Source organism: Pseudophryne corroboree, chromosome 8, assembly GCF_028390025.1.
Source record: "Pseudophryne corroboree isolate aPseCor3 chromosome 8, aPseCor3.hap2, whole genome shotgun sequence".
In the NCBI taxonomy this organism is placed as follows: Eukaryota; Metazoa; Chordata; class Amphibia; order Anura; family Myobatrachidae; genus Pseudophryne; species Pseudophryne corroboree.
This window is the reverse complement of record NC_086451.1, coordinates 58,030,854-58,319,211: the sequence shown is the minus strand read 5'-3', so window position 1 is coordinate 58,319,211 and position 288,358 is coordinate 58,030,854. Positions and strand designations below refer to the sequence as shown.

At 46.9% G+C, this 288,358-nt stretch overlaps 4 protein-coding genes, 1 non-coding gene and 1 pseudogene across 11 annotated transcripts; 4 read left to right on the top strand and 2 right to left on the bottom strand.

Moving 5' to 3' along the window:
* Positions 1 to 28,922: 28,922 nt before the first annotated feature.
* SPOUT1 (SPOUT domain containing methyltransferase 1) lies at positions 28,923 to 51,366 on the bottom strand. 3 transcript variants are annotated; one of them, XM_063936447.1, is made up of 12 exons: positions 51,091 to 51,366; positions 48,742 to 48,784; positions 48,524 to 48,646; positions 47,361 to 47,520; positions 47,179 to 47,268; positions 46,505 to 46,554; positions 46,285 to 46,415; positions 46,077 to 46,146; positions 37,372 to 37,470; positions 37,187 to 37,289; positions 36,487 to 36,634; positions 28,923 to 29,197 (listed from the first exon to the last, which is right to left on the bottom strand). In XM_063936447.1, the coding sequence occupies exons 1-12, from the start codon at positions 51,127 to 51,129 to the stop codon at positions 29,123 to 29,125; spliced, it is 1,131 nt and encodes a 376-aa protein (XP_063792517.1). In that variant the 5' UTR covers positions 51,130 to 51,366; the 3' UTR covers positions 28,923 to 29,122. The 3 variants fall into 3 exon arrangements, with proteins under 3 accessions (XP_063792517.1, XP_063792518.1, XP_063792519.1); XM_063936448.1 differs by having other exon boundaries at positions 48,742 to 48,787; positions 51,100 to 51,365; XM_063936449.1 differs by lacking the exon at positions 51,091 to 51,366 and adding an exon at positions 50,883 to 50,915.
* A 14,732-nt stretch (positions 51,367 to 66,098) lies between these two features.
* On the top strand, positions 66,099 to 204,652 carry PKN3 (protein kinase N3). Of its 4 annotated transcripts, none has more exons than XR_010182962.1 (22): positions 66,099 to 66,181; positions 79,155 to 79,440; positions 80,470 to 80,624; positions 81,825 to 82,091; positions 82,170 to 82,380; positions 82,469 to 82,651; positions 91,749 to 91,858; positions 91,948 to 92,091; positions 92,590 to 92,665; positions 98,424 to 98,583; positions 98,875 to 99,013; positions 99,351 to 99,418; positions 121,596 to 121,662; positions 142,862 to 142,953; positions 143,183 to 143,359; positions 143,442 to 143,504; positions 173,995 to 174,071; positions 174,157 to 174,299; positions 198,891 to 198,998; positions 200,094 to 200,174; positions 200,318 to 201,081; positions 204,278 to 204,652. XR_010182962.1 is itself a non-coding variant. In XM_063936446.1 (21 exons), exons 1-21 carry the CDS (start codon positions 76,300 to 76,302, stop codon positions 200,528 to 200,530), a joined length of 2,850 nt encoding a protein of 949 aa, XP_063792516.1. In that variant the 5' UTR covers positions 76,188 to 76,299; the 3' UTR covers positions 200,531 to 204,652. The 4 variants fall into 4 exon arrangements, 1 of the variants encoding a protein (XP_063792516.1); XR_010182961.1 differs by lacking the exon at positions 66,099 to 66,181 and adding an exon at positions 76,187 to 76,329 and having other exon boundaries at positions 79,158 to 79,440; XR_010182960.1 differs by lacking the exon at positions 66,099 to 66,181 and adding an exon at positions 76,188 to 76,329.
* Positions 156,150 to 156,272, top strand: LOC134953814 (U5 spliceosomal RNA; annotated as a pseudogene).
* On the top strand, positions 157,958 to 158,072 carry LOC134953730 (U5 spliceosomal RNA). The gene has a single exon (XR_010185738.1). It is a non-coding gene; the product is annotated as a U5 spliceosomal RNA (small nuclear RNA).
* A 6,832-nt stretch (positions 204,653 to 211,484) lies between the features above and the next one.
* Positions 211,485 to 251,425, bottom strand: ZDHHC12 (zinc finger DHHC-type palmitoyltransferase 12). Of its 2 annotated transcripts, none has more exons than XM_063936445.1 (5): positions 251,214 to 251,425; positions 247,799 to 247,935; positions 247,630 to 247,716; positions 247,204 to 247,367; positions 211,485 to 214,800 (listed from the first exon to the last, which is right to left on the bottom strand). In XM_063936445.1, exons 1-5 carry the CDS (start codon positions 251,308 to 251,310, stop codon positions 214,485 to 214,487), a joined length of 801 nt encoding a protein of 266 aa, XP_063792515.1. In that variant the 5' UTR covers positions 251,311 to 251,425; the 3' UTR covers positions 211,485 to 214,484. The 2 variants fall into 2 exon arrangements, with proteins under 2 accessions (XP_063792515.1, XP_063792514.1); XM_063936444.1 differs by having other exon boundaries at positions 247,204 to 247,370; positions 251,214 to 251,424.
* Positions 251,426 to 251,455: 30 nt separating this feature from the next.
* Positions 251,456 to 266,818, top strand: ENDOG (endonuclease G). Its single transcript, XM_063936443.1, has 4 exons — positions 251,456 to 251,670; positions 262,340 to 262,919; positions 265,480 to 265,589; positions 265,706 to 266,818. The coding sequence occupies exons 2-4, from the start codon at positions 262,440 to 262,442 to the stop codon at positions 265,986 to 265,988; spliced, it is 873 nt and encodes a 290-aa protein (XP_063792513.1). The 5' UTR covers positions 251,456 to 251,670; positions 262,340 to 262,439; the 3' UTR covers positions 265,989 to 266,818.
* Positions 266,819 to 288,358: the final 21,540 nt, after the last annotated feature.

The following is a 288,358-nucleotide window of genomic DNA, read 5'->3' as shown; positions in this document are numbered from 1 at the left end:
AAATTTATTTACCATTCCCAGGCACACTGCAAGTTATCACAGAATGAAAGGCAGACAAGCATGCAGGTATAAAGCCTCCCGTTACCCATCATACCTGATAAAAAGGCTGCGTGCGGCTTTATCTCCTCCGCATCACCTACTCCAGCCCCCAGCCGGCGATCTGGTGTTTTCCACAGCAGCTGCACAGGAGAAGTCACTGCGCTCCTCTATCCTGTATATGCAGATCCAGCAATGTGACAGGTTATGGGGGTCATTACACAACTCCTGCTAAGTGGGCGATACAGTAAGTAGACGGGTCTTGTAAAATAAAATCTAGTTACATAAATCAAACAATCACTTATGTGAGAGAGCGCATAAAGATTTTAAACGATTTTTATTTCATATTAAAAAATATATAAAATTAAATTCTAGCATCAATATATGCATAGACCTGCTAAAAAGCTTTTGTAACAGTATAATTGATATTGCTACACACAAAGAAAAACCTATCATTAAATAGAAGCACAAGTCAGTCCCAAAATTTTGTACTTATCACCAGCTGCCACTTGTTTGCATATTTGGCTTCAGGATTCCTTATATTTCCACTTAGTGGCTGGAATAAAACTTAATGTCCCGCATCAATAGATTCCAGATTCTTTATCCACAAGGTGTAAGTATTAGTACCGCTTGAATTTCATAGATTAAGACCGTTTTTCAAATAAAAGTGCTACTGCAAAGTTCCCCCTTAATCCAAGATTTTATTCAGACTGTGGAACTTTAGATAAATATATATATGACCAGACTTAGTTTTCCCTAAGGGGAATAGACTCCTATCCAATGACACACAGATGGTAATGTGTCTAACACCTGAGGAATGATTGTCAATTTAGAGAACTATGTCTCACCTCACCGCAGCCCGAGTATGGTGTCGGTATCTTCCTTCCAAAGGCAGCCGTAGCTAGCAGTCGTTATTTCTTCACTGATACCGCTCTGCTCACGGGACGTAGCGTGTCCACCTGTGAGACCCCAAGCCGCGGCAGTGTACCTCAGGAGTCTTCTCTATTGTAGCCGTCAGGCTTCCCCCTGCCGGAGCTTATAGATCCACTGCGTGGTGTGATGATGTACTGCGGCGTCCAGCTACGGCAGCGTGCCGCTGGGTTTCCCCTGCTGGAGCCGTCCGACTTCTCCTCACCAGAGCCCAATCAGGCAGTTTGTAGGGTTTTGCAGTCAATAGTAGTATTGCTGGTCCTCCCGATCGAAAGCAAGGGAGTCTGTCTCACCGTCCTAGTGGGGGGTATTCAAAAGCACTTAGCAGAATGTCCTTAACGCGTTTCTCCGTTGTAGAATTTTAACGGTTTCATCAGAAGGTAACTACCTGTGCTTGACCCACCTCTATTTAAGAGGGATCTCCTCCAATCAAACTCTCTCATTCATTATGAGGGGCATGTGTGCAGCAGGTGTATATGCATATATGCATTTTGTGGTCAGCAGGAGAGACTCCATTTTAATAAATTGCAGGGAACATATCCCATAAAAACATACATTGAAATACCATAATACTAATCACATCCTCATCAGAGGGATAATACATACAAATATGAATAGAAATAAACATTCTTTACATTTCTTTGTGTGATTTCTAACAATGGCAGCACGTGAGTAAATTATTATCACCTCTATCAATCTATAGGTTAAACGGATCTAAATTACTATCTTGGCTAGCCATATTAGGCATAGCCTAATGGAGAGAGCCACGGACTATCAACATATTCTCCTGGGTTCTAATCCCCACTCTAGACTTCATTTGACTAAAAAGTCTCAATCAATAAAAAATGTGTTTAAGTGTCAGTTTAATTTATAGTATCCACTATTCTCTCCATTAATTATATTATATTACATTTTCAGATACACTTTCCTGTGCATTAAATACCACATATTTCTCATATAACCCTAGTCATTTTTCTTAGGTACATACAACATACTTTCGAATAAAGACTTTCATTAGATAGTATATCCCCACTGTATCGGGAGATATTGTTCTTATATATTTATTTTTATATATAACTTTTTTCCAGAGACATATCAAAATATATATTCTTACAAGCAATAACAAAAAAGAAGAAAAAGAGTTTGTTTTCAGAGACATATCGAGAGTTTGTTTTCAAAGACATATCCAAATGTATATTCTTATAAGAAGAAAGGGAAGAATGACAAAGAAGAAAATGAGTTTGCTTTAGGGGAAGAAGAAAGGGAAAATATTTTCACTAGTATAAGGACTCATACCATTTTTTCGCACTCTGTCTCTCCATCTCATATATTATTCATTTCTATATTATCATTGAGCCCAAGTGGAGACATAGAGCCCAAGGAGAAGATCCAAAAAGCCTCCCTCTTACAGAGACGATTGAATCTATCTCCACCTCTGGCGGTAATGGGGACATGCTCAATTCCCTGTATCACCAGACCATCCATACTACCTTTGTGTTTGGATTGAACATGTGTGGACAAAGTATGTGTCCTTATCCCCTTTACAATATTGCGCCTATGTTCCAGGAACCTTATATTTAATTTGCGAGTAGTACGCCCCACATATTGAATACCACATATGCACGTTATCAAATATATTACATATGTGGTATTACAATCGATATGACCTTTAATTTCAAAGTCAGTATCGTATGTGTTAGAATGAAAGTGTGTATTATGTCCTATATGTTCACAGGTCATACACCCTGATCGTCCACACCTAAAACAGCCTTCTTTTTGTGGGATAGAGCATAGCCAAGTCTCTCTTGTTTTCCCAATTGAAGCAGAACCCACATAGTGACTGGGTGTCAGGAAGCTCTGTAGATTCCTTGCTTTCTTAAAAACAATCTGAGGTTCTATTTCCAGTACTGGTGCTAACACTTTATCTGCCTTCAAGATGGACATGTTCTTTTTCAACAGATCTTTAATTTCCCCTGAACTAGAATTGTATTTCGTAATGAACCTAAGCTCAGTGTTCCCTTTAGAATCACATTTCTTTTTAGTTGTCAGGAGAGACTCCCTATCCATTATTTTAGCCTGGCTTTCTGCCTTCCCTAGAATATCTTCAGGGTATCCCTGTTCAAGTAATGCAGTAGTGAGGTCTTGTGCTTGCTGATTATAATCTAAAGTATCTGAACAGTTCCGTCTATGTCTCATATATTGGCTACGTGGTATATTCCTAAGCCAAGGTTGATAGTGGCAGCTAGAATAGTTAAGAAACTTATTACAATCAACCTCCTTCTTAAAAGTAGAGGTGATTATATCACCATTCCTAACCTCAAGGACAATATCCAGAAAGGAGATCTTTGTACCGTGTATAGTGCTCGTGAGTTTTAGTCCAAACTGATTTGTGTTTAAATACTCCACAAACAGTTTCACCGAACCAGAATCCCCATTCCAAATAAAAAACATATCATCTATGTACCTGCCACCAAGGCGCAATATTGTAAAGGGGATAAGGACACATACTTTGTCCACACATGTTCAATCCAATCACAAAGGTAGTATGGATGGTCTGGTGATACAGGGAATTGAGCATGTCCCCATTACCGCCAGAGGTGGAGATAGATTCAATCGTCTCTGTAAGAGGGAGGCTTTTTGGATCTTCTCCTTGGGCTCTCTGTCTCCACTTGGGCTCAATGATAATATAGAAATGAATAATATATGAGATGGAGAGACAGAGTGCGAAAAAATGGTATGAGTCCTTATACTAGTGAAAATATTTTCCCTTTCTTCTTCCCCTAAAGCAAACTCATTTTCTTCTTTGTCATTCTTCCCTTTCTTCTTATAAGAATATACATTTGGATATGTCTTTGAAAACAAACTCTCGATATGTCTCTGAAAACAAACTCTTTTTCTTCTTTTTTGTTATTGCTTGTAAGAATATATATTTTGATATGTCTCTGGAAAAAAGTTATATATAAAAATAAATATATAAGAACAATATCTCCCGATACAGTGGGGATATACTATCTAATGAAAGTCTTTATTCGAAAGTATGTTGTATGTACCTAAGAAAAATGACTAGGGTTATATGAGAAATATGTGGTATTTAATGCACAGGAAAGTGTATCTGAAAATGTAATATAATATAATTAATGGAGAGAATAGTGGATACTATAAATTAAACTGACACTTAGAAACACATTTTTTATTGATTGAGACTTTTTAGTCAAATGAAGTCTCGAGTGGGGATTAGAACCCAGGAGAATATGTTGATAGTCCGTGGCTCTCTCCATTAGGCTATGCCTAATATGGCTAGCCAAGATAGTAATTTAGATCCGTTTAACCTATAGATTGATAGAGGTGATAATAATTTACTCACGTGCTGCCATTGTTAGAAATCACACAAAGAAATGTAAAGAATGTTTATTTCTATTCATATTTGTATGTATTATCCCTCTGATGAGGATGTGATTAGTATTATGGTATTTCAATGTATGTTTTTATGGGATATGTTCCCTGAAATTTATTAAAATGGAGTCTATCCACCTGACCACAAAATGCATATATGCATATACACCTGCTGCACACATGCCCCTCATAATGAATGAGAGAGTTTGATTGGAGGAGATCCCTCTTAAATAGAGGTGGGTCAAGCACAGGTAGTTACCTTCTGATGAAACCGTTAAAATTCTACAACGGAGAAACGTGTTAAGGACATTCTGCTAAGTGCTTTTGAATACCCCCCACTAGGACGGTGAGACAGACTCCCTTGCTTTCGATCGGGAGGACCAGCAATACTACTATTGACTGCAAAACCCTACAAACTGCCTGATTGGGCTCTGGTGAGGAGAAGTCGGACGGCTCCAGCAGGGGAAACCCAGCGGCACGCTGCCGTAGCTGGACGCCGCAGTACATCATCACACCACGCAGTGGATCTATAAGCTCCGGCAGGGGGAAGCCTGACGGCTACAATAGAGAAGACTCCTGAGGTACACTGCCGCGGCTTGGGGTCTCACAGGTGGACACGCTACGTCCCGTGAGCAGAGCGGTATCAGTGAAGAAATAACGACTGCTAGCTACGGCTGCCTTTGGAAGGAAGATACCGACACCATACTCGGGCTGCGGTGAGGTGAGACATAGTTCTCTAAATTGACAATCATTCCTCAGGTGTTAGACACATTACCATCTGTGTGTCATTGGATAGGAGTCTATTCCCCTTAGGGAAAACTAAGTCTGGTCATATATATATTTATCTAAAGTTCCACAGTCTGAATAAAATCTTGGATTAAGGGGGAACTTTGCAGTAGCACTTTTATTTGAAAAACGGTCTTAATCTATGAAATTCAAGCGGTACTAATACTTACACCTTGTGGATAAAGAATCTGGAATCTATTGATGCGGGACATTAAGTTTTATTCCAGCCACTAAGTGGAAATATAAGGAATCCTGAAGCCAAATATGCAAACAAGTGGCAGCTGGTGATAAGTACAAAATTTTGGGACTGACTTGTGCTTCTATTTAATGATAGGTTTTTCTTTGTGTGTAGCAATATCAATTATACTGTTACAAAAGCTTTTTAGCAGGTCTATGCATATATTGATGCTAGAATTTAATTTTATATATTTTTTAATATGAAATAAAATAAGAATTTACTTACCGATAATTCTATTTCTCATAGTCCGTAGTGGATGCTGGGAACTCCGTAAGGACCATGGGGAATAGCGGCTCCGCAGGAGACTGGGCACAAATAGAAAGCTTTAGTACTACCTGGTGTGCACTGGCTCCTCCCCCTATGACCCTCCTCCAAGCCTCAGCTAGGATACTGTGCCCGGACGAGCGTACACAATAAGGAAGGATTTTGAATCCCGGGTAAGACTCATACCAGCCACACCAATCACACCGTATAACTTGTGATCTGAACCCAGTTTACAGTATGATAAACAGAGGAGCCTCTAGAAAAGATGGCTCACTACAACAATAACCCGATTTAGTTAACAATAACTATGTACAAGTATTGCAGACAATCCGCACTTGGGATGGGCGCCCAGCATCCACTACGGACTATGAGAAATAGAATTATCGGTAAGTAAATTCTTATTTTCTCTGACGTCCTAGTGGATGCTGGGAACTCCGTAAGGACCATGGGGATTATACCAAAGCTCCCAAACGGGCGGGAGAGTGCGGATGACTCTGCAGCACCGAATGAGAGAACTCCAGGTCCTCCTCAGCCAGGGTATCAAATTTGTAGAATTTAGCAAACGTGTTTGCCCCTGACCAAGTAGCTGCTCGGCAAAGTTGTAAAGCCGAGACCCCTCGGGCGGCCGCCCAAGATGAGCCCACTTTCCGTGTGGAATGGGCTTTTACAGATTTTGGCTGTGGCAAGCCTGCCACAGAATGTGCAAGCTGAATTGTACTACAAATCCAACGAGCAATAATCTGCTTAGAAGCAGGAGCACCCAGCTTGTTGGGTGCATACAGGATAAACAGCGAGTCAGATTTTCTGACTCCAGCCGTCCTGGAAACGTATATTTTCAGGGCCCTGACTACGTCCAGCAACTTGGAGTCCTCCAAGTCCCTAGTAGCCGCAGGTACCACAATAGGCTGATTCAGGTGAAACGCTGAAACCACCTTAGGGAGAAACTGAGGACGAGTCCTCAATTCTGCCCTATCTGAAAAATTAGGTAAGGGCTTTTATAGGATAAAGCCGCCAATTCTGACACGCGCCTGGCTGAAGCCAGGGCCAATAGCATTACCACTTTCCATGTGAGATATTTTAAGTCCACAGTGGTGAGTGGTTCAAACCAATGTGATTTTAGGAACCCCAAAACCACATTGAGATCCCAAGGTGCCACTGGAGGCACAAAAGGAGGCTGTATATGCAGCACCCCTTTGACAAACGTCTGAACTTCAGGAACTGAAGCCAGTTCTTTTTGGAAGAAGATCGACAGGGCCGAAATTTGAACCTTAATGGACCCTAATTTTAGGCCCATAGACAGTCCTGTTTGCAGGAAATGCAGGAAACGACCCAGTTGAAATTCCTCTGTAGGGGCCTTCTTGGCCTCGCACCACGCAACATATTTACGCCAAATACGGTGATAATGCTGCACGGTTACATCCTTCCTGGCTTTGATCAGGGTAGGGATGACTTCATCCGGAATGCCTTTTTCCTTCAGGATCCGGCGTTCAACCGCCATGCCGTCAAACGCAGCCGCGGTAAGTCTTGGAACAGACAGGGTCCCTGCTGGAGCAGGTCCCTTCGTAGAGGTAGAGGCTACGGGTCCTCCGTGAGCATCTCTTGACGTTCCGGGTACCAAGTCCTTCTTGGCCAATCCGGAGCCACGAGTATAGTCCTTACTCCTCTCCTTCTTATGATTCTCAGTACCTTGGGTATGAGAGGCAGAGGAGGGAACACATACACTGACTGGTACACCCACGGTGTTACCAGCGCATCCACAGCTATTGCCTGAGGGTCCCGTGACCTGGCGCAATACCCGTCTAGTTTTTTGTTGAGGCGTGACGCCATCATGTCCACCTTTGGTTTTTCCCAACGGTTCACAATCATGTGGAAGAATTCTGGGTGAAGTCCCCACTCTCCCGGGTGGAGGTCGTGCCTGCTGAGGAAGTCTGCTTCCCAGTTGTCCACTCCCGGAATGAACACTGCTGACAGTGCTATCACATGATTTTCCGCCCAGCGAAGAATCCTTGCAACTTCTGCCATTGCCCTCCTGCTTCTTGTGCCGCCCTGTCTGTTTACGTGGGTGACTGCCGTGATGTTGTCTGACTGAATCAGCACCGGCTGACCTTGAAGCAGAGGTGGTGCTAGGCTTAGAGCATTGTAGATGGCCCTTAGCTCCAGGATATTTATGTGAAGTGATGTCTCCAGGCTTGACCACAAGCCCTGGAAATTTCTTCCTTGTGTGACTGCTCCCCAGCCTCTCAGGCTGGCATCCGTGGTCACCAGGACCCAGTCCTGAATGCCGAATCTGCGGCCCTCTAGAAGATGAGCACTCTGCAACCACCACAGAAGAGACACTCTTGTCCTTGGGGACAGGGTTATCCGTTGATGCATCTGAAGATGCGATCCGGACCATTTGTCCAGCAGATCCCACTGGAACGTTCTTGCGTGGAATCTGCCGAATGGAATCGCTTCGTAGGAAGCTACCATCTTTCCCAAGACTCTTGTGCATTGATGCACTGAGACTTGCCCTGGTTTCAGGAGGTTTCTGACCAGTTCGGATAACTCCCTGGCTTTTTCCTCCGGAAGGAACACCTTTTTCTGGACTGTGTCCAGAATCATCCCTAGGAACAGAAGACGTGTTGTCGGAATCAGCTGCGATTTTGGGATATTTAGAATCCAGCCGTGCTGCCGTAGCACTACTTGAGATAGGGCTACTCCGACTACTAACTGTTCTCTGGATCTTGCTCTTATCAGGAGATCGTCCAAGTAAGGGATAATTAAAACGCCTTTTCTTCGAAGAAGAATCATCATTTCGGCCCTTACCTTGGTAAAGACCCGAGGTGCCGTGGATAATCCAAACGGCAGCATCTGAAACTGATAGTGACAGTTTTGTACCACAAACCTGAGGTACCCTTGATGAGAAGGGTAAATGGGGACATGGAGGTAGGCATCTTTGATGTCCAGAGACACCATATAGTCCCCCTCTTCCAGGTTCGCGATCACTGCCCTGAGTGACTCCATCTTGAATTTGAACCTCTGTATGTAAGTGTTCAAAGACTTCAGATTTAAAATTGGTCTCACCGAGCCGTCCGGCTTCGGTACCACAAACAGCGTGGAATAATACCCCTTCCCTTGTTGCAGGAGGGGTACCTTGATTATCACCTGCTGGGAATACAGCTTGTGAACTGCCTCCCTGTCGGAGGGAGACGTTGGTAAAGCAGACTTCAGGAACCGGCGAGGGGGAGACGTCTCGGACTCCAATTTGTACCCCTGAGATACTACTTGCAGGATCCAGGGGTCCACTTGCGAGTGAGCCCACTGCGCGCTGAAATTCTTGAGACGGGCCCCCACCGTGCCTGAGTCCGCTTGTAAGGCCCCAGCGTCATGCTGAGGACTTGGCAGAAGCGGGGGAGGGCTTTTGTTCCTGGGAAGTGGCTGTCTGTTGCAGTCTTTCCCCTTCCTCTGCCCCGGGGCAGAAAAGAGGAACCTTTTGCCCGCTTGCCCTTATGGGGACGAAAGGACTGAGCCGGATAAGACGGCGTCTTTTTATGTTGAGAGGCTACCTGGGGGAAAAAATAAGAATTTACTTACCGATAATTCTATTTCTCGGAGTCCGTAGTGGATGCTGGGGTTCCTGAAAGGACCATGGGGAATAGCGGCTCCGCAGGAGACAGGGCACAAAAAGTAAAGCTTTACGATCAGGTGGTGTGTACTGGCTCCTCCCCCTATGACCCTCCTCCAAGCCTCAGTTAGGTACTGTGCCCGGACGAGCGTACACAATAAGGAAGGATTTTGAATCCCGGGTAAGACTCATACCAGCCACACCAATCACACTGTACAACCTGTGATCTGAACCCAGTTAACAGTATGATAACAGCGGAGCCTCTGAAAAGATGGCTCACAACAATAATAACCCGATTTTTGTAACTATGTACAAGTATTGCAGACAATCCGCACTTGGGATGGGCGCCCAGCATCCACTACGGACTCCGAGAAATAGAATTATCGGTAAGTAAATTCTTATTTTCTCTATCGTCCTAGTGGATGCTGGGGTTCCTGAAAGGACCATGGGGATAATACCAAAGCTCCCAAACGGGCGGGAGAGTGCGGATGACTCTGCAGCACCGAATGAGAGAACTCCAGGTCCTCCTTAGCCAGGGTATCAAATTTGTAGGATTTTACAAACGTGTTTGCCCCTGACTAAATAACCGCTCGGCAAAGTTGTAAAGCCGAGACCCCTCGGGCAGCCGCCCAAGATGAGCCCACCTTCCTTGTGGAATGGGCATTTACATATTTTGGCTGTGGCAGGCCTGCCACAGAATGTGCAAGCTGAATTGTATTACACATCCAACTAGCAATAGTCTGCTTAGAAGCAAGAGCACCCAGTTTGTTGGGTGCATACAGGATAACAGCAAGTCAGTTTTCCTGACTCCAGCCGTCCTGGAACATATTTTCAGGGCCCTGACAACATCTAGCAACTTGGAGTCCTCCAAGTCCCTAGTAGGTGCAAGGCACCACAATAAGCTGGTTCAGGTGAAACACTGACACCACCTTAGGGAGAGAACTGGGGACGAGTCCGCAGCTCTGCCCTGTCCGAATGGACAAACAGATATGGGCTTTTTTGAGAAAAAACCACCAATTTGACACTCGCCAGGGCCAAGAGCATGGTCACTTTTCATGTGAGATGCTTCAAATCCACAGATTTGACTGGTTTTAAACCAATGTGATTTGAGGAATCCCAGAACTACGTTGAGATCCCACAGTGCCACTGGAGGCACAAAAGGGGGTTGTATATGCAATACTCCCTTGACAAACTTCTGGACTTCAGGAACTGAAGCCAATTCTTTCTGGAAGAAAATCGACAGGGCCGAAATTTGAACCTTAATGGACCCCAATTTGAGGCCCATAGACACTCCTGTTTGCAGGAAATGCAGGAAACGACCGAGTTGAAATTTCTTTGTGGGGCCTTCCTGGCCTCACACCACGCAACATATTTTCGCCACATGTGGTGATAATGTTGTGCGGTCACCTCCTTTCTGGCTTTGACCAGGGTAGGAATGACCTCTTCCGGAATGCCTTTTTCCCTTAGGATCCGGCGTTCCACCGCCATGCCGACAAACGCAGCTGCGGTAAGTCTTGGAACAGACATGGTACTTGCTGAAGCAAGTCCCTTCTTAGCGGCAGAGGCCATAAGACCTCTGTAAGCATCTCTTGAAGTTCCGGGTACCAAGTCCTTCTTGGCCAATCCGGAGCCATGAGTATAGTTCTTACTCCTCTACGTCTTATAATTCTCAGCACCTTAGGTATGAGAAGCAGAGGAGGGAACACATACACCGACTGGTACACCCACGGTGTTACCAGAACGTCCACAGCTATTGCCTGAGGGTCTCTTGACCTGGCGCAATACCTGTCCCGTTTTTTGTTCAGACGGGACGCCATCATGTCCACCTTTGGTATTTCCCAACGGTTTACAATCATGTGGAAAAAACTTCCCGATGAAGTTTCCACTCTCCCGGGTGGAGGTCGTGCCTGCTGAGGAAGTCTGCTTCATAGTTTCCATTCCCGGGATGAAACACTGCTGACAGTGCTATCACATGATTTTCCGCCCAGCGAAAAGTCCTTGCAGTTTTTGCCATTGCCCTCCTGCTTCTTGTGTCGCCCTGTCTGTTTACGTGGGCGACTGCCGTGATGTTTTTCCCACTGGATCAATACCGGCTGACCTTGAAGCAGAGGTCTTGCTAAGCTTAGAGCATTATAAATTTACCCTTAGCTCCAGTATATTTATGTGGAGAAAAGTCTCCAGACTTGATCACACTCCCTGGAAATTTTTTCCTTGTGTGACTGCTCCCCAGCCTCTCGGGCTGGGCTCCGTGGTCACCAGCATCCAATCCTGAATGCCGAATCTGCGGCCCTCTAGAAGATGAGCACTCTATAACCACCACAGGAGAGACACCCTTGTCCTTGGATATAGGGTTATCCGCTGATGCATCTGAAGATGCGATCCGGACCATTTGTCCAGCAGATCCCACTGAAAAGTTCTTGCGTGAAATCTGCCGAATGGAATTGCTTCGTAGGAAGCCACCATTTTTACCAGGACCCTTGTGCAATGATGCACTGTTTTTAGGAGGTTCCTGACTAGCTCGGATAACTCCCTGGCTTTCTCTTCCGGGAGAAACACCTTTTTCTGGACTGTGTCCAGAATCATCCCTAGGCACAGCAGACGTGTCGTCGGGATCAGCTGCGATTTTGGAATATTTAGAATCCACCCGTGCTGTTGTAGCAGTATCCGAGATAGTGCTACTCCGACCTCCAACTGTTCCCTGGACTATGCCCTTATCAGGAGATCGTCCAAGTAAGGGATAATTAAGACGCCTTTTCTTCGAAGAAGAATCATCATTTCGGCCATTACCTTGGTAAAGACCCGGGGTGCCGTGGACAATCCAAACGGCAGCGTCTGAAACTGATAGTGACAGTTCTGCACCACGAACCTGAGGTACCCTTAGTGAGAAGGGCAAATTTGGGACATAGAGGTAAGCATCCCTGATGTCCCGGGACACTATATAGTCCCCTTCTTCCTGGTTCGTTATCACTGCTCTGAGTGACTCCATCTTGATTTGAACCTTTGTAAGTGTTCAAAAAATTTTTTTAGAATAAGTCTCACCTAGCCTTCTGGCTTCAGTACCACAATATAGTGTGGAATAATACCCCTTTTCTTGTAGTAGGAGGGGTAATTTAATTATCACCTGCTGGGAATACAGCTTGTGAATTTTTTCCCATACTGCCTCCTTGTCGGAGGGAGACCTTGGTAAAGCAGACTTCAGGAGCCTGCGAAGGGGAAACGTCTCGACATTCCAATCTGTACCCCTGGGATACTACTTGTAGGATCCAGGGGTCCTGTACGGTCTCAGCGCCATGCTGAGAACTTGTCAGAAGCGGTGGAACGCTTCTGTTCCTGGGAATGGGCTGCCTGCTGCAGTCTTCTTCCCTTTCCTCTATCCCTGGGCAGATATGATCTTATAGGGACGAAAGGACTGAGGCTGAAAAGACGGTGTCTTTTTCTGCAGAGATGTGACTTAGGGTAAAAACGGTGGATTTTCCAGCAGTTGCCGTGGCCACCAGGTCCGATGGACCGACCCCAAATAACTCCTCTTCCTTTATACGGCAATACACCTTTGTGCCGTTTGGAATCTGCATCACCTGACCACTGTCGTGTCCATAACATCTTCTGGCAGATATGGACATCGCATTTACTCTTGATGCCAGAGTGCAAATATCCCTCTGTGCATCTCGCATATATAGAAATGCATCCTTTAAATGCTCTATAGTCAATAAAATACTGTCCCTGTCAAGGGTATCAATATTTTTAGTCAGGGAATCCGACCAAGCCACCCCAGCTCTGCACATCCAGGCTGAGGCGATCGCTGGTCGCAGTATAACACCAGTATGTGTGTATATACTTTTTATGATATTTTCCAGCCTCCTGTCAGCTGGTCCTTGAGGACGGCCCTATCTATAGACGGTACCGCCACTTGTTTTGATAAGCGTGTGAGCGCCTTATCCACCCTAAGGGGTGTTTCCCAACGCGCCCTAACTTCTGGTGGGAAAGGGTATACCGCCCATAATTTTCTATCGGGGGGAACCCACGCATCATCATCACACTTTATTTAATTTATCTGATTCAGGAAAAACTACGGTAGTTTTTTCACATCCCACATAATACCCTCTTTTGTGGTACTTGTAGTATCAGAAAATAAGATTTTACTTACCGATAAATCTATTTCTCGGAGTCCGTAGTGGATGCTGGGGTTCCTGAAAGGACCATGGGGAATAGCGGCTCCGCAGGAGACAGGGCACAAAAAGTAAAGCTTTTTCAGATCAGGTGGTGTGCACTGGCTCCTCCCCCTATGACCCTCCTCCAGACTCCAGTTAGGTACTGTGCCCGGACGAGCGTACACAATAAGGGAGGATTTTGAATCCCGGGTAAGACTCATACCAGCCACACCAATCACACCGTACAACCTGTGATCTAAACCCAGTTAACAGTATGATAACAGCGGAGCCTCTGAAAGATGGCTTCCTTCAACAATAACCCGAATTAGTTAACAATAACTATGTACAATATATGCAGATAATCCGCACTTGGGATGGGCGCCCAGCATCCACTACGGACTCCGAGAAATAGATTTATCGGTAAGTAAAATCTTATTTTCTCTATCGTCCTAGTGGATGCTGGGGTTCCTGAAAGGACCATGGGGATTATACCAAAGCTCCCAAACGGGCGGGAGAGTGCGGATGACTCTGCAGCACCGAATGAGAGAACTCCAGGTCCTCCTTAGCCAGAGTATCAAATTTGTAAAATTTTACAAACGTGTTCTCCCCTGACCACGTAGCTGCTCGGCAAAGTTGTAATGCCGAGACCCCTCGGGCAGCCGCCCAAGATGAGCCCACCTTCCTTGTGGAGTGGGCCTTTACAGATTTAGGCTGTGGCAGGCCTGCCACAGAATGTGCAAGTTGGATTGTGCTACAGATCCAACGAGCAATCGTCTGCTTAGACGCAGGAGCACCCATCTTGTTGGGTGCATACAATATAAACAACGAGTCAGATTTTCTGACTCCAGCTGTCCTTGCAATATATATTTTTAATGCTCTGACAACGTCCAGTAACTTGGAGTCCTCCAAGTCACTTGTAGCCGCAGGCACTACAATAGGCTGGTTCAGATGAAATGCTGACACCACCTTAGGGAGAAAATGCGGACGAGTCCGCAGTTCTGCCCTGTCCGAATGGAAAATCAGATATGGGCTTTTGTAAGATAAAGCTGCCAATTCTGATACTCTCCTGGCAGAAGCCAGGGCTAGAAGCATGGTCACTTTCCAAGTGAGATATTTCAAATCCACCTTATTTAGTGGTTCAAACCAATGAGATTTTAGAAAGTCCAAAACCACATTGAGATCCCACGGTGCCACTGGAGGCACCACAGGAGGCTGTATATGCAGCACTCCCTTAACAAAGGTCTGGACTTCAGGGACTGAAGCCAATTCTTTTTGAAAGAAAATCGACAGGGCCGAAATTTGAACCTTAATAGATCCCAATTTGAGACCCATAGACAATCCTGATTGCAGGAAATGTAGGAATCGACCCAGTTGAAATTCCTCCGTCGGAGCACTCCGATCTTCGCACCACGCAACATATTTTCGCCAAATTCGGTGATAATGTTGCACGGTTACTTCCTTCCTTGCTTTAATCAAAGTAGGAATGACTTCTTCCGGCATGCCTTTTTCCTTTAGGATCCGGCGTTCAACCGCCATGCCGTCAAACGCAGCCGCGGTAAGTCTTGAAACAGACAGGGACCCTGCTGAAGCAAGTCCCTCCTTAGAGGTAGAGGCCACGGATCTTCCGTGATCATCTCTTGAAGTTCCGGGTACCAAGTCCTTCTTGGCCAATCCGGAACCACTAGTATCGTTCTTACGCCTCTTTGCCGTATAATTCTCAATACTTTTGGTATGAGAGGCAGAGGAGGAAACACATACACCGACTGGTACACCCAAGGCGTTACCAGCGCGTCCACAGCTATTGCCTGCGGATCTCTTGACCTGGCGCAATACCTGTCCAGTTTTTTGTTGAGGCGAGACGCCATCATGTCCACCATTGGTCTTTCCCAACGGGTTACCAGCATGTGGAAGACTTCTGGATGAAGTCCCCACTCTCCCGGGTGAAGATCGTGTCTGCTGAGGAAGTCTGCTTCCCAGTTGTCCACTCCCGGGATGAACACTGCTGACAGTGCTATCACATGATTCTCTGCCCAGCGAAGAATCCTTGCAGCTTCTGCCATTGCACTCCTGCTTCTTGTGCCGCCCTGTCTGTTCACATGGGCGACTGCCGTGATGTTGTCCGACTGGATCAACACCGGTTTTCCCTGAAGCAGAGGTTCTGCCTGGCTTAGAGCATTGTATATTGCTCTTAGTTCCAGAATGTTTATGTGAAGAGACGTTTCCAGGCTCGTCCATACTCCCTGGAAGTTTCTTCCTTGTGTGACTGCTCCCCAGCCTCTCAGGCTGGCGTCCGTGGTCACCAGGATCCAATCCTGTATGCCGAATCTGCGGCCCTCCAATAGATGAGGACTCTGCAACCACCACAGAAGAGACACCCTTGTCCTTGGAGACAGGGTTATCCGTAGGTGCATCTGAAGATGCGACCCTGACCATTTGTCCAACAGATCCCTTTGGAAAATTCTTGCGTGGAATCTGCCGAATGGAATTGCTTCGTAAGAAGCCACCATTTTTCCCAGGACTCTTGTGCATTGATGTACAGACACCTTTCCTGGTTTTAGGAGGTTCCTGACAAGCTCGGATAACTCCTTGGCTTTTTCCTCCGGGAGAAAAACCTTTTTCTGAACCGTGTCCAGAATCATCCCTAGGAACAGCAGACGAGTTGTCGGCATTAACTGGGATTTTGGAATATTCAGAATCCACCCGTGCTGTTTTAGCACTTCTTGAGACAGTGCTAATCCCATCTCTAGCTGTTCTCTGGACCTCGCCCTTATTAGGAGATCGTCCAAGTATGGGATAATTAATATGCCTTTTCTTCGAAGAAGAATCATCATCTCGGCCATTACCTTTGTAAAGATCCGAGGTGCCGTGGACAATCCGAACGGCAGCGTCTGAAACTGATAGTGACAGTTTTGTACAACGAACCTGAGGTACCCCTGGTGTGAGGGGTAAATTGGAACGTGGAGATACGCATCCTTGATGTCCAAGGATACCATAAAGTCCCCCTCTTCCAGGTTCGCTATCACTGCTCTGAGTGACTCCATCTTGAACTTGAACTTCTTTATGTACAGGTTCAAGGACTTCAGATTTAGAATAGGCCTTACCGAGCCATCCGGCTTCGGTACCACAAAAGAGTGGAATAATACCCCTTCCCTTGTTGTAGAAGAGGTACCTTGACTATCACCTGCTGAGAGTACAGCTTGTGAATGGCTTCCAAAACCGTCTCCCTTTCGGAAGGGGACGTTGGTAAAGCAGACTTCAGGAAACGGCGAGGTGGATCTGTCTCTAATTCCAACCTGTACCCTTGAGATATTATCTGCAGGATCCAGGGATCTACCTGCGAGTGAGCCCACTGCGCGCTGTAATTTTTGAGACGACCGCCCACCGTCCCCGAGTCCGCTTGAGAAGCCCCAGCGTCATGCTGAGGCTTTTGTAGAAGCCGGGGAGGGCTTCTGTTCCTGGGAAGGAGCTGCGTGTTGCTGTCTCTTCCCTCGACCTCTGCCTCGTGGCAGATATGAATAGCCCTTTGCTCTCTTATTTTTAAAGGAACGAAAGGGCTGCGGTTGAAAAGTCGGTGCCTTTTTCTGTTGGGGAGTGACTTGAGGTAGAAAGGTGGATTTCCCGGCTGTAGCCGTGGCCACCAAATCTGATAGACCGACTCCAAATAACTCCTCCCCTTTATACGGCAAAACTTCCATATGCCGTTTTGAATCCGCATCGCCTGTCCACTGTCGCGTCCATAAAGCTCTTCTGGCCGAAATGGACATAGCACTTACCCGTGATGCCAGTGTGCAGATATCCCTCTGTGCATCACGCATATAAAGAAATGCATCCTTTATTTGTTCTAACGACAGTAAAATATTGTCCCTGTCCAGGGTATCAATATTTTCAATCAGGGACTCTGACCAAACTACCCCAGCACTGCCCATCCAGGCAGTCGCTACAGCTGGTCGTAGTATAACACCTGCATGTGTGTATATACTTTTTTGGATATTTTCCATCCTCCTATCTGATGGATCTTTAAGTGCGGCCGTCTCAGGAGAGGGTAACGCCACTTGTTTAGATAAGCGTGTTAGCGCCTTGTCCACCCTAGGAGGTGTTTCCCAGCGCTCCCTAACCTCTGGCGGGAAAGGGTATAATGCCAATAATTTCTTTGAAATTATCAGCTTTTTATCAGGGGCAACCCACGCTTCATTACACACGTCATTTAATTCTTCTGATTCAGGAAAAACTATAGGTAGTTTTTTCATACCCCACATAATACCCTGTTTAGTGGTACCTGTAGTATCAGCTAAATGTAACGCCTCCTTCATTGCCAAAATCATATAACGTGTGGCCCTACTGGAAAATACGGTTGAATCGTCACCGTCACCACTGGAGTCAGTGCCTGCGTCTGGGTCTGTGTCGACCGACTGAGGCAAAGGGCGTTTCACAGCCCCTGACGGTGTTTGAGTCGCCTGGACAGGCACTAATTGATTGTCCGGCCGCCTCATGTCGTCAAACGACTGCTTTAGCGTGTTGACACTATCCCGTAGTTCCATAAATAAAGGCATCCATTCTGGTGTCGACTCCCTAGGGGGTGACATCCTCATATTTGGCAATTGCTCCGCCTCCACACCAATATCGTCCTCATACATGTCGACACACACGTACCGACACACAGCAGACACACAGGGAATGCTCCTAACGAAGACAGGACCCACTAGCCCTTTGGGGAGACAGAGGGAGAGTTTGCCAGCACACACCAAAAGCGCTATATATATATATCAGGGATAGCCTTATAATAAGTGCTCCCTTATAGCTGCTTTGTTATATCAAAATATCGCCATAAATTTGCCCCCCCCTCTCTGTTTTACCCTGTTTCTGTAGTGCAGTGCAGGGGAGAGACTTGGGAGCCGTCCTGACCAGCGGAGCTGTGAGAGGAAATGGCGCCGTGTGCTGAGGAGATAGGCCCCGCCCCTTTTCTGGCGGGCTCGTCTCCCGCTATTTAGAAAAATCAGGCAGGGGTTAAATATCTCCATATAGCCTCTAGGGGCTATATGTGAGGTATTTTTAGCCTTTATAGGTATTCATTTGCCTCCCAGGGCGCCCCCCTCCCAGCGCCCTGCACCCTCAGTGACTGCCGTGTGAAGTGTGCTGAGAGGAAAATGGCGCACAGCTGCAGTGCTGTGCGCTACCTTTAGAAGACTGCAGGAGTCTTCAGCCGCCGATTCTGGACCTCTTCTGACTTCAGCATCTGCAAGGGGGCCGGCGGCGCGGCTCCGGTGACCATCCAGGCTGTACCTGTGATCGTCCCTCTGGAGCTTGATGTCCAGTAGCCAAGAAGCCAATCCATCCTGCACGCAGGTGAGTTGACTCCTTCTCCCCTCAGTCCCTCGCTGCAGTGATCCTGTTGCCAGCAGGAATCACTGTAAAATAAAAAACCTAGCTAAACTTTTTCTAAGCAGCTCTTTAGGAGAGCCACCTAGATTGCACCCTTCTCGGCCGGGCACAAAAATCTAACTTGAGTCTGGAGGAGGGTCATAGGGGGAGGAGCCAGTGCACACCACCTGATCTGAAAAAGCTTTACTTTTTGTGCCCTGTCTCCTGCGGAGCCGCTATTCCCCATGGTCCTTTCAGGAACCCCAGCATCCACTAGGACGATAGAGAAATATGTAACACCTCCTTCATTGCCTTTAACGTGTGGCCCTAATAAGGAATACGTTTGTTTATTCACCGTCGACACTGGATTCAGTGTCCCTGTCTGTGTCTGTGTCGACCGACTAAAGTAAACGGGCGTTTTAAAACCCCTGACGGTGTTTTTGAGACGTCTGGACCGGTACTAATTGTTTGTCGGCCGTCTCATGTCGTCAACCGACCTTGCAGCGTGTTGACATTATCACGTAATTCCCTAAATAAGCCATCCATTCCGGTGTCGACTCCCTAGAGAGTGACATCACCATTACAGGCAATTGCTCCGCCTCCTCACCAACATCGTCCTCATACATGTCGACACACAGCACACACACAGGGAATGCTCTGATAGAGGACAGGACCCACTAGCCCTTTGGAGAGACAGAGGGAGAGTTTGCCAGCACACACCAAAAACGCTATAATTATATAGGGACAACCTTATATAAGTGTTTTCCCTTATAGCATCTTTTTTATATATTTCTAACGCCAAATTAGTGCCCCCCCTCTCTGTTTTAACCCTGTTTCTGTAGTGCAGTGCAGGGGAGAGCCTGGGAGCCTTCCCTCCAGCCTTTCTGTGAGGGAAAATGGCGCTGTGTGCTGAGGAGATAGGCCCCGCCCCTTTTTCGGCGGCCTCGTCTCCCGCTCTTAACGGATTCTGGCAGGGGTTAAATATCTCCATATAGCCTCCGGAGGCTATATGTGAGGTATTTTTAGCCAAAATAGGTTTTCATTTGCCTCCCAGGGCGCCCCCCTCCCAGCGCCCTGCACCCTCAGTGACTGCCGTGTGAAGTGTGCTGAGAGGAAAATGGCGCACAGCTGCAGTGCTGTGCGCTACCTTTAGAAGACTGAGGAGTCTTCTGCCGCCGATTCTGGACCTCTTCTTACTTCAGCATCTGCAAGGGGGCCGGCGGCAAGGCTCCGGTGACCATCCAGGCTGTACCTGTGATCGTCCCTCTGGAGCTGATGTCCAGTAGCCAAGAAGCCAATCCATCCTGCACGCAGGTGAGTTCACTTCTTCTCCCCTAAGTCCCTCGTTGCAGTGATCCTGTTGCCAGCAGGACTCACTGTAAAATAAAAAACCTAAGCTAAACTTTTCTAAGCAGCTCTTTAGGAGAGCCACCTAGATTGCACCCTTCTCGGCCGGGCACAAAAATCTAACTGAGGCTTGGAGGAGGGTCATAGGGGGAGGAGCCAGTACACACCACCTGATCGTAAAGCTTTACTTTTTGTGCCCTGTCTCCTGCGGAGCCGCTATTCCCCATGGTCCTTTCAGGAACCCCAGCATCCACTAGGACGATAGAGAAATGTGGATTTCCCAGCAGTTGCCGTGGCCACCAGGTCCGATAGACCGACCCCAAATAACTCCTCCCCTTTATAAGGCAATATTTCCATATGCCGTTTAGAGTCCGCATCACCTGACCACTGTCGCGTCCATAATACTCTTCTGGCAGAAATGGACAGCGCACTCACTCTTGAAGCCAGAGTGGAAATATCCCTCTGTGCATCTCGCATATATAGAAATGCATCTTTTAAATGCTCTATAGTCAACAATATACTGTCCCTATCCAGGGTATCAATATTTTCAGTCAGGGAATCCGACCAAGCCACCCCAGCGCTGCACATCCAGGCTGAGGCGATTGCTGGTCGCAGTATAACACCAGTATGTGTGTATATACTTTTAAGGATATTCTCCAGTTTTCTGTCACCTGGTTCCTTGAGGGCGGCCGTATCAGGAGACGGTAACGCCACTTGTTTTGATAAGCGTGTGAGCGCTTTATCCACTCTAGGGGGTGTTTCCCAACGCGCCCTAACCTCTGGCGGGAAAGGGTATAATGCCAATAACTTTTTAGAAATTATCAGTTTTTTTATCGGGGGAAACCCACGCTTCATCACACACCTCATTTAATTCGTCTGATTCAGGAAAAACTACAGGTAGTTTTTTCACACCCCACATAATACCCTTTTTAGTGGTACTTGCAGTATCAGAAATGTTTAACACCTCTCTCATTGCCGTGATCATGTAACGTGTGGCCCTACTGGAAGTCACGTTTGTCTCCTCACCGTCGACACTGGAGTCAGTATCCGTGTCGACGTCAGTATCCACCACCTGAGGTAACGGCCTTTTTAGAGACCCTGATGGTTTTTGAGACGCCTGGACAGGGACTAGCTGATTAGTCGGCTGTCTCATGTCATCAACCGTCTTTTGTAAGGAGCTGACACTGTCACGTAAATCCTTCCATAAAGCCATCCACTCAGGTGTCGACTCCTTAGGGGGTGACATCTCTATTATAGGCAATTGCCCCGCCTCCACATCATTTTCCTCCTCATACATGTCGACACAAACGTACCGACACACAGCACACGGAATGCTCTGATAGAGGACAGGACCCCACTAGCCCTTTGGGGAGACAGAGGGAGAGTATGCCAGCACACACCAGAGCGCCATATATAGATATAGGTAGGGAGGCCAATCCCGGGATCGGCGGGATCCCGGGATTTGGGCCCAAAAATGCCGGGATTTGAATCCCGGGATTGGAGCCTCCAATCCCGGGATTCACGGGATTACAGTGCGCATGCGCAGTTTTGCCGGACAGCGCTGAGCACTATAGCTCAGCGCTGCCCGGCTGTCAGCTAAGGTAGTGATAGTACTTACTACTTGCGGGCACCAGCTAAGGACACACGTACTGACCGCGCTGGCGGCATTTCAAACGTAGCGCCGGCCGCCAGCCAATCAGAGCTGGCAGACACCGGCAGCCAATCAGGGAAGCGGCAGCAGCCGCGGCCCCTGATTGGCTGCCGGACTGCCAGTTCTGACTGGCTGGCGGCCGGCGCTACGTTTGAAATGCTGCCAGCGCGGTCAGTAGTAGTACGTGTGTCCTTAGCTGGTGCCCGCAAGTAGTAAGTACTATCACTACCTACACCCACACTCTCTGCTCCTGACATCCTCCCACTGCTCCATACTCGCACTCTCCCGCTGCTCCATACTCCCACTGCTCCACTCTCCCGCTGCTCCATACTCCCACTCTCCCGCTGCTCCCTACACCCACCCTCCCTTCCAGTTCCTTATATGCTCTCTACACCCACCCTCCTTTGCTCCCTACATCCACCCTGCCTTGCTGCCCTCCACATATACTTTCCCTGCTCCTTACACTGCTCCCTACACTGATCCCTACTGCAATCCAGGGATCCCGGGAATCCCGGGATTGAGCATTTTTCAATCCCGAATCCCGGGATTGAAAAAATGCCACGGGATTGGCCTCCCTAGATATAGGGACAACCTTATATAAGTGTTTCTCCCTTATAGCTGCTGTATTGTTAATAACCCGCCAATTAGTGCCCCCCTCTCTTTTTTACCCTGTTTCTGTAGTGCAGGACTGCAGGGGAGAGTCAGGGAGACGTCCTTCCAGCGGAACTGTGAGGGAAAATGGCGCCTGTGTGCTGAGGAGATAGGCTCCGCCCCCTTCTCGGCGGCCTTTCTCCCGCTTTTTGTGAAAATCTGGCAGGGGTTAAAATTCATCCATATAGCCCAGGAGCTATATGTGATGTATTTTTAGCCAGCCAAGGTGTTTCTATTGCTGCTCAGGGCGCCCCCCCCCTAGCGCCCTGCACCCTCAGTGACCAGAGTGTGAAGTGTGCTGAGAAGCAATGGCGCACAGCTGCAGTGCTGTGCGCTACCTTGTGGAAGACAGGATGTCTTCTGCCGCCGATTTGCCGGACTCTTCTTGCTTCTGGCTCTGTAAGGGGGCCGGCGGCGCGGCTCTGGGACCGAGCTCCAAGGCTGGGCCTGTGAGCGGTCCCTCTGGAGCTAATGGTGTCCAGTAGCCAAGAAGCCCAATCCACTCTGCACGCAGGTGAGTTCGCTTCTTCTCCCCTTAGTCCCTCGATGCAGTGAGCCTGTTGCCAGCAGGTCTCACTGAAAATAAAAAACCTAAACTAAAACTTTCACTAAGAAGCTCAGGAGAGCCCCTAGTGTGCACCCTTCTCGTTCGGGCACAAAAATCTAACTGAGGCTTGGAGGAGGGTCATAGGGGGAGGAGCCAGTGCACACCAGGTAGTACTAAAGCTTTCTATTTGTGCCCAGTCTCCTGCGGAGCCGCTATTCCCCATGGTCCTTACGGAGTTCCCAGCATCCACTAGGACGTCAGAGAAAAATCGTTTAAAATCTTTATGCGCTCTCTCACATAAGTGATTGTTTGGTGTAGAATTTGGTAGTACTTCAGAATACTAAATGGGAGCTGCACCTAGATTTTGAGCAGTGTGATCAGCTAAGTAAATTGGATGCTGTATAGAAATTAATTCATATTCTGTTTTCAATACATCTGCGCCTGAATTTATATCTACGCACGGACGCAGGGGGAACCACAATTAAGTTGGGCCCTGTACGCCCGTGCGTCTGTATATCTGTATTGTTGTGTAGTTACATAAATATCTGACAGTAGTGCAGAAAGTTAGGTCAGAACACGCAGAGTAACAACATGAAAACAGAATGAAGTCTATCCTGAAAATAAAGCATGACGGTTATACAAGTGGTGCAGTGTACACAAGGTATAACCCAGGGGGATTCAACAAACGCCCTCCAGCTGCTGTGGTACTACATATCCCAGAATGCCCTGCCACTGTTTTTCTATTAGGACATACTACAACAGTGGCAGGGAATGATGGGATATGTAGTTGCACATCAGCTGCAGAAGCACACGTTGCTGTTACAGCTAGAAGTTGTTTTATCAGGATACATATGATATCCCGGCAGATGACATTCCGACTCTCACAATCCTGACAGCGTCATCCCGTCTGATGGAATCCCAGTAGCGAGTCTCCTCACAGGCTCGCCACAGGTTCTATTCCCACTCGGTTGGTGGCATGGACCCACCAACCAAGTGGGAATACTGGGTCTCCTGAACGTCGGAAACCCAACAGCCGACCGTTATTTTAACTGCATCACGTCTTTTCTAGTGCTAGGGGCTGTAGTACATTTGTATATATGGCAGTATTACTATTTACACCCACTGACAGTCATTTGTTTCCAGATGGTCATATACCTTATTATATCGATAGCTTCAGTGGATAACGCACTTCTTCATGTACAATACTGTCAAAAGGTATACGTTCAATTTGCCGGCTTTCGGGATCCCGATGTCGGAATCCCAACAGCTGGCAATGCCGGCACCTAGAATAGTGGCACAACAGGACTATTTCCACTCGTGGGTGTCCAAGACACCCATGGGAATAGAACCTGTGGCGACCAAACCAAGGTATGTGCAGAAAGATGCATTTGTGTCTCAGTGCTGAAATATGGTTTAGAGACACTCCAGCTAATTAACCTACAAAGATACCAAATTGAGCAAATTCTGAAAAATGCTTTTTGCACTAGCGTAGGCAAATGTTCTAATACAGAAATCTGGAAGGACAGATGAATCCCCCAGCTGCCGCTCCTAATCCTAATGCCAAAATCATCATCTCCAATCCCGGACACTGCCGCATTACTGCCTTGTAAGTGTTTTGTGCCTGAGTCACATGGTCACCGCTCACATTCTGGTTATACTGCAGGAGAAATGGGGAGGGGCTTCCGCACTGGATCTTCAATGTATACTACACTACGTAGACAAATGTGATTGGGCATGGACAGCAAATAGAGCAATGAGATGTTAGTGACGTCAGTACCTTGTAGGGCCACCACGTGCAGTTATCACTGCAGACACCATTCTTGGCAAACTGTCCACCAGTTCCTGGACAGCAGCAAGCGGTATGTTTTGCCATTCTGCCTTAAGGGCCTAATTCATTAATGTGATCCCTAGCGCAGTTTCCCGATGGTGCGCAGGCCCTGTTCTGCGATCTCAACACAGCGATGTGAATGCCTCTGCCTGATTGACATGCAGAGGATCGGAGGGAGGCATTCCGGCATTGGGGAAAAAGGTAGGGGGGTGTCATCCCTGTTTTCCAGGGAGTGGAGAGGCCAAGGACTGCGTCCCAGACACAGTTTCCCTGGCCTCGCAAGCCGGACTGCGATGGCAAGTCTGAGTAAGCTCAGGCTCCCTCAGCTTGCCATCGTACATGAATATCAGGATCGATGGTCGCGATGTTTATCCCATATACAAGTCTTACTGCATTAGGCACTAAGGGCCTTATTTAGGATTGTCAGCAAACCAAAAAAGCAACTAAATGGGCAAAACCATGTGCACTGCAGGTGGGGCAGATGTAACATGTGCAGAGAGAGTTAGATTTGGATGTGTTTAAACTGAAATCTAAATTGCAGTGTAAAAATAAAGCAGCCAGTATTTACCCTGCACAGAAACATAACCCACCCATATCTAACTCGCACTGCAGGTGGGGCAGATGTAACATGTGCAGAGAGAGTTAGATATGGGTGGGTTATGTTGTTTCTGTGCAGGGTAAATACTGGCTGCTTTATTTTTACACTGCAATTTCGATTTCAGTTTAAACAAATCTAACTCTCTCTGCACATGTTACATCTGCCCCACCTGCAGTGCAACATGGTTTTGCCCATTAGGGTGCATTTTCGGTTTGCTAACATACCTGAATAACCCCCATAGTCCGAGAACCGCTCATGCACCAAGGGGATGCTGGGAAAGGTATAATATTGATAAAACTAAACAGGGCCCTGGCATTCACAACTGGGTGTTGCCATGCCCCTTTTTGGGCCCTTTAGTGTCGGGGCCAAAGAAGTCTTTTGTCACAGTTGCAGGGTGCAAATCTTCCATATTTGAAGAAAGTACTAACCTTCTGTGGTTCAGGAAAGAACCACACCTTTCTGCAATGAAGAAGAGTTAAGCCAGTTCACCTATATCCGCTATTACAGACCAGATTTGAAGGATTTCTATGCTTGAACACAGGTGCCTCAATTAGTACTTCAGTCAATATGATTTAACCATCTGTACTCATGTACAGATATCCTTAAAACCTGGACTGTAATAATAGGATTTTAATTACCTACTGGTAAATCCTTTTCTCGTAGTCCGTAGAGGATGCTGGGGTCCACATTAGTACCATGGGGTTTAGATGGGTCCACTAGGAGCCATTGGCACTTTAAGAGTTTGAGAGTGTGGGCTGGCTCCTCCCTCTATGCCCCTCCTAGCAGACTCGGTCTAGAAACTGTGCCCAGGGAGACGGACAACTTTGAGAGAAGGATTTTACACAGATAGTGGCGAGATTCATACCAGCTCACACACATAATGCAAACCAAGCTAACTAGCTTGGAAACTCAGCAACCGCTGAAACATTACTTACCAAGTAACAATGCAGTATTTAACTAAAAACAAAGTTGTACTGAACCAGAAAACCACTGCAGGAAAACGAAACGCTAGGCGGGCGCCCAGCATCCTCTGCGGACTACAAGAAAAGGATTTACCGGTAGGTAATTAAAATCCTATTTTCTCTTACGTCCTAGAGCAGGCCTGGCCAACCTGTGGCTCTCCAGCTGTTGTAAAACTACAAGCCTGATTTGAAGAACCGGTGAGGAGGGAGATCTTGAAATTCCATCCGGTACCCCTGAGACACAATATCCACCCAGGGACCCAGGCCAGACGTGACTAAAATGCCTGAGTTTCGGCCCCACCTCCAGGCCATGCGGTCCACCGTCATGCAGAGGACATTGGCGTACCTGAAGCAGGCTTCTGTTCCTGGGAACCTGCAGCAGCAGGTTTCTTGGATTTTGGTCAACCTCCTTTAAAGAAAGTGTTGGACGGTTTGGCCTTTCTTGTTTTAGCAACCCGAAAGGACTGTGACGCAGCTGAAGAAAAGGGTTTCTTTGTAGCAGGTGCAGCTGAGGGAAGAAAAGGTGACTTACCCACTGTAGCCGTGGAGATCCACGCATCCCCAAAGAGAGCCTGACCTGTGTAGGGTAGGGTCTCCACACCACTCCTGGATTCCACGTCGGCAGACCACTGGCGCAGCCAAAGTCCCCTACGAGCTGAGACAGACATGGAAGATATACCTGCAGCCATGGAACCCAGGCCTTTCATGGATTCCACCATAAATCCTGCAGAATCCTGAATGTTACGTATAAACAATTCAACATCACTTTTATTTGAGCATAGTATCAATTTTGCAATCAGCCGGCTCCTTTAAGACGGTAGATCTTGGAACAGGTAAAACCACCTTTTTCGAGAGTCTGGATACAGACGCGTCCACTATGGGTGGGTTTTCCCATTGCTTCCTATCCTCCTCAGGGAAGGGGAAAGCAACCAGAACCCTTCTAGGGATCTGGATTTTTTTCTCCGGGTTTTCCCATGCTCTCTCAAAAATAGCATTTAATTCTTTGGACGCAGGGAAGGTTAGCGAGGCTTTCTTATGGTCAGTGAAGTAAGCTTCCTCAAACTGCTCTGTTGTTGTATTAGCAATATTCAACACATCTCTAATAGCCTCTATCAACTGCACCCCTTTAGCAAGAGATGCGGCCCCCCTGAGCACATCCCCATCACAGTCTGCAGTGTCAGAATCGGTATCCGTGTCATCTTGCATAATCTGGGCAAGAACATGTTTGTGGGAATATACAGTAGGGGGCCCTGGGGTAACAGAACCGGACCAAACTGCCATAGAGTTCTGTAAAACCTGAATTGCAGATTCATTCTGTACAACCCTAGTAGAAATCTAAGAAATCATAGATTTGATAGAGGATAACCATTCAGGCTCCCTTGCTGGTATCTGCGCTAAAACAGAGCAATCCTGATTACATGGAATGAGATCATCCTGAGAGGACATATCCTCTGCAGCATATGACACAGAGTCCCTGGACATAGCTAAATGGAGACACCACACACACACACACACACACACACACACACACACACAGAGGGGAGGACAGACAGTTTCACCCCCAAGAATGGCAAGAGACACAGAGATTGGAGCCAACCCACACACAGCGCTTTCAAGGTATAGGGAGACCCCAACCAGCGCTGACTGTGTACCTTAATAGGTTACACAGTCTGTACACAGCCCCCCCTTCTACAACCCCCTGGTACTATAAGAGATAGCTAGTGTTGATGTGGAGGGACTGCTCTCACCGACAGCGTTTCTGCATGCAGGAAAATGGCGCTGAACGCTGCTGAATCCGCTCTGAGAAGCTCCACCCCCGTAATGGCGCCGTCTTCCCGCTCTTCTGGAGATTATACTGGCCTGAAGAATCACGCTGGCAGCGATGCTGGGACCAGGACAGGCTTGGAGGTCAGTGTAGGGTATAGGCGCTGGCCTAAAGCCGCCGTTCAGCCCCCTCCCGCCCAGCGACCACCTCTGTCTCCGAGGCTATCGCTAGGCAGTGACGACTGCCATGCGCGGTTCCGACTCGAACGCTGCGCTGCAACAAAATGCAGCGAGTAATCGGGTCGGAATGAGAGAGCGCTGCTGGTCTACCCCGAAACTGTCAAGTGTACAAACAACCCAACGATCTTTACAGCTGGAGGAAATTGGCAGTTTAGATTTTTCCCTGAACAGACTACTAGCCGCTGTCACAGAAGCTGTAAAATATGGACAGTTAGGGATAGACATTGGGAGGAATTCAATTGCTATCACCACCCGATCTCCCGTGTAAAGTGATGGGAGATCACAGGGGTGATATTCAATTGATCCCAATTATCGAGACCATTAGTGTCAGATTTAGCCATGTAATGCAGGAATCCTGACCAAACAAAATGCAGTTGGAGCACCCAAATAGGTCACTTTTCACACATTGCAGCTCACACCCCATCGGGCCTGCGAGCTGAACTGCCAGCACCAGCAGCCGATCGCACCCAAATGGAGCTACAATTGAATAGCTCCGTTGGACACCATCTGTTGGCTGCCGGCGCAAATTACATTTGAATTCCGCCCTTTGAGTTTAAAAATCAATATGACAAATCCAGAAGAGTGTATCAAAATTATTTAGTTGAGGACTTGGTTGTATCATCAGTCCACAGGCATAGTAAGATATCGAACCAATATACCGGTACGCTGCAGTTTTTCTAGAAAACAAATTAAAATCTCAAGATGATTTTGGTCACAAATCCAGTGTCCATTCGATAGCTTGCTGGCAGATTAAAAAGTTCCCAAACAGAGCGATGTTCAACTTTCTTTGGCCTTGAAGACTGCTGCTTCTATTCTCGGCTTCAGTGTCGCCAGTGAGATCAGTATGGCTTCCTAGAGAGAGAGAGGGGGGGGAAATAAGAATTTACTTACCGATAATTCTATTTCTCGTAGTCCGTAGTGGATGCTGGGGACTCCGTCAGGACCATGGGGATTAGCGGCTCCGCAGGAGACAGGGCACAAAAGTAAAAGCTTTAGGATCAGGTGGTGTGTACTGGCTCCTCCCCCTATGACCCTCCTCCAAGCCTCAGTTAGGATACTGTGCCCGGACGAGCGTACACAATAAGGAAGGATTTTGAATCCCGGGTAAGACTCATACCAGCCACACCAATCACACTGTACAACCTGTGATCTGAACCCAGTTAACAGCATGATAACAGCGGAGCCTCTGAAAAGATGGCTCACAACAATAATAACCCGATTTTTGTAACAATAACTATGTACAAGTATTGCAGACAATCCGCACTTGGGATGGGCGCCCAGCATCCACTACGGACTACGAGAAATAGAATTATCGGTAAGTAAATTCTTATTTTCTCTGACGTCCTAAGTGGATGCTGGGGACTCCGTCAGGACCATGGGGATTATACCAAAGCTCCCAAACGGGCGGGAGAGTGCGGATGACTCTGCAGCACCGAATGAGAGAACTCCAGGTCCTCCTCAGTCAGGGTGTGCCCCTGACCAAGTATCAGCTCGGCAAAGTTGTAAAGCCGAGACCCCTCGGGCAGCCGCCCAAGATGAGCCCACCATACTTGTGGAATGGCCATTTACATATTTTGGCTGTGGCAGGCCTGCCACAGAATGGGCAAGCTGAATTGTACTACACATCCAACTAGCAATCGTCTGCTTAGAAGCAAGAGAACCCAGTTTGTTGGGTACATACAGGATAACAGCAAGTCAGTCTTCCTGACTCCAGCCGTCCTGGAAACTATATTTTCAGGGCCCTGACAACATCTAGCAACTTGGAGTCCTCCAAGTCCCTAGTAGCCGCAGGTACCACAATAAGCTGGTTCGGGTGAAACACTGACACCACCTTAGGGAGAAACTGGGGATGAGTCCGCAGCTCTGCCCTGTCCGAATGGACAATCAGATATGGGCTTTTTGAGACAAACGCCGCCAATTCTGACACTCGCCTGGCCGAGGCCAGGGCCAACAGCATGGTCACTTTCCCTGTGAGATATTTCAAATCCACAGATTTGAGCGGTTTAAACCAATGTGATTTTAGGAATCCCAGAACTACGTTGAGATCCCACAGTGCCACTGGAGGCACAAAAAGGGGGTTGTATATGCAGTACTCCCTTGACAAACTTCTGGACTTCAGGAACTGAAGCCAATTCTTTCTGGAAGAAAATCGACCGGGCCGAAATTTGAACCTTAATGGACCCCAATTTGAGGCCCATAGACACTCCTGTTTGCAGGAAATGCAGGAAACGACCGAGTTGAAATTTCTTCATGGGGCCTTCCTGGCCTCACACCACGCAACATATTTTCGCCACATGTGGTGATAATGTTGTGCGGTCACCTCCTTCCTGGCTTTGACCAGGTTAGGAATGACCTCTTCCGGAATGCCTTTTTCCCTTAGGATCCGGCGTTCAACCGCCATGCCGTCAAACACAGCCGCGGTAAGTCTTGGAACAGACATGGTACTTGCTGAAGCAAGTCCCTTCTTAGCGGCAGAGGCCATGAGTCCTCTGTGAGCATCTCTTGAAGTTCCGGGTACCAAGTCCTTCTTGGCCAATCCGGAGCCACGAGTATAGTTCTTACTCCTCTACGTCTTATAATTCTCAATACCTTGGGTATGAGAAGCAGAGGAGGGAAGACATACACCGACTGGTACACCCACGGTGTTACCAGAACGTCCACAGCTATTGCCTGAGGGTCTTTTGACCTGGCGCAATACTTGTCCAGTTTTTTGTTCAGGCGGGACGCCATCATGTCCACCTTTGGTCTTTTCCAACGGTTCACAATCATGTGGAAGACTTCCCGATGAAGTCCCCACTCTCCCGGGTGGAGGTTGTGCCTGCTGAGGAAGTCTGCTTCCCAGTTGTCCACTCCCGGAATGAACACTGCTGACAGTGCTATCACATGATTTTCCGCCCAGCGAAAAATCCTTGCAGTTTCTGCCATTGCCCTCCTGCTTCTTGTGCCGCCCTGTCTGTTTACGTGGGCGACTGCCGTGATGTTGTCCCACTGGATCAATACCGGCTGACCTTGAAGCAGAGGTCTTGCTAAGTTTAGAGCATTGTAAATTGCCCTTAGCTCCAGTATATTTATGTGGAGAAAAATCTCCAGACTTGATCACTCCCTGGAAATTTTTTCCCTGTGTGACTGCTCCCCAGCCTCTCAGGCTGGCCTCCGTGGTCACCAGCATCCAATCCTGAATGCCGAATCTGCGGCCCTCTAGAAGATGAGCACTCTGTAACCACCACAGGAGAGACACCCCTGTCCCTGGAGACAGGGTTAGCCGCTGATGCATCTGAAAATGCGATCCGGACCATTTGTCCAGCAGATCCCACTGAAAAGTTCTTGCGTGGAATCTGCCGAATGGAATCGCTTCGTAATAAGCCACCATTTTTCCCAGGACTCTTGTGCAATGATGCACTGACACTTTTCCTGGTTTTAGGAGGTTCCTGACTAGCTCGGATAACTCCCTGGCTTTCTCCTCCGGGAGAAACACCTTTTTCTGGACTGTGTCCAGAACCATCCCTAGGAACAGCAGACGTGTCGTCGGAAACGGCTGCGATTTTGGATATTTAGAATCCACCCGTGCTGTCGTAGAACTACTTGAGATAGTGCTACTCCGACTTCCAACTGTTCTCTGGACCTTGCCCTTATCAGGAGATCGTCCAAGTAAGGGATAATTAAGACGCCTTTTCTTTGAAGAAGAATCATCATTTCGGCCATTAACTTTGGTAAAGACCCGGGGTGCCGTGGACAATCCAAACGGCAGCGTCTGAAACTGATAGTGACAGTTCCGTACCACGAACCTGAGGTACCCTTGGTGAGAAGGGCAATTTGGGACATGGAGGTAAGCATCCTTGATGTCCAGGGACACCATATAGTCCCCTTCTTCCTGGTTCGCTATCACTGCTCTGAGTGACTCCATCTTGATTTGAACCTTTGTATGTAAGTGTTCAAAGATTTCCCATTTAGAATAGGTCTCACCGAGCCGTCTGGCTTCAGTACCACAACATAGTGTGGAATAATACCCCTTTCCTTGTTGTAGGAGGGGTACTTTGATTATCACCTGCTGGGAATACAGCTTGTGAATTGTTTCCAATACTGCCTCCCTGTCGGAGGAAGACGTTGGTAAAGCAGACATCAGGAGCCTGCGAGGGGGAGACGTCTCGAATTTCCAGTCTGTACCCCTGGGATACTACTTGTAGGATCCAGGGGTCCACTTGCGAGTGAGCCCACTACGCGCTGAAACTCTTGAGACGACCCCCCACCGCACTTGAGTCCGCTTGTACGGCCCCAGCGTCATGCTGAGGACTTGGCAGAAGCTGTGGAGGGCTTCTGTTCCTGGGAATGGGCTGCCTGCTGCAGTCTTCTTCCCTTTCCTCTATCCCTGGGCAGATATGACTGGCCTTTTGCCCGCTTGCCCTTATGGGGACGAAAGGACTGAGGCTGAAAAGACGGTGTCTTTTTCTGCTGAGATGTGATTTGGGGTAAAAAAAAAAAGTGGATTTTCCAGCTGTTGCCGAGGCCACCAGGTCCGATGGACCGACCCCAAATAACTCCTCCCCTTTATACGGCAATACTTCCATGTGCCGTTTGGAATCTGCATCACCTGACCACTGTCGTGTCCATAAACATCTTCTGGCAGATATGGACATCGCACTTACTCTTGATGCCAGAGTGCAAATATCCCTCTGTGCATCTCGCATATATAGAAATGCATCTTTAAATGCTCTATAGTCAATAAAATACTGTCCCTGTCAAGGGTATCAATATTTTCAGTCAGGGAATCCGACCAAGCCACCCCAGCGCTGCACATCCAGGCTGAGGCGATCGCTGGTCGCAGTATAACACCAGTATGTGTGTATATACCTTTTTAGGATATTTTCCAGCCTCTCAGCTGGCTCCTTGAGGGCGGCCCTATCTGGAGACGGTACCGCCACTTGTTTTGATAAGCGTGTGAGCGCCTTATCCACCCTAAAGGGTGTTTCCAAACGCGCCCTAACTTCTGGCGGGAAAGGGTATACCGCCAATAATTTTCTATCGGGGGAAACCCACGCATCATCACACACTTCATTTAATTTATCTGATTCAGGAAAAACTACAGGTAGTTTTTTCACACCCCACATAATACCCTTCTTGTGGTACTTGTAGTATCAGAAATATGTAACACCTCCTTCATTGCCCTTAACATGTAACGTGTGGCCCTAAAGGAAAATACGTTTGTTTCTTCACCGTCGACACTGGAGTCAGTGTCCGTGTCTGTGTCGACCGACTGATGTAAATGAGCGTTTTACAGCCCCTGACGGTGTTTGAGACGCCTGGACAGGTACTAATTTGTTTGCCGGCCGTCTCATGTCGTCAACCGACCTTGCAGCGTGTTGACATTATCACGTAATTCCTTAAATAAGCCATCCATTCCGGTGTCGACTCCCTAGAGAGTGACATCACCATTTCAGGCAATTGCTCCGCCTCCTCACCAACATCGTCCTCATACATGTCGACACACACGTACCGACACACAGCACACACACAGGGAATGCTCTGATAGAGGACAGGACCCATATATATATATATATATATATATATATATATATATATATATATATATATATATATATATATATATATATATATATATATATATATATATATATATATATATATATATATATATATATATATATATATATATATATATATATATATATATATATATATATATATATATATATATATATATATATATATATATATATATATATATATATATATATATATATATACACACACACATATCGCCAAATAAGTGCGCCCCCTCTCTGTTTTAACCCTGTTTCTGTAGTGCAGTGCAGGGGAGAGCCTGGGAGCCTTCCCACCAGCATTTCTGTGAGGGAAAATGGCGCTGTGTGCTGAGGAGAATAGGCCCCGCCCCCTTTTCGGCGGGCTTCTTCTCCCGTTTTTCTGAGACCTGGCAGGGGTTAAATACATCCATATAGCCCCCAGGGGCTATATGTGATGTATTTTTAGCCAGAATAAGGTACTATCATTGCTGCCCAGGGCGCCCCCCCCCAGCGCCCTGCACCCTCAGTGACCGCTGCTATGAAGTGTGCTGACAACAATGGCGCACAGCTGCAGTGCTGTGCGCTACCTTATGAAGACTGAAGAGTCTTCTGCCGCCGTTTCTGGACCTTCACTTTTCGGCATCTGCAAGGGGGGTCGGCGGCGCAGCTCCGGGACGAACCCCAGGGTGAGACCTGTGTTCCGACTCCCTCTGGAGCTAATGGTGTCCAGTAGCCTAAGAAGCCAATCCATCCTGCACGCAGGTGAGTTCACTTCTCTCCCCTAAGTCCCTCGTAGCAGTGAGCCTGTTGCCAGCAGGACTCACTGAAAATAAAAAACCTAACAAACTTTTACTCTAAGCAGCTCTTTAGGAGAGCCACCTAGATTGCACCCTTCTCGGCCGGGCACAAAAATCTAACTGAGGCTTGGAGGAGGGTCATAGGGGGAGGAGCCAGTGCACACCACCTGATCCTAAAGCTTTTACTTTTGTGCCCTGTCTCCTGCGGAGCCGCTAATCCCCATGGTCCTGACGGAGTCCCCAGCATCCACTTAGGACGTCAGAGAAATAAAAGCTAGTCTTCTGCCTTGTAAGAGAGGGATGTATGCCACCAGATGGGTGTGACCCTTTATACATACACATAGAAGAAGCAGTTACTTGTGTGGGCTCAGCCAGTATTCATGAGAACGGAGATCATCAGTATACAAAGATCCAGAGATATTACAACATATAGTTATAGCCAGCCATAATACTATGGGTGTTCTACTACTTTCTGTATATTGTACGGCTAGCTCCTGACCGCAGCATTACAATATAAGCAGTTAGCCAGTGATGGGATATCATAGGGTTGCAAAATTCCTAATACACATAGGTGGTCATTCCGAGTTGATCGCTAGCTGCATTCGTTCGCTGTGCAGCGATGAGGCAAAAAAACGGCACTTCTACGCATGCGCGACATACTATTACAACGAACGATGTAGTTTCACACAGGGTCTAGCAAAGCTTTTCAGTCGCACTGCTGGCCGCAGAGTGATTGACAGGAAGAGGGTGTTTCTGGGTGTCAACTGACCGTTTTCAGGGAGTGTTCGAAAAAACGCAGGCGTGCCAGGAAAAACGCAGGCGTGGCTGGGCGAACGCAGGGTGTGTTTGTGACGTCAAAACAGGAACTGAATAGTCTGAAGTAATTGCAAACGCTGAGTAGGTATTGAGCTACTCTGAAACTGCACAAAAATACCCCCAAACTTTGTAGCCGCTCTGCGATCCTTTCGTTCGCACTTCTGCTAAGCTAAAATACACTCCCTGTGGGAGGCGGCATAGCGTTTACACGGCTGCTAAAAACTGTTAGCGAGCGAACAACTCGGAATGACCACCATAGATTCAACTGGGAGTACTATATCCACACTATGGCCACAGAGCAGCGCTGTACAATGCTTTAATATCTCCAGCAACTAGTAAATATGTCATTGATCACACAGGTGCACATGGCGGAGACAGATTTGGTATGATGTCCCGGCTGTCGGGATCCCGGCGGGCAGAGACCGACGCTGGGATCCCGACAGCTGGAATACCGGCAGCGATCACAGTCTGTCCCCTTGCGGGCTCGCCATGCTTTGGATCCGGTGGCAACCAATTCCCCCTCGGGTGGTGGCGTGGACCACCACCCAAGTGGGGGTTCTGCCAGCTGTTATTTTACCGGGTGTTGAGATTCTGGTATCGGTCTCCTGACAGCCGGTATCCAGACAGCTGGAATCCAGACAGCCGGCAAATTGAATGTCTCTCAGCGGAGACAACACAGCTACCCAATCAGGAGCTGCCTTCTGTGCAGGTTGTGTGAATGTTGTGTGCTGGAACTTCTATGCCACAATCACTAGAGAGTGGACATGAAGAGGGGAAAATAGATTATGATCTGGAGGGCCACACTATGCCATCTAGGCCCTAGTATAGTTAGCAGGCTGCTCCAACAGTCAATCTCTAACGTTAGTACTGACTACTTTTGCCTACCACTAGAACAGACATTCTACAGACTATGGTCCGTGCATGTACTTGAGTAACTACATCACATGTATTATTACAATGACTTCCAGAATCCCTGTCTTTAACTAACCTCCGTTCTAATGGTGCGACTGCCTTGTCCGGGACATGTGTTCAGATAATGGTTAAATAGGATGCCGGGCTCTTGAATGTCCAGGTTCTGGTCACTGTCCACACTGGCTTCCAATCCTTTGAGACCTCCAAATACAACCAGGGCATGCCTGGCGACATAAAACAAGAATGTAAAATCCTAGTGTCACCAGTAGAGGGCAGCATCCATAGCATCAGAACCTTGTTTCAGTTTGGGAGAGAATCTAAGGGACACTGACGACCCAAGGTTGGACCATTAGCAGAGTGTTAGCCATTAAGGTTTTGTCCGATCATGAGCGTAACTAGCAAGTTTTCACTTTAGAGACTCCTCCTGCCTTCTATACAGGCACCTATGGATAGGAAAGCTCCATGTAAGACCACATGGTTTGGCAGATGGCCACAACGCCAGTCCATGCATTTAATGATTCTCCTGAGAGGAGTGTGTGACCTATAACCACATCAAAGCTCTAGTTTTTTTTTAGAACAGCAGGCCAATTTGTCAGTCTACCAATGAGACAATGCACATGTGCAGAGACAATAGGGTCTAGAAGCAGAACAAACCTCATAGAATAACAGAACATTCTACAACATACAAAATAGAAATACTTATACCCTACTTTCTAACCAGTATACATGTCCCTATATGTATTATTGTTCAAGGAACAGGATATCCCCGCAGTCACCTGAATTCTGGGAGGGTCACAGCCTCCAAGTCACGTCCCCTTTCCGATGTTCCAATAGAGAGGTCGTATCCGTCCTTAAAGGGACACTCCGTGAAAACAGCACCTACGACAAAAGATCATCAAACGATGTCACACGCCTGCCTGGTCTACAGATGATGGGATCGTGAGTGAACTCTACTACTCACTAAGGCAGGATGCCAGCCTCACTCTGTACCCCCAGTAGATGCCGCCCTCCGTCCGTGGATGCTGTGGGGACACCGCAGTTCCTTTCCGCACTTTCTGCTCTAGAAGACAAAAAAAAAAAAAATAAGAATTTACTTACCGATAATTCTATTTCTCATAGTCCGTAGTGGATGCTGGGGACTCCGAAAGGACCATGGGGAATAGCGGCTCCGCAGGAGACTGGGCACAAAAGTAAAAGCTTTAGGACTACCTGGTGTGCACTGGCTCCTCCCCCTATGACCCTCCTCCAAGCCTCAGTTAGGATACTGTGCCCGGACGAGCGTACACAATAAGGAAGGATTTTGAATCCCGGGTAAGACTCATACCAGCCACACCAATCACACCATATAACTTGTGATCTGAACCCAGTTAACAGCATGATAACAGAGGAGCCTCTGAAAGATGGCTCACAACAATAACCCGATTTTTGTAACAATAACTATGTACAAGTATTGCAGACAATCCGCACTTGGGATGGGCGCCCAGCATCCACTACGGACTATGAGAAATAGAATTATCGGTAAGTAAATTCTTATTTTCTCTAACGTCCTAAGTGGATGCTGGGGACTCCGAAAGGACCATGGGGATTATACCAAAGCTCCCAAACGGGCGGGAGAGTGCGGATGACTCTGCAGCACCGAATGAGAGAACTCCAGGTTCTCCTCAGCCAGGGTATCAAATTTGTAGAATTTAGCAAACGTGTTTGCCCCTGACCAAGTAGCTGCTCGGCAAAGTTGTAAAGCCGAGACCCCTCGGGCAGCCGCCCAAGATGAGCCCACCTTCCTTGTGGAATGGGCTTTTACAGATTTTGGCTGTGGCAGGCCTGCCACAGAATGTGCAAGCTGAATTGTACTACAAATCCAACGAGCAATAGTCTGCTTAGAAGCAGGAGCACCCAGCTTGTTGGGTGCATACAGGATAAACAGCGAGTCAGATTTTCTGACTCCAGCCGTCCTGGAAACATATATTTTCAGGGCCCTGACTACGTCCAGTAACTTGGAATCCTCCAAGTCCATAGTAGCCGCAGGTACCACAATAGGCTGGTTTAAGTGAAACGCTGAAACCACCTTAGGGAGAAATTGAGGACGAGTCCTCAATTCTGCCCTGTCCGTATGAAAAATTAGGTAAGGGCTTTTATAGGATAAAGCCGCCAATTCTGAGACACGCCTGGCTGAAGCCAGGGCTAACAGCATTACCACTTTCCATGTGAGATATTTTAAGTCCACAGTGGTGAGTGGTTCAAACCAATGTGATTTTAGGAACCCCAAAACTACATTGAGATCCCAAGGTGCCACTGGAGGCACAAAAGGAGGCTGTATATGCAGTACCCCCTTGACAAACGTCTGAACTTCAGGAACTGAAGCTAGTTCTTTCTGGAAGAATATCGACAGGGCCGAAATTTGAACCTTAATGGACCCTATTTTTAGGCCCATAGACAGTCCTGTTTGCAGGAAATGCAGGAAACGACCCAGTTGAAATTCCTCTGTAGAGGCCTTCCTGGCCTCACACCACGCAACATATTTACGCCAAATACGGTGATAATGTTGCACAGTTACATCCTTCCTGGCTTTGATCAGGGTAGGGATGACTTCATCCGGAATGCCTTTTTCCTTCAGGATCCGGCGTTCAACCGCAGCCGCGGTAAGTCTTGGAACAGACAGGGTCCCTGCTGGAGCAGGTCCTTTCTTAGAGGTAGAGGCCACGGGTCCTCCGTGAGCATCTCTTGAAGTTCCGGGTACCAAGTCCTTCTTGGCCAATCCGGAGCTACGAGTATAGCTTACTCCTCTCCTTCTTATGATTCTCAGTACCTTGGTATGAGAGGCAGAGGGGGGAACACATACACTTACTGGTACACCCACGGTGTTACCAGAGCGTCCACAGCTATTGCCTGAGGGTCCCTTGACCTGACGCAATATCTGTCCAGTTTTTTGTTGAGGCGGGACGCCATCATGTCCACCTTTGGTTTTTCCCAACGGTTCACAATCATGTGGAAGACTTCTGGGTGAAGTCCCCACTCCCCCGTGTGGAGGTCGTGTCTGCTGAGGAAGTCTGCTTCCAAGTTGTCCACTCCCGGAATGAACACTGCTGACAGTGCTATCACATGATTTTCCGCCCAGCGAAGAATCCTTGCAACTTCCGTCATTGCCCTCCTGCTTCTTGTGCCGCCCTGTCTGTTTACGTGGGCGACTGCCGTGATGTTGTCCGACTGGATCAACACCAGCTGACCCTGAAGCAGAGGCCTTGCCTGACTTAGGGCATTGTAAATGGCCCTTAGTTCCAGGATATTTATGTGAAGTGACGTTTCCATGCTTGACCACAAGCCCTGGAAATTTCTTCCCTGTGTGACTGCTCCCCAGCCTCTCAGGCTGGAATCCGTGGTCACCAGGACCCAGTCCTGAATGCCGAATCTGCGGCCCTCTAGAAGATGAGCACTCTGTAACCACCACAGGAGAGACACCCTTGTCCTTGGAGACAGGGTTATCCGCTGATGCATTTGAAGATGCGATCCGGACCATTTGTCCAGCAGATCCCACTGAAAAGTTCTTGCGTGGAATCTGCCGAATGGAATCGCTTCGTAAGAAGCCACCATTTTTCCCAGGACCCTTGTGCATTGATGCACTGACACTTGGCCTGGTTTTAGGAGGTTCCTGACTAGGTCGGATAACTCCCTGGCTTTCTCCTCCGGGAGAAACACCTTTTTCTGGACTGTGTCCAGAATCATCCCTAGGAACAGCAGACGTGTCGTCGGAATCAGCTGCGATTTTGGAATATTTAGAATCCACCCGTGCTGTCGTAGTACTACTTGAGATAGTGCTACTCCGACCTCTAACTGTTCTCTGGACCTTGCCCTTATCAGGAGATCGTCCAAGTAAGGGATAATTAAGACGCCTTTTCTTCGAAGAAGAATCATCATTTCGGCCATTACCTTGGTAAAGACCCGGGGTGCCGTGGACAATCTAAACGGCAGCGTCTGAAACTGATAGTGACAGTTCTGTACCACAAACCTGAGGTACCCTTGGTGAGAAGGGCAAATTGGGACATGGAGGTAAGCATCCTTGATGTCCAGAGACACCATATAGTCCCCTTCTTCCAGGTTCGCTATCACTGCTCTGAGTGACTCCATCTTGAATTTGAACCTTTGTATGTAAGTGTTCAAGGATTTCAGATTTAAAATAGGTCTCACCGAGCCGTCCGGCTTCGGTACCACAAACAGCGTGGAATAATACCCCTTTCCCTGTTGTAGGAGGGGTACCTTGAGTATCACCTGCTGGGAATACAGCTTGTGAATGGCTTCCAATACCGCCTCCCTGTCGGAGGGAGACGTTGGTAAAGCAGACTTCAGGAACCGGCGAGGGGGAGACGTCTCGAATTCCAATTTGTACCCCTGAGATACTACCTGCAGCATCTAGGGGTCCACTTGCGAGTGAGCCCACTGCGCGCTGAAATTCTTGAGACGGGCCCCCACTGTGCCTGAGTCCGCTTGTAAGGCCCCAGCGTCATGCTGAGGACTTGGCAGAAGCGGGGGAGGGCTTCTGTTCCTGGGAAGAGGCTGCCTGCTGCAGTCTTTTTCCCCTTCCTCTGCCCCGGGGCAGATATGAGTGGCCTTTTGCCCGCTTGCCCTTATGGGGACGAAAGGACTGAGCCTGAAAAGACGGTGTCTTTTTCTGCTGAGAGGTGACTTGGGGTAAAAAGGTGGATTTCCCAGCCGTTGCCGTGGCCACCAGGTCCGATAGACCGACCCCAAATAACTCCTCCCCTTTATACGGCAATACTTCCATATGCCGTTTGGAATCCGCATCACCTGACCACTGTCGCGTCCATAACCCTCTTCTGGCAGAAATGGACAGCGCACTTACTCTTGATGCCAGAGTGCAAATATCCCTCTGTGCATCTCGCATATATAGAAATGCATCCTTTAAATGCTCTATAGTCAATAATATATTGTCCCTGTCCAGGGTATCAATATTTTCAGTCAGGGAATCCGACCAAGCCACCCCAGCACTGCACATCCAGGCTGAGGCGATTGCTGGTCGCAGTATAATACCAGTATGTGTGTATATACTTTTTAGGATATTTTCCAGCTTCCTATCAGCTGGTTCCTTGAGGGCGGCCGTATCAGGAGACGGTAACGCCACTTGTTTTGATAAGCGTGTGAGCGCCTTATCTACCCTAGGGGGTGTTTCCCAACGCGCCCTAACCTCTGGCGGGAAAGGGTATAATGCCAATAATTTTTTAGAAATTAGCAGTTTTTTTATCGGGGGAAACCCACGCTTCATCACACACCTCATTTAATTCATCTGATTCAGGAAAAACTACAGGTAGTTTTTTCACACCCCACATAATACCCTTTTTTGTGGTACTTGTAGTATCAGAAATGTTCAAAACCTCCTTCATTGCCGTGATCATGTAACGTGTGGCCCTACTGGAAAATACGTTTGTTTCCTCACCGTCGACACTGGAGTCAGTGTCCGTGTCTGGGTCGACCATCTGAGGTAACGGGCGCTTTAGAGCCCCTGACGGTGTTTGAGACGCCTGTACAGGTAATAACTGATTTGCCGGCTGTCTCATGCCGTCAACAGTCTTTTGTAAAGTGCTGACACTATCACGTAATTCCTTCCATAAGACCATCCAGTCAGGTTTCGACTCCCTAGGGGGTGACATCACTATTACAGGCAATTGCTCCGCCTCCATACCATTTTCCTCCTCATACATGTCGACACAACGTACCGACACACAGCACACACACAGGGAATGCTCTGATAGAGGACAGGACCCCACTAGCCCTTTGGGGAGACAGAGGGAGAGTTTGCCAGGACACACCAGAGCGCTAGCTATAATATATATATATATATATATATATATATATATATATATATATATATATATATATATATATATAGGGATAACCTTATATAAGTGTTTTTCCCTTATATAGCTGCTGTATAGATTTATCTGCCAATTTAGTGCCCCCCCTCTCTTGTTTTACCCTGTTTCTGTAGTGCAGGACTGCAGGGGAGAGTCAGGAAGCTTCCCTCCAACGGAGCTGTGAGGGAAAATGGCGCCAGTGTGCTGAGGAGATAGGCTCCGCCCCCTTCTCGGCGGCCTTTCTCCCGCTTTTTTAAGGAAAAATTGGCAGGGGTTAAATGCATCCATATAGCCCAGGAGCTATATGTGATGTATTTTTTGCCATCTAAGGTGTTTTTATTGCGTCTCAGGGCGCCCCCCCCCCAGCGCCCTGCACCCTCAGTGACCGGAGTGTGAAGTGTGCTGAGAGCAATGGCGCACAGCTGCGGTGCTGTGCGCTACCTTATTGAAGACAGGACGTCTTCTGCCGCCGATTTTCCGGACCTCTTCAGTCTTCTGGCTCTGTAAGGGGGCCGGCGGCGCGGCTCTGGGACCCATCCATGGCTGGGCCTGTGATCGTCCCTCTGGAGCTAATGTCCAGTAGCCTAAGAAGCCCAATCCACTCTGCACGCAGGTGAGTTCGCTTCTTCTCCCCTTAGTCCTTCGGTGCAGTGAACCTGTTGCCAGCAGGATTCACTGAAAATAAAAAACCTACTTAAACTTTTTCACTAAGCAGCTCAGGAGAGCCACCTAGTGTGCACCCTTCTCGTTCGGGCACAAAAATCTAACTGAGGCTTGGAGGAGGGTCATAGGGGGAGGAGCCAGTGCACACCAGGTAGTCCTAAAGCTTTTACTTTTGTGCCCAGTCTCCTGCGGAGCCGCTATTCCCCATGGTCCTTTCGGAGTCCCCAGCATCCACTTAGGACGTTAGAGAAAAAACAATTAACATGAAATCCTCTGCTGAAAATTGGGGTAGATTGATACCATTTCCCATTGGCCCCACATTTCAGGAGAACTGTTCCAGCTAACAGAGAAACCTTTCTGCAAAGACCTACCTCAAGCCCTCATGTTATATAGGATTGCAGTGCTTCAATGTATCGTGAGGGCTCTGCTGCCTTTAATGGTCATAGCAATATTACCATAAAGAAATACAGATGCTGGCGACGCGTAAATATTTGGTAATCTTGTGTTGGAACGTCCCAAATATGGGTTTGCAGCCCAAAAGGGACTAAATGTTATGTTCCCTCATACAGAACTGCCCTTTTTTCTTACTTGTGTGGTATAGTCCCCAGTTCTCCACTGTACCAGACCCGCGCAGATTTTCCTTTGTGTTTCCTGCAACAGGACTATGTGGTTTCTTTTCTTCTCTATAACCCTAGAATCGGACAGAATCCGGTCTTTAGGTCGACACTCGTTATGTTGACCACTATTGGTTGACATGCATTAGGTCAACACAAGTATTTCACATTTTTTCTTTTAACTTTTTCATACTTTATGATCCACGTGGACTACGATTGGGAATAGTAACCTGGCAATTGAAGACACGGTGCACTAATTGGGGTTCCCGGACCGTGTCGACCTAGTCAGTGTTGACCAATAGTGGTCGACCTAATGACTGTAGACCCAACAATCCACACCCGAATTGGACACCCCTTAGAAAATACGCTATTGAAAACATTAGCAAATACATGGTTTTGTATCTACCTCACAATGACAGTCTGATAGTTCCACAATACCACCCTGGGCTGGGACTCAGAGGACCACTTCCCTTTGCCCTATTAGCTAAAATGGACATGAGGAGAATTTGAGAGCCTGAAGGCAGCTGTGGATTTTAGAAAAGTCCCCAAGGCCACTGAAAGGGGCTGTGTAAGGATGGGCTTCAGATGAGAAGCTAATAAAATGAAATCAAGTTCCCAAAAACCAGGTGCTGAAATGGGGATTTAAGGTTAGTCACCGCCACCCTTTCAGCTCCAAAATCATGGTAAGTCATTCTGTAGTAGAATATCCAGATGAGGATGGCAGAAAGCCAGTAGTTGGGGTAAAGTGAAAGACACCAGAAGATGTAGATGTTCCAGATGGGGGTGCAACATCCAGCCCGCTGAAGAAAGGGCTGGGTATGGATGACCGGCATTTGGGATCCTGCCGGTTTCTATACCGATGCCGGGATCCCGGGGTTTAGAATGCCAGCGAGGGTGGGGTGGGGGGGGGGCGAGCGAAACGAAGCCCCTTGCGGGCTCGGTGGTGAGCCCAGGTTTTGTTCCCACTCTATGTGCGTCGTGCACACCAACGAGCGAGTCTAGTCCCTGTAAGTCGGCATGCCGACTGTACAGATTGTGAGGGGTCGGGATGCAGGAGGAGCACTTTGTAACTGATCATTTTTTTTTTTCATTTTGTCGATTAAATACATTTTTTCTGGGCTCTTGTAAAACCTGGAGGCCAGGACTAAAATCTTAGTTGCCATGGTGACTAGTGTTTGTTGAGCCCATCCTTAACGTCAGACATGTAACTTATAGAATAAGGATGAAACAAAAGGAACCCTGCTAATAACTCACAATGAGGCTGATGTACAGAACAGTAGAGTACAAGTCAGTCGCACTGAACGCACGGAACTGAATGTGTATATTTATTTGCACACATCTATGCGGCGGGACCACCACTACCTGAACGCTTGTGGAATTAGACATCCTCATTATCAGCACACACTTTCCCAGGCCCAATACATGGTACAAGAGATCCGCGCACACACAACTCAGCGTTGGGAATCACCAATAGATGTGTGCACACAGGGTGTAGTATGTTATGCCGGCGGTCGGGCTCCCGGCGGCCAGCATACCGACAGCTGGGCGAGCGCAATTCTCCCTCCAAGGGGGTCATGGACCCCCAAGAGGGAGAAAAGCCGTCGGTATGCCGACGGTCGGGATTCCGGCCGCCGGCAAACTGAAGACCACCCATGCGCTTCACTTCAGTGCCATATATCACACGATCCATCCACAAAACAGACCTGCCTGCAACTCTGCATCAGCCCCTACTTGCAAACAACATAGTAGCATTCATACATAAAGCTTAGGCTGGCAGCATAAATGCAGAGCTAAGCAGTGCAGGCACCACACTATAAAGGAGTATCCGTAACAAAGCAATAGCTGTTACTGGAGGCAGTTAGTTTCCTGAGGGTCAGGATCCTGGCATCCATGGGAATCCCGGGCAGTCGAAACCCCAACCAGGACCCCGAATCCACACTCGACAGGGCAAATAAATTAGTGTGGTGAGCTCGGCGAGGAGACACACTGCGCTCGCCGTCGGGATCCCATACGGATTCCGCAGCTACAATGCAAAGTGGAGCAGGTGTCCTGCAGCCGCAAAGCACAGATAGCCTGGGGGGGGGCACAGTCTGCAGGTAGGTTCCCTGTCCTGTTAGTGTGCCACCTGCGCTAGCCAGACTCCAGAAAGCATCAGCTGATTGATGTGGAGAAACCAGTGCAAGCGTGCAGCAAGGCAAACCAGTAACTCCAAATGCCAACATCCATATAAGTGGGGAGAGGGGACTGATTGAGAAGGGGCCACCCAGAGCTGGCAGCCTCTTGGATGGTCTTACTACTACCCAGTAACTAAAGCACTGTATGTAAAGAAATGTATTCCAAACACAAAATGGATAAGAAATAAAGCTTCAGCTATTGATGCGGGCATCTGCACAGAACATTTTATAGATCCTATGCAAATTTGTATGGACAAAGCCACCTACAGGTCTATACACGCTTAGTGAAAGCACCATCTCCTAAGTGAGGAGGAAGAGATGTTAATGCAGTAAAGCCCAATCATCATTCACCTGGTTTCTCTTCATGCAATCGAACAGTAACTCTGACGCCGGCTTGCAGCTGCTTGTCTATCTGCACCTCCTGTCAGGAAAAGAGAAGCAATGAGGTCACGTACCATCAGCCAACTAGCTGCAGCGCATCCACACTGAGCGGGAAATCACAGGTCGCACTGTCATACAAGCTAGCCTGATAACCAGGCCTGCAGCGGTCCTTTAGTACCTTACGCATGCCACAGTTGACGAATGAGCCTTTGCCTGGTTTCGTTGGTCGATCTAACACAACTCCTTCCCGGTACTCAGACTCTTCATCTATTCTCACATGGTGAGGACTGTCTAGGGGGTTCAGGAGTCCTGCAAAGGTTTACCACACATGCCTATTATAACAATGCTATAATTACCACCCAAGTATAACTTATGCCCACAATACAGTGTGTAAGTACCTGCAAACTGCAAATCAGGATGTTTTGGGAAGAACGATTTTCTTAGATACCTATGGAAGAGAAAACAAGAACTTCTAAGCAGGACAATGTCTAAGTAATTACTCCATCTACACAGATGGCTTCATTATTATTACTATTATGTAATAATGGAATACACACATGTGGTAGTATTAAAGAGGTTGTCCACCGCTATTTTGGGACACCCCTCTCCAAGTACCTTACTGTGGATCTTCCGGCCCCCATCCCTGCTGAAGCAATGCCAGGAGAGCCAAGAGAGGAGAGAGCTGGCAGTGGCCACCGGAAGGAAGCTTCAAACCTCCACTCACTATGTAAATTGTAAAGGACAATCCTGATTGGACAGGAGCTGTGGCCAATCCAATGAGAAGCCACATTTACAAAACACCTCTAAGTCTCCTGCACTCACCCTGCTGACAACTCTCTCCTCTACTAGCTGTCAGACATGGCGCCATCAAGTGGTAGTGTCTGGACTCATCCAGCATTTATATGATGAAGCAACGGCATAATGCCCAAATATGAGGCGAGCCATCCATTTTTATTGTGAACATGTAGCAGTTATGCTCACGTGAATGCAGACTATACTGTCCAAAAACAGTCACCCCCATAATAATGATAAACATCACTATGACGGGTGCTGCTGACACAACTGTACTTACTGAGGACACTCCAGGTACTGCAGTATGCGGACCAGCTGCACACAGGCCTGTCCTTTCTTTCCAACACCCTCGAAAGTCCCCGCCACACTTCTGAAATGGAGAACATGCAGCACAAAGGCAGACCAGTCATATACATATACTATCTATACACACACATACACATGTAGCTATATGGCACATACTGTGATCCTTCTCCCGTCTCATCAAAGATCACAATCTCATCCACACAGAAGATGGCGCACGCTCGGGCAATCTGTCCAGCTAGGTACGTACGCAGCTCTGGTGACTGGGCGTTATCCATTATAGAGCCGGGCAATGCCACACTCAGTGTGTACTGACGCCCTGAGGAGAGAACACAGACAGAGCAGCGGGGACTGTCAGACAGAGACTGCGCTGCAGCAGATACATTATAAAGGCCCATTAAGCCTAAAATACTAATCTATTACAATATGGGTATGAATAGTGCAACAAATTAAGAACATGCGTTTCTAAAATGTGTTTACTTTCATTAGAAAATCTAAAAAAAAAAAAAACCAAGAAAAAAAAAAACAATCGAGCATAGAATGAACATGTGCACCCACACACCCATCTAGGGCAATTAACCAAGTAACTGAATTTATGATTCGATGACCCAGGAATCCAACCCAGGTACCTACCAGGGTCGGACCCAGGTAAGGCTGCAGTATAAATGGGTGACCCACATCATCCGACCATTGGCCCCTTAAAAATCCTATGGAGAGCCGACTCATTGGCGCTTGGAGATGATGTCATAAGTAGGGTGGCCAATCCCAGGATTTTGGCCTGAAATTGTCCAGGATTGGATCCCGGGATTTCGGGAATAGGCTCCATTTATTTAATTTTTTTATTCCAGGCAGCGTTGAGCATCTTCAGCAGTATCAGATGCTGTCCGGCTCCCCCTGCCCCCAGCTGTACGCACTGTTCAGCATGACGTGATGTCAGAGGTCATGGTGTGCATACTGACGCTAGCCAAGCAGGCAGCCCGGATCGCCCACAGCAAGGGGACCCGCCCGCTTACCCTCACAGGGAAGTTATTGTGTGGCCTGTGCTGGTCGGGGCACACACCATCAACTCAATCCCGGGATTGTACGTTTTCCAATCCAGATTCCCGGGATTGGCGTCCCTAGGTTTAAGGTGCCTATTTCTAATGCACATGAAGAACAAAAATCTGGCTAGAGCCCCTGGACAGTGTGTGATCCACAGTACGCAAAAAAAAAGTCCCCTGACAAACTACTTCTGCTCTTATTCAATAATTATACACCCGTTGTGTAAAGGCATTTTTCTAGCATTTAGTGACATACTGGTGGATAGATAATTGTGGTCATACCATTCCCTGTCTGTTTCATGTCCTGTTCCAGCTGTTCCTTTTCTTGCTGCTGCTGCTGCTGCTGAGCCTTCTCTAGTTTTCGGACCATTTTCTCTTCTCTCCATTTCTTACGCAGCTCTTTTCCTAGAAATCACATAAAACGTGCGATAGTCAGATCCAAGCCAAGGACAGCTGTAAGTACAGCGCGCGGAGGGTAACATGTTCATCACAAGCCTTACGTTGTTCCTTTTGCTTTCTCCAGTCTATTTTTCGATCCGTTTCCTGGAAAATAAGTAACAGAAAAAATTTACGTGCAGGTCAAATAAACAGAACAGCATTAACCGATATATGGCCTGATTCAAAGATGTACCAAAATGCATCCGCAGCTGCAAAGTTGTACACAGCGGCTGTGCAAATATACACTAATGTTGAATCCGCTGGTAGCTGTACTGAGATGCCCATAACTGGCATCTCTGACAAAGATGCAACCATCCGGCTAATAGCGACCTTAAGGGCGGTATCCAATTAGGTGCGAGGAAACATCAGGAGCATCAAACCGTTTTTTGCAATTATTCACCAATTTCTTTTCTTTATTTTTTTTACGATGTATCCAATCTCCCGAAAAAAATAATATTTTTTTGTGCAAAAACACACAGGTTCATTAAAACCTGTGTGTTTTCGCTGCAGCAGCCCCGGAAAACTGCGCTTATCAGGGATTTTGTTTCCCCTGCCTGAGGCAGGTGAAACATAATTCTCCATATGACGTGGTGACACCTCCAGTTACTGACCCACGCCAGCCGCAGCAGCCAGGGACTGCAGGGAGGGTGTCCGGAAGCCAGCATTCAGCCCCGTAACCCACAACTGCCTGGGATGGGCGGGGGTCATGTGACATGATAGACAGACAGTGTCTAGTTAGACACTCAATAGATAGACACCATATATTAGACGGTCAAAAGGTCGACAGGGTCAAAAGGTCGACATTAAAAAAAAAGAAAGACAAATTTATTTTTAATGTAACATGTTTTTGGACTATTTCATACTTTCTCTATCCATGTCGGCATAGAGTTGGTTATAAACCTTGTGGCGAGCGCAGCGAGACACCGTGCCCAAAGCGTGGCGAGCTAAGCGAGCACCGCGAGGGTATGCCTTTCTACAATTGGGGGTCCCAGATGACAAAACTATCCACACAAACATGCAAAAAACATGGTGTCTACCTTTTTCATGTCGGCCATTTTCATGTCGACCTTTTGACCCTGTCGACCTTTTGACCCTGTCGACATAATGTCTGTCTAACATATTGTGTCTATCTATTGACTGTCTAACTAGACACTATCTTTCATACCGAAACCGGTCACAACAGCGTGCTACAGGATCACAGTTGCAGGCTGAAACGCCCCCAAAACGGTTGCAATACGCCTGAGTAGGAGCCTCCACTCCATTATTTCTCACAAACGCTCCCCAATTATCAATCACTCAATAAGACCACTGCGGCATATGCCCAAGGTGACAGATACATGCGCAGTAGCAAAAATAAAAATCGCTTCACTGCACACAGTCTTCTTTGCGTACATCTCTGAATCAGACCCATAACTTCATAAAATGATGTGCCCTCCTCTGCAGCGGGCATGGGCTTTCAGCCTGCATCAGAGATGTCACGCTGCTGACACTATGTTTACAAAGTGCAGTCTATTCCTACACCACTTAAATAAGTTATACCCCAAAACCTAACCTGGGACCAGTGACTCAGGAATCTAACCTGAGTAGTGAGCAGGGATGGACCTGGGTTAAGGGGCAGTGTGATCGGTTGACCCAGTTAATCCGAGCTGGGTCTCGTTAACACCCTATGGAGAGCCGCTCACTGGCTCCTGGAGATGATGTCATCTCCAAGTGCCTGCAGAGGAGAAGCCCCAGCAATAACCCGAGTCCAGCCTGCTGTAAAACCCGTGTTCAGTGACCAGAGCTGTACCTGGGATGTTGGTGAAAGGGGTATTATTGATCATCTGATAAACATTGGTATATCCCGCCTGAAGAAGTGAGCCATGCTCCTGTGAAACGCGTAACAAGTTCATGTAAGCTCTCTGTATGATGTACCTGATGGTCTTCTGTGTATTACAGGTGAAACTGAATCATTAGCATGTGGAGACTATTAAATAAACTACTGGCTTTAAAGAACTGCTACTGGTCCCTCATTTGGTGGAACCTTAGCTTTGTTTTTAATGGACAAACAGAAGCGTGATAGCTGTTGAGGAACTAGAAGTTCCAGCATACAATGCCAGTAAACAGCAACTGGTGGCTCCAGAGCTAGAGTGGAACTACATATCCCAGCATGACATGCGATTTGGTCCCAATATGTCTCAACAGCAATCAGCTCTTTTCTTACATTTATTCTTTGCTTCATAGTGTCCCAGGGGCAGTGGAGCTGCAGTTCGTGCTGGAACTACTGCTCCCATGCCTTCTGGATGATGGGACTCGTAGCTATAACAGTACATGCCCTATAGTATGTACTCCATGTGCAGCTCTGGATATGATAGACGCCCCCACTCAGCACACACTGCCCACGGCCGCTGTCTATGGACGTTCTCTCTCACCTGCTGCTGCTGCTGAAGCTTTGCTCTCTTCTCCGCCATGCTGTGTGTGGTCTCTCACCGCACTGCTGCCTGTACTTCCGGCGTGTCACTGCCCTCACACTGTGTGTGTCATGTGACCGTAGTCAATGGGAGGGAGGAGCTTTGGAATAAGTGCTGCTGCTACTTCGTACATGCCCTTTCAAATAATGCCTTACTTCCGGTCTGTACTGTTTGGCACACAGACCATTTTATGTTATGTTACTGCATTTTCTATGTCCTATGCCTGAAATAACATACATAAATAATATGTTATAAGTACATATGGGGGAAATTCAATTAGGTGAGAGTCTGCAAAAGGCAGACTCGCATCATTAAATTCTCACATTTCGCTACATGCGTGCGCCCGAGACACGCACAATTCAGTTATACGGCTTTCCTGGGTCGCACCTGGGATATGTATGCGGTTACATCCCGGGTGCAAACCGGCTGAGACCGCTTTAAGACTGACGGCTCCGACTCTGCTTATTGCCGGGGCCAGTGTCGGATTGGAGCATGAAGGGCCCGCCGGGGGTATGCAGTGGTAGGGGCCCATGATTAGAGCATACTTGCCTACCTGACCCTCTCCATGAGGGAGAAAATGCTCTGTTCCTGGACTTTCCTGGTAATGTATGATTGCCATCACCTGTGGTGAAACACCTTTCTTATCAATTAACTAGCTCACCACAGGTGATGGCAATCATACATTATCATGGAGAGGGTCAGGTAGGCAAGTATGGATTAGAGGTGTGGCCAGCCTCCAAAGGGGGTGTGGCCAGACACCACAGAGGTTTGGCTAACCATTATAGAGTACCCATACCTCCCAACTGTCCCGATTTTCGCGGGACAGTCCCGTTTTTTGGGGTCTGTCCCGCTGTCCCACCCGCGGGCCGTAGTGTCCCGCGGTAGGGGGGGCAGTTGGGAGGCTCAGTTTCTCGCTGCCCTGCTTCACAGAGCAGCGGTGAATAGACGTTGTGCGCATGCGCACAGCGTCTATTCATTGTAGACAGAGGGAGAGGGGGCATGCCAGCGGCTCACGGAGCGCTGGGCATGCCCCCTCAGTGACGAAATCGGGGGCGTGGCTCGCGATCGCGGGTCTTCCCGCGAAGCCACGCCCCATTTTCACAGGCCACGCCCCTTTTCAGAGCGCGCGCGGCTTCGCCGCGCGTGTGTCCCTCTTTCAAGGCAGCCAAAGTTGGGAGGTAGGGAGTACCTGGTCTGGACTCCTTGATAATTTATATAGTAATTAATGCTAGTGCATGCATGGTAATGTGCCAGATTAATGACAGCAATGTACTGTAGAGAATACATCATAATTCTGTACAGTACAAGGTAACATATGTATAATATATAATTCAAGTGCACAGTCTGGAACCTGATCCCTAGAGGAGGAGGGCCCCCCAGGCAATGGGGCCTACCGGTGGTTTGCCCTGTACCCCTGTGGGCCAGTCCGAGTCGATGACATCACTGCATCACGTGCAGAGGTGGCGCTTGGAGATAAAATCGTCTCTAAGCACCGGCTCTTTCTATAGTGTGAACGGGTGCCGGGTGTCATCAACCCAGTTTACCCGTTCATACTGCACCGCCACCCCGAGTTGAAATACCTGGTCGCTTGACCCAGGCCCATTTCAGACTGCACAGCAACCAGTGTTATCAACTGGCCCCTTTCAGAGTGCACAGCAACCAGGGTTATTGCTGGCCGTCTGAAAGGGGTATTAGAAATGCCATTTTGCAGTACATACAGAGATGGTTTGAACATTTTGTCCAAAATCGAACTAGGAAAAGTGTATGATAAAATGGGGAGACCTTCCCGGACCTCAAAAAAGTGACAACTTCATTTGCCAGACCATATAGGAGGCTGTTAGTGGGCACAAGGGTGGCACAGGACGTTCTTCAGAGGTGTCAAAAAAAGTAAGAAAAAATGATGAAACACAAACTGTTTAATTACAAACGAATTAAACAAAAAATACAAAAAAAGGTGATGCAGATATCGTCATAATTCAACCAGGCTATAGGGGGACATTTACTAAGCAGTGACAAGAGCGGAGAAGTGAGCCAGTGGAGAAGTTTCCCATGGCAACCAATCAGCACTGAAGTAAGACCTATAATTTGCATACTATAAAATGATACAGAGCTGCTGATTGGTTGGTGGGGCAACTTCTCCACTGGCTCACTTCTCCGCTCTTATCACTGCTTAGTAAATGTCCCCCATAGTGATACTATTCCTGTTATGGAAATGTGTACAGTGATGCTTGGGAAGCGGTTAAAATACCGCTAGTCGGGATCTCGATGGTCACAATGCCGATGCCAGAATCCTGACTAGTGGGGAAATCCCGCCACCGGAATACCGGCACCACATTCTATTTCCCCTCTGTGGGTGTCCACAACACCCATAGAGGGAGAATATAACCTGTGGCGAGCGCAGCGAGCAACTGTACCTGCAGCGTGGTGAGCGCAGCGATCCCGCAAGCGACTTTCTAGCTGCCCTGCTGCCGGCATACTGGTGGCCAGGATGCCGCTGTCGATATACTGACGGACGGTATCCCGGGTGCCGGTAATTCCTACTGAAACCTGATGCATAACCAGTGTCAGTTTTAGGTGCAGCCTAGCAGGGCAGCTGCCCGGGGCGCTATGGCCTTAGGGCGCGGCCACAGCCCGCACAGCGCTGGCACAGGATCTATTAACCGCTGCTCTGCTTATGCAGAGCAGAGTGAAAGGAGCCTCCCAACTGCCAACCGCGGGACACTGCGGCCCGTGGGTGGGACAGTGGCTGTTTTGACTGTCCGAAATCACTTCAGGGCTAATAGGAAACTAACCCATAGTGCCGGACCAGAGAGCTGGTGAGTGACGGGATGGGGACACAGGTAGCGGGGCTGATGACACACACACACAGGGCTCTACCTGGCGTAACATGTATAAAAGGGGCACTACCTGACGTAATGTGTATAAGGGGCTCTGCTCTACTGTGGTGTAATGTGTGTTAGGGGCTCTAACATGGCATAATGTGTATAAGGGGGACTACTGTGTGGTGTAATGTGACTGATGGACACTACTGTACGGTGTAATTTGAATTGCCACTATTTTGTGGCCACTCCCCTTCTCTGTGAGGCCGTGCCCCTATCTTTTTGACGCCCTTCGTGCACACTGTCCCTGTTTTGAATGGGGGCGCCAAAGGAAACATTCACCCTGGGAGCCACAAGGTCTAGAACCAGACATTTGCAAATCCTATGTAGTCTGTAACTTACTATAAAAAGTAAATGGGATGTTCTGCAGATATCGTGTATGGAACATGTTGATTTGACATTACTCAATTTGTCCAGGAGGTGGAATGGAAGAAATTGTTCTAGTAAATCAATGCAGGGAACAAAAGTGATGGAAGTGTTAACTTTTTGCACTGAGGAGGAGACAAAAACTTTTCTGGGATCCTCCTTCCCCTGCCCAGTCAGTGCTGGGATTCCATACATTCCTGGATTGCACAGCACAGTCCGGCTGCTGGCACCACTTTCCTCCTACACACCTGGAACCTGCTGCATGCACAGAGGTGAGTGATATTGTCTCCACTTCCTTATTGCATAACACCAGTACTTGCAGCAAGTCTGAGGCATTCACTATATTACACTGTCTGGGAAATATGTCTTTCCAAAACTATAGTGCAGCAAGTAAACGGAGTCCACAGTTATCTGTACTCAAACAGGACTATTAAGGAGCATGGTGGTCCCTGTTCCTCTTCTGATTTGTTGCAAGTAAATACTGTTTTCTATGCTAGCAGAAGCGTATGGAAGTGATGTCATCGATCTCTAATTGACAGCAAAATATTGTCCCTTTTCAGAACAACGCAACATTTTAATTAAAAAGTGACAAGATGTTTTAGACCAAAGATAGAAATTTTCTTATTAGTAATTAAAAGGTTACGGACTTGCTAATTATCGCAAGTGAGACACCCAGCGGAGCCATCGTAAAGTCCTCAGCAACTGTGTACACATACGCAGCACTGACGCAACAAGAAGGAACATCGGCTCCCCAGAGGAGTCTATGGTCACGGAGACTGTCCGCGGCAGTAGCAATGCTGGCACTATGTTTCTCTGTGCACATGAGTGCAGCTGATGGCAGATACACCCGAGAAAAGGCCGTGACACGTCTGCATTTTGCCGCCACTCTCCGTACCTCCCCCAAATTGTCCCTTCCTATCAATCACTCTGCGTAAAACAAATCTCACTGCGAGCGGCATCGCAAAGGTACCTTGGCCCGTGCGCAGTGCGATTGCGACACATGTACAGTCTGCCGATAGTCGCTCAGTTGCGTGAATATCGGCCACTGCGTACAAACATGAAAAAGGCCCTGATAAAGATGGAAGCCATCTTTGTTCATAGACTCCATGTTTTAATATGTCCCATTGACATTTGATAAGCTGTTTAAAATTGTTTTTCAGTTCAGAGCTGATATTGGAACAAGTGGAAGGTTTTGCACTTTGTATTACCTTTTAACTGAAAAACACAGTTCTATTTTTTTGGTACTTTCCTGATTGAAATGTAACTGTCAGCAGCTAGACATGTGGGTATATTCAATTGAAGTCGAAAGCTGCCGTCTGTCGAAAAGACGTCAGTTTTCGACTTTTTAAGGTCGAATCAAGATTCGACCTATTCAATATAACCCCCAAAAAAAAGAAAAGCACGTGGATCGGCGGAATAGCTGCCGATCCACGTGCTTGTGTCGAAAATTTTCGACCATCTCAGTCGACATAAAAAAATGTCGGACTGAGATGTGGGACCCAGAGAAGGAGAGGGGGGGGGGAGCCGCAGGGAGACGGGGGACAGACGCGGGCATATAGGGGAGATCAGCGCTACAGCACAGCGCTGCAGCAGGATGTCACACAGCCGTGCCACTCATGGCAGCTTCCACCCAGCACCAGCAAGTGAGGTCACGCTTGCTGGAGCCGGGTGGACACTGCCGTAAGGTCGGGCGGCTGTGAGACAACCTCCTGCAGCGCTACTGTAACACTGCTCTCCATCTGCCCGCGGCTGTCCCCCTGGTCTCCCCGCGGCTCCTCCCCCCTCTCTGCTCCTCTGGGTCCCTCATCTCAATTTGACTTGAAAAAGTCGAATTGAGATGAGATTTCAATAGGGGTTGTCGGATCCATTCCGACAATTGCATGTCGGAATGGATCCGACGCTAATTGAATATACCCCGTAGGCTTCACAAAGGTATCTGTCCCGTTTGTGGTAAGGCAGGTGTGAAACAATATCAGACAAATGTATGTCTTGTTTCTAGCAAAATTCCCCATAGTTAACCCAATAAGTTCATATGTTAATTATAGAAGTTTGTAGATATATGACGTATAAGATAAGGTTTTGTTAGCCAATAAGATAGAGCTATGTGTCAGGAAACTACGTCATTTTATGCAGATTTGAGCTTCTTTATATTGTACTGTTTTTTTTTGTTTGTTTTTTATTAAATGCTTCTGCTCTGCTATTTCCTACTTCACACTCTTTGTAAACTGGTCACTGGCTGCAGCCATGAATGAACCTGGGGGGGGTCATTCTGAGTTGATCGCACGCTAGCTATTTTTTGCAGTGCTGCGATCAGGTAAAAAATCAGAAAAACTGTGCATGCGTATGGACTGCAATGTGCAGGCGCGTCGTACGGGTACGAAGAGGATCGGTGCTGGGCGATGGATTTAACAAAATCCATTCGCACAGCCGATCGCAAGGTGATTGACAGAAAGAGGGCGTTTATGGGTGTCAACTGACCGTTTTCTGGGAGTGTTTTGAAAAAGGCAGGCGTGTCCAAGCGTTTGCAGGGCGGGTGTCTGACGTCAATTCCGGGACCAAAAAGAAATATAGATTTAAAACCAAGGGACCAAAAAGACTGAAGTGATCGCAACGGCTGAGTAAGTCCAGGGCTACTCAGAAACTGCAAAAAACTTTTTTGTACCACTCGGCTGCACAAGCGTTCGCACACTTGCAAAGCAAAAATACACTCCTCCATAGGTGGTGAATCTCTGATCGCTGCGCTGCAAAAAATAGCTAGCGAGTGATCAACTCGGAATGACCCCCTTGATGCTGACCGATTGAGTGTGCACCTGAGCTGGGATTAGCAAGGGTTTCCCTTTCCAGGGGTTGCCTTTATCAGCCCAGAGTCACTATGCAACAGGATGGTTAATGTTTTTCATTCTAACCCCTGTTTCCCATAATCCCCTTTTTCTCCTTCCAAAGTTCTCTTGTATGCCACTTTGAAGTGTGATGACTTCCTCACAGGGAGTTACCTTGGGGCATTGGCTAGAGGCGACGGAGTCGACACTACCGTTAGGTAAACCTTGGTTTTACCTAGGGTTGCATAGTTTAGGGGGCACCTAAAACACTGAACTAGTGACATATGGGTCTATTCAGACCTGAATGCGGCCGCGCGTTCCTACGCAGCGGCTGTATTCGGGCTGTCTGCGCACGCGCATTTGTCACAGTGCGCATGCGCAACCCTTCACAATGCGTCCGCATCCTTGAAGGATGCGGCCGCATTATGATTGACAGTTCAGGCCATTTAAGGGGCGGGCTGGGGAGGCAACCAAGCATTGCCAGGGCGGGCCGCACAAAACGGTGGCCAGCAAGGAACGTTTTCGGGGTGGCTGCATGACGTCACATGCAGCGGCTCTGAAAAAAAAATGGCCACCGACCGCCTAACAGCGCAGCCAGTGCTGGGCGACCCTCAGCATGTGCAGAGATGAACGCAGGTCCGGCTGCGTACGCAGCGATATGCGTTCATCTCTGAATAACTCCCATAATGTGCAAAGTAGTTACTGTCCCCACTACACGCTGAGCCGGCCACTGACATGGGGAGACAGCCGGCTGCTTCTCCTCAATATTGTCTGTTCCATCGAGATTCTTATGAAGGTGCGCTGCATGGTTTCCTAAGAGAATAGCTAAGAGAATGGTTGGCGGCAAAATATAACTAGACATAAGTGTCATCCTATATGTATATATATATATGTGTGTGGTTTCTCTCTTTCTCCTTATTGAAGGTTCCAGATATGGCCACAAGTAAGAGTTTAAATAAGATGCTGGTGGATAAGGAGACTGTCAGTCTAATAGAGGACTTGGACCAGCGGCTGAGGAGTCAGATTGACAGATTGGAGATCCTGAAACTGTCAGTGGCAGAAGTACGAAAGGTGCATAGAAATGTAATATATTCCCATCCCCCTGTGATGTCACTGCAGTGGCTGAGGCTGCTGTGATTGTCATTCCCAAATACCCAGAACCGAGCTGCCCTTTCTTCCAGTGCTCCTTCTATGATTGGAGCCTCACACTGGGGTGTGGTACAGAATGTCAGAATGTTGACATCAGTCTGAATGTCGCCACGAACGGCATTTACAATGTCGTCATTATGACATTGTCAGCATTGTGAATGTCAGCTTTCTGTCTGTGTCAACATTCAGACCATGTCGGCACTCTGTCTACCTGAGGAATGTATACCCAGGTGGGATGTGTCTGGGGGTGGCAGTTGGAGGGAACTGATACAGTGCCGATATTATGAATGTGGGGGACTACTCACACTTTATATAAGGCAATAAAAAGGGCTTAGGCCACGTCAGTGTATTGGTCACACAGTAGTCTGCTCGGCTTTCCTTCGATTCGCCATCTTATATGGCTTTTCTAGCCTGGCCGCAATAGACAGAAGGTTTGTATGACTGTTCTCTTTTCTCTGTTGGTGATATCCAGGCCCTCAGCAGCAGCAACAACAGTCCCGGCTCCGGCTGCATGGAACAGACTAATGTGGACCTGAAGAGATCATTAGCAGAACATACAGCGTTTCTGTGTGACCTTAATGAGCGTGTGGAATCACTACAGATGAGCACCACTCTCCTTGTGCAGGTATTTGCAAGAAAACAGTCAGATGGGATGCAGTTAATTTATCAGCTGCCGGAATCTCGACAGCCGGGGAAATTCCAGTGGTCGGAATACTGACCGAAGTCCCATATTCCCACTTGGGTGGTGGTCCATGCCACCACCCAGGGAATATAATAGTGTGGTAAGCAAAGGTCGCCACATGGCCCAAAGTGTGGCGAGTGCAGTGAGCTCACTGCACTCGCTGTTCGGATTCCGGCTGTCGGGATTCTGGCGTCACTCTCCTGACTGCTGGGATCTTGACCGCCGGTATTTAATACCAGATCCTGTCAGATAGCATAAACCACCACCCATGCAATGTTTATTGAATGTACGAGAGTGGTGCAATAAGTAAGGTAACAAAACGTCTCATGTGTGTAATGTTCTCTATTTCGTTATAATTTCCCGCCAGTCCAGAGCAGGCAGACTGCTGCTTCTCCTCACGACCATTAGACTGCACCTCATATCAGTCATACTGTCCCAACATCAGCTGTAAGATGGTGGGGCTGGCGGAAACATGGTCAGACATTGAGGTGCGTAGTGTGATCAGATTTCTGCGTCTAAAGGGCACATCAGCAGCTGACATTCATCGCCAGCTTGTCAAGGTGTATGGTGATAACGTCATGTCACGGACACAGGTTTGGGTTTGGTGCCCTGCCTGTGGTGGAGGTGCTTGGCCGGCCGGATCACTGCTCATCTTGAACGTCTGTCCTGCCGTTATCAAAGGCAGTCCACCAACCCGAAACCTGTATCCGGTTCATGACGTTATCACCGTACAGTGCGACAATTTCAGCCTCTGATGTGCCCTTTAGATGCATCAATCTGATCACACTACGCATCTCAATGTTTCCGCCAGCTCCACCATCTTACAGCTGTCAATCAAGAAGTGAGTGGGAGAGGATATCTATGTACAGAGGTGTCCAGCTACAGTTCTACTGCGTATAGCAGATTCTGTAACGGGACTGCGACGCGTATGCAGCGCGGCATGCCGCATGTGTACGCATCGCAAGCAGCTCCCATTAGAATAAATGGGGCGCGCAGCTCCCGCTCACTACAGTTTATAGCGTAGGGTACGCATAGCAGACGCTATGCTGTGCGACAACCTGTGCTGCAATGCAACAGCATAGCAGCCGCAGTCTAAAAGGACACATTGTAACTTTGTCATGTCTTGAAAAATCTTTTAGAAAACCTCTCCTTTTGTAGCGAGGCCTCCAACCAATCCATTCAAAAAAAATTAAAAAGTTTTTATAAAAAGAAAAAAAGCGGAGCGGCCGTGGTCTGTATCCACACCTGCCGGATACATTCTTTCGCTATAGTTGATATGGCGATCAACAGTTTTCGAACCCACAGTGCTACTCGAGTGCCGTTGGGTAGGATGTAGCGGCAATCACTTACAAGTTCGCAAAACCAGGTCGTTTTTTCCTTGCATATGATTGCTGCTTTAAAAATACGGCCATTCTCGGACTAAACCCCAGACCTCCAGCTTCTCGCACCCTATTACATTTACCCCCATATATCTAGTGACAACTTGGGAACAGATGTTTACGAATACATAGGTGTCTATGGTGACACTGTATTGGATATTGTATTGGTAGGGAGTAAGGCGTGCGTGGCCATTACCTCACGTGGCAGTACATTAGCCTCACATGGCAGTATAAAGCAAATAGGCTTCCATATAACCTCCAGCACCACACAATAATATAGCAAGTATACCCATTCAGATTCATATACCTCTATATAGTATGGGTGTGATACCCCATCCCAGTGGTCGGGATGCCAGCGGTCACATGACCAACACCGGCATCCTGACCTTTAGAATGCCAAAAGTGGACGGGGCAATTCTTCTATCCCTCTCCTGCGCCCTACCCTAACCCTAACCTGCCTGGGGTGGCGGCTAGGGCTTAGACTCGGGAGTGAGGGGGTTTATGGCTAACCCCCCTCTAGTGCCTAATCCTAGCCCCTCCCAGGGCCCTAACTGTCACCCCAATACTTACCTTCGGGATTGTCGGTGGTCGGTGTTCCAGCGCTGGGATTCCGAGGGCTGATCGCATTCCTGTAGTATATGCATTATAATGGAGACTATGGGGTAAATTTACTAAGATGGGAATTCTATTTAAGATGGGATGTTGCCCATAGCAACCAATCAGATTCTACTTCTCATTTATCTAGCACCTTCTAGAAGATAATACCTGGAATCTGATTGGTTGCTATGGGCAACATCCCATCTTAAATAGAACTTCCATCTTAGTAAATTTACCCCTTTGTAGGGCATATATAAATGTAAAATTCCCTGCTCTGCCGGTTGGTGAGCAGAATTGTGAATGTGCAGCATGATATTCTCGAGGCAATTCAAAGAACCATGAATGGTCATTCACTGTGATACGCGCTGGCCAGACAAGTGGTCCACAAGCCCATGTAAAGAAGCATTGCAGGACGCACTTCTTACGGTTCGTAAATGACCCTCGATTGCTATGTACTACGACACATTAATACATAATGCAGTGTGTTAAGAAACAAGCCCAATAAGTTACGATAGTCCCACAATAGTTGTACCCTGAAGAGCTGTTCATACAGTTGGGTTCCTTTATTAATATTACATTTAGTAATTTGAGCAAAACCGCAGCAACCAATCAGAAACCTGCTGTATTTGGCCAATCAGAAATCTGCTGTATTTGGCCAATCAGAAACCTGCTGTATTTGTCTAACTTGCACTATAACGTTAATAGCTTATTGTCTGCAGCGCTTCAGTGCAAGTGCTGAACCAGAAGTTAATCCTACATGAGTTAGTGTATACAGTATGTTTTGCTTTCTTCTTACAGGCATGCAATAAGCCGAAGGTGTGGGGGAGCCGACGGACATCGAGGCGATACAGAACACGTCCTCACTTCTATGATGACACCCAGTCTGAGCTGGGATTTAATGCAGCCTGGCAGTGCAGGAACAGTGATGCTGCGTCCGAGATGTCTTGTGCTTGGTGACAGCCTCAGTTTTATGCTCTCTGGGGGGCAGATGTATTAAGCCTGAAGACGGCATATGGAAGTGATAAACCAATGATAAGTGTACGGTGATAAATGCACCAGCCAATCAGCTCCTAATTGTTAATTTACATATTGGAGCTGATTGGCTGGTGCGTTTATCACTTTGCACTTATTACTGGTTTATCACTTCCTTATGCCGTCTCCAGGTTAGTACATCTTCCAGTGGGTTCAATATCTATACCTAAATTGCAGCAAAGAAAGACACATGAAACTCAAAGCCTAGGCATGCAGCTTGGTACCTGTAATGTGCATTTGTCAGTAATACACTTTATTATGTCATTCATTTAATAAAAGCAATGTGTGCATGTTGATTTTGATCATATATCTGCAGAAGTCTATTGCAGATAACAATTCCTATAATATTACTTGTCTATATAGCCAGATTCCGTATGGATTGTATCGGGAACTGGTCAGAATCCCAGCAGTCGAAATACCTGAAGCTGGAATCCCGACACCATTTGCCGAAACTGGCAACCCGATTAGGGTCATAAGGCCGAACGAGAGTGTGCCGGCCCGTATGAGAGGTAAGGCTGCGGGGGAGGGGGCTAGGTTTAGGCACCCCCGGGGAGGGTTTAGGGTTAGGCTGCAGAGGGGAGGGCTATCCAAATACTCACATGCGGTAACTCTCCATAGGGTTTATCGCAAATTTCTCTTCACCTACAGTACTCTGAGCAGATGAAAAGTTGGGGAAAATCCCTATTTTTTGGTAAAAAAGTCAGGACTTTGGGGCCGATTCAGATGCTACGACAGCGGTCACAGGCGGAAGGCTGCTGAAGTGTGCGCACGCGACGGCATCTCACTAGTGCGAACGCCTCTGCCTGATTGACAGGCAGAGACGCTTGCGGGGCGGGAGGGGGTGCCGTGGTGGCATTAAAGGTGCGTTGACTCTGCGTTGGGGGTTGGTCCGAACAACGCAGGGGTGTCCGGACCGCTTGCGAGGCGGAGCTGCAGCGGCTGCGTGACATGTCTCCGGGGAGAGGGGGGAGGGAAGGGCTGGATTCAGCATGAGGGGCGGACTTGCCCTGTGCTGGGCGTCCCCCCGCATGTCTAAGAATTCAATCATAGATGTGCATTTTTTCACACATCTACGATCAGGTCTGAATTACCCCCTTTGTTCAGAAGCAAGTGGACACCCTCCTTAATGATTTATTAGTCACTTGGAAGCTTTTCATTATTTTTAATTTGCCAATAACAAGATGAAAGTTTTGGGGTGAAAAAGTGCAAAGTGATGGAAATTGGGGTACAAGGTATGGGACAGGTATATGAGGGTGCTCTATGAGTGGGACTAGAGTTTTTTAGGCTTGCATGTGGGAGTAAATTACCACTTTTGCAAGGTTTTTAAAAGTACCTTTAATTGAGCCAATTATACACTTCTACCCATTTTCATGTACCCCAAATGTAATGAGAACACTTATTTTACACAAAAAAGCTTGCTTTTTATCATTTATAAGTGTTTCAAAAATATATACATATTGCAGCCATTTATCACATTTCAAGTTCCCAAAATATTTTAATTATGCCCTCTAATATACTTCTATACTGTTATCCTAGGTCACTTTGGCATTTTTTGGGGTACTGGCTGATTTCCTCATTTTTACCTGCACTATTTGCTGGTTAACACATCGCAGGTCACATATTTTGTACTAGGACAGGCCGATAAACGGGAGCACGCATACCTGCGATAAGCAGTTTTTTATCCGATAGGTGCGATAACTTTACCTGCGATTGTGGATCGCGTTATCAATGCTAATTAGATACTCCCCATAGTGGGCCTAATTTAGTAAGGATAACAAATTCTGCTAATTAGCAGAATTTGCTATCCTTTGGATCACATGCTGGGGGCCGCCCATCGCACGGCAAGGCCACCCAGCATGCTGCCAGCTGCCTCCCCCCCCCCTTCAACAAAGCACACTTAGAAAATGGCAGGCTTCCGCCCAGAAACCACGGCTTCCTGTCAGTCAAACAGCGGCTATATTGCGATTACAATCTGTACGCACTAGGGTTAGGCACTAGAGGGGGACCGGTTGGTGAAAAACACTAAATACTAAGGGGTGTATTTACTGAAGTGTGGAATTTTAGAAGTGGAGATGTTGCCCATAGCAACCAATTAGATATGATACTTATTTATCTAGCACCTTCCAGAAGATAATAGCTAGAGTCTGATTGGTTGCTATGAGCAACATCCCCACTTCTAAAAATCTGCACGTTAGTAAATATACCCCTAATAGTCTACAACTGAAATAGAATTTGTTTTTGTTTTTTTTTTGTTTTTTTTTCTAATTGTTCAAGATAAAGCTGTGTGTGGATTTTCCAGACACAATAAAAATATTTATGAAAATTAGGGATGAGCACTTAAACTGGAAAAGTACCTGTGATACCACAAATAAGTTACCATTTAGGAGGTCTTACCACAAGGTTTCAACAGAGCTTCAAAACACTAAAGGGTAGATTTACTAAGAATCGCTTTGTCAAAGCCACTAATGATCAACGACTTCGATAAATTCTAAACAGCAACAGAAATTAATGCTAGACCAGTTTTAGCAATTATTTTTGTTGCCATGTTAAAACTATTGGTTAACACTATCGGAGTCAGACTGGCCCACAGGGGAAACCCCTGGTGGGCCCCACTGCCGGTGGGCCCTCCACCTCCTCTAGGGATCAGGTTCCAGACTCTATCCTAGTGCAGGGTTGCCTACTTTAAATAGCTTCTCTACGGGAGAAGCATGGAGAGGAGACGCAGTAGGAGACTTCAGGGGGCGGGGCCATACTCTGACATAATTAAGCCCCGCCCCACATCGGGATACGCATCGATTCGTGGGTCCGCGGGAAGGGGGCGGGTCTAAAATGACGCAATTTGCATAATTTTAACCCCACCCCATGGACTTGCGAATACAGCAGTGTATCTCTTCATCCTGCCCACATCACTAGGGTGCGAGCAGGTTGCGGGAAACCTGCCTACGCTTCCGGAGGTGCGGGGGGACTACCCCCAAAAATGGGAGCCTCCCGCAGCTTCCGGGAGAGTAGGCAAGTATGCATTATACATGTTACATTATACTTCACAAGAATATGGTTTATGATATGTTTACCAATGAGCACAGAACACGTACTCTGTAATGATTAGCCAAACCTCTGTGGTGGCTGGCCACGCCCCTGTTGGAGCCTGGACACACCCTTAAGCATGGGCCGCTAAAGCAGCATTCCCCCGGTGGGCCCTTCATCATACTTGCCGACATTCTGGCTGCTCTCTGCGGGAGAGAGCAGCCAGGTTGGCTCAGCAAGGGGGCAGGGGAGGACTGTGACGTGGGGAGGAGGTGGACCGAAGGCGGGACGGGGGTGGAGCAGGGGCGGGACAGGGGCGGATTTTTAGTGGCACATCCTTTAAGCCACGCCCCCACTCTGTAATGCCGCGATCCCCGGCATTACACTGCAGGGGGCGTGGCTATGATGACGCGATTCAGCAAGAATCGCGTCATCAACTGCCCGGACCGCCCACTTTACACACTAAGTGGGCGGACGGGCAGGGGGACCCCTGATTCCGGGAGACTTGCCTGCTCTTCCGGGGGGCCGGGAGGGTCACCCGATTTTCGGGAGCCTCCCGGCCATTCCGGGAGAGTAGGCAAGTATGGCCCTTCATGTCCCAGTCTGACACTGAACCAGGCACGGATACAGAGGGGGGCGGTGGGGGCGATCGCCCCCCCTAGCACACTTCTGCCTACAGACAATCTGTCTGTGAAGTCCTGCTCCTTAACCCCTTCCTATCTCAGCTGGCCGTCAGCTATAGTCAGTCAGCTATAGTCAGTGGTGTGAGTCGCAGCAGCTCACAGCGGGTGCCCCTTCCTCCTCACTCACCCTTTTGGCCTGCACGGCAGTTAATCAATCAACATAGTTTGTTGATTGAGACTGCTTTCATCTCCCCAGCGTCTCCTTGCTGATAACAGATCCAGGAAGTGTGGCTGTGTGTTGGGGGCGTGGCTTCACTTATAAGACAGGCTAGTGGGCTAATACAAACAGTATACTATAGTGTGTTTACTTTTTTCCACACTGAGAGCATGCTGCATTCCTGCACCCAGAGACCAGCCAGAGGGACTTTCCTGCCAATCTGTGCCATTGACCAGCCTGTGGAAAAGGGACCATCTTACCAGCCTGTTGCAGAGGAACCAGCCAGTAAGAGATCTTCTTGCCATATTCCCTAGGCAGGGTATTACAGGTTGAGTCTCACATATGTGCGATACAGTAGAACAGAGGATGTCTGTAGTAGATGCACTTATAGGTTTTAAAATATTCCTTGTATTTCATAATATTAAACATTACATATCATGTCCTGTCAGTGAAATACTAAAATAATAGAGAGATGCGTGTAAAAGTACAGAAAATGTGCATAAAAATGCTATACAAGAAATATGGTGTATGCTAATCTGTCCTCTATTTGGTTACTTTCTCATAACACCATACTCCTTCTACAAGGTATCAACTCGGAATTGTCCTCACCGTGTAATTCCCCTACAAGGTGCCCTCACTATAGCCTCACAAATTAGTATTAACGTCTTCAAGTTCCTGTATAGCATTGGTCCTATAATGTGCATCAGTTTATATATCAGTGGGAGAGATCCCTTGATTATAAATGGCACCCTAATAGCTGGTAGGGATATATTGCAAGATAAGCAGGTAAAGGATTTGTTAGTGGGTGTTTGGTATAATAATCACTTCTACAACACATCAAATCAAAGTCTCCCAATATAACATCTATCCAAATCCCTAGAAATATTTCAATTGCTTGATATGGTGCGTCCTCGGGAGCCTCACTCTCTTATAACTGATGTCATTACAGACAAGGGGCCTAATTCAGACCTGATCGGCTGCTGTGCATTTTCTCACAGCAGCCGTTCAGGTTTGAACTGCACATATACGCTGGTGCATGGCAGACAGCCGACGGCCATCTCAGCCCTGCCAGGCAGAGGCGGACGCTGGGCAGGAGGGTGCGGGCCGGTGGCGTTTTGCTGCCTTTTTAGGGGTGCGGTCCAGGCAACGCAGGTGTGCCCGGACCGTGCGGGGGGCAGGCTGCTGCGTGACGTCACACGCAGCCGCTGTGACCCGGTCAGTGACCAGTAGCTCCCTGCCTGTGCCCAGGAGCTGCGCTGGTAGGGAGCTACTCATCAAGTACAAAAGCATTGCCGCTGTGCGATGGTTTTGAACTTGTACGGTGGGGAGTCAGACATGCGGGGCGGACTAGCCTTGTGCTGGGTCCCCCCCCCCCCCCCCCCCGCATGTCTGAGTAACTGATCGTAGCTGCACGGCTACGATCAAGTTTGAATTATGCCAAATGTCTTGTCACTACTGTTGCCACAAATGCCGTATTTTGATGGCCCTCTATTATACCATCTATATGTTCATCATAATTTATGACACGTCATGTACAGTTGTGATACCTACAGTATACAAAGTTGTAATTCCCTAATATTGGGGTATAACAAAAAAATATTAAATTAAAGCAGAATGCCTGGATTAATTATGATTGACTTATTCTATATCAGCACCTCATATTAACATGAGAAACATTAACAATCTGATAATAGATTTATAAAATAGACAATCCTAGCAGTGCGCACAAGCAGAAAAAAAGCAGCTCGGTGAGCTCAATATTTTACTTAAAGGTATCCTCACATCTTCACCAAATATGTGCCAAAAAAGGTTGAATAGAAGTTATCCAGCGCTACTGCATACAGTATGTAGGTCATTCATAAATATACCACTTCAGATACAGCAGATGTCATATCTCACAGTATACTTCTTATTAGGCTCATTCAGATATACCCAAAATGTAAGAGATAAGCAATTATAGTGAAACACTGTTTAATAATTGTAAGATTTAATATGAGAAAAACGAAAACATATAAACTCCACACAGATCACATGTATTTCCAAGTGGCCAAATTTTGACAATTCCAGCTAGACATGAACTGTTATTTAAGCAGTTCAGAATGCACTTGAAACAGTGCAAGTCCTGGGTTCTCCCACTGGTGCAGGCTCAGGTTTGGCTGAAATTTACAATTATTAAACAGTACTTCACTATATTTGCTTATCCCTTTCATTGGAGATAGCTGAATGAGCCTAATAAGAAGTATGACATCTGCTGTATCTGAAGTGGTATATTTATGAACAACCTACATATGCAGTAGCACTGGCTAAATTCTATACAACAATGTGATAATACCTATAATTCCTTAAATTAATTGTATCAATCAGATAACTATGGTATACTTGCAACATTTTTCTGGAAAAAAAAGGGTGGTGGGGGGATTTCCCAAACCTATGTGGCACATAGATGCAAAAGGGATTTTAATCTACAGGTGAACTCCTGCGAGTATTACGTACTCTCACTTAATCCTGGTTAGTCTCAAACTCCATTATTGGACAATTACAAATGTGGAATTCATCTATTAGGGTTGGCAAGTGTTGAGTACTGTGTGGGATTATCAAATAATTGGTCTAACCCCCCAAGACTCTGTGCCTAAAATCCCCTTGGTACTATTCAGCAGTTCCCCTTATTATAATAATATAACAGGGTATTATAATGTGTCTTCCCTTCCTGGTTCAGTAACACATAAAATGCCAGTTGTTACCATTTGTATCCATAAAAGTTGCTAGTATCCCAAAGAAAGGAATTATAGGTATTATCACATTGTTACTGTTTCTCATTTTAATATAATGCGCTTATATAGATTCAGTCAATCATCAAGGTTTATGATAATACTGTATTTCATAACGACGTTGACATATAAACCTTGATGATTGACTGTCTCTATATCAGTACCTCATATTAAGATGAGAAATAGCTGCAAATAATTACTCCAGACATTTTGTTTATATTTAATTTTCTTTTGCTATACCCCAATATTAGGGGATTATAACTTTTTATACTGTAGGTATCACAATTGTACATGACGTGTCATACATTATGATGAACATAAGGAGGGATTTGGATAGATGTCATATTGGGCAACTTTGCTTTGATGTGTTGTAGAAGTGATTATTATACCTAACATCCACTAACAAATCCTTTACCTGCAATTATACCTATTTGTGTGATGGATGAATTTGGACGGGAGAGGGGAGGAGTCAAGATGGGAGGGGTCAAGATGAGAGGGGTGGAGTCAAGACGAGAGAGGGGAGGAGTCGGGACTGGAGAGGGGAGGGGTCAAGATTAAACCGTAAACCGCCCCCCCTAAAAGAAAAGTCTAGATCCGACCCTGCACTGAACACTATCAATGAACAGCTGCTGTGACAAACCACAGCATAATAAATCTACCACTAAGTACTAGTTTTTTAATTTACTAAGATGGGAGTTCTATTTAAGAAGGGATGTTGCCTATAGCAACCAATCAGATTCTACTTCTCATTTATCTAGCACATTCTAAAAGATAATAGCTGGAATCTGATTGGTTGCTATGGGCAACATGCCATCTTAAATAGAACTCCCATCGCGGTAAATTTACCCCCAGGTCTGAATTAGGCCCGACGCATGTCCTTTGCAAAAGTATTACTTATATTACATTATTACACAGCCCACAGCCCACTGCACTGACTAGTATGCAAATATGAGTAATTTCAGGTGGTTATTATAAGCTTAGATATACAGCACAACACAGATCTCGCTCTCCACTATTGCTTGCTATCATCCTGTCACAGATCTATTCACTGGCATGGGGAGGAAGGCTTCCTGTCCAATGTCAGTATACAGGAAGGAGGGAAACTTCCAACCTTGCATAAGATCTAGGGCTCTCCAAGTGTGAAACTACACGTCCCAGCATGCTCTGTCTGCTGATACATGTCAGGGTGTGCTGGGATTTGTTGTTTCACAACACCTGGAGATCCATGGGTTGCCGATCTGCGCTTTCTTGCAGTGTTTTCAAGCAGATTAAGATTGTTAGTTATTACTATATTACTTTCTCTAACGTCCTAGTGGATGCTGGGGACTCCGTAAGGACCATGGGGACGGGCTCCGCAGGAGACATGGGCACTTTAAGAAAGAATTTAGATTCTGGTGTGCTCTGGCTCCTCCCTCTATGTACCTCCTCCAGACCTCAGTTTGAATCTGTGCCCGGACGAGCTGGGTGCTGTTCAGTGAGCTCTCCTGAGCTTGCTGTAAGAAAGTATTTTGTTAGGTTTTTTATTTTCAGGGAGCTCTGCTGGCAACAGACTCCCTGCATCGTGGGACAGAGGGGAGAGAAGCAGCCCTACTCTCTGAAGATAGGTCCTGCTTCTTAGGCTACTGGACACCATTAGCTCCAGAGGGATCGTACACAGGATCTCACCCTCGTCGTCCGATCCCAGAGCCGCACCGCCGTCCCCCTCACAGAGCCGGAAGACAGAAGCCGGGTGAGTATGAGAAGCAAAGAAGACTTCGAAATCGGCGGCAGAAGACTCCGTTCTTCACATGAGGTAACGCACAGCACTGCAGCTGTGCGCCATTGCTCCATACACACCTCACATACTCCGGTCACTGTAAGAGTGCAGGGCGCAGGGGGGGGGGGGGGGGGACGCCCTGGGCAGCATATGGACCTCTGTTGGCAAAAGTAAACATATATACAGTTGGGCACTGTACATATGTTTGAGCCCACGCCAAAAAGATATGTATTTTAGCAGGACAGAAGCCCGCCGTCGAGGGGGCGGGGCTTCTCCCTCAGCACTCACCAGCACCATTTTTTCTCCACAGCTCCGCTGAGAAGAAGCTCCCCAGGCTCTCCCCTGCAGATCACGGTAGAAAAAGGGTAAAAAGAGAGGGGGGGGGGGCACATAATTAGGCGCTAAAAACACAAATACAGCAGCTACTGGGTTAACATTAAGTTACTGTGTTATTCCTGGGTTATATAGCGCTGGGGTGTGTGCTGGCATACTCTCTCTCTGTCTCACCAAAGGGCCTTGTGGGGGAACTGTCTTCAAAAAGGGCATTCCCTGTGTGTGTGGTGTGTCGGTACGCTTGTGTCGACATGTCTGATGAGGAAGGCTATGTGGAAGCAGAGCGGGAGCAAATGAATGTGGTGTCTCCGCCGACGGCGCCGACACCTGATTGGATGGATATGTGGAAGGTTTTAAATGATAATGTTAAATCCTTGCATAAAAGGTTAGACAAAGCTGAAACCTCAGGACAGTCAGGGTCCCAACCCATGCCTGATCCTATGTCGCAGAGGCCGACAGGGTCTCGGAAGCGCCCACTATCCCAAATTATTGACACGGATACCGACATGGATTCTGACTCCAGTGTCGATTACGATGATGCAAAGTTACAGCCAAAATTGGCTAAATCCATCCGTTATATGATTATAGCTATTAAGGATGTGTTGCACATCACAGAGAAAACCCCAGTCCCTGAGTGTTCATATGTATGGGGAAAAGAAGCCGCAGGTAACTTTTCCCCCCTCACACGAGCTCAATGAGTTATGTGAAAAGGCTTGGGAATCTCCAGATAAAAAACTGCAGATTTCCAAAAAGATTCTTATGGCGTATCCTTTCCCGCCAGCGGACAGGTTACGCTGGGAATCCTCCCCTAGGGTGGACAAAGCTTTTACACGCTTATCCAAGAAGGTAGCCCTGCCGTTACAGGATACGGCTACCCTCAAAGATGCTGCGGATCGCAAACAGGAGGTTACCCTGAAGTCCATTTATACACATTCAGGTACCTTACTGAGGCCGGCAATCGCATCGGCTTTGGTGTGTAGTGCTGTAGCAGCATGGACGGATACCTTATCTGAGGATACCTTAGACAAGGATACTATATTAATGACCCTGGGGCATATTAAAGACGCTGTCCTTTATATGAGAGATGCTCAGAGAGACATTAGCCTACTAGGTTCTAGAATAAATGCTATGTCGATTTCTGCCAGAAGGGTCCTGTGGACTCGGCAATGGACAGGTGATGCCGACTCAAAAACTCACATGGAGGTTTTACCTTACAAGGGTGAGGAATTGTTTGGGGAGGGTCTCTCGGACCTGGTCTCCACAGCTACGGCTGGGAAGTCAATTTTTTTGCCATATGTTTCCTCACAACCTAAGAAAGCACCGTATTACCAAATGCAGTCCTTTCGATCACAGAAAAACAAGAAAGTCCGAGGTGCGTCCTTTCTTGCCAGAGTCAGGGGCAGAGGAAAGAAGCTGCACAACACAGCTAGTTCCCAGGAACAGAAGTCCTCCCCGGCTTCCACTAAATCCACCGCATGACGCTGGGGCTCCACAGGCGGAGCTAGGCCCGGTGGGGGCGCGTCTCCGAAATTTCAGCCACAAGTTGGTTCACTCACAGTTGGATCCCTGGGCAATAGATGTTGTGTCTCAGGGATACATGCTGGAATTCGACGAGATGCCCCCTCACCGATACCTCAAGTCGGCCCTGCCAGCTTCCCCCTTAGAGAGGGAAATAGTGTTAACTGCAATTCACAAATTGTATCTTCAACAGGTGGTGGTCAAGGTTCCCCTCCTTCAACAAGGAAAGGGTTATTATTCGACCATGTTTGTGGTACCGAAACCGGACGGTTCGGTCAGACCCATATTGAATTTAAAATCCCTGAACGTGTACCTAAAAAGGTTCCGGTTCAAGATGGAATCGCTGAGAGCGGTCATTGCAAGCCTGGAAGGGGGGATTTTATGGTGTCTCTGGACATAAAGGATGCATACCTTCATGTCCCCATTTATCCACCTCATCAGGCGTACCTCAGATTTGTGGTACAGGATTGTCATTACCAATTTCAGACGTTGCCGTTTGGTCTCTCCACGGCTCCGAGAATATTTACCAAGGTAATGGCGGAAATGATGGTACTCCTGCGGAAGAATGGGGTCACAATTATCCCATACTTGGACGATCTCCTCATAAAAGCGAGGTCAAGAGAGCAGTTGCTGATCAGCGTAGCACGTTCTCTGGAAGTGTTACGGCAACACGGCTGGATTCTGAATATTCCAAAGTCGCAGTTGGTTCCTACGACTCGTCTGCCCTTCCTGGGCATGATTCTGGACACAGGCCAGAAAAGGGTTTATCTCCCGATAGAGAAGGTTCAGGAACTCATGACACTGGTCAGGGACCTATTAAAACCAAAACAGGTGTCAGTGCATCACTGCACTCGAGTCCTGGGAAAGATGATGGCATCGTACGAGGCCATTCCCTTCGGCCATGCAAGGACCTTTCAATGGGACTTACTGGACAAATGGTCCGGATCACATCTTCAGATGCATCGGTTAATCACCCTATCCCCCAGGGCCAGGGTGTCTCTCCTGTGGTGGCTGCAGAGTGCTCACCTTCTCGAGGGCCGCAGATTCGGCATTCAGGACTGGGTCCTGGTGACCACGGATTCAAGCCTCCGAGGGTGGGGAGCAGTCACACAGGGAAGAAATTTCCAAGGTCTGTGGTCAAGTCAGGAGACTTGCCTTCACATCAACATCCTGGAACTATGAGCCATTTACAACGCCCTACGTCAAGCAGAGGCCCTGCTTCGCGGTCAACCAGTTCTGATTCAGTCAGACAACAGCACCTCTGTGGCTCATGTAAACCGACAAGGCGGCACAAGGAGCAGGGTGGCGATGGCGGAAGCCACCAGAATTCTTCGCTGGGCGGAGAATCATGTAAGCGCACTGTCAGCAGTGTTCATCCCGGGGGTAGACAACTGGGAAGCAGACTTCCTCAGCAGGCACGACCTCCACCCGGGGGAGTGGGGACTTCATCAAGAAGTCTTCGCACAGCTTGCAAGTCGGTAGGAACTGCCACAGGTGGACATGATGGCATCCCGCCTCAACAAGAAACTACAGAGGTATTGCGCCAGGTCAAGAGACCATCAGGTGATAGCTGTAGACGCCCTGGTGACACCGTGGGTGTTCCAATCGGTCTATGTATTTCCTCCTCTTCTTCTCATACCCAAGGTGTTGAGAATCATAAGAAAAAGAGGAGTGAGAACAATACTCATTGTTCCGGATTGGCCAAGAAGGACTTGGTATCCAGATCTGCAAGAAATGCTCACAGAGGACCCGTGGCCTCTTCCTCTAAGACAGGACTTGTTGCAACAAGGGCCCTGTCTGTTCCAAGACTTACCGCGTCTGCATTTGACGGCATGGCGGTTGAACGCCGGATCCTAGCGGAAAAAGGCATTCCAGATGAGGTCATTCCTACGCTGATAAAGGCTAGGAAGGACGTGACAGCTCAACATTATCACCGTATATGGCGAAAATACTTTGCTTGGTGTGAGGCCAGGAATGCCCCTACGGATCAATTCCAGCTGGGCCGTTTCCTTCACTTCCTACAGTCAGGAGTGACTTTGGGCCTGAAATTGGGTTCCATTAAGGTCCAGATTTCGGCCCTATCCATTTTCTTTCAAAAAGAGCTGGCTTCTCTACCTGAAGTTCAGACGTTTGTGAAGGGAGTGCTGCGTATTCAGCCTCCTTTTGTGCCCCCGGTGGCACCTTGGGATCTTAACGTGGTGTTGAGTTTCCTGAAATCCCACTGGTTTGAACCACTCAAAATGGTGGAATTGAAATATCTCACGTGGAAGGTGGTCATGCTACTAGCATTGGCTTCGGCTAGGCGGGTGTCAGAATTGGCGGCTTTGTCACATAAAAGCCCCTATCTGGTTTTCCATGCGGATAGAGCAGAATTGCGGACCCGTCCACAATTTCTGCCAAAAGTGGTTTCATCCTTTCATATAAACCAACCTATTGTGGTGCCTGTGGCTACTACTGACTTGGAGGATTCCGAGTTACTTGATGTGGTCAGGGCTTTGAAGGTTTATGTGGCCAGAACGGCTAGGGTCAGGAAAACAGAATCTTTGTTTATACTGTATGCTTCCAACAAGCTTGGTGCTCCTGCTTCAAAGCAAACTATTGCTCGCTGGATCTGTAATACGATTCAGCAGGCTCATTCTGCGGCTGGATTGCCGCTGCCAAAATCAGTTAAGGCCCATTCCACTAGGAAGGTGGGCTCTTCTTGGGCGGCTGCCCGAGGGGTCTCGGCATTACAGCTGTGCCGAGCGGCTACTTGGTCAGGTTCAAACACTTTTGCAAAGTTCTACAAGTTTGATACCCTTGCTGAGGAGGACCTTGTGTTTGCACATTCGGTGCTGCAGAGTCATCCGCACTCTCCCGCCCGTTTGGGAGCTTTGGTATAATCCCCATGGTCCTTACGGAGTCCCCAGCATCCACTAGGACGTTAGAGAAAATAAGATTTTACTTACCGGTAAATCTATTTCTCATAGTCCGTAGTGGATGCTGGGCGCCCGTCCCAAGTGCGGACTTCTTCTGCAATACTTGTATATAGTTATTGCTGCAATAAGGGCTATGTTATTGTTGCATCAGGGTTGAACTGATGCTCTGTTGTTGTTCATACTGTTGACTGGGTAAGTTTATCACAAGTTATACGGTGTGATTGGTGTGGCTGGTATGAGTCTTGCCCTGGATTTCCAAAATCCCTTCCTTGTACTGTCAGCTCTTCCGGGCACAGTTTCTCTAACTGAGGTCTGGAGGAGGGACATAGAGGGAGGAGCCAGAGCACACCAGAATCTAAATTATTTCTTAAAGTGCCCATGTCTCCTGCGGAGCCCGTCTATTCCCCATGGTCCTTACGGAGTCCCCAGCATCCACTACGGACTACGAGAAATAGATTTACCGGTAAGTAAAATCTTATTTTTACATTTATATAATAATAATTTAATTATATTAGTTATTTAATTATTAATTAATTAATTAATTAATTATATTAATTTAATAATAATTTATAATGTATATTATATTGTATTACTATATGTTTCTAGGCTTCTAATGAAACATTACTATCTTTAGTATGTTCTTTACTGCAACAATGATTGAAAAACATTTCCATAATTATAAAATAACACAAATTATCTGATTGTACCCTTTTATGTAGCCAGGAATATGTGAAATTATTTATTAGAATATGTATAGCTGTACACAAAGGATTAAGGTAATATAAACAATAAACATACTGTCCCTGCATTGAGGAAACATTTTTAGAAGCTGCGTTATTAAACATTTCCAATAGGTGCCTGCCCTGTATTCTTATTTGTCTGTCCACTAGATGTCGCTAATTAGCCAAGTAATTTTCCTGTCTAGCTAATCACCGTTGAGAGGTGGCAATGCTTTTTGCTATCGCTAGGTGGCGTTAGTTTCCCGTTAGGTTAGGGCGCCTTGCAGTACACGGTATCCGCCGCTGGGCGGAGCCGGCTCCCCCGGGAAGATTGAAGTTATTGCTAAGAGGCTGGGGGCGGAGGAGGAGGTCCGGCGGTGACCGGAGGGAAATGGCCGGGGAGCCGCTGCTGCCGGCGCAGGTGAGCAATGACAGGACATCGGGGTCCTGAGATCACAGGGGCATGGGAGAGGGGGTTCCCTTGGGGGTGTGCATACAGGTGGGTGGAGTGTGACTGTATGTAGTGTATTTGTGTGTGTATATATATATATATATATATATATATATATATATATATATATATATATTTGTTCATTCAAGTGTGATACACACCTGTCAGCTAATGGTGTACATAGTCTTTAGCACATGTGACAATGTGTTACTACTAGCAAACTTATATTGGTAAACAGTAGATAAGTTAGGATTGTAAACTCCCTGGGTCCACAAACCGTCCTTTATAGGAGTGTGCACCACTTGTAACCCTACAGGTTATACATTGCACTGTAAAGGCAACAAATTGCACCCACTGTAAACCTGTACAATCTGCTTTAAAGCAGCTGAAAAATGATTTAGGCTTTGGTTTTATCTGTATCTGTCTTGTCTATAGTAATGTCTGGTGCCAGCTCTCGCACGCTGCTGTACTCCTTGTGGTTTTATAAATATTGCGTTCATCTATATAAAAAAAACAAAAAAAAAAATTACTTTTTTTTTTAAGTATAGTAAAACTATTCTGAAATGCGCAGTTCTGTGGTAGGAGGGCTTTTTTTGGGTAGTCTAACACAGCTGGTGTATGCAGTGGCGGTTTTAGGTGTGGGGCGGGCTAGCAGTTTGGGTTTCCATGCCGTTGCGGCCTGAGGGCGCAGCTGCAGTCACCCTGTCAGCCCCATCAGCACCTGTCCGGTGCCCGCATCACAATGACACCCCCCTTACCTACTACTGGCTGTCCACAGCTGACGCCTCCACCCAGCGCAGTGCGTAAAAGGGGCTCTGCCTGGCACAGTGTGCATAAAAGGGGCTCTGCCTGGCACAGTGTGCATAAAAGGGTCTCTGCCTGGCATGTATAGGGGTTCTGCTGTGTGGTGTAATGTGAATTGGTACTATTCTATGGCCACGCCCCTTCCCTGTGAAGCCATGCCCCTGTATTTTATGGCGTGCGCCCTGTCCCTGATTTAAATGGTGAAGGGGGGCACCAAAGGAAACGTTTGCCCTGGACACCACAAGGTCTAGAACCGGCCCTGAGTGTATGTTATCAGTAACCTGTAATAGTCCCTTCACTCCCACTAGAAAAGTAATGCACACAAATCCCGTATGTATATATAATGTACCATTCCCAGGTGCTGTTATTGCATCTCCTACAGATCCAGTCAGTGGCTCTTCCCGGAGCATGCGGTTATTACTATGAGCTGGCTGTGGCGTACCCTCGTTAATACAGGGAGCTTTAAATGTCTCTTGGCAGGTGGCTTAACCTGTTTTGTTTCCCTGCTTCCCAACAGGTTCCTGAAAGCCTCTGATGTCAAATGATTTCCATATAACAGGTTTACAAGTGCACCTCTCTTGTAATATAATAACCAGTGGATGCGCTCAGACAGGTGCAGATGAATGCCTGTCATTTATTGGAAAACATGTCATGCTTTAAACTCAGGAGCTGTTTATAAGACTATCACCAGTAGAATAGTTTTAGGTGGATCCGTCCCTAATCAAAGGGTTTGGTCTGGAGCAATATTCATGAGCTTACATACTCATTAGGAGCTAGTAATATCTCTGAGGCCCTAGAGCATTATTAGGCTGAATCACAGTGTGACTGGTCCAGCTGCAGCTCTTCTCTGTAGCTGGGTGTATTCTATGATTTGTATAAAGTAGGAGGCCTGAATGTTCTATCTACACAAGCGATGAACAAACTGATACAGCCCAAGGGCCGCACATGCGTTGCCCTTATCACCGTAATGCATTAAAGCAATAGTTCTGCAGAAGGGTACATAGGGTGTAGTGGTGGATGAGGCATCCGGGCACCAAACGCTGACACTTTAGCTTTCCCAAGATGCATAGCTTCACTCCTCTATAACCCCACCTCCAGGTTCTAGTAGCTCAGTTTTAGGTTGGTGCCTGCAGCGATAGCAGATGCACTAATAATCAGTAAATGGAGAAACCACTCTGAGATTTGGTACGCCAGTTTAGGTCAGCATTGCATTTGTATATTGGCCAGTTGTCGTATGGGGCGATGGATTGTTGTTTTGATTGGCTGGCTGGAAAATGCTGTTTGATTGCACTGGAGTGCGTAAAAATACAGGTTGAACACGATGGGCATTTTGCCTCTTTTCAACCTCAATTACTATGTCTATAGAGCTCAATTAATCCGTCATCCTGTAATTTCCCTCCTCGTTTTGGCTTATATTTAGAGTGCTGTGCACACATTCTGGGAAGATGCTATAATGCTTTATTTCATGCGCCACACCAGCCCCCCTTCTAGAGAGCCCTGCGGGAGGGTAGAGAGATGGGCCCTCTATAAAGCAGTGTACTGGAAGAGAGGAGAGGAAGGTAGAGTTACTTCTGTTTATTACTGCACACTGCAGATAAAGGTAGCGACACTATGCATGACACACTGGCTCTTTGTACCAGATGTAGTTGGATGGTGTCCCAGGCTTTTTGAGTCACCCCTGTTCAGTAACAGGAAGCAATTCCAGGAAATGACGACTCGTCTGTTAAAGTTCCCAAACTCCCCTTTTAAATGTTTTTCCTTGCAGGCAGCTATAGGGTCTTGTTCACTGCTGCCCCTCCCATCATGACCGAGTCAGGTGGAATCTAAAGTTACATGTTATTTTCCTGAAAATCAGTACAGTATACGTTTACATTTCCCCAGGGCGGTACAGGTGCAGTACATGTGGCTGTGAGTCACGTTTCCTAAGTTACCTGTAAAAGTACATTAACTCCTCGCAGTCAGCAATTCACCGCAATGTCTGTTTTCTCCAGCAGGGCGGCCACAGAATGGAGTTGAGAAATGGGGGACCTCAGCTGCTGGATCCAGGGTTCCAGCAGCAACTGGAAGACTCTAGGGAGCAGCTGAAAAGAGAGATTCAGAGAGAGCTAAAGATAAAGGAAGGAGCTGAAAACCTGCGCAAGGTGTCCACGGACAAGAAGCACCAAAGTCACGTGGAGAGTCAGCTGAAGACTTCCAATCGTCGCTTACAGGAGCTGCATCGCCAGCTGCAGGAGCTGAACGGAAGGATTGTCATTATGGAAAAGGACGCCAAGCAAGGCATGGGGGCAAAGATTTGGGAGAAGAGGGATGGGTGCAGTGTACAATGGAGTATATGAATATCCATTTTCTTATTTTTATTTTTTATGTGAAAGTGGCCTTTTGTAAAAAAAAAAAAAAAAAGTACAAGAACACTCACGTTGGGCCCGAATCAGCTTCAGTTGCAAAATCGCAAATCGGGGGGGGGGGGGGGGGGAGGTTGGGGGTGTGTATCTGACTAATAACATGGCGCCAGAGCGACCTACATTCTCATTATTCTGAGTATCCCTGGGTCAACCGCAATTGTACTCTACTTCTGCGTATGCATGGCAGTTTTGAGACTGCATCGGTGGGTGTCTTTTATATATCTGGGCGTCTCTTCACATGCGATTTTTCTTAGCAGAAGCAGGATTGAGAAAATCACCCTTTCTGTCTCGATAACGAACCAAGCTGAATTAGGCCCTTTGTCAGCACTGAAATTAGTTAAAATATTTTTTTAGCCACCCGCGTTCCTTAAAGGCAATGTGATGTCATACAAAGATACATTTTGTGGATTCTAGAACATGTGGCCTGATTCAGATTTGTACGCAATGCGATTTGGCGGCAAAAATGCGATCGTGCATGCAGAAAACATGACATTATGCAAGACCACAGACACACTCAGGGAATCGATGTTTCCCGCATCTGCGTCAATGCGGCAATTGTGTACGCAGTTGCTGAGATGGTGCGATGGGTCCGGAGGGAGCGTCTCTGCTCATTTCTGGGCAGCTGCTACACTTGCTTTGTTTCGCATGTCTGTAGGCTAATAAATCGCTGCTGCGTGGGCATTTGTGTACAAATCTGAATCGGGCTCATGAGATGCAGATTTGAATATCCCAAATTCAGTCATGCTTGGGAAATCTCCTACCCAGTAAATGAAGCAGCTGTTGGCAATAGGAGTACCTACATTTAAATATCCATATAGGAACATGACCGGTATTAAAGTTGCTGCTTCCAATTTGATGTAGAAACTTTTAATCAATTGGGGTTTCTTTTCCTCTCGTTCTGTAGATGGCACCGTCTCCCCAGACCCATGTATATTTGATCAGAGCCAGGACCCGAGGCAGCGCAGGGTAGAAGCCCTCAAAAGACAGTTACATATTGAGAACAAGGTTCGAATAGGAGCAGAGAACATCATACAGATGTTTTCCAGTGGTGCCTCTAAGGTAAGTGGTGACTTCTGTAGGGGCAAGTTCCCAATATAGACGATAGTCCGAAAATGGCTTTGTGGGGACATTCAAAGCCTCAATCTGTCCTTATTTAGAATATGGCCTGAATTAACTCTGTTTAGACCAGGTGTGGCTAAAAACATGCTTGGTTGAGGGCCATAATTGGTTACTGTGTGTGGACTGATTGCCCAGTGTAGAGATCTGTGATGTTTGGCTGCCCAGATTATTTTGCTTGCCTTCAGTGCAGTGATCCTCTTCTTGTCCCTTATACAGTGGGACGTTTCCAAGCAGGATAAGCAGGTGTCAAGGCCCCTCCTCTTCCTAGTCAAATAAGAAGACACGTGCTCCTGCCATACAGATCTGTCCATGGTATAGAGATAGTGAGCAGTGTACACTGTCATATGATGGCCCTTTCTGGGCACTGATTTCTTGTGAGTAGGTCCCCCTCCCACCAGATGTTCTGCTAGTGATCGTCCTCCCTGGGATACGCTTTCACCTGCCCTATATTAGCTGCAAAAGATTTGCTTTGAAACAGGTAATTTTTGCCCTACATCAAGGTCTGCGTAGCCCGCATTTGCATGAACACCACCTCGCTGACCTTTTGACCTCGTAAGAGTGCCTCATTACAGCTTTGTTCCCTTTGTTTGGTCGAAAGTGTAGAGGCAACTGAATTGCTTATGGCTCTTCATTGTCTGTATGTGCGAGTGCACAGTTCCAGAGCATGTTCTGAGTAAAAGCGTACTTTCAGTTCTTCATCAGATTTGTGTTGGGGGTAATACTCTAAGGGGCAGATTTATTAAGCTCGGTGAAGTGATAAAGTGGAAGGTGATAAAGGACCAGCCAATCAGATCCTAACTCCCATGTCACAGGCTGTGTTTAAAAAAATGACAGGAGATGACAGGCTGGTACTTTATCACCTTCCAATTTATCACTTCACCGAACTTAATAAATCTGCCCCTAAGTTGTTAATATCCACTTTAAAGTACCCCTGTTGCCACTTATCAGCCGTTGTTCATATGCAGCCTATCAATTATTAGGAGCCAGCGGCATCACTCAAGCAGCCATTTTGTGAGCTGAAAGAGGACTTGAGAGAATTTGGCCTATCCCCTCTCCTCACACCAAGTTGCTCCTTTTTAGTTCTAAGTTTGTTCAGATGGCCTTCCGTTGGAGATATTCATAGTTTGTCGTGTATTTCAGGACCGGAAGCTTCTGGCTACTGCTCAGCAGATGCTTCATGACAGCCGGATAAAGACAGAACTGCTCCGCATGCAGATTGTGAAGCTTACTCAGTCTCCAGGCTCCACAGCCGATGATCAGGACTCGGACACCCTTTCCCCACTGGAGTTACGCGTGGAGGAGCTGAGACGTCACTTGCGCGTGGAGGCTGCAGTTGCAGAGGGTGCTAAAAATGTGGTCAAATTACTGGGTGGCCACAAAGTCCAGGACCGCAGAGCTTTGGCCGAGGTGAGCCCAGTCAGCCACTGTAGAGCTTGTACAGTGTATAATGACCTGAGTATTGAGATGTTTTGCCTCTTTCCCCAGGCTCAGTCAAGGCTACATGAGTCCAGCCAGAAAATTGATCTCCTCCGTCTCTCCCTGGAGCGCTGCCTGTCTGAGCTCCCCTCTGGACATCCAAAACAGTTGCTTATCAAACAGGATTTACAGAATTGTCCATCCACGGGCGGGGTGTGGGGTAAAGACCAAAACCTAGGTCAACCCCTCACCTCCCTCATAAAACCAACTGCATTGACAGGTATCCTTGGTGCGGCTAAGGGCAATTACATGAAAGATGATAAAATGGGGAAGTTAATTCTTGTACATTTGCTTCTGTTTTCCATCAGGCACTCTGGAGATCCATCTTCTGGGATGTCAGAGTCTGCTGGAATCTGTCCCAGGACGTTCTCGGGCAACGTCAACTCATGGGAGTCCTAATGACACCAAGAACTTCATGCGTTATCGGACTGGAGGAAGTAATTATGGGCGTGGAGGTTCTGGGCGCTACTTGCGGTCGGATGAGTTGTGTGGTAAGTACATTCAGCATTTAGAAAAGGATAGATTTGATGGACTTCTGTTTCTGTTTGTTACCTTTTTAATATCGTGTGGAACACTGGAAACGCATTGGTGCAAGAGGAGTGGGGGCACTTTAACTCTGAACACTTGTCCATGACCCCCTCTATACCGCAATCCTGCCAGGAGCACTCTGTTTTGTTAAAGTGGACCGGCAGTGCTGTGTTTTTCTCTGGGGCTGCCTTTTGTTATTTATTTAATTTCTTTGTGCTACTGGATATGTACTCTGGACCACCATGGCTGCAGGATGGAGCTTACTATATAGAAGCCTCATGCGTTCTGGTGGCTATTCAGAGGACCGCTTCACCACCGAGCACTGGAGAGGATAGCTGGAAGGTAGGTGAATACCTCTCCCACATCCTGAGAAATGCCTTTATCTTATGTAGTCATGGTGTGTGCTTCATTGCAAAGGGTCTGCCTATTTAGGTTACCGAACACTAAGGTGACAGGGGCTGAAGTAGGTGGTGCATTCTGGGAAAAATATGGCCCCACTAGGATTTAAGTTGGCAAAAGGCATCTCTTCTAAGGGACAGCTGTTGGCTATCATTACCTAGCTGTTGATCAAAGCCACTTCACCATCTTTGCTCCAGATTCTTATATGCTGGACACAGTGCAGAGGCAGGAATCCCGTGATTGGATTGTGAATTACAAGTAGTCAAAATTAAATCCAACACAGTATATGGTTTTCCTGTTGGACACCCAGCTACAGCTGTTATATGTGTCAAGGATATTTAATTGCAGGATTTGGTGAAGTTGTTGCTGACTCACAGATGGTCGAGTTTTATTGGAGAGTCGTGGGAAAGGTGGTCTCGACCATCATGGCAGTCCAGTTTGTAGTTTCACCTGTTGCTTTTCATGTACACAGTCCCACCTGTGGACATCAGTATCTTGTTTGGTAACTGAGGGCACGGAACCAGAGTTGAGGGCGGCCCTGCAACATTTGGAATTGGATGCTGGTGTGTCTGAACCAGAAGGTGCAAAACTTCTGTTCCAGAACCAGTAGGTTTCTGGTAGAGCTGTACGTCCCTCAGTATTGATGCCCCAGAGGGTGCTAAAGAAGGTAAATGGGGAAGGCTTTCCAGTCATCCTGGCTGCTTTGGATTTACCTCACAGATCATGTCACACGGACCTTCTGAATATGGTAGAGGGTCCATTTCGGCATCTACCACCAAGGCAAGACCTGCTACGACAAGTTTCCTTATGTACCTGAGCATACAACAGCTGGCTTTAAGTGTGTCATGATCATTAGAAGAAAGGCCTGTCTATGTAGGGGATTTAGATTATGCTTGAGGCCACAGGTTCTCAAACTCGGTCCTCAGGACCCCACACAGTGCATGTTTTGCAGGTAACTCAGCAGGTGCACAGGTGTATTAATTACTCACAGACACATTTTAAAAGGTCTGCAGGTTGAGTTAATTATTTCACTTGTGATTCTGTGAGGAGACCTGCAAAACATGCACTGTGTGGGGTCCTGAGGAACGAGTTTGAGAACCACTGCTTGAGGCTATCAAATTGGCGTCAGCCGAAACCTACCATAGAGTGTGGACATCTTTTGGTGTGAGCGGCAAGGGTCTCCTAGTTTTTTTAGAGAATTGATGTCCACAAAACAGATGAGCTCTTGGTGCTGTATGAACAGCAGAGAAGGAGTTAGCCAGCTTCCAATCAGTCCCTTGTAACATCGATCACTTCCGCTATTAGTTGAGTTTACACTGAGACTGGGCAACCAGTTCCTGAAAACCTCAAGTCACAGTCTACCAGGTTGGTGAGTGCCTACCGGGTGACAAAGCATGGAGCATTGGCGGGGCAGTTGTGTAGAGCTGCCACATGGTTGTCAGATCATACAATGGGTCCTATAGGTCTCATGTCTGCAGCCAGGTATGTGCCTGTGAGGGTCTCCGTCCTAAAAGGTAGCTTTGGGATGTTACTATATGTTTCCAGTGTCCCGCAATTGGAAGACTAGTAAAAGGATTTTTGTGCTTATGGTTCTTTTTTTATTGTTCTTTAAATCCATTGGGGGGATACTGGTTGTGCCTGCCCTTTAGTTTTTGTAACGTGTGATGATTCTGGAAGGCGTTTGCTCTATCCTCTTCCCAGTGTGTTCCTCTCTATCGTGGCTTCTATTCCTCATCCCAGCAGGCATGAGGTATAGAGGGGGTAGGAGCACAGACCATTGTTCGGATGTAAAGTTCCAGTGCTCCTCCTGCAACCACTACACCCCAATGTCTTTCCAGCGTCTCCCAAAGTCCTTAAAAGGCTCTTACATATCTATGCAGTATCTACATATCTTAAAGGGGTTATATATTCAGCAGTATGTCTGCTCCATCCACTGTGTAACTGTGTGACTCACTACTGTCCCCAATATCTTGTCCATGCCCCTGTGACATGCAGCCCTGTCCTCATTAACACTTCACTCATCTCCTGATATACTCTGTGCTGCTGGAGACCTTGATTATTCAACTCTATAACTCACAGTCTGTGGCTTGCTGCTGCCTCCATTCCCCTCATCACATCATGACACTGCCCCAGTCATATGCTGCCCTGTTCTTATTAACTTATAACTCCTCTCCTCCTGGTTTAATATGTGCTGGTTAGCAACTTGCTCCTACTATGTAACTCTGACTTCCTACTGCCTCCATTCCCTTACTTTCATGATGGTGCTCCTGTCACAAGCAGCCCTGACTGCACTAACACTTTATCATCTCCTGATATACTCTGTGCTGCTGGGGGATTAACAGGACGCCATGGTGCCACCCCCACCAATCATGATAATTTCTCTTTCATCCACTAGGGGACACTGGAGTCCTATACAGTAGGGATGTGAAGACTTGAACCGGAGGTGTGGCACAATCTAAAATTAGCATTGTCTGCACAGCCGGCTCCTCCCCTTTCACATCCCTCCTCCCTCAGTTTGAAAAATTGTGCTGGAGGTAACAGCACATGGAGCACTTGAGCTCCTGACTAAAAATCTAAAAGGGGCTGCGTAACCCTAATAAAAGGGGGACAAGGCTGCCTAATATCAGAGAGACAGATCCCTATTGAAGGGACCTGCATCTCTCCACATGAGATCCTCCAGAGTCCTCAAAATAGTGAGTACTGGTAACATAGAAGGATAGCAATAGGGCCTTTTAGGTATAATTCTTTAAAAAAAAAAATTTTCTTTTCTTTCTCCCCCTCTCCTCTCTAGGAAGCTCCTTTATAAACGCTCTCACTCACTCACTCACTCACTCTCTCTCTCTAAAGGGTTCTCAGCGGCCGGCGCGCGGGAGCCAAGTGCGGCGCGGGACTCAGCGTGTCTTACCTGTGTGCAGGGAGAGACGGCTGAGCGGCGCGCTGCACAACAGAGACGAAGCGGTGCACAGGCACTGCTTCGGGAAACAGTCCCGGCGCGCACTGGCCAGCGGATTCGGTGCGCGTCAGCCGGGGGAAGCGGCGCGCGCCGGCCAGCGGGAGGGAGTGGGATCCTCAGATAGACGTACGCCGCGCGGCTAAGCAAGCGCGCGGCGTTAAGAGTAGAAAGTACAATGCAGGAGAAAGAGATTGTTTTAAAGCACTGGGCAGAGCTGTATGTTTTAGGTTTAGTGGGGGCCATGTTTAGTTACAGGATGGCGGTAAAATGGCGCCATGTCTGTGTAAAGAAGGGACCTCCTTCTACCCTCCCCCCCCCTTTCCCCTCAGTAAAGAAGGGATTTGGTTTTTATTACAAACTGCTCCCCCTGCTGCACTGTTTGGATAGTGCATGTATTATTAAGATTAGACATTCTGCTAAAACAGCTCCCTCTGCTGCACTGTTTGGATAGTGCATATATTAATAACAGTAAGGATATTCTGCTAAACAGTTCCCTCTGCTGGTGAAAATAAATATCTATGAGGATCTCCTGAAAAGTAATCATGCTTTACAATTTATATTTTCAAGGGACTTCTATTTCAAAGATCCTGAAGCAAACACACGGAAGCAGGCGGATACCAACTCTAGCATCGTAGCTGCTATACGGTTGGGGTGTGGGAGTTGAGAGTCGGCTGGTGTTTTTATTTTATTTTATTTAATTATTTATTTATTTTCTCTAAAAATAATAGACCTGCCCCTTCTCCATAAGAGAGGGCTGATAAAAAGAAAATTTCCAGCCGGATCCAATACCTTCGCTTCCGTCATCTCCCAGTCTTTCTCTTCCTAGTTTAAAGGGTGAAAGCGCTGCGTAGTAACCCGGTAGAGGGTTTTAGAAACAACATGTCTAAGGCAACCAAGACCTCAAAGACCTGTTATGTCTGTACGAAATGTAGCAAGAAGAGCACGCGGGTTGGCAGCTCCGGGGTGTGCGACTCCTGCTTAGACAAGGACGCACCACCTGGGAGCAGTGCTCTGGCTAAGGCATGGGAAGACAACCTTGCTAATAGAATCTCCAAGGAGATGGCAGAATCGCGCAAGCAGCAATCGGAATGGGCTGCGGGATTCTCAAAGACGATGGAGGAATTTCTCATCAAGTTAACGCCGCCCGCACAAGCAGAAACGAGTGTGCGCAAGGCAGTTAAAAGAACGCTTCCTATTATACCGGAATCAGAGGAGGAAGAGGTTTTTCTTCTTGATACGGAGGAAGGTGAGTTAATTGAACCCAACCTAGATGCCGATTTTCCAGAGGAGGACACGGCAATATCTGGTCTGGACTCCTTGATTGACGCGGTAAAGGAGATCCTAAACTTTCAGGTAGAAGAAATACGGGAGCCGGAAGAATTCGATTTGTTCGAATCCCAAAAGCCGCGTTCAGCAGTGTTTCCCATACCTAAATCCCTCCAGTCTCAGATGGAGGAGGCTTGGAAACAACCGGACAAACGATTTCAATTTCCGAAACGGTTTCAGATAACTTATCCCCTACCTAGGGGTGTAATGGACAAGTGGGAAAATCCGCCGGTAGTGGATGCTTCCCTAGGAAGGTTGTCAAAGAAGACGATCTTACCAATTCCTAAAGTAACTACTTTAAAGGATGCGTCAGACCGTAAGGTTGACACAGCGTTAAAGTCAATTTTCGTAGCAGCTGGTGCAGCGCAGAGACCTGCGATCGTCTGTGCTTGGGTTAACAAGGCCATGGGTGCATGGTCTGGACGTATTGTACAAGCTATTGAGGAGGAAAATAGCTTAGAAGAGATTACCCAACTGGCGGAACACATTCGAGAACGGCTTCATACTTGTGTCAGGCTTCTAAGGATATTAGCAGAATCGCATCACGCATATCTGCATCGGCCATATCGGCTAGAAGGATTTTATGGCTCAGAGAATGGCAAGGAGACTCTGACACCAAAAAGGCAGTAGAATCCATTCCCTTTGGGGGTGAAATGCTGTTCGGACCAGAGTTGGACAAGTGGATTTCGCAGGCTACAGCGGGGAAGTCCACTTTTCTGCCTACTCCTTATACGAGATCCGCTCCACAGACTAGGAGAGGTTATTCGGGACCAGCATTTACTTCATTTAGATCTCAGTCCTTTCGAGCCGGAGGAAGGGGTTTCGGTACACAAGCACGTGGGGGCAGAGGTAGAGGCCGCTCACAAACAGCAACCAGAAAGCAGGATAAACCTGCTGACAAGACCGTGGCATGACGGCCTCCCAGCTCACCTGGGGTCCCCCTTGGTGGGCGGCCGACTGGAAGGTTTTCAAGACATCTGGGCCAAAACCTCACCAGAACTTTGGGTGAACAACTTGATCTCTCAAGGATACAGACTGGAATTTCAGCAGAGACCTCACAGTCAGTTTTTTACAACAGGATTGCCTCAGTGTCCTCAGAAAGCAAGGGCACTACGGGCAGCAATTCTCAAATTGCTACATGCAGAGGTCATTATTCCGGTTCCCACTTCTCAGAGAGGAAAGGGGTTCTATTCCAATCTTTTTGTCGTGCCAAAGCCAGACGGGACGGTCAGACCAATACTCAATTTAAAAGTTTTCAACCAGTTTTTAAGAGTCTACAAATTCAAGATGGAATCAATCCAATCAGTCATTGCAGGCTTAGAACAGGGCGAGTTCATGGTATCCATGGACATAAAGGATGCATATCTGCATATTCCAATCTGGACTCCTCACCAGGCGTACTTAAGGTTCGCACTGGTGGCGGATCACTACCAATTCCGGGCATTGCCGTTCGGCCTAGCATCAGCCCCAAGAATTTTCACAAAGATCATGGCGATCATGGTTGCAGGACTGAGACTGTTGGGGGTCACGATTATACCTTATCTGGACGATTTATTGATCAAGGCTCCATCTCAGAATCGACTGCTCAAGGATGTTCAGACATCCCATCAATTCCTAATTCAGCATGGATGGATTGTCAATTTCCAAAAATCCAACCTCATACCGACTCAACGGATACAATTCCTCGGTCTCATCTTGGACACGGTCCTATTACGGGTGTTCCTACCAGAGAACAAGGTCCAGGACCTACAGAGATTAGTGGCTCAGGTAATGAGGACGCAAACCGTTTCTCTGCACCTCTGTGTGCAACTTCTCGGGAAGATGGTGGCGTCGTTCGAAGCTCTCCAGTACGGCAGACTTCATTCACGACCATTCCAGATGAACCGCATTGCTCAGGGAGCAGGCTCGCACTGGCTTCTCCATCGGAGAATCCGACTTCACCCACAAGTACGGGTCTCCCTGATATGGTGGTCGCTACACAAGAACCTTGCAGCCGGCAAGAAATGCGGCATTTGGGATTGGAGGATCCTGACGACGGATGCCAGTCTCAGAGGTTGGGGAGCCGTCCTAGAGGACCATCAGTTTCAAGGACGGTGGACGCTACAGGAGAGCAAACTACCCATAAATATCCTCGAACTAAGAGCAGTTTACAATGCACTTCTTTTAGCAGAAGACCTAGTCGTGAATCAACACATCGGGGTTCAATCAGACAATGTCACGACGACGGCTTATATAAACCGTCAAGGAGGAACAAAGAGCAGGATGGCGTTAAAGGAAGCCACAAAGATCTTGTTGTGGGCGGAAAGAAGAGACATCATTCTCTCGGCAGTGTTCATTCCAGGTGTGGAGAACTGGGAAGCAGATTACCTCAGTCGCCAGGACATGCATCCGGGAGAGTGGTGCCTTCACCCACGGATTTTCAACATGATTGTGAGAAGATGGGGTCTACCTCAGGTGGACCTAATGGCGTCTGGACAAAACCATCAGCTGCCCAGATATGTGTCAAGGACGCGAGATCCAGAGGCAGAAGGAGTGGACGCATTAACACTTCCTTGGGGTTACAGGAGGGTTTACATATTTCCACCATTCCCACTCATACCCAGGTTTCTGAAAAGGGTAAAACGGGAACGAGTGTGGGCCATTCTAATCGCACCAGATTGGCCCCGCAGGAGTTGGTACTCCGATCTGCGGGGGTTACTTGCGGAAGATCCTTGGAGGTTACCTCAGAGAGAGGACCTGCTATCTCAGGGACCGTTCCTACACCCCGACCTGAACAGGCTGTGTTTGACAGCGTGGCTATTGAAACCCGGATCTTAAGAAACAGAGGGATTCCACGAACGGCCATCCCTACAATGATTGCCGCTAGAAAACCGGTCACAGCCAGGCACTACTACAGGATTTGGAGACTGTACATGGCTTGGTGTCAGGAGCAGGGATGGAATTCAACGAACTTCCATTTATTTCGACTTCTACTTTTCCTTCAGGCCGGTCTAGAGGGAGGACTCAGACTGGGCTCTCTGAAGGTTCAGATTTCGGCTCTCTCCATTCTTTTTCAACAGCGGCTAGCATCCTTGCCAGAGATTCAAACCTTTTTACAGGGGGTTCTGAGGATTCAACCCCCTTTTCGTCCTCCCACGGCACTATGGGACTTGAATTTGGTGTTAGAATATTTGAAGTCACCAATTTTTGAGCCGTTGACAAGAACGGACCTGAAATATCTCTCTTGGAAGGTCACGTTATTGCTTGCCTTGGCTTCGGCTAGGCGGGTTTCTGAGTTGGGAGCCTTATCCTGTAAGAGTCCTTTCTTGGTTTTTCATGAGGATAGGGCGGAACTCCGTACAAGAGCAGACTTCCTTCCGAAGGTGGTTTCGGGGTTTCACGTAAACCAGCCAATAGTGGTCCCATCCTTCCAGGGTCTCACAGCTGAGGTCGTGTCATTGGATGTTGTCCGAGCTTTACGGGTATACGTACAGGTTACGTCGTCTTTCAGAAAGTCGGACCATTTGTTTGTTCTTTATGATGGGCCAAAGAAAGGTTGGCCGGCATCTAAGCAGACTCTGTCTAGATGGATTAGACTTGCCATTCGGCAAGCTTATATTTCCTGTGGCAAACAGGTTCCAGTTCAGACGGGTGCTCATACTAGCCGATCAGTGGGTGCCTCGTGGGCGGCTGCCAGAGGTGCTTCCACTACTCAACTTTGCAGAGCGGCGACGTGGTCTTCAGCCCACACGTTCGCAAGATTTTACAAGTTTGATACTTTTGCGTCCGGAGAATCTAAGTTCGGACGTTTAGTTTTGCAGGCCACCGACAGCACTCCCTCCCTGGGGGAAAACTTTGGGACGTCCCCTACTGTATAGGACTCCAGTGTCCCCTAGTGGATGAAAGAGAAAAGAGGATTTTGGTACTTACCCATAAATCCATTTCTCTGAATCCTCTAGGGGACACTGGACGCCCGCCTCGGTGCTGTCAACCTGCTGTGTTCACAGTTCTTGTTTTAAACAGTTCGTGCAAACAGCGTTAGTTATTCGGTTAAGAGTTCTTGGCCGCTGTTTGATATGTTGTACGGTTCGGTTCCTCGCCATGGGCTATAGTGTCATGTCCTATTCTCTCAGTCACATTTTTCAAACTGAGGGAGGAGGGATGTGAAGGGGGAGGAGCCGGTTGTGCAGACCATGCTAATTTTAGATTGTGCCACACCTCCGGTTCAAGGCTTCACACCCCTACTGTATAGGACTCCAGTGTCCCCTAGAGGATTCAGAGAAATGGATTTATCGGTAAGTACCAAAATCCTCTCTTTAAGTTTAACTCTTCTCTCTTTTCACATGCCACCACTAGATCTCGCTGAAGGCCACTTCATAGTTACTTGTTCCTTATTCCCATAGGAGAGGTGATGTGCGTCTTGAAGGTTGATAACAAGCCAATCACACATACTAACTGGGGTCCGGTTCATAACCAGTGCTGGGATCAGAGATTCACTATTGATTTGGAGCGGGTGAGTGTGTACTTGCCGATCTATATCTCTCATAGACACAATCCCTGTATGTATTTAAAGTTTACACCAACTGTTGTCACGTTCTGCAGTCTCGTGAGATGGAGCTATCTGTGCATTGGCGCGACTGGCGGGAGCTGTGTGCCATTCGCTTCTTGCGATTGGAGGACTTTCTCGATAATGAGAGGCACGGGGTGTGTCTGCAGCTGGAGCCCCAAGGGATGCTGTTTGCTGAGGTAAAATGAAGGTGTTAGTTCTAGAACAGTCCATGACCGTGTATCCATTGCCTACATCAGAGGTTCTCAAACGCAGTCCTCAAGGCACCCCAAAGGTCCAGATTTTAGGTGTATCCATGCCTTGAGGACCACGTTTGAGAACCTCTGGCCTACACAGTTCTGGCAGCCATTTTATGTGCTAAATCAGGCCTGGCCAGCCTGTGGCTCTCCAGCTGATGTGAAACTACACATCCCAGCATGCTCTGCCACAGTTTTAACATTTCCTAATGGCAAAACTGTAGCAGGGCATGCTAGGACTCGTAGTTTCACAATAGCTGGAGAGCCACAGGTTGGCCAGGCCTGTGCTACATGCTTATTGGACGAGGCAACCTGTCTGTGTAATGGAAAGTAGTGTTATCCCCGATACATGACACACAAAGTTCCTTGTCCATATCAGATGATTGTACTAGAGAGCTGCCTCCACTGTCTGCAAGCGAAATCTTGTCGCATTTATTCCAGATCATGTTCTGTAACCCTGTGATCGAGAGGAGGGGCAAAGTACAGAGACAGCAACGCATATTTCCCAAACAGAAAGGTAAATCTGCTATAGGCGACTGTTTTCTAGCTGACTAGATCACATGACCTAACGCCGCCGTGAAATACCTCCTCCCATTTCTCTAACGTCCTAAGTGGATGCTGGGACTCCGTAAGGACCATGGGGAATAGCGGCTCCGCAGGAGACTGGGCACAAAAGTAAAAGCTTGAACTAGCTGGTGTGCACTGGCTCCTCCCCCTATGACCCTCCTCCAAGCCTCAGTTAGATTTTTGTGCCCGAACGAGAAGGGTGCATGCTAGGTGGCTCTCCTGAGCTGCTTAGAGTAAAAGTTTATTTTAGGTTTTTTATTTTCAGTGAGTCCTGCTGGCAACAGGCTCACTGCATCGTGGGACTAAGGGGAGAAGAAACGAACTCACCTGCGTGCAGAGTGGATTGGGTTTCTTAGGCTACTGGACATTAGCTCCAGAGGGACGATCACAGGTTCAGCCTGGATGGGTCCCGGAGCCGCGCCGCCGGCCCCCTTACAGAGCCAGAAGAACGAAGAGGTCCGGTGAAATCGGCGGCAGAAGACGTTCCTGTCTTCAACTAAGGTAGCGCACAGCACTGCAGCTGTGCGCCATTGCTCTCAGCACACTTCACACTCCGGTCACTGAGGGTGCAGGGCGCTGGGGGGGAGCGCCCTGAGACGCAATAAAAACAGAAATACCTTAGGATGCAAAAGAAATACATCACATATAGCTCCTGGGCTATATGGATGTATTTAACCCCTGCCAGTTTTCCAGAAAAAAGCGGTAGATAAGGCCGTCGTGAAGGGGCGGAGCCTATCTCCTCAGCACACAAGCGCCATTTTCCCTCACAGTTCCGCTGGAAGGACGGCTCCCTGACTCTCCCCTGCAGTCCCTACAGAATCAGGGTAAAAACGAGAGAGGGGGGGCACTATTGGCAGCTAAATTATAAACAGCAGCTATAAAAGGGAGTAACACTTATATAAGGTTATCCCTATAGATATATATAGCGCTCTGGTGTGTGCTGGCAAACTCTCCCTCTGTCTCCCCAAAGGGCTAGTGGGGTCCTGTCCTCTATCAGAGCATTCCCTGTGTGTGTGCTGGGTGTCGGTACGATTGTGTCGACATGTATGAGGAGGAAAATGATGTGGAAGCAGAGCAATTGCCTGTATTAGTGATGTCACCCCCTAGGGAGTCGACACCTGACTGGATGGTTGTATTTAAAGAACTACGTGACAATGTCAGCACTTTTCAAAAAACTGTTGACGACATGAGACAGCCGACAAATCAATTAGTGCCTGTCCAGGCGTCTCAGACACCGTCAGGGGCGATAAAACGCCCGTTACCTCAGTGGGTCGACACAGACCCAGACACGGATACTGAGTCCAGTGTCGACGGTGAGGAGACAAACGTAATGTCCAGTAGGGCCACACGTTACATGATCACGGCAATGAAGGAGGCATTGAACATTTCTGACACTACAAGTACCACAAAGAAGGGTATTATGTGGGGAGTGAAAAAACTACCAGTAGCTTTTTCTGAGTCAGATGAATTAAATGAGGTGTGTGATAAAGCGTGGGTTTCCCCCGATAAAAAAGTGCTAATTTCTAATAAATTATTGGCACTATACCCTTTCCCGCCAGAGGTTAGGGCGCGTTGGGAAACACCCCCTAGAGTAGATAAAGCGCTCACACGTTTATCTAAACAAGTAGCGTTACCGTCTCCTGATACGGCCGCCCTCAAAGAACCAGCGGATAGAAGGCTGGAAAATATCCTGAAGGGTATATACACACATACTGGTGTTATACTGCGACCAGCAATCGCATCAGCCTGGATGTGCAGTGCTGGAGTTGCGTGGTCGGATTCCCTGACTGAAAATATTGATACCCTGGATAGGGACAGTATATTACTAACTATAGAGCATTTGAAGGATGCATTACTATATATGCGTGATGCACAGAGGGATATTTGCACCCTGGCATCAAGAGTGAGTGCTATGTCCATTTCTGCCAGAAGAACGTTATGGACGCGACAGTGGTCAGGGGATGCGGATTCCAAACGACATATGGAAGTATTGCCGTTTAAAGGGGAGGAGTTATTTGGGGCCGGTCTATCGGACCTGGTGGCCACGGCAACGGCCGGAAAGTCCACCTTTTTACCCCAGGTCACCTCTCAGCAGAAAAAGACACCGTCTTTTCAAACTCAGTCCTTTCGTTCCCATAAGTACAGGCGGGCAAAAGGCCACTCATTTCTGCCCCGGGGCAGAGGAAGAGGAAAAAGACTGCACCAGGCAGCCTCTTCCCAGGAGCAGAAGCCCTCCTCTGCTTCTGCCAAGTCTTCAGCATGACGCTGGGGCTTTACAAGCGGACTCGGACACGGTGAGGGCCCGTCTCAAAAATTTCAACGCGCAGTGGGCTCACTCGCAAGTGGACCCCTGGATTCTGCAGGTAGTATCACAGGGGTACAAACTGGAATTCAAGACTTCTCCCCCTCGCCGGTTCCTGAAGTCTGCTCTACCAAAGTCTCCCTCCGACAGGGAGGCAGTTTTGGAAGCCATTCACAAGCTGTATTCCTAGCAGGTGATAATCAAGGTACCTCTCCTACAACAGGGAAAGGGGTATTATTCCACGCTGTTTGTGGTACCGAAGCCGGACGGCTCGGTGAGACCAATTTTAAATCTAAAATCCTTGAACACTTACATAAAGAGGTTCAAATTCAAGATGGAGTCACTCAGAGCAGTGATAGCAAACCTGGAAGAAGGGGACTATATGGTGTCTCTGGACATCAAAGATGCTTATCTCCACGTCCCAATCTACCCTTCTCACCAAGGGTACCTCAGGTTTGTAGTACAAAACTGTCATTATCAGTTTCAGACGCTGCCGTTTGGATTGTCCACGGCACCTCAGGTCTTTACCAAGGTAATGGCCGAAATGATGATTCTTCTTCGAAGAAAAGGCGTTTTAATTATCCCTTACTTGGACGATCTCCTGATAAGGGCAAGGTCCAGGGAACAGTTAGAAGTCGGAGTAGCACTATCTCAGTTAGTGTTACGTCAGCACGGGTGGATTCTAAATATTCCAAAATCGCAGCTGATTCCAACGACACGTCTCCTGGTCCTAGGAATGATTCTGGACACAGTCCAGAAAAAGGTGTTTCTCCCAGCGGAGAAGGCCAGGGAGTTATCCGAGCTAGTCAGGAATCTCCTAAAACCAGGCCAGGTGTCAGTGCATCAGTGCACGAGGGTCCTGGGAAAAATGGTGGCTTCTTACGAAGCGATTCCATTCGGAAGATTCCATGCAAGAACGTTTCAGTGGGATCTTCTGGACAAATGGTCCGGATCGCATCTTCAGATGCATCAGCGGATAACCCTGTCGCCAAGGACAAGGGTGTCTCTTCTGTGGTGGCTGCAGAGTGCTCATCTACTAGAGGGCCGCAGATTCGGCATTCAGGATTGGATCCTGGTGACCACAGATGCCAGCCTGAGAGGCTGGGGAGCAGTCACACAGGGACAAAATTTCCAGGGCTTGTGGTCAAGCATGGAAACATCTCTTCATATAAACATTCTGGAACTAAGGGCCATTTACAATGCCCTAAGTCAAGCAAAACCCCTGCTTCAGGGTCAGGCGGTATTGATCCAATCGGACAACATCACGTCAGTCGCCCACGTAAACAGACAGGGCGGCACGAGAAGCAGGAGGGCGATGGCAGAAGCTGCAAGGATTCTTCGCTGGGCGGAGAATCATGTGATAGCACTGTCAGCAGTGTGCATTCCGGGAGTGGACAACTGGGAAGCGGACTTCCTCAGCAGACACGACCTTCACCCGGGGGAGTGGGGACTTCATCCAGAAGTCTTCCAAGAGATGGTAAACCGTTGGGAAAAACCAAAGGTGGACATGATGGCGTCCCGTCTCAACAAAAAACTAGACAGATATTGCGCCAGGTCAAGGGACCCTCAGGCAATAGCGGTGGACGCTCTGGTAACACCATGGGTGTACCAGTCAGTGTATGTGTTCCCTCCTCTGCCTCTCATACCAAAAGTACTGAGAATCATAAAAAGGAGAGGAGTAAGAACTATACTCGTGGTTCCGGATTGGCCAAGAAGGACTTGGTACCCGGAACTTCAAGAGATGCTCACGGAGGACCCGTGGCCTCTACCTCTAAGAAAGGACCTGCTCCAGCAGGGACCTTGTCTGTTCCAAGACTTACCGCGGCTGCGTTTGACGGCATGGCGGTTGAACGCCGGATCCTGAAGGAAAAAGGCATTCCAGAAGAAGTCATCCCTACCCTGATAAAGGCCAGGAAGGATGTAACCGCGAAACATTATCACCGCATTTGGCGAAAATATGTTGCGTGGTGTGAGGCCAAAGAGGCCCCTACAGAGGAATTTCAACTGGGTCGCTTCCTACATTTCCTGCAAACAGGACTGTCTATGGGCCTAAAATTAGGGTCCATTAAGGTTCAAATTTCGGCCCTGTCGATTTTCTTCCAAACAGAACTGGCTTCAGTGCCTGAAGTCCAGACGTTTGTCAAAGGGGTACTGCATATACAGCCTCCTTTTGTGCCCCCGGTGGCACCTTGGGATCTCAATGTGGTTTTGGGGTTCCTAAAATCACATTGGTTTGAACCACTCACCACTGTGGAATTAAAATATCTCACATGGAAGGTGGTAATGCTGTTAGCCCTGGCTTCAGCCAGGCGTGTCTCAGAATTGGCGGCTTTATCTTATAAAAGCCCTTACCTGATTTTTCACACGGATAGGGCAGAATTGAGGACTCGTCCTCAATTTCTCCCAAAGGTGGTTTCAGCGTTTCACGTGAACCAGCCTATTGTGGTGATTGCGGCTACTAGGGACTTGGAGGACTCCAAGTTACTGGACGTAGTCAGGGCCCTGAAAATATATATTTCCAGGACGGCTGGAGTCAGGAAATCTGACTCGCTGTTTATCCTGTATGCACCCAACAAGCGGGGTGCTCCTGCTTCTAAGCAGACGATTGCTCGTTGGATTTGTAGTACAATTCAGCTTGCACATTCTGTGGCAGGCCTGCCACAGCCAAAATCTGTAAAAGCCCATTCCACAAGGAAGGTGGGCTCATCTTGGGCGGCTGCCCGAGGGGTCTCGGCTTTACAACTTTGCCGAGCAGCTACTTGGTCAGGGGAAAACACGTTTGCTAAATTCTACAAATTTGATACCCTGGCTGAGGAGGACCTGGAGTTCTCTCATTCGGTGCTGCAGAGTCATCCGCACTCTCCCGCCCGTTTGGGAGCTTTGGTATAATCCCCATGGTCCTTACGGAGTCCCAGCATCCACTTAGGACGTTAGAGAAAATAAGAATTTACTTACCGATAATTCTATTTCTCATAGTCCGTAGTGGATGCTGGGCGCCCATCCCAAGTGCGGATTGTCTGCAATACTTGTATATAGTTATTGTTACAAAATTCGGGTTATTATTGTTGTGAGCCATCTTTTCAGAGGCTCCTTCGTTTATCATACTGTTAACTGGGTTCAGATCACAGGTTGTACGGTGTGATTGGTGTGGCTGGTATGAGTCTTACCCGGGATTCAATATCCTTCCTTATTATGTACGCTCGTCCGGGCACAGTATCCTAACTGAGGCTTGGAGGAGGGTCATAGGGGGAGGAGCCAGTGCACACCAGCTAGTTCAAGCTTTTACTTTTGTGCCCAGTCTCCTGCGGAGCCGCTATTCCCCATGGTCCTTACGGAGTCCCAGCATCCACTACGGACTATGAGAAATAGAATTATCGGTAAGTAAATTCTTATTTTTTCTTTCCAGGAAAGGATTTCCTTCGGGCCACCCAAATGAACATCAATTTTGCAACATGGGGGCGACTGATGATGAGCATTCTACCGCCATGCGGCACCTTGACAACACTGAGCCCGCCCCTTCCAGTTTCTATGTCTGCAGGCTCCCAAGGATTTTCTGAAAATTACAGGTGGCTTCTTATTAATCATCTGCATATATATTCTTCTGTGCTCTAGTTATGTGATGTTGGAGGTTCAAGTGTGTGACTTGCCCTTACCTAATCCTCCTCCATGCTACATTGAGCTTCTCTACCATTGCAACTGATGGAAGGGTGTAAACTGGGGATGTCTCATAAGAGTCCTTATTTTGGTGTAGGACTGTACAGTGGCTGCAGGAGAAGGGGATGTGTTATATAGTGTATGAAGTTGTCTCTGTTCCATCTGCTTTTAGTATTTGAAAATAGCTTACTTGTGTATTACAGTAATTTCCCTGCAAAAAAATTGATATTCAGTGAGGACCCTTCGATGAAGCCCCCGCCCAAACCTCCCCGGATCTATTTACCATTGGGATCTGAAAAGATAGCAGAGCCTGCTGACTCTCCAGGCAAGGTGGCTGGTAAGGTGAGTATAGCTGCAGCAGTTGCCGTCCTAAGGTTAAAATGTTCACACAAATTGTACATTCCGATCATTTCACGCAACCAAACCACGAGATTTGGCTCCGAATGAAGGGGTGAGGGTAGAAGTGGCCAGTCATAAAGTGAACTCTAAACAAAATCACCCACAATCTTCCATTGAAGGGGCACAATGCGTGAGTTTCTTGAGAGACGGTCTCTATGGGTGGAATTCAATTGTTTGAAAAGTCGGTTGGGTGTCTGCCTATTAGATAGGAAAAAACAGACTTTCAACTGACTTTTCAAACAATTGAACACCTCCCTATATATTCTTCCTTCTGTTGCAGTCTATGAAGCGCAATCATTCGGAGGAGAGTGGGATGCAGAACACTACTGAGCCCCAGAAACTTCATAGGTGAGAACAGTTTCCTCACTTTCATTATATTTGGAGTAACTGCTGTAAACCTGGAAATCAAATGCCTCTTATTTACAACTAGGTGCTTCATCGCGCCCTACGGGCGCTCTTCACACCGTTGCAAGGGGCTACGCCCCCTTAACCCTTGCATGCAGTTTTTGGGGTCTGTCCCACCCGCGGGCCGCAGTGTCCCGCGGTGGGTGGGGGGGGGGCAGTTGGGAGGCTCCTGTACTTGCTGTTCTGCTTAGCGTCTATTTAGTGAAGACAGAGGGAGAAGGGGCATCAGGGGGTACGGATTAAGGGGGGGGGGCCCGGCAGCAGATCTGGATTAAGGGGGGGGGGGGGGCCCAGGGGGTACGTACCGCGGGCCCCACAGTTTTAGGGGGCCCCCCGGCTGGAGTAGCTCTGTCCCAGCTCTGAAGCTCCCCCCGTCCTGCCAGTAACAGCAGCAGCATTGTGCTACAGTCAGCACACGCTGCTGCGTGTTGGCAGGTCTGTGGTGTTGCAGGGAGGCAGCAGCCTCCCTGCTTTCTTCTGCCTGTGCGGGTGTGTAGGGGGGAGCGACCACCCCCTCTGGATTTACCCCTAGCTGAGGGGCCAAAATCCCATAAAAATATAAAATAAAAAAATCCCGGAATTTGCATAAGGGGCATGGCCACGCATCCGCGATTAGGCCACGCCCCCAAACCCACAGCAGGCACAGCAATGAGATAGGGTCCCCCTGTCTCAAGTGCCCTGGGCCCCCCGGACTCATAATCCGCCCCTGGGGGCATGCCAGCAGCTCACAGAGCGCTGGGTATGCCCCCTCACTGACAAAAATGGGGCGTGGCTCGCGAGCGCGGGTCATCCGCGAAGCCACGCCCACTTTTCGCTGTGCATGTGTCCCTCCTTCCGTCTGAAGAAAGCTGGGAGGTATGCACCCCTGTCTGCCTGAAGAAAGCTGGAAGGATTGCACCCCTGCCTGTGCCATGCCCATACCATCTGCTTCTGCTCCTAGTCTCCTATAGATTTGCCCAGATCTGTGACTCATTTGACTAACTCCGCCCAGTGTTGTGACTCCGCCCAGTGTTAGCAAATGAGGCACAGTCACAGATCTGGGCTATTATATAGGAGATTCAGAGTGAAACTATAGATTAGTATTGTACAACATTAATATATTGATTTGATTTAAAAACAGCATTGTCATTGGAAATGCTCAAAACTAAACTGCAGCGATGTGGAAGTAACCAGTTGCGCCTTTTAAAATATTGTGTCGGAAGGGGGAACCGCACCCCTCTACTGTAGTGACCAGAATCTCTGGTAGTGTTAGCTGTCAGAGAGAAAGAGGGTTCCAGAAACCACGTAAAAGGTAGAGGTGAAGAAACGTCTCTTTGGCGCAGGTTGAACCAAATATACTGTAAAAATGAGTACACTGATCTGCAGTAAGTACACCCAGCGTCTTTACACCATACAGCGCAAGATGCATGGCGCGACACACACACCCGACATGGGTAGCGTACCTGTTCCCTAAATAATGCATCCTGGTCACATCGTAGCCACGTACAAAACCGCTCAGTGTACCCGGAATGCTGGCTGTGACTTTTGTTGCTAAGGAATTGGAACAACCTACGAACAAAGTTGCAGATTCTGCATAATGAAACGCGGTGAGAGGAATAGCTGCAGCTGCTGGTTTCTGATCATTTTTTGCGATTTAGTTGCACAGGTGTACCAGGACTGCAAGCCCCAGTAGTCAGTGTACGCTAGCAATGTAGATTTATTGCTTCTTGTCATTAGGCGTGGCGTGGCACATAACGCACACAGATTTTGAGAAAAAAGATGCTTGTTGCGCCAAGAGTGGCTGTTTGGCGCGACTATAGCAAAGATGTATGAGAACGCATATAGGGGGTAATTCCAAGTTGATCGCAGCAGGATTTTTGATAGCAATTGGGCAAAACCATGTGCACTGCAGGGGAGGCAGATATAACATGTGCAGAGAAAGTTAGATTTGGGTGTGGTGTGTTCAATCTGCAATCTAATTTGCAGTGTAAAAATAAAGCAGCCAGTACCCTGCACAGAAATAAAATAACCCACCCAAATCTAACTCTATCTGCACATGTTATATCTGCCTCCCCTGCAGTGCACATGGTTTTGCCCAATTGCTATCAAAAATCCTGCTGCGATCAACTTGGAATTACCCCCATATTTATTGAAAGTTCATAGGAAATGTATAGTCGATCAGGATAACGCCATAATGATGCTATCTCCTTCTCAAAGCCGATGGGTTTAATTACAAAGCGTCAGAATGCCCGATATTTAAAAGGGCAATGCTTCTGCTGGCCGTGTCTGGCTTTAAAAATCATTGCCCTTTTAAATATCGGCCATAAATATGCTCCGAAGCTTCGTACGTAAACCCCTGAATCAAAGTACAGATAGCGCTGCTATATAACACGCAAATCTGTATGTCTCTGAAAAAGTCCTCAAAGAAAAGACAGCATCAGTCACATTCATAAGGAAATCTTCAAGTTTCTGTTGGTCAATAGCTGTATCACTGGAACTGACCTTTACTATAAACAATACGTTCCCATAAAGGTTTCTTTCATAACTTCATGCACTCAGGTAATGTGGCATCAGAAAAACACACTGTGGCTCATTAAAACAAGGCTTACCTTTATACTAAGCCCTATGTGCCTCAAAAGGTATCTTTAAATCCTCTCCTCTGTGGGGACCTTCTGCACCCCCATAAATCCACTCCTTTTACTTCAATAGGATTCCCAGGAATTAGACTCCATAAAGGCCCGTACACACTGGCCGATATATCGGCCGTTCTATTGAACGGCCGATATATCGCAGGTCCGTCGGCCAGTGTGTACGGGCGATTTGTGTGTGAACACCATCGTTCACACACTCCGACCACCTGTACACAAGCTGCGGCAGCAGGCAGGGATTGACAGCTGACGTCATTTCCTATGGATCGGGCAGTGTGTATGCTCAACACATTGCCCGGCCCGGCTATAGATAGATAGATATACAGGTTGAGTATCCCATATCCAAATATTCCGAAATAAGGAATATTCCGAAATACGGACTTTTTTGAGTGAGAGTGAAATAGTGAAACCTTTGTTTTTTGATGGCACAATGTACACAAACTTTGTTTAATACACAAAGTTATTACAAATATTGTATTAAATGACCTTCAGGCTGTGTGCATAAGCTGCATATGAAACATAAATAAATTGTGTGAATGTAGACACACTTTGTTTAATGCACAAAGTTATAAAAAATATTGGATAAAATTGACTTCAGGCTGTGTGTATAAGGTGTATATGAAACATAAATGCATTCTGTGCTTAGACTTAGGTCCCATCGCCATGATATCTCATTATGGTATGCAATTATTCCAAAATACGGAAAAATCCGATATCCAAAATACCTCTGGTCCCAAGCATTTTGGATAAGGGATACTCAACCTGTATCTGCAGATCAATTGATCTGCAGATATATCTATCCGTGTGTACCCAAGTCTCATTATAAAATATATTTATTTTCACAAACAGTGTGAAACATATAAAACATTTTTTTTTAAAAACACAAAAAACAAAACGGGAGGAGGTACCAAAATTTGGACAGGCAAGGCCACTTCCACACACACCCCTTAGCTGGAAAAGGGTAATATTGCCAACCACTACGATTCTAGATGTAGCAAATCCGTAGAGTGGATATCCAAGTCAGCAATAAGGTCAAGCCTGGAGTCCTCCTGTATCCGCACCAACGCGTTTTGGCTAAAAAGTCTTCCTCGGGGTGGATTTTTATCCGAAACGCGTTGTATTCACACGGTTTGTGAAAATAAATATATTTCTCTAACGTCCTAGTGGATGCTGGGACTCCGTCAGGACCATGGGGAATAGCGGGCTCCGCAGGAGACAGGGCACATCTAAAAAAGCTTTTAGGTCACATGGTGCGTACTGGCTCCTCCCCCTATGACCCTCCTCCAAGCCTCAGTTAGGTTTTTGTGCCCGTCCGAGAGGGTGCAATCTAGGTGGCTCTCCTAAAGAGCTGTTTAGAAAAGTTTTTTTTTAGGTTTCAATCTCAGTGATTCCTGCTGGCAACAGGATCACTGCATCGAGGGACTTAGGGGAGAGATTTCCAACTCACCTGCGTGCAGGATGGATTGGAGTCTTAGGCTACTGGACACTTGGCTCCAGAGGGAGTCGGAACACAGGTCAGCCTGGGGTTCGTCCCGGAGCCGCGCCGCCGATCCCCCTTACAGACGCTGAAGAGACGGCAGAACGGAGGTCCGGAGAGCAGGCGGCAGAAGACTCCTCAGTCTTCTTGAAGGTAGCGCACGGCAGCTGTGCGCCATTGTTGTCACACGGCTCACTGACTCAGTCACGGAGGGTGCAGGGCGCTGCTGGGGGCGCCCTGGGCAGCAATATAATTACCTTTAGTGGCAAAATAAATACATCACATATAGCCATTAAGGCTATATGTATGTATTTTAACCCAGGCCAGTTTCTTAAAAACCGGGGAAAAGCCCGCCAAAAAAGGGGCGGAGCTTATTCTCCTCAGCACTCAGCGCCATTTTCCTGCTCAGCTCCGCTGGTGAGGAAGGCTCCCAGGTCTCTCCCCTGCACTGCACTACAGAAACAGGGTAACAAAGAGAAGGGGGGCATAAATTGGCGATATTTATATATTAAGAGCGCATATATAGTAAACAACACCTTCTAGGGTTGTTTATATACATTTATAGCGCTTTTGGTGTGTGCTGGCAAACTCTCCCTCTGTCTCCCCAAAGGGCTAGGGGGTCCTGTCTTCGATTAGAGCATTCCCTGTGTGGCTGCTGTGTGTCGGTACGTGTGTGTCGACATGTATGAGGACGATGTTGGTGTGGAGGCAGAGCAATTGCCGATGATGGTAATGTCACCCCCTAGGGAGTCGACACCGGAATGGATGGCTTTAGTTATGGAATTACGTGATAATGTCAGCACATTACAAAAGTCAGTTGACGAAATAAGATGCCCGGCAAACCAGTTAGTACCGGTTCAGGCGTCTCAGACACCGTCAGGGGCTGTAAAACGTCCTTTACCTCAGTCAGTCGACACGGGTACCGACACAGATGAATCTAGTGTCGACGGTGAAGAAACAAACGTATTTTCCAATAGGGCCACACGTTATATGATCACGGCAATGAAGGAGGCTTTGCAGATCTCTGATACTGCTGGTACCTCAAAAAGGGGTATTATGTGGGGGGTGAAAAAACTACCTGTATTTTTTCCAGAATCAGAGGAATTGAATGACGTGTGTGATGAAGCGTGGGTTAACCCCGATAGAAAACTGCTAATTTCCAAGAAGTTATTGGCATTATACCCTTTCCCACCAGAGGTTAGGGCGCGCTGGGAAACACCCCCTAGGGTGGATAAGGCGCTCACACGTTTATCAAAGCAAGTGGCGTTGCCGTCTCCTGATACGGCCGCCCTCAAGGATCCAGCAGATAGGAGGCTGGAAACTACACTGAAGAGTATATACACACATACTGGTGTTATACTGCGACCGGCAATAGCCTCAGCCTGGATGTGCAGTGCTGGGGTAGTGTGGTTGGATTCTCTGACTGAAAATATTGATACCCTGGATAGGGACAGTATTTTATTGACTCTAGAGCAATTAAAGGATGCTTTCCTTTATATGCGAGATGCTCAGAGGGATGTTTGTACTCTAGCATCAAGAGTAAGCGCGATGTCCATATCTGCCAGAAGAAGTTTATGGACGCGACAGTGGTCAGGTGATGCGGATTCCAAGAGGCATATGGAAGTATTGCCATATAAAGGAGAGGAATTGTTTGGGGTCGGTCTTTCGGACCTGGTGGCCACGGCAACTGCCGGCAAATCCACTTTTTTACCTCAGACCCCCTCCCAACAGAAAAAGACACCGTCTTTTCAGCCGCAGTCCTTTCGCTCCTATAAAAAGCGACCAAAAGGACAGTCTTATCTGCCGCGAGGCAGAGGAAAGGGTAAGAAAGGGCAGCAAGCAGCCCCTGCCCAGGAACAGAAGCCCGCCCCGGCTTCTACAAAGCCATCAGCATGACGCTGGGGCTTTACAAGCGGACTCAGGAACGGTGGGGGGTCGACTCAAGATTTTCAGCAATCAATGGGTTCACTCACAAGTGGACCCGTGGGTCCTGCAGATAGTATCTCAGGGTTACATGCTGGAGTTCGAAAGGTCTCCCCCTCGCCGGTTCCTAAAGTCTGCTTTACCAACGTCTCCCTCAGAAAGGACGTCGGTTTTGGAAGCCATTCACAAGCTGTATTCTCAGCAGGTGATAGTCAAGGTACCCCTCCTACAACAGGGAAAGGGGTATTATTCCACACTATTTGTGGTACCGAAACCGGACGGTTCGGTAAGGCCTATTCTAAATCTGAAATCCTTGAACCTGTACATAAAGAAATTCAAGTTCAAGATGGAGTCACTCAGAGCAGTGATAGCGAATCTGGAAGAAGGAGACTTCATGGTGTCCTTGGACATAAAAGATGCTTATCTACATGTCCCGATTTACCCCTCACACCAAGGGTATCTCAGGTTCGTGATACAAGACTGTCATTATCAGTTTCAAACGCTGCCGTTTGGGTTGTCCACGGCCCCTCGGGTCTTTACCAAGGTAATGACCGAAATGATGGTTCTTCTACGAAGAAAAGGCGTATTAATTATCCCTTACTTGGACGATCTCCTGATAAGGGCAAAGTCCAGAGAACAGCTGGAAGTCGGTGTAGCGCTAACACAAGTAGTGCTTCAGCAACACGGGTGGATTCTAAATCTTCCAAAATCTCAATTGACCCCGACAACACATCTGCTGTTCCTGGGCATGATTCTGGACACGGTTCAGAAAAAGGTATTTCTCCCGGAAGAGAAAGCAAGGGAGTTATCCGAACTTGTCAAGAACCTCCTAAAACCAGGAACTGTGTCAGTACATCAATGCACAAGAGTCCTGGGAAAGATGGTGGCTTCGTACGAAGCGATTCCATTCGGCAGATTCCATGCACGAACATTTCAGTGGGATCTGCTGGACAAATGGTCCGGATCGCATCTGCACATGCATCAGCGGATAACACTGTCACCGAGAACAAGGTTGTCTCTCCTGTGGTGGTTGCAGACTGCCCATCTGTTAGTGGGCCGCAGATTCGGCATACAGGACTGGGTCCTGGTGACTACGGATGCCAGCCTACGAGGTTGGGGAGCAGTCACAAAGGGAAGAAACTTCCAGGGCGTGTGGTCAAACCTGGAGACGTCTCTTCACATAAATATACTGGAGCTAAGAGCGATCTACAATGCTCTAAGCCTGGCAAAATCGCTGCTTCAGGGTCAGCCGGTGTTGATCCAGTCCGACAACATCACGGCAGTCGCCCACGTAAACCGACAAGGCGGCACGAGAAGCAGGAGTGCAATGGCAGAAGCTGCAAGGATTCTGCGCTGGGCGGAGAATCATGTCGTAGCACTGTCAGCAGTGTTCATCCCGGGAGTGGACAACTGGGAAGCAGATTTCCTCAGCAGACACGACCTTCACCCGGGAGAGTGGGGACTTCATCCAGAAGTTTTCCACATGATTGTGAACCGTTGGGAAAAACCAAAGGTGGACATGATGGCGTCTCGCCTCAACAAAAAATTGGACAGGTATTGCGCCAGGTCAAGAGACCCTCAGGCAATAGCTGTGGACGCTCTGGTAACACCGTGGGTGTACCAGTCAGTGTATGTGTTCCCTCCTCTGCCTCTCATACCAAAGGTACTGAGAATTATACGGAAAAGAGGAGTAAGAACAATACTGGTAGCTCCGGACTGGCCAAGAAGAACTTGGTATCCGGAACTTCAAGAGATGCTCACGGCCGTGGCCTCTACCTCTAAGAAGGGATCTGCTTCAGCAGGGACCTTGTATGTTCCAAGACTTACCGCGGCTGCGTTTGACGGCATGGCGGTTGAACGCCGGATTCTAAAAGAGAAGGGCATTCCTGAGGAAGTTATTCCTACTTTAATTAAAGCCAGGAAAGAAGTGACCGCACAACATTATCACCGCATTTGGAGAAAATATGTTGCGTGGTGTGAGGCCAAGAAGGCTCCAACGGAAGAATTTCAATTGGGTCGATTCTTACATTTCCTGCAAGCAGGATTGTCTATGGGCCTCAAATTGGGGTCCATTAAAGTTCAAATTTCGGCCTTATCAATTTTCTTCCAGAAGGAATTGGCGTCAGTGCCTGAAGTACAAACTTTTGTCAAAGGTGTACTACATATACAACCCCCAATAGTGCCTCCAGTGGCACCGTGGGATTTGAACGTGGTTCTAAATTTTCTCAAATCTCATTGGTTTGAGCCTTTAAAATCGGTAGATTTAAAATACCTTACATGGAAGGTAACCATGCTGTTGGCCCTGGCTTCAGCCAGGAGAGTTTCGGAGTTGGCAGCTTTGTCATACAAAAGCCCATATCTGATATTCCATTCGGACAGGGCAGAATTGAGGACACGTCCTCAATTTCTCCCTAAGGTGGTTTCGGCATTTCACTTGAACCAGCCTATTGTGGTGCCTGCGGCTACTAGCGACTTGGAGGACTCCAAGTTACTGGACGTTGTCAGAGCATTAAAAATATATATTTCAAGGACAGCTGGAGTCAGAAAATCTGACTCGTTGTTTACATTGTATGCACCCAACAAGTTGGGTGCTCCTGCGTCTAAACAGACGATTGCACGTTGGATATGTAGTACAATCCAACTTGCACATTCTGTGGCAGGCCTGCCACAGCCTAAATCTGTAAAGGCCCATTCCACAAGGAAAGTGGGCTCATCCTGGGCGGCTGCCCGAGGAGTCTCGGCATTACAACTTTGCCGAGCAGCTACGTGGTCAGGGGAGAACACGTTTGTAAAATTTTACAAATTTGATACTCTGGCTAAAGAGGACCTGGAGTTCTCTCATTCGGTGCTGCAGAGTCATCCGCACTCTCCCGCCCGTTTGGGAGCTTTGGTATAATCCCCATGGTCCTGACGGAGTCCCAGCATCCACTAGGACGTTAGAGAAAATAAGAATTTACTTACCGATAATTCTATTTCTCATAGTCCGTAGTGGATGCTGGGCGCCCATCCCAAGTGCGGATTGTCTGCAATGCTTGTACATAGTTATTGTTACAAAAATCGGGTTATTACTGTTGTTGTGAGCCATCTGTTCAGAGGCTACTTCGTTTGTGTTATCATACTGTTAACTGGGTTCAGATCACAAGTTGTACGGTGTGATTGGTGTGGCTGGTATGAGTCTTACCCGGGATTCAAGATCCTTCCTTATTGTGTACGCTCGTCCGGGCACAGTACCTAACTGAGGCTTGGAGGAGGGTCATAGGGGGAGGAGCCAGTACGCACCATGTGACCTAAAAGCTTTTTTAGATGTGCCCTGTCTCCTGCGGAGCCCGCTATTCCCCATGGTCCTGACGGAGTCCCAGCATCCACTACGGACTATGAGAAATAGAATTATCGGTAAGTAAATTCTTATTTTTTTAATGAGCCTTATGGAGTCTAATTACTGGGAATCCTATTGAAGTAAAAGGAGTGGATTTACGAGGGTGCAGAAGGTCCCCACAGAGGAGAGGATTTAAATATACCTTTTGAGGCACATAGGGCTTAGTATAAAGATAAGCCTTGTTTTAATGAGCCACAGTGTGTTTGTCTGATGCCACATTACCTGAGTGTATGAAATGAAAGAAACCTTTATGTGAACGTATTGTTTATAGTAAAGGTCAGTTCCAGTGATACAGCTATTGACCAACAGAGACTTGAAGATTTCCTTATGAATATGTCTGTTGCTATGTCTTTTCTTTGAGGACTTTTTCAGAGACATACAGATTCAAGTGTTTTATATAGCAGCACTTGGAGACCGTCCTTCTGTGTACTTTGTTTCTAGAAAGGAGTGGTGTTCTTGTGGACGAGTGTCAAGCTGCGGCTAGGGCGCAAGTTACTATTTCATCCTTTCTGTTCTATAAACCCCTGAATGTTTTGTACCTCACTGTACTAAATAAAGATCAACATCAACTACATTTTCTAGGACCTTTTCAATAAATATGTGTATTACATATATCGGTAGACTCATTTATATATCTGTTTCAGGCTGTGCCAAAGAGAATGCTCTTCACCTATACCTTTTTAAAACCACCATTTTTATTGGCTTTTTACTTTTATTTGTGAAAGTTATGAAATGACCCTTCTGGAAGTAGCAATGTTCTGTTAGTATTTTAGGCACTTCTGCCGAGGGTTACTTCTGATCCTATACAATTTGCCCTATTTTTCATTGCTATCATGTTACTGCTTTTCTATTCTATTGCCGTACATGCAGAGATATAGCCATCGGCCAAATGCTTTCTGTAGGACGTAATTGCAGCTGACCTCTGCAGTCTGAAAAAGGTACTGCACGTAAAAAAAAAATACTTTCTAAGCAAAACAAAATTCCTAATAGTCCAGTTACTGTTAATTGACCATAATATATGTAACAATACAATCTTTTTAATTGGGAATTAACCGAGATCATGGATGTTTGCACTTGTCCTGGTGTGAGCTGCCACACTGCCTCACTAAAGCCAAAAGAATGATCAGTCAATGGGCATGTCCTTACGGATGGGGCGTGTGCTCTAGGCACATAATGGGTGTGGCCTAATTTTCTCTAACGTCCTAGAGGATGCTGGGACTCCGTAAGGACCATGGGGATAGACGGGCTCCGCAGTAGACATGGGCACTTTAAGAAAGACTTTAGACTCTGGGTGTGCACTGGCTCCTCCCTCTATGCCCCTCCTCCAGACCTCAGTTTTTAGACTGTGCCCAGAAGAGATGGGTGCACTGCAGGGATCTCTCCTGAGTTTCCTGCTAAGAAAGCATATTTGTTAGGTTTTTTCTTATTTTCAGGGAGCACTGCTGGCAACAGACTCCCTGCATCGAGGGACTGAGGAGAGAGAAGCAGACCTACTTAAATGATAGGCTCTGCTTCTCGGCTACTGGACACCATTAGCTCCAGAGGGAGTGGAACACAGGTTCGTCCTGGGCGTTCATCCCAGAGCCGCGCCGCCGTTCTCCTCACAGAGCCGGAAGAAAAGAAGAAAGAAGACTCTGAGGCAGCAGAAGCCTTTCGGGTGCTTCACTGAGGTAACGCACAGCACTGCAGCTGTGCGCCATTGCTCCCATACACCTCGCACACTCCGGTCACTGTAAGGGTGCAGGGCGCAGGGGGGGCGCCCTGGGCAGCAATGAATACCTCTCCTATGGCAAAATGACCTATATACATGTACAAGTGGGCACTGTACATGTCTATAAAAGAGCCCCCGCCATGTTTTACAAAGTTTGAGCGGGACAGAAGCCCGCCGCCGAGGTGGCGGGGCTTCTCCCTCAGCACTCACCAGCGCCATTTTCTCTCCACAGCACTGCTGAGAGGAAGCTCCCCGGACTCTCCCCTGCTTGACACACGGTGAAAGAGGGTTTTAAAGTAGAGGGGGGGGGCACATAATTGGCGATTATACATTACAGCAGCGCTACTGGGTAAACATTCTGTGTTTTTCTCCGGGGTCATATAGCACTGGGGTGTGTGCTGGCATACTCTCTCTCTGTCTCTCCAAAGGGGAACCTGTCTTCAGAAAAGAGTTTCCCTGTGTGTGTGTGGGGTGTGTCGGTACGCGTGTGTCGACATGTTTGACGATGAAGGCTCGCCTAAGGAGGAGGGGGAGTGCATGATTGTCAGGTCGCCGTCGGCAACGCAGACACCGGACTGGATGGATATGTGGAATGTCTTGAATGCTAATGTAAATTTATTGCATAAGAGATTAGACAAGACTGAGGCTAGGGATCAGTGCGGTAGTCAGACCATGCCTGTCCCAGTGGCACTGGGACCTTCTGGGTCTCAGAAACGCACATTATCCCAGATCACTGACACAGATACTGACATAGTCGCCCCCCCAGTGTCGACTATGAGGATGCAAAATTACAGCCAAAAGTGGCTAAAGGTATTCGTTACATGATCATTGCTATTAAAGAGGTTTTGCATATTACTGAGGAACCCCCTGTCCCTGACACGAGGGTACACATGTATAAAGAGAAAAAGCCTGAGATCACCTTTCTGTCCTCATTTGAGCTAAGCGAATTGTGTGAAAAGGCTTGGGAATCTCCAGACAGGAGACTACAAGTTCCCAAAAGGATTCTTATGGCGTATCCCTTCCCACAAAAGGACAGGATACGATGGGAATCTTCGCCTAAAGTAGACAAGGCGTTGACACGCTTATCCAAGAAGGTGGCACTGCCTTCCCAGGATACTGCTACCCTCAAGGATCCTGCGGATCGTAAGCAGGAAGTTACCATGAAGTACATTTACACACATTCTGGTACTATTGTTAGGCCGGCTATGGCATCGGCCTGGGTTTGTAGTGCTGTCGCAGCATGGACAGATTCCTTGTCTATGGAGATTGAGACCCTAGATAAGGATACCATTCTAATGACCCTAGAGCATATCAATGATGCTGCGTTATATATGAGGGATGCTCAAAGAGACATTTGTTTACTAAGCTCCAGAATAAATGCTATGTCTATTTCTGCTAGGCGACTCTTGTGGACCCGACAGTGGACGGGGGATGCCGACTCAAAGCGGCATATGGAGTCGTTGCCTTACAAGGGGGAGGAGTTGTTAGGAGAAGGCCTCTCGGACCTTGTCTCTACTGCTACGGCTGGTAAATCGAATTTTTTACCTTATGTTCCCCCACAACATACTAAGAAGGCACCTCATTACCAAATGCAGTCCTTTCGTTCAAATAAAAGCAAAAAGGTACGGGGATCGTCCTTTCTTGCCAGAGGTAAAGGCAAGGGAAAAAAGCTGCACACAGCTAGTTCCCAGGAGCAGAAGTCCCCCCCTATGTCTGCAAAATCCACCGCATGACGCTGGGGCTTCCCTGGGGGGGTCAGCTCAAGTGGGGGCACGTCTTCGATTTTTCAGCCACGTCTGGGTTCACTCACAGGTGGATCCCTGGGCAATAGAGATTGTTTCTCAGGGATACAGGCTGGAATTCGAAGAGATGCCTCCTCGCCGGTTCTTCAAATCGGCTCTGCCAGCTTCTCCGTCAGAAAGGGAGTTAGTGTTAACTGCAATTCAAAAATTGTACCTGCAATAGGTGATAGTCAAGGTTCCTCTTCTCCAGCAAGGAAAGGGGTATTACTCAACCCTGTTTGTGGTTCAGAAACCGGACGGTTCGGTCAGACCCATTTTGAATCTGAAATCCCTGAACCTGTACTTGAAAAAGTTCAAGATGGAATAGCTCAGAGCGGTCATCGCCAGCCTGGAGGGGGGGGATTGGATGGTTTCCCTGGACATAAAGGATGCTTACCTTCATGTTCCGATTTTTCTTCCTCACCAGGGGTTCCTGAGATTTGCGGTACAGGACTGTCATTACCAATTTCAGACGTTGCCGTTTGGGCTTTCCACGGCCCCGAGAATTTTCACCAAGGTAATGGCGGAAATGATGGTGCTCCTGCGCGACACAATTATCCCATACTTGGACGATCTCCTCATAAAGGCGAGATCTCGAGAGAAAGTTACTGGACAGCGTGTCATTGTCTGTGAGGACGTTGCAACAGCACGGCTGGATTCTCAATATTCCGAAATCCCAGCTGGTTCCTACAACGCGTCTGACCTTTTTGGGCCTGATTCTGGACACAGAACAGAAAAAGGTTTTTCTTCCGATGGAAAAGGCTCAGGAGCTCATAGCTCTGGTCAGGAACCTATTAAAGCTAAAAATGTTTCAGTGCTTCACTGCACACGTGTCCTGGGGAAGATGGTGGCATCGTACGAGGCCATCCCCTTCGGCAGGTTCCATGCGAGGACTTTTTAATGGGACCTAATGGACAAATGGTCCGGGTCTCATTTACAAATGCATCAAAGGATCACCCTGTCTCCCAGAGCCAGGATATCTCTCCAGTGGTGGCTGCACAGTGCTCACCTCCTGGAAGGCTGCAGGTTCGGCATTCAGGACTGGATCCTGGTGACCACGGACGCAAGCCTCCGAGGTTGGAGAGCAGTCACACTGGGAAGAAATTTCCAAGGTCTCTGGTCAACTCTAGAGACTTGTCTCCACATCAGCGTCCTGGAGTTGAGGGCCATATACAACAGCCTACGTCAAGCGGAGGCATTACTTCGGGACAAACCGGTTCTGATTCAGTCGGACAATGTCACAGCAGTGGTTCATGTAAACCGCCAAGGCGGCACAAGGAGCAGAGTGGCCATGGCAGAAGCAACCAGGATTCTTCGCTGGGCGGAGAATCATGTAAGCGCACTGTCGGCAGTGTTCATCCCGGGGGTGGACAACTGAGAAGCGGACTTCCTCCGCAGACACGACCTGCATCCGGGAGAGTGGGGACTTCATCACGAAGTCTTCGCACAGATCGCGGGTCGGTGGGGACTGCCTCAGATAGACATGATGGCGTCCCGTCTCAACAAAAAGCTAAAGCGATATTGCGCCTGGTCAAGAGACCCTCAGGCGGTAGCTGTAGACGCTCTGTTGACACCATGGGTGTTCAGATCGGTCTATGTGTTCCCTCCTTTGCCTCTCATACCCAAGGTGTTGAGAATAATAAGGCAAAGAAGAGTGAGAACAATCCTCATTGTTCCAGATTGGCTACGAAGGACTTGGTATCCGGATCTGCAAGAGTTGCTCACAGAAGAACCGTGGCCTCTTCCTCTAAGGCAGGACCTGCTGCAACAGGGGCTCTGTCTGTTCCCAGACTTATCCTAGCGGAAAAAGGGATTCCGGAGGAGGTCATTCCTACCCTGATTAAGGCTAGGAAGGACGTGACATCGAAACATTATCACCGCATATGGCGAAAATGTTTCTTGGTGTGAGGCCAGGACTGCTCCTACGGAGGAGTTCCATTTGGGCCGTTTACTTCACTTCCTTCAAACAGGAGTGAATTTGGGACTAAAATTAGGATCCATAAAGGTTCAAATTTCGGCCTTGTCCATTTTGTTTCAAAAATAATTGGCTTCTCTTCCTGAAGTACAGACATTTGTGAAGGGAGTGCTGCATATTCAGCCTCCTTTTATACCTCCGGTGGCGCCTTGGGATCTTAACGTGGTATTAAGTTTCCTCAAGTCACCTTGGTTTGAACCACTCAAAACAGTGGAGTTGAAATATCTCACTTGGAAGGTGGTCATGTTGTTGGCCTTAGCTTCTGCAAGGCGTGTTTCGGAATTAGCGGCTTTGTCATATAAAAGTCCCTATCTGTTTTTTCACGTGGATAGGGCAGAATTGAGAACTCGTACTCAATTCCTGCCTAAAGTGGTCTCATCTTTTCATATGAACCAACCTATTGTCGTGCCTGTGGCTACGCGAGAATTGGAGGATTCCGAGTCACTTGATGTGGTCAGGGCTTTGAAGATTTATGTGGCCAGAACAGCTAGGGTCAGGAAGACAGAGGCGCTGTTTATCCTGTATGCAGCCAATAAGGTTGGCGCACCTGCTTCAAAGCAGACTATTGCTCGCTGGATCTGTAACACGATTCAGCAAGCACATTCTTCGGCAGGATTGCCATTGCCAAAATCGGTTCAGGCCCATTCCACTAGGAAGGTGGGCTCTTCTTGGGCGGCTGCCCGAGGGGTCTCGGCATTACAGTTGTGCCGAGCAGCTACTTGGTCAGGATCAAACACCTTTGCAAGGTTCTATAAGTTTGATACCCTAGCTGAGGAGGACCTCCTGTTTGCTCAGTCGGTGCTGCAGAGTCATCCGCACTCTCCCGCCCGTTTGGGAGCTTTGGTATAATCCCCATGGTCCTTACGGAGTCCCAGCATCCTCTAGGACGTTAGAGAAAATAAGATTTTACACTTACCGGTAAATCTATTTCTCGTAGTCCGTAGAGGATGCTGGGCGCCCGTCCCAAGTGCGGACTTCTTCTGCAAGACTTGTTTATAGTTACTGCTTACATAAGGGTTATATTATAGTTCATCGGTTTGGACCGAGACTATAGGTCCATACACACTTAACGATATAATGAGCGACGTCGTTCATTTTCCCCCTCCTTGAGCGACGTCGCTCATTATATCGTTAAGTGTGTATGCCGCCAGCGACGACCGATGCGCGGCCCCGCGGGTCGGCAACGATCGTCGCTGTCGGTAGGGCATGCATATGAAGGATGTGGACTGTCGTCCACGACCTTCATGCAGGGCTGGCGGGGGCGTGACGTCACTGAGCGATATGAGCGGTCATATCGCTCAGTGCGTACAGGCGGCCGCCGACCGGCCGGCCCGGGAGGGGGAGACGTTAGACGATGTCGCTCACAGAGCGACATAGTCTAATGTGTATGGGCCTTATGTTGTTTGTTCATACTGTTAACTGGGTAGTTTATCACAAGTTATACGGTGTGGCTGGTATGAATCTTGCCCTTGGATTAACAAAAATCCTTTCCTCGTACTGTCCTTCTCCTCTGGGCACAGTTTCTCTAACTGAGGTCTGGAGGAGGGGCATAGAGGGAGGAGCCAGTGCACACCCAGAGTCTAAAGTCTTTCTTAAAGTGCCCATGTCTCCTGCGGAGCCCGTCTATCCCCATGGTCCTTACGGAGTCCCAGCATCCTCTACGGACTGCGAGAAATAGATTTACCGGTAAGTGTAAAATCTTATTTCTCTGACGTTCTAGTGGATGCTGGGGACTCCGTAAGGACCATGGGGAATAGACGGCTCCGCAGGAGACTGGGCACATCCAAAGAAAGCTTTAGGACTATCTGGTGTGCACTGGCTCCTCCCCCTATGACCCTCCTCCAAGCCTCAGTTAGATTTCTGTGCCCGGCTGAGCTGGATGCACACTAGGGGCTTTCCTGAGCTCCTAGGAAGAAAGTATATGTTAGGTTTTTTATTTTCAGTGAGACCTGCTGGCAACAGGCTCACTGCACCGAGGGACTAAGGGGAGAAGAAGCGAACCCACCTAAGTGGTGGTAGCTTGGGCTTCTTAGGCTACTGGACACCATTAGCTCCAGAGGGATCGAACACAGGACCCGACCTCGTCGTCCGTTCCCGGAGCCGCGCCGCCGTCCCCCTTACAGAGCCAGAAGCAAGAAGGTGGTCCGGAAAATCGGCGGCTGAAGACTTCTGTCTTCTCCAAGGTAGCGCACAGCACTGCAGCTGTGCGCCATTGCTCCTCATGCACACCACACACTGCGGTCACTGATGGGTGCAGGGCGCTGGGGGGGGGCGCCCTGAGCAGCAATATTAACACCTTGGCTGGCGAACTGACACCATATATAGCCCCAGGGGCTATATAGGTGTTTATTAACCCCTGCCAGAACTTTTACAATAGCGGGAGAAACCCCACCGAAAAAGGGGCGGAGCCATCTCCCTCAGCACACTGGCGCCATTTTCCCTCACAGCTCTGCTGGAAGGATCGCTCCCTGGCTCTCCCCTGCAGTCCTGCACTACAGAAAAGGGTTAAAAAGAGAGGGGGGGCACAAATTAGGCACAGTATATATATATAATTATGCAGCTATAAGGGAAAACACTCTCTATAGGAGATATCCCTGTGATATATAGCGCCCTGGTGTGTGCTGGCATACTCTCCCTCTGTCTCCCCAAAGGGCTTTGTGGGGTCCTGTCCTCTGTCAGAGCATTTCCTGTGTGTGTGTGCTGTGTGTCGGTACTGCTGTGTCGACATGTATGATGAAGATAATGATGTGGAGGCGGAGCAAATGCCTGTGAATGGGATGTCACCCCCTGCGGGGTCGACACCGGTGTGGATGGACTTATGGAAGGAATTACGTGACAGTGTCAACTCCTTACATAAAAGGTTTGACGACCTAGGACAGCCGGCTGCTCAGCTTGTGCCTGTCCAAGCGTCTCACATGTCATCAGGGGCTCTAAAACGCCCGCTACCTCAGATGGCAGATACCGACTCCAGTGTCGACGACGATGAGACTAGTGTACCTTCCAATAGGGCCACCCGTTACATGATTGAGGCAATGAAAAATGTATTACACATTTCTGATAATACCCCAGATACCACAAAAAAGGGTATTATGTTTGGTGACAGAAAACTACCAGTAGTTTTCCTGCATCTGAGGAATTGATATGAGGTGTGTGAGGAAGCGTGGACTTCCCCCGATAAGAAATTGATAATTTCTAAGCAGCGTACCCTTTTCCGCCAGAGGATAGGTCACGTAGGGAAATAACCCCTAGGGTAGATAAAGCGGTTACACGCTTATTAAAAAAGGTGGCACTACCGTCACGGATACGGCCGCCCTGAAGGACCTGCTGATAGAAAGCAGAAAACTACCCTTAAAGCTATATACACACACACGGGCATTATATTGAGACCTGCTATTGCCTCGGCATGGATGTGCAGTGTGGCAGCTGCGTGGTCAGATTCCCTGTCGGATAATATTCATACTATAGATAGGGACAATATTTTGCTGAAAATAGAGCATATAAAAGACGCTGTCTTATACATGCGTGATGCACAGAGGGATATTTGCCGACTGGCATCACTAATAAGCGCTATGTAAAACCATTGCCGCCAGACGGGGGTTATAGACTCTGCAATGGTCGGGCGATGCCGATTCAAAACGGCACATGGAAGTTTGCCCTAGAAGGGGGTGGAACTGTTTGGGGATGGTCTTTCAGACCTCGTTTCCACAGCTACGGCTGGGAAATCAAAACTTTTGCCACAAGCTACCCCACAGCAAAAGTAAGCACTGTATTATCAGGTACAGTCCCTTCGGCCCCAGAAAAGTAGAGGGCTAGAGGCTCATCTTTTCTGCCAAGAGGAAAAGGTAGAGGGAAAAAGCTGCAGCACACAGCTAGTTCCCGGGAGCAGAAGTCCTCCCCTGCGTCCGGTAAGTCCACAGCATGACGCTGGGGCTGCTCAGGCGGACCCGGGTACGGTGGGGGCCCGTCTCAGAAATTTCAGCGCACAGTGGGCTCTCTCACAGGTGGATCCCTGGGTTCTTCAAACAGTATCTCCGAGGTACAGGCTGGAATTCGAGACGTCTCCCCCCCGCCGTTTCCTAAAATCTGCCTTACCGGCAACTCCCTCTGGCAGGGAGGCAGTGTTGGTGGCTATCCAAAAAACTGTATTCACAGCAAGTGATTATCAAGGTACCCCTCCTTCTACAGGAAAAGGGTTACTTTTCCACAATGTTTGTGGTACCGAAACCGGACGGTTCGGTGAGACCCATCTTAAATTTAAAATCCTTGAACACATATAACAAAAGATTCAAGTTCAAGATGGAATCGCTCAGGGCGATTATTGCGATCCTGGACGAGGGGGATTACAGGGTCTCTCTGGACATCAAGGATACTTACCTGCATGTCCCCATTTACCCTCCTCACCAGGAGTACCTCAAGATTGTGGTACCGGACTGTCACTATCAGTTCCAGACGCTGCCGTTTGGATTATCCACGGCACCGAGGGTCTTTACCATGGGTAATGACCGAAATGAAGATACTCCTTCGCAAGAAGGGAGTTTTAATTATCCCGTATTTGGACGATCTCCTGATAAAGGCGAGGTCCAAGGAACAGTTGGTAAGGGGGTAGCACTTTCTCGGGAAGTGCTGCAACAGCAGGACTGGATTCTCAATTCCAAAGTCACAGCTGGTCCCGACGACACGTCTTCTGTTCCTGGGAATGATTCTGGAAACAGACCAGAAAAAAGTGTTTCTTCCAATGGAAAAAGCCGAGGAGTTGTCATCTCTAGTCAGAAACCTCCTAAGACCGGGACATGTGTCGGTACATCAATGCACACGAGTCCTGGGAAAAATGGTAGCTTCGTACGAAGCAATTCCATTCGGAAAGTTCCACGCAAGGATTTTCCAGTGGGACCTGTTGGACAAATGGTCCGGGTCCCATCTCCAGATACAGCAGCGGATAACCCGGTCGGCAAGAACCAGGGTGTCGCTGCGGTGGTGGCTGCAGAGGATTCATCTACTAGAGGGCCGCAGATTCGGAATACAGGACTGGGTCCTGGGGACCACGGATGCCAGCCTTCGGGGCTGGGGTGCAGTCACACAGGGAATAAAATCCCAAGGACTATGGTCCAAACAGGAGTTTTCACTTAACTTAAATTTTCTGGAGATAAGAGCCATTTACAAGGCCCTAAGCAAAACAAGGCCCCTGCTTCACCAGCCGTACTGATCCAATCAGACAACATCACGGCGCTCGCCCATGTAAACAGGCAGGGCGGCACAAGAAGCAGGAGGGCAATGGCAGAAGCCACAAGGATTCCCCGTTGGGCGGAAAATCATGTGGTAGCACTAGCAGCAGTGTTCATTCCGGGAGTGGACAACTGGGAAGCAGACTTCCGCAGCAGACTCCACCCGGGAGAATAGGGACTTCATCCAGAAGTCTTCCAAATGCTGGTAAACCGTTGGGAAAGACCACAGGTGGACATGAGGGCGTCCCGCCTCAATAAAAAAGATATTGCGCCAGGTCAAGGGAACCTCAGGCGATCGCTGTGGACGCTCTAGTGACACCGCGGGTGTACCAGTCGGTTTATGTGTTCCCTCCTCTCCCCCTCATACCCAAGGTACTAAGGTTAATAAGGAAAAGAGGAGTAAGAACTATACTCATTGTTCCGGATTGGCCAAGAAGGGCTTGGTACCTGGAACTTCAGGAGTTGATCTCAGAGGACCCATGGCCTCTGCCACTCAGACAGGATCTGCTGCAGCAGGGGCCCTGTCTGTTCAAAGACTTACTGCGGCTGCATTGACGGCATGGTGGTTGAACACCGGATCCTGAGTGAAAAAGGCATTCCGGAGGAAGTCATTCTTATCCTGATCAAAGCCAGGAAGGATGTCAGCCTGAAGTTCAGACGTTGTAAGGGAGTGCTGCATATTCAGCTCCTTTCTTGTGCCCCAGTGGCACCTTGGGATCTCAATGTGGTTTTGAAGTTCCTGGAATCACATTGGTTTGAGCCACTTAAAACCGTAGATTTGAAATATCTCACATGAAAAGTGGTCATGTGTTGGCTCTGGCTTCGGCCAGGCATGTGTCAGAATTGGCGGCTTTGTCATAAAAAAAAAAAAAAGCCCTTACCTGACTTTCCATATGGATAGGGCAGAGTTGAGGACTCGTCCTCACTTTCTCCCGAAAGTGGTATCAGGTTTTCACTTGTACCAACCTATTGTGGTGCCTGCGGCTACTAGGGACCTGGAGGATTCCAAGTTACTGGACGAAGTCAGGGCCCTGAAAAATTATATTTCCAGGACGGCTGGAGTCAGGAAAACTGACTCGCTGTTTATCCTAGATGCACCCAACATGCTGGGTGCTCCTGCTTCTAAGCAGACTATAGCGCGCTGGATTTGTAGCACTATTCAGCTTGCGCATTCTGCGGTGGGACTACCGCAGCCTAAATCTGTAAAAGCCCATTCCACATGGAAGGGGGCTCATCTTGGGCGGCTGCCCGAGGGGTCTCGGCTTTACAACTTGGCCGAGCTGCTACTTGGTCAGGGGCAAACACGTTGCAAAATTCTACAAATTTGATACCCTGGCTGAGAAGGACCTTGAGTTCTCTCATTCGGTGCTGCAGAGTCATCCGCACTCTCCCGCCCGTTTGGGAGCTTTGGTATAATCCCCATGGTCCTTACGGAGTCCCCAGCATCCACTAGGACGTCAGAGAAAATAAGATTTTACTCACCGGTAAATCTATTTCTCGTAGTCCGTAGTGGATGCTGGGCGCCCATCCCTAGTGCGGATTGTCTGCAATACTTGTAAATAGTTATTGTTACACAAATCGGGTTGTTATTGCGAACCATCTATTCAGAGGTTCCATTGTTATCATACTGTTAACCGGGGTTCCTATCACGAGTTATATGGTGTGATTGGTGTGGCTGGTATGAGTCTTACCCGGGATTCAAAATCCTTCCTTATTGTGTCAGCTCTTCCGGGCACAGTGTCCTAACTGAGGCTTGGAGGAGGGTCATAGGGGGAGGAGCCAGTGCACACCAGATAGTCCTAAAGCTTTCTTTGGATGTGCCCAGTCTCCTGCGGAGCCGTCTATTCCCCATGGTCCTTACGGAGTCCCCAGCATCCACTACGGACTACGAGAAATAGATTTACCGGTGAGTAAAATCTTATTTTTTTTAAATCTGGAACGTTGGCAGCTATCGGTATGGTGTGGTGAAGCTGTGCGAACGATGATCGTGTTCATGTGAATGATTTTGCTGCTGTTGGTTTCTTGCAGAAAAAAGCTGCTTCTCCTGGAGGATTTTGCCTGCGTGTCAGTGCTGGGCAGGGGGCATTTCGGCAAGGTAAGTGAGGATAATGTCTTCAGGATTCATGGGAGATGGGCAGCAAAGTATAATTCCTCCTATATGCTGTATATTGTATGCTATCTGATAAAGAACCATGACTGCATGGTTTCATGGAGCACTGGTGGGTTATGTCTAACAAATATTTTTATGCGGCGGTGACTTTTTTGGTAGTGTAATAAATTAGGATTTTGTGAAAGTGGTCCATACTATTCCTAGGGTAGGTGTTACAAGATGAATGTGTTTTTTTTAAGGTACAGTATGAAGGGGAACAAAGGTCTTTAAAACTGGAGTTGGCTTTTAAGATTGTACTTAGTTATTGTAGTTATTTTTTCCTAACGCAATATCAATATATAGTTGGTTTTTTTTTTAAATTATGGACGTGTGTGTGTGTGTGTGTGTGTGTGTGTGTGTATGTGTGTGTATATATATATATATATATATATATATATATATATATATATATATATTTCTCTAACGTCCTAAGTGGATGCTGGGGACTCCGTAAGGACCATGGGGAATAGCGGCTCCGCAGGAGACTGGGCACATCTAAAGAAAGCTTTAGGACTATCTGGTGTGCACTGGCTCCTCCCCCTATGACCCTCCTCCAAGCCTCAGTTAGATCTCTGTGCCCGAACGAGAAGGGTGCACACTAGGGGCTCTCCTGAGCTTCTTAGTGAAAGTTTTAGTTTTAGGTTTTTTATTTTCAGTGAGACCTGCTGGCAACAGGCTCACTGCATCGAGGGACTAAGGGGAGAAGAAGCGAACTCACCTGCGTGCAGAGTGGATTGGGCTTCTTAGGCTACTGGACATTAGCTCCAGAGGGACGATCACAGGCCCAGCTGGGATGGGTCCCAGAGCCGCGCCGCCGGCCCCCTTACAGAGCCAGAAGGCAGAAGAGGTCCGGAAAATCGGCGGCAGAAGACGTCCTGTCTTCAACAAGGTAGCGCACAGCACTGCAGCTGTGCGCCATTGCTCTCAGCACACTTCACTCTCCGGTCACTGAGGGTGCAGGGCGCTGGGGGGGGGCGCCCTGAGACGCAATAATAAACACCTTGGATGGCAAAAAATGCACCACATATAGCTCTTGAGCTATATGGATGCATTTAACCCCTGCCAAAATACATAAAAAAACGGGAGATAGGCTCCGCCCCCTTATCGGCGGCCTTATCTCCTCAGCACACTGGCGCCATTTTCCCTCACAGCTCCGTTGGAGGGATGCTCCCTGGCTCTCCCCTGCAGTCACTACACTACAGAAAGGGTTAAAAAAGAGAGGGGGGCACAAATTAGGCGCAGTATTAACTATACAGCAGCTATAAGGGAAAAAACACTTATATAAGGTTATCCCTGTATATATATAGCGCTCTGGTGTGTGCTGGCAAACTCTCCCTCTGTCTCCCCAAAGGGCTAGTGGGCTCCTGTCCTCTATCAGAGCATTCCCTGTGTGTGTGCTGTATGTCGGTACTTTTGTGTCGACATGTATGAGGAGAAAAATGATGTGGAGACGGAGCAGATTGCCTGTAATAGTGATGTCACCCCCTAGGGGGTCGACACCTGAGTGGATGAACTGTTGGAAGAAATTACGTGACAGTGTCAGCTCTGTATAAAAGACAGTGGTTGACATGAGACAGCCGGCTACTCAGCTTGTGCCTGTCCAGACGTCTCATAGGCCGTCAGGGGCTCTAAAGCGCCCGTTACCTCAGATGGCAGTTATAGACGCCGACACGGATACTGACTCCAGTGTCGACGGTGAAGAGACAAATGTGACTTCCAGTAGGGCCACACGTTACATGATTGAGGCAATGAAAAATGTTTTACACATTTCTGATAATACGAGTACCACCAAAAAGGGGTATTATGTTCGGTGAGGAAAAACTACCTGTAGTTTTCCTAAATCTGAGAAATTAAATGAGGTGTGTGATGATGCGTGGGTTTCCCCCGATAACAACTGATAATTTCTAAAATGTTATTGGCATTATATCCTTTCCCGCCAGAGGTTAGGGTGCGTTGGGAAACACCCCCTAGGGTGGATAAAGCGCTCACACGCTTGTAAGGGCTCTATCCTCTCCTGAGATGGCCGCTCTTAAGGATCCTGCTGATAGAAAGCAGGAGGGTATCCTAAAATGTATTTACACACATACTGGTGTTATACTGCGACCAGCAATCGCCTCAGCCTGGATGTGCAGTGCTGGGTTGGCGTGGTCGGATTCCCTGACTGAAAATATTGATACCCTAGATAGGGACAGTATATTTTTGCCTATAGAGCATTTGAAAGATGCATTTCTATATATGCGTGATGCACAGCGGAATATTTGCCGACTGGCATCAAGTCTAAGTGCGTTGTCCATTTCTACCAGTAGAGGGTTATGGACACGTCAGTGGTCAGCTGATGCGTATTCCAAACGGCATTTGGAAGTATTGCCTTATTAAGGGGAGGAGTTATTTGGGGTCGGTCTTTCAGACCTGGTGGCCACGGCAACAGCTGGGAAATCCACGTTTGTACCCCAGGTCGCCTCTCAACATGAGAAGACGCCGTATTATCAGGCGCAGTCTTTTCGTGGATAAGCGGGCAAAAGGTTCCTCATTTCTGCCCCGTGACAGAGGGAGAGGAAAAAGGCTGCAGAAATCAGCCAGTTCCCAGGAACAGAAACCCTCTCCCGCCTCTGCCCAGCCCTCAGTATACGCTGGGGCTTTACAAGCAGAATCAGGCACGGTGGGGGGGCCGTCTCAATGAATTTCAGCGCGCAGTGGGCTCACTCGCAAGTAGACCCCTGGATCCTTCAGGTGATATCTCAGGGGTACAAATTAGAATTCTAGACGTCTCCCCCTCGCCGTTTCCTAAAGTCAGCTTTACCGATGTCTCCTTCTGACAGGGAGACAGTTTTGGAAGCCATTCACAAGCTGTATTCCCAGCAGGTGATAATCAAGATACCCCTCCTGCAACAGGGAACGGGGTATTATTCCACACTGTTGTGGTACCGAAGCCGGACGGCTCGGTGAGACCGATTCTAAATCTAAAATCCTTGAACACTTACATACAGAGGTTCAAATTCAAGATTGAGTCACTCAGAGCAGTGATTGTGAACCTGGAAGAAGGGGACTACATGATGTCTCGGGACATTAAGGATGCTTACCTTCATGTCAAAATTTACCCTTCTCACCAAGGGTACCTCAGGTTTATGGTACAGAACTGTCACTATCAGTTCAGACGCTGCCGTATGGATAGTCCACGGCACCCCGGGTCTTTACCAAGGTAATGGCCGAAATGATGATATTCCTTCAAAGGAAGGGAATTTTAGTTATCCCTTACTTGGACAATTCCCTGATAAGGGTAAGATCCAGGGAACAGTTGGAGGTCGGTGTAGCACTATCTCAGGTAGTGTTGATGCAGCACGGTTGGATTCTCAATATTCCAAAATCGCAGCTGGTTCCGACGACTTGTCTTCTGTTCCTAGGGATGATCCTGGACACAGTCCAGAAAAAGGTGTTTCTCCCGGAGGAGAAAGCCAGGGAGTTATCCGAGCTAGTCAGGAACCTCCTAAAACCGAGCCAAGTCTCAGTGCATCAATGCACAAGGGTTCTGGGAAAAATGGTGGCTTCCTACGAAGCAATCCCATTCGGCAGATTCCACGCAAGAACTTTCCAGTGGGACCTGCTGGACAAATGGTCCGGGTTGCATCTTCAGATGCATCAGCGGATAACCCTGTCACCAATGATAAAGCTAAATATTTATCTTATATAAAACCCTTTATGAGGTCTAAGAACACTGTACGCTATTTACGTATGGAGTACTGTAAGGGTACGCTCGTTGCGTAACAATCACTTAGCCGTGGTCGAGACGCTCAAGCGTCACGTTCGCTCACGGCCAAGAGATCACAGGCAGGCACGCTATTGGCTGCTGACTAACGTAATGGTTCACTATAGCGTAACGGACGCTGTATCGGGAGCGGGCTGCTCGAGCGATACAGACGCTCACGAGAATACGCTGTTGGTATCGGGCACACTTATAGGTGAGCGACTACCGTAATGCTACGCTATCAGCGTAGCGGACGCTCGAGACCACGAGGAGATCACCAGCGGCGCTGACGCTCACAATGTTAAACCTTTATATCTAAACCATAAACAATGTAATATGCTGTAAAACCTTAGTGTAGAGATAGGGTGTAGATGCAACACAGTGTAACCTTATTAACTTAAAAGCTGTTTGAGCGTCACCGACGCTCTGAGAATACTTAACACTATAAGAAATACACAGATACCGTGCTTAGGGTCCAACGCCTAATATATATATATTATGAATGTTATACTTGCAAAATAATTTAATACAATACAAGTCATACACTACAATAAAACATAGACTAACTAACCAGGTAACTACACATGAAATACAATACAATACTACTACGTTTAAGAGAATACGAGAGAAAGAGAAGAGAGAGAGAGAGAGAGAGATATGGCCCATAATAACAAGAAAGACAATATGATTGCGGAGAAAACTTACGCACAAAGGAAACGATCGCATGCGCCTCTGGACATCCAGCTCCCGATTTTCAGCAATGATAACCGTTGAGGAGTGAGAGCTGGATGTGATCGGCTTGTCTATTTATGCCCCACACACAATACAATTCAATGGTCCCTACAATCTCATTGTTCATTGGACACAGGAATTCCTCCTCGCATTATAACAAAAGGTCATAGGTTGATTCATACAGGTGGGCTGTGACGATTTCCAACAGCTCAGGTGGGAGGGAAACTGGGTTTCCCGCCGCATGGATAATTAAGTGCAAATAATAGTAAATGGACATAAACTTCTTATGTCCATAACTATTCGCACGAGCAATTAATCCGCTTCAAACCAACACCGGAATATTGCTAATTAAATACTCTTCCGATGGATACTGAACACCACTGTATTACTCCTGTCTGACCCTTCGTATCAAACAAAGGGGGATTTCTCTGTTCATGAGCATTCTACATTAACCAAACTTTCAGAATCTATCAAAGGGACCATGATCTACAAAATACATTATATAGTGAAAATATGTAACGATTGAGTCGCACGCTACGAACACATGAACTCTACCGTAAATGCACATACCGCGCGCCCGCGGGTGCCCGCAACAGCGAGTATGCGCACTCACGGGAGAGCGCACGCATGCGCAGCGCAGACCTGTATGAGGTGCAAATATGGCAGTGTGCATCGTGATATTTTTCTGACTTTGACAGTCCACCCTTTGGCAGTCAACAATAACTGCCACTTCCTAAAACATTTCAAAAAGAGAAAAATATATGTCAGGGGTTAATACATTTACATGGTTGGGTAGGGGAGGAGAGGAGAAGGTAGGAAAAAGGGTATGACCTAGTGAGATAGCAGAAGCATGTGTGTATGAATCCATGTTTGGGGGTCATGTATCATCGTGCCGTACGTGTTTTAAATCAAGCTTCGAGGTATTGCGAAGTATACATTTGAATTCCTTCTTATCCCGTGGTACGGGTCTGTGGATGGGCTGTCAAACTTTACCGAGCTCTTTTCGGATTTTGGTTGCAACAAAATGGGGAGCACATTTTAGTTGATGATACATGAATGTGGGAATATGTGATTGCTGATATTTGTGCCTGTATTCCCTATACTATGTGTGTAATTACCTGAAGGTTGTAGAGATGAAGAAAAGACATAATTACGGTAAATGCAGTGGTATTCTATGTCAGGTAAATGAACATTTGTCGGTTGAAGTCTTGTTCGGTGTCTGTTGAATGCAGTCTTCTTTGTGCTTTTGCCCATAAGGTGCGAGCAAAAGCTTTGTCAATGTCCATAGATTTACAAAAGTGTTGGGCTAGCGTAATTTTAAAATTTCTAGGGAAACTGGGGATCTATGGCAAAGTTCATCAAAAATCTGTGTATCAGGTTGTCAAAATTTCTTCTTTAATCCATCTGTTGTCTGTATATCGGCTCATCAAATTCCTCGTCCAAGTGGGTCTTTTTACCTTGGAGAAAACGGAAAAACAGGTGAAAGAAACGGACCGTAGAAATCGCATTTTCATCACATCATTGTTTCTACCGTCGGGTCATAAATCAAATCCATTGGAATTACAGTTTCCTCACTCCTTAAACTCATCACCCTGGTACTTCGTTTGCACTTCGTTAAAGCCTGACCGCATCTAAATATCAAGCCAATCATTATGATAACACCTAAGATACATAGGAGAAACTTCCCAACATCCATTATGACTCCTTGAGCCCATTCTCCTAAACCGGAGAACCAATTTCGCGGGTTCAACCATGACACCCAACCAGTCAGCTCATTACTCACAGCAGCAAGGGTGAGATTGTGTCTCCTGCGAAATTCCCACTTCAGTTGGAGAATATCGTCCATCTTTTGGTCTATGACCTCGACCGGGTCCTCGGTACTATTTGTAATATATGTGCAACATTTCACGCCGTACTGCGTTGCCAGTGTGACACAATATCCACCTGTTACTGCTGTGAGATAATTGAGAACCATTCTATGCTGAACTAGTTCTGTTTTATAAGCCTGAAGCTCTCTTCCAGTGTACCTAAACGTGTCATCATACATTTCTGTGATATTGTCTAACAAATTTGCGAGCGCAGATATGTATTTATAATTCAACACTCCTCTGGCGGTGCGAGTGAAATCTAACGCGATTAGAACCTGAATCCCGGTGGATTCATGGATCATGTCAGAGGCCGGATGCTCTGTTCTTTCTATCAGGTGCCGTTTAACTACGTGCTCGTAATGGGTGTGAGTATAAGGAGCTTGGGCAACACGGTGTATATCTTTCATTTTGGCATGTGATACAGTCATTACTTCAGGCAGTACTTTTCCAATATAACACAATCCTTCAGAGTTTGGGGCAAGCCACTTATACGCCTTCCTCCCGCATATGAAATATGCATCATCGGGGAGAACATATGGGACGGAGTAGGACATAACCATATTACACATCTTCCATGTGAAATCTCCTAACCCTAATTCTCCCATCTGTCTAGTACACGTATCAGCTTGTACGATATGTGCACAGTATCCTGGTGATACCTCTCCAACTCTCGTAATCCTATTTCCTAGGGTATACCTATATCGGAAAGATTTTCCTCTACTGGCTATGTGGCGTATAAGCTCTGTATCTGTCGGCATTCTATCTGCTCTATATGAAAAGGTCATGGTTTGGTTACTCCATGACACCTCCCAATTTCCCGGCTTTCGGGGATTGAAAATGTTAAAACATATGAGGGATCTATCCACATGATATTGGTGGAGCTTCAAACTAGGAGGACTGGAGATATTAAACCTCCTGTCCACCGGCCTCCCACCACTTAGCTCAAGTACCTCCCCTATCGTTAAAGGAAATGGTACTAGTCCTGATTTGCTATGACCTTGAGGTACTTGAGAGCATACCCAACAATCTGTTTGATTTAACACACTACCCACTAAAGAGTGATAGTCACTCAAGGGATGCCGGTCCATGTGGATATTAAAACTGGATTGGCATTTCTTAATGCACCCATCCTCGACTACGTTGTCACAGAGCCTACAGATACAGTTTTCTTCAGCTAACAATCCTTCACAATTCCTTCTATGGTCAATGCTATCGGATCGTTTTCTGATACTCGCCTTTGCTTGTTGATTATGTTGTTCTTGGGAAACTACGCCTCCATCTCTGTCATCGGAACCTTTCTGGATCCTTTCTCGACCTCCATGGTACTCTCGCCGGAACAGACTGCTCTGGTCAACATCATGGTCAACAGGAAAATCCGGATCACAGTCTCTTGGGGCAAGTCCATCTTATAGGAGGAGAAAAGAAGAAATTTGTAATGGGGGTACAGGAAAACAGTTTGAGGGGGAGAGAAACTTGTTACGATAATTAAGTTCTCTAGTCTTGTTGTTCTTCTTGTCTTGCTGTCATCTCAAAGGTGCTGTCTCTCAGTCTTCCAAACGAACATTCCGGTGATGCAATATTCCTTCCAAACCAGCGATCTTTCTGTAAGGAGCAAAAAATCTTGCATTACCATTTGCCTAACTGAGGTGTGACATACCATCTTTAAAACATAAAAACATGGGTGAGAAGAGGGAGAGGAAAAAATAACAACAAGAGAGAGAACCGTTCACATATGTGTGTATGTATATATATATATATATATATAACATAACACATCAATAAACAACAGAGAAAAAAAACATTTTTCAAACAAACATTTTCTAAAACATTGTCAGATCATCAGGCTGTCATATCTACATGTCCAATGGTTTCCTTGCGCAGTCCCTCCCCCCAGCACTTCCATATTCCACTGTCTGTATCTGGCCAGAATACATTGATGCGGATAGGTCATGCTGGGGTTTGGTAGACTTCTGCAAAGACCAAGTATATATGCAATGTTTGAATCCTACCAATAATCGTCCGAGATGGGGGGAGAGAAAAAAACATTTCACAGATGCATTTACAACGTTTCACCCGGTCATTCCTGTGTCTTCAGGGAATGACCTCCCAATTTATTAACTATAACCTCAGGCTTACCATCAGTCCTAATGATCACCTTTCCTGATTGCACATTATGGGTGTGGCTCAAAATTCTTCCTATATGATCCCTGATTATAATTTGGTGTGTTATAATTTTGCTCATTTCTTGGTCTAGGGGGTCTAACTTTATGTGGGTTATTACAGTTGCTGGCATAATGCCCTTCTCTTCTACAATGATAACAAATCCTTGGCTTTCTCCATGTGCTAGGGGCCTGGGATTCCGGTCGACTTGATGCCTCCTCTAGTGCTTGGATGCTCAGTACCATCAACCGCTCTCCCTGTGCTTCCCTGGTTCTTTGGATATTTTGGTCATGCTCGATAGCGGACTCTCTTAATGCAGCCACCGAGATACCTCTCCAGTGAGGTATGGAGGTTTGTACCCTGATTTTTAGTGTGTCTTTTAAGCTGTCCATTAATACAGACACAGCTACCTCTCTGTGGTGTACGTTAGTTTCAATGTCATCTATACCAGTGTACCTAGCCATATCCTGCAGAGCCCGGTGAAAATACTCTGATGCGGATTCACCTTCTTTTTGTTTTATTGTAAAGATTTGATTCCACTTTACTACTGCAGGAAAATATTCTTTCAACTGTAGATTGATTCTTTTTACATTATCTTGGTTATACTTGTCTGTTAGTGGTACTTCCTCATCTAGCTTACAATCAGAAATAAATTTCAATGAATCAACATCGGGGGGTAAACATGCCCTCAAAACTGTTCGCCAATCTTTGTTATTTGGCTCTGCAGTGTTTCCTAGCACTCTTATGTATTTTTGACAAGCAACTAAGTCTTTCCTGGGATCAGGAAATTCAGACAGAATTGTTCTTAATTCTGTTCGGGAAAAGGGGCAGTACATGGCGATGTTCCTGACAGGAGTGACTCCTGAAGAGTCAGTTTTCCCATTTGGTACTGCAATTACCCTGACAGGATTAAGTCCAGTAACGTCATTCTGAATTGATTCCACGATATGAGGTACATTTGTTTGTGCGTGATGTATAATACCATACGTACCTGTGGACACGACCTCACCTGACCCTCCGTTAGGGGGTTTGATTACAGTCTTTACCGATTTGGTCGCGTCCACCTGGATGTCTTGTGTGATGGCTGCTGGAAAAGGCTCTGACATTGTGCTGGGCTCACTTTCTTGTCGGTGTTCCTGAGGAAAGTTTAACAAGGGGTGCGACTTGCATGGGTTAATAGTTGTACATTTAACACTTTCATTTTTATAAACCTTATTACGTTTGTTACATTCATTCTTAATATAGTTACTAAGTGCACTTTTATCGCACCCCATTGTGCCTTTCTCCGCAACCATAATCCTCTCCATTGCCATGTCTCTCCTCTCAGGATGAAAGTTAGGTATGTAAGTTAAATTTCTTTGCATTTCACTTTCCTGTAGCCATAACTGCAAACAATCATCATGTTTAACCCGTTGTTTCCAGGATTTTATGAGACAGATCCTCCGCCTTAAATTATGCAATACCTCTAAGTCAAAACCTACCTATCCCAGGAAATGGTGCTTTATCCCCCGCAGTCATTCGTGTCCATTCATCACAAAAGGTCTCAGTGTGGGGACCATACCTCCTCCACATTACTAACCGAGCAGACCCTCGGGGTCTGCAAGCCTCTGCAGTCTGAACCCTGACTGCTGAACGTCCCTGTGTTGTGCACTTGGCTTCCATTGTGGACCTCTTTTAACACAGAAAAAAACTTCCTAAAATGCACCAAACACAGTCTACGGTGAAAATCCTTAAAGCTCTTCCACTGAACTTCTTCTGCTCCGATTATCTCCGGTCCGCCTTCTAGCAGACACGTGTAACCGTTGCAGGCCCTATCTCTAGAGATTTTCCTGAGAGACCAGTGAAAATTCCCTTCCTTTTTCTTTACACAAATCACGCTTGCATGTGCTTCCCACAACACGTATGAGGGCAATTTACCTCGTATCACGTTGCGTTATTGGTCACACCTACAACCGTGCGGTCCAATCGTACCACTTATAAACACTTGTTGCCCATAAATGGTAGGATCATTGGAGTCTCCCTACTGTGCTCCAAAACAGCCAAAGCGTAATACAACGAAAACTTTATCACACTCTGTTGCACGTTTTCACTCAGACCGTGCTCATCACGTCTTTACACAAAGATCACCCAGATCACTCAGTTCACAAAGCGGGATTCAATACACTCATACCGTTTTCAACCCACTATCATTCTTATAGTTTTCTGATCAGAAAAATAATTTCCCGTAGTCTGATAGCTGTCCCCAGAGGCATTACAGTAAAGTAAGGTATTTAAACTAAGTTTTGGAAAAACTGAAATCAATTTGTGCTATTATCACGTGGCTATGCTATACCGCCCCCACTAAAACAATGCTATTGTGCGATTTGAGTTTCGGTGGGCGTACCCAGACGCTCCGTTGCGTAATATACGCTGCGTGCGTCGGCCTTTGTGTTGCGTTCACGAGTCTCAGCCTTTTGTTAGAGACACGTGTACGCTGGCCATACAAAAATATAATTAGCACGTTTATCAATGTAGATGATCTTTAACTGTAATCATCTACCAAGCACCACACTGGTCTTTCCTTGTATCTCAGGCGAAGCTGTGCGTGTGTTTTACAAATTACCCCTTAATGTATCGTTTTTACTCTTTAACTACCAATAGCAACAAATCTTTCTCAGCACGTTATCAATTGTGAAATGGCAAACAGGAGAGTGACATGAAAATAAGATTTTACTTACCGATAAATCTATTTCTCGTAGTCCGTAGTGGATGCTGGGACTCCGTAAGGACCATGGGGAATAGCGGCTCCGCAGGAGACAGGGCACAAAATAAAAGCTTGAGATATCAGGTGGTGTGCACTGGCTCCTCCCCCTATGACCCTCCTCCAAGCCAGTTAGGATACTGTGCCCGGACAAGCGTACATAATAAGGAAGGATATTGAATCCCGGGTAAGACTCATACCAGCCACACCAATCACACCGTACAACTCGTGATCTGAACCCAGTTAACAGTATGATAAATTTAAAGGAGCCTCTGAAAGGATGGCTCAACAATAATAACCCGAATTTTTTGTAACAATAACTATATACAAGTATTGCAGACAATCCGCACTAGGGATGGGCGCCCAGCATCCACTACGGACTACGAGAAATAGATTTATCGGTAAGTAAAATCTTATTTTCTCTAACGTCCTAAGTGGATGCTGGGACTCCGTAAGGACCATGGGGATTATACCAAAGCTCCCAAACGGGCGGGAGAGTGCGGATGACTCTGCAGCACCGAATGAGAGAACTCCAGGTCCTCCTCAGCCAGGGTATCAAATTTGTAGAATTTAGCAAACGTGTTTGCCCCTGACCAAGTAGCTGCTCGGCAAAGTTGTAAAGCCGAGACCCCTCGGGCAGCCGCCCAAGATGAGCCCACTTTCCTTGTGGAATGGGCTTTTACTGATTTTGGCTGTGGCAATCCTGCCACGGAATGTGCAAGCTGAATTGTACTACAAATCCAACGAGCAATCGTCTGCTTTGAAGCAGGAGCACCCAGCTTGTTGGGTGCATACAGGATAAACAGCGAGTCAGTTTTCCTGACTCCAGCCGTCCTGGAAACATATATTTTCAAGGCCCTGACAACGTCCAGCAACTTAGAGTCCTCTAAGTCCCTAGTAGCCGCAGGTACCACAATAGGTTGGTTCATGTGAAATGCAGAAACCACCTTAGGTAGAAATTGAGGACGAGTCCTCAATTCCGCCCTGTCAGAATGAAAATTTAGGTAAGGGCTTTTACATGATAAAGCCGCCAATTCTGACACACGCCTAGCTGAAGCCAAGGCCAACAGCATCGACACCTTCCACGTGAGATATTTTAAATCTACCGTAGACAATGGTTCAAACCAGTGTGATTTTAGAAATCTCAACACAACATTGAGATCCCAAGGTGCCACTGGAGGCACAAAAGGAGGCTGTATGTGCAGCACCCCTTTCACAAATGTCTGAACTTCAGGTACTGAAGCCAGTTCTTTCTGGAAGAATATCGACAGGGCCGAAATTTGAACCTTAATGGACCCTAATTTTAGGCCCATAGACAGTCCTGTTTGCAGGAAATGCAAGAAACGACCCAGTTGAAATTCCTGTGTAGGGGCCTTCTTGGCCTCACACCACGCAACATATTTACGCCAAATGCGGTGATAATGTTTTGCGGTTACTTCCTTTCTGGCTTTTACCAGAGTAGGGATGACTTCTTCTGGAATGCCCTTGTCCTTCAGGATCCGGCGTTCAACCGCCATGCCGTCAAACGCAGCCGCGGTAAGTCTTGGAACAGACCAGGCCCCTGCAGTAGCAGGTCCTGTCTTAGAGGTAGAGGCCACGGTTCGTCCATGAGCATCTCTTGAAGTTCCGGGTACCAAGACCTTCTTGGCCAATCCGGAACCACGAGTATAGTTCTTACTCCTCTCCTTCTTATGATTCTCAATACTTTCGGTATGAGGGGCAGAGGAGGGAATACATACTGACTGGTACACCCACGGCGTTACCAGAGCGTCCACTGCTATTGCCTGAGGGTCCCTTGACCTGGCGCAATATCTGTCCAGTTTTTTGTTTAGACGTGACGCCATCATGTCCACCTTTGGTCTTTCCCAACGGTTTACAATTTGGTGGAAGACTTCTGGGTGAAGTCCCCACTCTCCCGGGTGAAGGTCGTGTCCGCTGAGGAAGTCTGCTTCCCAGTTGTCCACTCCCGGAATGAACACTGCTGACAGTGCTATCACATGATTTTCCGCCCAGCGAAGAATCCTTGCAGTTTCTGCCATTGCCCTCCTGCTTCTCGTGCCGCCCTGTCTGTTTATGTGGGCGACTGACGTGATGTTGTCCGACTGGATCAACACCGCCTGACCCTGAAGCAGAGGTTTTGCTTGAATTAAGGCATTGTAAATGGCCCTTAGTTCTAGAATGTTTATATGAAGAGATGTTTCCATGCTTGACCACAAGCCCTGGAAATTCCTTCCCTGTGTGACTGCTCCCCAGCCTCTCAGGCTGGCATCCGTGGTTACCAGGATCCAATCCTGAATGCCAAATCTGCGGCCCTCTAGTAGATGAGCCCTCTGAAGCCACCACAGGAGAGACACCCTTGTCCTTGGCGACAGGGTTATCCGTTGATGCATCTGAAGATGCGATCCGGACCATTTTCCCAGTAGATCCCACTGAAAAGTTCTTGCATGGAATCTTCCGAATGGAATCGCTTCGTAAGAAGCCACCATTTTTCCCAGGACCCTTGTGCACTGATGCACTGAGACCTGTCCTGGTTTTAGGAGGTTCCTGACTAGCTCGGATAACTCCCTGGCCTTCTCCTCCGGGAGAAACACCTTCTTCTGGACTGTGTCCAGAATCATTCCTAAGAACAGTAGACGTGTCGTTGGAATCAGCTGCGATTTTGGAATATTTAGAATCCATCCGTGCTGACTTAGCACTACCTGAGATAGTGCCACTCCGACTTCTAACTGTTCCTTGGTTCTTGCCCTTATCAGGAGATCGTCCAAGTAAGGGATAATTAAGATGCCTTTTCTTCGTAGAAGAATCATCATTTCGGCCATTACCTTGGTAAAGACCCGAGGCGCCGTGGACAATCCAAACTGCAGCGTCTGAAACTGATAATGACAGTTTTGTACTACAAACCTGAGGTACCCTTGGTGAGAAGGATATATTGGGACGTGGAGATAAGCATCCTTGATGTCCAGCGACACCATATAGTCCCCCTCTTCCAGGTTCGCTATCACCGCTCTGAGTGACTCCATCTTGAATTTGAACCTTTTTATGTAAGTGTTCAAAGATTTTAGATTTAATATTGGTCTCACCGAGCCGTCCGGCTTCGGTACCACAAATAGTGTGGAATAATACCCCTTCCCCTGTTGTAAGAGGGGTACCTTGATTATCACCTGCTGGGAGTACAGCTTGTGAATGGCTTCCAGAACTGCCTCCCTGTCGGAGGGAGACTTTGGTAAAGCAGACTTCAGGAACCGATGAGGAGGAAACGCCTCGAATTCCAGTTTGTACCCCTGTGATACTACCTGTAGAATCCAGGGATCCACTTGCGAGTGAGCCCACTGCGCGTTGAAATACTTGAGACGGGCCCCCACCGTGTCTGAGTCTGCTTGTAAAGCCCCAGCGTCATGCTGAAGACTTGGCAGAAGCAGGGGAGGGCTTCTGCTCCTGGGAAGCGGCTGCATGGTGCTGCCTTTTTCCTCTTCCTCTGCCCTTGGGCAGAAAAGAGTGACCTTTTGCTCGCTTGTACTTATGGGAACGAAAGGACTGAGTTTGAAAAGACTGTGTCTTTTTCTGTTGATGTGAAGTAACCTGGGGTAAAAAGGTGGATTTTCCAGCCGTTGCCGTGGCCACCAGGTCTGTTAGACCAGCCCCAAATAACTCCTCCCCCTTATACGGCAATACTTCCATGTGCCGTTTGGAATCTGCGTCCCCTGACCACTGTCTGGTCCATAATGCTCTTCTGGCAGAGATGGACATTGCGCTTACTCTTGATGCCAGGGTACAAATATCCCTCTGCGCATCACGCATATATAGCAATGCATCCTTTAAATGTTCTATAGTTAACAGAATATTGTCCCTATCCAGGGTATCAATATTCTCAGTCAGGGAATCCGCCCATGCGACTCCAGCACTGCACATCCAGGCTGATGCGATTGCTGGTCGCAGTATAACACCAGTATGTGTGTATATACTTTTCAGGATATTTTCCAGCCTCCTATCAGCTGGTTCTTTGAGGGTGGCCGTATCAGGGGACGGTAACGCTACTTGTTTAGATAAACGTGTGAGCGCCTTATCTACCCTAGGGGGTGTTTCCCACCGTGCCCTAACCTCTGGCGGGAAAGGGTATAGTGCTAATAACTTATTAGAAATTAGCTGTTTTTTATCGGGGGAAACCCACGCTTTATCACACACCTCATTTATTTCCTCAGACTCAGGAAAAACTATTGGCAGTTTTTTCACACCCCACATAATACCCGCCTTTGAGGTATTTGTAGTGTCAGAAAGGTTCAATGCCTCTTTCATTGCCGTGATCATGTAACGTGTGGCCCTACTGGACATTACGTTTGTCTCGTCACCGTCGACACTAGATTCAGTATCTGTATCTGGATCCGTGTCGACCCACTGAGGTAGCGGCCGTTTTAGGGCCCCTGAGGGTGTCTGAGACGCCTGAACAGGCACTAATTGATTTGCCGGCTTTCTCATGTCGTCAACAGTTTTTTGTAAATTGCTGACATTATCACTTAATTGCTTAAACACAATCATCCAGTCAGGTGTCGACTCCCTAGGGGGTGACATCACTAACACAGGCAACTGCTCCGCCTCCACCTCATTTTCCTCCTCATACATGTCGACACACGCGTACCGACACACAGCACACACACCGGGAATGCTCTGATAGAGGACAGGACCCCACTTAGCCCTTTGGAGAGACAGAGGGAGAGTCTGCCAGCACACACCCAGCGCTATATATATACAGGGATAACCTTATATAAGTGTTAATCCCTTATAGCTGCTGTTAATCTAGTTATTTGCTGCCAAAATGCCCCCCCTTCTCTTTTTTACCCTGAATCAGATGCAGTACTGCAGGGGAGAATCAGGGAGCCGTCCTTCCAGCGGAGCTGTGAGGGAATAATGGCGCCAGTGTGCTGAGGAGATAGGCCCCGCCCCTTCACGACGTCCTTAACTCCCGCTTTTTTGTGTAAAATGGCAGGGGAAAAAATACATCCATATAGCCCTGGAGCTATATGTGATGTATTCCTTTTGCCAGCTAAGGTATATGTGTGTTATATTGCGTCTCAGGGCGCTCCCCCCCAGCGCCCTGCACCCTCAGTGACCGGAGTGTGAAGTGTGCTGAGAGCAATGGCGCACAGCTGCGGTGCTGTGCGCTACCTTAGTCTTGAAGACAGGATGTCTTCTGCCGCCGCTTTCACCGGACCTTCGTCTCTTCTGGCTCTGTAAGGGGGACGGCGGCGCGGCTCCGGTGACCCATCCAGGCTGAACCTGTGATCGTCCCTCTGGAGCTAACGTCCAGTAGCCTAAGAAGCCCAATCCACTCTGCACTCAGGTGAGTTCGCTTCTTCTCCCCTTAGTCCCACGATGCAGTGAGCCTGTTGCCAGCAGGACTCACTGAAAATAAAAAAACCTAACTAAACTTTTATTCTAAGCAGCTCTGGAGAGCTACCTAGTTTGCACCCTTCTCGGCCGGGCACAAAAATCTAACTGGCTTGGAGGAGGGTCATAGGGGGAGGAGCCAGTGCACACCACCTGATATCTCAAGCTTTTATTTTGTGCCCTGTCTCCTGCGGAGCCGCTATTCCCCATGGTCCTTACGGAGTCCCAGCATCCACTTAGGACGTTAGAGAAAATACATGGAAAAGAAATGCAGCTATATGCGTGTGTACGCAAAACAGAAATAAAACAGTTTTAAAAGATACTAGCGTGTTGTTCTTACCTCCGGTTCCCGGATTCCTTCAGCACCCTTTACTAAGCGAAGCAGACGCTTATCCCGTCAGCACTGCGAAGAATATGATCTCCCGCCCTTTGCTGATGGATAATGTCTGCTGAAATTACCTAGCAGAGATATGTGAAGGACAGGACGAGCCGCCAATTGATAAAGCTAAATATTTATCTTATATAAAACCCTTTATGAGGTCTAAGAACACTGTACGCTATTTACGTATGGAGTACCGTAAGGGTACGCTCGTTGCGTAACAATCGCTTAGCCGTGGTCGAGACGCTCAAGCGTCACGTTCGCTCACGGCCAAGAGATCACAGGCAGGCACGCTATTGGCTGCTGACTAACGTAATGGTTCACTATAGCGTAACGGACGCTGTATCGGGAGCGGGCTGCTCGAGCGATACAGACGCTCACGAGAATACGCTGTTGGTATCGGGCACACTTATAGGTGAGCGACTACCGTAATGCTACGCTATCAGCGTAGCGGACGCTCGAGACCACGAGGAGATCACCAGCGGCGCTGACGCTCACAATGTTAAACCTTTATATCTAAACCATAAACAATGTAATATGCTGTAAAACCTTAGTGTAGAGATAGGGTGTAGATGCAACACAGTGTAACCTTATTAACTTAAAAGCTGTTTGAGCGTCACCGACGCTCTGAGAATACTTAACACTATAAGAAATACACAGATACCGTGCTTAGGGTCCAACGCCTAATATATATATATTATGAATGTTATACTTGCAAAAGAATTTAATACAATACAAGTCATACACTACAATATAACATAGACTAACTAACCAGGTAACTACACATGAAATACAATACAATACTACTACGTTTAAGAGAATACGAGAGAAAGAGAAGAGAGAGAGAGAGAGAGAGAGAGATATGGCCCATAATAACAAGAAAGACAATATGATTGCGGAGAAAACTTACGCACAAAGGAAACGATCGCATGCGCCTCTGGACATCCAGCTCCCGATTTTCAGCAATGATAACCGTTGAAGAGTGAGAGCTGGATGTGATCGGCTTGTCTATTTATGCCCCACACACAATACAATTCAATGGTCCCTACAATCTCATTGTTCATTGGACACAGGAATTCCTCCTCGCATTATAACAAAAGGTCATAGGTTGATTCATACAGGTGGGCTGTGACGATTTCCAACAGCTCAGGTGGGAGGGAAACTGGGTTTCCCGCCGCATGGATAATTAAGTGCAAATAATAGTAAATGGACATAAACTTCTTATGTCCATAACTATTCGCACGAGCGATTAATCCGCTTCAAACCAACACCGGAATATTGCTAATTAAATACTCTTCCGATGGATACTAAACACCACTGTATTACTCCTGTCTGACCCTTCGTATCAAACAAAGGGGGATTTCTCTGTTCATGAGCATTCTACATTAACCAAACTTTCAGAATCTATCAAAGGGACCATGATCTACAAAATACATTATATAGTGAAAATATGTAACGATTGAGTCGCACGCTATGAACACATGAACTCTACCGTAAATGCACATACCGCGCGCCCGCAACAGCGAGTATGCGCACTCACGGGAGAGCGCACGCATGCGCAGCGCAGACCTGTATGAGGTGCAAATATGGCAGTGTGCATCGTGATATTTTTCTGACTTTGACACCAAGGACAAGGGGTCCCTCCTGTGGTGGTTGCAGAGTGCTCATCTTCTAGAGGGCCGCAGATTCGGCATTCAGGACTGGGTCCTGGTAACCACGGATGCCAGCCTGCGAGGCTGGGGAGCAGTCACACAGGGAAGGAATATCCAGGACTTATGGTCAAGCCTGGAGACATCACTTCACATAAATATCCTGAAGCTAAGGGACATTTACAATGCTCTAAGCTTAGCAAGACCTCTGCTTCAAGGTCAGCCGGTGTTGATCCAGTCGGACAACATCACGGCAGTCACCCACGTAAACAGACAGGATGGCACAAGAAGCAGGAGGGCAATGGCAGAAGCTGCAAGGATTCTTCGCTGGGCGGAAAATCATGTGATAGCACTGTCAGCAGTATTCATTCCGGGAGTGGACAACTGGGAAGCAGACTTCCTCAGCACGACCTCCACCCGGGAGAGTGGGGACTTCACCCAGAAGTCTTCCACATGATTATAAACCGTTGGGAAAAACTCGACAGGTATTGCGCCAGGTCCAGGGACCCTCAGGCAATAGCTGTAGACGCTCTGGTAACACCGTGGGTGTACCAGTCAGGGTATGTGTTCCCTCCTCTGCCTCTCATACCCAAGGTACTGAGATTGATAAGATGGAGAGGAGTAAGCACTATATTCGTGGCTCCGGATTGGCCAAGAAGGACTTGGTAACCGGAATTTCAAGAGATGCTCACGGAGGATCCGTGGCCTCTACCTCTAAGAAGGGACCTGCTCCAGCAAGGACCCTGTCTGTTCCAAGACTTACCGCGGCTGCGTTTGACGGCATGGCGGTTGAACGCCGGATCCTGAAGGAAAAAAGGCATTCCGGATGAAGTCATCCCTATCCTGATCAAAGCCAGGAAGGATGTAACCGCAAAAACATTATCACCGCAATTGGCAAAAATATGTTGCGTGGTGCGAGGCCAGTAAGGCCCGACGGTGGAAATTCAACTGGGTCGATTCCTACATTTCCTGCAAACAGGAGTGTCTATGGGCCTGAAATTGGGGTCCATTAAGGTTCAAATTTCGGCCCTGTCAATTTTCTTCCAAAAAGAACTAGTTTCAGTCCCTGAAGTTCAGACGTTTGTAAAAGGGGTACTGCATATACAGCCTCCTTTTGTGCCTCCAGTGGCACTTTGGGATCTCAATGTAGTTTTGGGTTCCAAAAGTCACATTGGTTTGAAACACTTAAAATCTGTGGAGTTAAAATATCTCACATGGAAAGTGGTCATGCTGTTGGCCCTGGCCTGGGCCAGGCGCGTGTCAGAATTGGCGGCTTTATCCTGATTCGGACAGGGCGGAATTGAGGACTCGTCCTCAGTTTCTCCCTAAGGTGGTTTCAGCGTTTCACCTGAACCAACCTATTTGTGGTGCCTGCGGCTACTAGGGACTTGGAGGACTCCAAGTTGCTAGACGTTGTCAGGGCCCTGAAAATATATGTTTCCAGGAGGGCTGGAGTCAGGAAATCTGACTTGCTGTTTATCCTGTATGCACCCAACAAGCTGGGTGCTCCTGCTTCTAAGCAGACTATTGCTCGTTGGATTTGTAGTACAATTCAGCTTGCACATTCTGTGGCAGGCCTGCCACAGCCAAAAATCTGTAAATGCCCACTCCACAAGGAAGGTGGGCTCATCTTGGGCGGCTGCCCGAGGGGTCTCGGCTTTACAACTTTGCCGAGCAGCTACTTGGTCAGGAGCAAATACGTTTGTAAAATTCTACAAAATTGATATCCTGGCTGAGGAGGACCTGGAGTTCTCTCATTTGGTGCTGCAGAGTCATCCGCACTCTCCCGCCCGTTTGGGAGCTTTGGTATAATCCCCATGGTCCTTACGGAGTCCCCAGCATCCACTTAGGACGTTAGAGAAAATAAGAATTTACTTACCGATAAATCTATTTCTCATAGTCCGTAGTGGATGCTGGGCGCCCATCCCAAGTGCGGATTGTCTGCAATACTTGTACATAGTTATTGTTACAAAAATCGGGTTATTATTGTTGTGAGCCATCTTTCAGAGGCTCCTCTGTTATCATGCTGTTAACTGGGTTCAGATCACAGGTTGTACGGTGTGATTGGTGTGGCTGGTATGAGTCTTACCCGGGATTCAAAATCCTTCCTTATTGTGTACGCTCGTCCGGGCACAGTATCCTAACTGAGGCTTGGAGGAGGGTCATAGGGGGAGGAGCCAGTGCACACCAGATAGTCCTAAAGCTTTCTTTAGATGTGCCCAGTCTCCTGCGGAGCCGCTATTCCCCATGGTCCTTACGGAGTCCCCAGCATCCACTACGGACTATGAGAAAGAGAATTATCGGTAGGTAAATTCTTATATATATATATATATATATATACATACATACATACATACATACATACATACATACATACATACATACATACATACATACATACATACATACATACATACACACACACACACACACACACACGTGTGTGTAGGTATATAAATATTTGCTGATGATGGGAAATTGCTTTGCCTGTAGGTGCTTCTGGCAGAATATAAGGAGACAGGAAAGCTATACGCAATCAAAGCCCTGAAGAAGCGAGATATCGTTGGTAGAGACGAACTTGAAAGGTTGGGAAAACTCGAGTCCCCTTTGTTATGTGCATAACCTCACATTGTACAGTAGGCTGATGTGAACGTCATGTCATCCCGGCAGATTGTATCACGTATTGGTAAAGTGATGGAGAATCTGTTATGTAAATGTTGTATTTGTCTGTTGTCTCAGCGTAGCGTTTGTCACACATTACTTCTAGCCATAATGTCCCCCCATTGCGTTCCCTGTACCTTCCTGTCGTTGCAGCCTGCAGTGTGAGAAGCATATCTTTGAGGTGGTGAACTCTTCTGGACACCCGTTTTTGGTGAACTTGTTTGGCTGTTTCCAGACCCCTGAACACGCGTGCTTTGTCATGGAATACATGCCAGGCGGGGACCTGATGATGCACATACACACCAATGTGTTCTCTCAGCCAGCAACAAGGTGTGACTGGGGTGAAGTGTCTGTAGGACATTGTGGTCTCCGGCCATATGTTGGAACTAACTGGGAACCTTTCTCTTGTCAGATTCTACTCGGCCTGTGTGATTCTCGGCCTCCAGTTCCTGCACGAGAAAAAAATAATTTACAGGTATGGAGATCTGAAACGCAGATGGATTTCTGCTTCCGGTTACTATGGAGGGACTTGTTTCCTCCTTTATCAGTGTGCAATGTTATTGTTTTGCTAGGAGCCTGGTCCATTTCTCAAAATGGCTGCCTTCATGACCATTATCCTTGAGGCTTTGAGAACTAATAGTCATCCGGCCCCAAGTGTCCAACACACTTATTGTTAGACAGTGGATGTCTGGCCCACCCTTGGCACTTATTATTATTATTATTATTATCCTTTATTTATATGGCGCCACAAGGGATCTGCAGCGCCCATTACAGTATAATCGGGCCTTGATTTTTCAGTATATGCTCTTTAACACAAATTCTAATAGGAGGCCTTTGTTTCAGGGATTTCTGTAGCAAGTTCCAGAGCGACTGTAGCAAAAAAAAAAACCTTCTAGAAGTATATCCAATAATGTACTTTTATATGTTTCTTATCTATATCGGTCGTGTTCATTGATAAGTCTCACTAGGAGTCTCTGGCTCCTCCTAATTGAGTAGAAGAGATTTGCTTTAAAGCAATTTGTAGTTATGGTGTCCCCGGTACACTTGCCTACATTATATCTGTACTCCATTATACGTGGTGGGTTATTCAGACCTAGCCGCATTAGCGGCCCGCATCGCAGTTTGCCGATGGTGGCAAGCTGCACATGTACAGCGGCTGCGCAGCCATACACATTGCGGTCGCATCCCTGATGGATGTGACCGCAGTGTAATTGACAGTGGCGGTTGCTGTGGGGGTCGGCGCTGGGAAAGCGGGGGCGGGTCGGCAGCATTTTCAGGGCGGCTGCATGACGTCACACGCAGCTGCTCTGTTAAAAGAATGGCCGCTGACAGCACCGCCAGGCTGCGCTGCCATGGGTCAACTTTAGTTCTGATGCGTCCGCAATTAGATTGTGGTCGCATCGGGAGGTGGCCTTGCTGTGATCCCGAGGAGGGGATCTATGGCATACTCTGGCTCAGATGGCCATTGATGTAAATAGATACATTTTTAAGGAAGGTATATAAAGGCATTGGGGGTCATTCCGACCCGTTCGCGCGCAGCGGCTGCCGCAGTGCGCGACGTTGCCCGGCGACAGGGGTCGCCGGGTTACATCACGGCTTAAGAAGAAAGCGGTCGCAGAACGGACCGCAAAGAACAGGAAGAGGGCGGTGCAGGGCGGATCCTGACCGTTTTGGAGCCGTTTTCGGGGAGTGGTGAGTATAACGCAGGTGTGTCCAGGCAAACGGAGGGCGGAGGTGTGACGTCAAAGCTGGCCCCATCATCGCTGGATCCATCGCACAGGGTAAGTAGGTATAGGGCTGGTCTTGTTTTGTGTGAATTTTTTTTAGCTTGGCAGGGCTGCACAAGCGATCGCAGCCCTGCTAAGCTAAAATACCCTCCCCCATAGGCGTGTACTAGTTGATCGCAGCAGCAGCAAAAAGTTGCTGGCTGCAATCAACTCGGAATGACCACCCTTGTCCGCTAATGAAGTGTTGAGAGTAGCATCCGTGAACTTGTCCTTGGCATAGCTGACTACACCGGACACTTGGTTAGTCCATAGGGACAGCCCAAGTCTGCTTTAAGGCTACGCACACATTTAATATGTATAAAGCGGACACCTCTAAACTTGTGACTTTGGCCGATGGAGGAATTTCTCGCATATAGGGGGTAATTCCAAGTTGATCACAGCAGGAATTTTGTTAGCAGTTGAGCAAAACCATGGGGGTCATTCCGAGTTGTTCGCTCGTTGCCGATTTTCGCTATATTGCGATTAGTCGCTTACTGCGCATGCGCTTAGTTATTTTACACAAAAGTTAGGTATTTTACTCACGGCATAACAAGGATTTTTCATCGTTCTGGTGATCATACTGTGATTGACAGGAAGTGGGTGTTTCTGGGCGGAAACTTGCCGTTTTCTGGGCGTGTGCGAAAAAACGCTGGCGTTTCTGGGAAACTCCGTCTGAAGAAATGGGGGAGTGTCTGGGCGAACGCTGGGTGTGTTTGTGACGTCAAACCAGGAACGAAACTGACTGAACTGATCGCAGTGGCTGAGTAAGTCTGGAGCTACTCAGAAACTGCTAAGAAAATTTCGATTTGCAATTCTGCTTATCGTTCGTTCGCAATTCTGCTAAGCTAAGATACACTCCCAGAGGGCGGCTGCTTAGCGTGTGCAATGCTGCTAAAAGCGAACTCTGAATGAGGGCCCATGTGCACTGCAGGGGAGGCAGATATAACATGTGCAGAGAGAGTTAGATTTGGGTGTGGTGTGTTCAATCTGCAATCTAAATTGCAGTGTAAAAATAAAGCAGCCAGTATTTACCCTGCACAGAAACAAAATAACCCATCCAAATCTTACTCTCTCTGCACATGTTATATCTGCCTCCCCTGCAGTGCACATGGTTTTGCCCAACTGCTAACAAAATTCCTGCTGCGATCAACTTGGAATTACCCCCATAGCAAGAGTATTGTATTATTAATTAAGAGTATTGTAGTATTACTTGTACAAACGGAGGGCAAATGTTGCCTGTGGGAAAGTTTTACAAGTGGCTATATAGAGGAACGAACCTCCTTAGTCTGGTGGACGTGTTACTGTAGGCGTACAAAGAGCGTTTCCTGTGCTGGTCAGTCCTACGGATATACTTGCAGAGACCCTAGCTGTATAATGCCAGTAATGTGCTAGATAACAAGATGCTGTTTGCTGTCTGATAAGAGACTCTGCTGAGCATAGATACAACTTGTGGGCATTATGAGTTGTACAGTGACTCCATAATAGGTGGTGGTGTATGGAATATGGGTCATCTTTGGGGAGATGTAGGGGGAAGATCCATCACAGATTCTAAAGAGGACACATTGACGTGATGCCTACAGCAACCAATTAGATTCTAGCTATTCTTTCTCTGTCATCCATCTGGGGGACGCTGCGCCATTACTTGTGCGTTAGAGGTGTGTGGTAGTGGAGTTTGGCACAGAATCTATCAAACAAACTGCCTCCTCCCCCCTCTAACCCCTCCCATCTCCTTCCTGCCCAGCCAGCAACTCGGTTTTAGTTTTGTGCCTGTGGAGTACAGACAGTGTTTCTTTCTCCGTAGATTTAGTGGATTTTTTTTCTTTTCTCAAAAGTACCTAGTCCCTGTTTGCAGGTGACAGGTACTACTGGAGTGGGTTTAGTTAGTAAGATGTTCCCACTCTGATCTGCCGCTGGAGGCCACCACACCTTGGTCACTGGGGCCCCCATTCTTCTCTTCATGATGCAGGATGCGGCAGAGATAAGGTACAAGCCAGCCACAATCTGTCACTGACAGTATTGGGCTGTCCCCTCTATTGTTATTTTTCTTGTATTTCTGTGAGTTCATAAGTGTGATTGTACTTGTTTATTTTACCCCCCCGCGCGCCCGCTTGCGCGCATCGAAACTCACAATCCGAAGGCTCTTCCCCCCCGGCAACGAGGGTGAGCGGTCGAGTTGTGGGGACATAATACTGAGCGTGGTCCGGGAAAGTGATGTGCACTACCTGGGACCAGCACACGTTGGTAGTGTCTGCCCGCGAAAGCCGCTGTGTGTAGCGGCGCGCGGGAGACCCGAACTTCCGGTTTCTGTAAACTCCCAGGGAGCAGCCGCGGCGGTTACGTAATGCTTTCAGGGACGGATTCCCGCCCTGCTCTGCCCGCGCGCGCTGTCCTGCAGCTTCCTGAGGGCTCCGGGACGCCATCTTCTCCGGCTGCAGACTGGGGGACGCTGTGCTACTCACGCAGACACGGAGGATACAGTGTTATTCTGGGGGAAGTTTTTATTAGAAGCAACGCTTTTCACGGTCTTTTTTCACAACTAACTGCAAGTATATTTGTGGATGGTTTTCTCTAGCCCTAGTGGGGGGATAGCAGTCAGCCTTCTTAGTGTCACTAGAATCGTGGGATAACTGCTAGGTCACTTTTATAGGGGATTTGTAGTTCATTTTTTAGTGCTCTTAAATAAAAAAAAAAAAACTATATATATATATATATATATATATATATATATATATATATATAGAGAGAGAGAGAGATATATATATATATATATATATATATATATAGAGAGATATATATAGAGATATATATATATATATAGAGATATATATATATATATAGAGATATATATAGAGATATATATATATATATAGAGATATATATATATATATAGAGATATATATATATATATATATATATATATATATATATATATATATATATATATATATATATATATATATATATATATATATATATATATATATATATAAATAAAATAAGATATGGCTAGTAAACCGGACAAAGCTACAAAGGGCAAAACGGCCTCGGTGGTTTATTTTTCCTGTTCACAGTGTGGCTCAAAGCTGGCTAAGGGTAGCGCTGACGCGGGTACCCTCTGTACTTCGTGCTCTGATGCATCAGTGGTGGATCAGCAGGGAGGTTCCACAGATCAGTCTATGCCCCCATGGGCCAAGAACATGGTGGATGCCATTTCGGATTTGCGTCAGTCTAGATCGGAGGCTGAATACGCTCAAACTCAGATGGAGCCTCTGTGGGCCCAGAATATGGGCAAGTGTCTTACTGATTTAACTCATTCTTTAAACAAGTTTGTAAACTCTGCCAGCAGTTCCACTGCTACTAAACGCCCACAACCGTTACCCGCTATAACATTTCCGGGGGAGGAGTTGGATTCTCTGACATCTCCATTGGAGGAGGGGGAGGTAGATCGTGAATGGGACGAAGTTTCGGCTTGGGAGGAGGAGGAGCTATCTACTAGCTCAGGTGTTAGATTGCTGATAGAAGCCATTCGTCAAACTCTTAATATTCAGGATACGGCAGTGGCGGAGACTTCCTCTGCCTTTTTCAAAAGACAAGTTACTGCCTTCCCTTCTTACTCTCACTTTGCGGATATTTTAAAAGAACCCTGGCTTAAACTGGATTCTCGTTTCCAGGCTCCTAAAAAAATTAAAATTTCTATATCATTTTACGGAGGAAGACACAAAATTTTGGGAAACAGCCCCAAAGGTAGACACTCCTATTTCACATTTGGCAAAAGCTACGGTTATTCCTTCTGTACAGTCCGTGACTTTAAAAGACCCTACCGATAGGAAGATAGAAGCATTACTAAAATCTATGTTTTCTTTATCAGGTGTCTCTCTACGTCCAATTCTTGCTGGAGCCTGGGTCCTTAAGGCCGTGGATGAATGGCTTGCACAGGTCGTATCTGGAATGCAATCGGATGATCCGTCGGAAGCCATCCAATTAGCAGAACAGATCTCTGAGGCTCTTATGTGGGTGAGGCCTTGTTAGATTTTGTTGCGCTACAGTCCCGTGTCTCTGCCTTGACAGTGTCAGTAAGACGGTCTCTTTGGCTTAGGGTTTGGAATGCTGATTCGGACTCGAAGCAGACCTTGACGGCAGTACCCTTTGAAGGGGAGTTTCTTTTTGGGTCGGAGTTAAAGAAGATTTTTTCAGATACTACAAGAGGAAAGAGCCCCTTTCTTCCATCTGCGCCTCAAAAACCGAAACCTACGAGGTTTCGGTCCTATCGTACGCAGGGCAGAGGTAGTTTCCATTCCTTTCGTGCTTTCTCCAGATTTCCACGAAGAGGGTCATTCAGAGGTAGAGGATCTCAGGCTACTCGCAGACCAGCCAGTAAGCCTGCCGACAAGCCTGCTGCATGACGTTTCAGGACTTCAGGAGGGATCGATGAAGGTTGGGGCTCGGTTACTTCAGTTCAAGGAGGTGTGGCTCCTGTCGAAACCAGATCGGTGGGTAATGGAGGACATATCCAGAGGATATATGTTGGATCTCGAAGAACCAGTTACATACCGTCTGTTCGTCACCCCTCTCTCAGACGATCCCTCCAGACGTCAAGCTCTTCTTCAGGCAACAGCAACCCTCTTACAAAATGGAGTAATCCTTCCGGTTCCCACTCAACAGAGGGGTCGGGGTTTTTACTCGGGTCTTTTTCTCGTGGACAAACCGGACGGTTCGTTTCGACCCATTCTGAATTTCAAAGCCCTCAACCCATATCTCTCAACCCAAAAATTCAAAATGGAATCCATTCGCTCAATTATTACCGCCATGGAGCCAGGGGAATATTTGGCTTCAATAGACATAAAAGACGCCTACCTACATGTCCCTATTTGGATAGGTCATCAATCTCTTCTGAGATTTGCAGTCGGACCTTGGCATTTTCAGTTTCAGGCTCTTCCCTTTGGTCTATCCACCGCTCCTCGGGTGTTTACAAAAGTCATGGGTCATGTAGTAGCGGTTCTCCGTTGTCAGGGGGTCAACATCACTCCATACTTGGATGATCTGTTAGTCAAGGCCCCGTCAGAGGCGATTCTCTATCAGAACCTATGTCTAACGATAGAGACTCTGCAGTCATTCGGATGGATAATAAACTTTCCAAAGTCGTCTTTACTTCCTTCCCAGAAAATGATTTTTCTGGGACTTTAGAAGGTGTTTCTTCCTTCGGACAAGATTCAGGATCTGCAGTCCAGAATTCGGACCCTGTTGCACTTACCGGTAGTGTCGATCCTCAGATGCATGCAGGTGTTAGGCAAGATGGTGTCATCCTTCGAGGCAGTCCCATACGCCAGATTTCATGCCCGACCTCTTCAGGCTCAGATTCTCAGCTGTTGGACTTGGATGGAACCATGTCTCGAATTGCAGTTGATCCGCTTGTCGGTAAAGACTCGTCAGTCACTTCACTGGTGGCTTCACAGCCACAATTTGAAAAAAGGAACGCCGTTCACGATTTGGTCTTGGATGATGGTCACCACGGACGCAAGCATCAGCGGTTGGGGAGCAGTGTTCCAGACTCATCACTTCTATGGGCGCTGGAACAGTCAGGAGTCGAAATTACAGATCAACATTCTGGAGTTGAGGGCAATCAGGTATGCACTCCTTCAGATTCAAACCATGGTACAGGGTCATCCAGTTCGGGTTCAGTCCGACAATGCCACAGCGGTGGCTTACATAAACAAACAGGGAGGAACTCGAAGCTGGTCCGCCATGAGAGAAGTCGCTCAGATTCTCATGCGCGCGTAACGTTGGGTTCCGGTAATATCCGCAATTCACATTCCAGGAGTCGAGAACTGGGAAGCGGATTTTTTTGAGACGTCACACGATTCATCCGGGAGAATGGGAACTTCACCAGGAAGTGTTTCTATCTCTAGTGGCCCGCTGGGGAATGCCCGACGTAGACCTAATGGCGTCTCGTCTCAACAAGAAACGTCCTCACTACGGCTCGCGGACTCAGGATCCTCAAGCATTTCTAATCGATGCTCTAACAGCCCTGTGGCAGTTTCAACTGGGATACGTGTTTCCGCCAATTCCACTGATTCCACGTCTACTTCAACGCATTCGGCGAGAAGGTCTCACAATAATTTTGGTTGTTCCAGATTGGCCATGCCGACAGTGGGACACTCTTCTGCGCGGCATGGTCGTCGGGGACCCCTTTCGTCTCCCCCTGCGACCAGATCTTCTTCTTCAAGGACCTTGTCGCCACCCAGATTTAAGTCGGCTGGCTTTGACGGCTTGGTTCTTGAATCTAACATTTTAAGAGCAAAAGGTCTTTCTCGTTCTGTTGTACAGACGATGATTCAGTCTAGGAAACCGGTGACTTCTGGCATTTACCATAGGGTATGGCGTATTTACATTGCTTGGTGCGAAAAGCGGGGCTTGACTCCGCATTTGTTTAAACTTCCTCGCCTACTATCTTTCCTTCAGGAAGGTCTCAATAAGGGTCTGAGGCTTTCTTCACTGAAGGGTCAGGTTTCGGCCTTGTCGGTTCTTTTTCAAAAGAATCTAGCGATCATTCCAGAGGTTCAGACATTCCTTCAGGGAGTACTTCGGATTCAACCACCTTTTGTTCCTCCCTGGGATTTAAACTTAGTCCTTACGGCCCTTCAAAAATCTCCATTTGAGCCTTTGGAATCTGTAGAACTACGTTATCTAACACTAAAAGTTGTTTTTCTTTTGGCTATTGCCTCAGCTAGACGAGTGTCTGAGTTGGCGCCTCTTTCTTGCAGGCCACCCTTGTTGGTTTTTCATGATAAGCGGGTGGTTCTGAGGACTAAGCCTTCTTTCCTTACGAAGGTTGTTTCGGCCTTCCATTTAAATCAGGACATTGTCCTTCCAGCATTTGCTCCGTCGTCTTCTTCCGGGGAGAACTCCCATTTGGCTCTCTTGGATGTTGTCAGGGCCTTACGTATTTATTTGTCTCGCACAGAATCTTTCCGTCGTACGGATACCTTGTTGGTTTTGATTGATGCTCCCAAACGAGGCTGGCCGGCTTCCAAGAACACCGTGGCCCGTTGGGTAACTTCGGCAATCAGACAGGCGTACGTGTCTTCGAATGTTTCGGTTCCTGACTCAATTAGAGCTCATTCGACTAGAGCTGTTGGAGCCTCTTGGGCTGTTCGCGGTGGTGCATCTATTGAGCAGCTGTGCAGGGCGGCGACCTAGTCGTCAGTCCATACTTTCATAAAGTTTTACCGTTTTCATACTTTTGGTTTAGAGACTGCCTCTGTTGGGCGTCAAATTTTACAGACGGCTATGCCGTCTACATCTCCCTCCTCTCATTAGCTTGCTTTGGGAAATCCCACAAGTAACGGCGCAGCGTCCCCCAGATGGATGACAGAGAAATAGGGATTTTTGTTTATTTACCGTAAAATCTCTTTCTCCGAGTCCATCTGGGGGACGCTGCGATCCCTCCTGTAGGTTTGTCTGGTTTATTTGGTTGTTTTTTTGTTCTGATCTATCTCCTTTGGCTTGGCTAAACGTTAACTGAGTTGCTGGCTGGACAGGAAGGAGATGGGAGGGGTTAGAGGGGGGAGGAGGCAGTTTGTTTGATGGATTCTGTGCCAAACTCCACTACCACACACCTCTAACCCACAAGTAACGGCGCAGCGTCCCCCAGATGGACTCAGAGAAAAAGATTTTACGGTAAGTAAACAAAAATCCCTATTTTATCTAGCACATTCTGTAAAATGATAGGGTGCTATAGCTAACACACCAATGTGTCCTGTTTATAAGGACCACTGGACTCCCAAAAGGGCATTGATCAAGGAGCACAGGGCCTAATTCAGATCTGGTTGCAGCAGCAAATTTGTTAGCTAATGGGCAAAACCATGTGTACTGCGGGAGGGGGGCAGATATAACAGAGAGAGTTAGATTTGGGTGGGGAGTGTTCAAACTGGAATCTAAATTGCAGTGTAAAGGGGGGTACACACGGAGAGATCCGTGCTTAAAATCTAAGCAATCTTGCTAGATTGCTTAGATTTTAAGCACGGATCTGCCGTGTGTATGCCCTCCAGCGATAGCGATGCGCGGCCCCGCACATCGCTATCGCCGATGCTAGATTGAGCCTGCATGCAGGCTCAATCTAGCGAGTCGCTCACTTCACCGTTATGTGAAGTGAGCGGCCCCCCGTCGGCTTTCCCCCTCGCTCAGCACATTGCGCTGTGCTGAGCGGGGTGAGAGATGTGTGCTGAGCGGTCTGTGTTAAGATCGCTCAGCACACATCTCTCCCGTGAGTACCCCCCTTAAGAATAAAGCAGCCAGTATTTACCCTGCACAGAAACAATATAACTCATCCAAATCTAACTGGTTTGCCCATTAGCTAACAAATTTGCTGCTGCGATCAGATCTGAATTACCCCCGCAGTTAGGGATCCTTACATTGTGGAGTAGGTATCCTGATACCTCTATGCATGACTGATAAAGTGCCTCTGCCATAGTCCGATAATGCATACATGGGGTGAATCCGCCACACGGTAAGACATCTATTCTGCCATTTAGCTGTATGGAAGTGCTCTTATTAAAGGTCTCCTGATGGATGAGTAACTCATCGCTTACCACAATTTCTAAAACAAAAATCAGCACTCGCCATAATAAACAGTGGGGTTTGGTTTATAGATTGATAAATACATTTAAGCCTGCAGCCCCCGTCTAGGGACCCCATCTTTCTGCAAGTCCTACGCTATCACTCAACAATTGCCATGTGTAGAATTCTATCACATTAGAATTAAACTTAGGATCTGCTATCTGGCTGAGTGCAATCACGATTACATGTAGTCTACTACACATGCTGGCTATATACAATAATACAGTAAGATACAATAATACAATCTCATTATCTCACCTACAGTAAATAGTATTTCTCTAACGTCATAGTGGATGCTGGGGACTCCGTAAGGACCATGGGGAATAGACGGGCTCCGCAGGTGACATGGGCACTTTAAGAAAGAATTTAGGTTCTGGTGTGCACTGGCTCCTCCCTCTATGCCCCTCCTCCAGACCTCAGTTTGAGACTGTGCCCGGACGAGCTGGGTGCTTTTCAGTGAGCTCTCCTGAGCTTGCTGTGAGAAAGTATTTTGTTAGGTTTTTTATTTTCAGGGAGCTCTGCTGGCAACAGACTCCCTGCATCGTGGGACAGAGGGGAGAGAAGCAGCCCTACTCTCTGAAGCTAGGTCCTGCTTCTTAGGCTACTGGTCACCATTAGCTCCAGAGGGATCGTACACAGGATCTCACCCTCGTCGTCCGATCCCAGAGCCGCGCCGCCGTCCCCCTCGCAGAGCCGGAAGACAGAAGCCGGGTGAGTATGAGAAGCAAGAAGACTTCGAAATCGGCGGCAGAAGACTCCGGTCTTCACTGAGGTAACGCACAGCACTGCAGCTGTGCGCCATTGCTCCCACACACCTCACATACTCCGGTCACTGTAAGGGTGCAGTGCGCAGGGGGGGGTGCCCTGGTCAGCATTTGGACCTCTTTTTGGCAAAAGTGAACATATATACAGTTGGGCACTGTATATAGTTGTATGAGCCCCCGCCAAGAAAATGCATATTTAAGCGGGACAGAAGCCTGCCGTCGAGGGGGCGGGGCTTCTTCCTCAGCACTCACCAGCGCCATTTCTTTATCATCCACTAGGGGTCACTGGAGTACTCTTGGGATATGGACGGGCGTAGCCGAACAAAGGCACTGAATATTTAAATTTAGGACTCTCCCCCCTCCATATCCCCGAGTACCTCAGTGTACGACGTCAGTGTTTTTTCGGTGCTCACAGCACGAACATCGGCTTGTGGGAAGAGCCCACATTTGAGATTTTATTTTTCATTTTACTTTTTATTTTTACACTTCCCTTCCCCAGTTTCTTGAAAAACATGGGTCCGGGATGGTGCCGCTGCAAGGCAGCGTATGGCGTGTCGGTCCTCACAAAGAGCACCCTCACAGCCACAGGCGCTGCAAGGCAGCGCATGGCGTGTCGGTCCTCACAAAGAGCACCCTCACAGCCACAGGCAGCCACTGTCTCCTGCAAGCTGGACGGAGCTTACAGAAGAAGCCCCGTCACAGCCAGGAATAAGCAAAGAGCTGGACGGAGCTTACAGGAAGAAGCCCCGTCACAGCCAAGATGATGATCTGACACAGAGAGCTGGACGGAGCTTACAGAGAGAAGCCCCGTCACAGCCAGGATGAGAAGCTGGACGGAGCTTACAGAGAGAAGCCCCGTCACAGCCAGGATGAAAGCCCCGTCACAAGCTGGACGGAGCTTGCAGGAAGTGCGGCACAAGGTATGGTGGGGTGTCAGGGCGGTCAGCTCACGCTGCCGCCCTGCTGTGTGGGAAAGTGTAATTTTACTGTTGCCCGCCGCTGAAGCCGCCGCTGAAAGTGTCCCGCTGAACTACGCTAGAAACAGCGCAGACCGGCCGCACGTCACTCAGAGACGCCGGCCGCTCTCCCAGCGCTGATTACCCGGCACCGCTGTACGAGAGGCGCCGCCGAGACTACGTATCCGGTTTCTAACAGAGCGGCCGCACGTCACTCACAGACGCCGGCCGCTCTTCCAGTGAGGACACCGCACGCCGCTGATGCCCGGCCACCGCTGTATGAAGCGCCGCCGCTCTTCCGGACGGCTCCCCGGCGCTAGACAGCGCTCCCCTGCTCTCCCTGCACCCGCTCCCGTCCGCGGCAGGTAACATGGGGGAGACTACCTCACAAGCAGCGCAGCTGCAGGGGGGGTGAGGGGGAGTAAGGCCCATAGCAGCAGCACCATATAGCAAGGCTGCATGGGTTAAGAAATAGGCTGTTCAGTTTTTTAAAAAGTAAAGGATAGGCTATCAGTGTCATAACCTATTGCATTTTTAACATGTTGCCTGGTATTTTCTGTTAAGGCTGCAATATAATACAAAATTCACTGCAGGCAGTGTTCATATTAATGGAAGGATAACTAAATGTATTTTACTGTATCCTAGACTGTATCATAGGCTATTAAGCCTATATTAACTGTATAATAGGCTATTAAGCCTATATTAACACTGCAGCAGGTAACCTGTACTGTAATTTTCTGTGAAAGCATGGCATGACGGCCATTTTAATCATTGCTGTTTTTCCAGCTTATAATTCCAGAACTTTCCGGCCATACACCTCTACTCCACAAGGAGGCGCAGGGGTGTTAGTGGGAATTTTTTGCTTCAGGTTTCACATAAGTTAGCCATGTAATCTGTATTTCTACATAATTCTAGAACATTCCTGCCCTATATCTCTAAGCCACCAGAGGCGCAGGGGAGTTAGTAGGAATTTGGTTCGGGTTTCATATGCCCATGTGAACTGTTTGTCACATAAAGAATACTCTGGTTTCTCTTCACATCGAATAAATCTTTCGGTTTTTTACTAAAGTTTCAGTAGAGAGAAACAACCGTGAGTTTAATATAAATATGCTGTTCAGCAATAACATATATATATATATGACACATAATAAGGTCAATAAGTCGGCCAAGTGTCTGTCTGTTGCCTATTGGGGTGTCTGTCTACATAGCGAGTAAGGCTCTAGCGCAGACTAAAAATAAATTTAAAAATCCTACGTTGGCAATTCAAATTAAAAGAGCGGTAACATCGGAGTCTCGGAAGGGACTCCGCCAGCTCTAACAAAAGACAGTCTTTCCAAACGGCCACATTCCCTTTGGGTACCAGAGTGTTTATTTCACTGGTCTTATAATTTAATGCACGATTTTATGTCAAATCTCACACCGATAGCTACGAGTGAGAAGGGTACATTAGTCCAGCACTCAGATAGTGCGGGGTTTTTGACAACATATATAATCGGTTCCAAAATGACGCAATCCGCCATTGGTAAAGGCGTTTTCTGTCAAACTTTATAAAAACCCAGGATACATTTGGGTTACTATAATCTATGTATGAAACAATGACGATCACTGTTAAAACAAGCTGCACAGTATATCTGTAAAGCTTCTGCTAACGCCGGTTACTTTCATCGTCGCTACTTAAGCGCGACAAGGCCAGAGCTCGTTTGCTCCTAAATTTGATATTCAGATATCAAGACGCAAATACTTGTAACGGCGTTTTATCCCTTTATAAGCGGTGGTATAAAACAGTCACGCCTTGTAATGACAGGACGCTACAGTCAGCAAGCCAGTGGTTTCTTGACCTCTTTTCCAATTGTGGAAGCGCGTCTTTACATGTTACATTTGCGAGATTTCCAGACTTCAACTCATGCATGTCTCAGCTAATTACAGATTAAAGGACAAAACTGCCTCTGTGGAACGGTTTGGCAGGTTGCCATTTAGTCTTTGCTGGTTTATAAACCAGGCAGTAGTACTCCAACAGAGTCAGAGTTACTCATTCCCCTCTGTTTGAGCAAAACCAAACAGCTCCGTCGCAATATCAATCAGCAAGTCACTTACTACAGTTGGAAAATGGATTTTCTGCGGTTAGTATTTGCTTATTGGAGCCACAAAATTGCATAATTGCATTTGATCTTCACAATGCGTATTTACCCATTCCGGTTTGTTCATCACAGGTTCTAGCGTTTGCAAATCGCCACAACCATTAACCATTTCAGGTCTACCGTTGCTTATCGCTTCGGGTATTTACCAAAGTGATGTTGGGATGATAGCTCATCTCACATAAGAACTCTGTCTCAACAGAGTTTCTCTATCTTAGATGATCTGCTCATAAGAACTCTGTCTCAACAAAGTTCCTCTAACTTGCGCTACTAAGGTATACTGCGGTAGCAGATCAAGTTCGAAAACGATCGCATCTAATTCCGTCTAAACGATGTCAATTCCTAGGTAAGATTATAAATACGGTAAATCAAAGACTTTTACCTACTACACCAGCAAGAACAAATGTACATCTAGTAATTAGTGCAAAACACGCACACTAGCGGTACATTGGTGTATTCACCTATTAAGAATAAAGATGTGTTTTCAATTTAGTTCGTCACCCTTCACTCGCGTTTCCCACAGAGGGACAAGGGTGCATATACTCTGGACGAGAGTCGCAGAGAGTCAGGATTTGTAGTTAAAATCAGCGACAAAGGTTCTAAAACACGACAGATTGCTGTCGATAAATGTCCTAGAACTCCGTGCATTTTACAATGCAATACATGATTCGCTTTCAGTCTCACCAGGGATATACTCTGGTTTCTCTTCAGAACGAATAAATCTTTCGCCTTTTACTAAAGATTTCCATGGAGAGGAACAACCATGAGTTTCATGTAATTTTTTGATGCCTGGCTTACGCTGGGCTTAAGCAGTCAGACAAGGCAACGGCAGTTGCATACACAACAACCAGGGAGAACCAAGAAGCCGAATGGCAATGCGGCAGGTAACTCAAATCCTCAATGGCTCAGAACACCATTATGTGGAAATGTCAAGAGATCATTCCGTGAGTGGACTTCTGTTAGACAGATGATCTCACCCGTCAGGATTTGGATCCTGAAAACTGGACATTAAATCCAGAGGTGTTTCATATGTGAGTCCACAGAAGGGGGTTACCCTCAAGTATACATGATGGCATCTCGCCACAATTACAAAAGCTCAGTATGTGTACAAAACAGATCACAAGGGCAGTGGCGGTGGAGTCTCTCACATTCATGTGGTCATTCAGCATCGTGTATCTAGCTCCACCATTTTCCGCTGCTCTCTCCGTTGCCAAAACGGATCATAAGACAGTTTGTCACAGTCATACTGGTGGTATCTCATGGGTTTCGGAGAAGTTTGCTTCTCGATTTTCCAAGGAATACTTGCTCACGATCTTGGCCCGCTCATAATACGTCCAACCTGTTACATCAGGGAACGTTCTTTTACCCATAGTTACCTATGTACCTATTATCTATGTACCGCAGCTGCGGCTGACGGGGTGAGGGTTCAGACCGCCCTCTTAAGAAATAGAGCATTACAGTATCGGTTATACCAACCATGTTACGAGCTAGTAAGCCGCTTAAGGCAGCTCATTATTACAAAATTTCGTGTGCTTACATAGGTTGTAAACCTCGGAAGTTTCCAACATCATCCTTCAACTTATCCGTATTCTGTTAAACGGGGTGGGATGGAAATCTGCGTTGATCTGCACTAAGAGTGCAGGTATCTGTGTGGTAACCTTATTTTCAAAGACGTTTGCCTCTATTTGCGTCTGTACACATTTTTCTACAAGGTGTCATCAAAGTTCAGACTCTATTCATCCCACCTACAGCGCCAGGCGACTTGAGGTTGGGTTCAGATTTCTTACAGTTTTCATATTTTGAACCCTTACAACAAATGGGAATTAAGTTTCTCACTTTGGAAAACATTTTTCTTCTAGCCTTGGCTTCGGCAAGGGTGTTGTTTTCATATTTGGGTGCCTTGTATTCCAAGCCACCGTATTTGAGTTTTCTCATGACAAAGCAGATCTTCGGACGAATTCCGCTTTCGTATTCTTCACATCAATATACCAATAGTGGTTCCTGTGTGGACAGCACATTCTAGAATTCTGAATGTGGTACACGCATTACGCGTTTATATATGTCCCGAACGTCAACAGTACGTGATATGAATACGTTGTTTGTTCTCTATGATACTGCCAACTGGGGTTAGCCAGTTTCTCAGCAGACATTATCCAGTTGGATAATAATAATGACTACAAGTCAGGCTTACTTTAAGGCTAAGTTACAATCGCCTACGCCAGTAATAGCTCATCCCACAGGTTCTGTGGGAATGTCAGACCCAGCGGGTCGTGGAGCGTCTACGACGCGGCTACATAGCCTTCATGTGCACCACGTTTGTGCACGTTTACACGTTATGAATGGTGGCGCCATCAGCATCTAGCTTTGGGCTGCCTACTGTTACAAGTATCAAACAGCTCTCCCGCCCACGAGGGAAGCTTTGGTACGTCCCAAGAGTACTCCAGTGACCCCTAGTGGATGATAAAGAAAATAGGATTTTGGTACTTACCAGGTAAATCCTTTTCTTTGAATCCATAGGGGGCACTGGACGCCCACCCAGAGCAGTTTTACCTGGGTTGTTTTAAGCTCAAGGGAGCTTAGTGAACACGTTTTACTTGGGTGGTATTAAGCTCATAGGAGCTTATGGTAACACATTTTCACCGATTGGTTCAAATTATAAAGTTCTATCGGTTATGGGTCAACCGGTTAGTTGACAGTACAGTTATAGGTCAACTTTGTTGTTGTCCGTTATGTTATAGGTATTCTCCATTGTCAACCTCTCTATATATAGTTCCTGTTCGCTCAGTAAAAAACACTGACGTCGTACACTGAGGTACTCGGGGATATGGAGGGGGGAGAGTCCTAAATTTAAATATTCAGTGCCTTTGTTCGGCTACGCCCGTCCATATCCCAAGAGTACTCCAGTGCCCCCTATGGATTCAAAGAAAAGGATTTACCTGGTAAGTACCAAAATCCAATTTTTTTCTCCACAGCTCCGCTGAGAGGAAGCTCCCCAGGCTCTCCCCTGCAGATACACGGTAGAAGAGGGTAAAAAGAGAGGGTGGGGGGGGCACATAATTAGGCGCAAAAATCAATATAACAGCAGCTACTGGGTTAACATTAAGTTACTGTGTTATTCCTGGGTTTATAGCGCTGGGGTGTGTGCTGGCATACTCTCTCTCTGTCTCTCCAAAGGGCCTTGTGGGGGAACTGTCTCCAAAAAGGGCATTCCCTGTGTGTGTGGTGTCAGTACGCTTGTGTCGACATGTTTGACGAGGAAGGCTATGTGGAAGCAGAGCGGAAGCAAATGAATGTGGTGTCTCCGCCGACGGCGCCGATACCTGATTGGATGGATATGTGGAAGGTTTTAAATGATAATGTTAATTCCTTGCATAAAAGGTTGGAAAAAGCTGAAGCCTCAGGACAGTCAGGGTCTCAGCCCGTGCCTGATCCTATGTCGCAGAGACCGTCAGGGTCTCAGAAGCGCCCACTATCCCAAATTGTTGACACAGATACCGACATGGATTCTGACTCCAGTGTCGATTACGATGATGCAAAGTTACAGCCAAAATTGGCTAAATCCATCCGTTATATGATTATAGCAATTAAGGATGTGTTGCACATCACAGAGGAAACCCCAGTCCCTGACAAGAGGGTTCATATGTATGGGGAAAAGAAGCAGGTAGTAACATTTCCCCCTTCACACGAGCTAAATGAGTTATGTGAAAAGGCTTGGGAATCTCCAGATAAAAAACTGCAGATTTCCAAACAGGCGTATCCTTTCCTGCCAAAGGACAGGTTACGCTGGGAATCCTCCCCTAGGGTGGACAAAGCTTTAACACGCTTATCCAAGAAGGTAGCCCTGCCGTCACAGGATACGGCTACCCTCAAAGATGCTGCGGATAGAAAGCAGGAGGGTACCCTGAAGTCCATTTATACACATTCAGGTACCTTAATGAGGCCGGCGATCGCGTCGGCCTGGGTGTGCATTGCTATAGCAGCATGGACGGACACCCTGTCTGAGGAACTTGATACCTTAGACAAGGATACTATATTATTGACCCTGGGGCATATAAAAGACGCTGTCCTATATATGAGAGATGCTCAAAGAGACATTAGTCTACTGGGTTCTAGAATAAATGCTATGTCGATTTCTGCCAGAAGGGTCCTGTGGACTCTGCAATGGACAGGTGATGCCGACTCAAAAAGGCACATGGAGGTTTTACCTTACAAGGGTGAGGAATTGTTTGGAGAGGGTCTCTCGGACCTGGTCTCCACAGCTACTGCTGGAAAGTCAAATTATTTGCCATATGTTTCCTCACAGCCTAAGAAAGCACCGTATTACCAAATGCAGTCCTTTCGATCACAGAAAAGCAAGAAAGTCCGAGGTGCGTCCTTTCTTGCCAGGGGCAGAGGAAAGAAGCTGCACAACACAGCTAGTTCCCAGGAACAGAAGTCCTCCCCGGCTTCCACAAAATCCACCGCATGACGCTGGGGCTCCACAGGCGGAGCTAGGCCCGGTGGGGGTGCGTCTCCGAAATTTCAGCCACAAGTGGGTTCACTCCCAGTTGGATCCCTGGGCAATAGATATTGTGTCTCAGGGATACAAGCTGGAATTCGAAGAGATGCCCCTCACCGATACCTCAAATCGGCCCTGCCAGCTTCCCCCCTCGAGAGGGAAATAGTGTTAACTGCAATTCACAAATTGTATCTTCAACAGGTGGTGGTCAAGGTTCCCCTCTTTCAACAAGGAAGGGGTTATTATTCGACCATGTTTGTAGTACCGAAACCGGATGGTTCGGTCAGACCCATATTGAATTTAAAATCCCTGAACATGTACCTGAAAAGGTTCCGGTTCAAGATGGAATCGCTGAGAGCGGTCATCGCAAGCCTGGAAGGGGGGGATTTTATGGTGTCTCTGGACATAAAGGATGCATACCTTCATGTCCCCATTTATCCACCTCATTTATCCACCTCATCAGGCGTACCTCAGATTTGTGGTACAGGATTGTCATTACCAATTTCAGACGTTGCCGTTTGGTCTCTCCACGGCTCCGAGAATATTTACCAAGGTAATGGCGGAAATTATGGTACTCCTGCGGAAGCAAGGGGTCACAATTATCCCATACTTGGACGATCTCCTCATAAAAGCGAGGTCAAGAGAGCAGTTGCTGATCAGCGTAGCACGTTCTCTGGAAGTGTTACGGCAACACGGCTGGATTCTAAATATTCCAAAGTCGCAGTTGATTCCTACGACTCGTCTGCCTTTACTGGGCATGATTCTGGACACAGACCAGAAAAGGGTTTATCTCCCGATAGAGAAAGCTCAGGAACTCATGACACTGGTCAGGAACCTATTAAAACCAAAACAGGTGTCAGTGCATCACTGCACTCGAGTCCTGAGAAAGATGGTGGCATCATACGAGGCCATTCCCTTCGGCAGGTTCCATGCGAGGACCTTTCAATGGGACTTACTGGACAAATGGTCCGGATCACATCTTCAGATGCATCGGTTAATCATCCTATCCCCCAGGGCCAGGGTGTCTCTTTTGTGGTGGCTGCAGAGTGCTCACCTTCTCGAGGGCCGCAGATTCGGCATTCAGGACTGGGTCCTGGTGACCACGGATGCAAGCCTCCGAGGGTGTGGAGCAGTCACACAGGGAAGAAATTTCCAAGGTCTGTGGTCAAGTAGGGAGACTTGCCTTCACATCAACATCCTGGAACTAAGGGCCATTAACAACGCCCTACGTCAAGCGGAGACCCTGCTTCGCGACCAACCGGTTCTGATTCAGTCAGACAACATCTCCGCTGTGGCTCATGTAAACCGACAAGGCGGCACAAGGAGCAGGGTGGCAATGGCGGAAGCCACCAGAATTCTTCGCTGGGCGGAGAATCACGTAAGCGCACTGTCAGCAGTGTTCATCCTGGGAGTGGACAACTGGGAAGCAGACTTCCTCAGCAGGCACGACCTCCACCCGGGAGAGTGGGGACTTCATCAAGAAGTCTTCACGCAGATTGCAAGTCGGTGGGAACTGCCACAGGTGGACATGATGGCATCCCGCCTCAACAAAAAGCTACAGAGGTATTGCGCCAGGTCAAGAGACCCTCAGGCGATAGCTGTGGACGCCCTGGTGACACCGTGGGTGTTCCAGTCGGTCTATGTATTTCCTCCTCTTCCTCTCATACCCAAGGTGCTGAGAATCATAAGAAAAAGAGGAGTGAGAACAATACTCATTGTTCCGGATTGGCCAAGAAGGACTTGGTATCCAGATCTGCAAGAAATGCTCACAGAGGACCCGTGGCCTCTTCCTCTAAGACAGGACTTGTTGCAACAGGGGCCCTGTCTGTTCCAAGACTTACCGTGGCTGCGTTTGACGGCATGGCGGTTGAACGCCGGATCCTAGCAGAGAAAGGCATTCCGGATGAGGTCATTCCTACGCTGATAATGGCTAGGAAGGACGTGACAGCTCAACATTATCACCGTATATGGCGAAAATATGTTGCTTGGTGTGAGGCCAGGAATGCCCCTACGGAGGAATTCCAGCTGGCCCGTTTCCTTCACTTCCTACAGTCAGTAGTGACTTTGGGCCTAAAATTGGGTTCCATTAAGGTCCAGATTTCGGCCCTATCCATTTTCTTTCAAAAAGAGCTGGCTTCTCTGCCTGAAGTTCAGACATTTGTAAAGGTGCTGCATATTCAGCCCCCTTTTGTGCCTCCAGTGGCACCTTGGGATCTTAACGTGGTGTTGAGTTTCCTGAAATCCCACTGGTTTGAACCACTCAAAACGGTGGAATTAAAATATCTCACGTGGAAGGTGGTCATGCTATTAGCCTTGGCTTCGGCTAGGCGTGTGTCAGAATTGGCGGCTTTGTCACATAAAAGCCCCTATCTGGTTTTCCATGCGGATAGAGCAGAATTGAGGACCCGTCCACAATTCCTGCCGAAAGTGGTTTCATCTTTTCATATAAACCAACCTATTGTGGTGCCTGTGGCTACTACTGACTTGGAGGATTCCGAGTTGCTTGATGTGGTCAGGGCTTTGAAGGTTTATGTAGCCAGAACGGCTAGGGTCAGGAAAACAGAATCTTTGTTTATCCTGTATGCTTCCAACAAGCTTGGTGCTACTGCTTCAAAGCAAACTATTGCTCGCTGGATCTGTAACACGATTCAGCAAGCTCATTCTGCGGCTGGATTGCCGCTGCCAAAATCAGTTAAGGCCCATTCCACTAGGAAGGTGGGCTCTTCTTGGGCGGCTGCCCGAGGGGTCTCGGCATTACAGCTGTGCCGAGCGGCTACTTGGTCAGGTTCAAACACTTTTGCAAAGTGCTATAAGTTTGATACCCTGGCTGAGGAGGACCTTGTGTTTGCTCAATCGGTGCTGCAGAGTCATCCGCACTCTCCCGCCCGTTTGGGAGCTTTGGTATAATCCCCATGGTCCTTACGGAGTCCCCAGCATCCACTAGGACGTTAGAGAAAATAAGATTTTACTTACCGGTAAATCTATTTCTCGTAGTCCGTAGTGGATGCTGGGCGCCCGTCCCAAGTGCGGACTTCTTCTGCAATACTTGTATATAGTTATTGCTGCAATAAGGGTTATGTTATAGTTGCATCAGGGTTGAACTGATGCTCTGTTGTTGTTCATACTGTTGACTGGGTAAGTTTATCACAAGTTATACGGTGTGATTGGTGTGGCTGGTATGAGTCTTGCCCTGGATTCCAAAATCCTTTCCTTGTAATGTCAGCTCTTCCGGGCACAGTTTCTCTAACTGAGGTCGGGAGGAGGGACATAGAGGGAGGAGCCAGAGCACACCAGAATCTAAATTCTTTCTTAAAGTGCCCTGTCTCCTGCGGAGCCCGTCTATTCCCCATGGTCCTTACGGAGTCCCCAGCATCCACTACGGACTACGAGAAATAGATTTACCGGTAAGTAAAATCTTATTTAGTCTTAGTAAATAGCACCAGTACGGATGGTGTAATGGTTAGCATTACTGCCTCACAGCACTGAGGTCATGGGTTTGATTCCCACCATGGCCCTAACTTTGTGGAGTTTGTATATTCTCCCCGTACTTGCGTGGGTTTCCTCCGGGTACTCCGGTTTCCTCCCACACTCCAAAAATATAATGGTAGGTTAATTGGATCCCAACAAAACTTTACCCTAGCGTGAATGTGTCTGTGTGTGCATGTGATAGGGAATATAGAGTGTAAGCTCCACTGGGGCAGGGACTGATGTGAATGGACAAATATTCTCTGCAAAGTACTGCAGAATATGTGTGCACTATATAAATAACTGGTAATAAAGAAATAAATAGTCATTCTTTTTTTTCTTTTTTTAAACATATTTTTTTATTGAAGCAATATATGCAATACAGACATAAACATTCACTATATTTCGAAACATCGGTAGAAGGGTGTCATACGAAAATAGAGCAAGGAAGAATACAGTGGAGTCTTTAATCAAGGGACATTTCCATTATAAGTAGTCAACAGCATCGCATCTGCCTGAAACAAGTCCCCAGAGACCAGTTGCTCCACTGATCTAAAGTTCAGTTCAGTCGATTGACCCAAACTTATGCATTCGAAGATGAGAGAAGAAAAAACAAAACAAAAAAAAAAGTGCCCGTAGTCGTGCCTGATTTCCCCACCCCCCGGCCCGTAGAACCCTGACTGTCAGTCAACTTTAAAGCACAATCGGCGGATCTCCAGCAGCCAATCTAGTCAGAAACCATTCTGTGTTTGACAATGAGTTGTGGAGCTGTTTCCTAACCGTTATCGACAAAGTCGATATATAACTCTCCCAAACTTCAAAAAAATTATGTATCTTAGAGTCTTTTTCCAGCAGAACACTTATCCATTCCATCCTAAAGAGATAGAATAGTTTGGCTTTAAATAATGATAGAGTAGGTGGATCTCTCGCTATCCACACCTGCAGAATGGCTTTTCTAGCCGCTAAACTAACTGCCAGCAGCAGTTTTTTACTGCCCAAAGAGAGGCGTTGATTCGTTGGTAGGATACCAAAGAGCGCCCACTCCGGAGACAACCTCCAATAGTTCACCAGATTGGCCGTCAGGTAGTTTCTTATTTGGGTCCAAAACTGTCTGACCATAGGACATGTCCACAGGCAGTGAAATAAATCTGCCTGAAGAGTGCCACATTTCCAACATGCATGTGTGTCAGCAAGTCCTATCAGGTGTCTTCTATGGGGTGATAAATAAGTCCTATGTAAAATATTGAGGGACATTTCTTTGTATCTAGAAGAGGGAAATAATTTGCAGGCTTTAACGTGCGCCGCCAATAAGTCTGTAATTTCAATGTCTGGGAGACAATCCTTCCAAGACATAATACCTCCCAGTCCCTGTGAGTAGTCTAGGACTGTTCTAAAATACCCATATGCAGTCGAAATTGCCTTCTGAACCTTGGGGTTTGTTTCAGCATTTTATCCAACGGATTGTCCCAATCCCCAGGTGAAAAACATCTAATAGTGGATGAAACATAGTGTTGAGCCAATAGAAAGGCCACAGGATAGGCCAGCAAAGTTGGGTATCTAGTAGTGGCTTCCTGGAACGTGAGCGGCCTCGAGCCCCGCATGTCCACTAGATTACCGATCCTGGACACGCCCCCCAGCCGCCATATATTAAACGGATATTGTGCCCGGCCATCTTGGAAGTCCGGATTAGCCATGAACGGAAGATGTAAGGATTTGTGGACATTTAGATTAAGTATATGTCTCATATCTGTCCAAAGTTTCTTAACGTTCCACAATAAGGGGTTACTCCTCTGCTCTTCGGACACCTCCCGATCATGCATATGAAGAAAGGTAATTAGATCCCCCCCCTTGTATAAATTCCCTATCTAAGTCTGTGTTTGTGTATGTGTCGTCATTGTGCATCCAGTCATGTAGGTATCGCAGTTGGGCCGCCTGTGAGTACCAGAGGACATTAGGGAAGTTAATTCCTCCATTTCCTGTAGTCTGCTGGAGTTTGATCAATGCTATACGCGGTCTCCCTCCCTGCCAGATAAATCTCCTAAAAAGAAAATTGAGACGTTGAACGTCTTTAGGTAGAAGTGCATGTGGCATGGCTTGAATGAAGTACATCAGACGGGGGAATGATATCATCTTAATCAAGCTAGCCCTCCCCAAATATGATAAAGGCGTTGACTCCCAGGTCTCAAGTTCTGTTTCAATTATTCGAACGACCGAGGTAAAATTTAGGGCATATAATCGCTCCGGCTTTCTCGGAATTCGAATTCCCAAATAAGTTATGTGGTCTGAACTCCATTGTAATGGTAGGTTCCTCACCCCCTGTTTCAAAAATGAACCATTCCCCAATCTGAGTGCCACCGATTTTGCCCAGTTAACTTTGAAGCCTGAAACTTGTCCATAAGCCTGCAGTAGATTAAATATATGGGTCAAAGAAGCCTCCGGATCTGAGATATATAGCAGAAGATCATCGGCGAAAGCAGTAAGTTTTAGTTCTCTGCGACCAACCTGAATTCCATGAAACTGAGTATCGCTTAACAGCAAACGATGTAGGGGATCTATGGCCAAGTTGAACAGCAGGGGAGACGGGGGGCAACCTTGTCGCGTGCCACGGCACATAACCACCGGGCTGCTAATATGTCCATTGAGCAATAGGTTAGTAGAGGGAGAATCGTATAAGTAGCGAATAATATCAATGAAGTCCCGATGGAATAGTCTTCGTTCTAAGACCTTGAATAAATGGGGCCAGAGTACTGTGTCGAAGGCCTTAGTGGTGTCTAAACTAAGGAGTATATTTCTGGTTTGGGGCGATTGAGCAGAAGTTACAACTGCCGCGACCGCCGCCCTAATTCCCTTAACCGAATGAGTATTGCGAACAAAGCCAAGTTGGTGATTAGTTAAAGAGTGGGGGAGAATAGTTTGCAGCCGATCTGCTAAAATCTTAGTAAATAGTTTTATGTCGGTATTTAACAACGTAATGGGCCTATATGAGGACACCAATTGTGGGTCTTGTGCGGGTTTAGGGATTAAAATAGTGTGTGCTGTTGTGAAGTGGTGAAAGGGGGAGCGCTGATGTAAAAGGCTGTTGAACACTTCTAGCAGAGTCGGAACTACGTGAGGCTGAAGGGTTTTATAAAATTCATTGGAGAGGCCGTCGGGGCCCGGAGATTTGTGCAATTTGAGTTTGGACATTGCCGAGACTAGCTCTTCCTCGGTGATAGCTCTCACCAGTGAATCCGACTGTGCATTCGTTATTGGTGGTAGTACTGTGTCTGGAAGGAGCGTGGTATGGGTAGATTCACTGAAGGGGAGATCAGAGTATAGGTCAGCAAAGTAAGATTTAAAATGGTCTAATATGGCCGGGGAGTCGGTAAGGAGTTGTCCCGAGGCTCGGTGTCTGACAGCTGTTATGAATTTGCGAGTAGTTTTTTTTCCTGGCCATATTTGCCAGTAGTCGACCGGATTTATTTCCCCATTGATAATATTTATGGGAAGAAAATACCACGTCACGTTTCGCTTGCGCTAGCAAATGGTCATTTAAGAGCTGCTTAGCCTGTAAATATAGCTGCAAAGACTCCTCAGTCTGTAGAGTAAGATGACGCTGCAGAGCCTCAGTTAAATCTGTGTGTAAGGTGTTATAAATCGCCAAGTTTTTCTTTTTCATTCTGTGAACATATTCAATAATTTTACCCCTTAGAACTGCCTTTGCCGCACCCCAAAGAATATTTGGTCGGTCCCAGTGTTCCAGGTTATCGTCTAAATAGTTGGCCCAGTTTGTTATCAAAAATTTCCTAAAATCATCACAGTTATAGAGATAATTCGGAAATCTCCAAATCCTGGAGCCTCCCGATTGGAGAGTTCTCTGCAGCGTCAATGTCACAGGAGCATGATCTGATATCAGAATGTTATGGATATCAGCTTTCTTAACTAGCGTCACTAGGGAGTCCGCAACCAAGATGGAGTCAATCCTGGACCAGGAGCTATGCACCCCAGAGAAGAAAGTAAGGATCTGTCCGTTGGATTGAGGAGACGCCAGACATCAGTGAGCTGAAGGGAGGTTTTCAATGTTTGGAGATGTGTCCAAGAAGGCGAACCGGAATTACGCGGGATAGGGCGCTTGTCAATAGTGGGATCGTCCACTGTATTCCAGTCTCCTCCCAGGATAAATTGAGAATTATCTCGTTGTAGCAGTTGAGAGCTCAATTCCTGGAGAAAATCAGCTGTCTCGCAATTTGGTGCGTATACATTAACCAGTGTGTATTTGTTACCCCAGATTTCTACATCTAAAATTAAATAACGCCCCTCCGGGTCAGCAACAGAATTTAAAACAGTGTAGTGTAGGTGTTTGCTAAAAAGAATCGCCACCCCCCTAGTTTTCCTCGTGTTATCTGCAGAAACACAGCTATCCAACCATGTTGCCCGAAGAGCAGAAGAGGCGCCCGCCATCCAGTGGGTTTCTTGGAGAAATATAATTTGCGGTTTAAACCGTTTCAGGTGTGTGACAACTCTTTTACGTTTTATCAGGGAGTTAAGGCCGCCCACGTTCCAGGACATAATCTTAAAGCTAGAATCTGCTGACGAGGTCCCTACTCTAGGATCAGTCATTAGTCCACTAACCTACCCCCACCCGAGGGTGACATTTCAGCAGGAACATCATGTCACATCGTCGCCCTCCTCCTTCCCAGCGAGCGGAGAGGAACGACCGAAACCAAACAGTACCATAGAGCCCAGGAGCGGATCGGGCGAGGAAGGCACGACACGGGCAGAACAAAAAACAAAAAGCCGAACAAAAAAACATACATTGCTTCACATAACTTTTTTCAGTTTTTCCAAACCAAACTAATAACCACGCAAGTGCTAAACCCTCCGGTAGCACTGGCGAGAAACTTATCAGAAGTATTTGCAACATTAAAATTCAGGCTGAGTAGCATATAGAGAGACCAAATGTCTCGTTCGTGTGAAAATTAAACCGACTCAGGCATAGATTATATAACAAAATGTCTAGTCTTGGTGTGGTGGATTCCCAGGATTCAACATGTGTGTAACATGGGAGTGTGCGGTGGCGGGATCAACAAATATCAATGTGCGGCCATTATCTTGAATGCGTAATTTAGCGGGATACATCAATGCGAATCTAGTATTGCTCTCATGGAGTATTTTGCAAACATCCGAGAACTCCCTTCTCTTCTGTGCAACAGAGGCCGAGAAGTCTTGAAAAATCAAAATACGTTTTCCCTGCACTACCAATTGTGGGAGTTTGCGATAAGAGCGCAATACATGTTCCTTCATACGAAAGTCCATGAATTTCGCAATGACTGGCCTCTGTTTCATTTCAGCATCAGGTCGAGCAGGACCTATTCTGTGCACCCTTTCAATGTGAGATAAGAATGGGGCATCTGTGATTCCCAACGCCTGGAATATATCAGTCGTTACAAAATCTGACAATTGTCTGTCTTTAACTGCTTCGGGGATGCCCACAAAGCGTAGATTCGATCTTCTATCCCTGTTTTCAAGCTCATCTATTTTTGCCTGTAGAGTTTTAAGAGAGGAATCTTGAGTGTCAGTGGAGCGTTGGAGTATGTGTATCTGATCCTCCCCATCGCTAACCCGCTGTTCTAATGAGGTGATCCGTGAGGTGTTATGGTCAATTTTCGCAAGTGTCGAATCAAGTAGTGTCTGTATCTTTTCAAGCCTTTTATCAATTAAAGGGATATTCTCAAGTTTCTTGTCAATTTGGGGCATGAGGAGCCGGGAGAGCTCCTGGCCCATATGTATTAACGAGGGTTGATCAGGAAGCACCTCCACCTCCTGAGTTTGGTCTCGGGAGTTCCCTGCCTCCGGGGGCGAGGGGGGGTTAGGTTTCCCCGCTGTGTTCTTGGTCTTACTCATTCTTGTAGTAATTGAGGACTGGGAGAGTCTAACCGCTGGAGTTTTGTGGACGTATTTGTCCAACCCCCGGTCCGTAGACCACTCTCTGCAATAAGCTAGGGACTCCTATGCCAACACACTGCAGTATATGATAATAAAACACCTCACGTAAGGGCCTGAGTCAGAAGATATATCAGTGCTACTCAGCAAAAAAAAATAACTACAACATTTAAGTAGACCTTAGTTTACACAGTATGCAGATAGGGGTATTGTAAGGGCATTGCACCTTAAAATCTCCGGGTTGGAGCCTAATTCAGGGCAAAACAACTGTGGGACACATATTAAGAAAGGTAGAATAAATTGCTCCCGTAAAAAGGTTTTTTGAAGGATATCAGTGGATTAGTATAGCCAATTCACTGCTGAAACCAAGTAGCCACCAGATGGCGATATAACCTCAGAAATTTCTGCACAGTGATTTCCACACATTCATGTATCAGTGTCGCATGTGGCAGCTACCAAATATACTAATAAATACAGTGTTAAAGGATGGCAGATAGGGACAGAAGAAAAGGGTTGAAATAAAAGGGGAGAGACCAGCCAGATGCAACAGGAAGAGTATGAGAGAAGTCTGGGTCCCCACTCCTCAATACCAAAAAGCCCCAGCAAATAGGAGAGGCTGAGCACCCTTCTGGAGAAAGGTATAGGGCACCAGAAGCAAGTTTAGGGAAAGGCACATATTAGGTATGTATCGAGCATTATACAAGAGGGTTGCATAAGTTCCTTGTATCAAGTTGCAGTCCCATGTAGCAGGACCACGCAGTCAGCGGCCAACAACAGGCAGGACCCCAAACCGCCACCCCCCTCCAGAGTAGTGTCAGCTCTGTTGGCGTATTTCTGGACCACGTCTGAGGGGTCCACTCCAGCCGGCACAAGGCTCACCTCAGCGCTCACCGCCGTTGTATTGTATAGGGACACAGGCACCCGGAACAGAGGGCTGGAGAAGAGTTGTGACACCCCGAGTTTCTAGGGCAGCAGCGTTCACCCTCCCGATAGCAGGCAGCCTTAGTTCAGCAGGCTCTCACCTCACCCGCGATGAGAGGTGTCTCCTGGGATCCTCCGTCTCCGCTCCGCCGGCGTCCGTCTCAGCAGCCGAACACACTCTCCCCGTCTCTTCTCCGGACACCGCAGCACAGCCGTAGTAGCAGGAGTCAGGCCAGCGTCTTCCGCTTCAGGGGCCGTCTCCGTCACAGCGGTTCACCGTCGCCAGCATACACTTGTCCCGCTTGTCGGCTTTGTCTCCAGGCACCGCCGCACAGCTTGTGGAGTTGAAGCGGGGGGAGCCGGGTCAGTCCTATCCCTCCATAGGTCGCCGTCTGCGTAGCGCTGCACCTTAGCCCGCCTCCTGACTCCTCACAAGCGTCCCGGGCCAGCAGGGGCAGCCGAGCGTCAGGGAGCAGGAGCCGCCGGGCCGCCAGAAGCACTCTGGTCCTCCGCACCCCAGCAGAGCGGAATCTCCACCAAAAGGGCTGCAGGTATTGGGATGTCCCTGCGTGAGCGGCAAGGGACAGGTAATGCCGGGCCTTTCGTCTTCGCGCCAGAACCCACGCCGGCGGTCATGCAGGCCGTCTCTTTGAAGGCCAAACTTCGGGGGCACACACACACGCTCCTACCCTTGCAGGGTATCTCCAGGTTCCCTAAGATGTAGGGTTTGTAATGGAGCGTCTCACAAGAGATTAGAGGGCAGATAGCAGAGGATGTTAGTGGATTTTCCACCTGCAAGCCGGAGCCCAGCTAAAAAGCAGCCATGCTGGATGGCCCGCCCACCGGAAGTCTAAATAGTCATTCTTAATCTAACCTACATAATACCAATTGATTATACAATTAAATCTGTAAGCAAATAAATCTTTATAGGATATAGAATTTGACATATTTTTAAGATTCACCACAATTCAATAAAATTCTTATATTTAGTATCAATTTACACGTACGTACGTACGTACGTACGTAGATACATACATACATACATACTATACATACATACTGTACATACATACGGTAAAATAAGGATGAAAACTGGAGCCGTGTAAATGGCGAGAGGAGTAAGCTACGTAGTTCTTTTAACCAATCCAGACAGCCTCTGCAAGTGTCACATCACTTTCCCTTTACATCACTTTTATTGGCAAGGGTTGTGATCACCTGTTGTCCCAGAGCAGGGCTAAACCCTTTCTTCGCACCGGGTCACTACGCCTCAAGCTGGGTACACACCTGGTCAACTTGACGGGCGATTCAGGTGAGCATATACACTAACCGCTCAATGTGGTATTCTGATGTGACCGTAGAGCGGGCATTTGAATATGCTGGGACATCAGTCCCTGAAGCAAGTGTATGTGCAGCCAGCAGACCACCCGTACACACAGCCAGATGCGGTGAAAGGTCGGCCAGCGGATGTACTGCAGGGCCGACGCAGTATGTCTGAACAATGTCGTTTCTAGACCTATCGGGTGTACATACCGGCCAGCTGCCTCGTTATGTAACGTCAGTTCGCTTAAGCAGCGGATATATCGCCTAGTGTGTACCTAGCACCATTCAGCTCCAGGCTGTTAGCCAGTTCTGGGGGATGCAGCTTGGCAGCAGCTTGGCAGGAGGCTCCCCCCATTCTTCAGAGTTCATTAGAGCTCCTGCCTGGATGGCAGTGATGCCAACCTTTGGAAAGCAGACGCTAGACTTGAGGTGTAGCAGTCAGAGTCCTCCTTACCCCATGCACACCTATATTAATATACAACTAATACATATTTTATGAATACATAATTTCCCCAATCACGCTTCTAGAGTGGTAAGGGGGCAGCTAGGAGAATCTCCTGTAACTTCATCAATGTGGTCATAAATGTGTATCTTACGTCTAGAGACCTGAAGCTAGACAACTTACTGATGGACGGCAAAGGCTTTGTGAAGATTGCAGACTTTGGGCTGTGTAAAGAAGGTGAGGGTCTGCGCCGCTTAGCACCAAGTCATGATGTTGCTTTGGGAAAGCGAGTGAATGCTAATCGGCTTCCTTTGTCTTGTAGGCATGGGATATGGAGACAGGACCAACACATTCTGTGGCACACCAGAGTTCCTGGCACCTGAAGTCCTGACTGACACATCGTACACATACGCAGTGGACTGGTGGGGACTGGGGGTGCTTATCTATGAGATGCTGGTAGGAGAGGTGAGACATGTAAATATAGGGTCTACTACGTTATGCCGGCTGTCGGAATCCTGGACGCCCAGCATACCGGCGCCAGGATCCCGACCGCCAACATGCCGGCAGCGGGGTGAGCGCAAAAGAGCCCCTTGCGGGCTTGCTGTGCTCGCCGCGCTATTTATTTTCCCTCCAGGGGTGTCGTGGACACCCCAAGAGGGAGACAAGTTGTTGGTATGCCGGCTGTCTGGATCCTGGCGCCGGTATGCTAAGCGCGGGGAACCCGACTGCCGACATATCAAATGCCTCCCGTAAATATAGTCGGGAGGATTGTGTGCATCTAATCCCATGGAACCTGCAGATCTGTCCATAGTGTGTGTGTTTGCGTTCTAGAAGAAATAAAGTAGACTGCTGTGCTCACTTCCACGGACTAATAGACTACACCCGGCACTATTAGCTTGTTCAGCATACAGCCTCGCTCCTCCCTTTCCCGTCTTATACATCTGTACAGGCAAGATCCTTTATTAGTTAGCCGGAGGGGTCAGGTGATTGCTCATCCATTGCGCCAAGGTCTGGCGCGGGTTACAGAATTTCTGACCTGAATATCTCCAGAATGTCGTTTTCTTCTAGATGCGCAGCTGTAGATATCATGTTGCTTGGTTATTAAGTGGCACTGTATTCTCTATGGCAGTACAGCTTTTGTCCCATCCGTGTCCACTCATCATGGTCATGAATGCGTAGGTATTATGCCTTGAATAAGTATTGAGCCCTCAACAGCTTTGTCACTGCAGATTCTGAATATGAAATTATAGGATTATTTTTCTGTCAGCCACTAGGGAGGACACTGGCACATCTTCAAGACTGTGGGGTGTTGATAGCGGCTTACAGGGAGCTGGCACTTTAATAAGTGTAAAGGCTCCTCCCCCTCTATCCCCTGTCACCCCTTGTGCCGTAAGGGAGTCGGTCACGCTGACTGAGCTCCAGCTCAGTAACAGTATTTCTTTACTTTGTCACTATCCAGTGTTTTATTCATCAAGGGACTAAGGGGGGCATTTACTAAGCAGTGATAAGAGCGGAGAAGTGCCCATGACAACCAGTCAGCACTGAAATAACATCTATAATTTGCATACTATAAAATTATACAGAGCTGCTGATTGGTTGATGGGGCAACTTCTCCACTGGCTCACTTCTCCGCTCTTTTCACTGCTTAGTAAATGTCCCCCTTAGTTTCCCTCCGCCTCAGGAACCCTTCGCCACTTAAGATTGAGAAGTGGGGTCCTGGTTTTCCAGCAGCAGCGTCACGCTGCACAGAAGTACAGCACTTAACAGGAAAAGCACTGTCCTTCCAATCTGGCAACATTTTCCTCAGGCTCCAAACGGGTGAGTGTGCTCACTCCCTATACGGCGCCCGCATTCAAAGGGCATACACAGGCCCCCCCCCCCCCCTTCCCTTTCACCGTCCGGCAGTACTCTTAAGTTCCCCGCTAGTAGATAGTTGCAGCGGCAGCATGGCAGGTAACAACCCCGCCACCGCACACTTAAAGACTCAGCGGCAGCGCTGTCTCGGTGAGGAGCAGCGCAGATATTACTGCGGGGGGCTTGATAACTATTGAGAGCACTACGGGGGTCAGTGAACGGGGCTTAGAGAAGTTGAGAGACACGGGAAGCAGAGGCACAGCGTTCACAGGTTCAACCCCGCTGAGCTTCTTTAACACAGGCTACTAATTACAATCAAGAAAGCCTTCACTTTACTACTAATACTGAAGGTCACAGGCACCTACTCAAAATGGCGCTTATGGACCTAGTTGAGATGAGTGCCAGTACATTGGGGGGCGGAGTTGGCGGGCTTTTCAGCCTGTCAGTCACTCCAAAAGGCGCCTTCCTCAGCTAGGCAGTTCTTATCTGGCAACATTGTTTATATCTATCTCTCTTCAGGAATCAGCAGTGTTTACAAGACAGGTGCACATTCCTTCAGACTGTCTGGAACTAGAGATGAGCGCCTGAAATTTTTCGGGTTTTGGTTTTGGGTTCGGTTCCGCGGCCGTGTTTTGGGTTCGACCGCGTTTTGGCAAAACCTCACCGAATTTTTTTTTGTCGGATTCGGGTGTGTTTTGGATTCGGGTGTTTTTTTAAAAAAACACAAAAAAACAGCTTAAATCATAGAATTTGGGGGTCATTTTGATCCCATATTATTATTAACCTCAAAAACCATAATTTCCACTCATTTTCAGTCTATTCTGAATACCTCACACCTCACAATATTATTTTTAGTCCTAAAATTTGCACCAAGGTCGCTGGATGACTAAGCTAAGCGACACTAGTGGCCGACACAAACACCTGGCCCATCTAGGAGTGGCACTGCAGTGTCAGACAGGATGGCCCTTCCAAAAAACACTCCCCAAACAGCACATGACGCAAAGAAAAAAAGAGGCGCAATGAGGTAGCTGACTGTGTGAGTAAGATTAGCGACCCTAGTGGCCGACACAAACACCGGGCCCATTTAGGAGTGGCACTGCAGTGTCACGCAGGATGTACCTTCCAAAAAACCCTCCCCAATCAGCACATGACGCAAAGAAAAAAAGAGGCGCAATGAGGTAGCTGACTGTGTGAGTAAGATTAGCGACCCTAGTGGCCGACACAAACACCGGGCCCATTTAGGAGTGGCACTGCAGTGTCACGCAGGATGTCCCTTCCAAAAAACCCTCCCCAATCAGCACATGACGCAAAGAAAAAAAGAGGCGCAATGAGGTAGCTGACTGTGTGAGTAAGATTAGCGACCCAAGTGGCCGACACAAACACCGGGCCCATTTAGGAGTGGCACTGCAGTGTCACGCAGGATGTCCCTTCCAAAAAACCCTCCCCAATCAGCACATGACGCAAAGAAAAAAAGAGGCGCAATGAGGTAGCTGACTGTGTGAGTAAGATTAGCGACCCTAGTGGCCGACACAAACACCGGGCCCATTTAGGAGTGGCACTGCAGTGTCACGCAGGATGTCCCTTCCAAAAAACCCTCCCCAAACAGCACATGACGCAAAGAAAAATAAAAGAAAAAAGAGGTGCAAGATGGAATTGTCCTTGGGCCCTCCCACCCACCCTTATGTTGTATAAACAAAACAGGACATGCACACTTTAACCAACCCATCATTTCAGTGACAGGGTCTGCCACACGACTGTGACTGATATGACGGGTTGGTTTGGACCCCCCCCAAAAAAGAAGCAATTAATCTCTCCTTGCACAAACTGGCTCTACAGAGGCAAGATGTCCACCTCATCATCACCCTCCGATATATCACCGTGTACATCCCCCTCCTCACAGATTATCAATTCGTCCCCACTGGAATCCACCATCTCAGCTCCCTGTGTACTTTGTGGAGGCAATTGCTGCTGGTCAATGTCTCCGCGGAGGAATTGATTATAATTCATTTTAATGAACATCATCTTCTCCACATTTTCTGGATGTAACCTCGTACGCCGATTGCTGACAAGGTGAGCGGCGGCACTAAACACTCTTTCGGAGTACACACTTGTGGGAGGGCAACTTAGGTAGAATAAAGCCAGTTTGTGCAATGGCCTCCAAATTGCCTCTTTTTCCTGCCAGTATAAGTATGGACTGTGTGACGTGCCTACTTGGATGCGGTCACTCATATAATCCTCCACCATTCTTTCAATGGTGAGAGAATCATATGCAGTGACAGTAGACGACATGTACGTAATCGTTGTCAGGTCCTTCAGTCCGGACCAGATGTCAGCATCAGCAGTCGCTCCAGACTGCCCTGCATCACCGCCAGCGGGTGGGCTCGGAATTCTGAGCCTTTTCCTCGCACCCCCAGTTGCGGGAGAATGTGAAGGAGGAGATGTTGACAGGTCGCGTTCCGCTTGACTTGACAATTTTCTCACCAGCAGGTCTTTCAACCCCAGCAGACTTGTGTCTGCCGGAAAGAGAGATCCAAGGTAGGCTTTAAATCTAGGATCGAGCACGGTGGCCAAAATGTAGTGCTCTGATTTCAACAGATTGACCACCCGTGAATCCTTGTTAAGCGAATTAAGGGCTCCATCCACAAGTCCCACATGCCTAGCGGAATCGCTCCGTGTTAGCTCCTCCTTCAATGTCTCCAGCTTCTTCTGCAAAAGCCTGATGAGGGGAATGACCTGACTCAGGCTGGCAGTGTCTGAACTGACTTCACGTGTGGCAAGTTCAAAGGGCATCAGAACCTTGCACAACGTTGAAATCATTCTCCACTGCGCTTGAGACAGGTGCATTCCACCTCCTATATCGTGCTCAATTGTATAGGCTTGAATGGCCTTTTGCTGCTCCTCCAACCTCTGAAGCATATAGAGGGTTGAATTCCACCTCGTTACCACTTCTTGCTTCAGATGATGGCAGGGCAGGTTCAGTAGTTTTTGGTGGTGCTCCAGTCTTCTGTACGTGGCGCCTGTACGCCGAAAGTGTCCCGCAATTTTTCTGGCCACCGACAGCATCTCTTCCACGCCCCTGTCGTTTTTTAAATAATTCTGCACCACCAAATTCAAGGTATGTGCAAAACATGGGACGTGCTGGAATTTGCCCATATTTAATGCACACACAATATTGCTGGCGTTGTCCGATGCCACAAATCCACAGGAGAGTCCAATTGGGGTAAGCCATTCCGCGATGATCTTCCTCAGTTGCCGTAAGAGGTTTTCAGCTGTGTGCGTATTCTGGAAACCGGTGATACAAAGCGTAGCCTGCCTAGGAAAGAGTTGGCGTTTGCGAGATGCTGCTACTGGTGCCGCCGCTGCTGTTCTTGCGGCGGGAGTCCATACATCTACCCAGTGGGCTGTCACAGTCATATAGTCCTGACCCTGCCCTGCTCCACTTGTCCACATGTCCGTGGTTAAGTGGACATTGGGTACAACTGCATTTTTTAGGACACTGGTGAGTCTTTTTCTGACGTCCGTGTACATTCTCGGTATCGCCTGCCTAGAGAAGTGGAACCTAGATGGTATTTGGTAACGGGGGCACACTGCCTCAATAAATTGTCTAGTTCCCTGTGAACTAACGGCGGATACCGGACGCACGTCTAACACCAACATAGTTGTCAAGGCCTCAGTTATCCGCTTTGCAGCAGGATGACTGCTGTGATATTTCATCTTCCTCGCAAAGGACTGTTGAACAGTCAATTGCTTACTGGAAGTAGTACAAGTGGGCTTACGACTTCCCCTCTGGGATGACCATCGACTCCCAGCAGCAACAACAGCAGCGCCAGCAGCAGTAGGCGTTACACGCAAGGATGCATCGGAGGAATCCCAGGCAGTAGAGGACTCGTCAGAATTGCCAGTGACATTGCCTGCAGGACTATTGGCATTCCTGGGGAAGGAGGAAATTGACACTGAGGGAGTTGGTGGGGTGGTTTGCGTGAGCTTGGTTACAAGAGGAAGGGATTTACTGGTCAGTGGACTGCTTCCGCTGTCACCCAAAGTTTTTGAACTTGTCACTGACTTATTATGAATGCGCTGCAGGTGACGTATAAGGGAGGATGTTCCGAGGTGGTTAACGTCCTTACCCCTACTTATTACAGCTTGACAAAGGGAACACACGGCTTGACACCTGTTGTCCGCATTTCTGTTGAAATAGTTCCACACCGAAGAGCTGATTTTTTTGGTATTTTCACCAGGCATGTCAACGGCCATATTCCTCCCACGGACAACAGGTGTCTCCCCGGGTGCCTGACTTAAACAAACCACCTCACCATCAGAATCCTCCTGGTCAATTTCCTCCCCAGCGCCAGCAACACCCATATCCTCCTCATCCTGGTGTACTTCAACACTGACATCTTCAATCTGACTATCAGGAACTGGACTGCGGGTGCTCCTTCCAGCACTTGCAGGGGGCGTGCAAATGGTGGAAGGCGCATGCTCTTCACGTCCAGTGTTGGGAAGGTCAGGCATCGCAACCGACACAATTGGACTCTCCTTGTGGATTTGGGATTTCGAAGAACGCACAGTTCTTTGCGGTGCTACTGCTTTTGCCAGCTTGAGTCTTTTCATTTTTCTAGCGAGAGGCTGAGTGCCTCCATCCTCATGTGAAGCTGAACCACTAGCCATGAACATAGGCCAGGGCCTCAGCCGTTCCTTGCCACTCCGTGTGGTAAATGGCATATTGGCAAGTTTACGCTTCTCCGACGACAATTTTATTTTAGGTTTTGGAGTCCTTTTTTTACTGATATTTGGTGTTTTGGATTTGACATGCTCTGTACTATGACATTGGGCATCGGCCTTGGCAGACGACGTTGCTGGCATTTCATCGTCTCGGCCATGACTAGTGGCAGCAGCTTCAGCACGAGGTGGAAGTGGATCTTGATCTTTCCCTAATTTTGGAACCTCAACATTTTTGTTCTCCATATTTTAATAGGCACAACTAAAAGGCATCTCAGGTAAACAATGGAGATGGATGGATACTAGTATACAATTATGGACTGACTGCCGAGTGCCGACACAGAGGTAGCTACAGCCGTGAACTACCGTACTGTGTCTGCTGCTAATATAGACTGGTTGATAAAGAGATGTCGTAGTATGTATGTATGAAGAAGAAAGAAAAAAAAACCACGGTTAGGTGGTATACAATTATGGACGGACTGCCGAGTGCCGACACAGAGGTAGCCACAGCCGTGAACTACCGTACTGTACTGTGTCTGCTGCTAATATAGACTGGTTGATAAAGAGATGTCGTAGTATGTATGTATAAAGAAGAAAGAAAAAAAAACCACGGTTAGGTGGTATACAATTATGGACGGACTGCCGAGTGCCGACACAGAGGTAGCCACAGCCGTGAACTACCGTACTGTACTGTGTCTGCTGCTAATATAGACTGGTTGATAAAGAGATGTAGTAGTATGTATGTATAAAGAAGAAAGAAAAAAAAACCACGGGTAGGTGGTATACAATTATGGATGGACTGCCGAGTGCCGACACAGAGGTAGCTACAGCCGTGAACTACCGTACTGTGTCTGCTGCGACTGGATGATAAATAATGATATAAAAAATATATATATATCACTACTGCAGCCGGACAGGTATATATATTATATAATGACGGACCTGCTGGACACTGTCTGTCAGCAGAATGAGTTTTTTATAGAATAAAAAAAAAAACACCACACAAGTGAAGTCACACGACGAGTGTTTAACTTTTTCAGGCAATCACAATATAGTATACTACTAACTATACTGGTGGTCAGTGTGGTCAGGTCACTGGTCAGTCACACTGGCAGTGGCACTCCTGCAGCAAAAGTGTGCACTGTTTAATTTTAATATAATATGTACTCCTGGCTCCTGCTATAACCTATAACTGGCACTGCAGTGCTCCCCAGTCTCCCCCACAATTATAAGCTGTGTGAGCTGAGCACAGTCAGATATATAATATATACATAGATGATGCAGCACACTGGGCTGAGCAGTGCACACAGATATGGTATGTGACTGTCTTGTACTCCTGGCTCCTGCTATAACCTATAACTGGCACTGCAGTGCTCCCCAGTCTCCCCCACAATTATAAGCTGTGTGAGCTGAGCACAGTCAGATATATAATATATACATAGATGATGCAGGCATGCAGCACACTGGGCTGAGCAGTGCACACAGATATGGTATGTGACTGAGTCACTGTGTGTACCGTTTTTTTCAGGCAGAGAACGGATATATTAAATAAAACAACTGCACTGCTGGTGGTCACTGTGGTCAGTCACTAAACTCTGCACTCTCTTCTACAGTATCAGCCTCAGGTCAATCTCTCTCTCTCTCTCCTAATCTAAATGGAGAGGACGCCAGCCACGTCCTCTCCCTATCAATCTCAATGCACGTGTGAAAATGGCGGCGACGCGCGGCTCCTTATATAGAATCCGAGTCTCGCGAGAATCCGACAGCGTCATGATGACGTTCGGGCGCGCTCGGGTTAACCGAGCAAGGCGGGAAGATCCGAGTCGCTCGGACCCGTGAAAAAAAACATGAAGTTCGTGCGGGTTCGGATTCAGAGAAACCGAACCCGCTCATCTCTATCTGGAACTTGACAGCCTAGACAGGAAATACAGGCTGGTGGCTGAGGGAGTTTAGTTAGGGGAGTAGTACAAATACCTCCCTCTATCCTTCTGATATTCCTCTCTCTGTCTGTACTATTGAGAGTGCTGTGTGAATTGTATGTGTCTCTATTCTGTCTGTTACAATGGCAGGCAAGGGACCAGCGAATAAGGCGTCACAAAAGGTATTTGTCTGTGCGAAGTGTAACAAAAAAGCTCACACAGTCAGGTGAATCGGGAGAAGAACTTCTCTCGCAAGATGAAGCTGAAGAGGACGATCGTGAGTTAGGCGAATTTAGTGAGTCGGACGACTAATTTTGTCCAGAATCTTCTCAGGGTGTTGACGCTCTTTTCTTTTTCATCCACTAGGGGTCACTGGAGTACTCTTGGGATATGGACGGTTTCCTTAGGAACCAGGCACTGAATATTAAAATTTAGAACTCTCCTCCCCTCCATATCCCAGAGTACCTCAGTGTTTTTTCTGTGCTTCTCGTAGCAACAGGCTTGTGTGGAGCTTAACCACACTACTTTGAATATTTTTATTTTTAATTTTTTTTTTCTCTTAACAAGATGTTACTGGAAACACGAAAGAATCCGGATAAACGGTTTTCTAAACCTCGCTGATTTAAGTCTAGTTACCCGTTTCCTGAGTCTGTGACAGCTACATGGGAGAATCCACCATTGGTGGATTCGTCTGTGTCTAAACTTACAAAGAAATTAACCATACCAGTACCAACGGCTACTACGCTTAAAGACCCTTCAGACCGTAAAATTGAAGCTATGCTAAAATCCATGTATGTAGCAGCAGGAGTGTTGCTTAGACCTGGGTTGGTTGGCATTTGGGTAACTAAGGCGCTCATGGTATGGATAACAGAACTCAAGTCTGCCCTACATGACGATCACCTTATACTTCTCGCTGATCAAATCTGGGAAGCTGCTGATTATCTATGTACAGCTTCTACTGACGTCTGTCAGCTCACTTCTCGCCTTTCATCGTCGCTAGTTGCAGCACGACGAGCACTCTGGCTGCGCTCTTGGCAAGCGGAGGCGGAGGTCAAAAGAGGTATAGAGGCATTACCTTACGGTGGCGATTAGTTGTTTGGTCCTGAATTGGACAAATGGATTGCTGAGGCCACGGGTGGTAAGTCTGTTTTCTTACCATTGCCTCCAACGGCGCCTAGGCGGAAATACTCGGGCCCGGCGTTCAAATCATTTCGGCCTCAGCCCTTTCGAGGCCGTGGTAGGGGACCAGCCACGGCCGGTAGACGAGGTCGAGGGCGTGGTTTCCAACAAACCAACGCCAGTCGTCAAGACGCTAAGGTCACCGACAAGCCAGTGGCATGACGGACTCCCAGCCCATCTTGGATCTCCAGTTGTGGGAGCACGTCTTCAGACGTTCCATTTGGCGTGGTTCCAGACGTCCACAGATGGGTGGATCCGCAATTTAGTGCTCAAAGGTTACAAAATAGAGTTCGACTGTCTCCCGCCACTGCGGTTTTTCAAGACAGGACTGCCTGTGTCGGACGACAAACGGGCGGTTCTGCAACTTGCCATTCAGTCTCTGCTGGAGTCAGCAGTTTTGGTTCCGGTCCCTGTACACCAACAGGGGCAGGGTTATTATTCCAGTCTGTTTGTGGTACCAAAGCCGGATGGCTCGGTCAGGCCAATATTGAACTTAAAGGGCCTCAATCAGTACGTCACTTACTACAGATTCAAGATGGAATCTCTGCGGTCGGTAATTGCAGGTTTAGAGCCACAGGAATTCATGATTGCGCTGGATCTCAAAGATGCGTATTTACACATTCCGATTTGGCCACCTCATCAGAGGTTTTTGCGGTTTGCAATCCGGCAGAACCATTACCAGTTTCAGGCTCTACCGTTTGGCCTCTCGTCAGCGCCTCGGGTATTCACCAAAGTGATGTCTGTGATGATAGCTCATCTCAGATCCCTGGGAGTGATAATAGTTCCGTACTTGGACGATCTGCTCATCAAAGCTCCGTCTCAACAGATGCTCCTCCGACATGCGTTGCTAACGTACGATGTCCTAGTTCAACACGGTTGGATTGTCAACTTCAAGAAATCACATCTGATTCCGTCTCAACGTCTGCAATTCCTAGGTATGATTCTCGATACGGTAAATCAAAGAATTTACCTACCAGAACAGAAAGTACAGATCATTCGTCATCTGGTTCGATTGGTGCTCAAGCCACGCACAGTCTCGGTACATTTGTGCATTCGCCTCTTAGGCACAATGGTGGCGGCTTTCGAAGCGCTTCAGTTCGGGAGACTTCACTCACGTCCTTTTCAACTGGATGTGCTCGCACAGTGGTCGGGCTCGCATCTGCAGATTCACCACAGAGTGAGGTTGTCGCCACGGGCCAGGGTATCTCTACTCTGGTGGCTCAATGTACACAATCTGACCGCAGGGAAACGGTTCGGCGCCTGGAATTGGATAATTCTAACGACGGACGCGAGTCTCAGAGGTTGGGGAGCTGTAGTTCAAAATTGTCAGCTCCAGGGTCTCTGGGCGGCTCACGAAAGATTGCTGTCTATAAATGTCCTGGAACTCCGGGCAATTTACAATGCGCTACGACAAGCAGTGCACATTCTTCGGTCTCAGCCTGTCCAGGTGCAGTCGGACAATGCGACGGCGGTCGCATACATCAACAAACAAGGAGGAACGAGAAGCCGCATGGCAATGCGAGAAGTAGCTCGAATCCTCAATTGGGCCGAGCGTCACCAAGTGCTGTTGTCGGGAGTGGACAACTGGGAGGCGGATTATCTCAGCCGTCGGGATTTTCATCCAGGAGAATGGGCATTACATCCAGAAGTGTTTCACATGTTGGCCCAGAGGTGTGGTTACCCTCAAGTGGACCTGATGGCATCTCGCCACAATCACCAAACGCCCCAGTATGTGTCCAGAACGCGAGATCCAAAGGCAGTGGCGGTGGATGCTCTCACCGTCGCGTGGCCGTACAGCCTCGTGTACCTGTTTCCACCGTTTCCGCTGCTCCCTCTGTTGCTAAAACGGATCAAAAGAGAGTCCGTCACAGTCATACTAGTGGCGCCTCATTGGCCTCGGAGAGCTTGGTTCTCGGATCTCCGAGGACTACTCGCAGACGAGCCTTGGCCGCTCCCACTTCGTCCGGACCTGTTACAACAGGGTCCGTTCCTTTACCCCGATTTAGCGTGGCTGCGTTTGACGGGGTGGCTGTTGAGACCGCCCTCTTAAGGAGAGAGGGCATTCCAGAATCGGTTATACCAACCATGTTACGTTCTAGGAAGCCAGTTACGGCAGCTCATTATTACAGAATTTGGCGTGCCTATATAGGTTGGTGTGAGGATCGGAAGTTTCCGTCATCATCTTTCAAGTTATCCCGTCTGTAGAAATAACAAAAGACGGGGCTGGATGGAGGACTGCGTTTATCTACACTAAAGGTGCAGGTATCTGCTTTGTCAATTTACTTTCAAAGACGATTGGCTCTATTGCCGTCTGTACACACTTTTCTGCAAGGTGTCCTCAGAGTACAGCCTCCATTCATTCCACCTACAGCGCCATGGGACTTGAATCTGGTTTTAGATTTCTTACAGTCTTCATATTTTGAACCCTTACACCAAGTGGATATTAAGTTTCTCACTTGGAAACAATTTTCCTACTAGCCTTGGCTTCGGCAAGGCGTGTTTCCGATTTGGGTGCCTTGTCATGCAAGCCACCGTATTTGGTGTTTCATGATGACAGAGCGGAACTTCGGACGAATCCCGCTTTCCTACCAAAGGTAGTGTCATCTTTTCACATCAATCAACCATTAGTAGTTCCTGTGTTAACAGCACATTCTGGAACTCTGGATGTGGTACGCGCATTACGCGTTTATGTATCCCGAACGTCTACAGTTCGTAAAACGGATACATTGTTTGTTTTCTATGATGCTGCCAAGATGGATAAAACTGACTATACGTCAGGCTTACCTTAATGCTAGGTTACAGCCGCATACATCAGTAACCGCTCATTCCACACGTTCTGTGGGAACTTCATGGGCAGCTGGTCGTGGAGCTTATACGACGCAGCTTTGCCGTGCGGCTACATGGTCTTCAGTGCACACGTTTGTGCGCTTTTACAAGTTTGATACGTTTGCGGCATCAGCATCTAGCTTTGGCCGCCTAGTGTTACAGGTGCCAAACTGCTCTCCCGCCCACGGGGGAAGCTTTGGTACGTCCCAAGAGTACTCCAGTGACCCCTAGTGGATGAAAAAGAAAATAGGATTTTGGTACTTACCAGGTAAATCCTTTTCTTTGAATCCATAGGGGGCACTGGACGCCCACCCAGAGCAGTTTTACCTGGTTTGCTGTAAGTTCAGGGAATCGTATGGTAACACATTCTCACCGACTGGTTCAAGTTTCAAGTTCTATCGGTTATTGTGCCAACTGGTTAGTTGTCAGTCACGTTATGTGTCAACTCTATTGTTGTCCGTTCTGTTATATGTAATTCTCCATTGTCAACCTCTCTATCGCTCCTGTTCGGCTCAGTAAAAAACACTGAGGTACTCTGGGATATGGAGGGGAGGAGAGTTCTAAATTTTAATATTCAGTGCCTGGTTCCTACGGAAACCGTCCATATCCCAAGAGTACTCCAGTGCCCCCTATGGATTCAAAGAAAAGGATTTACCTGGTAAGTACCAAAATCCTATTTTCTCTTACGTCCTAGAGGATGCTGGGGACTCCGTAAGGACCATGGGGTATAGACGGGCTCCGCAGGAGATAGGGCACCTAAAAAGAACTTTGACTATGGGTGTGCACTGGCTCCTCCCTCTATGCCCCTCCTCCAGACCTCCGTTAGATTCTGTGCCCAGAGGAGAAAGGGTACAATGCAGAGAGCTCTCCAGAGTTTTTCTGTTTTGAAGAATTTGTTAGGTTTTTTATTTTCAGGGAGTCCTGTTGGCAACAGGCTCCCTGCATCGTGGGACTGAGGAGAGAGAAGCAGAGCTGGTTTGTCAAGTTGGGCACTGTTTCTAAGGCTACTGGACACCATTAGCTCCAGAGGGAGTCGGAACACAGGTCTCACCTGGGGTTCGTCCCGGAGCCGCGCCGCCGTCCTCTCAGATGCCGAAGATAGAAGCCAGGTGAGTATGAGAAGGCAAAGAAGACATCAGATCTTCATGAGGTAAGCGCGCAGCGGTAAGCTGCGCGCCATTGCTCCCAGTACACACACACAAGCAGGCACTGAAGGGTGCAGGGCGCAGGGGGGGCGCCCTGGGCAGCAAGTTTCCTCATTTTTTGGCAATATAAAGCAGGATTAGGCTGTGGGACAGTAAATCCTAAAATCCCCCGCCATTTTTTATATAGAATTACTGGGACCGAAGCCCGCCGTCGGGTGGGCGGGGCTTGATCCTCAGCACTAACCAGCGCCATTTTCTCCACAGAAACTGCATGAGATACGCTGGCTCACTGATCTCTCCCCTGCTGAACTTCACAGGCTGGAAAAAAGAGGAGGGGGGCACTTTGGCGATGCAGTGAGTGGGAATTAAGGTTATATATATAAAAAACGCTATCTGGTCATATATATTCCAGTGTTTTTAAGCGCTGGGTGTGTGCTGGCATACTCTCTCTCTGTCTCTCCTAAGGGCCTGGTTGGGGTTTTGTCCCCTTATAGGTTAATCCCTGTGTGTGTGGGGTGTCGGTACGTGTGTGTCGACATGTCTGAGGCGGAAGGCTTTTCCAAGGAGGAGGTGGAGCAAATGAGTGGTGTGTCCCCGTCGGTTGTGCCGACTCAGGATTGGAAGGACATGTGGCATATGTTGAATGCAAGTGTGGCATCTTTACATAAAAGGCTTGATTAGGCTGAATTAGGGGGGACATCAGGGGGTCAATCCTCGGATTGGACCGACTCACAGGGCCCGTCGGGGTCTCAAAAGCGTCCCTTAACACAAGACACTACTACCGACACGGATTCTGATTCCAGTGTCGACTATGACAAAGTAAAATTGCACCCTAGGGTGACTAAAACCATTCAGTGTATGATTGTGGCAATAAGGGATGTGTTGCATATTGAGGATGAACCCTCGGTCCCCGACACAAGGGTACACATGTTTAAGGGAAAGAAACAGATTATTAATTTTCCCACATCTCATGAATTAAATGATTTCTTTGGAACAGCTTGGGAGACTCCGGAAAAGAGACCGCAGATCCCCAAAAGAATTTATATGGCATACCCTTTCCCTATACAGGACAGGGAGATTTGGGAATCACCCCCCACTGTGGACAAGGCCCTGATGCGCTTGTCCAAGAAAGTGGCGCTACCGTCTCCTGACACAGCGGCCCTTAAGGACCCTGCAGATCGCAGGCAAGAAACTACCTTAAAGTGTATTTATTCTTATACGGGTGCTGTGCTAAGACCGACAATTGCGTCGGCATGGGTGTGTAGCGCAATTGCAGCTTGGACAGATGAGCTGACAGATCACTTTGATAATATGGATAAGGATACTATATTCTTAACTCTAGCCCATATAAAAGACGCAGTCTTATTTATGAGGGATGCTCAAAGGGACATTGGATTGCTAGCTTCTAGGGCCAATGCCATATCTATCTCGGCGAGAAGATCCTTATGGACTCGCCAATGGACGGGTGATGCGGATTCCAAAAAACATATGGAAGTACTACCCTATCAGGGAGATGTATTGTTTGGGGATAGGCTAACGGACCTGGTTTCCACAGCTACAGCAGGTAATTCAAATTTTTTACCATATATTCCCCAACAGCAAAAGAAAGTACCACCCTATCAGATGCAGTCCTTTCGGTCGCACAAGTCCAGAAGAGGTCGGGGATCCTCTTTCCTTGCCAGAGGTAAGGGCAGAGGCAAACGAGCACCTGCTTCGGCAGGTGCCCAGGAACAAAAGTCCTTCCCGGCTGCTCCAAAACCCACAGCATGACGCTGGGGCCTCCCCTGAGGGAGTCCGCACCGGTGGGGGCACATCTTCGACTTTTCAGTCAGGCCTGGGTCAGATCAGACCTGAATCCCTGGGTGTTGGAAATAGTTTCCCAGGGTTACAAACTGGAATTCGAGGAGGTGCCCCCGTGCCGATTTTTCAAATCGGCCCTACCAGCTTCCACATCGGAAAGGGATGTAGTGTTAGCTGCAATTCAAACGCTGTGTATACAGCAAGTGATAATCAAGGTTCCCCTGCACCAGCAGGGAAGAGGTTACTACTCAACCCTATTTGTGGTCCCGAAACCGGACGGTTCGGTCAGACCTATTTTGAATCTGAAATCCCTAAACCTGTACATAAAAAGATTCAAATTCAAAATGGAATCACTCAGAGCGATAATAGCCAATATGGAGGAGGGGGAGTTTATGGTGTCTCTGGACATAAAGGATGCGTACCTTCATGTCCCCATATATGCCCCCCATCAGGAATACCTGAGATTCGCTGTACAGGATTGTCATTACCAATTTCAGACGTTGCTGTTTGGACTTTCCACGGCCCCGAGGATTTTCACCAAGATAATGGCGGAAATGATGGTGGTTCTGCGCAAGCATGGAGTCACAATTATCCCATACTTGGACGATCTCCTGATAAAAGCGAGATCAAGAGAGAAATTGCTGAGCAGTGTGGCGCTCTCTCTGAGAGTGCTCCAGCAACACGGTTGGATTCTACATCAACCGAAGTCACAGTTGATTCCGACAACTCGACTACCGTTCCTAGGTATGATACTGGATACGGAACAAATGAAGGTCTTCCTCCCAATAGAGAGAGCCCAGGACATCCAGAACATGGTCAGAGACCTGCTAAAACCGAAAAGGGTGTCAGTTCACCAATGCACTTGAGTTCTGGGAAAAATGGTGGCGGCCTACGAGGCCATTCCCTTCGGAAGGCTCCATGCAAGGACTTTTCAATGGGACCTTCTGGACAAGTGGTCCGGGTCCCATCTGCACTTACATCGGAAAATAACTCTGTCCCCAGGAGCCAGAGTGTCTCTCCTGTGGTGGTTGCAAAGTGCTCACCTGCTGGAGGGTCGCCGGTTCGGAATTCAGGATTGGATCCTGGTTGCCACGGACGCGAGCCTCCGAGGATGGGGAGCGGTCACACAGGGAAAAAATTTTCAGGGACTTTGGTCAGACCAGGAGTCCTGTCTACACATCAATGTGTTGGAACTCAGGGCCATTTACAACGGCCTTCGACAAGCGGAGAGTCTTCTTCGAAACCTACCGGTTCTGATTCAATCAGACAATGTCACAGCAGTGGCTCATGTGAACCGCCAAGGCGGGACAAGAAGCAGAGTCGCGATGGCGGAAGCCACCAGGATTCTTCGCTGGGCGGAAAATCATGTAAGCGCTCTGTCGGCTGTCTTCATTCCGGGAGTGGACAACTGGGAAGCAGACTTCCTCAGCAGACACGATCTCCATCCAGGAGAGTGGGGACTTCATCAAGAAGTCTTTGCAGACATAACACGTCTTTGGGGAACTCCTCAAATAGACATGATGGCGTCACGCCTCAACAAAAAACTTCGGAGGTATTGTGCCAGGTCTCGGGACCCTCAGGCAGTGGCTGTAGACGCTCTAATAACACCGTGGGTGTTCAAATCGGTCTACGTGTTTCCTCCTCGTCCTCTCATCACAAAAGTGTTGAGGATCATAAGGCAAAGAAGAGTACAGACGATACTCGTTGTCCCAGACTGGCCTCGAAGTGCCTGGTACTCAGATCTACAAGAGATGCTCACAGGAGATCCCTGGCCTCTTCCTCTGAGGGAAGACCTGTTGCAACAGGGGCCCTGTGTATTTCAAGACTTACCGCGGTTACGTTTGACGGCATGGCGGTTGAACGCCGAATCCTAGCGAAAAAGGGGATTCCGGAAGAGGTCATCATTAATAAAGGCTAGGAAGGAGGTGACGGTTAAGCATTATCACTGTATCTGGCGAAAGTATGTGTCTTGGTGTGAGACCAAGAATGCACCTACGGAAGATTTTCATCTGGGTCGTTTTCTCCACTTCCTACAGACAGGAGTGGATATGGGCCTGAAATTAGGCTCTGTTAAGGTACAGATTTCGGCCCTCTCGATTTTCTTTCAGAAGGAATTGGCTTCTCTTCCAGAAGTCCAGACGTTTGTAAAGGGAGTGCTGCACATCCAGCCTCCTTTTGTGCCTCCAGTGGCACCGTGGGACCTCAACGTGGTGTTGCAGTTCCTAAAATCACACTGGTTTGAACCGCTTAACAAGGTTGAGTTGAAATTTCTTACTTGGAAGGTGGTCATGTTGTTGGCCTTGGCATCAGCAAGGCGAGTGTCCGAATTGGCGGTTTTGTCACACAAAAGCCCCTACTTGATTTTTCATGTGGATCGAGCGGAATTGAGGACACGTCCGCAATTTTTGCCTAAGGTGGTTTCTTCATTCCATGTGAATCAACCTATTGTGGTGCCTGTGGCTACAAGTGACCTGGAGGATTCCAGATCCCTGGACGTAGTCAGGGCCTTAAAGATTTATGTAGCCAGGACGGCTAGAATTAGGAAAACAGAGGCTCTGTTGTCCTGTATGCTGCCAATAAGATTGGCGCACCTGCTTCAAAGCAGACTATTGCTCGCTGGATCTGTAATACGATTCAGCAGGCTCATTCTACGGCTGGATTGCCGATACCAAATTCGTTTAAGGTCCATTCCACTAGGAAGGTGGGCTCTTATTGGGCGGCTGCCCGAGGCGTCTCGGCATTACAACTTTGCCGAGTGGCGACTTGGTCGGGGTCAAACACTTTTGCTAAATTCTATAAGTTTGATACCCTGGCTGATGAGGACCTAGCGTTTGCTCAGTCGGTGCTGCAGAGTCATACGCACTCTCCTGCCCGATTGGATGCTTTGGTATAAACCCCATGGTCCTTACGGAGTCCCCAGCATCCTCTAGGACGTAAGAGAAAATAAGATTTTAAACCTACCGGTAAATCTATTTCTCCTAGTCCGTAGAGGATGCTGGGCTCCCGTCCCAGTGCGGTAACTCTGCAAGACTTGTATATAGTTGTTGCTTAAATAAGGGTTATGTTACAGTTGAAATCGGTCTTGGACCGTTGCTGTTATTGTTCATACAGTTAACTGGTTTTGTATGATCCAGGTTACGTGGTATGCTTGGTGTGGGCTGGTATGAATCTTGCCCTTGGATTTCTAAATCCTGCCTTGTAGTGTCCATCTCCTCTGGGCACAGTTCTCTAACTGAGGTCTGGAGGAGGGGCATAGAGGGAGGAGCCAGTGCACACCCATAGTCAAAGTTCTTTTTAGGTGCCCTATCTCCTGCGGAGCCCGTCTATACCCCATGGTCCTTACGGAGTCCCCAGCATCCTCTTCGGACTAGGAGAAATAGATTTACCGGTAGGTTTAAAATCTTATTATTTTGGCGAAAAGACAGGTTTTGAACATTTCTGAGACCACGACACCGGATTCGCCAGATACTGCTTTATTTGGTGGATCATCAGCTGACTGAGGCTTGAAAAAACCCAGACCAGCGGTTTCAGATGCCAAAAAGGTTTCTACTTATTTATTCATTTCCATCGTCTGTGACTGATAAATGGGAAAGTCAGCTCTGGTGGACTCCTCCCTATCCAGGTTGTCAAAGAAGACTGCATTACCTGTTCCGGGCGCAATTTCTTTGAGAGATCCGTCGGACCGGAAGCTAGACACTATGTTGAAGTCTATCTATTCAGCAGCAGGTGTCTCTCTCAGACCAGCCTTGGTGAGTTCTTGGGTAAACAGGGCAGTGGAGCATTGGGCCGCTAAGTTAATTAAGAACTTACAAGAGGAAGTTTCGGGAGACGAGGTAGTGCTACTGGCGGAACACATTAAGGAATTGGCTTATATAAATGGGAAGCAGCTAGAGATATCTGACAAGTTAATTAGAGGATCTCAGCAGCGACTATTGCAGCCAGAGGAGCCCTTTGGCTTCGGTTATGGCAAGTTTACACTGAGTCAAAACAAGCGGCGGAGTTATTTCCGTTTATGGGTGACATTCTTTTTGGAAAAGAACTAGATACGTTAATTTCACAAGCTACGGGGGTAAATCTACTTTCTTACCGACCCTTCCACCACCGCCTAAACGCTTATACTGGAACATTCTTTGCTCTCCTTTCGTCCCACTCAACCTTTTAGAGCTACACCTTTGCGAGGTAGCGGTCGCGGCAAACAATCAGCAGTTGCTCGTCGTCAAGACCCAAAGACTACAGAATAGACCATGGCATGACTGTTTCCCTTCCTACATTGGCCCAAGTACGGTGGGAGCGTGGCTTCGAAATTTTCATGATGCCTGTTTCAAAATATCCGGCAATGCATGGATTTGCAATATCATTTCCCAAGGGTACAGGCTAGATTTCGACGTTTTACCGCCAAAGAAATACTCTACATTGAGTCTTCCAATTCTTCAGGAAAGTTAGCCCTTCAGGGTGCAATACAGACCCTAGTGGAATCGGCAGTGTTAATGCCGGTTCCACCGCTTCAACGAAAGAAGGGTTACTATTCCAATCTTTTTGTAGTCCCAAAACCGGATGGTACAGCAAGGCCAATACTGAACCTGAAGTCTTTGAATTCGTTTTTGACTTACCGATTCAAAATGGAGTCATTCAACTCTGATTTCGAGCCTGGAACCCAAGGAATACATGACATCTCTCGACATCAAGGATGCTTCTCTCCACATCATTGCGACCTGGAAACCTCACCAAGTGTTAAATTTCCAATACAACAAGATCACTTTCAGTTCAAAGCCTTAGCATTTGGACTATCCACAGCACCCAGAGTGTTTACCAAGGTCATGTCGGTGATGATTGCTCACCTAAGATCATTGGGAGTCACAATTATACCATACCTAGACGACCTCCTCCTCAAAGCTCCATCCGATCTCATTCTCCAGGAACATGCTCTGTTAACATAAAATGTGTTGGTGGAACACGTATGGATAAACAACTTTCGGAAATCCAACCTTCAGCCGTCGCAGCGCATCCAATTTCTTGGGATGATCCTGTACACCGATGTACAGAGAGTCTTCCTACCACAAGACAAAGCTCTGGGTATGCAGAGATTGGTCTAGGCTGTTTTCCAACCACGGCTGGTATCAGTCCATTTATGCATTCGGTTGTTAGGGAAAATTGTAGCGGCCTTCGAAACTCTGGAGTTCAGTCGTTTTCATGCACACCCTTTCCAGCTGGACCTATTACGTCAAAGGTCGGGGTCGCATCTACATCTTCAGCAGTTGGTTCGTCTAACTCCAAGAACACGAGTGTCGCTTCTTTGGTGGTTACAACTACACAATCTCACTGCGGGCAGGCGGTTCTGAGTATGGGATTGGACAGTTCTGATGACAGACGCCAGCCTCAGAGGTTGGGGCACAGTTGTGTTGAACTCCCATCTTCAAGGTCACTGGTCTCCACAAGAATCACTTTTGCCAATAAATGTGTTGGACCTGAGAGTGATCTACAATGCTCTGTTACAGACCGCCCACATTCTTCGATTCAAGGCAGTAAAGGTTCAACCAGACAACACGACTGCTGTAGCGTACGTAAACAAACGAGGCGGAATTTGCAGTCACATGGCGATGCGAAGGGTGACACGTATTCTCCAGTGGGCAGAACACAATGCAGTGATTTTCTCGGCGGTGTTCATCCTGGGGGTGGACAATTGGAAGGTCGATTACCTCAGCCGTCAGGATCTCCATCCAGGAGAATGGGCGCTTCACCCAGAGGTGTTTGACACTCTGATACAACGCTGGGGCTGTCCAGAGGTGGCTATCGTGGCGTCCAGACTTAATCACCCGCTTCCTCGATACATATCCAGGACACGAGACCCTCGAGCAGAAGCGGTAGACGCCCTGGCCGTACGATATAGTATATGTCTTTCCTCCGTTCCCTCTGTCTCGAATTCTCAAGAGAATCAAGCAATAGTCACTCACTGTGATCCTGGTGGCACCGGATCGGCCTCTGAGGGCTTGGTTTTCAGGCCTGCGCTCTCTTCTAGCGGATGATCCTTGGCCTCTTCCTCTGCGTCCAAAACTACTACTACTACCACTACAAGGACCCTTCGTGCATCCAGACTTACCACAACTACATTTAACGGGATGGCTATTGAAGCGGACATCCTTAAATGCAAAGGGATTCTTGAGGTGGTTGTTCCCACAATGTTGCGGGCACGTAAACCAATTACAGCAGCTCATTATCATCATATCTGACAACCTTATATCTCTTGGTGTGAATGGAACGGTTTTGCATCGGATTCCTTTCGTCTTTCACGGTTTTGCTATTTCTTCAAGCAGGTTTGGATTCTGGACCTCGTCTAGGATCCTTGAAGGTTCAGGTATCTGCTTTATCGATTTTCTTTCAGAAACGTCTAGCGCTCCAGCCGGATGTCCAAACCTTTTTATAAGGGGCTCTACGGCCTCCGTTTGCCCAACCGACTGCTCCTTGGGATTTAAATTTGGTCCTACATTTCCTCCAGTCAACCTGTTTTAAAACTTTGGAAGAAGCAGACCTTAAATATCTTACTTGGAAAACGGTTTCTTTTGGCCATACCTTCAGCCCGGAGGGTATCTGATTTAAGTGCCTTGTCTTGCAAGCCTCCCTACTTGATTTTTCATCATGATAGGGCATAGTTGAGGACGCATTCTTCTTTCCTTCCCAAGGTCGTGTTGGCCTTTCATATCAATCAGCCTATTGTGGTACCGTCCTTACAGGAGGATTCTGGAACACCTTTTACTCTCGATGTGGTGAGGACCTTGAAGATCTACGTAGATCGAACGACCTCTTTACGGAAGTCTGAGACTTTATTTGTTCTTTATGATGTTCCTCATTGAGGGTGGCCTGCTACTAAGCAGACCCTGGCCCGCTGGATTTGGTTGACAATTCATCAGGCCGATCTCCACCACTCAAGACATCCTCCATTTTCCATTACTACCCACTCTACATGCTCAGTTGGGTCTTCGTGGGCCGCTAGTCAGGGGGCTCCCACGTCTCAACTCTGAGCAGCCACGTGGGTTCAAGTTCATACGCTCGCTAAGCTTTACAAGTTTGATACTTTTTGCAGCTTCATCCTCACAGTTTGGCCGTCTTGTTTTGCAAATTCCTCAGCACTCTCCCGCCCAGGGCGGGAACTTTGGGACGTCCCCACAAAAAAAAGGAGGATTTTGGTACTTACCGATAAATCTCTTTTTCGGAAGCCATAGGGGACACTGGCCGCCCGCCCGCCCGTCGCTGTTCTCTTGCCTTCATTATTGTTTAGTGTGTTTAATTGTTATATGCTCTCTTCCCTCGTATAGTTCTGTTCTTTGTTCCCGTCTCCTCTCGTCTCATTCTTAACTGAGAGGTGATGGGGGATAGAGGGGGAGGAGCCTTTTCACTTATTAGATTATTTAAAGTGCCAGCTCCCTGTAAGCTACCATCAACACCCCAGTCTTGAAGATTTGCCAGTTTCCCCTATGGCTTCCGAAAAAGGGATTTATCCGTAAGTACCAAAATCTTCCTTTTGGTGCTGATACACAAAGTAGCAAGTAACACAAATGACCACTTAGTGGAGGCGCAGAACATTACCTCCGATCATACAATTCCTTAGCTTGACTCCACCTGTGTAAGAGATTAGTTGGGCCACCTTTAGTACATATACCCTACTGTCTATGTAATCCTATAGCATGCTAGAGACTTTGGAACCCTTTAGTCTTCGTTTTACTTCTTGCAAACAAGTCAGAGATAGGAGGGCACAGACCTGCGAGTGGGCTCAGGACCATTGCAGCGGCATCACTCAGAGCTTGTGAGCAGTACACTGAAAGGAAGTATGAAAGTGCAGCCTTATTGCCTGGAACAATCCGCCCCTTAAACATGGTTTCAGTACAAGAAGGGCACTTACTAGAGAAGCTGCTGTGACATTGTTTGACGTAAGTGACTGTGATGAACGATAATTTAGTAATCTCCATGGCAGCCTCATAGTCTTTCCAGCAAAGCTTTAAAATGCCATCTAGAAGATTGTGACACATCTCTGCAGGAAGTCTTATGATCCGATGAGACCAAATGGCACTTTTTTGGCCTGTATGGAAGTTGGTTTTTGGGATGCAAACCACACACTGCATCCCCATAAGCCCAATCCCCCCAAATGAAGTATGCTTATTAGTGGAAGGGGTGTTTTAGGATAGGAGAGGGCCTGTGTGTATGCTCTGTGCAGGCAATCTCAACTCTGATAGCACTGTAGACTCTGGCCTTGAGCACAGGTCTCATGCATAGGTCTCTGGGAATATGGTGCCTGCGCTTCATTCCAGGGAATATGTCTATTGCCCTTGCACAAATCGCTTGGAGAATGGCTGGAAGTAGCAAACAGAGTTTGAAGAGGGGATCATCGTAGTCTGTGCAATGTCATGTTTCCAGGATGACGCTGGACTTGTATACAGAAGATTTGGTAAACCTGATGGACTGGACACCTCAGAGTCCAGATCTTAACCCCACTGAGAACCTTTGGGATGAATTGGAGTGATTGGTGCTTTCTAGACCAAATCAACCCTCTTCAGTGTTGCAATTGGTCAATGTACTTAGGGTGTTGTTCAGGTTTGTTAGCAAACCAAAAAAGCCCACTAATGGGCAAAACCATGTGCACTGCAGGTGGGGCAGATGTAACATGTGCAGAGAGAGTTAGATTTGGGTGGGTTATATTGTTTCTGTGCAGGGTAAATACTGGCTGCTTTATTTTTACACTGCAATTTAGATTTCCGTTTGAACACACCCCACCCAAATCTAACGCTCTCTGCACATGTTATATCTGCCCCACCTGCACTGCACATGGTTTTGCCTATTAGTGGGCTTTTTTGGTTTGCTAACAGACCTGAATAAGGCCCTTGGTGCCTAATGCAGTAAGAATTGCATATGGGATAAACATTGCGACCTTCTGTTGTGATCTTCATCTACGATGGCAGGCTGACTCAGACTTGCCGCCGCAGTGTGGCTTGTGAGGCCAAGGAAACTGTGTCTGGGATGTGGTCATTGACCTCCCCACTGCCCGGAAAATGGGGATGACACCCCTCCCCCCCCCCCCCCCCCCCTTTCCCCCGCACTTCTCTCCGAACAGGCAGAGGCATTCGCATCCCTGCAAAGCGATCACCAAACAGGGCCTGCGCATGTGCAGTTTCTCCACCATCGGAAAACTGTGCTGGGGATTACATTAATGATCCTTAGTGAATTGGGCCCTTAAGGCAGAATGGCAAAACATACCGCCTGCTGTCCAGGAACTGGTGGTCAGTTTGCCTAGAAGGGTGTCTGCAGTAATCACTGCACGTGGTGGACCTACAAGGTACTGACCCCAATAGTTCTCATTGTTCTATTTGCTGTCCGTGTCCAATCACATTTGTCTACATAGTGTAGTATACATTGAAGATCCAGTGCGGAAGCCCCTCCCCATTTCTCCTGCAGTATAACCAGAGTGTGAGCAGTGACCATGTGACTCAGGCACAAAACACTTACAAGCAGTAAGTATGATGTTTTGGGCATTAGGATTAAGAGCTGTCCTTCCAGATAGTTACCGGTATATTGGAGTATTTGGTGCCTGCAAGTATTTCATGCGTCTGTGAATTGTGGTCTTTCAGTGTCCGTTCCCTGGGGATGATGAAGAGGAGGTGTTTGACAGTATTGTACATGAAGAAGTGCGTTATCCACGGTTCCTGTCCACTGAAGCTATCAATATAATAAGAAAGGTATATGACCATCTGGAAACAAATGACTGTCAGTGGGTGTAAATAATGCTGCCGTATGTACAAATGGAGTTTTGGTACAAGTGACCGGCGGCCGGGATCCCAGCAGTCAGCATACCTATTCCGGGATCCCGGCCGCTAGAGTGCCAGCGGAGAGGGGTGGTGGGTGGTCAGCGCAACAAAACGACCTTTGCGGGATCGCTGCGCTCGCCACCGGTTCAATTTCCATTCTATGGGTGTCGTGGACACCCACAAGTGGGTATAGCCCGTTAGCCGGTATTCCAGCTGACGGCATTGTCAGCAGTTGGGATTCCGCCATCTGTATCGTGACCGCCGGGATCCCGACTGCAGTCAATATACCAGATGGCTGTCGGGATCCCGGTGTTCAGGAGACCGATGCCGGAATCCCAACAGCCGGCATTTTACAGACATATGGCATCCAGACACCCGCCCGGTATTCCCACTCGGTTGGTGGATCCATGTCCCCAACTGAGTGGGAATAGAACCTGTGGCGAGCCTGTGGGGAGACTCGCTGCTGGGATTCCGGCAGACCGGATGACGCTGTCAGGACAGTGAGAGTCGGAATGTCATCTGCCGGGATATCATATGTATCCTGAAAAAACAGCTTCTAGCTGTAACAGCAGTGTGTGGTTCTGCAGCTGATTTGCAACTACATATCCCATCATTCCCTGCCACTGTTGTAGTATGTCCTAATTGAAAAACTGTGGCAGGGCATTCTGGGATATGTAGTACCACAGCAGCTGGAGGGCGTTTGTTGAATTCCCCTGGGTTATACCTTGTGTACACTGCACCACTTGTATAACCGTCATGCTTTATTTTCAGGATAGACTTCATTCTGTTTTCATGTTGTTACTCTGCGTGTTCTGACCTAACTTTCTGCACTGCTGTCAGATATTTATGTAACTAGATTTTATTTTACAAGACCCGTCTACTTACTGTATCGCCCACTTAGGAGCAGGAGTTGTGTAATGACCCCTTCCAATAACCTGTCACTTTGCTGGATCTGCATATACAGGATAGAGGAGCGCAGTGACTTCTCCTGTGCAGCCAATCATACTTTTCTATTTAATGTTTCAGCTGCTGCGGAAAACACCAGATCGCCGGCTGGGGGCTGGAGTAGGTGATGCGGAGGAGATAAAGCCGCAGCCTTTTTATCAGGTACGATGGGTAACGGGAGGCTTTATACCTGCATGCTTGTCTGCCTTTCATTCTGTGATAACTTGCAGTGTGCCTGGGCATGGTAAATAAAGTAATATAATGTAACACTGGTGTAACAGAGTCTTCTGCTTGCCCTGTCGCAGGAGGTGGACTGGGAAGCTCTCTATGCACGCAGGGTCCAGCCACCCTTTGTTCCCGTCCTGAATGACCCTTTTGATGTCCGGAACTTTGATGAAGAATTCACAGGACAGAAGCCCATGTTGTCCCCTTCTGACGATCCTCGCCACTTGACCTCTATCGACCATAATCTCTTCCAAGAATTTGACTTTGTCTCCAGCCTTCTTCTTGCTGGGTAACCAATGTGGTCTGAGTAACCCAAAATGCTAGACAATGTGGTAATATTACATGAGGCTCTCTGGTTGCCTGGCCAGATCATCACCATGTTGGCATTCGTATAACTGTTCTGATCACAAGGAATGACCCTACGCGATCTACCAAGCCCTTCATGAGGGCACTGCAGCTGAAGGGACTCTTCTGGCAAGTTTACGTAACCTACCTCCGCCTTACGGTTTCTCCATGTACAGGCTGCAGTACAGTGATGTGACAAGGTCATACTCCTTCCTCCATGCCAATATTACTCTGTGCCGCTACATGAAGACCCAAAGCACTTTCCTATGGAGCAAGTCTGGTTACCTTCTAGCTATCTAAGGTGACTTTGGAACTACAATTTCCAGCATTCCTCACCAGCCAGCAAATAATGATATCATGACATCTTATGTTTATTAGGAAGCACAACTAACCGTATATAGGGTCACTGCACTGGTTTCCTGTTAGAAATAGAAGATATTTATCTCTGCATGTGTCCGTGTCTTCAAATAAGTTACATGTTCAGTTTCCCATCCCAGTTGCGTATACCGATTTTTTTTTAAATAGAGTAATTTTTATTCAACAGTGTTTTATATATACAGACATTTCAGTGTACACTGGGAAGCATATTGGGGTTACACGTTATTCAAAGCAATATTGTCTCCAAGGATAAACGTATATTTATACTGATACGAATAACAATTCCCATTTTTACAGTTCCCGTGCAATCTTCCCACCATATACATATTTTCTGAGGTCTGTAACCAGGTCATTTTTCGCATACTTAACATTTTGTATTTCCTCCCTCCCCCCCTCCCAGGACCTGTGTTAAAGGTTACCCCGTCTATCAGGCCCTGAGTATCCCCCAACCCCTCTACCCCGAACAAACCCTTTAACTAACTTAAGCCTAGTTACCTAACATATGCGTGATGTGGTGTGGCGACCAGATATGTATACAGCTATAATGGAGGAAAGGTGAAGGTCCGACTCAGCGCCCCAGGGCCCTAATATCGCTCCACGGCGAAGGTCAGTGCCTCTAAGTCCTAAGGGCAAGGGATGAGTATGTGGAATTAATCCAAGGAGACCATATCTTCTCGTATTTGGTAAGGGCGTTAAATTTCATGTAGACATAACGTTCTTTTATTAGAGTATCGTTTACCAAACCTTTAAAAGCATGTATCGTGGGAGGTCGCGGGGCCATCCACGTCCGCGCGATGCACACCTTTGCAAGGGCGCACATGCTGCGGGCGTATAAGTCTTCCCAGCGGGACCCAGAATCGGGGTCTCCCACCCCCAGAATGCAGAATTTCGGAGTCAGCAAGCTTCTCTGTATCCCCGTATGTTCCAGAATCGACCCGACCCCAGCCCAGAGCACCTGCAGCAGCGGGCATTCCCATGTAAGGTGCCAGAATGTGCCTCCGGCATCCCCGCACTTGGGGCAAGCACCAGCGCTATCTGTCCTAAATCTGGCCAGCCTGCTCGGAGTCATGTATGATCTATGTAGAATAAAAAGCTGTATCTGTTGAAACCGCAGCGATTTGGTGACCTGACTCGGGTTACCCAGGGCGCCCTCCCAGTCCTCCCCGTCCATGGGACCTACGTCACTCTCCCATCTCTCCCTAAGGCTTGAGAGCGGGTCTGCATGTGTCGTTTGAAGGAGATACGAGTAGGTGGAGGAGATCACCTTAACTCGGCCCAGTGAATGTAGAAATGCTTTCATGGGGAAGGGGAAAAGCGTTGGGGAAGAATCTGCGAATTGCGCCTGCAGGGCATGCCTCAGTTGTAAGAATCTATAGAAGTGGGAATTCGGGAGACCAAACTCCTCTTTCAATTGCTGGAATGATTTTAACGTGCCATTGCTGTATAGCTGGGACACCGAAACTATCAAGTACGGAGCCCATACCTCCTCACCCCCCAGGGACCCCAGTTCACTAAGAGATCTGGAGTGCCACAGAGAGGTGTCCGGGTCCGTTCCCTCATACCCAAGTAGGACCTTCAATGCCAACCATATCTTCAGAGCCTGGAAGACAATTGGAGGTGAGAGTCTGGAAGGGTTACCCCCCGCCAAAACCTGTGCCGGGGAAAGACTTGGGTGGTAGCAGCTAAGGAACGCCCGGCCTATTTCATCTTCCTCCCCTCCTCGGAGCCACGTGCCAATGTGTGATAGCTGAGCAGCGTAATAATACAGTTGGAAGTGGGGTAATGCCAGGCCACCGTCCCTTTTTTGTCTGGTAAGGGTGGATAGTTTTATTCTGGATCTTCTATTGGCCCATATCAAGGACGTCAGGACACTATTTAATTTTCTGAAGAACGCTGGGAATATGTAAACGGGGGACTGCAATAGAACATACAAAAGCTTGGGCAACACTACCATTTTAATGAGGCCGACTCTACCCGTCATTGTCAGTGGCAGCTTGCACCAAGCTCTCGATTTGCGCACAACCATCTGTATCACAGGGTCAAGGTTTAAGGGCACGAAGTCCGATGGGTCGTTGGTGACCAGGATCCCAAGGTACTTAAACTGGGCTGTCCAACACAGCGGCAAGGATATTTTCGGAGTCTGGGGGGGGGGGCCTATAACGGGCATGATAAACGACTTGGTCCAGTTTATGCGGAGACCCGAGTACCTACCGAAGGTCTCTATGACCTGCAACACAATGGGCATATCCACCGCGTAGTCTCGAAGGAATAGCAACAGGTCATCCGCATAAAGGGCCAATTTATCAGTGCAGGGACCCGTACTGATTCCCTCAATGTCCGGGTGTGACCTAATCAAACAGGCCAGGGGTTCCATGGCTATGGCAAACAGGGCGGGAGAGAGAGGACATCCCTGTCTGGTGCCTCGCGTCAAAGGGAATGAGGAGGAAATGTATCCATTCACCAGGACCCTGGCGCGTGGATTTTGGTATAACAGTTTGACCCATTGTATAAAGTTAGGGCCAAAGCCCATACTCCCCATAACTCCCCACAGGTATGGCCACTCAACACTATCAAAAGCCTTGGCCGCGTCCAATGAGACCACGACCTCGTCTGAAGGGAAATCATGAGGAGCCTGCAGAATAGTGTACAGCCTGCGCAAATTAATGGACGTGGATTTCCCTGGCATGAAGCCCGTTTGATCGGGGTGGATTATGGATTCAATTACTGTGTTTATACGGACCGCAAGAATTTTCGCTAGGATCTTAGCGTCTGTGGGAATAAGGGAGATCGGCCTGTATGACTCCAAGAGTTCAGGGTCCTTGCCAGGTTTTGGAAGCATTATTAGAATAGCCTCGGACATTGAGGGAGGGAGGCAGTCAGCGGCGTATATGTTGACATACATGTCTAGTAGTTGAGGTCCAAAAAACTTAATGTACTGTTTGTATAGTTCCGTGGGAATACCGTCACTACCCGGGGATTTGCCACTAGGAGCCGCCTCGATCGCCGACATCACCTCCTCCAGGGTCAGAGGCGCGTCCAGGGCGTCCCTAGCCTCAGGGGAAAGTTTAGAAAGGGGGATATTTGTCAAGTAGAGGTCTAGCTCCTCCCCGGAGCATGTCAGTTGACTGTTGTATACCTCCCTAAAGTAACAGAGGAGTAGCTGTGCAATGTCGGGGGTGTTATCTGTAATGGAGCCGTCAGCGCCGAGCAGCTGCGCTATCGTGGTCCCAGGCCTGTCGTAGTGCACCAGGTGGGCCAGCAGGCTACCTGGTCTGTCCGCCTGCATGTATATATTATTGGCCCTGAACAGGAGGGAGGCGTATACCGATTTTAACTGCACTACTCACCATCCAGCGCCGTCATTCTCCCATCTAAACATTCACCACAGTTGTTGGATGTGTAACAGCAGGAGAGAATGTGCTAGTGCATGCTGGGTAACTTTTTTTTGTACATAGTAAAAGGACTCCACATAGAATGTAAATATACTAACTGGGCTTGTAATAAAATATATTGAGGGGGTCTGTATGGATGAACCAGATAACATGGACCATAGCATTACACAATGATTGGTTTAATGAGGCCCCTGATGTATCTGTAGGGTGACCAGAAAAGATGAGAATTGCTCAAAGCATAAGGCTGTCATAGAAACAAAGCTGTTTTGAATGTTGAACTTTATTAAAAAGAAAAAAATAGCTATGTCTAAAGTATATTTCATGTAAGGTTTAATGGCAATTGAGTTTTTAATTGGCTATTTTTTTATTTTATTTTTTCATTTTTAAATAATAAAAATATCCATTTGCTTCTAATAAATATACAGGGCTGTTAAAATTTTAATGTTTTCCTACTTTGTCACCAGGAGCCACTGTTGCTATACAAATCCCTTGAATTGCATTAGAATTGTTTGTGTCCTCCATTGTGATCAACAATAGTTCTTATTCGAAGAACCGCCTTCTCTATAGCAGAATGAAACATGTTAGGAATAGCCGACACATGACATCTAATGCTCTAAATAACAACCAAACGATATTCAGTGATCAGGGTGTCTAGAAGTGGGTCATCTGCCATTTCATTCAGACATCTTGGCCCCCTGATCACTGGATCACTCCCCATATGACTTATTTTTTTCTTTTCTTTAAGAAGCACGTGTCAGACCTGAAAGACAGCATTAGATGTGTTGTGTTGGCTACTCCACCAGACATGTTACGTCCTTCTATAGGGAATGCTGTTCTTTGGATGGAATCTTATACCCCTTTCACATCGCACAAATAACCCGGTACCGACACGGCATATTGCCGTGTCGAACCGGGTCAGTGTGCGATGTGAAAGCACACTGGGCGATTTAGCGGGTCGCCTGACCCGGTAAATCAACCCGGTAAAAAAGAAGGGTTTTACCCGGGTTGATTACTGGGTCAGGTGCGGTGTGAATGGGAGCCGTGTCGATGCGACACGGTTCCCATTCACAAGATAGGGAGAGGCGGCGCTGGAGATGAGCTCATCTCCCGACGCCGCCTCCACCCCCGCCCCTGCTGCGGCCTCCGTTGTCATGGCAACCGACCCGGTATATTGCCGGGTCGGGAAGCCTGCAACGGAGCGCAAATGCCGGATCCCACCCGGTAAGTACACGTTTGTCTTACCGGGTAGGACCCGGCATTTGCGGTGTGAATGCAGCATTACTGACCACACATTGAACATTTGTTCTTTTCAAATAATTTGCTCTGCAACAGTGCCACCTGGTGGCAACTTGTAAGAACAATTTGAAATAGCTGGTGCATTGTATTCAGTTAAGAGCTGTGTATTAACTAGAATAGTGCATCAATCTGATCTTGAGTAAAACCTCAGTATGTATTGAGCCAAATATAATAAAACATTTTCACAGCTATGAAGTAAAGAGAAAAAAAAGATATATGAAGGCAATGTAGAGGGTTTATTTGTTTTGTTTCTTTCAATATTAGACTAAATTTATGTGTGAAATAGTAATTTATTGGCAATGTTAGTCTGTTGGACAAATGTTGGTTTTGCCAAAGCAATGATCAACTTTTCCTAAAAATACAAATATAGATCTAGCTTTCCCTTTAAAAACCGCAGGATCTGATTCAATTTTAAATGTAACACAAATTTAAATAAATATTCATTTGTCGATCTGGAGTCACTTGGAATCTTACCTACTTTATTACTTTCCATTGTATGAGAAATACTTTGCATCCAGCAAGTATTCACGGCACCTCACTTTTTCTACATTTTGTTATGTTACAGCCTTATTCCAAACTGGAATAAATTATTTTTTTCCCCTCAAAATTCTACACACAATACCCCATAATGACAACGTGAAATTTTTTGTGAGATTTTTGCAAATTTCTTAAAAATAAAAAACTAAGAAACTACATGTACTTAAGAATTCACACTTTACAGCCGTTGCTCAATACTTTGTTGGGGCACCTTTGGCAGCAATTACAGCCTCAAGTCTTTTTAAATATGATGCCACAAGCTTGACACCTAACTTTGCAGCACCTCTCAAGCTCCATCAGGTTGGATGGGAAGGAGTCTCCAGAGATGTTCAATAGGATTCAATTCTGGGCTCTGGCTGGGCCACTCAGACATTCACAGAGTTTTCCTGAAGCCACTCCTTTGATATCTTGGCTGTGTGCTTAGGGTCGTTGTCCTGCTGAAAGATGAACCGTTGCCCCAGTCTGAGGTCAAGAGCGCTCTGGAGCAGGTTTTCATCCAGGATGTCTCTGTACATTGCTGCATTCATCTTTCCCTCTATCCTGATTAGTCTCCCAGTTCCTGCCGCTGAAAAACATCCCCATAGCATGATGCCACCACCACCATGCTTCAATGTAGGGATGGTATTGGCCTGTTGATGAGCGGTGCCTGGTTTCCTCCAAACATGACGCCTGGCATTGACGCCAAAGAGTTCAATCTTTGTCTTATCAGATCAGAGAATTTTGTTTCTTATGGTCTGAGAGTCCTTCAGGTGCATTTTGGCAAACTCTAGGCGGGCTGCCATGTGCTTTTTACTAAATAGTGGCTTCCGTCTGGCCACTCTACCATACAGGCCTGATTGGTGGATTGCTGCAGAGATGGTTGTCCTTCTGGAAGGTTCTCTCTCCACAGGGGAATGCTGTAGACCATCAGGTTCTTGGCCACTTCCCGTGACTAGGGCCCTTCTTCCCCCCACCCCTTCTTCCATTTACGGATGATGGAAGCCACTGTGCTCATTGGGACCTTCAAAGCAGCATATATTTTTCTGTACCCTTCCCCAGATTGTGCCTCGAGACAATCTTGTCTCGGAAGTCTATAGACCATTCCTTTTGCCTTCATGCTTGGTTTGTGCTCAGACATGCACTGTCAAGTGTGGGACCTTATATAGACAGGTGTGTGCCTTTCCAAATCATGTCCAATCGCCTGAATTACCACATGTGGACTCCAATTAAGCTGTAGGAACATCTCCAGGATGATCAGTGAAAACAGGATGCACCTGAGCTCAATTTAAAGCTTCATGGCAAAGGCTGTGAATACTTATGTACATGTAATTTCTTAGTTTTCTATTTTAAATACATTTTGTAATAACCACCCAAAAAAATATGGGGTATTGTGTGTAGAATTTTGAGGGGAAAAATTAATTTATTCCACTCTGGAATAAGGCTGTAACATAACAAAATGTGGAAAAAGTGAAGCGCTGTGAATACTTTCCCGGATGCAATGTATAGTTATTTGATAACCATCCATCTATTCTAGATGTTAGTAAGTGATTTTTGACTCTATTGGCCTGTAAGTACGGTCACCTTCCAAGTGGAGCCGGAAGTCCAAGCGGCTAACGGCAGCTTTGACCCAGCTCCACCTCCTCTTTCTTCCATAAACCTTCAACTACCGGAGAGATTTGTGATATCATTCCATACTCTGACTCAAACAAACATAAAATACAGGACTACATCCAGTTTTGTATAAGAAACAAAAACTTTATAAAAAAAAAATTAAATTGTTACAAAAACTCAGTGCAATTCCAGGCCACAAAGTTATGTAGCACATGTAGACTACATGGACCTCTCTAGAGCGAAAAAAAAATACATTTTGGGGACAGAGTGAGACAGTGGGTAAGAAGTCATGCAGGATATTCGTAAGACCCTTTCAGAACTCTGGGGAGGGGAGTTCATTGAATGTGTAAAGACGAACCTCATGTACGGTCTCATGCTGCTTTTATGTGTAAAATCATGTTTGCATATTAACTGCTCCATTTATGTTTGTATATTAATGTGAGTTCTAGCGTCAGACCAAGTCCCCATTGTAAGCTCTATTTCTCATTCGCCATGCTTCCGTCAATTACCAGAGAGAGTATTGGTCTGTTCCGCTAGCCTCCGTTTTAGGATCTTTAAACGCAAATTGCTCTGCTCATCCTTCAGTGCTCTAGTGTCTGCATGTAGGGATGACCCAGCAGTTGTACAGGTACAGAGTTAAAATAGGGATTTTTGTTTACTTACCGTAAAATCTTTCTCTGATTCCATCTGGGGGACGCTGCGCCATTACTTGTGGGTTAGAGGTGTGTGGTTGTGGAGTTTGGCACAGAACTATTAAAATCTGACTCCTCCCCCCTCTAACCCCTCCCATCTCCTTCCTGCCTAGCCAGTACCTCAGTTAACGTTTAGCCAAGCCAAAGGAGATAGACCAGAAAAAAATAAAATAAAAAATTAACTGGTTAAACCAGACAAACATATGGGAGGGATCGCAGCGTCCCCCAGATGGAATCAGAGAGATTTTACGGTAAGTAAACAAAAATCCCTATTTCTCTTTCATCCATCTGGGGGACGCTGCGCCATTACTTGTGGGATTTCCCAAAGCAAGCTAATAAGAGGAGGGAGACGGCATAGCCGTCCGCAAAATGTGACGCCCGATAAAGGCAGTCTACAAACCGAAAGTATGAAACCGGTAAAACTTTCTAAACGTATGCACAGACGACCAGGTCGCCGCCCGACACAGCTGCTCAACAGATGTACCCCCGCGAACAGCCCAAGAAACTCCAACAGCTTGAGTCGAAAGAGTTCGGATTGATTCAGGAACTGAAATATCAGAAGACTGTTTACTGGCCGAAGTTACCCAACGAGCCACTGTGTACTTGGAAGCCGGCCAATCTCGTTTGGACGCATCAATTAAAACCAACAAAGCATCCGTACGACGGATAGAATCGGCACGAGATAAAGAAATCCGTAAGGCCCTAAGCACATCTAAAAATCAGCTGAGAATCCTCCCTGAAAGGAGAAGGAGTAAACTCTGGAAGGACAATGTCCTGATTTAGATGAAACGCTGACACAACCTTCGGAAGGAAAGAAGGGCTTGGTTGCCGAACCACCCGATCATCCTGAAACACCAACAAGGGTGGTCTGCAAGAAAGAGCTGCCAATTTAGATACTCGTCTTGCGGAGGCAATGGTCAATAGAAAGACAACTTTTGAACGGTAGATACCGCAATTCTACAGATTCCAAAGGTTCAAATGGAGATTTTTGAAGAGCCGTAAGGACTAAGTGAAAGTCCCAGGGATGAACCGGAGGAACAAAAGGTGGCTGAATCCGAAGAACTCCCTGAAGGAACGTCTGAACTTCTGGAATGATAGCCAGTCTCCTTTGAAAAAGAACCGACAAGGCAGAAACTTGACCCCTTTAGTGAAGAAAGTTTCAGACCCTTATTGAGACCCTCCTGAAGGAAGAATAACAGACGAGGAACTCTAAACAAATCCGGTGTTAAACCACGCTTTTTACACCAAGCAATGTAAATACGCCCCACTCTGTGGTAAAATCCAGAAGCCACCGGCTTTCTACCCTGAATCATCGTTTACACACTAGGACGAGAAAAACCTTTTTCCCCTTAAAATGTTGGATTCAAGAACTAAGCCGTCAAAGCCAGCCGACCCAACCTGTGTGGTGACATGGTCCTTGAATCATAAGATCTGGACGCAGAGGGAGTCGGAATGGTTCCTCGACGACCTTATTGCGCAGAAGAGTGTACCACAGTCAGCGTGGCCAATTTGGGGCCATCAGAATGATTGGCAGACCTTCTCTCTGAACGCGTTGAAGCAACCGTGGAATAAGTGGAAACACATATCCCAGTTGAAAGTGCCACGGCGCCGTCAGTGCATCAATTAGAATTGCTTGAGGGTCCTGAGTACGCGACCCGTAGAGAGGAAGTTTATTGTTGAGACGAGACGCCATCCGATCTACATCGGGCATCCCCCACCGGCTACTAGAATCAGAATCACCTCCTGGTGAAGCTCCCACTCTCCCGGATGCACCGTGTGACTGCTTAAGAAATCCGCTTCCCAGTTCTCGATTCCTGGAATGTGAATCGTGGATCTGGCCGGAACCCAATGTTCCGCCCATGTGAGAATCTGAGTGACTTCTGTCATGGCGGGTCAGCTTCGAGTGCCTCTCTGCTTGTTAATGTAAGCAACTGCCGTGGCGGTGTCGGACTGAATCCGCACTGGATGATTCTGTACCCTGGTTTGAATCCGAAGTAGTGCATACCGGATTGTCCTCAACTCCAAGATGTTGATCTGCAACTTTGACTCGACTGGTCCAGAGTCCCTGAAAGTGATGAGTCTGAAACACCACCCCCCAACCCCTGAGGCCGACGTCTGTGGCGACCATCACCCAAGACCAAATTGTGAACGGAACTACTTTGGTCAAATTGGAGCTGTAAAGCCACCAGCGACGCGACTAACGAGTCTGTACAGACAATCGGACCAGCTGTAATTTGAGATGAGGCCCTGTCCGAGTCCAACAGTTGAGAATTTGAGCCTGAAGGGGCCGAGCATGAAACCTGGCATATGGAACTGCAGCGAAGGTTGCCACCACCTTGCCTAACACCTGCATGCATCGGAGAACCAAAACCACCGGTAAATGCAGCAGTGTTCGAATTCTAGACTGTATGTCCTGAGGAAGAAATACTTTCTGGTTGTTGGTGTCGAATAAGAGTCCCAGAAACATCCTTTTCTGGGAAGGAAGCAAAGACGACTTTGGACAATGTATTATTCATTCGAATGACTGTAGAGTCTCTATTGTGAGACGCAAGTTCTGGTGAAGAATAAACTCTGACGGGGCCTTGATCAACAGATCATCCAAATACAGAGTATCGTTGACTCCCTGACACTGCAAAACTGCCACCACATGGCCCATGATCTTTGCGAATACCCGAGGAGCCGTGGATAGACCAAAGGGAAGAGCCAGAAACTGAAAATGTCCAGGCCGACTGCTAATCTCAGAAGAGATTGATGACCCGTCCAAATAGGAACAAGCAGATGGGCTTCGTTAGACATAAGACGCCTAATATTTCCTTGGTTCCATGGCGGCGATAATCAAGCGGATGGATTCCATTTTGAACTTTTGTAAAATAGTGGCTGTTGCATGAAAAAGAGCTCGACGTCCAGAGGGATCGTTTGGAAGAGGAATGACGAACACCCGGTATGGTGACTGGTTCCTCGAGATCTAACATATATCCTTCCGGAGATCGTGAACCATCATGCCGTAGGTTTGTCGGCAGGTTTACTGGCTGGTCTACGAGTCACCTGTGTTCCTCTACCTCTGAATGCCCCACTTCGTGGGTAACTAGAAAAAGCACGAAAGGAATGGAAACCACCTCTGCCCTGTTTACGAAAGGACCGAAACCTCGTGGTCTTTGGTTTCTGAGGCGCAACTGGAAGAATAGGGCTCCTGTCCGCTGTAGTATCCGAATAATCTTCGTTAAGTTTGACCCAAAGAGAAACTCAACTTCAAAGGGTACCGCCGTCAGGGTCTGCGTTGAGACAGAATCGGCATTCCAAACCCGAAGCCAAAAAGACCGTCTTGCTGTCAAGGCAGAAATACGGGATTGTAGCGCAGCAGAATCCAACAAGGTCTCACCCACATAAGTAAGAGCCTCCGAAATCTGTTCTGCTAATTGAATCGTTTCCGATGGATCGTCCAACTGCATTCCAGATACGACATGTGCTAGCCAGTCATCCGCGGCCTTGAGGACCCAAGCGCCAGATAGAATTGGGCGTACAGAAACTGATAAAGAAAACATAGGAGAATTGAAGCAATACTTATATCTATCTGTAGGATCTTTCAACGTCACAGACTGTACAGAAGGAATAACCATAGTTTTTCCCCAAAATCTTGTATCCTCCTCTGTAAAAGGATATAGAAATTTCAATTTCTTAGGGCTTGAAAACGAGAATCCGGCTTAAGCCAAGGATCTTTTAAAATATCCACAAAGTGTGAATGAGAAGGAAAGACAGTAACCGGTCTTTTTTTTTTTTTTTTTTGTCTTTTGAAAAAGGCAGAGGAAGACTCCGCCACCTATCCTAAATATTAAGAGTCTGATGAATGGCTTATATCAGCAATCTAACACCGGAGCTAGTAGAAAACTCCTCATATTCCCAGGCCGAAAACTCGCCCCACTCTGGGTCTACTTCCCCCTTCTCCAATGGGGATGTCTCCAACTCCTCCCCCGGAAAAGTTATAGCGGCAACGGCTGTGGCCGTTTTGTAGCAGAAGAACTGCTGGCAGAGTTCACAAATTTGTCTAGAGACAGAGTTAAATCAGCAAGACACCTGCCCATATTTTGAGTCCACAGAGGTTTCACCGTATGGAGGAATAGACTGATCTGCGGAACCTCCCTGTTGGTCCGCCACAGATGCACCCGAGCAGGAAGCACAGAGGGCACCTGCGTCCGCGCTACCCTTAGCTAGCTTCGACCCACATTGTGAGCAGGAAAAATAAACCACCGAGGTGGTCTTTCCCTTTTGTAGATCTGATGTACTACAAACGAACAATAAACTTAGTAGAGTAGTGAACAGTACTGCGAATTATACTGTGCAATGTATATGGTAATTATACTGTGAATTATACTGTGCAATGTATATTGTAAATATACTGTGAATTATACTGTGCAATGTATATGGTAATTATACTGTGAATTATACTGTGCAATGTATAGTGTAATTATACTGTGAATTACACTGTGCAATGTATATTGTAAATATACTGTGAATTAGACTCTGCCAGTTCAAAATTTACATCTGCAAACTCCCCCAAAAGTATAGAATGACACTATTGCTCAAAATATACTTGCTGTTAGGAACAAGTGTGCATGTGCTGCACAGCGTCCCCCGTACTGCCTCTGGAGAAGATGGCGGCTGGAGCCCTTGTAGACGCTGGGAGGGAGTGCGCGCGCGGCAGTGCAGGGCGGGAATTCGTCCTGTTAGTTCAGTAGTGCAGTCGGAATGCGGCTCCCGCGAGCCGCTACATACAGCGGCTCTGTTCGGGTAGCGTCTAGCGCCCCCCCTGGGGAGTGACTCACCACTTCCCGTACTGATCAGCAAAACAGTAGCAGGGTTAAGTAAAGCCCTCGCCACTGCTCACCGCCGGAGGTCCGGGAGAGAGGAGTGGGGGGAGGAATAAACGGGGGGTGGGGGGGGGGGAGAGGATTGGAGAGTTTGCAATAAAAAATACAGAAATATATATATATATATATATATATATATATATATATATATATATATAGGAAGGATAGACCAATACTGTCAGAGACAGATTGTGTCTATCCTGTACCTCCTCACTGCCGACTTCTCAGGAACAGGAATCAAGCCCCAGTGACCGAAGTGTGGTGGCCTCCAGCGGCAGAATAGAGTGGGAAAATCCTTGCTAACCCCACTCTAGCAGTACCTGTCACCTGTATACAGGGACTAGGCACTATAAGCAATCAAATAACAAAATAAAATAACAAAATACCTAACTAAAATCTTCAGTGAAAAAAATCTGTGTCTGTACTCCACAGGCACAAAACTAAAACTGAGGTACTGGCTAGGCAGGAAGGAGATGGGAGGGGTTAGAGGGGGGAGGAGTCAGGTTTTAATAGTTCTGTGCCAAACTCCACAACCACACACCTCTAACCCACAAGTAATGGCGCAGCGTCCCCCAGATGGATGAAAGAGAAATTATTCTTGCTAAAAAAAATAATAAAGGTCCTGGCCAGAAGCAGGTCATGGCTAAAAAGGGACCCAAGACAGAGTAGTCTCCTCCAGCAATCTCCACAGCATCTTATCACACAGACTTTTGAATAGGAGGTTACTGGCACAATCCATGTCCTGTGCCTCTACGTTGGTGCATTCCCCTCTCAACTTATTGTCTGGTCATCTAAGCGGAACAGATGTCCTACAGGAGCTACTGGAAGATGCTGAAAGAAATGTTATTCTGGGGATATCCGTGACTCCTGAATGGGATGTATATCTCCTACAGGGACAACAAAGTTCAGCAGAACTGGATGCTGATGCCATACATCAGCCTGGGCTGCCTCATGGTACAACTGTTGGTCCTTTCATACAGGGTAGTTCTGACTTGGTACAGCTAATTCTTCACTAGAACCACAGCCTTGAGCATCTAGAACCTGCTGCTTAGTCATCCAGCCCCTCCATGGAGCAGCTATTAGCAGCATCCTTCCATTAAAGTACCGCAGTGAGGACCAAGGCTGGCAAATCACACAAAAGTAATATTGGTTTCAAACAGCGTTGTAAGTTTCTGTGAGATAAACGCGTTCCCAGGCCACGGTGCCACAGGTGCAGAAGAAACTCCACAGATTCCGCACAATGCCCCTGTCAAACGGGTTAGTGTCCGAGTCGCACTGCTTCAGGTAGGCAATACGATGGTAGGACATGAACTCCCAGGTTGTGGAATTGCAGGAGATGAGGTACAGGTGACATACAAGCAGCAGGCAGACCACCATTGTTAAGATGCTGATTAGCATGAAAGCTAAGAGCAAGAATACATTAACACGCAGCCAGCCGCTCCAAGAAAAGTCAGACTGGAACCCAGACCTAGAAGACAACACCACAATGAAAGTCTCATTAATTCACTTTAGTTGCTCATTCCAGTTTCTAACACATAAAATACACACACTAGGCATAACGCTCCATATGTAATATCGCCTAGTGTTTTCCCTACTCTCCCAGGCGACTTATATCACTAACGCTATTGTACAGTAAAAAGAATGTAACTCAGCGCTCTGTCCTGTTCCAACATAAATGCCCCATATAAAACCTTTTTGAAGCAGTGTCTTCTATAGGTCGCAGGACCACTTGTAAACGATGTGTCAATTCCCAGTCGTCAGTCCATATGATTCCCTTCAACGATGAATGAACCTCAGAATAAACCAAATGGAAATAACAGTGTAGTACGTCTACAGAAAATTGGTGACACCCATGTGAGAATGTGAATGGGGTGAGAGGATCTGCGTACCAAAACTCACAGTATATGAAAGTGAATGACTCCCATAAAGGTATCTTTAGCCACCAATCGCCAATGACGTGAATAAGACAGCCGTACACACACCTTTATACAGTAATCCCAGTAGTATGACGTACCGTACTCACATAACACACAGTGAATGCACTCCCATAAAGGTATCTTTAGCCACCAGTATTCAATCGTGTAAATGGAGCCACCGTAAACACACCTTCGTAGGTTATTCCCCTAAAGCGGGACGTACCGTACTCACATAGCACATGGTAGTCGGACTCGTATAACGGTTTCTTTATCTTTCGTCCTCCAAACTTCTAACTAGAGCAGTGTGGTGTACACGGAGTCTCCCAATATGAGAATTATGACCCAAAAGAAACCAAAAGGGCACTCTTAAAATCCGTAAAATTTATTCCAAACACTGTCTAAAAACATGGGATAACAGATGGTAGATGGAAAGAAGGTGTACCTGAAAGGCAGTACCGGCCGTGAATTGCCCGACAGGAAATACCTAACCGTCTGTTCCCACTGCAAAGGTGATCAGTAGCACTCCTGGACCAACATGTTTCGACTGTAGTATTAAGTCTTTTTCAAGGTGAAGGAGCGCCACTGAATAAAGCTACTTTTATCTATTCCTGTATGTACATCTGTTTCCGGACGCCGCATACACGCGGCCGTCCGCTTCCTGGTTCTCCTCACTTCCGCCAACCACAGCCGGATGTAAGAAGTGAAGGGAGCATCGACACTGAACCGTAGCCCACAGTATAAAAAAATACATTGATAGTATATACATGTCCCTAATTTCATAACATAAAAACATATGAACACATATAAAAATATATACAAAACTTTATACTTCCTAAATAAAACTCCGCCGAGTGACTTCCGCCAACCACCGGCAATCTCGTTCCTGCCAACCGTAACCGGATATAGGCAACTTCATGCACCTGCATCGAACTTAGCCGACTTAACGGACTAATAGTAATGTGCTGGAGCAGGGCATAGATGTTTAAATTATACCTATATATTGAATAGGGCATGTACAATTAAATGAATCTACTTGTGATACTGAAATTCCGTATCGGCCAATTCCGATACGTCACTTCCGCCCTCCATCGTCCTTACGTTTTGCCAACCAAATATATGGCAAAAACATAAATGTAACTGTATCAGATTCCATAATAGGACATTATAAGTCGGATTAGATGTATATACCGACAACAATGCCTAGATTAACTATAGGTATGGAAAAAGGTGGATTGACCCCCCTGAGCACCTAATATAAGCTTTGAAAGCCCAATATAAATAAACACCTAAATCACGCATGTCCAAACTGCGGCCCTCCAGCTGTTGTGAAACTACATATCCCAGCATGCCCTGGCACAGTTTTGCGGTCAGAGAATACTAAAGCTGTGTCAGGGCATGCTGGGATGTGTAGTTTCTCAACAGCTGGAGGGCCGCAGTTTGGACATGCCTGACCTAAATGAACCAGTAGATAATTAATTATATACAGATACGTCATGTAAAGTAATATATACCCCATAGGGGTGATAAACAATACATGAAAAGATATAGAACTACAAAAAACATTTTAATTCAAATTCATGGTTAAGTCCCCTAGGTGCCAGTGTATTCAAATCGTATATCCACTTCATCTCTTTTTTCGCTAAAGCAGAATCTTTATTACGGTTCCTCCAATTATCCTTTACCTGATCTATACCCCAGAAATTTTTTATGTGCTTAACTGAACTATTATGAACATTTTTGAAGTGCAAAGAAAATGGATGATTTTCATTTCCTTTTTTGATGTTGCGTATATGTTCAGACCAACGCACTCCAAGTGTTCTGGTGGTCTTACCAACATATAGCTTATCGCAAGTGCATCTGAATGCGTAGATGCAGTATTTCGAGTTACAGGTGATAAATGGTTTAATCTGATACACAGCACCCTCATGACTGAAACGTAATGTTTTTTTCCCGTCATTAGTGCACGCTTTGCACATGCTACAGTCATGGCATTTATGAAAACCCTTTTGACGGGTATGCATGCCTCCCCTATCATTGGAAAATGCACTTGTGACCACTCTATTCTTAATATTGTCCGCTTTTCTGTAAATAAACTGGGGACGTTCTGGCAATAAAGTGGACAGTAGGGGATCTTTAAGCAGAATGTGCCAGTTTTTGTGGAAGATGGATTCTACTGACTTATGTTGGCTATTAAATTTCGTATTAAAGGCCAATGCATACGGATTTTTTCCTTTTCCTTTATTTGTAGGACCCCCTTTCTATCCATAGTAGATAGTTCCTGAATTGAACCATCAATTTTCTTTGGATCATATCCCTCATTTATGAAACGATGTTTCAGATAATGGGCTTCCTTTTCAAAATCCTCTACTTTGCTACAATTCCTTCGTAGCCTTGTAAGCTGATCTTTCGGGACATTATGGAGCCACCTTGGTAAATGATTGCTAGAAGTATGTATATATGTATTAGAGTCAGTCGGTTTGAAATAGGTGGTTGTTTCTATTCTTCCTTCTCTAATCATAATGTTAAGGTCCAAAAAATTCACTCTTTCTTGACTGATAGAAAAAGTGAATTTGATGTTTAATCCATTATTATTAAGATGTTTACAAAATTTCTCTAAGGACCTGAGGTCACCTTTCCATAGGAACATGACCTCATCAATGTAACGCCACCAATGGGCCAGGTTCGCTCTCCAGTCATGACCATGCCATACATGGGCCTCCTCCCAATCAGTCATAAATATGTTGGCATAACTGGGGGCGAACCTGGTCCCCATGGCGGTGCCGACGTCTTGGTTATAAAAAACACCATCAAAACTAAAATAGTTGTTGTTAAGAATGAGTTCAATACCCTCCACAATCATACTTTGCAAACCATTTTCAATATTACTATTACATAATGATCTTTTAATGGCTTCTATACCATCCTTATGGTTTATGATGGTGTAAAATGTTTTCGTGTACAAATGTTTTCATGCTAGAAAGCACCCTGGTGGATGGATCACCGCGGAGCTTTCTATATGTATTGACATCTTTTAACTGCCGTTGTACCGCATTCACATATTGGCCCTCATTCCGAGTTGTTCGTTTGTTGACGATTTTCTCTATATTGCGATTAGTCGCTTACTGCGCATGCGCAATGTTCGCAGAGCGCATGCGCTTAGTTATTTTACTCAACAGTTAGGTATTTTACTCACGGCATTACGAGGATTTTTCTTCGTTCTGGTGATCAGAGTGTGATTGACAGGAAGTGGGTGTTTCTGGGCAGAAACTGGCCGTTTTATAGGTGTGTGTGAAAAAACGCTGCCGTTTCTGGGAAAAACGCGGGAGTGGCTGGAGAAACGGGGGAGTGTCTGGGCGAACGCTGGGTGTGTTTGTGACGTCAAACCAGGAACGAAACTGACTGAACTGATCGCAGTGGCAGAGTAAGTGTCGAGCTACTCAGAAACTGCTATGAAATTTCTATTCGCAATTTTGCTAATATTTTGTTCGCAATTCTGCTAAGCTAAGATACACTCCCAGAGGGCGGCGGCTTAGCGTGTGCAATGCTGCTAAAAGCAGCTAGCGAGCGAACAACTCGGAATGAGGGCCCTTGTGTTTTATTTAAAACCACCACCCCACCGCCTTTGTCGGCGGGTTTGATTATAACATTGTCATTATCACGTAAGTTATTTAGGGCCTCTCTCTCACCCCGACTGAGATTGTGTTTGAAACCTGGGAGATGATCTTTTAGGTTCCTAATTTCTTCCGTGACAATTTTATTAAACGTCTCGACAAAACATCCCTTAACAAAACTAGGATTAAAAGTTGATGGATTTTTGAACAAGTTACTGTTCGGATCTATATTCTCGTTTGGGTCAATTGTTTTATTAGAAAAAAACTTTGAGGGCTAATTTCCTAATAAACTTTTGTACATCTATGTACAAATCGAAAAAGTTGATTTGACTACTACACAGGTTCTCAAACTCGGTCCTCAGGACCCCACACAGTACATGTTTTGCAGGTCTCCTCACAGAATCGCAAGTGAAATAATTAGCTGCACCTGCGGACCTTATAAAATGTGTCAGTGAGTAATTAATACACCTGTGCACTTGCTGGGTTACCTGCAAAATATGCACTGTGTGGGGTCCTGAGGACAGAGTTTGAGAACCACTGGACTACTAGGAGCAAACTTTAAACCTTTCTCTAAGACTGTTTTCTCATCATGCGTGAGAATATGATCACGAAGGTTGAATATTTTTGTAAACGCGAGGTTATCAACCTCCGGGTTACTCACATTTTCAACCCTTAGTGTCTTTTTAGAGTGACGGTCACGTTTTCTCTGTCCTCCTCTTTTTCCCCTCCTGAAGATTTTATTCTTTTTGTAGGAGGGTGAATTGGGTGATTTTGCTAACGGTATCGGCTGTTCTGTGTTCCCCACTCCAAAAAAACCTCATCGTCCTGTTCTCGTAGGGTATTGAACCTATTATTGTGATGTGGAATATCATTCTCCCTATGACCCCTATCTCTCCAACTTGGGACTCTTTCTCCTCTATTTTTTCCAAAATATCTTCCATACCTTGTTTTACCCAAATAATCTGTATTATATTGATCCTGGGGATTATAAATGGTACTCTCTCTCTCTCTCTCTAAAACTCCCTCTTTGTTTAGGTTTATTACATTTTCTGGTGGGCCAATTCCCTTGATATTCAATTGATGGTTCTCCCCTTAATTCCAAAATTTTGGCATTAGGTCTATTTCCTTGATTCAACCTATAATGTGAGGGGTATTCTTTAGTGCCCCCTGTCCTAGAATCTGGTATGGTTTTTTTAGGGACTGGCCTAACGGCAAACTGCCCATACTCAGTTTCAGACAAAGAGTCCTTTCTATTCTTTAGGGAAACATCCCTGATGAACTTCTTTTGTTTTCTAGTGATGATATCTCGTTCACTCTTCCTAATTTTACTGATAATCATTTCCACCGGTACTGCCTTTCAGGTACACCTTCTTTCCATATACCATCTGTTATCCCATGTTTTTAGACAGTGTTTGGAATAAATTTTACAGATTTTAAGAGTGCCCTTTTGGTTTCTTTTGGGTCATAATTCTCATATTGGGAGACTCCGTGTACACCACACTGCTCTAGTTAGAAGTTTGGAGGACGAAAGATAAAGAAACCGTTATACGAGTCCGACTACCATGTGCTATGTGAGTACGGTACGTCCCGCTTTAGGGGAATAACCTACGAAGGTGTGTTTACGGTGGCTCCATTTACACGATTGAATACTGGTGGCTAAAGATACCTTTATGGGAGTGCATTCACTGTGTGTTATGTGAGTACGGTACGTCATACTACTGGGATTGCTGTATAAAGGTGTGTGTACGGCTGGCTTATTCACGTCATTGGCGATTGGTGGCTAAAGATACCTTTATGGGAGTCATTCACTTTCATATACTGTGAGTTTTGGTACGCAGATCCTCTCACCCCATTCACATTCTCACATGGGTGTCACCAATTTTCTGTAGACGGTTTTTGATTGACTCTCTCTGGACCAATTTGACTTTATATGTAGCTGGTTCACAGCTTAACAGGATTTATCTCAAATCAATTGAGCCGGACATTTTAATACTCTTACCCCCCAGATTGGGGGAGCTGTTACTGTCACCTCTCATCATTACTGATAACCCCAGCACGATCATTACATATACACTGTTTATTGACTGACATTGAGATCCAAATACCATAGTTTTTTCCCCTTGTGCAGTTTTTATAATCCAAGGTTCAGTTTTATTAATAAAGTATTCTATACATTTTTTTCATTACTCTCTCTCTTTTGCATAAATTCGCACAGCACTTACGAAAGGTTTATTGAGCGCTACAAAAACTGTTTACATATATTTACTTACCAGTGGTCCGATGCCTGCAAGTCTCACCCCTACTGATAGGGACTATTTATTTTTATATACAGTAAGCTTTATGTTCAAGTGATGGAAAAATAAGATTTTAAACCTACCGGTAAATCTTTTTCTCCTAGTCCGTAGAGGATGCTGGAGACTCCGTAAGGACCATGGGGTATAGACGGGCTCCGCAGGAGACATGGGCACTATAAAGAACTTTAGAATGGGTGTGCACTGGCTCCTCCCTCTATGCCCCTCCTTCAGACCTCAGTTAGAGAAACTGTGCCCAGAGGAGACGGACAGTACGAGGAAAGGATTTTTGTTAATCCAAGGGCAAGATTCATACCAGCCCACACCGTATAACCTGGAATATACGTAACCAGTTAACAGTATGAACAAAACAGTATCAGCCAACGACTGATCTCAACTGTAACATAACCCTTATGTAAGCAATAACTATATACAAGTCATGCAGAAATATGTCCGCACTGGGACGGCGCCCAGCATCCTCTGCGGACTAGGAGAAAAAGATTTACCGGTAGGTTTAACATCTTATTTTCTCTTACGTCCTAGAAGATGCTGGGGACTCCGTAAGGACCATGGGGATTATACCAAAGCTCCAAACCGGGCGGGAGAGTGCGGATGACCCTGCAGCACCGACTGAGCAAACATGAGGTCCTCCTCAGCCAGGGTATCAAACTTGTAGAATTTTGCAAAAGTGTTTGAACCCGACCAAGTAGCTGCTCGGCAAAGCTGTAAGGCCGAGACGCCTCGGGCAGCCGCCCAAAAAGAGCCCACCTTCCTAGTGGAATGGGCCTTTACTGAATTTGGTAACGGAAATCCAGCCGTAGAATGAGCCTGCTAAATCGTGTACAGATCCAGCGAGCAATAGTCTGCTTAGAAGCAGGAGTGCCAACCTTGTTGGCTGCATACAGGAGAAACAGTGCCTCTGTTTTCCTAACCCGAGCCATCCTGGCTACGTAAATTTTTAAGGCCCCGACTACATCAAGGGATTTGGAATCCTCCAAGTCTCCCGTAGCCACAGGCACCACAATAGGTTGGTTCATATGAAATGACACCACCTTAGGCAAAAATTGAGGACGAGTCCTTAACTCTGCTCTATCCTCATGGAAAATGAGATAGGGGCTCTTATGAGATAAGACCGCCAATTCGGACACCCACCTTGCAGATGCCAAGGCCAACAACATGACCACTTTCCACGTGAGAAACTTTAATTCAACTGTTTGAAGAGGTTCAAACCAGTGAGATTTTAGGAACTGTAACACCACGTTAAGGTCCCATGGTGCCACTGGGGGCACAAAAGTAGGCTGGATGTGTAGCACTCCCTTTACAAAAGTTTGGACTTCTGGGAGAGAAGCAATTCCTTTTGGAAGAATATAGATAGGGCCGAAATCTGTACCTTAATGGAGCCTAGCTTTAGGCCCATATCCACTCCTGTCTGTAGAAAGTGGAGAAAACGGCCCAAGTGGAAATCTTCCATAGGAGCATTCTTGGCTTCACACCAAGATACATACTTCCTCCAGATACGGTGATAATTTTTCGCCGTCACTTCCTTCCTAGCCTTTATCAGAGTAGGGATGACTTCTTCCGGAATACCCTTCCCAGCTAGGATTCGGTGTTCAACCGCCATGCCGTCAAACATAACCGCGGTAAGTCTTGGAACACGCAGGGTCCCTGCTGCAACAGGTCCTCCATGAGAGGAAGAGGCCACGGATCTTCTGTGAGCATCTCCTGAAGATCTGAATACCAGGCCCTTCGAGGCCAATCTGGAACAATGAGTATTGTCTGCACTCTTTTTCATCTTATGATTCTCAATATTTTTGAGATGAGGAAGAGGAGGGAACACAGAGACCGATTGAAACACCCATGGTGTCACCAGGGCGTCCACCGCTTCTGCCTGAGGGTCCCTTGACCTGGCACAATACCTCCGAAGCTTCTTGTTGAGGCGTGATGCCATCATGTCTATTTGAGGAAGTCCCCAAAGACTTGTTATCTCTGCAAAGACTTCTTGATGAAGTCCCCACTCTCCTGGATGAAGATCGTGTCTGCTGAGGAAGTCTGCTTCCCAGTTGTCCACTCCCGGAATGAATACCGCTGACAGAGCGCTTACGTGATTTTCTGCCCAGCGCAGAATCCTGGTGGCTTCTGCCATTGCCACTCTGCTCCTTGTCCCGCCTTGGCGGTTTACATGAGCCACAGCTGTGACGTTGTCTGATTGAATCAGAACCGGTAGGTCGCAAAGAAGATTCTCCGCTTGTCGTAGGCCATTGTATATGGCCCTTAATTCCAGTATGTTGATGTGTAGACAAGCCTCCTGGCTTGACCACAGTCCCTGAAAATTCCTTCATTGTGCGACTGCTCCCCATCCTCGGAGGCTCACGTCCGTGGTCACCAGAACCCAGCCCTGAATGCCGAACCTGCGACCTTCTAGAAGGTGAGCACTCTGCAGCCACCATAGGAGAGACACCCTGGCCCTGGGGGACAGGGTTATTTTCTGATGTATTTGAAGGTGGGACCCGGACCACTTGTCCAGAAGGTCCCACTGAAAAGTCCTCGCATGAAACCTGCCGAAGGGGATGGCCTCGTAGGTCGCCACCATTTTCCCCAGTACTCGAGTGCATTGATGGACTGACACTCTTTTTAATTTTAACAGGTCTCTGACCATGTTCTGGAGTTCCTGGGCTTTTTCCATCGGGAGAAAAAACCTCTTTTGTTCTGTGTCCAGAATCATGCCTAAGAAAGACAGCCGAGTTGTTGGAACCAACTGTGACTTTTGTAGATTTAGGATCCAGCCATGTTGCTGCAGCACTCTCACGGAGAGCGACACCCTTTTCTGCAGCTGTTTCTTTGATCTCGTTTTTATCAGGAGATAGTCCAAGTACGGGATAATTGTGACTCCTTGCCTGCGCAGGAGTACCATCATTTCCGCCATTACCTTGGTGAAAACCCTCGGGGCCGTGGAAAGCCCAAACTGCAACGTCTGAAATTGGTAATGACAGTCCTGTACAGCAAATCTCAGGTACGCCTGATGAGGATAAATGAGGACATGAAGGTATGCATCCTTTATGTCTAGTGACACCATAAAATCCCCCCTTCCATGCTGGAGATCACTGCCCTGAGCGATTCCATCTTGAACTTGAACCTTTTTAAGTACAGGTTCAGGGATTTTAAGTTTAGAATGGGTCTGACTTAGAGATGAGCGGGTTCGGTTCCTCGGAATCCGAACCCCCCCGAACTTCAGCCTTTTTACACGGGTCCGAGGCAGACTCGGATCTTCCCGCCTTGCTCGGTTAACCCAAGCGCGCCCGAACGTCATCATCCCGCTGTCGGATTCTCGCGAGGCTCGTATTCTATCGCGAGACTCGGATTCTATATAAGGAGCCGCGCGTCGCCGCCATTTTCACACGTGCATTGAGATTGATAGGGAGAGGACGTGGCTGGCGTCCTCTCCGTTAGAATAGATAGAGACACTTGAGTTGATTTACTACTAACTTAGTAATTTTGGGGAGCATTAGGAGTACTCAGAGTGCAGAGTTTTGCTGATAGTTACTAGTGACCACCACCAGTTTTATTTATTATTTAATATAATCCGTTCTCTGCCTGAAAAAAAACGATACACAGTCACATACCATATCTGTGCTCAGCCTCAGTGTGCTGCATGATAATATCATCTATGTATATCTGACTGTGCTGAGTGCTCACTGCTCACACAGCTGAATTGTGGGGGAGACTGGGGTGCAGTTATAGCAGGAGTACAGTGCACACTTTTGCTGCCAGTGTGACTGACCAGTGACCACCAGTATATTGTCTGCCTGAAAAAGTTAAACACTCCTGTGGTGTTTTTTTTTTTATTCTATAAACGCATTCTGCTGACAGTGTCCAGCAGGTCCGTCATTCATTATATTATATAAATATTTACCTGCAGTAGCGTTATATTTTTTTTGTTCATCTCTATCATCTTTATCATCTCTATATTAGCAGACGCAGTACGGTAGTCCACGGCTGTGGCTACCTCTGTGTCGTCAGTGCTCGTCCATAATTGTATACCTACCTGTGGTGGGGTTTATTTTTTCTATCTTCTTCATACTAGTAGTTTAGGAGTCTGCTGACAGTGTCCAGCAGGTCCGTCATTATATTATATATACCTGCAGTAGTGATATATATATATTTTTTATATCATTATCATCTCTATACTAGCAGACGCAGTACGGTAGTCCACGGCTGTAGCTACCTCTGTGTCGTCAGTGCTCGTCCATAATTGTATACCTACCTGTGGTGGGGTTTTTTTTTCTATCTTCTTCATACTAGTAGTTTAGGAGTCTGCTGACAGTGTCCAGCAGGTCCGTCATTATATTATATATACCTGCAGTAGTGATATATATATATTTTTTATATCATTATCATCTCTATACTAGCAGACGCAGTACGGTAGTCCACGGCTGTAGCTACCTCTGTGTCGTCAGTGCTCGTCCATAATTGTATACCTACCTGTGGTGGGTTTTTTTTTTCTATCTTCTTCATACTAGTAGTTTAGGAGTCTGCTGACAGTGTCCAGCAGGTCCGTCATTATATTATATATACCTGCAGTAGTGATATATATATTTTTTATATCATTATCATCTCTATACTAGCAGACGCAGTACGGTAGTCCACGGCTGTAGCTACCTCTGTGTCGTCAGTGCTCGTCCATAATTGTATACCTACCTGTGGTGGGGTTTATTTTTCTATCTTCTTCATACTAGTAGTTTAGGAGTCTGCTGACAGTGTCCAGCAGGTCCGTCATTATATTATATATACCTGCAGTAGTGATATATATATTTTTTTTATATCATTATCATCTCTATACTAGCAGACGCAGTACGGTAGTCCACGGCTGTAGCTACCTCTGTGTCGTCAGTGCTCGTCCATAATTGTATACCTACCTGTGGTGGGGTTTATTTTTCTATCTTCTTCATACTAGTAGTTTAGGAGTCTGCTGAGTGTCCAGCAGGTCCGTCATTATATTATATATACCTGCAGTAGTGATATATATATATATATTTTTTATATCATTATCATCTCTATACTAGCAGACGCAGTACGGTAGTCCACGGCTGTAGCTACCTCTGTGTCGTCAGTGCTCGTCCATAATTGTATACCTACCTGTGGTGGGGTTTATTTTTCTATCTTCTTCATACTAGTAGTTTAGGAGTCTGCTGACAGTGTCCAGCAGGTCCGTCATTATATTATATATACCTGCAGTAGTGATATATATATATTTTTTATATCATTATCATCTCTATACTAGCAGACGCAGTACGGTAGTCCACGGCTGTAGCTACCTCTGTGTCGTCAGTGCTCGTCCATAATTGTATACCTACCTGTGGTGGGGTTTATTTTTCTATCTTCTTCATACTAGTAGTTTAGGAGTCTGCTGACAGTGTCCAGCAGGTCCGTCATTATATTATATATACCTGCAGTAGTGATATATATATATTTTTTATATCATTATCATCTCTATACTAGCAGACGCAGTACGGTAGTCCACGGCTGTAGCTACCTCTGTGTCGTCAGTGCTCGTCCATAATTGTATACCTACCTGTGGTGGGGTTTTTTTTTCTATCTTCTTCATACTAGTAGTTTAGGAGTCTGCTGACAGTGTCCAGCAGGTCCGTCATTATATTATATATGCCTGCAGTAGTGATATATATATATTTTTTATATCATTATCATCTCTATACTAGCAGACGCAGTACGGTAGTCCACGGCTGTAGCTACCTCTGTGTCGTCAGTGCTCGTCCATAATTGTATACCTACCTGTGGTGGGGTTTATTTTTCTATCTTCTTCATACTAGTAGTTTAGGAGTCTGCTGACAGTGTCCAGCAGGTCCGTCATTATATTATATATACCTGCAGTAGTGATATATATATATTTTTTATATCATTATCATCTCTATACTAGCAGACGCAGTACGGTAGTCCACGGCTGTAGCTACCTCTGTGTCGTCAGTGCTCGTCCATAATTGTATACCTACCTGTGGTGGGGTTTATTTTTCTATCTTCTTCATACTAGTAGTTTAGGAGTCTGCTGACAGTGTCCAGCAGGTCCGTCATTATATCATATATACCTGCAGTAGTGATATATATATATTTTTTATATCATTATCATCTCTATACTAGCAGACGCAGTACGGTAGTCCACGGCTGTAGCTACCTCTGTGTCGTCAGTGCTCGTCCATAATTGTATACCTACCTGTGGTGGGTTTTTTTTTTCTATCTTCTTCATACTAGTAGTTTAGGAGTCTGCTGACAGTGTCCAGCAGGTCCGTCATTATATTATATATACCTGCAGTAGTGATATATATATATATTTTTTATATCATTATCATCTCTATACTAGCAGACGCAGTACGGTAGTCCACGGCTGTAGCTACCTCTGTGTCGTCAGTGCTCGTCCATAACTGAATGCCTTTCTGCCATTTCATCTTGGATGACATCTCGCCACCTCAAACTTAATATTTCCAAAACAGAATTAATTATATTTCCACCGGCCAATAGTAGTTTCCAACCTGATATCTCTATCACTGTTGAGAACTCTGCAATCACCCCTACCCCACAAGCTCGCTGCCTAGGTGTCATTCTTGACTCTGAACTGTCCTTTGTTACCCACATTCAATCTGTCTCAAGATCATGTTACATACATCTAAGAAACATATCCAAAATACGCCCTTATCTTACACAAGACACAGCAAAAACTCTAATCCATGCTCTCATTATCTCCCGCATTGATTATTGTAATAGTCTCCTGACCGGTCTTCCCTAACATAGGCTCTCACCACTACAATCCATTTTGAATGCAGCTGCGAGGCTAATCTTCCTTGCCAGACGTTCATCGTCTGCAGATCCGCTCTGTCAGTCCCTCCATTGGTTACCGGTATTCTACCGTATTAAATATAAAATACTTTTACTCACATACAAGGCTATTAACCAAACTGCACCAACATACATCTCTTCACTCATCTCAAAATATCTCCCTACCCGACCTCTCCGCTCTGCACAAGATCTACGTCTCTCATCCACACGCATTACTTGTTCACACTCAAAATTACAGGACTTTATCCGGGCTTCAGCCACTCTGTGGAATGCCCTCCCACGCACAGTAAGACTCGCCTCTAGTCTCCAAACCTTTAAATGTTCCCTGAAAACTCACCTCTTCAGACAAGCCTATCAAATTCCAGACCCACCCACATAACCTTCAGTGCTTCCCTATCTAATTACATCCTCTGTAGAGTATTCATAACATCACATATCTTGTCTTTCTTTAGTCTCACACCCTCCTGACACTTGGATAACTTTGTGGGGTATCATCATACAACCCATTAAGAACCTAGCAATCTGGTGCACCATTATGCAATAGGTAGCATCTATCCTTGTGTATCTATGCCTATCTCCCTATAGATTGTAAGCTTGCGAGCAGGGCCTTCCTACCTCTATGTCTGTCTGTTTTTACCCAGTTTTGTTCTATTACTGTTGTTCTAATTGTAAAGCGCAACGGAATATGCTGCGCTATATAAGAAACTGTTAATAAATAAAATAAATAAATAAATAATAATTGTATACCTACCTGTGGTGGGGTTTATTTTTCTATCTTCTTCATACTAGTAGTTTAGGAGTCTGCTGACAGTGTCCAGCAGGTCCGTCATTATATCATATATACCTGCAGTAGTGATATATATATATTTTTTATATCATTATCATCTCTATACTAGCAGACGCAGTACGGTAGTCCACGGCTGTAGCTACCTCTGTGTCGTCAGTGCTCGTCCATAATTGTATACCTACCTGTGGTGGGTTTTTTTTTCTATCTTCTTCATACTAGTAGTTTAGGAGTCTGCTGACAGTGTCCAGCAGGTCCGTCATTATATTATATATACCTGCAGTAGTGATATATATATATTTTTTATATCATTATCATCTCTATACTAGCAGACGCAGTACGGTAGTCCACGGCTGTAGCTACCTCTGTGTCGTCAGTGCTCGTCCATAATTGTATACCTACCTGTGGTGGTTTTTTTTTTCTATCTTCTTCATACTAGTAGTTTAGGAGTCTGCTGACAGTGTCCAGCAGGTCCGTCATTATATTATATATACCTGCAGTAGTGATATATATATATTTTTTATATCATTATCATCTCTATACTAGCAGACGCAGTACGGTAGTCCACGGCTGTAGCTACCTCTGTGTCGTCAGTGCTCGTCCATAATTGTATACCTACCTGTGGTGGGGTTTATTTTTCTATCTTCTTCATACTAGTAGTTTAGGAGTCTGCTGACAGTGTCCAGCAGGTCCGTCATTATATTATATATACCTGCAGTAGTGATATATATATATATTTTTTATATCATTATCATCTCTATACTAGCAGACGCAGTACGGTAGTCCACGGCTGTAGCTACCTCTGTGTCGTCAGTGCTCGTCCATAATTGTATACCTACCTGTGGTGGGGTTTATTTTTCTATCTTCTTCATACTAGTAGTTTAGGAGTCTGCTGACAGTGTCCAGCAGGTCCGTCATTATATTATATATACCTGCAGTAGTGATATATATATATTTTTTATATCATTATCATCTCTATACTAGCAGACGCAGTACGGTAGTCCACGGCTGTAGCTACCTGTGTCGTCAGTGCTCGTCCATAATTGTATACCTACCTGTGGTGGGTTTTTTTTTTCTATCTTCTTCATACTAGTAGTTTAGGAGTCTGCTGACAGTGTCCAGCAGGTCCGTCATTATATTATATATACCTGCAGTAGTGATATATATATATTTTTTATATCATTATCATCTCTATACTAGCAGACGCAGTACGGTAGTCCACGGCTGTAGCTACCTCTGTGTCGTCAGTGCTCGTCCATAATTGTATACCTACCTGTGGTGGGGTTTTTTTTTTCTATCTTCTTCATACTAGTAGTTTAGGAGTCTGCTGACAGTGTCCAGCAGGTCCGTCATTATATTATATATACCTGCAGTAGTGATATATATATATATTTTATATCATTATCATCTCTATACTAGCAGACGCAGTACGGTAGTCCACGGCTGTAGCTACCTCTGTGTCGTCAGTGCTCGTCCATAACTTAATGCCTTTCTGCCATTTCATCTTGGATGACATCTCGCCACCTCAAACTTAATATTTCCAAAACAGAATTAATTATATTTCCACCGGCCAATAGTAGTTTCCAACCTGATATCTCTATCACTGTTGAGAACTCTGCAATCACCCCTACCCCACAAGCTCGCTGCCTAGGTGTCATTCTTGACTCTGAACTGTCCTTTGTTACCCACATTCAATCTGTCTCAAGATCATGTTACATACATCTAAGAAACATATCCAAAATACGCCCTTATCTTACACAAGACACAGCAAAAACTCTAATCCATGCTCTCATTATCTCCCGCATTGATTATTGTAATAGTCTCCTGACCGGTCTTCCCAAACATAGGCTCTCACCACTACAATCCATTTTGAATGCAGCTGCGAGGCTAATCTTCCTTGCCAGACGTTCATCGTCTGCAGATCCGCTCTGTCAGTCCCTCCATTGGTTACCGGTATTCTACCGTATTAAATATAAAATACTTTTACTCACATACAAGGCTATTAACCAAACTGCACCAACATACATCTCTTCACTCATCTCAAAATATCTCCCTACCCGACCTCTCCGCTCTGCACAAGATCTACGTCTCTCATCCACACGCATTACTTGTTCACACTCAAAATTACAGGACTTTATCCGGGCTTCAGCCACTCTGTGGAATGCCCTCCCACGCACAGTAAGACTCGCCTCTAGTCTCCAAACCTTTAAATGTTCCCTGAAAACTCACCTCTTCAAACAAGCCTATCAAATTCCAGACCCACCCACATAACCTTCAGTGCTTCCCTATCTAATTACATCCTCTGTAGAGTATTCATAACATCACATATCTTGTCTTTCTTTAGTCTCACACCCTCCTGACACTTGGATAACTTTGTGGGGTATCATACAACCCATTAAGAACCTAGCAATCTGGTGCACCATTATGCAATAGGTAGCATCTATCCTTGTGTATCTATGCCTATCTCCCTATAGATTGTAAGCTTGCGAGCAGGGCCTTCCTACCTCTGTCTGTCTGTTTTTACCCAGTTTTGTTCTATTACTGTTGTTCTAATTGTAAAGCGCAACGGAATATGCTGCGCTATATAAGAAACTGTTAATAAATAAAATAAATAAATAAATAATAATTGTATACCTACCTGTGGTGGGGTTTATTTTTCTATCTTCTTCATACTAGTAGTTTAGGAGTCTGCTGACAGTGTCCAGCAGGTCCGTCATTATATTATATATACCTGCAGTAGTGATATATATATATTTTTTATATCATTATCATCTCTATACTAGCAGACGCAGTACGGTAGTCCACGGCTGTAGCTACCTCTGTGTCGTCAGTGCTCGTCCATAATTGTATACCTACCTGTGGTGGGGTTTTTTTTTTCTATCTTCTTCATACTAGTAGTTTAGGAGTCTGCTGACAGTGTCCAGCAGGTCCGTCATTATATTATATATACCTGCAGTAGTGATATATATATATATTTTATATCATTATCATCTCTATACTAGCAGACGCAGTACGGTAGTCCACGGCTGTAGCTACCTCTGTGTCGTCAGTGCTCGTCCATAATTGTATACCTACCTGTGGTGGGGTTTATTTTTCTATCTTCTTCATACTAGTAGTTTAGGAGTCTGCTGACAGTGTCCAGCAGGTCCGTCATTATATTATATATACCTGCAGTAGTGATATATATATATTTTTTATATCATTATCATCTCTATACTAGCAGACGCAGTACGGTAGTCCACGGCTGTAGCTACCTCTGTGTCGTCAGTGCTCGTCCATAATTGTATACCTACCTGTGGTGGTTTTTTTTTTCTATCTTCTTCATACTAGTAGTTTAGGAGTCTGCTGACAGTGTCCAGCAGGTCCGTCATTATATTATATATACCTGCAGTAGTGATATATATATATTTTTTATATCATTATCATCTCTATACTAGCAGACGCAGTACGGTAGTCCACGGCTGTAGCTACCTCTGTGTCGTCAGTGCTCGTCCATAATTGTATACCTACCTGTGGTGGGGTTTATTTTTCTATCTTCTTCATACTAGTAGTTTAGGAGTCTGCTGACAGTGTCCAGCAGGTCCGTCATTATATTATATATACCTGCAGTAGTGATATATATTTTTTATATCATTATCATCTCTATACTAGCAGACGCAGTACGGTAGTCCACGGCTGTAGCTACCTCTGTGTCGTCAGTCACTCGTCATCCATAAGTATACTAGTATCCATCCATCTCCATTGTTTACCTGAGGTGCCTTTTAGTTGTGCCTATTAAAATATGGAGAACAAAAATGTTGAGGTTCCAAAAATAGGGAAAGATCAAGATCCACTTCCACCTCGTGCTGAAGCTGCTGCCACTAGTCATGGCCGAGATGATGAAATTCCATCAACGTCGTCTGCCAAGGCCGATGCCCAATGTCATAGTACAGAGCATGTAAAATCCAAAACACAAAATATCAGTAAAAAAAGGACTCAAAAATCTAAAATAAAATCGTCGTCGGAGAAGCGTAAACTTGCCAATATGCCATTTACCACACGGAGTGGCAAGGAACGGCTGAGGCCCTGGCCTATGTTCATGGCTAGTGGTTCAGCTTCACATGAGGATGGAAGCACTCAGCCTCTCGCTAGAAAAATGAAAAGACTTAAAGCTGGCAAAAGCACAGCAAAGAACTGTGCGTTCTTCGAAATCACAAATCCACAAGGAGAGTCCAATTGTGTCGGTTGCGATGCCTGACCTTCCCAACACTGGACGTGAAGAGCATGCGCCTTCCACCATTTGCACGCCCCCTGCAAGTGCTGGAAGGAGCACCCGCAGTCCAGTTCCTGATAGTCAGATTGAAGATGTCAGTGTTGAAGTACACCAGGATGAGGAGGATATGGGTGTTGCTGGCGCTGGGGAGGAAATTGACAAGGAGGATTCTGATGGCGGGTGGTTTGCACCCGGGGAGACACCTGTTGTCCGTGGGAGGAATATGGCCATTGACATGCCTGGTGAAAATACCAAAAAAATCAGCTCTTCGTTGTGGAAGTATTTCAACAGAAATGTGGACAACAGGTGTCAAGCCGTGTGTTGCCTTTGTCAAGCTGTAATAAGTAGGGGTAAGGACGTTAACCACCTCGGAACATCCTCCCTTATACGTCACCTGCAGCGCATTCATCATAAGTCAGTGACAAGTTCAAAAACTTTGGGCGACAGCGGAAGCAGTCCACTGACCAGTAAATCCCTTCCTCTTGTAACCAAGCTCACGCAAACCACCCCACCAACTCCCTCAGTGTCAATTTCCTCCTTCCCCAGGAATGCCAATAGTCCTGCAGGCCATGTCACTGGCAATTCTGACGAGTCCTCTCCTGCCTGGGATTCCTCCGATGCATCCTTGCGTGTAACGCCTACTGCTGCTGGCGCTGCTGTTGTTGCTGCTGGGAGTCGATGGTCATCCCAGAGGGGAAGTCGTAAGACGACTTTTACTACTTCCACCAAGCAATTGACTGTCCAACAGTCCTTTGCGAGGAAGATGAAATATCACAGCAGTCATCCTGCTGCAAAGCGGATAACTGAGGCCTTGGCATCTTGGGCGGTGAGAAACGTGGTTCCGGTATCCATCATTACTGCAGAGCCAACTATAGACTTGTTTGAGGTACTGTGTCCCCGGTACCAAATACCATCTAGGTTCCATTTCTCTAGGCAGGCGATACCGAAAATGTACACAGACCTCAGAAAAAGACTCACCAGTGTCCTAAAAAATGCAGTTGTACCCAATGTCCACCTAACCACGGACATGTGGACAAGTGGAGCAGGGCAGACTCAGGACTATATGACTGTGACAGCCCACTGGGTAGATGTATTGACTCCCGCCGCAAGAACAGCAGCGGCGGCACCAGTAGCAGCATCTCGCAAACGCCAACTCTTTCCTAGGCAGGCTACGCTTTGTATCACCGCTTTCCAGAATACGCACACAGCTGAAAACCTCTTACGGCAACTGAGGAAGATCATCGCAGAATGGCTTACCCCAATTGGACTCTCCTGTGGATTTGTGGCATCGGACAACGCCAGCAATATTGTGTGTGCATTAAATCTGGGCAAATTCCAGCATGTCCCATGTTTTGCACATACCTTGAATTTGGTGGTGCAGAATTATTTAAAAAACGACAGGGGCGTGCAAGAGATGCTGTCGGTGGCCAGAAGAATTGCGGGACACTTTCGGCGTACAGGCACCACGTACAGAAGACTGGAGCAACACCAAAAACGCCTGAACCTGCCCTGCCATCACCTGAAGCAAGAAGTGGTAACGAGGTGGAATTCAACCCTCTATATGCTTCAGAGGATGGAGGAGCAGCAAAAGGCCATTCAAGCCTATACAACTGACCACGATATAGGAGGTGGAATGCACCTGTCTCAAGCGCAGTGGAGAATGATTTCAACGTTGTGCAAGGTTCTGCAACCTTTTGAACTTGCCACACGTGAAGTCAGTTCAGACACTGCCAGCCTGAGTCAGGTCATTCCCCTCATCAGGCTTTTGCAGAAGAAGCTGGAGACATTGAAGGAGGAGCTAACACTGAGCGATTCCGCTAGGCATGTGGGACTTGTGGATGGAGCCCTTAATTCGCTTAACAAGGATTCACGGGTGGTCAATCAGTTGAAATCCGAGCACTACATTTTGGCCACCGTGCTCGATCCTAGATTTAAAACCTACCTTGGATCTCTCTTTCCGGCAGACACAAGTCTGCAGGGGTTCAAAGAACTGCTGGTGAGAAAATTGTCAAGTCAAGCGGAACGCGACCTGTCAACATCTTCTCCTTCACATTCTCCCGCAACTGGGGGTGCGAGGAAAAGGCTCAGAATTCCGAGCCCACCCGCTGGCGGTGATGCAGGGCAGTCTGGAGCGACTGCTGATGCCGACATCTGGTCCGGACTGAAGGACCTGCCAACGATTACGGACATGTCGTCTACTGGCACTGCATATGATTCTCTCTCCATTGAAAGAATGGTGGAGGATTATATGAGTGACCGCATCCAAGTAGGCACGTCAGACAGTCCGTACGTATACTGGCAGGAAAAAGAGGCAATTTGGAGGCCCTTGCACAAACTGGCTTTATTCTACCTAAGTTGCCCTCCCACAAGTGTGTACTCCGAAAGAGTGTTTAGTGCCGCCGCTCACCTTGTCAGCAATCGGCGTACGAGGTTACTTCCAGAAAATGTGGAGAAGATGATGTTCATTAAAATGAATTATAATCAATTCCTCCATGGAGACATTCACCAGCAGCAATTGCCTCCACAAAGTACACAGGGAGCTGTGATGGTGGATTCCAGTGGGGACGAATTGATAATCTGTGAGGAGGGGGATGTACACGGTGATGAATCGGAGGATTGCCTCTGTAGAGCCAGTTTGTGCAAGGAGAGATTAATTGCTTCTTTTTTGGTGGGGGTCCAAACCAACCCGTCATTTCAGTCACAGTCGTGTGGCAGACCCTGTCACTGAAATGATGGGTTGGTTAAAGTGTGCATGTCCTGTTTATACAACATAAGGGTGGGTGGGAGGGCCCAAGGACAATTCCATCTTGCACCTCTTTTTTCTTTCATTTTTCTTTGCGTCATGTGCTGTTTGGGGAGTGTTTTTTGGAAGGGCCATCCTGCGTGACACTGCAGTGCCACTCCTAGATGGGCCAGGTGTTTGTGTCGGCCACTTGGGTCGCTGAGCTTAGTCATCCAGCGACCTCGGTGCAAATTTTAGGACTAAAAATAATATTGTGAGGTGTGAGGTGTTCAGAATAGACTGAAAATTAGTGGAAATTATGGTTATTGAGGTTAATAATACTTTGGGATCAAAATGACCCCCAAATTCTATGATTTAAGCTGTTTTTTAGGGTTTTTTTGAAAAAAAACACCCGAATCCAAAACACACCCGAATCCGACAAAAAAAATTCGGTGAGGTTTTGCCAAAACGCGTTCGAACCCAAAACACGGCCACGGAACCGAACCCAAAACCCGAAAAATTTCCGGTGCACATCTCTAGACTCTGACCGAGCCATCCGGTTTCGGGACCACAAATAGGGTTGAATAGTACCCTTTTCCCTGTTGTATTAAGGGAACCTTGATAATCACTTGCTGTAGACACAGCTTTTGAATTGCAGCTAAAACTATCTCCCTCTCTGGGGGGAGACGTTGGTAAAGCCGATTTGAAGAATCGGCGGGGAGGCACGTCTTCGAATTCCAGCTTGTAGCCTTGGGATACAATTTCCATCGCCCAAGGATCCACGTCCGACTGAACCCAGACGTGGCTGAAGAGTCGAAGACGTGCCCCCACCGGAGCGGACTCTCTCAGTGGAGCCCCAGCTTCATGCGGTGGATTTAGTAGAAGCCGGGGAGGACTTCTGTTCCTGGGCACTGGCCGTAGCAGGCATTCTTTTCCCTTTACCCTTACATCTGGCGAGGAAGGAAGAGCCCCGACCTCTTCTGGACTTATGCGACCGAAAGGACTGCATCTGATACTGTGGCGTTTTCTTTTGCTGTGGGGGAACATAAGGCAAAAAAGTATATTTACCCGCGGTAGCTGTGGAAACCAGGTACGCGGGACTTTCCCCAAATAAAACCTCACCCTTGTAAGGTAAAACCTCCATATGCCTTTTTGAGTCGGCATCACCCGTCCACTGGCGGGTCCACAGTGCTCGCCTAGCAGAAATCGCCATGGCGTTGGCCCTTGAACCTAGTAAGCCGACGTCTCTCTGAGCGTCCATCATATATAAGACTGCGTCTTTGATGTGACCTAAGGTCAATAAAATGGTATCCCTATCTAGGGTATCAATGTCAGCTGACAAGGTATCCGTCCAAACTGCTACCGCGCTACAAACCCAAGCCGATGCTATTGCCGGTCTGAGCAAAGCACCCGTATGTGTATAAATTGATTTTAAAGTCGTTTCCTGTCTGCGATCAGCAGGATTCTTGAGGGCTGCCGTGTCTGGAGACGGTAGCGCCACCTTCTTGGATAAGCGCGTCAAAGCCTTGTCTACCCTGGGCGAGGATTCCCACCGTACCCTGTCCTGTGCCGGGAAAGGATACGCCATAAGAATTCTTTTGGGAATCTGCAGTTTTTTGTCTGGAGTTTCCCAAGCTTTTTCAAATAATGCGTTCAGCTCATGAGATGGGGGAAATGTCACCTCAGGTTTCTTTTCCTTAAACATGTGTACCCTTCGTGTCAGGGACAGAGGGGTCATCTGTGATATGCAAAACATCTTTTATTGCAATAATCATATAATGAATACTTTTTGCCACCCTTGGGTGTAACCTTGCATCATCGTAGTCGACACTGGAGTCAGAATCCGTGTCCGTATCAGTGTCTGCTATTTGGGATAGGGGACGTTTTTGAGACCCTGAAGGGCCCTGTTACACAGTCAAAGCCATGGATTGACTCCCTGCTTTTTCCCTGGACTCTGCTTTGTCCATCCTTTTATGTAATAATGTCACATTTGCATTTAAAACATTCCACATGTCCAACAAATCAGGTGTCGGCGTTGCCGACGGAGACACCACAATCATCTGCTCGACCTCCTCCTTAGAACAGCCTTCCGCTTCAGACATGCCGACACACTCGTACAGACACCCCCCACACACACAGGGATATTTATATGGAGACAGATCCCCAATAAGGCCCTTTGGAGAGACAGAGAGAGAGTATGCCAGCACACACCCAGCGCCAACTGACACTGGTAAACCAATTCCCAGATAAATAACACTTTTATATAATTATGTGCATATAATACACCCACTGCGCCTTACAATTGCCCCCCCCCCCCCCTCTTTTCCGCCCTGTGTCACCGTGTTCAGCAGGGGAAAGTCCGGGGAGCCAGCTTTTCTCTGCAGTGTCTGTGGAGAAAATGGCGCTGGTTAGTGCTGAGGGATCAAGCTCCGCCCCCTCAGCGGCAGGCTTCGGTCCCGCTCGGAGCCTATATATTCATTTTAGCCAGTCCTAGTGGTTTAAAATTGCTGCCCAGGGCGCCCCCCCTGCGCCCTGCACCCATCAGTGCCTGCCGTGTGTGTTGTGTGTGGGAGCAATGCGCGTTACCTTAGTGAAGTCTTCTGCCGCCTTTGAAGTCTTCTTTCTTCTCAATACTTACCCGGCTTCTATCTTCCGGTTCTGTGAGGAGGACGGCGGCGCGCTCTGTGACAAACGGCGAGGGGAGACCTGCGTTCCGACTCCCTCTGGAGCTAATGGTGTACAGTAGCCTAAGAAGCAGAGCCTATCATTTAAGTAGGTCTGCTTCTCTCTCCTCAGTCCCACGATGCAGGGAGCCTGTTGCCAGCAGTGCTCCCTGAAAATAAAAAACCTAACAAAATTATTTTTTCAGAGAAACTCAGGAGTGCTCCCTGTAATGCACCCAGTCTCCTCTGGGCACAGGATCTAACTGAGGTCTGGAGGAGGGGCATAGAGGGAGGAGCCATTCTAAAGTTCTTTATAGTGCCCATGTCTCCTGCGGAGCTCGTCTATACCCCATGGTCCTTACGGAGTCCCCAGCATCCTCTAGGACGTAAGAGAAATAATTATACATGAGCAATAAACATTTTTCAACTGTACACCAATCTGTTGTACCGTTCTTTTTCGAAATAAAACTGGGAAGAGGGGAAGGGGCACATGAAGTGAAGTAAGGAAAGGAGCGGGAGGGTTGAACGGGTTCATTACTGAGAAACTCCTCATTGATCGGTCTAACATCAAGTAATTTTAAGTAACAGCAGAACCTGCAGGTAGTTCTACTATAGTGAGAATTGTTGTAGAAGCCCTGAAGAAGAGCCCTTTCTCAAAACGCGGCAAGAATTGCATGCTGTGAACTGCATGCAGACGGGTCCACGTCGTCAGACGCAGATGGTCAGTGATTGACTGCTGTCTTTTAGGGGTTGGGAGGGGGTGCCAATGACCTCTATTTCCCAAAACTGAGGCGTTGCAGCTGTTGTGGGGGAGAGACGAGGCCAGTATCTCCGTTGGGAGATTGACACTTCCTGGCCTCTTTGTTGGACTGTGACAGCCGGCTTTTGTGACCCTATGGGTCATGCAACTTGACCGATGGTGTCGCAGATGATCTAATACTACATCCTAGGACACAATTTGGGTCAGTAATGCAGCAGGGGATGCAACGCCCCCTGCTGCATTACCATATTCGTGCTATGACCGCTGCTTCTATGTAAGCAGCACCAGTATCACGTCGAACCACATCTCAATCAGACCGTGTTCCCAGAATCCCTCCCGCACCAACGCTGGCTGACCTTTCGTTTCCCTCTGGTACTGGTCATTATACTCAATATTTCATCAGAACGTCTATTACAAACTCGTTGCAAATGTGTCTGTACATTATAGCCTTCTGCTCTGTGCGAGCTAATTGTTTTATTTGCCTTTTATATGTTCTTGGCTCTTTATGAGATTATTATGCTGCACCCTCCAGCTTGAACATATTTTATAAGGTGCATACAGACGTATACACCACCACTGTCTTTAGGATAATACACCATGCTGTTTTTTTTGTATTTCATTTTTTATTTTCAAATTGCATCTGCATTACTGAAAGAACATAAGAAGTATGTGTGTGTGTGCGTATGTATAAATAAGAATTTACTCACCGGTAATTCTATTTCTCATAGTCCGTAGTGGATGCTGGGGACTCCGTAAGGACCATGGGGATTAGCGGCTCCGCAGGAGACTGGGCACAACTATAAAAGAAAGCTTTTAGACTACTGGTGTGCACTGGCTCCTCCCACTAAGACCCTCCTCCAGACTTCAGTTAGGATACTGTGCCCGGAAGAGCTGACACAATAAGGAAGGATTTTGAATCCCGGGTAAGACTCATACCAGCCACACCAATCACACCGTATAACTCGTGATACAATACCCAGTTAACAGTATGATAACAACTGAGCCTCTCAACAGATGGCTCAACAATAACCCTTTAGTTAAGCAATAACTATATACAAGTATTGCAGACAATCCGCACTTGGGATGGGCGCCCAGCATCCACTACGGACTATGAGAAATAGAATTACCGGTGAGTAAATTCTTATTTTCTCTAACGTCCTAAGTGGATGCTGGGGACTCCGTAAGGACCATGGGGATTATACCAAAGCTCCCAAACGGGCGGGAGAGTGCGGATGACTCTGCAGCACCGAATGAGCAAACTCAAGGTCCTCCTCAGCCAGGGTGTCAAACTTGTAGAATTTTGCAAACGTGTTTGACCCCGACCAAGTAGCTGCTCGGCAAAGGTGAAGAGCCGAGACCCCTCAAGCAGCCGCACAAGAAGAGCCGACCTTCCTCGTGGAATGGGCTTTTACTGATTTAGGATGCGGCAGTCCAGCCGCAGAATGTGCAAGCTGAATCGTACTACAGATCCAGCGAGCAATAGTCTGCTTTGAAGCAGGTGCACCCAACTTGTTGGGCGCATACAGGATAAAGAGCGAGTCAGTCTTTCTGACTCCAGCTGTCCTGGAAACATAGATTTTTAGGGCCCTGACTACATCCAACAACTTGGAAGCCTCCAAGTCATTTGTAGCCGCAGGCACCACGATAGGTTGGTTCAGATGAAAAGCTGATACCACTTTGGGGAGAAACTGGGGACGAGTCCTCAATTCTGCCCGATCTATATGGAAAATCAGATAAGGGCTTTTACATGACAAAGCCGCCAATTCTGATACACGCCTGGCCGAAGCCAAGGCCAACAACATGACCACTTTCCACGTGAGATATTTCAAATCCACGGTTTTCAGTGGCTCAAACCAATGTGACTTTAGGAAATCCAACACCACGTTGAGATCCCAAGGTGCCACTGGAGGCACAAAAGGGGGCTGAATATGCAGCACTCCCTTAACAAAAGTCTGAACTTCAGGTAGTGAAGCCAGTTCTCTCTGGAAGAAAATCGATAGAGCCGAAATCTGGACCTTAATGGAACCCAATTTAAGGCCCATAGTCACCCCTGACTGTAGGAAGTGCAGGAAACGACCCAGCTGAAATTCCTCCGTTGGGGCTTTCCTGGCCTCACACCACGCAACATATTTTCGCCATATGCGGTGATAATGGTTTGCGGTTACTTCTTTCCTAGCTTTAATCAGCGTAGGAATGACTTCCTCCGGAATGCCCTTTTCCTTCAGGATCCGGTGTTCAACCGCCATGCCGTCAAACGCAGCCGCGGTAAGTCTTGGAACAGACAGGGCCCCTGCTGCAGCAGGTCTTGTCTGAGCGGTAGAGGCCATGGGTCCTCTGACATCATTTCTTGAAGTTCCGGGTACCAAGCTCTTCTTGGCCAATCCGGAACAATGAGTATAGTTCTTACTCCTCTTCTCCTTATTATCCTCAGTACCTTTGGTATGAGAGGAAGAGGAGGGAACACATAAACCGATCGGTACACCCACGGTGTTACTAGAGCGTCCACAGCTATCGCCTGCGGGTCTCTCGACCTGGCGCAATATTTTTCTAGCTTTTTGTTTAGGCGGGACGCCATCATGTCCACCTGTGGCTTTTTCCACCGGTTTACAATCATTTGAAAGACTTCTGGATGAAGTCCCCACTCTCCCGGGTGGAGGTCGTGCCTGCTGAGGAAGTCTGCTTCCCAGTTGTCCACTCCCGGAATGAACACTGCTGACAGTGCTAACACGTGATTTTCCGCCCACCGGAGAATCCTTGTGGCTTCTGCCATTGCCGTCCTGCTTCTCGTGCCGCCCTGTCGATTTACATGGGCGACCGCCGTGATGTTGTCTGACTGGATCAGTACCGGCTGGTTTTGAAGCAGGGGTTTTGCCTGACTTAGGGCATTGTAAATGGCCCTCAGTTCCAGAATATTTATGTGCAGGGAAGTCTCCTGACTTGACCATAGTCCTTGGAAGTTTCTTTCCTGTGTGACTGCTCCCCAGCCTCGAAGGCTGGCATCCATGGTCACCAGGACCCAGTCCTGTATGCCGAATCTGCGGCCCTCTTGAAGATGAGCACTCTGCAGCCACCACAGCAGAGACACCCTTGTCCTCGGAGACAGGGTTATCAGACGATGCATCTGAAGATGTGATCCGGACCACTTGTCCAACAGGTCCCACTGAAAGGTTCTTGCATGAAACCTGCCGAATGGAATCGCTTCATAGGAAGCTACCATTTTTCCCAGGATCCGCGTGCAGTGATGCACCGACACCTGTTTTGGCTTTAGGAGGCCTCTGACTAGAGATGACAGCTCCTTGGCCTTCTCCTCCGGGAGAAACACTTTTCTCTGTTCTGTGTCCAGAACCATCCCTAGGAACAGCAGAATCCAGCCGTGCTGTTGTAGCACTTCCCGAGATAGTGCTACCCCTACCAGCAACTGCTCTCTGGACCTCGCCTTTATCAGGAGATCGTCCAAGTACGGGATAATTAAAACTCCCTTCTTTCGAAGGAGTATCATCATTTCGGCCATTACCTTGGTAAAGACCCTCGGAGCCGTGGATAGACCGAACGGCAACGTCTGGAATTGGTAATGACAATCTTGTACCACAAATCTGAGGTACTCCTGGTGAGGATGGTAAATGGGGACATGTAGGTAAGCATCCTTGATGTCCAGTGATACCATGTAATCCCCCTCGTCCAGGCTTGCAATAACCGCCCCGAGCGATTCCATCTTGAACTTGAATTTTTTTATATATGTGTTCAAGGATTTCAAATTTAAAATGGGTCTCACCGAACCGTCCGGTTTCGGTACCACAAACATTGTGGAATAGTAGCCCCTTCCTTGTTGAAGTAGGGGCACCTTTACTATCACTTGTTGTGAATACAGCTTGTGAATTGCCTGTAACACTGCCTCCCTGCCTGAGGGAGTAGTTGGCAAGGCAGATTTGAGGAAACGGCGGGGGGGAGACGTCTCGAATTCCAGCTTGTACCCCTGAGATACTACTTGAAGGATCCAGGGATCCACCCGTAAGCGAGCCCACTGACTGCTGAAGTTTTTGAGACGGGCCCCCACCGTACCTGGCTCCGCCTGTGAAGCCCCAGCGTCATGCTGTGGACTTAGAGGAAGCGGGGGAGGACTTTTGCTCCTGGGAACTGGCTGTATGCTGCAGCTTCTTTCCCCTACCTCTGCCTCTGGGCAGAAAGGACGCGCCTTTAACCCGCTTGCCCCTATTGGGCCGAAAGGACTGTACCTGATAATACGGTGCTTTCTTTGGTTGTGAGGGAACATGGGGTAAAAATGTAGACTTCCCAGCTGTTGCTGTGGAAACGAGGTCCGAGAGACCATCCCCGAACAACTCCTCACCCTTATAAGGCAGAACTTCCATGTGTCGTTTGGAATCTGCATCTCCTGTCCACTGCCCAGTCCATAACCCTCTCCTGGCAGAAATGGACATTACACTAATTTTGGATGCCAGCCGGCAAATATCCCTCTGTGCATCTCTCATGTATAAAAGTGCGTCTTTTATATGCTCTACGTTTAGCAATATAGTGTCCCTGTCTAGGGTATCTATATTTTCTGACAGTGAATCTGACCACGCAGCAGCAGCACTGCACATCCAGGCTGAAGCAATAGCCGGTCTCAGTATAACACCTGTGTGTGTATATATAGATTTCAGGATAGCCTCCTGCTTTCTATCAGCAGATTCCTTCAGGGCGGCCGTATCCGGAGACGGTAGTGCCACCTTCTTTGACAAGCGTGTGAGCGCTTTATCCACCCTAGGGGATGTTTCCCAACGTGACCTATCTCTCTGGCGAGAAAGGGTACGCCATTAGTAACCTCTTAGAAATTACCAGCTTTTTATCAGGGAAAGCCCACGCTTCTTCACACACTTCATTTAACTCTTCAGATGGAGGAAAAGCTACTGGTAGTTTTTTCTCTCCAAACATTATACCCTTTTTTGTGGTACCGGGGGTAACATCAGAAATGTGCAACACATTTTTCATTGCCTCAATCATGTAACGTGTGGCCCTACTGGAAGTTACATTAGTCTCATCGTCGTCGACACTGGAGTCAGTATCCGTGTCGACATCTGTGTCAGCCATCTGAGGTAGCGGGCGTTTTAGAGCCCCTGATGGCTTTTGAGACGCCTGGGCAGGCACAGGCTGAGAAGCCGGCTGTCCCACAATAGGTATGTCGTCAAACCTTTTATGCAAGGAGTCGACACTGTCGCGTAAGTCCTTCCACAGCACCATCCACTCAGGTGTCGACCCCGCAGGGGGTGACATCACGTTTACAGGCATTTGCTCCGCCTCCACATAAGCCTCCTCATCAAACATGTCGACACAGCTGTACCGACACACCACAAACACACAGGGAATGCTCTGACAGAGGACAGGACCCCACAAAGCCCTTTGGGGAGACAGAGAGAGAGTATGCCAGCACACACCAGAGCGCTATATAACACAGGGATCCCACTATCAATGAGTGTTTTCCCTTATAGCTGCTTTTTTATATATATATATATATATATTATCTATACTGCGCCTAAATTTAGTGCCCCCCCTCTCTTTTTTACCCTTCTGTAGTGTTCAGACTGCAGGGGAGAGCCAGGGAGCTTCCTTCCAGCGGAACTGTGAGAGAAAAATGGCGCCAGTGTGCTGAGGGAGAAGCCCCGCCCCCTTTTCGGCGGACTTTCTCCCGCTTTTTCTGGAATACTGGCAGGGGTAATTTTACATCTATATAGCCTCTAGGACTATATATGATGTATATTTGCCAGCCAAGGTGTCATATTGCCCTCAGGGCGCCCCCCCCAGCGCCCTGCACCCATCAGTGACCGGAGTGTGAGGTGTACATGAGGAGCAATGGCGCACAGCTGCAGTGCTGTGCGCTACCTTGGTGAAGACCGAAGTCTTCTGCCGCCGATTTTCCGGACCTCTTCGTTGCTTCTGGCTCTGTAAGGGGGACGGCGGCGCGGCTCCGGGAACGAACACCAAGGTCGGGTCCTGCGGTCGATCCCTCTGGAGCTAATAGTGTCCAGTAGCCTAAGAAGCCCAAACTACCACCTGTTAGGTAGGTTCGCTTCTTCTCCCCTTAGTCCCTCGCTGCAGTGAGTCTGTTGCCAGCAGATCTCACTGTAAAATAAAAAACCTAAATATACTTTCTTTCTAGGTGCTCAGGAGAGCCCCTAGTGTGCATCCAGCTCAGCCGGGCACAAGAATCTAACTGAAGTCTGGAGGAGGGTCTTAGTGGGAGGAGCCAGTGCACACCAGTAGTCTAAAAGCTTTCTTTTATAGTTGTGCCCAGTCTCCTGCGGAGCCGCTAATCCCCATGGTCCTTACGGAGTCCCCAGCATCCACTTAGGACGTTAGAGAAATATATATATATATATATATATATATATATATATATATATATATATATATATATATATATATATATATATATATATATATATATATATATATATATATATACACACACACACATACATACATACACACATAAAGCACCCGGCACTCCTCTGTAAAGATGTAGAAGCTGCGGTGCCCTCCCAGAGGTATTACCTCATATGCATGTGGAAAGAATAGAGGCGGCACTCACGCAGACTTTTGCAGGTGTAGAAAGGTCAGTTTAATGTACATTAAACTGACCTTTCTACACCTGCAAAAGTCTGCGTGAGTGCCGCCTCTATTCTTTCCACATATATATATATATATATATATATATATATATATAAAATGTACAGTGTATATAGTGTTACATAGCAGATATTATTGTATTATATTAATATAATAATTTATAATATATTACATTATTCCTTATCCCCTGTAGCGCCCAGAGCTCATTACCATTATATATAACACTAACAGCAAGTCATGTGAAAACCACAGGGAGGGGCACTGACAACAACGCTGAGTCAGGTAAAGACCACAGGGCGGGGCACTGACAACAACGCTGAGTCAGGTAAAGACCACAGGAAGGGCACTGACAACCACGCTGAGTCAGGTGTAGACCACAGGGAGTGCCACCGACCACAACTCAGAGTCAGGTAAAGACCACAGGCAAGGGCACTGACAACAACGTTGAGTAAGGTAAAGACCACAGGGAAGGGCACTGACAACAATGCTGAGTCAGGTAAAGACCACAGGGAGGAACACTGACAACAACACAGAGTCAGGTAAAGACCACAGGGAGGGCACTGACAACAACGCTGAGTCAGGTAAAGACCACAGGGAGGAACACTGACAACAACGCAGAGTCAGGTAAAGACCACAGGGAGGAGCACTGACAACAACGCTGAGTCAGGTAAAGACCACAGGGAGGAGCACTGACAACAATGCTGAGTCAGGTAAAGACCACAGGGAGGAACACTGACAACAACGCAGAGTCAGGTAAAGACCACAGGGAGGGCACTGACAACAATGCTGAGTCAGGTAAAGACCACAGGGAGGAACACTGACAACACCGCTGAGTCAGGTAAAGTCCACAGGGAGGGGCAGAGGAGCACAATTCTGGGATGTTGGGTAGGGAACCCACCGGACTAGGGTGGAGAGGACCAAAACATAAAAAGTTTGTATTTTGTTTTCATGAACTGTACCCAAAACTATTAATTCCTAGTTTCCCAGCCTGATGGTTTCTGGTCAGATCCTGTATATCGTGGTATGGCATATCGCCATTCCTCATGTAGACAGTGATGGAATGCTGACATGTAAGAATTTTGACATATTATCCCTGGTGGCTCAGAGGTCACTTACCTGCTACTGACAGCTGCGGCTGTTCCAGTGCGACTTCCGACAAGTCCGGTGAGTATTCCTCCCCTATTCCTAATCCCTACCCCTCACCCTCCCTCTAGTGCCTAACCCTAAAATCACTCTAGTGCCTACCCCACATGCAGCCTAACCCACTCCGCCGACTGCACATTTCCCAGGCAAACATTTTGAGAATGTCAACACGTTACCTGACGACATATTATCAATGTTGACCTAGTGGCTACATCCCCTTTATAATAAGTCTGGTGTAAATGGTAGATCTTGTGATGCATCTTACCAAGCTAAACAGAAAGCCCAGAACAGTACCATAAGCTGGACGGTCAGGTACAGGATGAAGACCCGGTGGTTTTTCTCACCAACGCAATTCTCTATCCAGGGGCAGTGGTGATCGTATCTCCGCACACAGCGCTGGCAGGATTTACAGTGCCTGGCCCTCATTGGCTGCTGTAGAACAATGGAAGGAAGGTCTGTGTCTATTATAGGATGTCTGCAAACTACTCAAACTGCTACTATCAATTTGTGTTTTGTAAAGCAATTTTGGAATCTTCATGCCCGGTGCTAGTGGCTATAGCATGTAAATGAAGGGGACACATTCATCAGCATTCTAGTAGCTGAAAAAGAACTACAGCCTCCTCTGCTATATCATAGAGAATGAATAGAAAAGGTCATTTACACCGGGAGTGCATACACCAAACACACCTACCTTTAAAAGGCAGTATCCGCAGCGCCTCATTCGCACCGGGCTGGGTTTCAGTGACATCATTTCCTGCTCGTCGTCCGCGGGAAAAGACTGATATTTATAGAAGACAATTAGTAACTTTATTTGGATTGCTTATAATAAAGAACAGAAGCTAAATACAAAGTCCTATCACCTTCTCATCACTGTCCATATATACATAGCCTGGGTCCATAAGTGACACCCCGAGATGAAGCGCCACGGAGCACATGACCGCAGCCACGAATGTCAGAGGCTGCAGATAGATCCAGTCATCCTCCTGATGGTAAAGATCTGAATGTTACATGGAGGAGAGAAAAAGATATTTAATGTTTTTTAATGAAATTACCGTAAGGGTTACAACATGAGGGGGGGTATCCTATTAGCCGTGAAAACATGGTTTCACGATAAAAACGGCTTTTTATCGCATTTTTTGGGTAAAAAATTCAACATGATGGAAATTGGGGTACAAGGTATGGGACAGGTATATTGGGATGCTTTATGAGTTGAACAAGTGTTTTTAGGCTTGCAGGTGGGAGTAGTTAAGGTTTTTTGATTTTTTTACTTTTTTAAAAGTACCTGTAAATTACCCAAATATATACTTATGCCCTTTTTATGTACCCCTGATTTAATGAGAGCACTTATTTTGCTAAAAAAATAACAGCTTTCTATCCCTTTTTCATTTTATTTTAAAAAAATGCATACAACCGCCATTTGATACAATTTAAGTACCACAACAGTTTTATTATGGCCACTAACAGACTTCTATAATGTTTTTCTATATTAGTTTGGCTTTTTTGGCAGTACAGGCAGATTTCCCCATTTTCTGCTATACTTCTCTCTGGTTTTGACAGCTGGAATTATCGTGTGAATTCCGTTTTTGTGATTTTGGAATAGGACAGGACCTAAAAAGGGGAGCGTGTATACCCCGATAAGCCATTTTCGCTGCAACGTTTGTGCAATAGGTGCAAAGTTAACCTGCGATAAACTGCTGTGTTTGATGTGTTGTAAAGCAAGTATGATGTGTTTTAACACACTAAAAAGATGAGGAAGAAGAAAAGGAGGAAGACCGCCCATTTCTTAAGCTCCTATGTGCCAACTTGAAAGAGATAAAAATAGCATGAGGAGTTTTATTAAAAAGGGACAAAAATACATCCTCTGCATAAACCCCATTTTTTAAAGTAATACATTTCAAAACAACTTGAACCGTCCTTGTAAAATAGGGAGAGATGGCAACTTGTCTACACAGAGTAAACACCCCCACAGTACGCACAATTCATACTGATGGCGAATGGACAGATGTTGACTACACGAGGCTAATGAAGATGGCAAATGCGTTTTGCATCCAAAATCACGACGTATATGCGTTCAATAAACGCCAACAATTGCACATAGATCTGCGTCAGAAGCAAATGCCTCAGGTTTATATCAGGGTAGACCAGACTCATACCAAATTTTGCCTTTATAGTGAAATGTGTCTTTGCTATTACGTTTGAATTAAATGAAAACAAACATGTCTCTACATCTGTTCACAAATACACCCTGTGCCCTGTACGCTGTTAGGCCGCCCTAGTGCCCTATTAAGCCGCCCTTTCCTCCAACATCCCACCTTTCCAGTCACAAGTGTCAGATTCATACAAATCTGTATATACATGCAGACTGTATTATGGGCATTATGCAAAACCAATTTGCAGATATGATATGCTCGGGTTTATGAGGGAATCAATGATCTACTATCAAAATCTCTGATATGCGGGGGGAGGGTGTGGTTCATCAAATCGACAGTATCTAGGTCGACCACTATAGGTCGACAGTCACTATGTCGACATGGATGGAAGGTCGACAGGGTTTCTAGGTCGACATGTGCTAGGTCGACAGGTCTAAAGGTCGACATGAGGGGTTTTTTTTTTGTCGTTTTCTTCGTAGAGTGACCGGGATCCCAAATTAGAGCACCGCCTTCGCTCGCCATGCTTCGGACATGGTGCCTTCGCTCCGCTACCGCTTGGCACACTTTACCGTTCCAATCGTAGTCCACGTGGATCGTTAAGTATGAAAAAATTCAAAAAAAGAATTTTTTTTTGAAAAACTCATGTTGACCTTTAGACCTGTCGACCAAGCACATGTCGACCTAGAAACCCTGTCGACCTTCCATCCATGTCGACCTAGTGACTGTCGACCTATAGTGGTCAACCTAAACATTGTCGACCTAGATACTGTCGATCTTCAGACCGGATCCCGCGGGGGGATGCCCAGCACAGGGCTAGTCAGTCCCACCTGCCAGCCCCCCACCCATGTTTTTGGTCACAGTGGGTTCTTGTGACATCGAGTAGCCGCCACCACCCACCCCAGCATCGGTCCGGGCACGCCTGCATTGTCCAGACCACACCACCCAAATGCCGCCGGCACGCCCCCTCCCACCCTTGCCTGTTAACCAGTGACCGCTGCGCGTGCGCACAAGACATAGGGCTTCAGCCTGCGATCGCTGCCGTTGCAGCAACCAGGTCTGAATTAGGCCCTTATGTGTGAACCATCTTTTTCGGTGGATCCTGTTTTCTCAACATATTAGCATGCATCTAATAGGATCCGGCTTTTGCTCACATGAATCTCCAGGCCAGGCAGCCTTAAGTTGGGTACACACCTGAATGACCCAATGTAACGATATATCGTGCATCATTATACACACTACACAATCCGTCGTACGCCGATGCAATGTGTCGCTACATACTTCATGGAAGAACACGTCGTCTGTGCAATCGTCTCATTGGACGTGCACAATATCCAATAGGACAATGCGAAGACCGACAGGTGAAAATGATGCACCTGGTGCACACACTGTACAATGGTCGTGCAGATTGGTCGAAGAGTACCAACATGGCACAATATATCGTATACTGTGGTGTACACAGATCCGGGGGCGTGACTGTACTTATATTGCTCTTTTACTGTAAGCTGCTGAGAAAACCAGAGTAGACACCTGACCATGGTGCTTCCCAGCGGCGTTACGTAACGATACATCGCTGTGTACCCTGCACAATCCGCTGTACAGCAACGCAACGTATCATCACATGCAATATTTAACACCGCATCGGCCGTGGAATCGGCTCATTGGACGTCCCGCACATCCAATGGGACCATGCAACCTTCCAACTCATCAAACAATGGGCAGATGTGCCAGATGTGAGGGTACACACTATACAATGGTCGCTGCAATCCATAGTGGATTGCAGTATTGTCTGATATATGGTATGGTGTATACCCAGTTTAAGATTAAGGGGTAGGCATGACCAGCAGCCAGGACATGTGGGGGCTATTACCTGTACTATATATAGGCTTACCATACTGTCCCTTTAAACCGCTGACTTCAAGCCCCAGAACCTGCGTAATCTATGAAGGTCCCGGTTTAAAGGGACAGCATGGTAAGCCTATATGGGAACAAGCACGCCCAGCAACCGGACTGATGCTGCGTGAACCAGGAGCACGGGTGTCAGTGTAACACATCAGCCCGGGACGGGGCCCAGGAGAACGGTAGATGCTAGAATCAAGTGGGCTAAGCCAGGAGAACAGCCACTTGCCGGTGTCATGCAGGAACAGCACCGCTGTCACCCCCCAGCTCAGCACCGAGTGCACCGCCCTGATCAGCAGGCCGGCACCGAACACACTGCGGGACATGGTGGCCGGAGACCCCGGCTTCTGCCGGTCCCTCTCCTCCGGAGGCCGGAAACAGACAGCGGGACGCTGGCAGCACCCGGCCTGTTGCTCTGCCCGGACATTGCTCGGAGGAACTGAGCTTCAACACCCCCCGCCCACAGGGCAACACCCCCAGGCGGCATGGAAACGCCCCCATAAAGGAACAACGGGGCGTGGTCTTTGGCAGAGCCGCCCTCAACCTGTACATGTGCTGGATGGTGGCATCTAGTTACCCTTCGTAGAGAGGACCTTTCCCATAAGCCCCTGGGTCCATGTTACCAGCTAATACCTTATTGCTGTACACGTCTTATATTACTCCTCTCACCTATTGCAGGATTCTGTGTAAGTACAGCAATGTGGCTTATGTGTCTCCCCTGCAAGCTGTCCCCATGTTGTTAGTGATCAGATCCATTACTATCTCTCCTGCTGCTGCTATTATAGAATAGGAAGGTCTGCCTGTGGTTATTACTGTTCACATGCCAAGGTCATGCAGTCAGCATGTGGTGCAGAGATAAGCGACTGCTATGCTGGATCTTGTAGTTCAACAGCAGCTGCAGAGGCACATCTTTCCTACCTCTGCAAGAGACTGGCAACACAATGGGGGTAATTCTGAGTTGATCGCAGCAGCAAGAAAGTTAGCAATTGGGCAAAACCATGTGCACTGCAGGGGAGGCAGATAATAAGATTTTAAACCTACCGGTAAATCTATTTCTCCTAGTCCGTAGAGGATGCTGGGGACTCTGTAAGGACCATGGGGTATAGACGGGCTCCGCAGGAGATAGGGCACCTAAAAAGAACTTTGACTATGGGTGTGCACTGACTCCTCCCTCTATGCCCCTCCTCGAGACCTCAGTTAGAGAACTGTGCCCAGAGGAGATGGACACTACAAGGCAGGATTTAGAAATCCAAGGGCAAGATTCATACCAGCCCACACCAAGCATACCACGTAACCTGGATCATGCAAAACCAGTTAACCGTATGAACAACAACAGTAACGGTCCAAGACCGATTTCAACTGTAACATAACCCTTATGTAAGCAACAACTATATACAAGTCTTGCAGAGTTTCCGCACTGGGACGGGCGTCCAGCATCCTCTACGGACTAGGAGAAATAGATTTACCGGTAGGTTTAAAATCTTATTTTCTCTTACGTCCTAGAGGATGCTGGGGACTCCGTGAGGACCATTTTATACCAAAGCATCCAATCGGGCGGGAGAGTGCGTATGACTCTGCAGCACCGACTGAGCAAACGCTAGGTCCTCATCAGCCAGGGTATCAAACTTGTAGAATTTAGCAAAAGTGTTTGACCCCGACCAAGTCGCTGCTCGGCAAAGCTGTAATGCCGAGACGCCTCGGGCAGCTGCCCAAGAAGAGCCCACCTTCCTAGTGGAATGGGCCTTAACCAAATTTGGTACTGGCAATCCAGCCGTAGAGTGAGCCTGCTGAATCGTATTACAGATCCAGCGAGCAATAGTCTGCTTCGAAGCAGGTGTGCCAATCTTATTGGCCGCATACAGGACAAACAGAGCCTCTGTTTTCCTAATTCTAGCCGTCCTGGCTACATAAATCTTTAAGGCCCTGACTACGTCCAGGGATCTGGAATCCTCCAGGTCACTTGTAGCCACAGGTACCACAATAGGTTGATTCACATGGAATGAAGAAACCACCTTAGGCAAAAATTGCGGACGTGTCCTCAATTCAGCTCGATACACATGAAAAATCAAGTAGGGGCTTTTGTGTGACAAAGCCGCCAATTCTGATACTCGCCTTGCTGATGCCAAGGCCAACAACATGACCACCTTCCAAGTAAGAAATTTCAACTCAACCTTGTTAAGCGGTACAAACCAGTGTGATTTTAGGAACTGCAACACCATGTTGAGGTCCCACGGTGCCACTGGAGGCACAAAAGGAGGCTGGATGTGTAGCACTCCCTTTACAAACGTCTGGACTTCTGGAAGAGAAGCCAATTCCTTCTGAAAGAAAATCGAGAGGGCCGAAATCTGAACCTTAACAGAGTCTAATTTCAGGCCCATATCCACTCCTGTCTGTAGGAAGTGGAGAAAACGACCCAGATGAAAATCTTCCGTAGGTGCATTCTTGGTCTCACACCAAGACACATGCTTTCGCCAGATACGGTGATAATGCTTAACCGTCACCTCCTTCCTAGCCTTTATTAAAGTAGGGATGACCTCTTCCGGAATCCCCTTTTTTGCTAGGATTCGGTGTTCAACCGCCATGCCGTCAAACGTAACCGCGGTAAGTCCTGAAATACACAGGGCCCCTGTTGCAACAGGTCTTCCCTCAGAGGAAGAGGCCAGGGATCTCCTGTGAGCATCTCTTGTAGATCTGAGTACCAGGCCCTTCGAGGCCAGTCTGGGACAACGAGTATCGTCTGTACTCTTCTTTGTCTTATGATCCTCAACACTTTTGTGATGAGAGGAAGAGGAGGAAACACGTAGACCGATTTGAACACCCACGGTGTTATCAGAGCGTCTACTGCCACTGCCTGAGGGTCCCGAGACCTGGCACAATACCTCCGAAGCTTTTTGTTGAGGCGTGACGCCATTATGTCTATTTGAGGAGTTCCCCAAAGACGTGTTATGTCTGTAAAGATTTCTTGATGAAGTCCCCACTCTCCCGGATGGAGATCGTGTCTGCTGAGGAAGTCTGCTTCCCAGTTGTCCACTCCCGGAATGAAGACAGCCGACAGAGCGCTTACATGATTTTCCGCCCAGCGAAGAGTCCTGGTGGCTTCCGCCATCGCGACTCTACTTCTTGTCCCGCCTTGGCGGTTCACATGAGCCACTGCTGTGACATTGTCTGATTGAATCAGAACCAGTAGGTTTCGAAGAAGATTCTCCGCTTGTCGAAGGCCGTTGCAAATGGCCCTGAGTTCCAACACATTGATTTGTAGACAGGACTCCTGGTCTGACCAAAGTCCCTGAAATTTTTTTCCCTGTGTGACCGCTCCCCATCCTCGGAGGCTCGCGTCCGTGGTAACCAGGATCCAGTCCTGAATTCCGAACCGGCGACCCTCCAGCAGGTGAGCACTTTGCAACCACCACAGGAGAGACACTCTGGCCCCTGGGGACAGAGTTATTTTCCAATGTAAGTGCAGATGGGACCCGGACCACTTGTCCAGAAGGTCCCATTGAAAAGTCCTTGCATGGAACCTTCCGAAGGGAATGACCTCGTAGGCCGCCACCATTTTTCCCAGAACTCGAGTGCATTGGTGAACTGACACCCTTTTCGGTTTTAGCAGGTCTCTGACCATGTTCTGGATGTCCTGGGCTTTCTCTATTGGGAGGAAGACCTTCATTTGTTCCGTATCCAGTATCATACCTAGGAACGGTAGTCGAGTTGTCGGAATCAACTGTGACTTCTGTAGATTTAAAATCCAACCGTGTTGCTGGAGCACTCTCAGAGAGAGCGCCACACTGCTCAGCAATTTCTCCCTTGATCTCGCTTTTATCAGGAGATCGTCCAAGCATGGGATAATTGTGACTCCCTACTTGCGCAGGACCACCATCATTTCCGCCATTATCTTGGTGAAAATCCTCGGGGCCGTGGAAAGTCCAAACGGCAACGTCTGAAATTGGTAATGACAATCCTGTACAACGAATCTCAGGTATTCCTGATGGGGGGCATATATATGGGGACATGAAGGTACGCATCCTTTATGTCCAGAGACACCATAAACTCCCCCTCCTCCATGTTGGCTATTATCGCTCTGAGTGATTCCATTTTGAATTTGAATCTTTTTATGTACAGGTTTAGGGATTTCAGATTCAAAATAGGTCTGACCGAACCGTCCGGTTTCGGGACCACAATTAGGGTTGAGTAGTAACCTCTTCCCTGCTGGTGCAGGGGAACCTTGATTATTACTTGCTGTATACACAGCGTTTGAATTGCAGCTAACACTACATCCCTTTCCGATGTGGAAGCTGGTAGGGCCGATTTGAAAAATCGGCGCGGGGGCACCTACTCGAATTCCAGTTTATACCCCTGGGAAACTATTTCCAACACCCAGGGATTCAGGTCTGATCTGACCCAGGTCTGTCTGAAAAGTCGAAGACATGCCCCCACCGGTGCGGACTCCTTCAGGGGAGCCCCAGCGTCATGCTGTGGGTTTTGGAGCAGCCGGGGAAGACTTTTGGTCCTGGGCACCTGCCGAAGCAGGTGCTCTTTTGCCTCTGCCCTTACCTCTGGCGAGGAAAGAGGATCCCCGACCTCTTCTGGACTTGTGCGACCGAAAGGACTGCATCTGATAGGGTGTTACTTTCTTTTGCTGTTGGGGAATATAAGGTAAAAAATTTGATTTACCTGCTGTAGCTGTGGAAACCAGGTCCGTCAGCCCATCCCCAAACAATATCTCACCCTTATAGGGTAGTACTTCCATATGTTTTTTGGAATCCGCATCACCCGTCCATTGGTGAGTCCATAAGGATCTTCTCGCCGAGACAGACATGGCATTGGCCCTAGAAGCTAGCAGTCCAATGTCCCTTTGAGCATCCCTCATAAATAAGACTGCGTCTTTAATATGGGCTAGAGTTAAGAATATAGTATCCTTATCCATATTATCAAATTGATCTGTCAGCTCACCTGTCCAAGCTGCAATTGCGCTACATACCCATGCCGACGCAATTGTCGGTCTTAGCACAGCACCCGTATGAGAATAAATACACTTTAAGGTAGTTTCTTGCCTGCGATCTGCAGGGTCCTTAAGGGCCGCTGTGTCAGTAGACGGTAGCGCCACTTTCTTGGACAAGCGCGTTAGGGCCTTGTCCACAGTGGGGGGTGATTCCCAAATCTCCCTGTCCTGCTTAGGGAAGGGGTATGCCATATAAATTCTTTTGTGGATCTGCGGTCTCTTTTCCGGAGTCTCCCAAGCTTTTCCAAAGAAATCATTTAATTCATGAGATGTGGGAAAATTAATAATCTGTTTCTATTCCTTAAACGTGTACCCTTGTGTCGGGGACCGAGGGTTCATCCTCAATATGCAACACAACCCTTATTGCCACAATCATACACTGAATGGTTTTAGTCACCCTAGGGTGCAATTTTACTTCGTCATAGTCGACACTGGAATCAGAATCCGTGTCGGTAGTAGTGTCTTGTGTTAAGGGACGCTTTTGAGACCCCGACGGGCCCTGTGAGTCGGTCCAATCCGAGGATTGACCCCCTGATGTCCCCCCTAATTCAGCCTTATCAAGCCTTTTATGTAAAGATGCCACACTTGCATTCAACATATGCCACATGTCCATCCATTCCGGAGTCGGCACAACCGACGGGGACACACCACTCATTTGCTCCACCTCCTCCTTGGAGAAGCCTTCCGCTTCAGACATGTCGACACCACGTACCGACACCCCCCACACACAGGGATTAACCTACAAGGGGACAAAACCCCAACCAGGCCCTTAGGAGAGACAGAGAGAGAGTATGCCAGCACACACCAGCGCTTAATAACACTGTGGAAAAATATGACCAGATAGCGCTTTTTTATATAATAATATTCCAATTACCACTCACTGCGTCGCCAATGTGCCCCCCTCCTCTTTTTTCCAGCCTGTGAAGTTCAGCAGGGGAGAGACCAGGGAGCCAGCGTTTAGCATGCTGCTTCTGTGGAGAAAATGGCGCTGGTTAGTGCTGAGGATCAAGCCCCGCCCACCCGACGGCGGGCTTCGGTTCCAGCGCTTTTTTTTATTAAAATGGCGGGGGATTCTTGGATTTACTGCCTCCGCAGCCTAATCCATTTTAACATGCCCAGAAGTGAGGAATATTGCTGCCCAGGGCACCCCCCCCCAGCACCCTGCACCCTTCAGTGCTGCTCTGTGTGTGTATAGTGGGAGCAATGCGCGCCTTACCTCATGAAGATCTGATGTCTTCTGCCGCCTGATGTCTTCTGCCTTCTCATACTCACCCGGCTTCTATCTTCGGCATCTGTGAGGAGGACGGCGGCGCGGCTCCGGGATGAACCCCAGGTGAGACCTGTGTTCCGACACCCTCTGGAGCTAATGGTGTCCAGTAGCCTAGAAACAGAGCCCAACCGTAAAGCCAGCCCTGCTTCTCTCTCCTCAGTCCCACGATGCAGGGAGCCTGTTGCCAACAGGACTCCCTGAAAATAAAAAACCTAACAAAATTCTTTTAAAACAGAAAACTCTGGAGAGCTCTCTGCAGTGCACCCATTCTCCTCTGGGCACAGAATCTAACTGAGGTCTGGAGGAGGGGCATAGAGGGAGGAGCCAGTGCACACCCATAGTCAAAGTTCTTTTTAGGTGCCCTATCTCCTGCGGAGCCCGTCTATACCCCATGGTCCTTACGGAGTCCCCAGCATCCTCTAGGACGTAAGAGAAATAACATTTGCAGAGAGAGTTAGATTTGGGTGGGTTATTTTGTTTCTGTGCAGGGTAAATACTGGCTGCTTTATTTTTACACTGCAATTTAGATTGCAGATTGAACACACCACACCCAAATCTAACTCTCTCTGCCCATGTTATATCTTCTCCCCTGCAGTGCACATGGTTTTGCCCAACTGCTAAAAATTTCCTGCTGCGATCAACTTGGAATTACTCCCAATGTACAGTAGCTATTGGTATTTTACTAACATTATATATTACGGTGCCTTGCTAAAGTATTCACCCCCTTGGCTTTTTACCTGTTTTGTTACATTACAACCTGTAATTTAATTATTATTTTTATCTGAATTTTATGTGATGGATCTGCACAAAATAGCCTAAGTTGGTGAAGTGAAATGAGAAAAATTTATATAAAAAATTATTTTTAGAAAGAAAAAATGTAAAATTGACATGTGCATATTTATTCACCCCCTTTGCTATGAAGCCCATCAAAAGTTCTGGTGCAACCAATTACTTTCAGAAGTCACATAATTAGTGAAATGAAGTCCACCTGTGTGTAATCTAATAGGCCCTACACACTGGGCGATATTACTGAAAGATATGAACAATCTCGTTCATTAATGAACGAACTACCGTTCATATCTTTCAGTGTGGAGGCATGAACGAGGCGCGGCCCCGCGCTCGTTCATCGTTGGTGCCCCATCGCTTGTGCATGCAGCCCAATATGGACGATCTCGTCCATATTTGCATGCACTACTATGGAGCCGGGTGACGGGGGGAGTGAAGAAACTTTACTCCCCCCGCCCGGTCGCCCGTCTGCCGTATCGGTGGTCGGTCAGCTCGGCGGCGGGTCGCGCAGTGTGTAGGACCCATAAGTGTCACATGATCTGTCAGTATAAACACACCATTTCTGAAAGGCCCCAGAGGCTGCAACACCACTAAGCAAGAGGCATCACACCATGAAGACCAAGGAGCTCTCCAAACAAGTCAGGGACAAATTTGTTAAGAAGTACAAGTCAGGGTTGGGTTATAAAAAAATATGCAAATCTTTGATGATCCCCCAGAGCATCTTCAAATGGAAAGAACGTGGTACAGGTACCACAACAAACCTGCCAAGAGAGGGCCGGCCACCAAAACTCACAGACCGGGCAAGGAGGGCATTAATCAGAGAGGCAGCACAGAGACCAAAGGTAACCCTGAAGGAGCTGCAGAGTTCCACAGCAGAGACTGATGTATCTGCACATGTGACCACAATAAGCCGTACACTCCATAGAGCTGGGCTTTATGGAAGAGTGGCCTGAAAAAGGCCATTACTTGGTGTTAAAAATAAGAAGGCACGTTTTGAGTTTGCCAAAAGGCATGTGGACGACTCCTCAAATGTATGGAGGAAGGTGCTCTGGTCAGATGAGACTAAAATTTATCTTTTCGGCCACCAAGGAAAACGCTATGTCTGGCGCAAACCCAACACATCCCATCACCCCAAGAACACCATCCCTACAGTGAAACGTGGTGGCAGCATCATGCTGTGGGGATGTTTTTCAGCAGGGAAACCTTTTTGAGTCGAGAGAAAGATGAATGGTGCTAAATACAAGGATATTCCTGAGCAAACAAAAACAGAAAGAAAACAGCACTTGCACTAATGAATTATGCAGACATTGCTATAAACAACATGGTATAGCAATGTCTGCATAATTCATTAGTGCAAGCGCTGTTTTCTTTCTGTTTTTGTGTGTATCTAATGCGTGGAGAGTGACTATCTCCATAAAACAGCTGCTAGGAAAACCAACTCTAAGTAGCCCCTGTTTGGATATATCTTGGTATATCTTTTCTCTGCATATTCCTGTGCAAAACCTGTTTCAGTCTGCCAGTGATTTGAGACTGGGACGGAGCTTCACCCTCCAGCAGGACAATGACCTGAAGCATACTGCTAAAGCAACACTCGAGTGGTTTAAGGGGAAACATTTACATGTGTTGGAATGGCCTAGTCAAAGCCCAGATCTCAATCCAACTGAGAATCTGTGGTCAGACTTGAAGATTGCTGTTCACAAGTGGAAACCATCCAACATGAAGAAGCTGGAGCAGTTTTGCATTGAGGAATGGGCAAAAATCCCAGTGGAAAGCTCATAGAGACTTATCCATATCAATTTGCAGCTGTAATTGCCGCATAAAGTGGCTCTACAAAGTACTGACTTTAGGGGGATGAATAGTTATGCACGACGCTGAAGTTTTCTATTATTTTGTCCTATTTGTTGTTTGCTTCACAATAAAAATAAAAAAAACCTTCAAAGTTGTAGGTATGTTTTGTGAATGAAATGATGCAAACCTTCAAACAATCCATTTTACATTTTAATTCCAGGTTGTGAGGCAACAAAACATGAAAAAAGCAAAGGGGGAGTGAATACTTTAGCAAGGCACTGTACGTCACATCTACTTTTGTATTATACCCTTATTGCCAAAAGTGGGGTTTGTTGGGTTGACCCTATTTAGGTCGACACTCATTAGGCCGATCACTATTGGTCGACACCTGAAAAAAGGTCGACATGAGGGTTTTTTTGTGTCGTTTTCTTCGTAAAGTGACTGGGGACCCCAATTAGTGCCCCGTGTTCGCTCACCATGCTTCAGGCAGGTTACTATTCTCAATTGTAGTCCACGTGGATCGGAAAGTATGAAAAAGTTCAAAAAATGAAAAAATTGTGAAAAACTCATGTCACCCTTTTCATGTGTTGACCTTTGCCATGTTGACCTAATGCTCATGTCGCCAATTTTCAGGTGTTGACCTAATGCATGTCGACCTATTAAGTGTCGACCTAAGTGAGTAGTGAGGTCGATCTAAGGACCGTATGCTGCACAAAGTGTACCTGTCAAGCTACAATCATCTTGCAATATTTTAGATTGTTTTAGATTTTCAATATCAGTTTGTATAGGGCCCAATCACAGCACAAAAGTCTTTTTGTGTATTTTATTTTATTTTTTTAAATGAGTGCTGGCGCTTTGCAGAGAGGCATCCGGCCCTGTCCCCATCAGTGCTTGGTTGCATCTCCCCACCAAACTTCTCCCGGGGGAGAACTACACAGTCGGCAAGTATGCGTAAGCCTGGATAAACCACTGTTGTTTTGTTGCACCCTGGATCTATTACTTTTCTCATTGCTTTCTAGACTTAATTTTAATTGCAGCATAACCATCATCATGTTCTATGACCAGCAGTTGTAAATGGGTGTTACATATGATTTACTGGCGTTCGGAATGCCGGCAATATCCCGATGATGAGAATCTTGACAAGGGGGTAGGTAAGTATTCTTACCCTCCCCCAATAGCCCCCTAACCCTCCCTTCTTACAGTCTAGCCCGTAAGGGCCCTACACAGTGGGCGATATTAGTGAAAGATATGAACGATCTCGTTCATTAATGAATGAGATACCGTTCATATCTTTCAGTGTGGAGGTACCAGCGATGAATGATGAGCGGCCCCGCGCTCGTTCATCGCTGGTGCTTCGTCGGCTGTGCATGCAGGCCAATATGGACAATCTCGTCCATATTTGCCTGCACTGCTATGGAGCCGGGTGACGGGGGGAGTGAAGAAACTTCACTCCCCCTGTCACTGCCCCCCCCCCTTCCTCCCCGCCGCCGGGTCACCCATCGGCCGCATCCGCCGTCGGGCAGCTTGGCGGCGGATCGCGTTGTGTGTAGGGACCATAACACTCCCTGGTGGTGCCTATACCTATCCCCTCCCCGCAGCCTAAATCTAACCCACCCCTGCAGCCTAACCCCACACTGCCCGAACCCCCCCCCCCCCCCGAAGCCTAAACCTTACAACTAGGGTTGCCAGATCATCCCTTTATTCCTGGAGACCTGTTAGTTACACAGGTTTTGTGGCTGATTAAAACCAGGTGGAATCAATAGACCCCTGACATCCTCTTCCGTTTTCTTATTCTCGAATGTTTGTTGTATTTGCTTACTGACTAGTATACGTTTATATATGTTTCTGTGTTTATATACGTCTATGTACGCATGTTAATTTTCTGTAGGCGGAATGCCTAGCCGCCATGTATCTGTGTATTTGTTCCCCTCCCCCCCCCCCCCAGTTCCCTTTTCTTGTTTCTGTGCCCCCCCCCCATTTTTTCTATATTTTGTGTTGTATAAACTCTCAATAAAAATCTAATAAAAAAAAAAAAAACAGGTGGAATGCAGGCTTGAATTTAATCAGCCACAGAACCTGTATTATTCATAGGTCTCCAGGATTAAAGGGATGAGGTGGCTACCCTACTTACACAACCCCCACCCCCTCTGTGGGCTAACCGTACCAAGCGGGCGCATACCTACGATCGGGGATGCCGGTTGTCGGGATTACTGCATCCGCATTTCGTTTGTTGTTGGAGTTCCGGTGCCAACATTGTGATCGCGTGTCGGGATTCTAGCGTTGGGACTCCTGCAATTAAAAGTTTGGTATTTCATCAGGGAAAATGGTTATAAATTTGAGCAACGCTCTTGAACTGTGCATCTTACAGCACCTGAGTTCTAAGAGAACCTGAACGATGTGTTCGGTAATAAATTAGCTGTGTGATCGCATTATTGAGCAGCCTGCTGTAACTACTGTACGTGTCATGTGTCTTCCTAGAGTACAGAGGGTTTCTTATTATCTTTTTCTTTTACAGAATCAGCAGGCTCTAAGAATGCTCTTAAGTTGACTTATTGCCTAAGGCAGGAGGGGGGGACTTCGAGTCACATCTGCTCAAGGTTCCAGCTGCATAGAAGATGTGGCTTCCTGGCCGCGTACTGCTCTCAGGGGTATCTCTGGCGGTTGGCGCTGCATTGGGGGCTGGTCTTACTAGTTGGAGATTGCAGAGGCCGCCTGTTTCTGATTTCCTCTACCCCCCAATTGTTCAGGCAGCATCTGAAGTAGCTCTGCCCCCTGCATCTGGGATCACACAATTTGGCTTACCAGGATTGAGCCAGCTCAAGACTCGTCAATCCTATCTGCTTAGCTATGACCCCAGACTTCGGGGCCCAGCATGGGTTCTAGAACAGCTTAACGGTGAGCGCCTGCAGGGCAGTGCTGACCGCCGGAGTTGTGATTTCAGAGAAGATGACACTGTGCACCCTTATCACCGGTCTACCAATGCTGACTACCGACGCAGTGGGTTTGACCGAGGGCATCTGGCAGCTGCGGCCAACCACAAGTGGAACCAGAAGGCAATGGACGAGACATTCATACTGAGTAATGTGTACCCGCAGGTCAGTGGCGCTGTCTCCAACCATCACATTATTTATCGATTGGATATATTTCTGACTAGTGGGGATGAAAGCAGAACAGACCGATTTATTAAAACTGATATAAAGTTCACATTACAGGATTCAGTTTATACCTCTGCAAGAAATAGCAAAGTACTACAAATATAAATTATATGGAGAAGATGTATCAAGGTGGAGAAGTTTCCCATAGCAACCGATCAGCTTCTAGCAAGCATTTATCAAGAACATTCTATATAATGATAGCTAGAAGCTGATTGGGCAACTTGTCCACTTTATTTGTACGAAGACTTGATACATGTTACAGGCCCTACACACTGGCAGATCTCACTGCACGATATGAACGTTCTCGTTCATTAATGAATGAGAACTCATTCATATCGTGCAGTGTGTAGGCACCAACGATTAACGATGCGCTCGTTAATCATTGGTGCCCCGTAGCTTACGCATGCAGGCCAATATGGACGAGATTATCCATACTAGCATGCATTGCTATGGAGCTGGGTGACGGGGGGAGTAAAGAAACTTCACTTCCCCCGTCACCTCCCCCCAGCCGCCGGGTCGCCTCTCTGCCGTATCAGCGTTCGGGCAGCTCGGCGGCGGGTCGCCCAGTGTGTAGGGCCCTTTAGTTTCTAACTATAAGCCAATTGGGAATGCTAATAACTCTATATCAAAGTGGGCAGAACAACTGATATCGGAGCAGTGATTATGCAGCAGTATATTGCAGTCTGTGGGAAAAGGAATGCATTACATTCTGGTTAACATAATGCACTCAAGGTTTCTGCTACTCAGACAGTACTGTGCGTTAGGGCTGACCATTGATCATCGATGATTCGGAATCATTGATGGTCTATGGCCGATGACGAATACTTTTGCTGTTGTCGCATTTTCCCTGTAGTACATCTCGCCCATAGAGACAGAGGCATCTGAGGCATGTCAGCAGAGGTCACCGTGTGGAGATTGGGGGAGGATGTTCAAGGGAATAGCTAGATTCCTGTGAGAGGGTCCATATTCCATCAAATGTTAGGGGGCACTTTTGCTTCTGATACACAAAGCGTTCGTGAGAACCTGTTACGTTAACCAGGGACACGCAGGATGACAAAGGAGGAGAATCAGGTGTCATCCATGTGCAAGCAATACAAACATGGGCTAAGGTTAATAGATAACTCGCATATACTCTAAATGTGAGGACACATTGAGAGAATCCGCCAGGCCGGGTAGATGTACTTTTACCTCAGTTGTTCCTAACAGGGCACTAGCTCCAGGTAGCCTTTACAAGTAGCCTTGCCATAATATCCCTTAGGGACACCTATGATTTACAAGTGAAGTGCAGGCTTGAGTTTAGCCAGACAAAGTGCAGATAGGCAGGAGAGGTATATAATGGGTAGCATTACTGCCTCACAGCACTGAGGTCATGGGTTTGATTCCCAACATGGCCCTAACTGTGTGGAGTTTGTATATTCTCTCTGTACTAGCGTGGGTTTCCTCCGGGTATTTCAGTTTCCTCCCACAATCCAAAAATATACTGGTAGGTTAATTGGCTCCCAACAAAATGAAGCCTAGTGTGAATGTGTGTGCGTGTGGTAGGGAATACAGGGCGCGATTCAGACCTGATTGCTGTCGTGCGAATTCGACGCCAAACAGCGACAAAATGGTGCGAACATTTTGATTGCTAGGTGTAAGCAAGGTGATTGACAGGAAGCGGACGTTTGGCGGTGGTAACTGGCCATTTTCTGGGAGTGTCGGGAAAAACGCAGGTGTTTCCAAGCATTTTCAGGGCGGGTATTTGACGTCTGCTCCGGCCCCGATCAGTCTGTTTGTATCGCACTGTAGAAGTAAGTCCTGGGCTGCACACAGACTGCACCGTATGGAAAAATCATTAGATGGTGAGTGAGTTGCAAATGGATTTGCAGCTGTCCGTTGCCTGGCGAAGTTTTTGCACAGCGTACACATGCATCCGCACACTTGCGCGGTGCAGGTTTTCACGCTCCCTGGGCGGCGACTATCTGATCGCAGACCTCTGCAAAGTTGCAGCCCAGCGATCAGGTCTGAATTAGGCCCATCGATTGTAAGCTCCACTGGGGCAGGGACTGATGTTGATGGCCAAAAATCCTCTGTAAAGCGCTGCGGAATATGTGTGCACTATATAAATAACTGGTAATAAATAAATAAGAGGCCTAAGATAGATCTCCCTGCAGCCTTCAGGTTCTATCACTCAAGGAAATCCCTGTGATAGTGACAGGATTTCCTGCTGCTGATGGGGTAAACCAAGCTTCCGTATATAGCTGTATACAGTGTTAATTTAAACTGCCTGGTTCCTGACAATATCACTGGAACCTTAAGTCGGCATCAGCAGTTGGGCCTCTAGTATGGAACTGTGGTGTGCAGCCCTCAAGTGCTGACTCCATATATGCAGATATATGGGCAGTGGGTAGAAACAGGTTATAGCCACAGGTTATTTACATTTGCTTGTGATATTTACACGTTACTAAAGCATATAAAGACACGTTGCGCTGACGGCTAACTTGTCGTTTCCTTCTTACAGAATCCAAATCTCAATCAAAATGCCTGGAACAACCTGGAGCAATATTGCCGAGGGTTAACCAAGTCTAACCGGAATGTGTATGTGTGCACTGGCCCTCTATTCTTGCCCAAGTAAGTCATATGGCAACAGCCGCACGGATCACTCGGGGGGAGTAAAGGGGGAGGGGGGATATATCAGAAATATATCCATCCAATGGAAAACGTTGTAACACTGTCTCTCCTTACAGGATGGAAGCAGATGGCAAGATGTATGTAAAATACCAAGTGATCGGTGTAAATAATATTGCGGTACCTACACACTTTTTCAAGGTGGTCGTCCTGGAGAAGTACAATGGAGAGATAGAACTGCGCCCCTACATAATGCCAAACTGCCCCGTAGATGACAAAATCTCCTTGGACCGCTTCCTGGTGCCGATCGAGAGCATAGAGCGCGCTGCTGGTCTGCTCTTTGTCCCTAATATTCTCAAGCGTACAAATAATCTAAAGGCCATCACCGCTGGAGGAAGATGACAATAAAGATCCTCACCCACATGGACTGCCGGCTGCTTTCCCATGCGCTATAGAGTATTCTGGACAGAAACAGTGGGGTACATTTACTAAGATGGGAGTTCTATTTAAGATGGGATGTTGCCTATAGCAACCAATTAGATTCTACTTATTATCTAGCACCTTCTAGAAGATAATACCTGGAATCTGATTGGTTGCTATGGGAAACAGCCCATCTTAAATAGAACTCCCATCTTAGTAAATTTACCGAATTGTGTTTCTAAATTAATTTAGAAGTCCAGTAGAATGTAATAAAATGAATCAGTTGAGGCTGGTTGTGTCATCAGTACTCAGGCTATAGTAAGATATCTGACAACACACAGGAGTATGTGGCACTTTCTTGAAAATGTAATAAATATCTGAAGATTATTTGGGCCACAAATCCACAGTATTCGATAACTTAAAAGGACTTGTGTGTCACCAGAACAGTGGTGTAACCCTTTATCACTTACCTGTCCATGCTCCACCCAGCATTTTTCTTACACCGACCGGGCCAAACAGGGAAAGGGGGACCCCTGCACATGGGCCGTGAAGGTACAGTTGCCATGAAGACTCAGATTATGGCCAAACAATTGCTTCAGAATTCTGTTGGGAATTCATCTGCATCCCTGCAGCACAACTCTAATTTGCCAAGATTTTGCAAGCCAATGAATCCACTGGGTACGGTCAGGAGCTAGCCAAGCAATGTACCGAAAGCAGTATTACTGTACACCATTAGTACTATGGCTGACTATAACTATATGTATAAATATCACTGGATCCTAATGTACTGATAAAACCTGTTCTTACAAAAACGGCTCAGCCCTCATAAGTGACTGGGCAGATGTATTAACCTGGAGAAGGCATAAGGAAGTAATAAACCAGTTATATGTGCAAGGTGATAAACGCACCAGCCAATCAGCTCCTAACTTTTAATTTACATATTGGAGCGGATTGGCTGGTGCGTTTATCACCTTGCACTTATCACTGGTTTATCACTTCCTTATGCCTTCTGCAGGTTAATACATCTGCCCCAGTGCGGTAAGAGGGCCCTGCTAGTAAGCTTACATAAACTTACAGCTAGCCCATGCTGAGTTCCGGAGATTTATCTGAAATAGGCATCGCCTTGGCATATGCGGAATTCAGAATCTGTGGTAAGATGGCCATGTTGCAGAAGTGGGAAGGTGACAGGACCAGTCTTGGCCACAAAAACTGTCACCTTCTACTTAGTCACGCTTCGCTTACGTCTGAACTTCTGTGGCTGTGCAACTCCAACTGGAGCCCCTGGGTCGACTGTTGCTTGGTCTCTGGGTCAGAACTTCAGAATTCATCACCACTGAGGATCTTCCAGACAGAGTTTGAGCTACTGCCTGGCCAGCATGTTGTGGCACCAAGTCAACCAAGCCTCCTTCTGCTCTTGACTCAGCTGATGAGGCACCCCAGCATGCAGAAACTTTGGCCAAGCTTTTGCTGGAGCATCAAGCAGATGGATTCCGATGAGATGCCTATCTCTTGTAACTGGGCCACAGTTACCCTGGAATACATAGTAACATAGTTTCAGAGGTTGAAAAAAGACAATTTGTCCATCCAGGTCAACCTATTTGTGGTCTCCTACGCTGTATTATTTTTATGACTAATTTTGTCTGTTTCTAATGTCTGCCGTTGTGTTTATTCCTCTGTATATCCTTATCCATTAGGTACTTATCTAGCCCATTCTTAAAGGTGTTGACCGAGTCCGCCATTACTACTCTCTCAGGCAGGGATTCCAAACACGTATTGTCCTTACTGTGAAGAAACCTTTACGTCTGTGTGCGAAATCTCCTCTCCTCCAACCTAAGCAGGTGACCACGTGTCCTCTGCATTGATCTTACCAAAAACAGATCCCTTGCAAGCTCTGTGTATTGTCCCCATATATATTTGTAGATGTTGATCATGTCCCCTTTTAGTCTCCTCTTTTCCAGTGTAAACATGCAAGCCTTTCCTCGTCCACCTCAACTATAGCCCGCACGGCCGCAACGTTTTCCTCGGTGATGGCAGACACAGGTTGTCTGCAGTGCTCCTTGTCTTCTATGGACCTTTTCCAGCACCTATATTCTGTAAACCACTCAAACACAGTTGTGCGGGACAGTGTTTCCTCCCCAAAAGCTCTTATAGTCGTAGAAGATCATGGCTCTCAAATGGCCTCTGTTGAGCTCCACAACGAGTTTGTAAAGTTAGTGAACATGCTGACTTCTTCGCTGTGCAGTGCTGCTTATATAGGGTTCTTTGCCCTGACATTTCACAAGAAGTTTAGTCAAAGAGTACAGTTCACAACCAGTCAAGATTGTGTCTACTCTACATAAGCACTGTACATCCGGAAACTTATTGCACACCCCTCATATGCCTGGTGAATCACTGACCCAATCCATCAAGAAATGGTCTGCTCAGTAGCTGGCCACCCTCATTTATGAGAATTATAGATGATGAAAGATCCTTGGAAAGTGATAAAGTGGAGAGATAAAAGCGTCTATTCATGAATCAGTGTTGAGGTAACATTTAGAAAATGCATTCTATACAATTATATGCAGCAGCTGATTGGTTGCCATGGGCAACTTCTCCACTTGCTCTCTTATCCACACTTCACTGCGTAAATAGTTCCCATAGTACCAGCCAATCAGCTCCCACCTGCCATGTAACAGACTGTGTTTGAAAAATGACAGGAGCTGATTGGTAGTTTATCTCTCTCCATTTTATCACTCTCCAAGGCTCAGTGCATCTGCCCCTATCTGACTACTGCATTTTTTGTGGTACTCTGAACATATATCTGTACAGGCCAAACCTTATCTATGAACCTAAGGGAGCTGTGTGTCTCACCCGCAGAGTTCAGATTCATAGGTGGAACGGAACCACAATAGACTGATTAATATGAAATTCTGTAGAAAAACAGGTCCCGTTCTCAGCACTTCCCAATCCTACATGAGGGAATCAACAAAATAAAGCCCCGAGCTCAGGCACCCATCTTGCAAGGAGAAAAATGGTTATCTTAAGTTAAGTATCATATCTGAGGTGACGAAAGTGACCTTAAGAGAGAAAGGAAGGTATAGAGGAGGGACCTCTATTCTGAGATGATCAGAATACCATGTTCTTCTGGGCCGATCTGGTGCTACTAGGATGTTACTAAGCTTTTCTTGCTTTAGCCTCTTCAAAACTCATGGCAACATTGTTATACCCCTTTCACATCGCACTAAAAACCCGGTATCGACACGGCATATTGCCGTGTCGAAACGGGTCCGTGTGCGATGTGAAAGGTCCTTTGATGAATTAGCGGGTCGCCTGACCCGGTAATTGAACCCGGTAAAAAAGAAGGGTTATTACTGGGTTGATTACCGGGTCAGGCGCAGTGTGAATGGGAGCCGTTCCGATGCGACACGGCTCCCATTCACAGCATAGGCAGAGGCGGCGCAGGAGATGAGCTCATCTCCCGGCGCCGCCTCCACCCCCGCCCCTGCTGCTGCTGTGCCCTCCGCTGCTATGGCAACCGACCCGGTATATTGCCGGGTCGGAAAGCCAGCAACGGAGCGCAAATGCCGGATCCCACCCGGTAAGTACACGTTTCTCTTACCGGGTAGGATCCGGCATTTGCGATCTGAATGCAGCATTAGAGATGGGAATATGTAAATGAGCTGAAAATCCCAGTTCGCTACCATAGCATCAACAAGAAGGGCTGCTGGGTCTTTAACCCTGGAGCAGAAGAGTGGAACTTTGGTTTTGCCTAGATGTCATCATGTTGATGTCTGGCATTCCCCCATTGATTTACATGAAATAACGCCAGATGATGGAGACACTCTAGGGTGAAGATCTTGTCCTCTGAGGAAATCAACCTCCCAATTTTCCATCCCCATAATAAACACTACAGCAGTGATTTTCAACCTTTTTTAACTCACGGCACACCGAACAATATTTTAATATTGCTAAGGCACACCATCAGTTCCCCACGGGAAAAAAACACACACATTGGCCCTCACAGTAAAAAAATAATCCACGCATACATTGGCCTACACAGAAAAAACAATCACATTGCTCTCCACATAAATCCTATTGCTCCCCACATAAATCAATCACATTGCTCCCCACATAAATCATGTTGCTCCCCACATAAATTAATCACATTGCTCCTCACATAAATCCTATTGCTCCCCATATAAATTAATCACATTGCTCCCCACATAAATCCTATTGCTCCCTACGTGAATTAGTCACATTGTTCCCCCCATAAATCCTTTTGCTCCCCACAGGAGAAATAAAATAACAAATATTAGCCCCTTACCTGTCAGCTGTCCTCCTCCCTGTCCCTCAGTGGCGGGGGTTGTTCATAATGGAGTGCTGCGAATAAAGAGCAGCGGGCGGTCGGGCAGGTGTGGATGTGGGTGTGCAGGGAAAGTTGTGGATGCAGGCGGGAACTGAAATATGTGTATGCAGGCAAGTGGGCTGGCTGGGTGGTGAGACGCGGTGGCCGTGACCTATGATGTCACACCGTCTCGTCTTCAAGGCATAGGCCACAGGCGGAGCACGACTGATCCTCTAAGAGCCTGGGCCACAGCTAGCTCTGAAGGTGCAGGTAGTGACTCTGACTCCGCGGCACACCTTGCAACTGGTCGCGGCACACTAGTGTGCCACGGCACACTGGTTGAAAAAGCCTGCACTACAGAGACGGCTAGGACGTGTTATTCCACCAATTTCATGACCCTCGAGGTCTACCTCGTTAGCTCAGAGTTCCACTATGGTAATTTAGGTGTGCCACCGCTGTGCCATTGTACGACTACAGCTGCACCAGGTGACCATGCAGTGGAAAATAGGCCATAGTCAACATGCAGAAAACTGAACAGAGGGGGTAATTCCAAGTTGATCGCAGCAGGATTTTTGATAGCAACTGGGCAAATACATGTGCACTGCAGGGGAGGCAGATATAACATGTGCAGAAAGAGTTAGATTTGGGTGGGTTATTTTGTTTCTGTGCAGGGTAAATACTGGCTGCTTTATTTTTATACTGCAAATTAGATTGCAGATTGAACACACCCCACCCAAATCTAACTCTCTCTGCACATATTATATCTGCCTCCCCTGCAGTGCACATGGGTTTGCCCAGTTGCTATCAAAAATCCTGCTGCGATCAACTTGGAATTACCCCCAGTGTTCTATGGCAATTACAGAAAACACAGACTCCACCATCTCTGAAATGACATTTGCAATGTGACTGCCCCTCAGTCTCTAAGACTGGCGACTGTTGTGAAAACAGCCCAGTTCCAAATCAAAAATGGTTGATCCCTGGATAGATAAGTGGTCTATTACCACCACGTCAGAGAGACCAGGACCTATATGTAGAGAAGAATCCTCTGGGCCAAACAAAGGGGTAATTTGGAGGGGGAGGAGCCAAGGTTTAAACTGTTCAGTTTTCTTAAAGTGCCATGCTCCTCATAACATTTTCTAGTGTTTCAGTGTCTCCCCATGAATGAAAGAGAGAATGCCAAAGGCTAAAGAGAGGTGGAATACCATTCAATTTAATGGCACAACATGAAATAATAAAGAAATATATGTGTAGTTCAAGTAAATCTAATCAATTCTGGTTAGGGGGCCTCAATTAGAAGTCTGGTTTCATACCCAGGGCCATCTGAAAAGCATTGTAGGCCCTTGGCAAAGCAATGATCTAACCACTTATTCACATGAAATAAAAATAAATAAATCATAACTTAATCCTCCTGTGGTCCTGCTCTGTCTATCCACATGCTTTCATACAGTGCAAGACTGTCAAGCACTTTGGTAGATAGTTCTAGCCATCCACCAATCAGCATGCTGACAGCAGTTCACTGTGTGGATGCAGGCTGGGAGGTGGGTAGAGAATGCTTGAAGGACCCTAGAATCGTAGGGCCCTGGGCAGCTGCCCAGTGTGCCTGTATGCTAAGATGGCCCTGTTCATGCTAAGCAGAATTTATACAGCAAGCCACGATCGCATATGCTTTAACAGAGAGCTCTGTAGCTCTCTCTGCATAGTGCTTACAGGAAGAGAAAGTCCAGAGGGAGCTGTTAGCTGCACATTCTCAACCACAGCAGCTCCCTCCTTCTTAGTACTGCTGGTCTGCTCTACGCCCCTGGCTGGTACTGTATGTATAAATGTGTAACTGTATGTAAGTTTGTGCATGTATGCATGCACGTGTGTGTGTGCACATTATGTATTAATGTGTTTTATTTATATATATATATATATATATATATATACACATAGTATATGCATACATATTAGTAGAGCCCAGTACTCCCCTGCTACTTTCAGCGTATTGCACTTGTGCCCTCATTCCGAGTTGATCGCTCGCCAGCTGTTTTTAGCAGCAGTGCAAACGCTAAGCCGCCGCCCTCTGGGAGTGTATATTAGCTTAGCAGAAGTGCGACCTAAAGGATCGCAGTTCTGCTACAAAAAAAGATTGTGCAGTTTCAGAGTAGCTCGATACTTACTCCTAGCTAGCGATCACTTCAGAATGTTTAGTTCCTGTTTTGACGTCACAAACACGCCCTGCGTTCGGCCAGCCACTCCCCCGTTTCCCCAGCCACTCCTGCGTTTTTATCGGGCACGCCTGCATTTTTACACACACTCCCTGAAACGGTCAGTTTCCGCCCAGAAACACCCACTTCCTGTCAATCACTCACCGATCAGCAGTGCGACTGAAAAGCGGCGCTAGACCTTGTGAAAACTGCATAGTTTTGTGTGAAAGTATGTCGCGCGTGCGCACTGCGCACCATACGCATGCGCAGAAATGCCGCTTTTTGAACTAATCGCTGCGCTGCGACCAAAAGCAGCTAGCGAACAACTCGGAATAACCCCCTTGGTGCCTTACTACTTAATCACAAGCACAGGAGAAAATGTACATACAGTATATATATATATATACACACGCACACACGGAAACCCCCATAGTAAATCCTGCGTTTGCCACTGAGTCCATCTGAAAGACGAATTATATTCTAGTTTTGAAAATAGATATGGTGGAGTGCTTACCTTAAATCCACATTTACAGGTTGTTTTTTCTGGCAATAGCTGATATAAGAATTTATTCCTTACGAGCTTTGGTTGTATAATAGGAAGGAGCATGATGCACAAACAGCACATTCCCAAATTAGTGGTTTATTCATTTAGTAATACATCACAAGCATATTGGTGGAATTACTGCAAAAAGTGTTATAAATATGGGCATTTTCTCATACAGTAGAAGAAAGAGTCCCAAGCATCATGGCATTAGGGGCATACATCAGAGTCAGACAGCCCAGTTGCATAGCAGCATTGTGGAGACAAATGGCCGCAATTAAATAATTATATATAAAAAAAGAAATTAATTAAGCCAATGAGTAATTTCACCAAAATCTGTTATGGTATAATTTTGTATGTATAACCACATGTGACCCCCATTAGTGTACCGCATTCCTTCGCCATGCTTCAGGCAAGGTATCTCGCTACCGCTGCGCTCGACACAGGTTTTTATTACCAAACTGAAAATAAATACATTTGTGTCGACCATATGTGTTTTGACCATTTCACGTCGACATGAACCTGATGAATTTTTGAACCTGTCACCCTTTTAAATGTAATTATCCAATCATGTGACCAATAAGATCGGAAGGCAAGGTTTGTTTGGAAACACTACTTGTGACCTAAAATACATAAATAGGTGGTCTATAACTTCCCTCTTTGTATTCTTAAATATCCTTGCACATTCATGTTTTTATATGAATTTTTGTTTTTAATGGACTATATGTTTTCTAAGCTGCTATATACACATCATGTGACCGGAGTATTAGAGTCACATGACCAGTATGATGAGATCAAGAAGATCAACAGAAATGAATGAAAATACATGAAATTTTCCCTATTTATTAGTGATTTCTAATCTATATATGTGTTTGCCTCCTTTTATTATTTAGCAATGTGTATTTTAATGTATGAATACAGGCTGAAGTGAAATTGAATCACAGGTGCAATAATCAGCAGCCATATTGTTTTAGGTATGAATACCCCAACACCTGCACTAGCAAGACACCTTTGAAAAAGCTGGGAACCCCCTACCCCCCCCAGCGAAACGCGCAGGCCAGCTGCACCCCAGGATACAAAATGGATTCCCATCTGATCTTCAGTTTTTTTGGACTCCCTATGTGACCCGAACCAGACCTCTATTAATATTCTGAACAGGGATGATAAATCCTTGGGCCATCCATAATACAGCTGTAGATCCGGCTACAGGGGACTCCTGCTGTCATTGCGGTGCCATCCGCCAATCATAGGACCCCTCTTCTCAAGCCCGGACAGCAACGTACAGCCAGGACCCATCATCTGTCAAAGTCGAAAAATATTGCAGAACACACATCACGTACAAACTACACACACATGCCCGCTGCGCGTGCACATGTTCTGCCGTGCGTGCACATATCCGCAATTTGCGTATGGTTGCTCCCGCGGTCCTGCGCGTGGTATGGGTATTTACGGCAGAGTTTGTGAACGCATGGAGAGCTATCAAAACATTACATATTTAATCCAAATAGTGCACATTGTACACATAGTCCCCATGCACCACATCAGAAAGTAACAACAGTTAAAATAATTCCAGAACAAAGGGATTCACCTTTACAGGATAAGAGGGGACAGACTAAGGTTATAAGGTGGTATTTGGTATCCAGCTGTAGGGTATTTTAAGAGTAACATTCCGGTGTTGGTTTCGGAAGATCGCATGTTCCTGAGGATAGTTAGGTGCAGAAGCAGAATATAGATATAAACTGTATTTACTGTATATTATGTATGCGGCAGGAATCCAGAGGAGACCACCAACAAGAGCAGTTAGGAAAGACATCGCCTACCTTTTCAAATCGACCTATGACCTCTCCTGTACTGTGAAAGTGCATCCCTGTGTCCAATGGACAAAGGGATTACAGTATCCATTGTATTGCTTTTGGAAGAGTTGTATAAATAAAGCCTGTTGCAGCCTGGCCGGACACAAGACTCACAACGCAATCAACCTGATAGCTGAGGACCGGGCCGGGTTGCGCAAGCGAATATTCTCACGTATGTACATTGACTGTAGCCATTTACTCTGTTGTATTGTAGTGCATAATTTGTATTGTTAACCCCCTTTCAGAAATATTACTCTGTGGTGTCGGAACCCAGTGATTAATTACAAATCGGTGTTGTGTCCTCTTTTCCCTGCTAAGGTTTAAAGTGTATTGCATTGCCTAATTGTATAAGGTTTAAAAGCGTATTAATTGGGTGTGTACGCGCTGCGAGTACTTTGTATCGTCAGCGCGGCGTGTGTACGCAAAGTCCGTACATTGTACGGGACTCATTACGCAAATAGCGTAAAAGGTACGTAGAGTGCATATTAAGTCTAGCGGCCGCAGCGGCTCCATGGTAAAAGTGTGTTTAAAGGTATAGCTTTATGTTTTAAGATAAAATCGACATTATCAATTGGGGGCATCGTCCGGTTTTTCCTCATACCCGCAGCCTAGCAGGTTAAAGCAGACTTTATCTATCAGCAAAGGGCGGACAGGTATCCTACGTAAACCTTTTTCTGGCCGGTGGATACTCTGGAAACCCTATTTTTATTGCTGATTAGATGGCGTCTGATCTGCATGGTTTGTAGGGATGCTGGTAGGACCCGTAAAGTAAATACGCAAAGCTATTTGAAAAGTCTGTGAATTTCTGTTTGGCGCCAAATGCGCACACAACACAATCGTACACCTGTACTCTTTGTATACCCGCTCACATTGTTGCCATAAGTACTAATTACTAGATTCATTTAGACCTGTGTAAAAGCCGGAGAAATTTGTTGCTATTTAGTTACAATATAGAATAAATATTAAGGAAGTAAACGTAAAACACAAACACAGTCTGGCCTAGTTAAAAAGGTTTATACAGAAAGACAGTGTGTTGTGTTAAGTGAGCGATTATAGGTAATATCGCTTACATTTATAGAAGTGTGGGATTTGTACTATTGCGGGCGTACGGTTTTTGTACACGTGTCTCAGACAAAGTACGGGACTGCGTACGCAACGTAACGACATACGCACGGTCGCGTGTTTACGCAACGTGCGTTTGGGTACGACCGCTAAGTACAAATTACACAATAGTATCGTTTAGTTTAAAGGCGGGACAGTAGCCACGCTACATTAGCACAAATTGCTCTGTTTCCAAGATTTAGTTTAAATAAAACTTTTTTACTGTATTGCCTCTGGGAATAAAGCTGTTTTATCTGAATGAAAGATAATTTTCTGTACAGAAAAACCAAAGTGTATTTGAGTGAGCGAACGTAACATTGAACGTAGTGGACCCCAGGAATTCGGGATCCCGTCGAAGTGGTACACCGAGTGAGTGGAGGCTTGGTGGCGTGAGGCAGCTGACTCATGTTAATATAGATTGAAGTACAAAGGAGCAAGGTAGTAGAGTACCGTCCGCGGCCCAGGAGGTCAGCGAGGTTTAGAGTGCCGCGGCCCAGGAGGTCAGCGAGGTTTAGAGTGCCGCGGCCCAAGGGGGTCAGCGAGGTTTACCCATATAGTTTTTGATACGCTCCGGCTGAGGTTTCGCAGCTTGTGATTCGATTCCAGTCGTCGTACTACGGATAAGTAACAAGTACCTATACGCTGTGCGATTGGACCGCGCGTTCGTGGGTGCAGTATTTAGCGCAACATGATACCCTTTTTATGAGCTTTGCGTAAAATCGCAGTATCATTAGCGCTGTATATAGCATACACAAGCGTGATTTGTGTATAATAAAGGTTTAGGGAGTTTTCGCTGGCCTCTCTCAGGAAATCTCCAACGGCCAATATTTAGTGGAAAGGGTAAGTTATTCCCAGAAACTTCCAGTAAATAGAGGTTACATAGGGGCCCTAGGTTGGGTACATTGCCTTTGCTATCAACAGTGTATGGTAGTACTGGCCAACGTGGGCGTGAGTGGGTGAAAGCACTCGGAGAACTTTCACCGTTGCCTTATATTGAGTATTTTTTTTTTTTTTTGTGGGATTAGCCGAAAGGGCAATACCTGCAAATTATGGGGGCCAGTTGCTCAAGTAAGGGACGTGCAACCAGGGTTCAGGTTGACATACCGCGGCCCAGGGGGTCAGCGAGGTTCATTATGTGTGAAAAGTATGGTTCACACACAGAAGTTTTATGCAATGAATGGGAACGTATGACTGCGGAAGATAGGGAACCATTCCCTAAGGTAGGCAGTTTTGAACCAGAGGTATTGCAGAATTTAAGGATTAGGATATGTCTTATAAAATCCCGAAAACAAAGGGTCAGACATACAGATTGTTTAAAGTTATGGCAGCAAGAGGGTGATATGCAAAGAGAATTAGCTCATGCAGCAGGTTCCAAACCTAGCAGGAAAATGATGGCAACCGCACCACCACCACCGTGTATTGTGGGGGAGAAAGTGGCTACAGACAATGGCATATTGGTATCAGATAAAAGTATAGGTGATAAATGTACTAACGCTAATCCTTGCCAGTTGTATCCCATTTTAAATTTTCCCCAGGACTGCGAGCAGGAAGATGAGCCCAGCACGATATCAGCACTCTCTCTAGCAGCCACCATACAAGACACTCAGGTGGGCACGGCCCAACCAGCAAGAGCAGTAGTAAGGCCCCCTAGCGGAGGGATAAGTGAGGTCGTGTCCACAGGTAAGTACGGTACCATACATTATGCAGAGACAATTGCATCTCACATTGTAGAATCAACTCAGAATGACATAATTGAATTAAATCCTGTCAGGGTGATCGCAGTCCCCAATGGGAGGACTGACGCTCAGGGAGTAACTCCCGTCAGGAACATTGCCATGCATTGTCCCTGGTCCCGGACAGAGTTAAGGTCAATTATGGCAGAATTTCCTGATCCCAGAAAAGATCTAGTTACATGTCAGAGGTTCATTAAAGAGATAGGTAACGCCAACGAACCCACAAACAAAGATTGGCGAACAGTGCTACGAGTATAAGAAAAAACCAAACAAGAAATGAGACAGCGCTATTTCACGTTGTATATAGAAAATAATTTTTACTTTATGTTTTGTACAGAGTACATAAAAAATACACAACACACTATGACACCGGCCAGTATCAATAAATCTAAAATATATACTGTATTAAGAACAATTCCACATAAAGAAAAATTCATCCAATTATATCCAGCTAAAATAGCAGAAATCTTATAACTCTATAAATCTTTTAATAAAGCTCTGGAGTGAGATTTTCTATCCTCTTAATATAGCACGGTATGCGTAATTAGTAAGCAGGTAGGTTTTTTCAAAGCTCCACATGCAGATGTTAGTCAAGCAAATAAAATTTTAAAACAAATAGTTATATCCATTCGTTCAAGCAAACTCTTTTGTTAGTGCACTATAATCGTAATTAATGATGCAGCTGTTAGTTGAAAATCAGCTGTTAATACTTAAAGTCAAATGGTAAAGATGAACTTCTATTAATTATTACCGTCCATAGATATTACCGTCCATAGATCATTAATTATTACCGTCCATAAATCATACCAAGCTTAATGCTGTTAAACATGTATCACTGTTTTAATTGTAGTCAGCTGTTATGCCAAGTATAAAATGGATGTAGGAGTCTATAACCAAAAATCCACACTTCACGAGTACAATATGCTATGTACTCTATTTAGTACCTCTCCTCCCAGCGCTTGTGAATGTAGTTTACCTCCTCGGTGCAGCTCCGTAGCACAGCCTGTGCTGATCGGGGCGCTTCCGTTAGCTGCGACAGCAGCAGCAATACGTGATGTGGTTTTATCCACAGAGAGTGTCCCAAACGCGTTTCTCCGCCTACCCTCCGGCTTCGGTGGCTTCCTCAGTGTTGGGATACAGGGGCGGCCAGGTCAGTGTTAACACTGAGGAAGCCACCGAAGCCGGAGGGTAGGCGGAGAAACGCATTTGGGACACTCTGTGGATAAAACCACATCACGTATTGCTGCTGCTGTCGCAGCTAACGGAAGCGCCCCGATCAGCACAGGCTGTGCTACGGAGAGCGGAGATCTTCTGTGACCGCTATCACACTGACTGCCGCGGCTGCGGCTGTTTAAAGTGGACACTGAGGTTTGCTGCACCGAGGAGGTAAACCCATTACCGGAGAGGGGGACAAAAACCCCATTCACCATTGCCCCTTGCGGGAGAGGCTGCTACATTCACAAGCACTGGGAGGAGAGGTACTAGAGTACATAGCATATTGTACTCGTGAAGTGTGGATTTTTGATTATAGACTCCTACATCCATTTTATACTTGGCATAACAGCTGACTACAATTAAAACAGTGATACATGTTTAACAGCATTAAGCTTGGTATGATTTATGGACGGTAATAATTAATGATCTATGGACGGTAATATCTATGGACGGTAATAATTAATAGAAGTTCATCTTTACCATTTGACTTTAAGTATTAACAGCTGATTTTCAACTAACAGCTGCATCATTAATTACGATTATAGTGCACTAACAAAACAGTTTGCTTGAACGAATGGATATAACTATTTGTTTTCAAATTTTATCTGCTTGACTAACATCTGCATGTGGAGCTTTGAAAAAACCTACCTGCTTACTAATTACGCATACCGTGCTATATTAAGAGGATAGAAAATCTCACTCTAGAGCTTTATTAAAAGATTTATAGAGTTATAAGATTTCTGCTATTTTAGCTGGATATAATTGGATGAATTTTTCTTTATGTGGAATTGTTCTTAACACAGTATATATTTTAGATTTATTGATACTGGCCGGTGTCATAGTGTGTTGTGTATTTTTTATGTACTCTGTACAAAATATAAAGTAAAAATTATTTTCTATATACAACATGAAATAGCGCTGTCTCATTTCTTGGTTTTTTTTTTCTTTAACTCTTGGGATAACTGGGATCAGTGTCCCGAGACTAGCGGCTTTTCACATTGTAGGTAACAGCGCCAAGTGTATATCCCTATATCTATTTTTTTGAGTGCTACGAGTATGTTTACCCTCCAATATTGACCCCGCGAAATTCATTACTGATTGTAGATTAGACGCAGAAGTACCTCTCACTGATGAGTACACTCAGGAGAATGTACGACAAATCAATCTGCAATTAGGAGTATATTTCCCTACTGTTGTCAAATGGAATAAAATCTTTTCCATAAGACAAAAAGAAGGTGAAATGGCATCTGAATATTTCCATCGAGCACTGCAGGAAATGGCTAGATACACTGGGATCGAGGACATTAAGGACAATGTACATCACAGGGAGGTAGCTGTGTCAGTATTAATGGATGGGTTAAAAGAGGCATTAAGAACAAGGGTACAAACCTCTCTACCTAACTGGAGAGGTATCTCGGTGGCTGCATTAAGAGAGTCCGCTATCGAGCACGACCGGAACGTCATTAAGCACAGGGAGTCTCAGGGGGATAAGCTGATGACAGTAAGTATAAATGCTTTTACAACAAAACCACATCAGCCAAAACCCCAGACCCCTGATGGTAAGTCGCATGTAGTAGTATGCTATAACTGTCGGAAGGAAGGACATTTTGCACGGAACTGTAGGTATAAAGACACACGTAATGTATACCGACCCCCTAGACCAGGATATGAACCACACTATAATACACATAATTGGGATCAGGGACCGCATAGGAGAAGTTATGAGCCACACGCAGGGGAAACAAGGAGGTACCCACCTAGGAGGGACTGGCAGACCTCCGAAAATTCTCAGTAACCCCCCTCACATATTGTAGCTGCCAGTGCGCTGCGGGAGGGTCACAATATACAATAGGGGTTGGGCCACACCTGTAGTCTGCAGCCAGTGAAGTTGATTGCTAGCCTTGGTAGTGAACCTGAGGTCACAATTGATGTAGCTGGTAGATCATTACCTTTTCTTGTAGATACAGGGGTGGCCAGGTCAGTGTTAAATTCGACGGTAGGTATGAAAACCACGGGTAAAACAACAGGTAACAGGAATAGTGCAACAATACCCTTTGAGTAGACCAGCAGAGATTACGATAGGGCCTTTGCAGACCAAGCATTTCTTTTTGCTAGCTGCATCGGCTCCGACTAACCTGCTTGGAAGAGATTTATTGTGTAAAATGAGGTGTGTCACATATTGTACTCCTGAGGGTGTCTTCTTGGATATACCCGAGAATCACGTTCAGGAAGTGCAGGATATGTTAGACACCCCACAAAGGCTAATGTCACACTCTGCTGTTATAGACAAGTGTACATCTAAGGTAGAGGAAATGATCTCACAAATACCGAGTTCCCTTTGGACCAAAGATGGACAAGACACTGGATTGATGGCGAATGTAGCTCCAGTAGTAGTGCAAGTAAAAGATGGTAGGATAGCTCCAAAAATCCCTCAGTATCCTCTGAAGCCAGAGGTAGAATTAGGAGTGTACTCCGTCATAGAGCGCTTGCTACAACAGGGCATCCTAGTCAGGACGTCCAGCACTGCCAATAGTCCCATCTTCCCTGTGAAAAAGAGTGGGGGGGAGGGGTTACCGGCTAGTGCAGGATCTAAGGGGGATAAACAAGATAGTTGAGAGAGCCAATTCCCCGTAGTGCCCAATCCAGCTGTCATCCTCATGCAAATTCCCCCTACTGCGAAATTTTTCACTGTTATTGACCTCTGTTCTGCTTTCTTCTCTGTCCCTCTGCACCCTGACAGCCAATACCTCTTTGCATTTACATACAGGGGAGTACAGTACACCTGGACTCGTCTCCCCCAAGGTTTCATTGACAGCCCAAGTATTGTTTCCCAGGCTTTGCATGACTGTTTACAATCCTTTCAACCTGAGAGCGGATCAGTATTAATACAGTATGTCGATGACTTATTGCTGTGTTCTGATTCACTCGAATCGTCCTTGAAAGACACGGAACAGCTTCTGTTTCATCTTTCCCATACGGGACACAAGGTTTCAAAGGATAAGTTACAACTGTGCCAGACCAGGGTGAAATATTTGGGACATTGCTTGACGCAAGGACTTAGACATCTCACCGCTGATAGAATACAGGCGATTCGCGACATGACTCTGCCACAAACCCAGCAACAGATCCGCACTTTCCTTGGAATGTGTGGATACTGCAAAAACTGGATCCCAGGGTTCTCCATGCTGGCTTTACCTTTGCAAGAGATGGTCTCTTCGAACAAACCAGATCAGATCTCGCACACAGATGAGTCCGAACTGGCATTTGAGAGACTCAAACAGTGCCTATCACAGGCACCTGCATTAGGCATGCCAGATTATGGGAAACCCTTTGAATTGTACGGTAAGGAAAGTGCTGGGTGTGCGGCAGGTGTCCTAACCCAGAGACATGGTGATGCCAGCAGGCCGGTAGCTTACTACAGTGCACAGTTGGACACCGTAGCGCGGTCTCTCCCCACATGCTTGCGAAGTGTTGCAGCGATAGCTTTGCTAGTGAGTAAAAGCGAAGACGTAGTGTTAGGACACAACCTGACCGTCCATACACCTCATGCAGTATCAGCCTTACTGAATTCTGCCCAAACCAGACATGTCTCATCTGCACGGTTTACAAGGTGGGAATTATTGCCCCTGTAAACATCACCATTAAAAGATGCAGCTCACTAAATCCTGCAACTTATCTGCCAAGTGTGCCTGGACAGACACAAAGGGTGGAGGATGAGAATGATGGTGAAGGAGGATTTAGTGCAGACACTGATACGCATGATTGTATGGAATACCTGAACCAGACTTTCACTGCAAGACCTGACATTAGTGACAACCCACTGGAAGGCGTAGATTTTACTTTTTACACTGACGGTAGTTGCCACAGACAGACGGACTCGGGAGACTTGTGCACTGGGTACGCAGTTGTAGACGACAGAAGTATCATAGAAGCTGAGCCCCTGGGCCCACCGCACTCAGCACAAGTTGCTGAGCTGGTCGCCCTAACCAGAGCGTGTGAATTGGCCAAGGGTAAGTCAGCTAATATATACACAGATTCTAGGTATGCCTTTGGAGCGGTGCATGATTTCGGGGCCCTATGGCGCCTCAGAAATTTCATGACGGCAGCTGGCACACCTGTAGCACATGCGTCCCACATAAAAAGGCTTCTAACAGCGATACAAGAACCAGACAGGGTGGCTGTTATCAAGTGCAAAGCACACACTTACAACCAAGACCCAATTTCACTTGGTAACAGCCGGGCAGATGAAGCTGCTAAATCAGCAGCCAGCACCCCCATACAAACGAACACCACATCACTGATGACATTCAACACAATCAACACACAAAAATTAATTGAAATGAAAAATTTGTGTTCTCCACAGGAAAAGGCGGTCTGGAGGTCAAAGTGGTATGGCCAGGAGTCCACAGGACTCTGGACAGGTGGACAAGGTAAGCCAGTAGCCCCCAGAGCATATCTCCCAAGCTTAGCTGAGGCAGCACACGGTCTGACTCATCTGGGTAAAGAGGGTATGTGTAAGCTGGTGAGAGCCTACTGGTGTACGCCAGGATTCTCTTCTCATGCAGGTAAGAGAGCAATGACATGTCTTACTTGCTTGAGGAAGAATATTGGAAAGTCAATACCAACAGAGCCATCCCATATCCCTCCGACAGACGGCCCTTTTCAGGTAATACAAATTGATTTCATACAGTTACCACCCTGTAGGAATTTAAAATATGTGTTAGTCTGTATTGATGTGTTTTCCAATTGGGTAGAAGCGTTCCCTGCTGCCACAAATACTGCTACGTTCACTGCAAAGAAAATTGTGCAGGAATTTGTGTGTAGGTATGGTATCCCTAGAATAATTGAAAGTGATAGGGGTACCCATTTTACAGGTGAAGTCTTTCAGGTTATGTGCAAACTGATGGGAATTAATAGCAAGCTGCATACTCCGTACCGACCACAGGCGAGTGCGAAGGTGGAGAGAGTGAACAGCACTATTAAGAACAAGCTGAGCAAAGTGATGGCTGAGACTTGATTGTTGTGGCCAGAAGCTTTGCCACTTGTATTGTACAGCATCAGAACCACTCCCAGGTCCCCCCTTAATCTGTCACCCTTTGAGATTCTTTTTGTCCGACAACCCCATGTAATGATTGACCCCCAGGATGATTTGAAATGCAATAACGAAGTGACTGTGAAATATTTGGTTTAGATGAGCCAGCAGCTGAGAAATCAAAATATAAATCTAAAGCTGGTGATTCCTGACCTACCGAACAGTAATTGTCATGACATTGAACCTGGGGATTATGTAATGATTCGAAATTTTCTACGCTCAGGTTGCCTCATTGACAGGTGGGAAGGACCGTACCAAGTCTTGCTAACCAGCACGACAGCATTAAAGGTTGCCGAAAGAGAGACTTGGGTCCACTCGTCCCACTGTAAGAAGGTTGCTGACCCGGAGAGAACCCGTGACAAAGAGCAAAGTGTAGAGAACATCGTATCACTGGAGTGTCTATTCCGGGAAGGTTGAGACGGCACCTGAGCGCAGAGAACAACAAGACCAGAGGCGGTTGTCACACCAGTTTTTCTTTTTCCATCTCCCACTACCCCCCTTCTCTTCTTCTCTTTCTCCCCCCCTTCTTGTCTCCCTTCTCTTCCCTTAACAAGATGGACTTACCCCAAGAGACTGCGTTCCGAGTTTTCCTGTTAATCCTGTTGTTGACCAGGACAGTCTGTTTCGGTGAGGGTCCCAGAGAGGTCGAGAAAGGATCTGGAATGGGTTCTGATGGTGAGGATGGATTTGTAGAATCTCGAGAGCAACACACTAATCAAGCAAAGGCGAGTATCAGAAAACGCTCTGGTAGTCAAGGAGCTCGGAGGCACTGTGAAGGGTTATTGTCTGAGGAAAATTGCATTTGTAGGAATTGTGAGAACATAGTCAAGGATGGGTGCATCCAAAGATGTCAGTCCAGCCTTAATATCAACATGGACCGTCATCCATTGAGTGATTACCACTCACTAGTGGGTAAGGTCTTAAACCAGACAGAATGCTGGGTGTGCTCACAAGTACCTCAAGGTCAGAGCAAGTCAGGATTAGTACGTACCCACGAGATGAGGTACTCGAATTACGGGGTGGGAGACCGGTGGACAAGAAATTTAATATTTCTAGGCCCCCTAGCTTGCAGCTCCACCAGTATCATGTAGATAGATCCTTATTATGTTTCAATATTTCCAATTACCGAAAACCGGGAAATTGGGAAGTGACGTGGAATAACCAGACAATGACCTTTTCGCACAGAGCTGATAGGATACCCATAGACTCGCAACTTGTACGCCAAATAGCCAACAGTGGAAGGTATTTCCGGTATAGGTATACTCGAGGAAGCAAGACCATGTGGGTTGGAAAAGTATCACCAGGGTACTGTGCTCATATCATCCAGCCCGATACTTGTACAGAACAGATGGGAGAACTAGGGATTGGGTTTTTCACTTGGAAAGTTTGCAATATGGTGATGTCATATTTTGTCCCCTATTTTCTCCCCGATGATGCCTATTTCATATGTGGGAGGAAGGCGTACAAGTGGCTTGCCCCAAGCTCAGAAGGATTGTGTTATATTGGAAGAGTGTTGCCAGAGGTCATGACCATAACCCATGATAAGATGAAAGAGGCTCCTTATACTCATACTCACTATGAACACATCGTCAAGAGACACCTCATAGAGAGGACAGAGCACGTAGCCTCTGATTTGATCAACAAATCCACCGGGATTCAATTCCTTCTCGCATTAGACATCACCCGTACTGCCAGAGGAATTATAAATTATAGGTATATCCATGCGCTAGCGAACTTGATAGATAATATCACTGAGATGTATGACGACACCTTCAGGTATACAGGAAGGGAGTTACAAGCTTACAAGACGGAACTGATCCAGCACAGGATGGTCCTTAATTATATCACAGCCGTGACGGGTGGGTACTGTGTCACTTTGGCAACTCAATATGGTGTGAAGTGCTGCACGTATATTACAAACAGCACTGATGACCCAACCGAGATTATCGATCAAAAGATGGACGATATCTTGCAGTTGAAGTGGGAGTTCCGGAGGAGACACAACCTCACCCTGACTGCTGTGAGTAGTGAACTGACCGGCTGGGTCTCATGGTTGAACCCACGCAATTGGTTCTCAGGTTTAGGAGAGTGGGCTCAAAATATTATTATGAGTGTAGGGAAGTTTCTCCTTTGTATCCTGGTAGTCGTCATAATTATTGGCTTGATATTTAGGTGTGTTCTAATTCTAACGCGGCGCAAGCACGGCATAAAATTGATGAGTCTAAGGAGCGGGGGCGCTGTTACAGCAGCAGATTTAATTTACGACCCATCCATAGAGACAGTGTTGTGATAAGGATTGCAAATGAATTCCATGGCCTGTTTCTTTCACCCGTTTTTCCTTTGTCTCCCCCTCTGCCCAGATACACCCATCCGGAAAAGACATCAACCCTACCCAAGAATGTTTATGAAAATGTTATGTGAATGTAATTTAGATATGTGTCTTATCTTCATCTCTACAACCTTCAGTCAATGACACACATAGTCGACAGGTGATGTCCACATGTACTAGCACTCACATATGTTCCCCCTACATGTATCATCAACTAAATGTGCACCCCATTTGTTGGAACAAGAAGCCGAAAAGAGCTCGGTAGTGTTTGTTGGCCCACTTACAGACCCTTAATACGGGATAAGAAGGATTTAATGTATACTTCGCAATACCTCGAAGCTTATCTAGAACATATACGGCACGATGATACATGCCCCTCAGACATGGATTCATACATACATGCTTTTTACTATCCCACTAGGTCATACATTTCCCGCCTACAACTCTCCCCCGATCATCCAATTTGCTGTAGATATTGTGTAGATATTTTTCTGTTTAGTGATTAGATAGTGGCAGTTATTGTTGACTGCCAAAGGGTGGACTGTCAAAGTCGAAAAATATTGCAGAACACACATCACGTACAAACTACACACACATGCCCGCTGCACGTGCACTTGTTCTGCCGTGCGTGCACATATCCGCAATTTGCGTATGGTCGCTCCCGCGGTCCTGCGCGTGATATGGGTATTTACGGCAGAGTTTGTGAACGCATGGAGAGCTATCAAAACATTACATATTTAATCCAAATAGTGCACATTGTACACATAGTCCCCCTGCACCACATCAGAAAGTAACAACAGTTTAAATGATTCCAGAACAAAGGGATTCACCTTTACAGGATAAGAGGGGACAGACTAAGGTTATAAGGTGGTGTTTGGTATCCAGCTGTAGGGTATTTTAAGAGTAACATTCCGATGTTGGTTTGCGGAAGATCGCATGTTCCTGAGAATAGTTAGGTGCAGAAGCAGAATATAGATATAAACTGTATTTACTGTATATTATGTATGCGGCGGGAATCCAGAGGAGACCACCCACAAGAGCAGTTAGGAAAGACATCGCCTACCTTTTCAAATCGACCTATTACCTCTCCTGTACTGTGAAAGTGCATTCCTGTGTCCAATGGACAAAGGGATTACAGTATCCATTGTATTGCTTTTGGAAGAGTTGTATAAATAAAGCCTGTTGCAGCCTGGCCGGACACAAGACTCACAACGCAATCAACCTGATAGCGGAGGACAGGGCCGGGTTGCGCAAGCGAATATTCTCACGTATGTACATTGACTGTAGCCATTTACTCTGTTGTATTGTAGTGCATAATTTGTATTGTTAACCCCCTTTCAGAAATATTACTCTGTGGTGTCGGAACCCAGTGATTAACTACAAATCGGTGTTGTGTCCTCTTTTCCCTGCTAAGGTTTAAAGTGTATTGCATTGCCTAATTGTATAAGGTTTAAAAGCGTATTAATTGGGTGTGTACGCGCTGCGAGTACTTTGTATCGTCAGCGCGGCATGTGTACGCAAAGTCCGTACATTGTACGGGACTCATTACGCAAATAGCGTAAAAGGTACGTAGAGTGCATATTAAGTCTAGCGGCCGCAGCGGCTCCATGGTAAAAGTGTGTTTAAAGGTATAGCTTTATGTTTTAAGATAAAATCGACATTATCACATCCAAAGTTTGTGATTAGATTTACATCATAAGGTTATATTCAAGGAACAGGACACACCTAAATACTAATAACCATTTCACTATGGATGTGGAATCCACAAATATCAAGGGGTGACTATTTGACACTAATGTTTTTATGTATTTTGTTTTATGTTTTTATTATAGATTCTTGGCTGCTATATATAGAAATTTGATATATGTTCCAAATTTTTAAACAGATTATATATTTCAAAATAGCTTACACAGAAGGAAAAAAAACAATACATCATTTTATATTAATAAATTTATTGAATTCAGTTTCACTTCACTTG

Bases quoted from the DNA above. Each gene is read 5' to 3' on its own strand.
- SPOUT1 (XM_063936447.1), bottom strand. From the start codon at position 51,129: ATGGCGGAGAAGAGAGCAAAGCTTCAGCAGCAGCAGCAG. The intron at 48,785-51,090 runs GTGAGAGAGAAC...CTTATTTTCCAG, and splicing joins AGCTTCAGCAGCAGCAGCAG to GAAACGGATCGAAAAATAGA. The intron at 46,147-46,284 runs GTACTAAAGGAC...TTTTCCTGACAG, and splicing joins TCAACTGTGGCATGCGTAAG to GAGGTGCAGATAGACAAGCA.
- PKN3 (XM_063936446.1), top strand. From the start codon at position 76,300: ATGGCCGGGGAGCCGCTGCTGCCGGCGCAG. The intron at 121,663-142,861 runs GTAAGTGAGGAT...CTTTGCCTGTAG, and splicing joins GCAGGGGGCATTTCGGCAAG to GTGCTTCTGGCAGAATATAA. The intron at 174,072-174,156 runs GTGAGGGTCTGC...TTTGTCTTGTAG, and splicing joins CTTTGGGCTGTGTAAAGAAG to GCATGGGATATGGAGACAGG.
- ZDHHC12 (XM_063936444.1), bottom strand. From the start codon at position 251,310: ATGTCCCGCAGTGTGTTCGGTGCCGGCCTGCTGATCAGGGCGGTGCAC. The intron at 247,936-251,213 runs GCAAGTGGCTGT...TGTAACATTCAG, and splicing joins GCTGTTCCTGCATGACACCG to ATCTTTACCATCAGGAGGAT. The intron at 247,371-247,629 runs GTAGGTGTGTTT...ATTGTTCTACAG, and splicing joins GCGGATACTGCCTTTTAAAG to CAGCCAATGAGGGCCAGGCA.
- ENDOG (XM_063936443.1), top strand. From the start codon at position 262,440: ATGTGGCTTCCTGGCCGCGTACTGCTCTCAGGGGTATCTCTGGCGGTT. The intron at 262,920-265,479 runs GTCAGTGGCGCT...TCCTTCTTACAG, and splicing joins TGAGTAATGTGTACCCGCAG to AATCCAAATCTCAATCAAAA. The intron at 265,590-265,705 runs GTAAGTCATATG...CTCTCCTTACAG, and splicing joins GGCCCTCTATTCTTGCCCAA to GATGGAAGCAGATGGCAAGA.